Source organism: Myxocyprinus asiaticus, chromosome 15 (assembly GCF_019703515.2).
Source record: "Myxocyprinus asiaticus isolate MX2 ecotype Aquarium Trade chromosome 15, UBuf_Myxa_2, whole genome shotgun sequence".
Taxonomy (NCBI): Eukaryota; Metazoa; Chordata; class Actinopteri; order Cypriniformes; family Catostomidae; genus Myxocyprinus; species Myxocyprinus asiaticus.
Genome location: NC_059358.1, coordinates 21,538,187 through 21,826,544, shown reverse-complemented (window position 1 = coordinate 21,826,544; position 288,358 = coordinate 21,538,187). Strand labels below are relative to the sequence as shown.

The following is a 288,358-nucleotide window of genomic DNA, read 5'->3' as shown; positions in this document are numbered from 1 at the left end:
CTTTAAAGTGATAGCTCAGCCATAATTTATTATTCTGTCATCACTTCCCAACTCTTATGTTGTTCCAAACCCATGTGACCTTCTGTATTCTGTGGAACACAAAAGATGTTAGACAGAACGTTGGAGACTGATAGTCACCATTCACTTTTAAAATATAGAGAAAAAAAACTCATTCACTGAAAGTAAATAGTGACTCAGGCAAATGTTCTGTTTAATATCTTCTTATTGTGTTGCATGGAAGAAAGAAAGAAATATGGGTTTGGAACAGCATGATGGAGAATGATGACAAAATTTTCATTTATAATAATAATAATAAATATAGCTGCAAGCAGCAATACCGGGGTCAAGCCAATTATCGGCAGCATGAACAGTGAAAGAAGCATCATGACACATTTTAAGTTAGAGTTAAAGATAAAAAAACAAACATCTATGGCCATGTTTCTCAAGATACACTTCTGTTATATTTGCGTGAACTAGTTGCACATTAAAATCTCTATCATTGGCAGAACAAAAGTGCTTGCTCTTTTAGCTATTAGTACATTGATAAAGAGTGTTTACTCAAGGTTGTGCAGAGGGTGTTAAGTGCAACATTGCACACTATACATTGTTTTGTGTATTCTCAAGCACTTTGTAGGATTTTTTGGAGAAATTGGAAAAGTCAGTTTTACATCCATAGAGTTATATGCAATACATTTATAGACATCTATGCAATATTTCGTTTAATACAATTAAAAAATAAAAAAAAAATTAAAAACAAATATAGATATGTATATATTTTGATTATTTTCATGACACTAACTTCATTGAAAACAATTTGTCTAATTGATTTAAATATTTCAAGCAAGCACATTTAGCCATTGTTTACTACAGGGCATCAAGAATTCACTATGACCCCCCAGGGCAAGGTCTAAATATTTTCATTTTACTAAGCAAATGCAACAGCCTTAATTCCTCTTTGGTATTTTTTTTATTTTTATTTTTTATAAATTTGGTACTTTCAGATTTGTTTGTGAAACAATTTTAAACAACAAAAACCTATTTGCTAATATTTTCAGGCATGGTCTGCAAATAATCAGCAGATTTCAATTTCATGTTGATTGGACAAATGTTATAGGAGTAATAGCAACAACAAAAAGTTTACATAAAATCAAATCATGGGCAACCATGGTATCATTGTTCTCTGCATGACCCACACAATCTAACAAGACCAGTCTCACAGAAATGCAAACATACAGCCTCAAGTCCATTTTGGTGTGCTCAATGTCAAATTTGTTGATGACTGGCCAATGGCTGCCATGTTTCTCAATATATGCAACTGTCCTCATGATCAATGATGGCAAATCCCACAAAGACACTGCATGCAAATTTTGAAATTAATCGGACTAATGTTTCTGTATTTAGAGCCACTTTCATATTGTTCCCTGTTATAGCGCCACCAAATGGCCAAACCCTGCATCTTTTTCTGTGTATTCTTAGGCTGAGCCCTTATAAAATTGTGTCAAGTTTGGTGAAAATATCTCATTTCACTTTGAAGAGTTATGTCAATTTATGTAAAAGCAGAGACCACTTTTAAAATTCATCGGCCTGTTTTTGGCATTTGAGCAAAATTTTGCCATGTTCCCTTTTAACTTATGAAATGTACAAATGATGCTTCTTATTTTGGTGGTTTTGTTCCGATCGGATGAACGGCTTTGAAGCAATTTACTAAAGTAGTTTTGGAACTATTTTCTAAGTGGCAATAGGCCATAAGGCAAACCATAGCAAATATGGTATCGTTATGCTTGGCAAGTCCTCCCGAACTTAATGAGACCAGTCCTTTGAAAATAGACCAACGCCACTAAATGTTATAAGCTCATAAAGTTAAACAAAAAATTCATTTTTTTGGACCCAAACTTCTCAGGCACCTTCAGGGCATGGTCCTGATGGCACATACATAGTTTCATAATGATATGCCAATGCGTTCATAAAATACAGCATTTTGCGACATAATTCAAAATGGCCGATGCCCAAATTGGCTGACATGGGAAAATTGGTATCGTTTGACTCGGAATGTTTTACTGAATCTAAAGAGACCAGTTTTATAATTTTTGGCCAAAGCTTTCAAGAGTTATAAGCCAAAAGAGCTGTTTTTGTTATCTCCTGACCAGTAGGGGGCAGTGTGGCGAAACCCTGCAGTTGACCTCAAGGCATGATGGCGATGACACATACCAAGTTTTGTCACAATCAATCAAAGTGTTGCGGAGATACAGCATGAAGTACATTTTGCCGTGCTCACTGTCAAATTCGTGAAGCCATTTCTCAGGAACGATTTCAAACATCGGAAAAAAAGTCATACATTTTGTGTAGCTCTATCTCACGATCGCTTTAAAACAATTTTGGTGGAAATCGGACAAAAGTTGTAGGAGGAGTAGCAAAAAAACCTGTTTCCTTAAAATGCAAAATGGCAGAAAATCTAGTCGGGTGGAGATCGAAACCAAGGTATGCATTTGACTCGCCGTGAGCTCAGGAATCAGGAATTTTGTCTCTAGGACTTACAGTTCAAAAGTTATTAGCATAAACATGTTTGTGGCGCTAAAGGGTTTGAGTTACAGAGTGACTAATAATAAATCTTTAATACATGTTAAATGTGTATTATGTAATGGAATATAGGGGAGTTAATGTCCATTATGTCATTTGTGAAAGTAACGAGTTACTCACTACTTGAGTACTCTTTTAATTGGATACTTTCTTACTCTTACTCAAGTAATTATATATGTTAGTACTTCTACTACTACTTGAGCAACTATTTTTTTTTAAGTAATTTTACTTTTACTTGAGCACAGTTTTTGGCTACTCTGCCCACCTCTGCTGAAATCCTATTTACCTGGTCGCTGATCAGCCTGTGAGCCAGCGGAGAGACTAGAGCCCTCACTTTTGTAGCCTGTGGAGAACACCTAAAAAAATCTTTGCCACTTGCAAAGGTGAAGCTTTTAACAATTTGAGCTTTGTCATAGTGCCCTTTTCCCACTGGCCTGGTGTTAAACTGAATTGGTGATATAATTCAAAAGTCACCGAAAGCTCCACTCTCCTTAAACACCTTTCAGTGGAGCCATTGGTCACCAGCAGAGCTCCATTGGAGAGTGGACTGTATTGCTTCTGTGGCCTGAAGCTACTGAAATTAATTGCTTCAAGCCCCAAATTTGGCACTTTCCATCAATACGATGCACTTGTATTTCACTATTAGAAATGTTAAACACTATTATCTAAAATAAAATTGACCTGGAATGAAAAGTTTATCCTAGCCTTAAAATTGTGTTTTTTGGCTTGTACCATCTCAAAGATCTTGACCTTCTTAACTATTCCAAAAATTAAAACCATAAAACATCATGATACTGTTGTAATGCTGGGTTATTGGAGAGGAAGGTGTGAGGCGGTTGCAGGACAGGGAATGGGTCAGAAGGTCTGGGAGGCGGCCACAGAGCAGGGACTTGAGGTCTTGATGGCGGTGCCGGAGATGGGTCCGGAGACGGAGCCACAGGAGGATGGAGGATTTGGGTCTCAAGGGGAGGAACCGGAGGAGGAGCTGGCAGAGCCACAGGAGAATTGGGGTTTTGAGACACAGGTAGTGGAGAGCGTGGTGGAATGGGCTGAGCCGTAGAAGGGGGAGATCCAGGGATTGAGGGCGGAGCTGTAGGAGACACAGAGGGTGGAGCCAAGGAAGGGTCGACGAAGGCAAGCGGAGCCTGGAGAGGCTCGACGAAGGCAGGCGGAGCCATGGAAGACTCTGGGGCGGAGCCATGGAAGACGGAGCCATGAGAGGCTCAAGGGGCAAAGCCGTAGAAGGCCCGAGGGGCGGAGCCAAGGGAGACAAAGCCGTGGAAGGCTCGAGGGGCGGAGCCATGGGAGGCGGAGTCATGGGAGGATCCAAGGTTTGAGGGATGAGTCCTTGGGAGGCTCGGGGCTAAGAGTCCATGGGAGGCTGGGAAGCGACTCCCCTGGTAAAGAGTATAGGCAGAGACTGGGGGTTGACCTCTGTGGTCATGAGCACGGGTAGTGACTGGGGAATGACCTGCGTGGTTGTGAATAAGGGCAGAGACTGGAGAAAAGGTGTCCTTTTTTTCTCCTCCTCTTCCGGCCAGCAGGGAGTGTGGTTATGGGGACGGTTGAGGTTACAGGCATTGGCACTGGGATGGTCGAGGCTACAGGCATTGGCTCCGGGATGGTCGAGGCAACAGGCATTGGCTCTAGCTCATTAACCGTGATAGGCATGGACACTGGCTTGTTAATCGTGGCAGGCAGGGGCACTGGCTCGTTAACCGTGGCAGGCAGGGGCACTGGATTGTTAACCGTGGCAGGCTGGGGCATTGGCTGTGGCCCGGGGTTCCCGCCATAATTCACAGCATATGGGGGAAATGCAACTTCCGTGGTCACTACTGCTGACTGCGGCGGGGAATTGACCACCGGAACTTGGAGAGGATGAGCCCCCCCAAAAAAATTATTTAGGGGAATTGTATGGAGAGGAGTTATCTTCAGAGACAGGGGCCATGGAAGGTGTGGAGTCAGGGGCTGTGGAAGGCGTGGAGACAGGGGCCATGGAAGGCTTGGAGACAGGGGCCATGGAAGACTGGAGGATGTCCACTGTGGGAGGAGATTCAAAGTCCTCATCCTCCACACCCACAGTGAAGGGTGAGCAACAGAGCCGCAGAGCCACCTCCACATAGTCGGAGATCGTCCAGTGAGGACCCGACGGAGGCAGCATCTCCTTCAATGCACTATTCAGGCCAGCCCTGAAGAAACTCACTAGAGCGTGGTCATCATAGTGCACCAAATTCACGAGATGGAGAAACTCACGCACATGATCCTCAACTGGATGGTCTCCTTGCTCGAGGAGGAGGATTGCTACTGCAGGCGGTAGATCCGTTTAGTTCGGTCAGTTCTTCTGTAACATTTGGTTAGTGGAGAGGAAGAGAGGAGATGCAGGAGTAATCTTTCAGACTTTTATTTGTAGATGCAGGAGTGGAACATCGATCATACAAGGAAAACATGCTGGAGTGGAATAAACATCAAACATGGAATTAGCCCAGGAAACATGCTGGAGTGGAACAAATGCTGGAGTGGAACAAATTAGAATGCTAAACATCACTAAACCAACTAAATAACACTTTAAAAACACAACCTAACAATACAAGAACTGACAAGGAATTAATAAAACTGGAGGGTATTTTTACACAAAGGTGCTGTGCATAAGATGATTGCTTGAGGCAGGGAGTCTACTTCCATTCTGTACCTGGTGGTGGTTTTTCTTCACTACATGCTATGCACATCACCATATCATTCTTAGGCACTCGAGTGTGCATATGTATATGAATGAGAAGCACGAGTGATTTGTGGTGTTTTCCAGGGCAGATAGTCTCTGCAGTTAGTTGCTCCCTGCTGGTAAGCCTCAGCTCCATTTAGTGTGTATTTGTATGTGTATTTTGGTTGATGTGATGATTTGAGGTTGAGGTTGAGTTTACCAGTGTTTAAACTGTTTTTAATAATTGTATGACTAATAATAAGAACATATATTTTGTATTACCCACGTCTCCTTGCCTTTCATTGGTGGAAATGGACATGTGTGACCTTTCTGTGCATGGATTTGATTCCACATTTGTGTATATTCCCTGAGTGAGATTCCCAGTGTGGCGAAGTTGGCTACAATCCTTTATCTACAATTTCAAAGTCTTATTTTAGGCTTTTCTCGTTATACACTTTACACCCCACTCACCACAATAAGTTTGAATTATAATTTAATTTTAATTACAAAACAAATTATTATTTAATTGTTTCTCTCATTCAAGATTTGAACAGTATTTAGAAATGGGTAGAAAATAAAACAGCTCATATAATATTTACTGTTGTTTGATGTCCTGAGGTTGATGATAAACATTTTCTGTAGGTTAAACACCTCCTTTCAGTGAACATTTGTTGAAGATAAAAAACAAAAACAAACACTTTTTTCACAAGTTCCATGCCATATTTTGTACCCTATTTGTGGAAAGTGTCTTATAACAGCATCATCACAAAGGGACTTCCCATGTGAAAAAAATCTCTGATTTACTCAAGTGTCAAGGTAAATAAAATCTGTGCTACTATAACTAATATTACAGTGCCTGGCCAAAAAAAAAAAAAAAGTCACTGTTTGGATTTAAATAAGCAGATATTTAAGAGCCTATGATTGGATCATTATTGGAATGATTAATATGTTTCAGCTGGCAACAATTCTTTTAACCCTAATCGATGCAGTGTGTAGCTTCTCATTTCTTAAACAACCATGTCGGAAGACGTATCACATGGTCATGGAAAAGATGTTACTGTGTTACAGATTACTGGCCTGCATCAAGCAAAGAAAACAACTAAGGAGATTGCTGAAATCACTGGAATTGGGTTAAGAACTGTCCAATGCATTATTAAAACCTGGAAGGATAGTGGTGAACAGTCATCTCGTGGAAGAAATGTGGTCAGAAAAAAAATCTTGAATGATTGTGATCGGAGATCACTAAAACGTTTGGTGAAGTCACATTGTAAATCGACAGTAGAACGTCTTTTTAAAGATGCTTTTCCGATTGTGTGTTATTCCTGGTTGTGCTCGTTATCTCTCGCCTTCTAACGGTCACGATCACTGTCTTTGATGTCTGGGCACTGCTCACGTGGAGACAGCGTTCGTGGATGGTCATGTTCTCATTGCGAGAATATGTCCATGGCAACATTGCGGTCGCGGCTCGCCTTCGTAAGAAAGCGAGCCACCCCAGAGGTTCCCGCCTCGGTCCTTTTACCCACGGGTATGAGGCCAGCGCGGCTAGCACTGGGGGCGATTTGGGGACCCCAATAAGACCGCCTCTGCCAGGTATCCCCCCGCGGACCTCCCATTTACCAGCATGCTCGTCTGCCCCGATCGGGCTTCCGGGTGAGTCCGTCGGCTCGTCTCACGGCGAGTTCGACCTCTTATTCGGAGCCCGCGAAAGTGATGAGCTCTCGAGCGCAGCATCGGAGAGCGGGCTCGTCCAGTCGGAAGTCTCAGTTGGGCTCCTCCCTTCGGGGTCAATTGCCCAGTCACAGGCTGACGCGGAGATGATTGGTTCCTGGTCTCGCGGCGCCGCTCAAAGCCACGCCCCGTCCCCGTTCCTTTCTTCCCGGAAGTGCATGAAGAGCTGACAAGGTGGCGGGAGGCACTTTTTACTGTGTAAAAAGTCCCGATCTTTTCAGCTTCCCTGTCCTCACTACCCTCGATGGTGGGGCGGCCAAGGGCTATTCGGCAATCCCCCGGTGGATAAAGGCGCTTGCGGTGCACCTATGCCCGCAGAGCGCCGCCATCTGGCGTGGGTGCCCAAAGCCCCCGTCCAAGGCCTGTAGGTTTATGTCATCTCTGATGGCCAAGGCCTACGGTGCCACTGGACAAGCCGCCTCCACCCTGCACGCCATGGCTCTCCTGCAAGTCCGCCAAGGTGCTAAAGGAACTGCACGAGGGTAGTTCCGCCCCGGGATTGATGCAGGAACTACGCTCGGCGACCGACCTCGCTCTCCGAGCGACAGAGGTCACGGCGCGGTCTCTCGGGCGGACGATGGCCACACTAGTGGTCCAGGAGCGCCACCTTTGGCTCAACCTGGTCGAGATGGGTGAGGCCGACAAGACACGATTCTTTGCTGCCCCCATTTCCCAGGCGGGCCTATTCGGCGACACCGTCGAGGACTTTGCCCAGCAGTTCTCGATGGTAGAGCAGTAGATGGATGCTAGCCGGCATATCCTGCCCCGGCGCGGCTCAAGATCCCGCACCCCATCTACTCATCGCCAAGGGCGTCTCCCTGCGGTGACTGCACCGGATCCGCCGCAGCCCGCCCCTTCGGCCCGGCCCCGGCATGGAGCCCACCGCAGGAACCAGACGCCACCCATCTTGCGGCCGCCCAGAACCCGTGAAAGGCTTCAAAGTGCCCTTGAGATGGGCGACCCAGGGACAACGAAACCCGCTGCTCTGGAGCTGATAAGCAGATCTTCATCTTTTTGTTACCTTTTGCATTTAATTGCGCTGCATGCCCAAGTGGCTGCAGTACTCAAGAGCTCAGCAAGAGCGGGTTCCTTGTTCCCTGGGTCACGTATCCGGTGTGTACGGCCGTCATCACGACCACCGTCCACCACTCCATTTGGCAGGTTTGGCGCTCCAGCGGCGGTCTCCCACCCCTGAGCACCCAGCTGTGGCACAAATCCACCCCCGATGTGACAGTCTCCACGGATCACGAGGACAGGCCTCTTCCTCCCCCATCCCAGGCTGTTCCGGGGGTGGTCACAAGGAGCCAGATAAGTGCTTCGATGTCCTTAGACTCAGCACGGCCACGACGTGGTGTGGCACCTCGAGCTCTGCCCCGCCGCGAGGCCCCACCTGCCGGTACATCCGATGACGTTGTCCCTTTGGTCCCCCTTGCGCGGAGCTTGGACTCATGGCTTTCGCTTTCCAATCCGTCTCAAGGGCTGGTCCGGACCGTCCGACTCGGCTGCACAATTCACTTCGCCGGGCATCCGCCCAGGTTCAGCGGTATCCACTTCACCTTGGTGAAGGACGAAAACGCTGCTACCGGAGCGGAGATCGCTACCCTCCTATGGAAGGGCGCGATAGAACCTGTCCCTCCAGCCAAGATGAAGAAGGGGTTTTTTTCAGCCCCTACTTCATCGTACCGAAAAAAGGCGGTGGATTGAGGCCAATCTTGGACCTGTGAGTTTTGAACTAGGCTTTACACAGACTCCCGTTCAAGATGCTGACGCGAAAACGCATTCTGGCGAGCGCCCGGCATCAAGATTGGTTCGCGGCGGTAGACCTGAAGGATGCGTACTTCCGCGCCTCGATCCTTCCTTGACACAGACCCTTCTTGTGGTTCGCATTCAAGGGTCAGGCGTATCAGTACAAAGTCCTCCCATTCGGCCTGTCCCTGTCTCCTCGTGTCTTTACGAAGGTCGCCGAGGCTGCCCTTGCCCCGTTAAGGGAGGTGGGCATTCGCGTTCTCAACTATCTCGATGACTGGCTAATCCTAGCTCACTCTCGAGACGTGTTGTGCGCACACAGGGACCTGGTGCTTTCACACCTCAACCGACTAGGGCTTCGGGTCAACTGGGAAAAGAGCAAGCTCCTCCCGGTTCAGAGCATCCCTTTTCTCGGTTTGGAGTTGGACTCAGTCTCCTTGATGGCACGCCTTACAAATGAGCGCACCCAGTCAGTGCTGGCAGTTCCACTGAAACTCCCTCAGAGGCTCCTGGGTCATATGGCATCCTCAGCGGTGGCCACTCCGCTCAGGTTGATGCATATGAGGCCGCTTCAGCACTGGCTCCAGACTCGAGTCTCGAGACGGCCATGGCACCACGGGACACACCGCGTGGCCATCACGTTGCTCTGTCACCGTCTTTTCAGCCCTTGGACCGACCTCTCGTTCCTACGGGCAGGTGTTCCTTTAGCACTGGTCCCCAGGCATGTCGTGGTCACAACAGACGCATCCAAAATGGGCTGGGGCACTGTTTGCAATGGGCACGCAGCCGCCGGCCTCTGGACGGGTCCGCGACTGCATTGGCACATCAACTGCCTCGAGTTGTTGGCAATTCTGCTCGCCCTGCGTCCGTTGATCCAGGACAAGCACGTGTTAGTTCAGACAGACAACACTACAACGGTAGCATATGTCAACCGCCAAGGTGGTTTGCGCTCTCGTTGTATGTCACAACTTGCCCGCCGTCTCCTTCTCTGGAGTCAGCAGCACCTCAAGTCGCTGCAAGCCACTCACATCCCGGGCAACCTCAACACTTCGGCGGACGCGTCGTCACAACAGGTTACCCTCAGAGGAGAGTGGAGACTCCACCTTCAGGTGGTCCAGCTGATTTGGAGTCGATTCGACAGGCACAGGTGCACCTGTTCGCCTCCCAAGAATCCTTCCCACTGCCCGCTCTGGTATGCCCTGACCGAGGTCTCCCTCGGCATAGACGTGCTGGCACACAGCTGGCCCCCTGGCATTCGCAAATATGCATTTCCCGCAGTGAGCCTGTTTGCACAGACCCTGTGCATGGTCAGGGAGGATGAGGAGCAGGTCGTCCTGGTAGCACCCTACTGGTCCGCCCAGACGTGGTGCTCGGACCTCACGCTCCTTGCGATAGCTCCCCCCTGGTGAATTCCCCTGAGGAAGGACCTTCTTTCTCAGGGAAGGGACACCATCCGGCACCCGCGCCCAGACCTCTGGAATCTCCATGTCTGGCCCCTGGATGGGACACGGAAGACCTAAGCTGTCTCCCACCTGCGATGGTAGACACGATCATTCAGGTTAGGGCTCCCTCTACGAGACGCCTGTATGCCTTTTAAGTGGCGTCTGTTCGCTAAGTGGCGTTCTTCCCGTTGGGAAGACCCCCAGAGATGCGCAGTCAGATCAGTGCTTTCCTTCCTGCAAGAGAGGTTGGAAGGGAGGCTGTCCCCTTCCACCTTGAAGGTGTATGTTGCTGCCATAGCAGCACACCATGACGCAGTCGACAGTAAGTCCTTAGGGAAGCACAACCTGATAATCAGGTTCCTAAGAGGCCCCAGGAGGCTGAATCCCTCCAGGCTGTGCATCGTTCCCTCATCGGACCTCTGTAGATCTTCAGGGTCTACAGAAAGCCCCCTTTGAGCCTTTGCAGTCATCCGAGCTTAAGGTATTCTCCTTGAAGACTGCCCTCCTGACTGTGCTCACTTCCATCAAGAGGGTAGGTGACCTGCAAGCGTTCTCTGTCAGCGAAATGTGCCTGGAGTTCGGTCCAGGTTACTCTCATGTGATCATGAGACCCTGACCAGGCTATGTGCCCAAGGTTCCCACCACCCCTTTAGGGACTAGGTGGTGAACCTGCAAGTGCTGCCCCAGGAGGAGGCAGACCCAGCCCTGTCGTCGCAGTGTCCGGTGCACGCTTTATGCATCTATTTGGATCACAAGCAGAGCTTTAGAATCTCTGAGCAGCTCTTTGTCTGCTTTTGGTACACAGCGGAAAGGAAGCACTGTCTCCAAGCAGAGGATCGCCCACTGGCTCGTTGACGCCATAACTATGGCATATCTCGCCCAAAACATGCTGCCCCCGGTAGGGCTACGAGCCCATTCTACCCGTGGTGTAGCGGCTCCTTGGGCCTTGGCCAGAGGTGCCTCTCTAACAGACATTTGCAGAGCAGCGAGCTGGGCAACACCCAACACCTTTGCAAGGTTCTACAACCTCCAGGTGGAACCGGTTTCATCCCAGGTAGTGGCACGCAACACAAGCGGATAAGCCCGGGATAGCTGGCCGGGTGTATCGCTTGCACATAGTGCCTTCCACCTCCTTTTGAGCTGAAGACGTGCGCCGTTAATTCCCAGTAGTGTTCACAAAATTTGTCCCCTGGTTGACTTCCTCCGAGCCCTGTGGCAGTCAAGTGTTTGGAGAGACTCGCTGCCGGCCCAGTATACGCGCTAACTAAGAGCCCGGTTCTCTGGTAGGTGCTCCGCATGTGGTTGTTCCCTGTAAGGCTAACCACATGCGATCTATATCTTCCACTAATTCATTTCCCTGCTGGCAAACTGCGTCTTCCTTGGGCAGAGCCGCTCTGCCCCAGTCTCCATGTTTGTAGTAACTCCTCCCCCATTGGGCAGGATCTACCTTGAAGGCTCTCCACATGGTTGGAAAGACCATATGAGGTATTCTTCCACTTAAATATCCCCCCTCTCTTGGGACGAGGTGTGGTCTCCGCAGTGTCCTCCCCTTGGGAGGGACACCCCACGACTAGACCTGGCAGCCCAGTCGGATAATCCCCCTTCTTTTTTAGGGAGTGGAAAAAGAGAAGGGGAAAAGTGGCCACGGCTGGGTTAAGCCTGTCTCTATCTTTGGGTAGTCGACTTGTCCCCAAAAAGGGCCGTTCGACACTCTTAACTGTGTTGGGGGAGGTTACGTGTCGACCTGGTGTGCTGGCTATGAGGCACACAGTAATCTGCCCACCACACACCGCCAGTTCACGTAACACAGTTCAGCCTTGTGGCGTTTTGTATAGGGACCCCTAGTGTCACTACATCGACACCAATGTCGAGTGAGTGACAGATAGGGAATGTCATGGTTACTGGTGTAACCTCCGTTCCCTGATGGAGGGAACGAGACGTTGGTCCCTCCTGCCACAACGCTGAACTACCCGCTGAAATGGCCGGACCTTATATCGGCTCCTCAGCGTAAAACCTGAATGAGTGGTTGCATACCAGCTCCTTTTATACCCGTATGTCCGGGGGAGTGGCATGCAAATACCACTCGCCAATTTTCATTGGCCTTTTATCAAAGACCAGATGTGTCTCGGGCTCCCAAGAGTGACCCCTAGTGTCACTACATCGACACCAACATCTCATTCCCTCCATCAGGGAACGGAGGTTACACCAGTAACCCTGACGATCTCTCCAGAGATGTTCAATTGGGTTCAAGTCTGGGCTCTGGCTGGGCCACTCAAGGACATTCACAGAGTTGTCCCGTAGCCACTCCTTTGTTATCTTGGCTGTGTTCTTAGGGTCGTTGTCCTGTTGGAAGATGAACCTTTGCCCCAGTCTGAGGTCCAGAGCACTCTGGAGCAGGTTTTCATCAAGGATGTCTCTGTACATTGCTTTATTCATCTTTCCCTCGATCCTAACTAGTCTCCCAGTTCCTGCCGCTGAAAAACATCCCCACAGCATGATGCTGCCACCACCATGCTTCACTGTAGGGATGGTATTGGCCAGGTAATGAGCGGTGCCTGGTTTCCTCCAGACATGACGCTTGCCATTCAGGCCAAAGAGTTCAATCTTTGTTTCATCAGACCAGAGAATTTTGTTTCTCATGGTCTGAGAGTCCTTCAGGTGCCTTTTGGCAAACTCCAGGTGGGCTGTCATGTGCCTTTTACTGAGGAGTGGCTTCCGTCTGGCCACTCTACCATACAGGCCTGATTGGTGGTGTGCTGCAGAGATGGTTGTTCTTCTGGAAGTTTCTCCTCTCTCCACAGAGAAACGCTGGAGCTCTGTCAGAGTGACCATCGGGTTCTTGGTCACCTCCCTGACTAAGGCCCTTCTCCCCCGATCGCTCAGTTTGGCCGGGCGGCCAGCTCTAGGAAGAGTCCTGGTGGTTCCAAACTTCTTCCATTTATGGATGATGGAGGCCACTGTGCTCATTGGGACCTTCAATGCTGCAGAAATTGTTCTGTACCCTTCCCCAGATCTGTGCCTCGATACAATCCTGTCTCGGAGGTCTACAGACAATTCCTTGGACTTCATGGCTTGGTTTGTGCTCTGACATGCACTGTTAACTGTGGGACCTTATATAGACAGGTGTGTGCCTTTCCAAATCATGTCCAATCAACTGAATTTACCACAGGTGGACTCCAATCAAGTTGTAGAAACATCTCAAGGATGATCAGTGGAAACAGGATGCACCTGAGCACAATTTTGAGTGTCATGACAAAGGCTGTGAATACTTATGTACATGTGATTTTTTTTCCCGTTTTTTATTGTTAATAAATTTGCAAAGGTTTCAAACAAACTTCTTTCACGTTGTCATTATGTGGTATTGTTTGTAGAATTTTTAGGAAAATAATGAATTTAATCCATTTTGGAATAAGGCTGTAACATAACAAAATGTGGAAAAAGTGAAGCGCTTTGAATACTTTCCGGATGCACTGTATACTACTTTAAGATACATGACATATTTATTGGAACATCAATGTAGCACCTGTTGAAAAACATTGTTATCTTTGGATCAGCGTTGAAGAAGTCTCTGAAGCAAATGGCAGAAGGGGCAGAAAAAGGGAGCTTCTGGCTATGGTTAAGAAGGAAGGATGAAAAGTGAGGTGTGAAGAAGTGAGAAAGCAGGAACGGGGAACAATTGCAAAATATGGTGAGGTAGCATGTAGAAGAGGAAAGGAGTGTGGAGGAATTATTTACACTGACCCACTTGGTCCTTATCCGGGGGTTTCTGGAGAGGGATTGAGTTTTGGAGCGAAACCAGGCCAAGCTAGGCATTGGAGAGGTGATGTGTAAATTTGTAATCTGTACATTTGCCTTGATGCCCCTAAGAGAGAGAACACACCAAACAAGTAGTAAAAGAAAGCACATTTTGTTTCTTAAAGAACAACATTTTTTGTCAATGTAAGTGTCTACGATGTATCTGTCATAAGGGAGCAGGAGCAATAACACACACAGAGACACGCACCTCCTTTGAAACTGCAGCTTCTATGTGTGTGTCCTGATTGTCTGCCATTTGACACACTATATGCTGTTTTTCTCAATGCCAAAACCTTTTCATCTTTTCTATTCTCTTATTCTCCATCTCTCTCTTTCATTGTCATCTGTTTTTTTTCTTCCCCCAATTCAAAAGACTCTAAGAAATTCTAATTTCACAGAGATTTGGCAGACCCTGGCAGCCTTTAGGGAGGTGAGAGCCAGTGTTCTCTGGTGGATATTGAATTAAGATGTATGTAGCTCCACAGACTGTGAGGGGAAAAGCTGCACACATCTTATTAGACACCAGTGATCCAGATCCAAACACTGAACTAATAGTGTCAGCGAATGCATCAGCAACCTATCACCATTCAGCTGCGAGTTTCATTGATACCCATATAGTTTTCCTGCACACTCACACTAACATATTCAGGATCAATATCTTATGGTCAGTAAGACAAAGACATTGTGTTACGACCTTGAATCTGAAACATTTACTGTGTAGGACAGTTCAGTCCACTTACACAGCTGGGAATGCTAATGGCATGGTTAATTACATTAGCCTTTTTAAAGTTGCTAATGTGTCAGTATGACATAATAATGGCTTGTAGATATGACTTTGTATGAGAAGCTATTAATTTTATTGTGCCTCAGGTATTTGTGTGTAATAGAGTTGAAGTCAGATGTTTACATACACTTAGGTTGAAGTAATTAAAACTATTTTTTTAACCACTCCACAGATTTCATATTAGCAATCTATAGTTTTGTCAAGTGGTTTAGGACATCTACTTTGTGCATGACACAAGTAATTTTCCAACAATTGTTTACAGACAGATTGTTTCACTTTTAATTGACTATATCACAATTCCAGCGTCAATCTTTCAATCCTTTAGGCAATTAGCACATTAGCTTCTGACAGGCTAATTGGCTAATTGGAGTCAATTGGAGGTGTACCTGTGGATGTATTTTATGGCCTACCTTCAAACTCAGTGCCTCTTTGCTTGACATCATGGGAAAATCAAAAGAAATCAGCCAAGACCTAAAAAAAAAAAAAAAAACTGTGGACCTCCACAAGTCTGGTTCATCCTTGGGAGCAATTTCCAAATGCCTGAAGGTATCCATTCATCTGTAAAAACAATAGTACGCAAATATAAACACCATGGGACCACGCAGCCATCATACCGCTCAGGAAGGAGACACATTCTGTCTCCTAGAGGTGAACATAGTTTGGTGCGAAAAGTGCAAATCAATCCCAGAACAACAGCAAAGGACCTTGTGAAGATGCTGGAGGAAACAGGTAGACACGTATCTATATCCATAGTAAAACGAGTCATATAGCGACATAACCTGAAAGGCTGCTCAGCAAGGAAGAAGCCACTGCTCCAAAACCACCATAAAAAAGCCAGATTACAGTTTGCAAGTGCACATGGGGACAAAGATCTTACTTTTTGGAGAAATGTCCTCTGGTCTGATGAAACAAAAACCGAACCGTTTGGCCATAATGACCATCGTTATGTTTGGAGGAAAAAGGGTGAGGCTTGCAAGCAGAACATCACCATCCCAACAATGAAGCATGGGGGTGGCAGCAGCATGTTGTGGGGGTGCTTTGCTGCAGGAGGGACTGGTGCACTTAACAAAATAGATGGCATCATAAGGAAGGAAAATTATGTGAATATATTGAAGCAACATCTTAAGACATCAGCCATGAAGTTAAAGCTCAGTCACAAATGGGTCTTCCAGATGGACAATGACCCCAACCATACCTCCAAAGTTGTAGCAAAATGGCTTAAGGACAACAAAGTCAAGGTATTGGAGTGGCCATCACAAAGCCCTGACCTCAATTTGAGAGAAAATTTGTGGGCAGAACTGAAAAAGCGTGTGTGAGCAAGGAGGCTTACAAACCTGACTCAGTTACACCAGTTCTATCAGGAGAAATGGGCCAAAATTCCAGCAACTTTTTGTGAGAAGCTTGTGGAAGGCTACACAAAATGTTTGCCCCAATTTAAACCATCTAAAGGCAATGCTACCAAATACTAACAAAGTGGATGTAAACGCCTGACCCACTGGGAACGTGATGAAATAAATAAAAGCTGAAATAATTAATTCTCTCTACTATTATTCTGACATTTCAAAGTAGTGATCCTAACTGACCTAAGACAGGGAATATTTTTTTATGATTAAAAGTCAGGAATTGTGAAAAACTGAGTTTAAATGTATTTGGCTAAGGTGTATCTAAACTTCTGACTTCAACTGTAACTGCGATTTATTTGTGGCAGTGTGAGTGCACTTTTTGTCCTAACCTATCGATGTAATCATCTCCCTGTCAACTGCTTCTACATGCACTTGTGATTCAAATACCATTTCGTTGTCAGTCGAATCAAATTGAAAAGAAAATCACATCAGATTTGTTTCTGGCTTCATACACAATCACACACAGACACACTTCTGAATGTCAGTTTCTTTTCTGTTCAGTACTCACTGTGTCACCACCACATCTTACACACTCCATATATACAGTATATCATGGCAGGGTGACATCAGGATGACAAAAAAAAAAACAAAAAAAAAAACTTTTTCCCACTCTACTTCCCAGCGACATTTACAAAACGTCCAAGCTGAATGGCCCATTCAATAGCTGTATTTATTAAGATAAATCAAGCTCATTTAAGCTTCAGTCAGAGCCACAAAACTCATTTAACTTCCTTTAGTTCTCTGAATGTGAAAGTGTACAACAACCCTGCTCTCCTCTCCACTGCTTTGCTCACTCTCAAAAAGATTTACAAAAGCATTTAAAGGATTAGAAATCTTGGCATTCAGACAGTGGTGATGAAAAACGGCAAGCATGCTTTGAAGAATATAAATATCATCAGTCAAGTCTCTCAATCTCCTGATGAAATGCCATCATAAATGTGCATTGATAGACCCGTATTTGTTTTCAGCGGTAATGAATTTTGACGGTAATTTATGAGATTGAGGAATCGTAAATTTAGCATCTGCCATTGTTTATTGTTCTAATTAAGTAATGATTCAGGCTTGTTGTATTCATTTGAGTTTTCTGAGTTGACTAGCCAGCACACTTTATTAATTTCTGTCAAAGTTTTGCTAACCCGCTCTCTTTCTTTACTGCAAAACAAAGGCAGATGAAACATTCCACTTCATCATTTTAGTCTGGTAGAATTAATTAATTTGCAAATGGAAGTTCCCCTAATTAAATACTGTATCTCTCCTTTCTGGCTCTGAAACACAAATGTCCTTTTTGCAGGTTTTCCAAGTCGTGGAAAATAATTTTCACATGCAATAACTCAAAACTGAACTCTCAAAATGCAGAGATTTTACTGCAAACACAAGCTTCATCCATTCTTATAAAGCACATCTGGAGAAACTGCATTTACAAAGAAAATGACAATGCAAATGACTAGAAAAACATTGCAAAAGCAAGACTGTTCCCAATAAAATTCTGCAATACACTACATACTGTATCTCTATAATGCACATCACTTTGGATCTTTTTTGTGTGATAAAAATACCAACTGCAATCAGATAAAAGGACAAAACTCAAGTCAGATTTTGATCCCTTTAGCTATATAAGCAAGGGACCCAGCCCTGAGCACTGTTGCACCAGGGAGCAGTGCCACCTCAGCCAGACCGCCATGCCCCCTCTGTCAAAATGTTGTATTTGAACCAACTTTGGTAATTTAGTTATCTTTTAAATTAGTTTCACTTTTTTTGACAGCCTGAATATTCAGCTCAATTGTAAAATAAAGCAAATTAATCCTTAAACTATTTGTGGTGAGTACTTGAACATTTCAGGTGAAAGGTGACTATCAACTGACTGCTCTCTTCTTAATTAGAAAAATGTTGTCTGCCATATAATTCAGTCAGAGCCCAGAGTCTCAAAGGCTAAAAGAAGGAAATGGATTTAAGAAAAGGAATTTAACTAGGATAAGGATTTTACTAAATTATGTAACAAAAAAGTGCAAGCATGGAGAGATGCGGTCCTCAAGACAAGAGGTTTAACACCAGCACTCGCCGCATTCAGTTGTTCTAATTGTGAGTCCAGCGGTTTACTATACCTATTGTTGTGTTTTGTTTATGAATATAAGTGAAGTTGTCTTGTTTTATTTAGGTTGATAAAAGGATAGAATTTCATGAAATCAAACAAACAAAATCATAACAAAATTCCATCAAATTGAATTGAATTAAATGTAATTAATAAAATGTAAATATATTGAGTTTTTATTAATTTAATTTTGTTATGAAATTGAAATGCGTAAATCTTAACCATAAGCAATTTTTTTTAGTGTGTGCTCCAGAGGATCATTTGATTAGACATTTATTAGACAAACATTTTTAGATTTCGCTTTTTGTTTATTTTTATATTTTGGGCATATTTAAAGTGCTGACATGCCACGATTTCAGACACTTGTAAACAGGCAAGGGATAAAGAAGTGTCTTCTGGCTGCAACCTAGGCTTCACAACACCAGGAAGTGAACAAATATCATGCACTCTGCTTTAGGAGGTGTTTAGGTTAGTGTGGTTTGCAAGCCTCAATCCAGTTTTTATTCGATGTAATGTTATTGTTTTCTCATTAGACATTTTAATTACTGTTACGTTTATAATTAACATTTGCCTTGTGCTTATTTTTAAATAATTCATTATTAGGAAAGTGAGAAAATGACATAGATATTATAACTGTCAAAGCTTTTTCATTTTAAAAGATTTTATTTATTTCGAATGTTTGGTGATGTTTCAGTTGAGCTTATGCATGTGCATATCTATCAAAGCCATGACTCGCACTGCCATTCAGATGACAACAAAAGTATTAAGGGGAAAAAAACTTCATTTTCAGCAGCGTTACTTCTTAGGGTGAAGTGAAAAATATGTGCCCCCATCGAAATTTCAAATGCCCCCTCGGGTAAATTATTCTGGCTCCGACTCTGGATTGTATGCATGTTTTTTCCGAAGAAAACATCATGGTTACTTTCGTAACCTCCTTTCCCTGATGGAGGTAACAAGACGTTGTGTCGATGTAGTGACACTAGGGGTCCCTATACAAAATGCCACAACTATCTGAACTGTGTTACGTGAACTGGTGCCTCGTAGCCAGCACACCAGTCTGTCACGTAACCTCCCCCAATGCTCTTATGAGCGTCGAACAGTCCATCAGGAACAAGTCGACTGCAAGTCGATAGGGACAGGCTAGCCCAGCCGAGGCCTCTTTCCCTCTCTTTTCTCCCCAAAAAGTGTGGAATTTGTTAACCGACTGGGAGCCATAAGTGTCTGTATCGGGGGGTGTCCCTCCCAAGGGGAAGAACCGCGGAGACCACACCCCACCCAAAAAGAGGGGGGGGGGGTATTTTGAGTGGAATACGTCACATGGTCTTACCGAGTCTTGTCGGAAGTATGTCATGTGGAGAGGTCCCATGGTTTCTACAGAGCATGGCGACTGGGGGCAGAGGGGCCTCTGCCAAGGAAGACGCAGTTTGCTGACAGGGAAACGATTTTGCAGAAGACATCACATGGGGTAGCCTTCGGAGAACCAGCACATGTGGAGCACCTACCTCAGTACAGGGGCTCATTAGCGCATTTACTGGGCCGGCAGAGAGTTTCTCCACAAACTCAACTGCCAGAGGGCTAAGGAGGAAAGTCATCCAGGGATCACAGTCTGTGAAAATGACTGGGAGTCAAGATCGCACGTCTTCACCTCAAGGGAGGGGAAAAGCACTATGCGCAAGCGGTACACCCAGCCAGTTGTCCCGGAACTTACCTGCACGTGCCTGCCAATACATGGGATGAGACTGGCTCAACCCGGAGATTGTAGAACCTCGCAAAGGTGTTGGGTGTTGCCCAGCCCGCTGCTCTGCAGATGTCTGCCAAAGAAGCGCCACTGGCCAGGGCCCAGGAGGCCGCCAAACTCCTGGTCGCGAGGAGCGTGAGATCCGAGAACCACATCTGGGTGGGCCAGTAGGTTGCAACTAGGATGATCTGCTCCTCATCCTCCCTGACCTTGCACAGGGTCTGTGCAAGTAGGCTCACTGGGGGAAATGCATATTTGCATAGTCCAGGGGGCCAGCTGTGTGCCAGCGCATCTATACCGAGGGGTGCCTCGGTCAGGGCGTACCGAAGCGGGCAGTGGGAGGATTCCCGGGAAGCAAACAGGTCTACCTGTGCTCGACCGAATCGACTCCAAATCAGCTGGACCGCCTGAGGGTGGAGTCTCCACTCTCCCCTGAGGGTAACCTGATGTGACAGTGTGTCCGCTGCGGTGTCGAAGTCGCCCGGGATGTGAGTGGCTCGTAGCAACTTGAGGCGCTGCTGACTCCAGAGGAGGAGATGGCAGGCGAGTTTTGACATGCAACAGGAGCGTAGACCGCCTTGATGGTTGATGTACGCTACCGTCACTGTGTATTCCATCCGGACCAACACGTGCTTGCCCTGGATCAACGGCCAGAACCTCCGCAGGGCAAGCAGTACTGCCAACAACTCAAGGCAGTTGATGTGCCAACGCAGCCGCGGGCCAGTCCAGGAGCCAGTGGCTGTGTGCCCATTGCATACAGCACCCCAGCCCATGTTGAAGGCAACTGTTGTAACCACGTCACGCCTGGAGACCTGCTCTAGGGGAACCCCTGCCAATAGAAATGCAAGGTCGGTCCAAGGACTGAAGAGGCGGCGACAGATCGGCATGATGGCCACGCGATGTGTCCCACAGGGCCATGCCCATCTCGGAGCTCAAGTCTGAAGCCAGTGCTGAAGCGGTCTCATATGCATCAACCCAAGTGGTGTGGCCACCGCTGAGAATGCCATATGCCCCAGGAGCTTCTGAAAAGTTTTCAGTGGAACCGCTGTTCTCCGTCTGAACACCTTCAGACAGTTCAGCACCGACTGCGTACACTCATTCATGAGGTGTGCTGTCATTGAGACTGAGTCCAACTCCAAACCAAGAAAAGAGATGCTCTGAACCGGGATGAGCTTGCTCTTTTCCCAGTTGACCCGAAACCCCAGTCGGCTGAGGTGCCAGAGCATGAGGTCCCTGTGTGCACACAGCAACTCTCGAGAGTGAGCTAGGATTAGCCAGTCATCGAGATAGTTTGAGGATGTGGATGCCCACCTCCCTTAGTGGGGCAAGGGCTGCCTCTGCGACCTTCGTGAAGATGCGAGGGGACAAGGACAGGCTGAAGGGGTGGACCTTGTACTGGTATGCCTGGCCTTCGAAGGCAAACCGCAGGAAGGGTCTGTGTCGAGGTAAGACCAAGACGTGGAAGTACACATCCTTCAGGTCTACTGCCGCAAACCAATCTTGATGCCGGATGCTCGTTAGAATGCGTTTTTGCATCAGCATCTTGGACGGGAGTCTGTGCAAAGCCCGGTTCAGTACTCGCAGGTCCAGGATTGGTCACAACCCACTGCATTTATTCATTACGATGAAGTAAGGGCTGTAGTACCCTTTCTTCATTTCGGCTGGAGGAACAGGCTCTATCGCACCCTTGCGCAGAAGGGTAGCGATCTCCGCACGCAAGGTAGCGGCATTCTCGCCCTTCACTGAGGTGAAGCGGATGCCGCTGAACCTGGGTTGGTGCCTGGCGAACTGAATCGCGTAGCCGAGTCGGACAGTCCAGGTCAGCCATCACGATGGGTTGGAAAGCACGAGCCATGCGCCCAAACCCCGGGTGAGGGGGACCAAGGAAATGATTACATCGGATGTACCGGCGGGTGGGGCCTCGTGGCGGGGCGGAGCTCGAGGTGCCATGTCGAGGGGACTTGAGCCCCGTGGCTGTGCTGAGTCCAGGGACATCGAAGCACTTACCTGCCTCCTTCTGCCCACCATAAGATTGGCCGAGGAGGGGGGAGGAGGAATCTCGTCCCCATAGTCCACCGGAACCAATCCTGTGTGGGCCTGTTTGTGCCACAGCTCGGCACACAGGGGCGGGAGGTCCACTGCTGGAGCACCATACCTGCCAAAATGGGATGGTGGACGGTGGTTGTGACGACAGCCGTGCGCACCGGACATGTGACCCAGGAGACGAGGAAACTATTCTTTTGTCAGGCTTTTGGGTGCCACAGCCTCCTGGGCATGCGGCGACAAAAGATTCTCCTCCTGGCCCTCCACCGTGGGATGGAGTGGTCTGTCAACCAGCTCCAGAGAAGCGGGTCTCCTCGCCCCTGTGTCGCCCGTCTCGAGGGGGCTTTGAAGCCTTCCTCGGGTTCTTAGCAGCCGGCCGCAAGACAGGTGGTGTCTGCTTCCTGCGGAGGGCTCCAAGCCGTACCCAGGCCACGGAGGTGAGCTGTGGCAGAGCCGGTGTTGTTGCTGCAGGAGGACATCCTTGGTGACAAGCAGACAGGGTGCGGGGACTTACGCCGCACCGGGGCAGGATATGTTGTAAGGCATCCGTCTGCTTCTTCACCGCCGAGAACTGCTGGGCAAAGTCCTCGACGGCATCGCCAAACAGGCCAACCTGGGAAATGGGGGCATCAAGGAACCATGCCTTGTCCATCTCTCCCATCTCGACCAAGTTGAGCCAAAGGTGGTGCTCCTGGACTACCAGGGTGGACATCGCCTGCCCAAGAGACCATGCCGTGACCTTTATTGCCCAGAGAGCGAGGTCGGTCACAGAGCGCAGTTCCTGCATCAATCCCAGGTCAGAACTACCCTTGTGCAGTTCTATTAGCGCTTTGGCTTGGTGTACTTGCAGGAGAGCCATGGCGTGCAGGGCGGAGGTGGCTTGTCCAGCGGCACCGCAGGCCTCAGTCGTCAGGGATGACGTAAGCCTACATGCCCTGGACGGGAGCTTCGGGTGCCAGCGCCAGGTGGCAGCACTCTGCAGACACAAGTGCGCCTTATGCACCTGGGGGATCGCTGAATACCCCCTGGCCGCTCCACCATCGAGGGTAGTGAGAGCAGGGGAGCTGAAAGACCGCGACCAGGCAGTAAAAGGTGCCTCCCATGATATTGTCAGCTCCTCATGCACTTCCGGAAAGAAAGGGACCGGGGCGGGGCGTGGCCGTTGGCGGCGCCCTGAGCCTAGGAACCAATTGTCAAGCCGCAAGGGTTCAGGGGAGAGTGGAGGGTTCCACTCTAGCCCAATGCCCACGGCCGCCCGGGAAAGCATGTCTGTCATTTCCGCATCGGCGTGAGACTGGGCGACCGTTCCCGAAGGAGGAAGCCCAGCCGAAACCTCTGCATCAGACTGGATGAGCCCACTCTCCGATGCTGCGCTCGATAACTAATCGTCTTCCGGAGCTCCGAATGAGAAGCCGAACTCTCTCTGAGACAAGCTGGCGGTCTCGTGTGAGAGCCCGATCGGGGCAAGCGAGCGTGCTGGGAAATGGGAGGTCCGTGGGGGGATACCTGGCAGAGGTGGTCCCATTGTTGTCCCCAAATCGCCCCCAGTGCTAACCGACATGGCCTCAAACCCGTAGGTTGAAGGACCGGTGCGGGGAGCCGCTGGTGTGGCTTACTTTCTCACAAAAGCAAGCCGTGACCGCAACATTGCCATGGTCATGTTCTCGCAATGAGGACACAACTTATCCACGAACGATGTCTCCGCGTGGGCAGTGCCCAGACACATAAGACAGTGATCGTGGCCATCAGAAGTGGAGATATAACGACCACAACCAGAAATAACACACAAACGGAAAGGCATCTTTAAAAAGACGTTCCGTGTGTGCCGCTCTTTTTGTGAATGAAAATATACTCTTTTAGAATATACTCAGGGGCGTTCTCTGCACTCCACGGTTGCAGAGGGGAAGAAGCCACTGAAATGCGCAGTAAATCCAGCAGTTTTGAGATGCGTCTTTGGAGGGAATTGAATTCAGTGCACTGAATACAACCGCTCGGCTCCAAAGAGAAAATCTGAATAAGTGGTTGCACACCAGCTCCTTTTATACCCGTATGTCCGGGGGAGCCAAACTCGGCAATTCTCATTGGCCTTTTTTCAAAAAAAGCAGAGGTGTTTGGGGCTCCCAAGAGTGACCCCTAGTGTCACTACATCGACACAACGTCAAGTGAGTGACAGATAGGGAACACTTCTTTGATGTGGTGCCTTAGATTAAAATATCTAAGGCACCCCATCAAGTTGAAAAAACAAAACGAAAACAATATGTCATCTTTTCATGCATGTTCACTGTAACAACACTGGAGACCGGAAAATGGAAACGCACCTCCATTATGAGTTGTGGAACACTTTCACGTTTAGGCAAAAGGTGGATTTGTCTGGTCACGTGATCCTTAGAGCATTATCAGTGTTTAGGGCAGACAAACAAATTGCTGGAAAATGTATTTCTTAATATGAATAACAAATTGGAAAAGTTTACTGAGTGCACCTTTAACTGTAAAATAAGTTCCAAAATTGCATATTACATTATGTAACATTTAAAATTGTATGTTTACAGAGACATTGCCAATCACTTAGAGTAAAGAGTCAGGCAGTTACTGCACAGAGCTACACAAACACCAATTTAAACTGTTTTAATTAGGCTTTTCTTTATTCAACCTATTTATTCCAATAATAGTCCCTGAGGGATACCACTAAACTGACTTTTAATGTGTGTGCTTAAAAGAGCATTGCTAAGTAAATCTCTTATGAAGCACAGCAGAAAGCCTAAGAATGGCATAGTGACAGATACAGAGTAAAAGTGATATTTTAAACGTTCAGTTTTGCTTCCAAAAAGGCACATGACTCTGAAACATCTAAAAGATTCTTTACTCTATTCCACATCACACAGTATAATCACACAGTTATTAGTATTACTTAGAGGCTTTTATATCTGCTGATTTCATCCGAGGAGTAATATAATGACAATTTGAAATGAGAAAAAATCCTCAGAGCTTTCATTTGGATGGGGGACACTGAGGACATTAAAACCTGTATTTAATAATAATAATAATAATAATAATAATAATAATAATAATAATAATAATATCTGTACAGTCAAGATTTATTGGCTGTGTTGTTGTTCTCATCACCATCATGTTATTTTCATTAACTGCTTGTACAAGGCTATATTGACATGTAATCATCATATTCCAAATAAATGAAGACATACACAGTAGTTTAGTAGTTAGTAGTTTGTAGTTTAATCAATGCAATAATTCTCATTCATAACAGTTACACATAAGATTACAAAAAGGCCATGACGTTTCTCCTCCTTTCTCCAAAACTGAGACTACTAAATAGCTTGACTTTTTACAACTGTCTGTCTTTAAGCCTTGTATCTAATGTAGAACATGAATGAAATGAATGTTAGTTTACAGTCGATCCTACAAACAAGGTGTTTACATGACCCCAACTTCTAATTAATATTTGAAGGCATGTGCCAGCTGTCTTATGCGGATTTCTAGAGACCGGAATATGAGCTTATTTTGGTTAATGTGTTTACATGATGCTTGGAATACGAATTACCAAATTCTGACAAACTATGTAATTTTTCTTTTTCAAATAAACAAAGTCAGTGATGTTCCATGAATAAGTCAAGTGAGTCAACATTGAAAAGATCAAACAGGCGTCGATCAGGCTGCCAAATAAAGGGCCACTAACCACTAGACACTCTCTACAATGCTAACCAACTCATTTCCTTGGTTCCTCGGCCGTGATTCCTCTACAATGCCAACCAACTAATTTCCTTGGTTCTTCAGCCATGCTAACAGTAATAGTTATTTACTGTGGGCCAAAGAGTGATCATTAGTGTTCCCTATCTGTCACTCACTCAACGTTGTGTCGATGTAGTGACACTAGGGGTCGCTCTTGGGAGCCCCAAACAACTCTGATCTTTGAGAAAAGGCCAATGGGAATTGGCGAATTTGCATGCCACACCCCCGGACATACGGGTATAAAAGGAGCTGGCTTGCAACCACTCATTCAGATTTTTTCTTCGGAGCCGAGCGGTGTTCATTCATTGAATTCATTCATTGAATCCCACTGCCATTACATTCACCTCTGTGTATGCTGTTGGATATATGCTGCATTTCAGCGGTTTCTCCCTCTCGTGCACGTATAAGTGCAGAGAACGCCCCTGGGTGCTTTGAAAACTAAAAGAGAGTATATATTCTAATAATAAAGGAGTATATTTTCCTCTAAAAGAGTGCACTGATGGAGAGCGTCTTTTTAAAGATGCCTTTCCGTCTGTGTATATTTTCTGGTTGTGGTCATTACCTCTCTGCCTCTGACAGCCACGATTGCTGCCTCATGTATCTGGGCTACAGCCACGTTTGTGAATGACTCATGCTCTCACTGCGAGAGTGTGACCATGGCAACGTTGCAGTCGCTGTTTTCCTCTTAAAGGGGAAAGCCACTCCAGCCGCTCCACACCCTGGTCCTTCTACCTACGGGTACAAGGCCACGTTGGTTAGCACTGGGGGTGATTTGGGGACCCCAATGGGAGTGGTTCCACCGGGTAATCCCCCACGGACCTCCCATTCCCCAGTAAGCTCATCGAGTTCTGGGATGAGACAGGTGGCTCACCCCAGGGCGAGTTTGATGTCTCATTCGGGGCTCGAGAGCAGGATGAGCTCTCAATCGCAGCATCGGATAGTGGGCTGATCCAGTCGGACATGGAGGACTCGACTGGGCTCCCATCTTCGGGTGTGGTCGCCCAATCTGAGGCCGACACGGAGCTGGAGGCCATGCTTGCCTGGGCTGCCACGAGCGTCGGGCTTGATGATTGGTTCCTGGGCTCAGTGCGCCACTCACAGCCGTGCCCTGCCCTGGTTCTATTCTTCCCGGAGGTGCACGAGGAGTTCACAAAGTCATGGCAGGCACCTTTTACTGCCCGGACCCGACCTCTGAGCCTCTCCACTCTCACTACCCTCGACGGTGGGGTGGCCAGGGGGTACACGGCACCTGTGCCCGCAAAACGGCACCACCTGGCGGAATCATGGAGGCTATCCAACACATCCTGCCCTGGCATGGCTCAAGGTCCCGCACCCCGTCTGTCACACTGGCTTGCCAGGACGTTCCGACTCGGCTACGCAATTCAGTTCGCCTGGCGCCACCCGGGTGCAATGGCGTCCGCTTCACCTCGGTGAGGGACGAGAACACCACTGCCCTGCGTGCGGAGATGACATATAGGGAACATCTTGGTTACTGTCGTAACCTCCTTTCCCTGATGGAGGGAATGAGACGTTGTGTCCCTCTTGCCACAATGCTGAGCTACTCGCTGAAATGTCTCGGCTTCTCAGTGTAAAACCTGAATGAGTGGTTGCGAGCCAGCTCCTTTATAGCCGTATGTCCTGGGGAGTGGCATGCAAATTCGACTCGCCAATTCCCATTGGCCTTTTCTCAAAGATCAGAGGTGTTTGGGGCTCCCAAGAGCGACCACTAGTGTCACCACATCGACACAACGTCTCGTTCCCTCCATCAGGGAACGGAGGTTACGACAGTAACCAAGACATTTAATTGATTGGAAGCTGAGAGGAAACAGATGTGTGAAGATCTGATAATGAAGCAGTGTTTTCATCACTAGACAGAAAAACACTGTTTATTTGAGAGAGAATAACAGTAAAATTATGGAGGTAGTAAGACACCCAGTAGACTACATCTTAAATCTCTCATATTAATGTTTCATCAAGTTCATAATTAGACTAAAAAGAAAGAGTTTTTCACTCTGCTTTTCATTTAGCAGGTATTGGATTTTAATTTTAAAGGAGATTTATGATTAAGTTTTCTAATCCTTCTGGGAGCTGCCATGATAAGCTTGGTAATTAACTCTTTGATGCAGTTTCTGCCTTGATATAGCACCACTGCCTGGCCAAGGCACTTTGTCAAGTTATCCGGTTGTTGTGATGACACACACGTCGTAATCCTTTAATCCTTAAAATATTCTTTCTTCCCCCATTTCTAATTAAACACTAATATTTGGATTAATTGGAGGTTGTCTCTCTGTGAAGATAAAAAGAGAGCGGTGTAGCAGCTAAAGCTAAATATTTGTGGATGGATGTTGGAGTGGCTACAGAAATGAACAAAACTGTGGGCCCTGCGTCATTGTAGTGTGTTCACTGCTGACTCCATTTCCAGAGGGATTGGTTATTTTCCTGTAATCCGCACGTGCTTATTGGTTGAATGGTAAATAACATGTCACAGAAAAACTACAGTTTATTTGAGGGAAAAATGTGATACTGAAGTTATCTCATTTTCATATTCTGTCATGAAGAGATACAGATATACAATGTCATGCTGTCATAAAATGTGAAATGGTGAGAGACGTTTATTGAATCTGTCAATTTCGACTTGCCATTGGATTCAGATTTCCGTCAAATATGCATTGGCTCGGAATAGACGCATAAAACAAATTTGACAGATTTTACATTCATGAGAAGGGCCACTGTCACCAAGCTATACCCTCTATCATGGCAGAATATGGAATTTACAACAGAAACATGCTTCAGTGCATATTTCTCCTATTTTCACTAAAATGTGTGTGTGTGTGTGTGTGTGTGTGTGTGTGTTTGTCCGGGCTGAATGGACCTCTTGTTTCTGACAGATCTGATGTAATTTAAATGCTATATTATCCAAACAAATGGAAAATATGTTGAGTAGCAGGATTGTTGTGGTTTATGTCTTATAGCTGTGATTCCCATTCAGAATTACCACAGAAGACACTTGGAAAGACTTAAATTTTGCTTTGCAAAACTTATGGGACAGGAAAATGAATAGATTAAAATAACTAATTGTGAGTAATTATTCATAGTGTCACACCATAGTGTATGGTTTCCTTCATCTCAGTGGCATGAGGTTTGGTGACTTTTCTTACGTTTGCTATCTATACACACATACACACACACACACACACACACACACACACACACACACACACACACACAGACACAATTGGGCTGGATTGTGGTGGTATGACAAAAATACTCACACTCATAATGTTCGGAGTCAAATTTGACCCCATATAGGAAATAAATGGATTTGACGATAAAACCGAGGATTTTTTTGTTTGTCAAATAAAATCAATAAATCAGCCACAATGCTGAACACACACACACACACACACACACACATAAATGAAGGGGTGATACTATAACACATCCACAGTGCGGAACACACATACTCATAAAAACCCACACAATTACAGACAGGAATGAAAAGATGAGACTATAAAAGAAACCTTTTGTATAGAATTTGTCAAATAAATTTAGCGACAATTCAAAACGGAAATGAAGCGGTGAGATCATAACACATCCACAATGGAGAACACATACACATGCATACACACACACATAAATGAAAGGGTGAGACAATAATACTTGGCACACTCCAAGCATGCTCACACACATGCATGCACACCAACACGCACGCACACACACACACACACACACACACACACACACACACACACACACACACACACACACACACACACACACATGTTGTAAGGCTATCCTTATGAGGACTCTCCATAGACATAATGATTTTTATACTGTACGAACTATTGATTATATCTCCTAACCCTAACCCTACCCCTAAACCTAACCCTCACAAAAAAACATTCTGCATTTTTACATTTTCAAATAAACATAGTTTAGTATGTTTTTTAAGCAATTTGAATTATGGGGACACTAATGTCCTCATAAACCACAATTATAGCATAATACCCTTGTAATTACCACTTTTTAACATAAAAAAAAAATGTCCTTATAAACCACCCTAAACTACCCACACACACACACACACACACAAACACACACAAATGAAAGGGTGAGACAATAATACTTAGCACTCACAAAAGCATGCTCACACACATGCACGCACACTAACACGCAACCACACAGACACACAGATTAAAGGCTGAATTTGAGACAGTTGATTTGTTTACACTGTGAGAAACTTTACTCTTAGGGGTGGGAGCAAAATGTTTATTCTAAGTTTTATGTTTGTACAAAAATGAATTACCACTGTTCATTCCTGTTCATTTATATTTATTGATGTTGGTTTCATTGATTTTTAGTTTTTTTTATTAATATACTTTATTGAGTTATTGAATTGGGGTGTTTGAAATAAATTATAGGTAACAAAAATCTTTTTGTAACACCATGGTCAGCAATCATAATGTGGCATCATTGCAAACACCTCAAACCAAAAAAAAAAAAAAAAAGAAAAAAAAAAAAGAAAAGCTAAACTTTGACAAAACAGTGATTTTTGAATGTCTTTGATAATGTCTAAATATATATCCAAATGCACAACATCATGGTTACTTGTGTAACCTCCGTTCCCTGATGGAGGGAATGAGATGTTGTGTCGATGTAGTGACACTAGGGGTCACTCTTGGGAGCCCGAGACACCTCTGGTCTTTGATAAAAGGCCAATGAAAATTGGCGAGTGGTATTTGCATACCACTCCCCCGGACATGCGGGTATAAAAGGAGCTGGTATGCAACCACTCATTCAGGTTTTATGCTGAGGAGCCGATATAAGGTCCGGCCATTTCAGCGGGTAGTTCAGCATTGTGGTAGGAGGGACACAACATCTCGTTCCCTCCATCAGGGAACAGAGGTTACACAAGTAACCATGACGTTCACTGTCTGTCACTCACTCGACATTGTGTCGATGTAGTGACACTAGGGGTCCCTATACGAACGCCACAATTGGCTGAACTGTGAACTGGTGTGTGGCGGGCAGACTACTGTGTGCCTCATAGCCAGCACACCAGGTAGACACGTAACCTCTCCCAACATAGTTATGAGTGTCGAACGGCCCTTTTTGGGGACAAGTCGACTAACCAAAAGATAGAGACAGGCTTAACTCAGTCATGGCCTCTTTTCCCCTTCTTTATTTCCCACTCCCTAAAAAAGAAGGGGGATTATCCGACTGGGCCGCCAGGTCTAGTCGGGGGGTGTCCCTCCCAAGGGGAAGACACCGCGGAGACCACACCTTGCCCAAAGAGAGAGGGGATATTTAAGTGGAAAAATACATCACATGGTCTTTCCAACCATGTGGAGAGTCTTCAAGCTAGATCCTGCCCAATGGGGGAGGAGTTACTACAAACATGGAGACTGGGGTAGAGGGGCTCTGCCCAAGGAAGATGCAGTTTGCCAACAGGGAAACGAATAAGGGAAGATATATATCGCATGGGGTTAGCCTTACAGGGAACCGCCACATGCGAAGCACCTACCACAGAACAGGACTCTTAGTTTGCACGTGTACTGGGCCGGCAGCGAGTCTCTCCGAAAACTCGACTGCCACAGGGCTCAGAGGAAGTCAACCAGGGAAAAAAGTTTGTGAACACTACTGGGAATTAATGGCGCACGTCTTCAGCTCCAAGGGAGGTGGAAGGCGCTATGTGCAAGCGATACACCCGGCCAGCTATCCTGGGCTTATTCGCTTGTGTTGCGTGCCACTACCTGGGACGAAACCGGTTCCACCAGGAGGTTGGAGAACCTTGCACAGGTGTTGGGTGTTGCCCAGCCCACTGCTCTGCAAATGTCTGTTAGAGAGGCACCCCTGGCCAGGGCCCAGGGAGCCACTACACCCCTGGTAGAGTGGGCTTGTAGCCCTACCGGGGGCGGCATGTCCTGGGCGACATATGCCATAGTTATGGTGTCAATGAGCCAGTGGGCAATCCTCTGCTTGGAGACAGTGCTTCCTTTCTGCTGTGCACCAAAGCAGACAAAGAGCTGCTCAGAGATTCTAAAGCTCTGCGTGCAATCAATATAGATGCATAAAGCGTGCACCGGACACAGCAGCGACAGGGCTGGGTCTGCCTCCTCCTGGGGCAGAGCTTGCAGGTTCACCACCTGGTCCCTAAAAGGGGTGGTGGGAACCTTGGGCACATAGCCCAGTAGGGGTCTCAGGATCATGTGAGAGTATCCCGGACTGAACTCCACGCACGTTTCGCTGACAGAGAACGCTTGCACTTTATGGAAGTGAGCGCAGTCAGGAGGGCAGTCTTCAAGGAGAGTGCCTTAAGCTCGGCTGACTGCAAAGGCTCAAAGGGGGCTCTCTGTAGACCCCGAAGAACTACAGAGAGATCCCATGAGGAACGAGGCGCGGTCTGGAGGGATTCAGCCCCTGGCGCCTCTTAGGAACCTGATGATCGGGTCGTGCTTCCCTAAGGACTTACCGTGGACTGCGTCATGGTATGCTGCTATGGCGGCAACGTACACCTTCAAGGTGGAAGGGGACAACCTCCCTTCCAAACTCTCCTGCAGGAAGGAAAGCACTGATCCGACTGCGCATCTCTGGGGGTCTTCCCGACGGGAAGAACACCACTTAGTGAACAGATGCCACTTAAAGGCATACAGGCGCCTCGTAGAGGGGCCCTAGCCTGAGTGATCGTGTCTACCACCGCAGATCACTCAGGTGCCAGATGCTGGTCGGTGCCAGATGCTGCCCCGTCCCTGAGAAAGAAGATCCTTCCTCAGGGGAAGTCACCAGGGGGGGGGCTGTCGCGAGGAGCGTGAGGTCCGAGAACCACGCCTGGGCGGGCCAGTAGGGTGCTACCAGGATGACCTGCTCCTCGTCCTCCCTGACCTTGCACAGGGTCTGTGCAAGCAGGCTCACTGGGGAAAACGCATATTTGTGCATGCCAGGGGGCCAGCTGTGTGCCAGTGCGTTTATGCCGAGGGGGTCTCGGTCAGGGCATACCAGAGTGGAAAGTGGGGAGGATTCTTGGGAGGAGAACAGGTGCACCTGTGCCTGTTGAATCGACTCCAAGTCAGCTGGACCACCTAAGGGTGGAGTCTCCACTCTCCCCTGAAGGTAACCTGTCGTGACAGCGCATCCACTGTAGTGTTGAGGTTGCCCGGGATGTGAGTGGCTTGCAGCGACTTAAAGTGCTGCTGACTCCAGAGGAGGAGACGGCGGGCAAGTTGTGACATACAATGAGAGCGCAGACTGCCTTGGTGGTTGACATATGCTACCGTTGTCGTGCTGTCTGTCTGAACTAACACGTGCTTGCCCTGGATCAACGGCCGAAACCTCCGCAGGGCGAGCAGAATTGCCAACAACTCGAGGCAGTTGATGTGCCATTGCAGTCGCGGACCCTTCCAGAGGCCGGTGGCTGCGTGCCCATTGCAAACAGTGCCCCAGCCCATTTCGGAGGCGTCTGTCGTGACCACGACGCGCCTGGTGACCAGTTCTAAAGGAACACCTGCTCGTAGAAACGAGAGGTCGGTTTAAGGGCTGAAAAGACGGTGACAGACTAGTGTGATGGCCACACGATGTGTCCTGTGGCGCCATGCCCATCTCGGGACTCAAGTCTGGAGCCAGTGCTGAAGCGGCCTCATATGCATCAACTTGAGCCGGGTGGCCACCGCCGAGGATGCCATATGCCCCAGGAGCCTCTGAAAAAGTTTCAGTGGAACCGCTGTTCTCTGTTCTCTGAACGCCTTCAAACAGGCCAGTACCGACTGGGCACGCTCGTTCGGAAGGCACGCCGTCAAGGAGTCCAACTCCAATCCGAGAAAAGAGATGGTCTGAACCGGGAGGAGCTTGCTCTTTTCCCTGTTGACCCGAAGCCCTAGTCGGCTGAGGTGTGAGAGCACCAGGTCCCTGTGTGCGCACAACATGTCTCGAGAGTGATCTAGGATTAGCCAGTCATCGAAATAGTTGAGAATGCGAATGCCCACCTCCCTTAACGGGGCAAGGGCAGCCTCTGCGATCTTCGTAAAGATGTGAGGAGACAGGGACAGGCCGAAAGGGAGGACTTTGTACTGATATGCCTGACCCTCGAACGTGAACCGCAGGAAGGGTCTGTGTCAAGGAAGGATCGAGATGTGGAAGTGCGCATCCTTCGGGTCTACCGCCACGAACCAATCTTGATGCCGGATGCTCACCAGAATGTGTTTTTGTGTCAGCATCTTGAACGGGAGTCTGTGTAAAACCTAGTTCAGTACTCACAGGTCCAAGATTGGCCGCAATCCACCGCCTTTTTTTGGTATGATGAGGTAGGGGCTGAAAAACCCCTTCTTCATCTCAGCTGGAGGGACAGGTTCTATCGCGCCCTTCCGTAGGAGGGTAGCGATCTCCGCGCAAGGTAGCAGCGTTTTCATCCTTCACCAAGGTGAAGTGGACACCGCTGAACCTGGGTGGACGCCCGGCGAAGTGAATCGCGTAGCCGAGTCAGACGGTCCGGTCCGGACCAGCCCACGCAACGGATTGGAAAGCGCAAGCTATGCGTCCAAGTTCTGCTCAAGGGGGACCAAAGGGACAACGTCATCAGACGTACTGGCAGGTGGGGCCTCGCGGCGAGGCGGAGCTCGAGGTGCCACACCATGTTGTGACCGTGCTGAATCTTAGGACATCGAAGCACTTACCTGGCTCCTTGTGACCACCCCCGGAACAGCCTGGGATGGGGGAGGAAGAGGCCTGTCCTCGTGACCCATGGAGACTGTCACATCGGGGGTGGATTCGTGCCACAGCTGGGTGCTCAGGGGCGGGAGACCGCCGCTGGAGCGCCAAACCTGCCAAATAGAGTGGTGGACGGTGGTTGTGATGACGGCCGTGCACACCGGATACGTGACCCAGGGAACAAGGAACCCGCTCTTGCTGAGCTCTTGAGTACTGCAGCCACTTGGGCATGCAGCGCAATTAAATGCAAAAGGTAACAAAAAGACGGAGAGATCTGCTTACCAGCTCCAGAGCAGTGGGTTTCGTTGTTCCTGGGTCGCCCGTCTCAAGGGCGCTTTGAAGCCTTTCATGGGTTCTGGGCTGCCGCGAGACGGGTGGCCGAAGGAACAGGCTGCAGCGGAGCCGATGCAGTCACCGCAGGGGGACACCCTTGGCGATGAGTAGACGGGGCGCGGGATCTTGAGCCGCGCCGGGGCAGGATATGCCGGCTAGCATCTGTCTACTGCTCCTCCATCGAGAACTGCTGGGCAAAGTCCTCGACGGTGTCGCCGAATAGTCCCGCCTGGGAAATGGGGGCAGCAAGGAACTGTATCTTGTCGGATTCGCCCATCTTGACCAGCTTGAGCCAAAGGTGGTGCTCCTGGACCACTAGTGTGGCCATTGTCCGCCCGAGAGACCGCGCCCTGACCTCCGTCGGTCGCCGAGCGCAGTTCCTGCATCAATTCCGGGGTGGAACTACCACGACCTTGTCGGCTCTTCATGCACTTCCGGGAAGAAAGGAACAGGGGCAGGGCGTGGCTTTGAGCGGCGCTGTGAGCCCAGGAACCAATCACCAAGCCGCGAGGGTTCAGGGAGAGCAGAGGGTTCCACTCTAGCCGAAGCTCGTGGCTGCCCAGGAAAGCATGTCATCATCTCCGCATCAGCCTGTGACTGGACAATCGTCCCCGAAGGGAGGAGCCCAGCTGAGGCTTCCAACTGGACGAGCCCGCTTTCCGATGCTGTGCTCGAGAGCTCATCACTTTCACGGGCTCCGAATAAGAGGTCGAACTCGCCGTGAGACGAGCCGGCGGACTCATCCGGAAGCCCAATCGGGGCAGACGAGCATGCTGGGGAATGGGAGGTCCGTGGGGGGATACCCAGCGGAGGCGGTCCCATTGGGTTCCCCAAATCGCCCCCAGTGCTAGCCGTGATGGCGAAGGCGAGCCGTGACCGCAACGTTGCCATGGACTTGTCCTCGCAATGAGAACATGACCATCCACGAATGCTATCTCCGTGTAGAGCAGTGCCCAGACACGAAAGACAGTGATCGTGACCATCAGAAGGCGAGAGATAACGAGCGCAACCAGGAATAACACACAATCGGAAAAGCATCTTTGGAAAGACTCGTCTTTAAAAAGACATTCCTTGTGTGCTGCTCTTTTAGAGAAATATACTCTTTTAGAGAAATATACTCTTTTTAGCGCCCAGGGGCATTCTCTGCAGTGCACCAGTGCCGAGGGGGGAGAAGCCACTTAAATGCGCCATCAGATCCAGCAGAGGTGAATGAACAGTCGTGGGAATTCAGCTCAGTGAGCATGACCGTTCAGCTCCGAAGAGAAAATCTGAATGAGTGGTTGCATACCAGCTCCTTTTATACCCGTATGTCTGGGGGAGTGGCATGCAAATACCACGCGCCAGTTTTCATTGGCCTTTTATCAAAGACCAGAGGTGTCTTGGGCTCCCAAGAGTGACCCCTAGTGTCACTACATCGACACAACTTCGAGTGAGTGACAGATAGGGAACTTGTGATAAGATTAAAAAAAAAAAAAAAAAAATCAGTTTGCTACAGTCAGGCAAATGAGTGGACCTCTGCAGAAATCTACTAGTTATAGTTGTAATTTCAGGTCATATTAATTGGAAAATAAATAAATTAAATAAAAATTCCAGCACATGGCAGCATTTTGTCCCTAATGCATGACACATTTTTCATATTTTGAGAAAACTGAGATTTGAATTGAGAAAATGTAGATTTTCACTGAAGTGAATGTAACATAAAATTGTCTTTCTTTATATGAAATAAGACATATACCTTTATATGGTGTAGTTTAGTAACTCAGAGGCACTGTGGCTCAGTGGGTCGCACTGTTGCCTCACAGCAAAAAGGTCCTGGGTTTGAGTCCTGTCTCAGCTGTGCCTTTCTGTGTGGAGTTTGCATGTTCTCCCCGTGTGGGTTTCCTGTGGGTGCTCTGGTTTCCCCCACATTCCAAAAAAGGCATGCAGGTTAAGTTAATCGGAGATCCTAAATTGCCCATAAGTGTGAATGTGTACCAGATTCTGAGTATTTTTCCACATTATTCATGAGAAGGAACACTTCCATCCAATCACAGCGCTGCCTCATGCATGAGTTGGCATTACAGCCACAGCGGAGAATTCAAACTTATGGACATAATGAACAAGACTTCAGCAGAACTTGGGGAACAGACATGAGAGTGGACCTTTACACTAAACACATTCAGATCGAAATTTCTCCACAACGCACTTCAGTCCATCACTGGACCAGAGCGAGCATTTCTTGGCTGCAGTTGTACTAGTCATGCTCCAAACATGCTGTTTGTGAGGGAGGACTGTTAAGAAAGCTGATTCCATTGTTTCTTCTCTGCATGTCAAATAACGGACATGATAAAATTGAAATCACACGTCAGAATGGACTACAGTTCATTTCGCAACTGCACCGAAGAGAGCATGTTTGTTGGCTGGCCGCTGTTGCGCTCCAAACATAAAGCAGCTGTGTGTTCAAGTGTATTTGTGGAGGCTGTTCTGTTTAGATGCCTTCGCCGATCGCATCTTCTCGCCGCCGTGCGTCTGATCGTAAACAGGATAACACGACGACTTGTTCAAAAACAGAAGACAGTGATGAAAATTAAGTCTTTGTGATTGATGACTGGTTGGCAATTATTGGTTTCAGTACTGCACTGACCATTCACACGCATGAAAGGATCAGTGTGGGGTATGTTTGTGTTTTTGAAGAGGTAAACCTGTGGCAGAGATTCTCCGGGGAGCTGGAGTTGAACCAAAGGCTTGTCCATAAAGTTCTTTGAGCATCAGCTCTCCTGCTCGCCACACCTGCTGGCTGCTGGTAACTAAGAAAAGCTTTCCTGTGGAGAAGAGTGGCAGAGCAAATCCTCCTGACAAGAAACTCACGAGCAAGCAGCACTATTTAAATTCAGAATGTAATACAGAACACAAACAAAATGTAGAAGTATTTTCAATGTACAACAGAAACCAGAAAGTTGTCACAAGGGCTAAATCTATTTAATTAAGGTTTTGGTTCAAAAATCCATTTACACAAAGTGGTTTTGTATTCTGTTTTCAAGCAGCTTGTACCACTGCGTAACATCACTATTTCTTATAACACTTAAGCGTTTGGGCACTGAAGACACAAGTTTGTTATGTTTAGCAAACATAATTTTTCTACTCAACCATTATACAGGTCTTTAGCAGCACAATTGTACGGGGAATATGTTGGCATATTGTGCGCTTCATAATACGCCACACATTCTCAATTGGAGACAGGTCAGGACTGCAAACAGGCCAATTAAGCACCTGCACTTTCTGTTTATGCAGCCAAGCACTTGTAATCTGGGCATTATGTGGTTTAGCGTTGTCCTTTTTTTCATTTTCTTTCATTTATGCTGCTGAAAACTTGCTTCAAACTAAACTAAATGTCCTTAATGCCAGGTTCATGGCTCAAACTAAAAATCTCTGTTTTTTATTTCTCTTGGCCCCTCTCCCACCACTTCCTTCCACCATGTGCCTATGAGCTGCAATGAGGGAATGTCTTACAGGATTAGTTCTCTCTCTTAGAGTAGCCTGACACTTTCGATTTACTGAATTTGTGCATTGAGAATGTTCTAAAAAATTCACTGTGCTGACTACAGGATTACGCAGACACGTTTTCCAGCCAGGAGCTAGTGAAGAGGTAAGAGAACTATTGCACTGAATACTATAACTATTGCAAAATATTGTTGGAAAAAAATTAGGACATTTTAGGAAAGAATTTATAAACATGTAAAGCAACAGGTTTTGCCAAGCATGAATGATTTCATTCATGCTGTTCTACACAAAAGAAAATAAACTTTAATCTCTGACAGTTATACCAATCAGTAGAATTGAAACTACTTGAGACAGAGAAAAAAAAAAAAAAAAAAAACTCTTACAAAGAGCTAAAATGTAAATCTATCTATCTATCTATCTATCTATCTATCTATCTATCTATCTATCTATCTATAAAGAATTTCCCTAGGGGAGTGAAACCACCCATGGAGCAATCATTTTCTTTTTACTGTAATGTCAAACCATTCTGACAATTTTAAAACTCTCATTATGCAACAACTTCCCTCACTCAGTTCTCCCCTCATTTTTCAGTATGGCTCTACTTTGAGAGATGAATGAGGGAACTTTTTTTCTCTGCACAATATAGAAACAAAGCTATGTGCAGTATGAAACTGCCATTACATATCCCCTCGAACCATTAATCCAAGCAGCTATATTCAAATGGATGAAAAGAATCTATTTTTTAAGAGGCCTTACTGATTGGACCACTAGCCATTTTTTTTCATTTACAAGCTGTAAGCAGTAACTTACACCCAAATTTATAATGCTGACAAGTCTTTTTCCCACAATTATTTCACTAACGCTATGCTCACATAATCAGTGTCTGGAATTGACAACAACATTTACTTACAGGTTTTTTACAGGAGTCTTGAAAAATGTCCTTCTCATACAGTAGTGGCTTGATAACTGTCTGTATGAGTGAATAACCTCAAAATGGCATAAGATGATAAAGGGATGGATCACTCAAATATGAACATTCTCTCAACATTTACTCACCCTCATGCCATCCCAAAAAAGTCATACACATCTGGGATGGCATGAGGATGAGTAAATTAGGAGAGAATTTTCATTTTTTGGGGGAACTATCCCTTTCAGTCTTCTTTTCAGAGAAATCTAATAACATTTTGTGAGATTTATAATAAAAAAATAAATAAACCACTATTTGGAAAGTGAGAAAAATACAGAGAAAGAAAATTATTTTTTACTGTGCAGGGATTTGTCAGTGAATGTTTTGTTCAAATAGTGGACTACAAACAAATGATCAGGGCATACAATCAAGGTACGAGGAAAGAGAGATTAAGTGATTCCGAAGGTGTTTAATTCATTAGAGCATATGCCTTTGTAATGCCAGCATAATTTAAGCATTTGGGCTAACCAATAGAAATCTTGTAGTTTAATGTCATAAATTATGCTATTTATAGATTATTTACAATACTCTGACAAGACACAAAGTCAACATTGAGTAAACAGTTTAATGTTCTTGATTTTTCATTAACAATTACATAAATGTCACAGTGGTTTAATAGAATTGTCACAAAAAATCAATCAATATTGCAACTGCGCCACAGGTATCACTTGTGTGTATTTACAATATTGTAACCACAGCGTGGTGTATTCAGAATAATAATAATGTAGGTATCTAAATCAATTCAGATGGGCACAGTGATATATAAACACCACACTACCTTCCAGCTTCAAAGGAGTATTTTAGACAGCAAACCACACATTTGAAATAGAAAAGTGTAACTTAGTATTACATTTTTTTCAAGTATCTGCAGAATGGAAAAATACATAACATATAATCAGGCCTGTATATGGAAAAGAAGAAAACAACCCCACCAAAGTCTAAAGAGCTCTTTTTCTTAAAAAAAAAAAAAAAGAAAGAAAAGTAAAACATGTCTCAGTCCTTTACGTTCCAATGGCGGCAAATTACTGTACTACCTGAGTAGTTTTCAATCTTGTGATCACTGAAATCATTCAAAGTCTGTGTTTGAATCTCTTGGATCTCTTATGTTCTCAAAGCACTCCTTGTAATCCAGATGAAAAGCTCCACTCCACTAGGTGGCATGTTGTGATGACACATGAATCTTGCTGGCTCACCTGGGGCCGGTTGCACCAGCCATATGTAAGTTAAAACTTAGCCTAGTTGTGGCGTAAATGGGCACTAAGTCACAATTTATGCTCTACTAAATATTTGAGCATTGCACCATTAATCTTAGGTAGGACGTAACCCTACGTATAAACTAAATATTTACGGAAGCCTCCAACCAGGAGTAACGGATGGAATAAAAAAGCAGACTCATTTAATGACATCAGTGAGCTCGGGTTTTGGTTGACAGGCTTCAGTCCATTCGACATATATGATGATGTTGGCATTTACACTCGTTAATATTTACGGGAGAAAACAATATGTAAAAAACGTTCTTCTTCAGCATGAAACCAATCTAACAGTGCACTTTCCTGTGTTCTCCGCCCGGTGTCAAGTTTCAACATACGAAATAGATATTAAAATCAATAAATGTCTATTTTTCCAGCCTGTTGTATAAGTAATTCTATATTTATTGTCCCTTATTCATTTCAGATACAGCTATTAAATATTTTTATTTACACAGTCTAAATACCTTATGCACAGCTGGTGCAACCCTGTCCTAATCCACAATCAATGTTCATCCAATGGAAGCACACTAATAAAAAAAAACCCAACCGGAGTTGTCTGAACAAAATACCCAAAGAAATGGTTTCTTTTCTCACAACTCCTCTTGACCATAAACACTGTTATAACACTTTTCACTTACTTTATGCTTAAATTGCTTCGCTTTGAGTTAATTAATCGCAGTTTTCAGCTTAGCTCTTAACTCTGCAAGATGGCGATCAAACTGAACGTCGTGAACAACTTATGCATGCTCAGAAAAAGATAAACGACCTCAAGAGGGAAAGAACGTTACTACATTATTAATTTATTTTCAATACCCTGTTCATTTTAAAGGAGTTACAATATCATAGATTTTCTTTTTCTTTTTTTACTTTTAGAACACACTTGGAAAATTGTTAAAGAAATGAAGGGACTACGATTGTTAGTCTTGGTGAGAAATGAGAAGTGAACACATAAATCTCATGTGCAGTGTTTTGGTTTCTTAAAAGAAAAATAAATCTGAAACATATAATGGAGTTTAATGAAGTACCTCAAAAGCACCCACACACATATACAGTACACACAAAAACACCCACACTTGATGTCCTAAAGTTGATCTCACGTAGTGCATTGATTTCATGACCACTTATTGCTACTATACATGATTATGGTATTAACTTTGTCCTTCCCCCGTACAGTCCAACCCCCCCACCCCCCCCCTCCCCCCCCACTCAATCCATCCCCAGTTCCATTCCTCTGTAAAGGAAACATCAATTAATTATACAGTCTTGGCTTGAGTAAAGCTGAGAACTTGAATTATTCATGTTTAATTTCTTGAAACACTGTGTGTATGAGAGGGAGAGAGAGAATAGGTACAGTTTAAAGAGCCAACTCCGTGTTGCAAAACCAACTATGTCATTTGTCTTCCCTTCATTCAGTCTCATTCTCAAAATTAGCTTTGTTCTCTTTTCATAGCTTTCATCCTCTTGACATTTCTCAGCTTTGCCCTTTTCAATTTCTCAATTTTTCAAATTTTCTTTCATGCCATCCTTTCTGTTTGCTCTCTTTTCCTCTTGTCATGCCTTTCTTTTCGCATCAGACATAATATCTGTAACCTTTCCTTTTTGTTTTATCATTAACATTGTGATTAAAAAGGAATAAGGCCACTTAGAGGCTAGCCTGGACACAGTTACAGTCCAAATTAATGCTCAACCTTATTGTTATGGTTTGAATGTGTAGTTTTTGGGGAGTAACTAAAGGGTTAGAATTGGAAAATTGCCACAGACCTCCCAATTTAATATTACAATGTTATTTAGTTGCAGATTCAATATGATTTTGAAAGCATTGCGAATCTGTACGTGTTGCAATTTGATGTTTAAATAATATAATATGCAAAATATTTAGCTGTCTTATTTTTTTTATTTATTTTATTGAATAACAGTTGTATCTGACATGAAATTTGCTTTACTCTGTAGTATAGAATCTGCAGGTAAAAGGTAGGGATGTGCAAAATTACCAGTTTTCATATTTGACTAGTTGGTGGGTTGTCTGAGCTATTAGTCGACTAGTCCGTGTTAAGGAATCCATGTATCATTAGGCTGCTTTGTGTTTATTTGTATGATGTTTCATAGGGATATATGGATGCTAAGCATAGCCCTTCAACAAAATAATTTATAGATATTTAATTAATAAATAGCCTTAATAACTACAATACGTAATTGCATAAAACTATCAAAGACCCATAATAAACAAGAAAGACTCCAATACAGAGCGGCACAAAACGCTTATGTGCATCTCGGATGCATACAGCACTAAATACATAGAACTACAAACAGCCATACTGAGGAGTTCATTCAGATGATAAAAGAGGCTTGAAACAATTGACTGTATATCTGCATAAGTATATCTCACATTGACTGTATATCTGTACGAGTGAGCATGATTGAAAAGCGAACATCCTCCCAGCAGTGAATGATGAACAGGAGATCTGAGCCCCTTGGCTGTATGAGGTGCTGCTTTTCATAACTTGTTGAACACCTGCATCCAATATATGAAACCTTGGATGTTACCGCCTCATCTAATGACATTCACTTCATCTAACGGAAACAAGACCATTACAGTGACTATAGTGTCATTGTTAGAGACAGTAACAGCTTGAATTAATGTTGGCTCCTCTTGCCTTGCTTCCCTTGGTTGCTATTAATCATTTATTTATTTATTTATTTATTTTTCCCTAGAAAAATTGTGTTGTGGCATCTCATTTGCATATTTGTCCTGTATGCGTGCCACTTTGCCCACAGCAATGTGTTGTGCGAATATATCAAATTTTAATATTCTCGATGCTATGGGGTCCATGCGTTATGAAAGTAAAGATATGGCAATGGCTTTCCAGATGAATGCATTTCCACAGACATAAAAAAAAATAAATAAAAAAATAAAACAGAGCGTAGTGCCCTCTACATATTTCAGACATACTGTACAGTACTGTATATTGTATGCTTGAAAAAGGCCTTTGATAAATATGGATGTTACCATGCGTTTCATTTTGAACAGAATGTCTTTTGGAGGTCTTTTCCTCTTCAAATTCACACACCACATAGCTGTTATATCTTCACCCTGTTGAACTCCCAGCAGGAATGGTCTGAGACTAAAATGGACTGCTTGCTGTACTGCCTAGTTAGTATAGCTGATGTTCACTGTATTTTGATATGTCTGAAATACATTTTTTTGACAAATGGTAAAAAAAAGTACAAGTCTAGCACTGAGATCACATAGATAATTGTGATCACATAGATAATTTAAGGGAAGTGTTTTTTTAAGGGAAATGTTCATAGACCAGAACCATCAGGCATATGGAAAGTTTTTTCCCTCAGGTTATCCATCTCATGAACAGTTAAAACTATACTGTAATTACGTGCAATACACAGCCTAGTAAATTATATTATTTAACATATCCTACATCTTCTGCATTACATTCTCTTGCACTGTATATTACAGATTTGTATTTGTACATACTATATGTATATTTTTGTCTTATTGTGTATTTCTATATATACTTATATTTCTATTAGCTTTTTATTTTTGTTCTATTTTTTATTGTTTTGTATTATCTCTGTCTTGTTGTATTGTTTGTGCACTGGAAGCTTCTGTCACCAACAAAAATTAAGTGTATGTGGAAGCATACTCGGCAATTAAGCTCTTTCTGATTCTGATTCTGATTTCAAATCCTGGGTGTGAAATCAGCCATTTTTAATTAACTAAGTTTTGCAGACGCATCTGACTTAATTTGTGAAATTACAACTTCATAGTTTGACTCGAGTCATTATATTTATGACTCATGACTCGTTTTATACTTGAACACTAATGACTCGGACTTGGACTCGAGCATTGAGTGCATTCTGACTTATAATACGGGATCGTCCTGTTTTTAAGAATAAAACGTTGCGTCCTTTATTGAAGAAATAAAAGACACGATTTTGTTCCGTACTTTGTACGTATTTTGATTGCTGAAATATTTGTAGTCAATGGGAAAACCTGAGAGCTGAAAGTACACAGATGACAAGCAGGCAAACGCTGCAGTCTGTGTGAAAAATAGGGCAAGGACTCGATTCCAAAAACAATCAATTATTAGTTTCCAAGGCATAGGCAATTGAAGGTCGACTCCAAAGGGTGGAGTGGATTACCCTAACAGTGTATTCATTACCTCGATTTCCAAACTACTACACAATTTAGAAAAGCCTAACAAATTGTAGCAGGGATTTTTAATTCATCCCACGTGTACTAGTGTAAGATACTAGGGAAGATTACTTGTATTTTGAATCAGTTCACCAAAAATATTTGTTCAGATACGTTCACAGATTCATTTGGTGATGGTTGGTATTGATTGATGGTATTGTGTATGGTTTCCTGTACAACACACTTTGAAAGGCTGAATTTGTGTGTGTGTGTCAATAAACTTGAAATGAAAACAGCACTGTGATTTTTTGCTTATTTTACGACATAGACAAGGACTCGTAACTCGGACACCTTGGTTTGCTTCTTGCAAGTGAGGAGACCCAAGCGCAGAGAGATATCAGCTGAAATGGGATGGGGCAGCCGGTGGTGAGGAGCGAATTACAGCATGAAGAGCTGGACAGAAATAGTTGCATCTACAGTATTTAAGAATCCACCAATACAGCTAAAATTGGCCAACTTTTCTACATTTAAGTTGCATAATATTTTTGAAAATGAGCCCACAAGTCGACCAGCCCTCTGTTGGAGGTACCGGTTCTCCCTATGGCCAGTCCATTCCTGACTCCCAGTTTATTTCATCATCTTCACCAATATCAAATACATCATCTGATGAACCTTCCTTTCTTGGTCTCTGCATGTTCAGTCTTGTGTTTGCCCTCTCTTCCTCCAACATCCTCTTCTCAGTCACCTCTTGCAACACCTGCATGTCCATCTCATCACACCCTCTATTTCCTTCAATTATCTTCTGTATTTTCTCAAGCAGCTCTTTGACCTGGTGGCTCTCACCCTTGGCCTTATTATTAAACACATAATACCTGTTCCCACATCTGTCAACAAGCCACTGTAGGGCTTTTCCTTCACATTCAATGTGCTGCTCAATTGGTCTATCTCCGAGCAGGTCCCCAAAGGTAAACAAAACTAAACTGTGATCCCAAACTGTGCACCCTAAAAGCTTCAGATGGTCCTCAAATGCACTCCGGTCTTGCTCTTGAAAAGAACAATCAACACGAAGGACCAAAATGAAAGCAACTGGTCCAGAAGTAGGTAAAGATACACTTCGAGCGATTTCCTCTTTATTCAGTTCAGGGGTTTGCTCTATGGGCAGGTGTTTCCACCAGCCAGGGGTGTCAATGACGTTGACCTGCCGTCCTCCCACCTCTCCATGTCTCTGAACACACAGGGCTGTTCTTCTTGTCCCAAACACCTTTCTGCTGAGGATAGTGTTCCCTGTTGAACTCTTCCCAGATTCTCCATAACCCAACAGCACAAGACAAATCTCTGAAAAAAGCTCTCCACTGCCTAGCAAAAGACATCAAAAGACAGATTACTAATTGTTTTTCAAACACCATCACCTTTGTTAACAATGTTACGTTTCACTTTGATACAACTGTTATTTTGTTTCTTTCAGATCTGGCAAGAAATACTTCACACAGAAATGAATGAGCTGATTAAAATGGAACTAGCTGTGGGGGATGTGGAGCTGTGGTGCTCATCTGGGTGATGCAGGTTTGACTTTGGCCAGCAGCATGCAACCAATCTCATTCCTTCTCTCGCTCCCCAATTATTTCTTGTCACTGTCCACTATACTGTATGTCTTTCCATTAAAGAGACAAAAAGCTAAATAATAAAATAAAAAAGGAATGCTGTTGTTTGCAAAAGCTGAAACTTGAAAGCATAATTCACTGACTTAAGGAATCTAATTTTGATAACAAATGCTCATATAGGGAATCTCACTGAAATGACAAACACTTTGTAAAATGAGATCTACATTGTACTCTAAGAATAATACACTTATTTTATAAACTATATAAAAATCATTCCCCAAACTTTAAACACACAGGCCAGCACTCACAATTAACTCAAAAACTCTATGCAAGAATGTAACAAAAATAAAACATTTACCTCATGCAGCATCAATGTGATGCACACTGACCAGACATAGTGCCGCCAAAACCTTTCTAATCAAAATTAAACATTCCTTTATAAAAACAATCTGATGCCATAAAAACAGCCACAAAAGAATAAACTCAAATTACATTTTGAACTTCGTAACCTTCCCCCTTCCACAGTATTGTAAGCAAGTAAGTACAGTACTGTAACCCTCAACTGAAGTAGCTCATGTTTCTTTGTCTTCCTCTGCATACCTTTATCTCTTACCTGTTCTACTGTTTTTTTTTCTTTAGCATTTTTCTAATTTTGTACAAACAGCACAGTGGTGTTACAATGAGAACTGTGCAATCTGCACCCAGAGGTAGAGTTTTGATAATGGAGTATATACACCAACATTCAAATTACATTGACACAAAAACAAAAAACAAAAAATAAATACAGTATTTTCAAAAGACACCCTGAAATCTTGATGAGTGCAGTGTTTTGTCCTCTGTTGACGAATTTCCGATTGGAATAGAAAGTTTGGGCAGTAAGTTTGGGATCTTCCCCTTTCTTTAATAGACCATAGGCTTTAGTTACGTCACAGCCATGAATCGTGACTTGCTACTTGCTAGTTGGTTGCAGGTGGTATTAGAGGGAGGGACATTCTCATTCTAGAGAAGCTGGTCAAAAATCTGTGACCCCGTTTACACCTGGTATTAAGATGCGTCTCGAGTGATCTGATCACATCTGGTCAGGTGAGACACATCTGGTCACTGAAATGCGTCTCCTGTAACCACATGTGTTCGGATTGGGGGGGGGGGTCTCTCTGATGCCATGCCACATCAATCAGAATCAGAATCAGAATGAGCTTTATTGCCAAGTATGCTTACACATCCAAGTAATTTTTCTTGATTACAGGAGCTTCCAGTGTACAGCAATACAAAAACAATACAATCACTATGTCAGTGTGTTACTGAATGACATTAAAGTGCAACAAAGTCAGAAAAGACAAAGTGTGAAAAAAAGGCATGTTGTTCCCTATCTGTCACTCACTCGACGTTGTGTCAATGTAGTGACACCAGGGGTCACTCTTGGGAGCCCGAGACACCTCTGGTCTTTGATAAAAGGCCAATGAAAATTGGCGAGTGGTATTTGCATGCCACTCCCCCGGACATACGGGTATAAAAGGAGCTGGTATGCAACCACTCATTCAGATTTTCTCTTCGGAGCCGAACGGTCATGCTCACTGAGCTGAATACCACTCACCTCTGCTGGATTTGACGGCGCATTTCAGCGGCTTCTCCCCCCTCTGCACTGGTGCACTGCAGAGAATGCCCCTGGGCGCTTCGGCAGAAATAAAAGAGTATATTTATCTAAAAGAGTATATTTCTCTAAAAGAGCGGCACACCCGGAACGTCTTTTTAAAGACGCGTCTTTCTAAAGATGCTTTTCCGATTGTGTATTATTCCTGATTGCGCTCGTTATCTCTCGCCTTCTGACAGTCACGATCACTGTTTTTCGTGTCTGGGCACTGCTTACATGGAGACAGCGTTCGTGGATGGTCATGTTCTCATTGTGAGAATATGTCCATGGCAACGTTGCGGTCGCGGCTCGCCTTCATAAGAAAGCAAGCCACCCCAGAGGCTCCCCGCCTCGGTCATTTTACCCATGAGTATGAGGCCAGCGCGGCTAGCACTGGGGGCGATTTGGGGACCCCAATGGGATCACCTCTGCGGGTATCGCCCCGCAGACCTCCCATTCCCTGGCATGCTCGTCTGCCACGATCGGGCTTCCGGATGAGTCCGCCGGCTCATCTCGCGGCGAGTTCGACCTCTTATTCGGAGCCCGTGAAAGTGATGAGCTCTCGAGCGCAGCATAAGAGAGCTGGCTCATCCAGTCAGAAGCCTCAGCTGGGCTCCTCCCTTCGGGGACGATTGACCAGTCACAGGATGATGCGGAGATGATGACATGCTTTCCCGGGCAGCCGCGACCGTTGGTTAGAGTGGAACTCACTGCTCTTCCCTGAACCCTCATGGCTCGGTGATTGGTTCCTGGGCTCATGGCGCCGCTCAAAGCCTCGCCCCACCCCCGTTCCTTTCTTCCCGGAAGTGCATGAAGAGCTGACAAGGTCGCGGGAGGCACTTTTTACTGCCCGGAACCGATCTTTTCAGCTTCCCCGCCCTCACTACCCTTGATGGTGGGCCGGCCAAGGGCTATTCGGCAATCCCCCGGTGGATAAAAGCGCTTGCGGTGCACCTATGCCCGCAGAGCGCCACCACCTGGCGTGGATGCCCAAAGCCCTCGTCCAAGGCCTGTAGGTTTACATTGTCTCTGACGGCCAAGGCCTATAGTGCCGCTGGACAAGCCGCCTCACAACTCGCCCGCTGTCTCCTCCCCTGAAGTCAGCAGCACTTCAAGTCGCTGCAAGCCACTCACATCCCGGGCAACCTCAACACTACAGCGGACGTGCTGTCATGACAGGTTACCCTCAGGGGAGAGTGGAGACTCCGCCCTCAGGTGGTCCAGCTGATTTGAAGTCAATTTGACAGGCACAGGTGCACCTATTCACCTCCCAAGAATCCTCCCCACTGCCCGCTCTGGTACGCCCTGACCGAGGCCCCCCTCGGCATAGACGCGCTGGCACACAGCTAGCCCCCTGGCATGCGCAAATATGCATTTTCCCCCAGTGAGCCTGCTTGCACAGACCCTGTGCAAGGTCAGGGAGGATGAGGAGCAGGTCATCCTGGTAGCACCCTACTGGCCCACCCAGACGTGGTGCTCGGACCTCACGCTCCTCGCGACAGCTCCCCCCTGGCGAATTCCCCTGAGGAAGGACATTCTTCCTCAGGGACGGGGCACCTGCAGTGGTAGACACGATCACTCAGGCTAGGGCCCCCTCTATGAGGTGCCTGTATGCCTTTAAATGCCATCTGTTCGCTAAGTGGTGTTCTTCCCAACGGGAAGACCCCCAGGGATGCGCAGTCAGGTCAGTGCTTTCCTTCCTGCAGGAGAGGTTGGAAGGGAGGCTGTCCTCTTCCACCTTGAAGGTGTACGTTGCCGCCATAGCAGCACACCATGATGCAGTCGACGGTAAGTCCTTAGGGAAGCACGACCTGATCATCAGGTTCCTAAGAGGTGCCAGGAGGATGAATCCATCCAGACTGCACCTCGTTCCCTCATCGGACCTCTGTAGTTCTTCAGGGTCTACAGAGAGCCCCCTTTGAGCCTTTGCAGTCAGCCGAGCTTAAGGCACTCTCCTTGAAGACTGCCCTCCTGACTGCGCTCACTTCCATCAAGAGGGCAGGTGACCTGCAAGTGTTCTCTGTCAGTGAAACGTGCCTGGATTTCGGTCCAAGTTACTCTCACGTGTTCCTGAGACCCTGACCGGGCTATGTGCCCAAGGTTCCCACCACCCCTTTAGGGACCAGATGGTTTACCTGCAAGTGCTGCCTCAGGAGGAGGCAGACCCAGCCCTGTTGTCGCTGTGTCCGGTGCACGTTACGCATCTATTTGGATCTAATTCCCAGTAGTGTTCACAAACTTTGTTCCCTGGTTGACTTCCTCTGAGCCCTGTGGCAGTCGAGTTTTTGGAGAGACTCGCTGCCGGCCCAGTACACGCGCTAACTAAGAGCCCTGTTCTGGGCTAGGTGCTCCACAAGTGGCGGTTCCCTGTAAGGCTAACCCCATGCGATTACATATTTTCCGCTAATTCGTTTCCCTGTTGGCAAACTGCATCTTCCTTGGGCAGAGCCCTCTGCCCCAGTCTCCATGTTTGTAGTAACTCCTCCCCCATTGGGCAGGATCTACCTTGAAGACTCCCCACATGGTTGGAAAGACCATGTGATGTATTTTTCCACTTAAATATACCCCCCTCTCTTTGGGCGAGGTGTGGTCTCCGCGGTGTCTTCCCCTTGGGAAGGACACCCCCCGACTAGACCTGGCGGCCCAGTCGGATAATCCCCCTTCTTTTTTAGGGAGTGGAAAAAAAGAAGTGGAAAAGAGGCCACGACTGGGTTAAACCTGTCTCTATCTTTTGAGTAGATGACTTGTCCCCAGAAAGGGCCGTTCGACACTCATAAATATGTTGGGGGAGGTTACGTGTCGACCTGGTGTGCTGGCTATGAGGCAGTCTGCACACCACACACCGTGTAACACAGTTCAGCCAATTGTGGCTTTTCGTATAGGGACCACTAGTGTCACTACATCGACACAACGTCGAGTGAGTGACAGATAGGGAATGTCATGGTTACTTGTGTAACCTCCGTTCCCTGATGGAGGGAACGAGACTTTGTGTCCCTCCTGCCACAACGCTGAACTACCCGCTGAAATGGCCGCAGAATTATGCATCATTTTAGTGGATTTCTTGTGTTAAAAGAGCTTCAGAAGTTTGTGCTGCTCATCTGTTTCCCTGCATGTTGATATCAGACGCACTTAAAAAGATTTGTGAATTTGTGAAGCTTGTGAATGTAACTGCTTTTTTAATTTTACGATCAGACAGTTATTTCCTTTTAAAGCCTCTCGTAACTGGCAAAGTTTAAACTCTTGTTTTAGTGCAGTGGTTGATTGAAAGGTGAGGGGTGGTGCATCAGTACGGATTAGCATTTACATCTCAAATGCGATGTGGTCACATGCGTCTTTGACAAACTTCGTATGTGGATTTTGTCATTTGATCACAAAACGTTTTAGACCCCATTTAGACCTGTATTTAGTGCTGACCACATGTGATCAGATCACCCAAACCAGTGCTTGAAGTGGGTGGGTACTCACCAGTATGCAGTACCAGCACTTCCTAATTTAGTTTACAAAGTGTTGGCAGTTTTTCTTGCGTGCCACCACTTCTCAGAGTCTCCCGGTACTATGTAATGTTTTTAATGTTTTGTAATGTTTTTAATGTAAGTCAGTGATTTGATGCAGCCTGTAAATCACTTTTATCTGACCTTCCAAATGATTTTGATAAAATCTCAGAAAACATCAAAGCACTCTCTGCGCAAAACTCAGTGGTGAGTTTAACAACAGAACATGTGCAACAGCACTGGTGGTTGTCAAGCGATCCATGGTCCAGTTCAGGAGTTATATATAAGCTTATCTGGGCATAGATCAGTATGTTTTTATTTTCAAAGTAAAATTGTTCTCTTATGTGGGTTGATATTGTCAAAGATATAGACAGTTTTCATAAACAATGACCTTACAATGCATGTTTTTATTTTCAAAGTCAAGTTAATCAAAACCTATTTGTTAGTTGAGGGTTTGAGGTCATGTTTGTTCTTTAGCCAGATCTTAAGGAATTTAAAGCCAGACCTTACAAATGTTAATTAAATACCTCTTTCAAAGTAATTAAATACTGTTTTAATGTTTTAATGTAAATAAATGCATATTATTAACAGTTTTGTTTTTCATGTTAACATGTTATTTACAATAAAAGTGTAAAGTAAGATACATTTTGAAAAAAGAAAAAGTAGTTGAAGAGCCCTGCCATATAGTATAAAACCCCAAGTTTATTTATTTATTTTTAAGTAAACATATGTTGTGAAAAAACAGTCTCACAGTATTGTTTATTTACCAAAAAAAAAAAAAAAAAACACGTTCAATACTAACAAGGAGAGTACCTGCACTTTTTCTCTTCCACTTCAAGGCAAGCACTGCCCAAAACGCATCTTAATACCACTTGTAAACAGGGTCTGTGTAGTGTAACTTGAGTCATCATTATTTTGGGTTCATTTCATTTAAGAGAAAGACTGTGTTTTAAATGCATTTATCTGCTAAAAGTGAATTTTGTCAACATATAGGAGTAACCACTAGCAAATATGAGCAAAGAAGGTTATATAAAAAATATGCATTGTTTATCCTTTTGATCTTTCATTAAAAAAATACATTGAAAAAAAATCACAAAAATCTAACCTTTAATTGAAGAAAATAATTGAAACAGGGGAAATATCTCATTATTAAATAAATATTTTTCTCCAAAATGCATTGGCCATAATTATTGGCACCCTTTTATTCAATATTTTTTGCAACCTCCCTTTGCCAAGATAACAGCTCTGAGTCTTATCTTATAATGCCTAATGAGGGATCTGAGACCATTCCTCCATGCAGAATCTCTACAGATCCTTCAAATTCAGAGGTCCATATTGATGGACTCTCCTCTTCAGTTCACCTCACACATTTTCAATGGGGTTCAGGTCAGGGACTGGGATGGCCATGGCAGAACCTTGATTTTGTGGTCAGTGAACCATTTTTGTATTCATTTTGATGTTTGTTTTGGATCATTGTTCTGCTAGAATATCCAACCAGGGCCCATTGTAAGCTTTCTGGCAGAGGCAGCCTGTAACATTGCTGCTGGCACTGGCAATGATGAAGACGAAGATGAATTGAAGAACCCAAGTGCAATTTATTAAACAAAAGTGAAATCCAATAAAACCCTAACCATAAACTTGGAACATGAACATGACTAGACGTAAACATGAACTTGACACAAACTTGACACAAACTTGACACAAACTTGACACAAACTTGACACAAACTTGACACAAACTTGACACAAACTTGACACAAACTTGACACAAACTTGACACAAACTTGACACAAACTTGACCTCACATGAACAGCGTACCAAACATATACAATACTTCACAAAGAACAATGGAAAATATGAGGGTTTAAATACATGGACATGGGAGAACAAACCAATGAACAAACAGAACTCTAAAAAAAATAATTAAACAATAAACCAATGAAAACAAGACACATGAACATGGAGGGAAAACAGGAATCACATGACTAGGGAACCACATGACATGAACCAGGAACTAGAAGTTTCAAAATAAAAGACATGAAATTCAAGAATCAACAAAATACACATGACACAGCCAGGTTTTAATTTTTTATCTGTTGGTACTTGACAGAGTCTGTGATGCCATGTATCCGAACAAGATGTCCAGGACCTCTGGCAGAAAAACAGCCCCACAACATTAAAGATCCAGCACCACATTTAACTTTGGGCATTGGGTACGTCTTCATCTCTGTGTGCGCCAAACCCATCTCTGGTGTTTGTTGCCTAAAAGCTTTTTTTGTTTCATCTGACCATAGAACCTGGTCACATCTGAAGTTCCAGTAGTGTCTGGCAAACTGAAAATGCTTGAGGCTTTTTTTCTTGAAACCCTCCCAAACAACTTGTGGTGATGTAGGTGATGTCTGATATTTTTTTCTGACCCCAAGTCCCAACTAATTTCTGCAATTCTCCAGCTGTGATCCTTGGAGATTCTTTGGCCGCTTGAACCATCCTCCTCACTGTGCGTGGAGACAGTTTGGTCACACATCCTTTTCCAGGCCGATTCTTAAGATCTCCATTTGATTGGAACTTGTTAATTATTGCCCTGATGGTGGAAATAGGCATTTTCAATGCTTTGGCTATTTTCTTATAGCCACTTCCCATTTTGTGAAGCTCAACAACCTTTTGCCATGCATCAGGACTATATGCTTTAGTCTAACCCACTGTGATTGATGATTAAGGGAATTTGGCCTGTGAGTGACCTCATATTTAAACCCCTGTGAAACAGGAAGTCATGGCTGAACAATTTCATGTTTCTAGTCACCCAGGTGCACTATTTTATTTTTTTTTAAATTTGAATGGGACTATACTTCAGATATATTTTACTCATAAGAATTTCTAGGGGTGCCAATAATTGTGGCCAATGTGTTTTGGAGAAAAATATTTATTTAATAATGAGATATTTCCCCTCTTTCAATTGTTTTACTTCAATTAAAGATTAGATATTTGTGAATTTGTTTAATGAAAGATCAAAAGGATAAACAATGCAGATTTTTTTCTCATATTTATCAAGGGTGCCAATATTTTTGGCCACCACTGTAGGTGATCTCAAAACAAACATACAGTACATGGACTAAACACAACAAAACCCTAATTTTGATTTTATTAGGCCTTTAACTATACTTATTAAAATGTGGAAAACACTATCTTACCTTTCATTGCACTTATCTTCCACATCCGTCTTTGTTCCTTTGCTCTTGTCTTTGCTTTCTTATCTGCTGCTTTCCTCTTCTGCCTCACTTCTTTTAGAGTTCTGGGGTCAATTTCATAATGATGACCCCTATTTTGTGCCACCATCTTCTCTATCTTCACCAGCAGGTTTGTCACCTGACTGCCATCATTCCAGTTTTCATTGTTGAGAACATGATACCTGTTCCCACATTTCTCAGTTAGCCACTGTAGAGTCTTCCCTTCACTCTCAATGAACTCTTCAACAGTTACATCTCCCAGACAGTCTCCATGGGTGAAAAGAACTATGGTGTGAGCCCAGACTCTCTCACCAAGAAGCTCCATGTGTTCCTCCACTGATTTCTTCTCTTCTGCTGTGAATGACATGTCTACACGCAAGGTCAGCAGAAGAACGTGTGGTCCTGGGGGACAGAGGGACATGCTGAGTAATATCTCCTCTTTATCCAGTTGAGAGGTGTCACTTACTGGGAGAGACTTCCACCAGCCTGGTGTGTCCACTATAGCTACATGTGTCCCAGCCACATCCCCTTGTCTTCTCACACAATGCGTGGTTCTCTTTGAGATGAATGTCGACACACTGAAAATAGTGTTTCCTGCTGAACTCTTTCCAGCTCTTCGGCAACCTAACAATATCATCCTCATCTTGCTGATGTGGAATTGTTTATGACCTGGTAAAATAAATGATCTATTAATAAGAAATATCAAAATCCTTTATGTGTAAAATGAGGAAAATTCTGGGTAAAATACAAGTTAAGCTCTTGAATTTGTTGTTTACCACAGAAATCATTTAGAGTTGTACCTTAGTTAATACAAACAAAAAGCAAAATGTGCTGAAAGTTATGCACTTACAATGGAAAGTCTATGGGGCAAGTGTACAATATTCCATTACGCCATTTTTTTTTTTCCATTACGTCTTTTCTGACTTTGTTGCAGTTTATTATAACGCAGTAACACACTGACATAGTGATTGATGTATGTCATCATGAAAAAGAGACCCTCCCCTCCGATTTGATCACAAGTAGACAACAGGAGACACATTTAAGCGACCAGGTGTAACAGTGATGTGTCTCACCTGACGACATGTGATCGGATCACCCGAGACGCATATTAATAAATGGGTCTTGATTTATTTTCTTCCATTACTAAAATCAGCATTTAGTTAATCCTAAACGAGTATGAGATGACATTGATGTAGCCATTTGACTCATGTTTTAAAAACAATGGCAATAAAAAATTATCAGAAAGTGTCCCAATTTACCCACAATCACCCTTCATGGTGTCCACTACAGTCAGTTGATCTTTAAAATACATTTTTAACGACTCAGGGTGTGATGTATTTCTATTGTTTTATATTTTTATGATAACATCATTTCAACTTGGCTGACAAAAGTGGTGATGTATTTTTAATATCTACTGCTTAATATTAATATTTAATGCTGTTTTTCATTGCAGTAGACAGATGTATAATGCAATTCTCTTAAAATACATCATTTAAAAAAAAAAAAAAAGATTGGAAATTATTATATTGTTGTTTTGAAGTAAACAGAATAAACACGTCGGTTTTTAAAAAAAATAATTTTTAATTGAATAATTAATGCATCAGAGGATTAGCCAGAATATTTATTTAGGACTCTGATTCTCACCTTGATGCACAGGTAGAGTGCCCCATTGTTCTTGTACCATCTTCCTTCTCTGGTTTGCTCTCATGTGTCTCCTCGTCATCATTCCTTCTACCTTATGTAACCATTTTCTGCCCATTTCAAAATGGCAGCCACTGTTTCCCACGACCATTGTGTCTATTTTCTCAAATAACCCTGCCAACTGCGTTCCAGTGGCTCTCTCAGTGTTCAGAATGTGATATCTGTGCCCACATCTCTCCACAAGCCAGAGCAGAAGAGATTCCCCTTCACTTCCAATCTGCTTTTCAAGAGTTTGTTCCTGTAACTGGTCTCTATACGTGAACACAACTATAGTATGATTCCAGACACTTTCACTTAGAAGCTCCAGGTGTTCCTGTGTCGATCTTCTGTGCTTTTCTTTGTACATAGTGTCCACACGAATGACCAGCAGAACGGCGTGGGGCCCAGGGGGACAATGGGCCATGCTAAGCACAATCTCCTGTTTTTTAAATTCAGGGGTTTCTTTAACAAGGTAGTTTTTCCACCAGCCTGGTGTATCAACTACAGTGATTTGCCTTCCGGCAAAATCTCCTTGCATCTTCACACACTGGGCAGTTCTCTTCAAATGAGGCTCTGCATTACCTATTATGAGGTTTGCCAAAGAGGTTTTCCCTGCTGCTCTGTTGCCCAATAACACAATCCTCACATCAGAGAGTGACTGGACTCCTGCCAAGAGAGAGGATGTTTACTTAATATCAAAACGGATTCTTGTTTCCTGCTGTACATAGATCTAGAGATTAATTTAACTTAACCCTCATGTTCTGTTTGGGTCTGAGAGACCCCGAGGCCATTTTGATAGCTTGAAAACACACTTGCAGTAAAACGTTGATACTTTATGACTATTACTGATCTTATGAAAACTGATCATGGACTAAATTGTAAAGTAATGGCACATCAAAAGTCCATCATGAAAAATGCTACATTATTTGTTTGGGGTTTTAAAGACTCCAGATTTAAAATGCAATTAATTTTCACATGCTAAGATTCTCTGACTGATGTTCACACTGTGGTGACAACTGCTTAAGATTTCTTTCCTTTCTTTCTCTTTCATATTTTTTTTACATTGTGTTTTTGCTGGGTCAAATTGACTCCAAACAGAAACAACAGCACTAGAATGGATGCCAGTCACATTTCTGAAATGGGCATGTCTAATTTGAGATTCAGCAAAGCTTCAATAACATCTGCATACTTGGTTTTGAAAAGGTCAGGGGAACTTTGAAGAAGTTTGATGAAAATATCAGAATTGTTTTTAATTACAATAATTTTACACATACATCACTGAGACCCAAACATAAAAACAGTAAAGCTCATTTAAATAGAACATGAGGGGTTAAATTTAAATACTATTTAAATACAAAATGCTCCCATTACTCTTCAAGTAAATACCAAGAACTTAATTGCTCCTATAAGAAAAGGAGCATAGATGAACATAGGGAACTTACCAAATTCACAGCTTGTTTCGCAGGTAGCCATTGCTGTACTCTCAATTTCTCCTGTTCATAACCTTGCTAAATATATGTTTTACCAAACAATGTTAGGGGAAAAAAAATTACTTTTGGTTGAATTAGTTACTGGACAATTTAAATGATATGAGAAGGGTAATAAAAATTCTTACCCAAAGTCTTCAATTTTGTGTTAATGTGTTTCTGAGACACCAATATCAAGCTATTGGGTGATGCTTTTAAAATTACAAGAATACCACCCATACATTTACGGCTCTTTTCATCTGGCTTTTAGAAGCCATTATCTGTGAACAAATTAAAAAATGAGGTGAAAGAGGGAAAAAGGTTTTACCTTTGTTCTCATTGGCGCAGTGGATCTGACAGTGAAGGATATTATTCTTGTGTGCACAACAAATATGCACAAACTGGAAAGACTGGCTCAACAAGTGAATCAAGACTTTGAAGACTCTTATCAGAAGGGGCTCTTTTTCCATTGGACTGACCAATTTAGGTGGGAGTCAAGGGTCAGTATACAGTTTATATCCATTTACTGGTTTGAGTATTTCTTTAACTGCTGATCTCCTGGGATTTTCACACACAACAGTCTCTAGAATTTACTTTGAATGGTGCCAAAAACAAAAAACATCCAGTGAGTGGCAGTTCTGTTCTGTGCCTTGTTGATGAGAGAGGTCAACAGAGAAAGGCCAGACTGGTTCAAACTGACAAAGTCTATGGTAACTCATATAACCGCTCTGTACAATTGTGGTGAGAAGAATAGCATCTCAGAATGCTATTCTGAGATGCGGGTTGGCTCTGTTTTGGTGGCATGAGGGGGACCTACACAATAATAGGAAGGTGTTTTAAATGTTGTGGCTGATCGGCGTATGTAGATTAATAAGTGATCATCATAGCCATAATAGCTACAAATTTATATTTTACATACACTACATGGCCAAAGGATGTGGACATCTGAACACCACACACATATGTGCTTGTTGAATATTTTATAAAAAAAAAAAAAAAATAAATAAATAAAAAACGTGGAAATTAATAGAAAGTTTGTCCTCCCTTTGCTGCAATAGCTTCCCCTCTTCCAGGAGGGCTTTCCACTAGATTTGGGAACATGAATGATAGAATTTGTTCCCATTCAGACACAGTGAGTTCAGGTGATTGATGTAGAGATTTCAGAGGGGTGTCCATATACTTTTGGCCATACAGTGTATAGTAATTGCAACAGATGCACAAATTTGTCCAGAAAGAAAACGTTCTGTAGTTGCAGTGTGAAAATAAGTACAACATTTGCAGTGCTCACAGAGCAGGCTATGTCTGCACAACAGTCTGCTCGATAGTGCTCAAACAAGTGTCTCCAATTGAAAAAAGATTTTTATGCTCAGCTCTGACATTGATCACAAAAGATGAATAGATATGTTAGACAGGAAAGAGAACAGGAGAAATGGGCAGTGAGGTTGAGAGAGGAATGACTCATGGATGGTGTCAGTGAGAGCTTGCCTTGTTTTGATGTACAACACCAACACCTGAGATCGGTCAGGTGGTACAGATGGTGGTATCAGATTTCAGAGAACATGGGGGAATTCAGAAATTGCTCATAACCTTGAAAAGACAGACCCTGAGAGAGAAAGACTGACAGACAAACAGAGAGAAAGAGAATTACAGTGGAAAGGAACAGTACAGTCAATTTGTTGATCAGCACAACATTTGCTGGTAAAATGTTAGATTTGAGTGCTTTTGAAGAACACAAATATATATTTTTTTAAATTACATGGCTCTCTGGAAGACATGATTTTTACTGGTCAGTCATGATCAGTCAGCGTTCAAATGTTTCTGAATAATAACAGTTTTCTATAGCAAAACTATACAACACTGAACCCATATATATGCAAATCAATATGCTGATTACTCCCGGAAATCAGCTTTATTAAAAAATCAGACAAAGCAAGAAATCAGCATTTACATGACATTTGAAATAATCACGTTATTCTCTGTTTTTGAAGTCAAACCGTGAAGGCGCACAAGACATGCGCACATTGGATAAGCCGGCAAGAATGCCGGTAAAAGTGTTTACTTCACATGCAATGCAAAATCGGGGTAATTGGCAAAAATCTACCTGCAACAATCGTTTATTCTTTTGCCGTTTATGGCCTAACACTGATAAAGTAAAGCAGTTTAATGCATTTACATGACCACAGGTTGTCAGCTTATTAAGCACAATCGGTTTAAGGGAAAATATTGAAAATATTCAAACTAGCCCATCTGGCACCAACAATCATGCCATGGTCCAAATAATTTAGATTCAATTTTTTCCCCATTCTGATGGTTGATGTGAACATTAACTGAAGCTCCTGACCCGTATATGATTGATTTTATGCACTGCACTGCTGCCACAAGATTGGCTGATTAGATAATCGTATGGATGTTTGTTGGTGCCAGATGGGCTGGTTTGAGCATTCCTGTAACTGCTGATCTCCTGGGATTTTCACACACAACAGTCTCTAGAATTTACTTCGAATGGTGCCAAAAACAAAAAACATCCAGTGAGCGGTAGTTCTGTGGCTAGAAATGCCTTGTTGATGAGAGAGGTCAACAGAGAATGGCCAGACTGGTTTGAACTGACAAAGCCTATGGTAACTCAGATAACCGCTCTGTACAATTGTGGTGAGAAGATTAGCATCCCAGTTTTGGCGGCATGAGGAGGACCTACACAAAATTAGGCAGGTGGTTTTAATGTTGTGACAGATCGGTGTATGTAGATTAATAAGTGATCATCATAGTCATAAGGGCTAGTGCTAGTACTCCGTCTCTTATATCACAATACAGTCTCTACAAGTAAGCTAACACAATAATTTTACACAAATAATTATTTCATGTCCATGTTTTTATTTATTTGGTAAGTACTAGTCTTGTAGTAAGCAGCATAGAAATGCCATCAGTAAGTCATTATGCAAAATAAACCCCTTAAGAATGATATAAGACCTATCCAATCTGGTCTCTTAACAAGTCGTAATAATAGTATGGTGAATATTAACAAGAGATGGTGAAATCGTTGGAAAATGTTATGAGTATGAGTTGGCTCATACAAAAATGTATGACTTTCACTCCCATGGAGAAAAATAAATGAACCAACAAACTATGTTCATATAATCTGTCCAAAGTTTGTACCCAAACCTAACCATAAAGACTACCCATAAAGTCTAACCCTAAACTGTGATGCCATTATCGTATCGATTTGAAATTCTGTTTGGTTATTAGTTGGTCTTTTTATAGGAAACAATGTTGTACCTTTTAACACACATTACAATTTTGCCATCTCAAGTTGACATGAATCTAAGTTGGACCTATCAACTTTTTGTCATATTGCTATTGATCAGTTGGTTGTTCATGGTCCAATGCAACTTATCCAAGAATGTAAAAAAGAATGCTTCCAAACCACAACTCATTGTGCTGACTCGTAATACTGTAATTTTTCAGACTTTGCCCTTGGTGTTGCCTATATTTTCAAGCTGGACAATTTTTCTTATTAGAATATGATTTTCACATTTTTCTATCAAACCAAATTACAGCTGATTTATATGGTCTCAGAGGTCCCCTTCAGTCTGCAATCAAATTAGCACTTCTGCACCGTTAGCCACACAGGAATGAAGTTTAGTTGAAAATGGAAGATCTGAGCCTTTGTATTTCTGTCAGTACAAGCCAGTTAAGTTGCGTTTAACTCACACATCATTATCACTGTTATCTGTACCTCTCAGCAGAGGATTACTACTTGTAAAACACGAAAAGTAAAGGTTTAGAACACAATAACAAAGATTAGAATCAGTCCTTATCTCAAAGGAGCTTGCAGGCTTAAACAGAGCTAACTTGCTGTTTATATGCCCATGAATCAGGTAATTGGAAAGTTCTGCTCTGCTGGAACCTGTGCTGCCTCCAGTGATTTTGGTCACACTCATTTCTCTCTCATTCTGTAAGAAAATAAAGCCTCTGTTTGATGCTATGGGTGTGCAGCCAGATAAGGAAACGTTAGGAGGGCACATGATGGTACTTGGATTATACTTTCACAATCCCTCTATCTATACTTATCTGAGGGAAAACTGTCTAGACAACCTTTCCAAAGCATTGCTTCTTTCTCGTGCTCTTAGGATTTCAATGTGCCAGAGGCTAATCTATGCCAGAATCTCTCTGAGGTTATTTTTCCACATGGTTGAATGTGAATTCTTCAAAGAGATGGAGCAGATTATTTGGGAGGTAGGCCAGTTGATAGGGGATGGGAGTAATCACCTGTTAAAGGATCATGTACCATGGTAGTACCATGTTTTTTTGAACATGTACCATGGTCCCATGGAAATACCATGATTTTTTGGTCATGTTCCATGGTTGTATCACAGCATTCTTGAAAGTACCTTAGAGTACCAGCCGCGGCCCGTGCATTTTAAGTCTAAGCTTTCTGTGCGATTCATGCCATTAAGAAAACGTCCTGTTACTTGCAGAACCTCCATTCCCTGATGGAGGGAACGAGATGTTGTGTCGATGTAGTGACACTAGGGGTCACTCTTGGGAGCCCGAAACACCTCTGGTCTTTGATAAAAGGCCAATGAAAATTGGCAAGTGGTATTTGCATGCCACTCCCCCGGACATACGGGTATAAAAGGAGCTGGTATGCAATCACTCATTCAGGTTTTATGCTGAGGAGCCGGGTCAAGGTCTGGCCATTTCAGCGGGTAGTTCAGCGTTGTGGCAGGAGGGACACAACGTCTCATTCCCTCCATCAGGGAACGGAGGTTATGCAAGTAACCAGGACGTTCTCTATCTGTCACTCACTCGACATTGTGTCGATGTAGTGACACTAGGGGTCCCTATACAAAACGCAGCAACCGGATGAACTGTGTTACATGAATTGGCGGTGTGTGACGGGCAGACCACTGTGTGGATCATGGTAGATCCTACCCAACGGGGGAGGAGTTGCTACAAACATGGAGACTGTGGCAGAGGGGGCTCTGCATGTGATTCAAATAGATGCGTAAAGCGTGCACCGGACACAGCAATGACAGGGCTGGGTCTGCCTCCTCCTGGGGCAGCGCTCGCAGGTTCACCACCTGGTCCCTAAAAGGGGTCATGGGAACCTTGGGCACATAGCCCGGTCGGGGTCTCAGTATCACGTGAGAGTAGCCCGGACCGAAATCCAGGCATGTTTTGCTGACAGAGAACGCTTGCAGGTCTCCTACCCTCTTGATGGAAGTGAGCGCAGTCAGGAGGGCAGTCTTCAAGGAGAGTGCCTTAAGCTCAGCTGACTGCAAAGGCTCAAAGGGGGCTCTCTGTAGACCCTGAAGAACTACAGAGAGGTCCCATGAGGGAACGAGGCGCGGTCTAGAGGGATTCAGCCTCCCGGCATCTCTCAGGAACCTGATGATCAGGTCGTGCTTCCCTAAGGACTTAAAGTCCACTGTGTCAAGGTGTGCTGCTATAGCAGCTACGTACACCTTCAAGGTGGAAGGGGACAGTCGCCCTTCCAACCTCTCCTGCAGGAAGGAAAGCACCGATCCGACTGCGCATCTCTGGGGGTCTTCCCATTGGGAAGAACACCACTTAGCAAACAGACGCCACTTAAAGGCACACAGGCGCCTCGTAGAGGGGGCCCTAGCCTGAGTGATCATGTCTACCACTGCGGGTGGTAGACCGCTTAGGTGGTCCACGTCCTGTCCAGGGGCCAGACATGGAGATTCCAGAGGTCTGGTCGCGGGTGCCAGATGGTGCCCCGTCCCTGAGAAAGAAGGTCCTTCCTCAGGGGAATTCACCGGGGGGGCTGTCACGAGGAGCGTGTGGTCCGAGAACCACATCTGGGTAGGCCAGTAGGGTGCTACCAGCATGACTTGCTCCTCGTCCTCCCTGACCTTGCACAGAGTCTGTGCAAGTAGGCTCACTGGGGGAAACGCATATTTGCGTAGGCCAGGAGGCCAGCTGTGAGCCAGCGCGTCTATGCCAAGAGGAGCCTTGGTCAGGGCATACCAGAGCGGGCAGTGGGAGGATTATTGGGAGGCGAACAGGTCTACCTGTGACTGTCCGAATCGACTCCAGATCAGCTGGACCACCTGAGGGTGGAGTCTCCACTCTCCCCTGAGGGTAACCTGCCGTGACAGCGTGTCTGCTGTAGTGTTGAGGTCACCCGGGATGTGAGTGGCTCACAGCGACTTGAAGTGCTGCTGACTCCAGAGGAGGAGACGGCGGGTGAGTTGTGACATACAACGAGAGTGCAGACCGCCTTGGCGGTTGATATATGCTACTGTTGCCGTGTTGTCTGTCCGAACTAACACATGCTTGCCCTGGATCAACGGCCGGAACTTCTGCAGGGCGAGTAGAATTGCCAACATCTCGAGGCAGTTGATGTGCCAACGCAGTTGCGGGCCCGTCCATAAACCGGCGGCTGCGTGCCCATTGCAAACAACGCCTCAACCCGTTTTGGAGGCATCTGTCATGACCACGACGCACCTGGAGACCTGCTCTAAGGGAACACCTGCCCGTAGAAACGAGAGGTCGGTTCAAGGGCTGAAAAGATGGTGACAGACCGGCATGATGACCACATGATGTGTCCCGTGGTGCCATGCCCATCTCGGGACTCGAGTCTGAAGCCAATGCTGAAGCGGTCTCATATGCATCAACCCGAGTGGGGTGTCCACCGCTGAGGATGACATATGCCCCAGGAGCCCCTGAAAGAGTTTCAGTGGAACAGCTGTTTTCTGTTTGAACGCCTTCAAACAGGCCAGCACCGACTGTACACACTCGTTCGTGAGGCTGAGTCCAACTCCAAACCGAGGAAAGAGATGCTCTGAACCTGGAGGAGCTTGCTCTTTTCCCAGTTGACCCGAAGCCCTAATCAGCTGAGGTGCGAGAGCACCAAGTCCCTGTGTGCACACAACAGGTCCCAAGAGTGAGCTAGGATTAGCCAATCGTCGAGATAGTTGAGAATGCGAATGCCCACTTCCCTTAAAGGGGCAAGGGCTGCCTCAGTGAACTTCGTGAAGATGTGAGGGGACAAGGACAGGCCGAAAGGGAGGACCTTGTACTGATACGCCTGACCCTCGAATGCAAACCGCAGAAAGGGTCTGTGTTGAGGTAGAATCGAGATGTGAAAAGTACGCGTCCTTCAGGTCTACCGCCGCAAACCAATCTTGATGCCGGAAGCTCGCCAGAATGCATTTTTGCGTCAGCATCTTGAACGGGAGTCTGTGTAAAGCCCGGTTCAGTACTCACAGGTCCAAGATTGGCCGCAACCAACCCCTTTTTTTTGGTACGATGATGTAGGGGCTGTAAAACCCCTTCTTCATCTCAGCCGGAGGGACAGGTTCTATCGCACCCTTCCATAGGAGGGTAGCGATCTCCGTGCGCAAGGTAGCAGCGTTTTCGTCCTTCACCAAGGTGAAGTGGATACTGCTGAACCTGGGCGAACGCCTGGCAAACTGAATCACGTAGCTGAGTGGGACAGTCCGGACCAGCCATTGCGATGGATTGGAAAGCGCAAGCCACGCATCCAAGTTCCGCACAAGAGGGACCAAAGGGCCTCACCCATCTCGACCAGGTTGAGCCAAAGGTGGTTCTCCTGGACCACTAATGTGGACATTGTCCACCCGAAAGACTGCGCCATGACCTTCGTCGCTCGGAGAGCGAAGTCGGTTGCCGAGCTCAGTTCCTGCATCAAATCTGGGGCGGAACTACCCTCGTGCAGTTCTTTTAGCGCCTTGGCTTGGTGGACCTGCAGGAGAGCCATGGCTTGCAGGGCAGAGGCAGCTTGTCCAGCAGCGCTGTAGGCTTTGGCCATCAGGGACGACGTGAACCTACAGGGCAGGGCCTTATCCACCGGGGGAATCGCCGTATAGCCCCTGGCCGCCCCGCCATCGAGGGTAGTGAGGGCGGGGAACTGAGAAATCAGGACCGGGCAGTAAAAGGTGCCTCCCACGACTTTGTCAGCTCCTCGTGCACTTCCGGGAAGAAAGGCACTAGACCGGGGCGTGGCTGCTTTGAACGGCGCCCATGAACCAATCATCGAGCCGCGAGGGTTCAGGGGAGAGCGGAGGGTTCCACTCTAGCCCAACGCTCGCGGCCTCCCGGGAAAGCATGTCCATCATCTCTGCATCCGCCTGTGACTGGGCAATCGACCCCGAGTGGGGGAGCCCAGCTGAGGCTTCTGCATCTGACTGGAAAAGCCTGCTCTCCAATGCTGCGCTCGAGAGCTCATCAGCTTCGCGGGCTCCGAACAAGAGGTCGAACTCGCCGTGAGACGAGCTGGCGGACTCATCTGGCAGCCCGATCAGGGCAGACGAGCGTACTGGGGGGATACCTGGCGGAGGCGATCCTATTGGAGTCCCCAAATCGCCCCCAGTGCTATCCGCACTGGCCTCAAACCCGTAGGTAGAAGGACCGAGGCGGGGAGCCGCTGGGGTGGCCAGCAAGCTGTGACCGCAAAGTTGCCATGGTCATGTTCTCACAGTGAGAACATGAACCATCCACGAACGCTGCCGAAGCGCCCAGGGGCGTTCTCTGCAATGCACCAGTGCAGAGGAGGGAGAAGCCGCTGAAATGCGCCGTCAGATCCAGCAGAGGTGAATGAACAGTCGTGAGAATTCAGCTCAATGAGCATGACTGTTCGGCTCCGAAGAGAAAATCTGAATGAGTGGTTGCATACCAGCTCCTTTTATACCCGTATGTCCGGGGGAGTGGCATGCAAATACCACTCGCCAATTTTCATTGGCCTTTTATCAAAGACCAGAGGTGTTTCGGGCTCCCAAGAGTGACCCCTAGTGTCACTACATCGACACAACGTCGAGTGAGTGACAGATAGGGAACGCAGTTTCACAATGAGTAAGACACCGTATGCCTATCATACATTACGTGGCAGTCAACTAATAATACCAATTGACATTTTAAAAACACGTCCACGCATTAAAGCCAGAACCAAGGAGGTCTAATGCCAACAAAAATCTCTCTAATAATATTTGCGATTTCAGTTTTGCTTGCAATAAATTTTGTTTCGTCAGGGTACACGGTTACTTTTCAAAATTTGATCCGACACTGAATGCTCAAGCAGCCTAATTCACACTTAGAAAACTCCTGATGTTGCTATAACAATGCAAAAAGCACTTACCAATTTACTTGAAGTGAAAATCAGTCCTTCATTCTTGGTACATCGTTGTCGTGTAAACGTACCCTTAATTACACTGTGTGGTTAAAACAAAAGCCTTGAAAAAAGCAGCTTTTTGGAAAATGAAAAACTTAAGGCAAAAAATAAACAATTAACAGGATAATAATCTGATTAGAAATAATGTGATTATCTCCTGTTTATAACAAAACAAAGAATCTCCATTAAAGGTTACTGCTAAACAAGATGTGATTATCATTTGAATAATTAGATTTTCTAAGCCATCACACACTCTTTGTAACTTTCTCTCTATAATTCCCATTTGCATGCTTTATAGGAGCAAAGACGAAGCTATTGCTATTTTTGATAGTGCGCTTCTGTAATTAAAACATATTGCATCTTTCACTACTTTAACTAAGAAAAATAGGTGAACACCACTAAGAATGAAATATTTAAGCTTCATAAAGTATTTCTTTATCTAAGTTGGCTCCTTTCGTCTTAGCAAAACATGAATTACCTATATATAATTAACAGAGTTTTAAAGAGTAGCTGAAGTACTTTTGTGATTTTTTCAAAGGCAATTCTGCTTTTAACAAATTAACTGCATGTTCATATTGCTCGATAAAATGCTCATTAGTGCATACTGCTGTTTAGTCAGTAAACCCTATAAACCATTATGGAGTTTCTGACACACAGCCAAACATGTCTTTTATTCTAGTTGAGCCCTTATTAGTAATTGTATTTGTTATTAATGTGCTTCAGCCTTTCTACTCAATCCTCCTTTTAACCTGCAGCTGTACAATGAAGGTGACAAGTAGCAGGCCAAACCACACATTACAGACACAAATCTCAGCCTGAGTGAAACGCCTACTTCAAAGAGAGCATACATTTATTCGTCCCTTACCAATGTTTCTGAATAATGTTCAGAATAATGTTCATTTAGGACTGGTGTCCCAACACAGATTAAACCTAAGCTTAGACTTAAGGACTTTAAATAGTAGTCTTGACAATTTACTCTAGAGCCCTATTTCATTCACACAATTTAACATGTTGTCAATGTTCTTCTTTATGCTCTACCCCATGGAATCCATGTTGCCATTTTAAGTGCCTTTCCATTATTTTAAAAGCCTAAGTGTAAAATCGACCCTTCGTTGGCTTTAAGGGGACAAGCCAATGAAACAAAAGAACTCTGGGGATCATTTCACTCACAGGCATTGCCAAGAAATTTTTGTTAAAAATAAAATAAAAAAAGACAGGAAAGCTGCATGAAACTGAAAAAGAATTTATTTAGTGTTGACAACTGAGTAATGAGGTTCATATTTTGTGTTTTGTTTGGCTCAAGTGTGCCCCATTTAAATTCTTCTTTTTTACACAGACTTCCATGATCAAAAAGTGACAAGTTTTGTGAAATTTTTGCTGTATTATTGAATCCCAAGAGCAAATGGGTGACTGGCCTTTATAATTGAAACTGCGACCAGTAAAAGGCTTAATCTTTGTCCAAGACACCAGCCTTAGGAGGATTGTTTGGTCTAAACGTATTAATGGAAACTGACCTGATATATGAAGTGCAGAATCAACCTTGTGACCTACTACACGGGTGACTAATTTATTTTCGATCTTAGTGTTTTGCTGTTATTTTCCAATATTCTATAACAGCACCCACCTTCATGCTGTTCTGCTTCAGGACCCTGATTTTACATTGAGCTTCAAATGGCAACCAAACACTGTACCAATGTTGTTTATTGTACAAAAGTAAACAAAAATCAAACATTGAAATGTATGAATTACTATACTGCTTTATGCCAATAGTTTGCAGCGCAAAGCTTGGTGTGGTTGGCACAAACCATGTTAATCCCCTCTGCAAGTGAAAAAAAAAAATAGAATTTAATATCTGGGTCAAATTTAAAGGGATAGTTCACCAACAATTAAAATTTTCGAACCCTCATGCTAGATGCGTATGACTTTCTTTCTTCTGCAGACCACAATAATTTTTAGAAGTATATTCCAGCTCTGTTGGTCCTCACAAAACAAGTGAATGTTGGCCAGAACTCAGAAGGTCCAAAAAGTACATAAAGGCAGCAAAAAACAAATCAATATAACTCCAGTGGTTTAATCCATTCTTCACACACAATATGTTAGGTGAAGATGAGAAACAGGTCAATATTTAAGTCCTTTATCACTATAAATCTCCACCTTTGATTATAAAGTCACTTCCACATTCTGGTGTAGATTTACAGTTAAAAAGGACTTAAATATTGATCTGTTTCTGACCCACATCTATCATATCACTTCAGAAAATATGGATTTAACCACTGGAGTCTTATGGGTTACTTCTATGATGCCTTTATATCCTTTTTGGACCTTCAAAGTTCTTGTCACCATTCACTTGTAATGTATGGACCTACAGAACTGAAATATTCTTCTAAAAATCGTAATTTTTGTTCTGCAGAAGAAAGAAAGTCATACATACATGGGATGGCATGAGGCTGAGTAAATAATGAGTGCATTTTCATTTTTGGGTGAACTATCCGTCTTAATGTCTGAGTCAAATTTTTACATGACATTACATCATTTTGTCCATGTTGGCATCTTCTACCAAGTGACGTAGAATTGTAGCGTTTGATAAGGCGTGTGGCAATTGAGGTCAACAACAAAACATGGGAATTGTTTTCTCCAACTTTCAACACTGTATCATGTACTTTAAGACATTAACCTATATTTTAATCACACCTAAGCAATACACTTGAAATGGAATATGTATGTGAAAAAAAAAGAAAAAAAAAAAAAGGTTAATAATGAAGAGAGATAGGAGAATGTGGCATTTGAGAGGAACCATATGAAGGAAATCTCTGATTCTACACTCTCTTATATTTTTATGGACACATTTCAGTCACATGCAGTAAAAAGATGATTTAGTCAAAATGTGACTACATTTCATCCAAGCTCTCCGTCTATGACAAGCTAAAAGTCCATAAGCTTTATTAAAATCTGAAAATATTAATTAGGACTGGGAACTGGCAGGCCTTGAGTGATCAGTTATAGTGATATTTGCTTTGGAATTCACAAAATGAAACCGAAAGTCTAGTTTGAACTCCAAAAGCTCTGAAGTATTCTACGAGAAAAATATAGTGGTTTATAACAATGTTTCTTCATGAAGACTGGAACTGAGACAAAGCAGTTCAGAAATGGGTTAGACATTTGACCCATTAAAAAAATGTACCACAATGCTGGCATTATAATACCATATACATTTCTGGGGACTGCATCACAATATGGAAACACTTTTTGTCGCACATCTTCAATCTTAATAATCCTTAAGTTTATCCTTGAGTGAAGGATATTAACAAATTCTGATGCTGAGAGAAAACATATATTCAAGCTTATGGTTTTATAAAAGATTCTTTATCATGACTAACTACATTCATAGAATCTCAAGCCTCAAGCAATAATGATATCAGAAAGAGACAAAACATTTTGACATCATCTTAATTTGAAGAAACATAGGCATATACAGTACAGTCTAAATGTAAATCACCAATCCTTCACATAATTCTCATTTCATACAATGCACATTTATATTTTTTATTTCTGACATTGTTAACATTTTTGTTGCATTTGGTAATGACTTTGACTGATAAAACAGTAAAAATATTATGAAACACCATCTTGATCAATGTTCAGAGCATTGTGACAGATGTACTGTCAGTTTGGACACTCAGTATGCAAAAACATGGGCAAATGGAAAATACATTCCAGCTTAGAACGGAAAAAGAAAAGAGTAACTGCATCAGAGACAAACAGTGGAGGATACTTGGATGAGTGCATGAAGATGCAGCCATCTGCTTTCAGTGTTAATTTCTATTCAGTACATTTATTTTCTAGTTCTGGGGGCATTTTTGATTAGGGCGAGCCCAGAGAAGACCTTTAGAATAAACAAGAGTGAAAAGTGTTCGGTCGGTGATCCATTGCATCCTCCTCTTCATCATTGCTTTGAATAAAATTATCCTCAATGTCCTCTAGAGAGGGTCCAGCTTCATCATCGTCATCATCAACCTCAGCTTCATACCCTTCTCCACCCAGCTCGGCTAACAGTTGCTTTGTGTGCTCTAACATGGGTGCATCTTCACAAACAGCTACAGATTAGAGAGAGAAAGTGGTGAAAAACAAAAATGTTAAGATTATTATCAGAGGAACAGTGGCAGTGTTTGTTCAGAGAGTAAAGAGAAATCTGCAAGCTTTGACTCCGAGCTTGGCATGCCTGTAGTGTGAACAGGTGGCCATTACATCAAAACTCCCTTCTGCATCATTTCTACTGTATATATTTCTCTTTAATCTAACTTTACTTTCTTATTTTCTCCATCTTTTTAGTGCTCTTTCTCTCTCTGTGCTTTTTTTTTTTTTCTGCAAAGGTCCAGTGCCAGTTGAGTAAGTGAGCTGGCAAATTCAACAAATTAGTGACTCCTTTTCCAGCACAAACCAACTGAGTTCTACACTAGTAGGAAATTGTTCATCCAGTGACTAAGAGTTTGCCAGGAGAGGGAGAGAATTCAATCCACCCATTGTCTCCACTCTTATCACTGTAAAATATACCCTCAAAGCAATAAAAAAAAAAAAAAAAAGCAATTCTCAAAGTGACTACAACACAATAGATTGCCTTTCACTTCTTTCCCTTTGGCTTAAAAAAAAAAGCTGAGAATTTCACCCTTTCCAAGCAGGGAAATCAGAAATCGTTAACTGTACAATAAAACATTTTCCATTTTCCAGTGCAACTGCGAAATGTAAGTAAATCAAAGATCAATGGATGTAAGTGAGAATGTGAACATGAATGAGAGGCAGTCATAATGCAATATAAATTTGGTAACAATGGAACAGCTAAAAAGAGAATCGTAAGACTACACTGAGCACATTTACATGCACATTTTTACACCAATTATGCTTAAAGGAATAGTTCACCCAAAAATTAAAATTCTCTCACATTTACTAAGTGAATGGGTGCCAAAATTTTGAAGTTCCAAAAGTAAAAGTAATCCATAAGACTCCAGTGGTTAAATCTATGTCTTCAGAAGCGATATGATAGGTGTGGGTGAGAAAAATAAAATTTAAGTCTTTCTTTACTATCAATTATTCTCCCTGCTCAGACAATCTTCACTTTAACTTTCACATTCTTCTTCTTTTGTTTTTGGTGATTCACATTCTTCATGCATATCACCCCCTACTGGGCAGGGAGAAGAATTTCTATTAAAAAAAAAAACTATCCTTCCCACCCAAACCTATCATATCACTTCTGAAGATATGGATTAAAATAATGAGTCGCATGGATTACTTTTATGATGCTTTTATGTGTTTTTGGAGCATCAAAATGTTGGCACCCATTCACTTGCATAGTATGGACCTAAAGAGCTGAAATATTCTTCTAAAAATCATCATTTGTGTTCTACAGAAGAAAGAAAGTCATACACATTTAGGATGGCATGAGGGTGAGTAAATTTTTTGTGTGAACTATCCCTTTAATAAGCAAACAACGTTTTGCAAACACCTTAAAAAGTCTTTCTTTATCGGGTAAGGCCTTGACCTCAAAAGCAGGAAATATTCTGATGATTTTACATGTCATGTAAACTTCTTGCGGTGTCTGATGTTTTGGACAAGCTGATTTTTGGTAGTTATCATTATATAGGTGTACATGTAAAAATGCTCACTGACATTGAACAATGAGATCCTCTGCGACAAAACTATTATGAACCAGTTATAATCAATCACGCTGTCTGTGCTGCAAGGGCACAACAAAAGTACAACGCTCCTATTATCAGTGGTGGTTACAGACCATTTCAGGTGGTTCTGCTGGATACCAGTGTTGTTTTTTCTTAATCAGTGTAGAATATCTATACCTCACTGTGTGATACTAATTGGGGGTACTCTTTTATATGTAAAGAAGAACAAACCTTTAACTACACATTTCAATATAAATGTACAGCCTATTAATTAAAAAAAAACTTTGTTGTTAGCCAGTTTACTGGATAATGTTGCAGCAAAATGAATAGTAATTCCAGTGAAAGTCTTAGTAGAAAAGAAGCCAGTTGTCTTTGCAATTTCTTTTTTTTACTTGTATCTGAACTTCAAAGTCTTAAGTTGTAAGATATCAGTCCACTTTACATTCACACAATTATTTTTTGGAACCCAGTCAACTTAAATGTTGTTGTAATTTGTAAACAAATAATAATGATGATAATAAAAAAAAAAGCATTATTATTAGGGCTGTCAATCGTTTTTTTTTTTTTTTTTACTAATTAATTGCATATTTTTCTGTGATTTATTGCGATTAAATTATGGTACATGATACATTACAACAAACATTAATAAATCATCACAGGTATAGTTCCTTTATACACTGTCTCAAATAACTTGCAAGAAATTGGTTAGTCATCATTTATTTTAATGTATTTTTATGTGAGTTTTTTAAGATATAGTTAATTAGACACATTTTTACAGGTATTAATCTTTGATACAAGTATATGTGTACAGTACATGCCATAAAATCAATGGATATGTTGCAATTACAATTTTGGCTAAATCTTCTGGCATTTTCTAATGGATTGTTTTTAATAATAGAATCAAATGCCCGAGGCACCAGGTGCAATGTGGAACATGTCGCTTGAGCCAGTACTAGAGAGGTCTCATGTGTAACAGACCTAATGATATTACTGCGGATGCTGCCACCATAAAACCCAGCATTCTCTGAAATGACTTCAGTGGCAATATATTGCCCAGTTTGAACTGAGACAGACAATGAAGAATGGTCTGCATGTGCTCATTCATGAGGTGCACATGCATGCTCACGGAGTTGAGACAAACCCCTAAAAAGGAGATTTGCTGGTTGGGGGAAAGTGTGCTTTTCGCCCAGCTGACATTCAGACCCAGATTTTTCAGATGGCAAAGCAGCAAATCTCTGTGTTTGCTTAGTAGTGCCTCTGATTGGGATAGTAATAACCAATCGTCGGGGTACTTCAAAACACGCACACCGTTCATTTTCAATGGGGCGAGCGTCGCAATAATACATTTCGTGAACATGCGGGGAGCCAGAGACAGACCGAAAGGAAAGACTTTAAATTGATATGCTGTTCCCTCGAACGCAAATCTCAAAAACCGCTTGTGGTGCAAGTGGTACATGAATATACGCGTCCTTCAGATCTATTGATGCAAACCAGTCCTGAGGACGAATATGCGATAAGATCTGTTTCTGAGTTAACATTTTGAATGGGCGCTTCTTCGAGTCCACGATTCAAGCATCTCAGATCTAGAATGGGCCGAAGCCCGCTGACTTTCTTCAGAACGAGAAATTAATGGTTGTAAACCCCACTGTGTGTGCCGCAGTTTGGGATAGTCTCTATCACGTTTTTTGCGAGGAGAATATGAATCTATGAAGCGAGGTGGCCGGTGTACAAACTGAATCGTATAACCATGCTCAATCATTTTTAGCACCCAGTCTGACACACCCATGAGGGCTCGCCACGTGTCTGTGCAGCGGGACAGCGGGCTTATTGATTCGCTTGCTATAGGCAATAAAGTGCCGCTTGATACATGTCAGTAACGTTTCTATTGCCCTGCAGGAGTTTTACACTTGGGCCACGGCTTGCGCGGCTTCACTGTTGGCTCATTAGTAGCTTTTGGCTGCGCTGGGGCAACAAGAAATGGATTCTTTGCCGGGCGCTGATCAGAATTAGATCGGGAGTGTGCCGGGGAAGGGGAAGTGCTACTTCTCTTTGGTAGAAAGTGTTTTAATGCTTGAGATTTCTTTTGCGCCATGATGAAGTGCTCTGAAAAGCTTTCTACGCAATTGCCAAAGAGACTTTTGGACAACACCGGGGTGTCGAGGAGGGCAGCTTTCTCTTCGTCACGCATCTCCGTGAGAGTTAGCCAAATCTGCAGATCCAAAACCACCAGGTGGCCTGAGCGGTAGCTTACGTGGCTTGCAGTGCTAAATCTGTAGCGATGCGGAGCTCTTTGAACAGTTTTGGATCGGAGCCTTGCTCATTCATTTGTTGAAGGAGCTTAGCTTGAAAAACCTGGCGCACCGACATGTGTAGTGCTGAACCAGCTTGGCCCGCTGCTGTATAAGCTCTTCCAGCCTGTGCAGACATCAGTCGACATGGCTTGGAAGGGTTGGTGGTGCGGGATTTCCATCCCATGGTTGTTTTATGGCAGAGGTGAGTAGCCTTTGAATAGCCTTTTTCATCAGCGTGGTCCACTTTAGTGAGGATGACAGCACCTCTGACCTGAATGCATGAAGAGCAAGGTTCACACCAGGTCTTTGTGAGCTTCTCATAGACCTCAGGAAAGAACGGTGTGCTACTCCGGACCGTGGTCTGTTGACGACGGCCGGCTTGCAAAGACCATTCATCTAGGTGAGAATTTTCTTGCTCTTCTGGAGGGGACCACTCAAGACCAAGCTCTTAAACCGCCCTCGCGAGGATGCAAAGAAGCTCCTTGTCCATGGCATGTGAATGCTCTTCATCCTCGCTGGGGAAAGGGGCAGCAACATCCTCCATGAACCACATGCCCGAAGCTATGAGTGACACAGCATCATCCCCATCGTCAGAGCCGCCAAACGTAATGAGGCTGTGCCCTCATATGCGCATATTGCACAGGCGAGGACTTTAAATTGGAAGTTTGGGAGGCTTGCAGGGCTTTATCAACCTCATTGCCCAGCCGTGCTTCCTCATGTGGTCCCTTGGGACTTAACAAAGAAGAGGCAGGTGGGAGGGCACGAGAGGCTGGACCTTCCCTCAGAACGAGGTTGATCCTAGAGCGCAACATCCGGAGATTCATGCCCTCGCAGTGAGGGCAGTCTGTCTCCATGAGAACTGCTCGTGTGTGTGTGCGCAGCCCAGACAGCGAACACAGCTCACGTGCTCATCAGGCGGCGGGATGTGCCATTTGCATAGAAAACACTTGTGGAACGACATCTTTAGAAAGACACTTATCATGCAAGAGGCTCTTTTAGTCAATATTGTATATATATATATATATATATATATATATATATATATATATATATACTGTATGTATATATAAAAAGGATACAATAACTCCAAAAGGAGTGCTGTGGGAAGGTAGAAGTCTCTGCTGAAGCACCACATTGATAAACGACAAGCATCTGAAATGAAGAACCTGTTCACCGAGAGCATCTTCGACGGAGATGTGGAGAACTCTTCACCGGAACACACAGGGGAGTGGAAAGCCTTTCTGTGCAGGTGCTGAGCACAGGCGACAAGTCATCCTGTCCATGTCTCGCTGAGGAGTTCCGTCCACTGTAAGTGTATATTGACGGCAAAGCAGAAAGGGTTCCCAGACAAAGATTAAATTCGCAGTCTTGAAGGAAGAAAATTCTGAAGAAATGGTGACTGAGCGCCTGCTTATATAGGCCAAATGCGCACCTAAAGGGGCGGAGTTCAGACACCATTGCCATTCAGAGGATTGGCGTGATTGTATAAGGGTTTCAACAAGGTCGTGTAAGGAGGACACTCCCCATAGTGCTTACGGCAATGTCGACTGAACTGAATCAATAGAGAACCAAATGCACACAGCACATCACGGTCTATGCGTACGATAGGGCTGGAGTTATTGCAAGTTCAATACAGTTGAATAGGAAACAAGCGAGTATAAGATAATATATTCATTTTTTTAAACACAATACACTAAGCCAAAAGAATAAATAACACTTACGTGAGCTGTACGTCCCAAGAAACCTCCGGCTGCACAAAAATATAAACTCAAACAACTTTCTTCGCATTCAGCTCCTGCGTTGGTGAGTCCCATTCTGAAGAGATAATCCCTGTGCCCTATTCCCTTCGAAAGAAAATTACCCTCAGCTGTGAGAGCTTCAGATGGCTGAAGGGTGATAACAGTCAGCCAGAACTCACTTTTTAAGCAATTCTTATAAGAAATGAGTTTGGACTGAGCCTAAAGCATGGATTGGGCTCCTTTCGAAGTGCACTGCATAGGCATGATCAACACCAGTCTGTATGTAGGATAGTTCACAGTAGTTTAATTCACTTCTTATTCAAAATCAGGTGAAATGGTCCTCCGGTCCTCCACCATTCACTCAAACGCGCTGCGCATGCATACTAAATATTAACTTATTAAACAGCCTTTTGCGATTCACAAAGCTATCGCATGCCTTCAAGAGACTTAGAATAAAATGTAGCATGGGATTTGGATCAGGTTCGTTGGACCGATACCCGATCCGTCTAAAAACATCAGTATCATAGCCGATACCAATCCAGGTACTGGATCGGTGCATGCCAACTGCTCAGTAGGAAGGAGGTTAAGCAAACATTTTATTCTGTCATTAGACAGCCTTGCATAAAACTGACATTCTTTATGAGGTATTAGAAGTGCTTTTAGGTGAAATGTAATCATGCCAACGCAGAGGTTCTGTCGACTCTAACAACCATACTTTAATTAAGAGAGTGCATTTTTTATTAATACATGAAAGAGCGGTCATTTAAAAAGCTGGAGAAACTGACCCTACAACTTAACAAGCTCTCCTCTGCTGTTCTTTCCCCTCTTTCCATAATTTTTTTAATGAGTTTTAGCACTGTAGAACCTTATTTAACTCCCCCAGGAGCGTCCTTCACACTCACAGACTAACCAGGTCATCTCATACACACATACTGTCAGTGGGCAGCCGTTTGCTCCCTTATATGGCCCTCAGTGCCGTGGGAACGGTCGCTAAGCAACAGCAAGTGGTGACGGTGCTCTCTGGGCCTCGTGGGATCTCATTTACGGACAATCATAAGACCTCAGGAGAGTCTGAAACTCCTACCTGCTACACAGACCTGACCTTAACACACTCACACACGTTTAGTTAGACCCATGAGGACAGTTAAAACAATGTTGATGTGTGTGCTCGCGTACTCTATGGCCTTTTTGCTGCCGGATATCAAGGTTAATTGTGATGATAAAGTAACGCATAGACATTAAACTCACACTGGCCCTCAGGCACTGGATTGCAGCATTTAAATGTCTTTAAAATTATTTATTTAGCATCGTTATTTAGTTTAACTGAAGTCGACAGCTACCTCAGATGTTCATTAGAATCCATTACAAAAATCTTCAAGTTGAGAGCTCAAATTAATAGATCAGTCTATCCCAAAGGGAAAATATTTCTAGGTAATGAAGAATGCAAGGCTCTGAGAATAATAAAAAAAAAAGAAAAAAAAAGATATATATATATATATATATATATATATATATATATATATATATATATATATATAGACACATACATACATTTAATTTATCAACAAACAGCAACTTTACTTTTAAGCACTTCTCAGAAGTATTTTGAGTACTAAGAACATTTTAAATGTTTTTTCGATAACTTAGTCACCTAGAAATGAACTGAAACACACTTGTGCCGCTTTGGTTTCTGCAATTTGGATTCACAGATCTGTTTTGATTATTTAATCAATTCTGAGGTGGATGGTGCTCCATCTAATGTGTTACCTCAGTGCCAGCCAACATCTGGAGTTCCACCCTGTAATTACTGAGATCTGATCTCCTGTCCCGATAAAAGCATTAACTTCAATAGCCACTGATATACACAAAGTCAAAAACACCTTTGTAGCAAATTAGCTTAAAAAGGGAATTATTTATAATTATTTATAACTGGTTATAATTAATAATAAATATTTAGATTAGATCTTAGAATTAACTGTAGCAGAATCGATATTACAATTACTTGATCTGTCCGTCCACCGAGCAGACAATATAATTATTTATCAATTCTAGGAAGATTACTTTCCTGGCCAAGGAACAATAGCCTTCCTACTTATACAGTGCTAGCAGTAGTTTAGCATGTATCAAGGAGCAACATTCAGTGACTTTGAATTGTGAGCGGAACACAGAGACAATCAAATTGTGAATATAAGGGATTTAATAAATGAAACTATAACTAACATACAAACAAACTAAGCAAAACATACATATATAGAATGAAGGAAAGTAAGGAAAGGAGAGAGAGAGAGAGCAAAGAAGGCAGTATTTCACATCAATTGACCACAACCTAAATGAGAATCATCAGAGGCACAATTCACCTTAAAAGGGGTTCAAACTTAAACACGCATCTAATCAGTTGTAAATGGTTACTTGCATTGGTTTGTTGCTGAATAAGAGTCTTGATGCGGTAGACGAGGTTCTCGACGATTTCTTTAGGAGTGAGTTGAAGAAGTCCACAGCAAATCCACAAAGTTACTTGAAGGTAAACACTGCCAGAAGGTTAAACTCAAGAGGAGAGTTTTGGAGTGTGTTGGTCTCAAGAAGAAAAGTTTTGAGCGATGATTAGTCTGCGTTCTGGAGTTTTGATAGTTCATTGCCGCACCCATTTTGTGGGTGGAGTGGCCAATCAGAGGCATGCATTTTGAGCGGGAGAGACATCCTTTGTCTCCGTTTATGGCCCATTCGCATTTTATTGCTGATCTGGACCGCTAGTGCAGCTTTTAATTCAAAACATAGTAAGAATTGTTCGATGCATTTCACGATCACATGGTGTACATTATTGTGTGAGAAATAAAGAGAAGATCATTTTGATACCAAGAAGGTAACCTCCAGACGATATTAAAGCAGAGATACACTCATACACTTGAATATAGGCATTTAACGTCTAACTAATACAAGTAAAGGGTTTTAACTAAGTTAATATGATAGGGGAATATACATACAACACATGCATATAGCAGATATATTTATAACTGCTTACTATGGCCTAAATAGAGAAAATGTCTTAAGGTGTGTGTGTGACGTGTATTGGAATTACTGGAGACAGACAACTGCTCTGGTGCCTGGCACGGGGGTCACCCATTATGGTGTGAGAAATAAAGAGAAGATCATTTTGATACCAAGAAGGTAACCTCCAGACGATATTAAAGCAGAGATACACTCATACACTTGAATATAGGTGTTTAACGTCTAACTAATACAAGGGTTTTAACTAAGTTAATATAATAGGGGAATATACATACAACACATGCATATAGCAGATACATTTATAACTGCTTACTATGGCCTAAATAAAGAAAATGTCTTTAGGTGTGTGTGTGACGTGTATTGGAATTACTGGAGACAGACAACTGCTCTGGTGCCTGGCACGGGGGGGTCACCCCCCTTTCTGTGGAATGTGTTTGAAGCTTGATGGAGACACTCCAGAGGCGACCTGTTTTAGCATCCTTTTGATAGTGATAAAGACCATCTGCAATTTAGCACCCATATAAATGTAAACGCGGAGGCCAGGTCAGTAATTTATATGCAAATGTCAAAAGGCTAAAAGGGTTTTTTTTAAACAAAGTGTAATTAACCATCACTGATCTTACACAGACGTTACACCTTCCACAAACACACAATCTCCCAGAAAACCATTACCCACTGAATTTCTTGATATTTATGTCTTCTAATGAACTCTCAAAATTTCACCTGAAATGTTCCTTCTCAAGTTTTCCAACCAGGAGAACTGCAGGGTATTTGTATAGAATTAAAATAAACATAGTAATAGGATTGGACGATATCCAAAAAATAATTTATTCATAATCACCTTATAATCACAATATTGTGATATACGATTATATCGTCAACCCCCCTGCCGAGGGTCAGTGAATCTTTTTGCTTTATTGATTTTGCTTTAAAAATTCAATTCATTTATTGAAATACGAAAAACATAAACAAAAGACATTTCTAAATTCAAATTGCACTTTAAACTAAACAAAAAGAGCTATTAAAATAACGAAGTGCTCCAAAAAAAATCTTATTTAACCACCTCCCCAAATCCAGTCTCAACCGGCCCCATTTTCCATCACGCAAGTTTCCATCAATGACAACAGGTGGAAAATTACTAATAGCCTACAGATTAAGAACTAAAGACAATTATAAATGTAAACATAATAATAATCATAATAATCAAGCCTAATAAATTCCCTTGTGTTCCCAAAATAATGCTGCCAAATGTGTGTTCTTATCGAATTTGTGTTTGTATAGTGTTTTGGTAATACAGTTAATGCTGTCTAAAGAAAATAAAATAGAACTCAATTTTAGGTTCAAGGTGAACGTGTCTTGTATCATTTTATGATTTTATCACTTTCAACTTTGTTTCTTTAATACAAAGATATATATACTGAACCTGCAGAGTTGCATTCACAATGCATGTTAACTGCGAACTGCTCCGTGGAAATAAAGCGAACTAAACTCACAGCACCTCCTGAGATGATCGGAGATCATTTGCAGCATTCTCATAGACAACATTATTCTTGCAAACAGTTTTCAGTCGAATGAAACAGAGAAAAAAAGAGTGAAAACTCTTTACATGCGCTTGTTCCACGAGACAGGCTCGCGCTGCACACCCACATGCGTGTGTTCAACAAGACAGGCTTTTAGTTTACCCAAAAATAAAATTGTGTCGTGATGTTCCAAATTCATATGACTTTCCTTTATTCATGGAACACAAAAGGAGACAGCATAGGAGACAGTTTGGCAGCATGTTAGACCCTGTTTACACCTGGTATTAAGATGTGTTTCGGGTGATCCAATCACAAGCGGTCAGCCCTAAATACAGGTCTAAACGGGGTCTAAAATGTTTTGTGATCGGATCACAAAATACACATTCAAAGGTTGTCAAAAACGCATGTGAACACATCACATTTGAGGTGTAAATGCTAATTTGTCCTCAAACGTCCTAGACAGCAGCAAAGCACCACCCTTCACCTGTCACTCAACCACTGCACTACAATAACAGTTTAAACTTTCTCGGTTACGAGCAGCTTTAAAAGAAAATAACCATCCAATTGAAAAGCAGATACATACATGAGCATGAGAACAAAACGGATCTTCTTCAGTGTGTATGAGATTAACCTGAAGGGAAACAGATGAGAAGCACACACATCTGAAACTCCTTTAATACAGGTAACTCCACTAAAATAATGGATAATTCTGCTCAAAATGTTGTGTATGTGCTTATATAAAATTTCAGCTGTATTTCAGTCTTTCTTGGTCTTTTCTGACTTTGTTGCACTTTAATATCGTGTAGTAACACAGTAACATAGTGCTTGATCTATGTCGTCATGAAATCAGAGACCCTCCCCTCCTAGTCCGAACACAAGTGGTCACAGGTGACGCATTTAGCAACCAGGTGTAAGCGATGTGTTTCGCCTGATTATGTGTGACCAGATCATGTGAGACTAACATACTTCCAAACATCTCCTTTTGTGTTTCATGGAAGAAGGAAAGTCATACAGATTTTAAACAACTTCAGGGTGAGTAAATGATGAAAGAAGTTTCATTTTTGGAAAACTATCCCTTTAATGCATTGTCCCTAATTTGACATTAAAACTGCATCATTCTGCTCTGTCTGAATTCTGACTGGAAACGTCAAAACCTAAGAGCAGCAACACTGCTGTCTCAATACATACACATTACTTAAAATCTCAGTGGGTACCTTCAAGTAAACAATTTAGTTTATAGGGGCTCATCAGACAACAAATGTTGGGAACTCCTGTTCCAGAAGAATCTATGGCTGAAAAGGTGTCGTGCTTTCTCCCTTTCGGCTAGCAATCCCTCTCTTATCTGGGTCTTCTAGCTTCTCACTGCTGTATTTGTACGTGAAATGGCAGCTTTGCTGAAGAAATTTGTTTGGGAGGGAGAAGGTCTCAGCTGAAGAAAATTGGCTGATGATGGTGGGTGTGTGTGTGTGTGTGTGTGTGTGTGTGTGTGTGTGTGTGTGTGTGTGTGTGTGTGAAAGACCAGAAAAGAGACTAAGAGCTCCAGCTATGGCCATCTCACTTCTGAATGGGTACAAAAATTAATTTCACACAAGGCGGTGCAACTGCAGCCAAACCAAACACGTACACACTTTTATATGCCAATCTAATGGGGGACATATCATACATTATTACTGCTATTATGTAAATACTTATTTAATCATTGTAAATATTATAGACAAACCCTATTATTAATTTTTTTTTGTAGAAACCGAAACCATTTTTTGTTGTCTGATTTCTTTACCCCTGAAATATAATCCATAGGTCCACTGAGCTAAGAAAGAGTGAGTATATGTTTGTGTGTGTGTGTGTGTGTGTGTGTTTGTGTGTGTGATAGTGCGTGTTGAGGGTAATGAATGGGATTGTGTTTGTGTTTGTCCTTTCATTGCCTTCTTTAATCATTCAGATTACCATCAAGGACTCTTCCCACTTTCTCTAAATCACTCTCTTTTGGCCCGTATCTCTCACTCTCGGTCTGTGTCTCTCTCCTCTGATGAACTGAAGGGCTGCACCAACTTCTGATCCACAACTGACCTTACTGTCCAGTTGACAGATAGTCATTTATATCTGAACACTACACACTACACACACACACACACACACACACACACACACACACACTTTTCTGTCATCGTGGGGACTTTCCATCGACTTCCATTTTATATTGAGCAAATTATATTTTCTTTCCCCTACCCCTAAACCTAGAACTCAAAGACCTTTTTGCAGTTTTAGATTGTCATTAAAACATAATTTAGTATGTTTAAAAAGCCGTTTCCTTGTGGGTACTGTTGGCTGGTCCCCAAAATTTAGGCAAAACCTGACCCACACAGAAACTTTTCTTGGCTATCTAACTGAAAAAAAAAAAAGAACAAGAAAAGAAAAACATAGATTTATCTTGTTTTTACATTAAGCAAATTATAATTAATGTAGAATAATCCTAAACAAAACTTTTTGCACTTTTAAGAAAACTTCTTAATTTTAAAGAACAGATTTTGCTTTATCAACTAAAGTACCAATCGCGGATGTCCCTATTTAGCTCACTTTTGGATGTAATTTTGTCTCAAACCTATAGCTATGTACACACACACACTCTCCTTCCTTCTTAGAAGCAAATACACAACTCTCACTGTTACCTGTTTTTCTTTACTCTCTTAATCACACATACACACCTAAAGTCAAAGGAAAAAAGTCAGCTTTCAAACAATATTTTGAGTCAAAGTGGAAAACTGTGAGTGCAAAAAAAGGTATGGGGATGGAGTGATAACAAAAGGGGAGGACAGAGTTCAAGAAGTGGGAGGACTGGGCTTCAGAATAACTGCTATCTGAAAATACTCTGCCTTTACAGTGCAAATGTATTGACAAATAAGTGACTCCAATCCCATGAGTGTTCTTCTGTCCAAAATAAGTGATTTGTCCATCAAATAAGTGATTTCTTTAAAAGTACAATGATAAAACCTCCTGATGCCTCAAGAGATGAAAAAGACATCTTAAAACATCAAACTACAGACCTGAGCTAGAAGAACTAGCAACAAAGACAGTGAAAGGCAGAATATTGCAAGCTAGATTCAAACATGTCAACCAGCACAAGGTGTCGAGTACATGCACTAACCGCAGCTCTGATGATTACAGATCTTTTACAAATTAGTATCATGAGAAGACAGCAAAAAAAAAAAAAAAAAAAAATTAAAACACCTACACTTGCTATGGTAAAAATCTAGTAAGCAAGCTTTTTTTTCCTCCCCAATTTGGAATGCCCAATCCCTAATGCACTCTAAGTCCTCGTGGTGGCATAGTGACTTGCCTCAATCCGGGTGGCAGAGGATGAATCTCAGTTGCCTCCACATCTGAGACCATCAATCCACGCATCTTATCACGTGGCTTGTTGAGTGCGTTACCGCAGAGACATAGCACATGTGGAGGCTTCAAGCTATTCTCCACGGCATCCACGCACAACTCACCACGTGCCCCACTGATGGCGACCACGAGGAGTAGCAACTGGGCCAATTTGGTTACTTAGGAGACCTGGTTGGAGTCACTCAGCACGCCCTGGATTCGAACTCATGACTCCAGGGGTGGTAGTCAGCGTCTTTACTCGCTGAGCTACCCAGGCCCACTAGCAACGGTGACTTAAATATTTATTTGCTGGTGGTAGGGGTTGTACCAACTAGTTGACTACTCAGGTAGTCGGTTAATTTCCTCACTAGTCGATGCATTGGGTCCATGTCGAGTACTCGTGGATCACATGATTTCATATGCACTTGTTTCATATACTGAAAGTAGAAGAAAAATCCCTCATTCAACAAATTTTTCCCAGTTTATTTGCATGTAAATATGGGGTAAGTAGCTCTTCTCACACACACACAACGCACGCAGGGGGAGAGAGAAGCCACTCATCTATAACATACAGTAAAGATAATTAATAGTTAAAATTAACACGCTATGCTTTAAGTTGTACTCTTTCATGTATTTTATCTATAAAAATGATGGATGTTTTTTGGAATTAACCGTCAAAATGTTAAAAACTTTGCTCTTTTTTATTTTTAAATAATTCCACCTTCTTTGTTAACCCTGATAAATAAAAGATAGCTAACAAGACCACGTTGGTTTGGAGAGTTCTTGAATATGATCTTGAACCTAGTGATTGGAAAAAATGATGGCCCTGTTTTAGGGTTTTAGCCCACAAACTCAATCCACCCCACTGGCTATCAAAACGAAAGTGACAGCACTAAACATGACATTTAAAAGAATGATATTGTATGTTTGTGCAGCAAAACTTGTAAACAAAGTGAGAGCACATAGTTGCTAGTTTTGGGCTCAAACACAAACACCCATGATTCACATTGCCTGCCTTCTCTAGTTTGTGTGAAGGACAGCTGTGAGTTTAGATCTCTATGTATCTACAACACCCAATGAAATAATAGAGAGCAATAGGCCTACATCAAGAAATCTGACATAAATATAATCATGTCACATGTATATAAATAAATACAAACAAACTATAAAATCACAGACAAAATATGCATATAGATGCCAGGGAACACTACATGGATGCCTAAAAACAAACACATACGCCTCTTCCAAGAAACATAATATTCATTCTGATATACTGAGAGAAAATAGCAGACCTGGAAAATAATTAGTTTAACTGGGATGTGAAGAGAGCGTGGAGACTCTATTTCTCGCTCCCACACACAAATTCTTTAACTGCGTATATGAGTTGATAGGTCTTGCTACAGGCGATTTTAAGAGCTGCCATGATAAGTCACAGACAGAGCAATGACAGACTCAAAGCTGGAAATTCTGCACCCCTGACTAAACACGAATGCTTTACAAAAACTGCAGTATCACTGTGCCAATCAAGATACAAGGCAGAAACAAGGCTGAAAAAATGTCCATCTGAATTAATTTTCCCTCAATTTCCCCTCAAGGATCGATCAAACGTATGACTATCTATCTCTCCATCAATTCAGAAACCTAGAAGCATACATACATCCAAACACAAGCATGATAAATCATCATATGCAACATCATTGATGACTGAAAACGTGGCAGTACACACAAAACTCAATATGTTCAAGGACAGAGGGACAGGTAGTGAGGAATAAAAAAGTGAGATGTACGAAGGGATGAAGAGAGAAATAAAGACCTGATGGATGGAAAGAGGAGAGAGAGGTACTGGGGGAAAAAGGCAGAAAATAGGTCTTTACTTACAAGCTACAACTGCAGAGCTGTTATTATGGAAACGGCTGCTTATATTTTTATAAATAGCACACATTAACATGTTTACCTAAAGAATAATGACTATGTAGAATAGTACAATAAAACACTTACGATTAGTGGTGCACTGATCAAGAAATTTGAGGCCGTTACTGATCACTTACATTTGAACACTGTGATAAGCAGATACTGATCTGATCATCAACATTTATTATAAAGTGCCCCTTGCCACACTTTTACAAGTTATATGCTGAAGTTATTTGTCAGTGCCCCACACAGTAAAATTACATTCAATTTATATCAATTTTGAAATGCTAATATTTACTTGAATTGTTATGAGCAGTTCTGTAGTCATACTGTATGTCTAAAAATAAGAGATTTTCATTACAAGCTCCAAAACTGCTCCAGTGAGAAATTAATAGTATCTATGATTTGTTTAATGTCTTTGGTGTTTTGTTGTAATGCAAATCACTTACTATTAAGCACCTGCACAAAGACGCAGTGCTGTTATTGAAGGTTAAACTGTTATTGCTGTTATTAGAGGTATTGTAACAAACATACATCTCTGATTTAATCGAGGTTCTGAGATAACAGTGCTGAGATGAGTGACTGATGAGAGATTGAGAGCATGAGTGTGTGCGAGTGACACTGGGAGTGCGCATAATCACTCAAACTGTCTCTATGGCTCCACACATGGTACCAATAAACTGGCATATTCATCTAAATTACAGCTTGACTGAAAGTGTAAATGCTAAGATTTGCCAATAACTCACCCTCCATAGGCAGTAGTGTCATACCCTGAGACCTGAGGGTGACTGGTGTGTGCATTTTCCATTTCCATTTCCTTTTATTTATTTATTTATTTGACCTGGCTGGAGTCACTTAGCATGCCCTGGATTTGAACTTGAGACTCCAGAGGTGGTAGACAGTGTCTTTACTTGCTGAGCTACCCAGACCCCTCCATTTCCTTTTTTGATTTGTAACTAGTAGCACCTAATGCAACAACAAAGCAAAAAAAAATTCTAGAGCAAATAGTTTTCCTAAAAATTTACATTATGTCCTCATACTGAGAGAGCGGGACTAAGTTGTGAAATTTTAAATAATACCAAGCCACAGAAAGTCTGATTTATTAATTTTTTTCAAATTGTTTATTATGTTTCCAGGAGTGTTGGTTATTCATGTTTCGAGATGTTACAGACATTACAGCAGATTTTCTGTAAAGCTGCTTCGGAACAATGTGTACTGGGGAAACCACAAATAAAAAACTACACAAATAAAATTATTTGACTTTTATGTTACAATGTTTTTTGTTTTTGTTTTTTCTAATTTGGCAACCAAATCTCAATGTTCTCTCTTTGCACTGTCAAATAACAAGTGATAACCAGTGCTGAAGCATTTTACCTATCAGAAATTAGCATAATTCATTCTGATTTAAAGAAATGGCCAACATCATCCAAACACTGCCAACCATGTTAAAATAGAATTATACATTGTAAATTCTGAATTTATGTACTGATTACCATTGTCCCATGTCTGCCAACCATGTTGAGTGGTCCAAATATCATCTGCAGCCTGAAACTGAACTTTTGGTCAGATGTTAGGAGTGAATGCACTTGGCTGCATTGAAAAGCAAAAGGATGCTCCTTTGCTACCTATATAGTGAATGACTAAAACTCCAGTGTGCTGTCTGTCCGCACTGGTCTCAGAACAGTTCAAAATACACCTTATTTTCATCCATATAATGCCACCGAAAGAAAATATTTTTTTTCTCAATGTAAAACTGCACAGAAAATTTGAAAGATTTCTAATGAAAAACATCATGGTTACTTGTGTAACCTCCGTTCCCTGATGGAGAGAACGAGACGTTGTGTCGATGTAGTGACACTAGGGGTCACTCTTGGGAGTCTGAGACACCTCTGGTCTTTGATAAAAGGCCAATGAAAATTGGCGAGTTGTATTTGCATGCCACTCCCCTGGACATACGGGTATAAAAGGAGCTGGTATGCAACCACTCATTCAGGTTTTATGCTGAGGAGCTGATATAAGGTCTGGCCATTTCAGCGGGTAGTTCAGCGTTTTGGCAGGAGGGACACAACATCTCGTTCCCTCCATCAGGGAACGGAGGTTACACAAGTAAACATGATGTTCCCTATCTGTCACTCACTCGACGTTGTGTCGATGTAGTGACACTAGGGGTCCCTATAAGAAACGCCACAATTGGTTGAACTGTGTTACGTGAACTGGCGGTGTGTGGTGGGCAGACTACTGTGTGCCTCATAGCAAGCACACCAGGTCGACACATAACCTCCCCCAACATAGTTATGAGTGTCGAACAGCCCTTTTTGGGGACAAGTCGACTACCCAAAAGATAGAGACAGGCTTAAACCAGTTGTGGCCTCTTTTCCCCTTCTTTTTTTCCACTCCCTAAAAAAAAAGGGGGATTATCAGACCGGGCTGCCAAGTCTAGTCGGGGGGTGACCCTCCCAAGGGGAAAACACAGCGGAGACCACACCTCGCCCAAAGAGAGGGAGGATATTTAAGTGGAGAAATACATCACATGGTCTTTCCAACCATGTGGAGAGTCCTCAAGGTAGATCCTGCCCAATGGGGGAGGAGTTACTACAAACATGGAGACTGGGGCAGAGGGCTCTGCCCAAGGAAGACGCAGTTTGCCAACAGGGAAACGAATTAGCAGAAGATAAATAATCGCATCGGGTTAGCCTTACAGGGAACCGCCACATGCGGGGCACCTACCCCAGAACAGGGCTCTTAGTTAGCGCATGTACTGGGCCAGCAGCGAATCTCTCCGAAAACTCGACTGCCACAGGGCTCAGAGGAAGTCAACCAGGGAACAAACTTGTGAACACTACTGGGAATTAATGGTGCACATCTTCAGCTCAAAAGGAGGTGGAAGGTGCTATGTGCAAGTGATACACCAGGCCGGCTATCCCGGGCTTATTCGCTTGTGTTGCGTGCCACTACCTGGGACGAAACCGGTTCCACCCGAAGGTTGTAGAACCTTGCACGGGTGTTGGGTGTTGCCCAGCCCACTGCTCTGCAAATGTCTGTTAGAGATGCACCCCTGGCCAGGGCCCAGGGAGCCACTACACCCCTGGTAGAATGGGCTTGTAGCCCTACCGGGGGCGGCATGTCCTGGGCAACATATGCCATAGTTATGGCATCAATGAGCCAGTGGGCGATCCTCTGCTTGGAGACAGCGCTTCCTTTCCGCTGTGCACCAAAGCAGACAAAGAGCTGCTCAGAGATTCTAAAGCTCTGCGTGTGATCCAAATAGATGCGTAAAGTGCGCACCAGACACAGTGACAACAGGGCTGGGTCTGCCTCCTCCTGTGGCAGCGCTTGCAGGTTCACCACCTGGTCCCTAAAGGGGTTGTGGGAACCTTGGGCACATAGCCCGGTCGGGGTCTCAGGATCACGTGAGAGTAACCCGGACCGAACTCCAGGCACGTTTCGCTGACAGAGAATGCTTGCAGGTCACCTACTCTCTTGATGGAAGTGAGCGCAGTCAGGAGGGCAGTCTTCAAGAAGAGTGCCTTAAGCTCGGCTGACTGCAAAGGCTCAAAGTGGGCTCTCTGTAGAACCTGAAGAACTACAGAGAGGTCTGATGAGGGAACAAGGCACAGTCTGGAGGGATTCAGCCTCCTGGTGCCTCTTAGGAACCTGATGATCAGGTCGTGCTTCCCTAAGGACTTACCGTCGACTGCGTCATGGTGTGCTACTATGGCTGCAACGTACACCTTCAAGGTGGAAGGGCACAGCCGCCCTTCCAACCTCTCCTGCATGAAGGAAAGCACTGATCCGACTGCGCATCTCTGGGGGTCTTCCCGACGGGAAGAACACCACTTAGCGAACAGACGCTACTTAAAGGCATACAGGCACCTCGTAGAGGGGGCCCTAGCCTGAGTGATCGTGTCTACCACCGCAGGGTCACCCATCTCAAGGGTGCTTTGAAGCCTTTCACGGGTTCTGGGCGGCCACGAGACAGGTGGCGTCTGCTTCCTGCGGTGGGCTCCACGCCAGGGCCGGGCCGAAGGGGCGGGCTGCGGCGGAGCCAGTTCAGTCACCGCAGGGGGACGCCCTTGGAAATGAGTAGACAGGGTGCGGGATCTTGAGCCGCGCCGGGGCAGGATATGCCGGCTAGCATCCGTCTACTTCTCCACCATCGAGAACTGCTGGGCAAAGTCCTTGATGGTGTCGCCGAATAGGCTAGCCTGGGAGATGGGGGCAGCAAGGAATCATGTCCTGTTGGCCTCACCCATCTCGACCAGGTCAAGCCAAAGGTGGCGCTCCTGGACCACTAATGGCGACCAACCTCGCTCTCCGAGCGGCGGAGGTTCCTGCATCAATCCCAGTGCGGAACTACCCTCGTGCAGCCTTGGTGGGCTTGCAGGAGAGCCATGGCATGCAGGGCGGAGGCGGCTTGTCCAGCGGCACCATAGGCCTTGGCCGTCAGAGACGACGTAAACCTACAGGCCTTGGACGGGGGCTTTGGGCACCCATGCCAGGTGATGACGCTCTGCGGGCATAGGTGCACCGCGAGCGCCTTTATCCACCGGGGGATTGACGAATAGCCCTTGGCCGCCTCACCATCGAGGGTAGTGAGGGCGGGGAAGCTGAAAAGATCGGGACCGGGCAGTAAAAAGTGCCTCCCGCGACCTTGTCAGCTCTTCATGCACTTGCGGGAAGAAAGGAATGGGGGCGGGGCATGGCTTTGAGCAGCGCCACGAGCCCAGGAACCAATCACCGAGCCGCGAGGGTTCAGGGAAGAGTAGAGGGTTCCACTCTAGCCGACGCTCGTGGCTGCCCGGGAAAGCATGTCGTCATCTCTGCGTCAGCCTGTGACTGGGTAATCGTTCCTGAAGGGAGGAGCCCAGCTGAGGCTTCCGACTAGACGAGCCCGCTCTCCGATGCTGCGCTCGAGTGCTCATCACTTTCGCGGGCTCCGAATAAGAGGTCGAACTCATCCGGAAGCCCGATCGGGGCAGACGAGCGTGCTGGGGAATGGGAGGGATACCCGGCGGAGGCGGTCCCATTGGGGTCCCCAAATCACCCCCAGTGCTAGCCGTGCTGGCCTCATACCTGTGGGTAAGAGGACCGAGGTGGGGAGCCTCTGGGGTTGCTTGCTTTCTTACGAAGGCGAGCCGCAACCGCAACGTTGCCATGGACATGTCCTCACAATGAGAACATGACTATCCACGAACGCTGTCTCCGTGTGAGCAGTGTCCAGACACGAAAGACAGTGATCGTGACCATCAGAAGGCGAGAGATAACGAGCACAACCAGGAATAACACACAATCGGAAAAGTATCTTTAGAAAGACGTGTCTTTAAAAAGACGTTCCGTGTGTGCCGCTCTTTTAGAGAAATATACTCTTTTAGAGAAATATACTCTTTTATTTCTGCCGAAGCGCCCAGGGGCATTCTCTGCATTGCACCAGTGCAGAGGGGGGAGAAGCCGCTGAAATGCGCCATCAGATCCAGCAGAGGTGAATGAACAGTCATGGGAATTCAGCTCAGTGAGCATGACAATTCGGCTCCGAAGAGAAAATCTGAATGAGTGGTTGCATACCAGCTCCTTTTATACACATATGTCCGGGGGAGTGGCATGCAAATACCACTCGCCAATTTTCATTGGCCTTTTATCAAAGACCAGAGGTGTCTCGGGCTCCCAAGAGTGACCCCTAGTGTCACTACATTGACACAACGTCTAGTGAGTGACAGATAGGGAACTAGCGCTATAGTCCACTGTAGTGGCCATTGTGTTTAACTGTGTGGTGTTTCGCCATAAATCGCTCAAATTTTAAAAATGGCATATGAGATGAAACTATAAACTCAATATTATTTTGACTCAAACAGGTTTCAAAGTGAAAACATAATTATAAGGCTGGTATAATGACCCTTATGCTTACATATGAAATAAATTCTCTCCCAGCTAATGCTGTTAATTATACAATGGACCTTCTAACTTGGTACATTAGGAAATAGACATTTTACTAATTATATTGTTTTATTTTTTCATCATTTTGGTCACATTTTGCCTTTTTACAAATGAACAAATCAATGTATTTAATCAATAAAATAAGATATTATATTTCATATATTATTTTTTGTTACATATTTATTGTTTAATTGCATAATTTGTACTATTTACAAGTATTTACATTGATTTGTTGAAGACGTGCTAAAACCAATACTGTCTCTTTAACTAAAAAACATCATTTCTGTAAAGAGCATCTGTAAATGAGCGCATGTTAACGAGAGAGGACTCGAATGGCTTTACCTCATCTGTGCTACGCATGATTAGAATTTAATGTTTATTTTTGTTGTTTTCAATTACAAATGGGTCGTGTGGATCTCGTCTTTGGAAACACATTACACGGAACACCTTTTACTCTTAACACACTGTGAAAGGATCTCACTGCTGAATATTTCACCATTCAACTACACAATTACTGGTGAGTGAAATGTAAACATTTACCAGCCAGTTGCTAAATATATACATTTTAGTCGCATAGCGTGAAATTTGGTTGCAAATGTGAGTGATTTCCTCTCATTGTAGTAGAGGATTGTGCATAGAGTAAAAGATCAATCTTGAGATTTAAGAATCGATATCAAGATTGTTCAAATGTAGATTGTAATTAATGAGAAAATCAATCTTTTTACCCACCCTACTTAATTCGGGGTTCGTACAGATGCTTCGAAGTTAAATTCAAGGACTTTCAAGGACTTTTCAAGCACATTTTTATTTGTTTTCAAGGACTATGCTCGAGATGTCATTAAAACTAATTCTTTATTTGTTCATTTTAAATAAAAATATTTTATTGATTCAGTTAATTTATTTTTATAAAACACCACTTATTACAAGTACAAAATATCTCAATGAGCATCTTTAATTACATATTCTCTGTAACAATTCTTGGTTCATTCATGATGAAATTGAAGTGCAATTGTAGTGTGCTCCCTAAAAACACACTTCGCTTTCCAACAAAAGTGAATGACTGGGTCCGTAAACAGTAGTCCATATGACTCATGCTATGTTCCATGTTTTCTAAAGTCACACAACAGATTTATGTCGGGAACTGACCGAAATTGCAAATGGGTCATTCTCAAAAAATATTGACTTTCCAACTTACAAAATATAGAAATTCACCATTTAGTTCAGTTTTTGCCTATAAACGCTGAGGGTAAAATTGTTTTAACATGTTGACATGAATTTTTATTCATAAAGGACAACTTGGCTGTTGTTCATTCTTTTACTATTTAATTTTGTTCCACGAACGAAGCAATTTAACACTAATGAGGGTTAAATGGGTTACAACACCACATTTTGAGGGTTCAGTGGGGTACACCAAATATTTTAGTGTGAAAATATTAGTTAAAATGTGAATTAATAACTTTTTAACATGCTGGGAAAAATCATAGTATGCATATTTAAGCAGCCTCTGAAATTTGACCTTACAAATTATTTTCCACAACTTTTTGTATTTAAAAAAAAAAAAAAAAAAAAGTTAAAACATTAAAATAAATACACAAATAACTTTACATGCCATAGAAGTGGTGCACCAGATGAAGGGGACAAGGATTTTTTTCAGGCAATTGACAATTTCATATATAGAATCAAGCCATTTCACATCATTAAAGGTTAGGTTATAGAATTATTCCTTTAATTATTATTATTATTATTATTATTATTATTATTATTATTATTATTATTGCTATTTGAAAGCTTCTTCATGACTAAAAAAGTCAAGAGACATGTTTGTCAACAAATTTTTATATTGACCCAAATGTTTTCAGAAATAACCTATTTTGTGAGACACAAAGCTGTCTTTACACAAGGGGGCGCTACACCGCTCACAAAACTGAGTCCTCCATTGATCTGCATTCAAATCTCAGAACGTTTTACATCATCTAATTTTTTCACTCTGGTGAGTAATTTTTTTAATTAAAACTGACAGTTGCAAGGATTCATACTTGTTAAATCTGCCACAGCAGTATCTATAAAATATTTGTTTTAAATCCTCCAGTAACAATTGATTGTGATTGGCCCATTTTGAACAGCGCTGCCTAAAGTAGCAGGTTCCATGTGACAGCGCCGTCTATGTGCTGCTTGCTTCAGCAGTGAATGGTCTGTCATTGTGTTTTTCCAAAAATAAATAAATACATTTATTAAATGATTTAAGCAATGTATTTTACGATTTTCTATAATTCAAAAACTTTTTAAGCACCTCTTGTTAAAAATGACTATTTTCAAGGGTTTTCAGGACTTAAATTTGAAAAAGCCAAATTCAAGTACTTTGTACAAACCCTGATAATTAGGTTTCTTACCAGATGTAGTTTTGTTGGCGTTTCTCCCAACGACAAACTCCACTGTGATCGGTGCCATATTGTTTTGTCACATGACTTGATGTGTTGAAAGTTTAACCCTTTACTGGCAGCCCAGAGTGTTCTGAACTGAGATCAGCCAGTTTAAATTTAATTATGCATAGCGTATAGCGAATACAAAACACAATGTCCACGCAGAAGGACGTGGTATCGCATGAGGTTAAGAGCTGAGCAAGTGCTCATTCATTAGAGTAGCAGTTTATGTGTGACTTTGTGTATACTGCAATTAAAATCGGCCCTGAATCTAAGCACGATCGGCCAATTGCGATCACAGATTTTAGGATAAATATCGTCCGGTAGCTGGCCGCTTGATCCATGCATCCCTTCTTATAATGTAGGAAAGAGATGGCAATGAACAGACTTTGATTTTATTTTCTTGTAGTCTTTAATCACAGAGATTGCTCGGCCAGCAATTAACCTTTTTTTTTCATGTTCATGTTTTTCCAAAGCTGTAAGACTTTCTTCTGTGGAACAAAAAGGAGATTTTTGTACCACACTGAGCACTGGGGCCCCCCAGGGCTGTGTGCTCAGTCCACTGCTGTTCACTTTGCTGACTCACGACTGTGCAGCAATGCACAGCTCGAACCACATCATCAAGTTCGCCGATGACACATCCGTGGTGGGTCTCATCATCAAGAATGATGAGTCAGCATACAGAGAGGAAGTGCAGCGGCTGACGGACTGGTGCAGAGCCAACAACCTGTCTCTGAATGTGGACAAAACAAAAGAGATGGTTGTTGACTTCAGGAGAGCACAGAGTGACAACTCTCCGCTGAACATCGAGAGCACCAAATTCCTTGGTGTTCACCTGGCAGAGAACCTCACCTGGTCCCTCAACACCAGCTCCATTACCAAGAAAGCCCAGCAGCATCTCTACTTTCTTCAAAGGCTAAGAAAAGCACATCTCCCACCCCCCATCCTCACCACATTCTATAGAGGGACTATTGAGAGCATCCTGAGCAGCTGCATCACTGCCTGGACTGGGACTTGCACCGTTTCGGACTGCAAAGCCCTGCTGAGGATAGTGAGGATAGCTGAGAAGATCATTGGGGTCTCTCTTCCCTCCATCAAAGACATTTACACCACATGCTGCATCCGCAAAGCAACCAGCATTGTGGATGACCCCACACACCCCTAACACAAACTCTTCACCCTCCTGCCGTTTGGCAAGAGGTACCGAAGCATTCAGGCCCTCACGGCCAGACTGTGTAACAGCTTCTTCCCCCAAGCCATCAGACTCCTCAATACTCAGAGTCTGGACAGACACACACACACACACACACTTGTACACCATCCAACTTTTGCACATGTCCAGAATTGCACTTAATTCTTTGTCACTTTATACCTGGCTGCTACCTCAATAACTGCTATGTCCATAGAACACTATTTCATTGTATATTATGTTTACATTTGGCATTTTTAGAAAGTGTCATCTTTTTGCACTACTCAGATTAGAAATGTGTACTGGTCGGTGCTGCACTGTCTCTCACTGTCTCTTACTGTGCCTATTGTCCTGTTTCCTTTTTAGTAATTATTGTACTGTCCTGTACTTTTTGCACACGTTTGCACGTGCACTTTATGTAGGAATGCGTAGGTCTTATTCAGTCTGTGTAGTCTCATGTGGTACTGTGTTTGTCCTGTGTTGTTTTATGTAGCACCATGGTCCTGGAGGAACGTTGTCTCATTTCACTGTGTACTGTACTAACAGTATATGTTTGAACGACAATAAAAAACCACTTGAACTTGATGTTACAATTTACTTTAATTGTACAGAAAATAGATTCAATAAAAGTGAATGGTGACTGAGGCTAATATTTTGCTCAATATCTCCTTTGTGTTTCACGGAATAAAACATACAAGAACAACATAAAGGTGAGTAAATATTTACAGAATTTTAATTTTTGGGTGAAATATGCTAACTTTAAACAACAAATCGGTTAATAGAATGTTAAGCAATTTGAAAGGAAACCGCTCTGACCGGAAAGCGACAATTCAGTTTCCAGAATGAATCATGGAACTTCAATGTTCAGAAAAAATAGAGGCAGAAAAGATGGGTAACTGATGAATAGAGATACAAAAGAGAGGTAGTGAGGTATGGCAGGGGAGAAGAGGCGGGTACTGGGGGATGGATGTGCAAAGAGCTGAACATCGAACAGAAGGCAGAAAATCAATGGTGAATAGTGGCTAAAGTGGAATCTGATCTCTGCCTGAAGTCATAGAGTGTGACGGAGAAACAAACAGAGAGTAAAGGAAGCGAGAGAAGGATGAAATGAAGGTAAAAAACAGCAATATGAACAGACACCTTTAAAACAAATCCACAGCAGGGAGAGTAGCCATAAGCTAATTAAAATCAGAGTGTGTTGTCTGAGAAGCAAGTGAAATCAATCGATTTAGGAAAAAAAATCTACACTGTAATCAAGAGATTAGCTCAGGAGCCATCAATTTTACAACATCTTGCTAATGACCACTACAGCAGAGGCATGAAATTGAAGGGGTTTATAAATGTATGGAAATACTATATGGAAGTTTAAATCCACAGTCCTCAGGAAATGTAATGAACTGGCCATAGAGACGGTGTTAGGATCCATGTGCAGGTAATTTATTAAGAACACAAGCAAACAATCCAAATCGGCAGGCAAATAGACGTAGTCGTTAAGCAAGCGGTAAAATCCAATATACCAAAAAGTCCAACAAGGCAAACAAAACAAAGGGGTATCCAAAAGGCAATAATTCCAGAAAAACAGGCAATGGTCATAACATGAAAACAATCAGCAATAGGAATGGAAAAATGCTTGGTAAGGCAGGGTTAGCTGGCAATATTTCGCAATGAACAATAGAGATGAATGGCTATTTATACATGAGGTAAACAGGAAATGAGCAGAGAAGAAATGGGTGATGATCAGTATTCGGGAGAGGGCTCCCTCTGGTGGTTGGTAGGAAGGATAACAACCTCGTATGTTACAGAACCCCCTCTCTACGAACAACTCCTTGTGTTCTTTTGATGGGTTGTCCCCTTGGTCGTGGTGCTGGATGATTAGGATGGGCATGATGAAATTCTTGGATCAGGGACGGGTCCAATATGTCCTTGGCAGCTACCCATGATCTCTCCTCTGGTCCATAGCCCTCCCAGTCCACCAAGTATTGCATCTGGCTCCCTCGTCATCTTTAGTCCATGATCTGACCATATACGTTGGGGCTCCATCTACCTCCAATGGAGGTGGAGGCTCAGAATCTGTGTTTCCAGAGCCAGACACCGGGTGGACGGGTTTCAGCAAGGACACATGGAAGGAGAGATGCGGTAATTAGTAGGAAGCTCTAAACGGTAAGTAACTGGGTTTATTTGACGGATAATTCTGAAAGGACCCACATACCTTGGACTGAGCTTCCTGCAGGGTAGCCGCAACTTGAGATCCCTTGTGGACAACCAGACCCTCTGTCCTGGCTGATAGTTGGGATGGGGGCGCCTCCGTCGGTCAGCCTGGAAGCATTGTGCTCAGACCGCTCGATGTAGCCGGACATGTGTGCTGTCCCACACCCTCTCGCTTCACCTAATCCAATCATCCACCGCTGGCACCGTAAAAGGTTCTCCTGACCAAGGGAACACCAGGGGTTGGTAGCCCAGCATGCATTGGAAGGGGGTTAGACCCGTAGAGGTATGAGTGAGGGAATTCAGTGCATATTTGGCCCAGGGCAGGAAGTCGCTCCACTTCTCCTGTTCAAGGCTACAATAGCTCTGAAGATATCTGCCAATCTCTTGGTTTAGACGTTCCATCTGTCCGTTGGCTTGAGGGTGATAGCCAGAGGTGAGACTCACATTGATGTCCTGTTGCTTGAGGAACACCTGCCAAACGCGGGACGTGAACTGTGGACCTCGATCGGACACGATGTCCTCTGGTAATCCATAGACCCTAAATACTTGGTGAAACAAAGCATTAGCAGTTTCCATGGCAGTGGGTAAACCCTTGAGAGGGACAAGCCTACATGATTTAGAAAATCGATCAATTATCACCAGAATAGTAGTGTATCCGTCGGAGTTTTGCAGGTCTGTGGACAGGTGGAACCATGGTTTTTGTGGTATTGGCATTGGTTGGCGCAACCCCGTGGGCAGTCCTCTGGGGGTCTTGGATTGGGCACACACCTGACAAAACTTCACATAGTTAGTCACATCATGAATCAAAGATGGCCATCAGAAGGAATTATGTTATCAGGGTAACAGTTCTTTGGATGCCAGGGTATCCCTTGCTCAAGGAAGTGTGGACCCATTGGATAGTCCTCTGATGTAGAGCTTGGGGTACCTAGTGCTTGGTCGGGGGGCAGTTAGGTGGTGACGGTTCATGCTGTTGTGCTCATTGGATCTCCTCCATGATGTCCCAACTAATCAGTGCTATGATGACAGATGGTGGTAGGATGGACCCAGGGTGAGGTTGGAGGTGGGGTGGATAATGTCTGCATGAAAGTGCATCTGCCTTGCTGTTATTGCTGCCAGTGGCGGTAAGTGACTGTAAAATTGAACCTGGTGAAAAACAATGACCATCGGGCTTGACGTGGGTTCAATCTCTTGGCTGCCTTGATATATTCAAGATTCTTGTGATCGGTGATAACTTGGAATGGGTGGACTGCCCCCTCTAACCAGTGACGCCATTCTTTGAGTGCTGCCTTCATGGAAAGTAATTACTTATTCCCCACATCTTAGTTACGTTCTGCTGAGTTCAACTTTCTGGAGAAAAAGGCACAAGGGTAAAGCTTGCCTGGGGTTCCATGACGTTGTGACAGGACTGCTCCAATCCTGCAATCTGAAGCATCTACCTCAACGACGAAGGGAAGATTGGGGTCAGGAAGTTTCAGTATCCGAACGGTCGTGAAGCTTGACTTGAGGGAGATGAAGGCCTGGTATGTGGCATCATTCCATGGCAATTTGTTGGGATTTCCCTTGAGCAACAACACTGAGTGGTGCTGCAATGATACTGTAATTCCTAATGAAACGGCGATAGAAGTTGGCAAAGCCCAGGAACCGCTGTAGTTCCTTGATTTTGGAAGGTCGAGACCATTCGGTGACTGCTGTTACCTTAGAGACATCCATTTCTCCACCTTGATGGCTGATATTGTAACCTAGGAAAGTGGTATGGAACTCACATTTTTCTGCCTTGACAAATAGTTGGTGTTCCTGTAAGACCGTCTTGACCTGCTGGATATGTTGTTCCATGTCTTATGAGCAGATGAGGATGTCGTCAGTGTAGGCCAACACACAATAATTCATTAAATCTCTGAATATCTCATTGATAAAAACTGGAAAACCGAGGGGGCGTTAGCAAGTCCATATGGCATGACCAAATATTCATAGTGCCCCCTGGTGGTGATGAAAGCAGTTTTCCACTCATCCCCTTCTCGGATCCTGACGAGGATATATAAGAACTTAGATCAAGTTTGGTATAGATCTTTGCCTCACGGAGTTGTTCAAGGGCTAAGGGGATAAGTGGTAATGGGTAACAGTATTTTATGGTGACAGAGTTCAGGCCTCGATAGTCGATACAGGGATGTAGACCTCCATCCCTCTTCTCCATGAAAAAGAAAACTGCAGCAGCTGGGGAGGTGGAGGGACAGATGTAACCAGAGGCAAGGGCTTCCTCAATGTAATTCTCCATGGCAAGGGTCTCAGGGCATGACAATACATAGGCCTTTCGGCCTTTTGCTTCTCGGTGGAGCTGTATTGGACAGAAGTTCAATGGTGCAGTCCCATGGACGATGAGGAGGAAGTTGTGTAGCTTTGAATTTACTAAACACTTCACTGAACTCTGCATACTCCTTGGGGATCATGGTCTCCTTTTGTGATTCAGGGCTCTCAATACTGGTGATAAGGCAAGGCATGGAAGCAGCAACATGGAGACAATGTTTATGACAGAAACTTGACCATTGCGTGAACTCACTTTGGTTCCAGGGTATCGATGGGTCGTGGATGGCCAGCCAGGGATGACCCAGGATAAGAGCACGCTTGGGTGAGTTGATGACATATAGTGAGATGTTCTCTACATGAAAAAGTCCAATCTTGATGGTTATAGGAACAGTCTGTTATGCCAGTACCAATAGGAGCATTGTCAACAGTGGTGATGTTAATCATTGTGAAGCATTGAATGGTGGGTATGTTGAGTTCTTGTACAATCTCCTGATTTATGAGATTAACAGCAGCCCCAGAATCCACTAATGCTGTAAAACATCTTACATGATCACCAATGGAGGCCTCTACAGGTAACAGAAAATTATGCAAGATGGATGATACAGTGTTCATGGTTCACGTGCTGCCTTGACTCAGGGGAACTTGATTTCTTGTGTGGGCATGCAGCATTGAGATGACCTGGTGAACCACAATAAAAGCAAAGCTTTCCGTTGCGTCGACATTGGTGTTCCTCCATAGAAACACGAACGTAAGAAACTTGCATGGGTTCGGGTGATACAGTGGATGCCTGGGCCTGTACTGAGTCTGTAGAATTAGAGGCGAAGTGAAACTGAAGCCGTGAAGCATTTTGAAGCAGGTTGTCCATCTTGATGGCCATGGTTATGTATTCAGAAATAGTAGTACCTTCACCCTTGCAGGTCAGTTCCGTCCTGAGTTTTAGGTTAAGCCCTTTGCAGAAAACAGTCTTCAGAGCGACATCATTCCACCCACTCTGAGCCGCTAGTGTCCTGAACAGAACTGCATAATCCGCTGCTGATCGATGATCCTGGCTTAGGTGAAGCAGCTGAACAGGGATATCTTGGCCGGCCACTGGATACTCGAAGACTTCGTGGATTTGTTGAACAATGTAACCAAATGAAGCCTGGATTTGAGGATCTTTATCCCAAACAGCAGTGGCCCAATCAAGAGCTTTGCCGGTAAGCAGCGACATCATAAAAGCACATTTCCTGGCGTCTTGATCAAATGATTTAGGCTGATTTGAGAAATATACTTTGCATTGTCGTAAAAAAAACCCAGCATTTTTCAGCAGAGCCATCAAACTTATCAGGTAGAGCAAAGCTTACCGGTTTAGCATGGGGAGATGGCAGTGAGTGAATGTATTGTGTCAAACATTTGTTGGCAGCTTGTAAGTTGTTCAGCTGGTCTTGGTAACCCCTTAAAACCTCCCAGTGGCCTGGAGCTGTGAAAATTCCACTGGATCCATGTTAGGCAAAGTATTTTGTAATGAACTGGCCATGGAGATGGTGTTAGGATCCATGTGCAGGAAGTTTATTAAGAACACAAGCAAACAATCCAAATCGGCAGGCAAATAGACATAGTCGTTAAGCAGGCGGTAAAATCCAATATACCAAAAAGACAATCCAACAAGGCAAACAAAACAAAGGGGTATCCAAAAGGCAGTAATTCCAGAAAAACAGGCATTGGTCATAACATGAAAACAATCAGCAATAGCAATGGAAAAACATTTGGTAAGGCAGAGTTAACTGGCAATACTTCACAATGAACAATAGATATGAATGGCTATTTATACATGAGGTAAACAGGAAATTAGCAGAGAAGAAATGGGCAATGATCAGTATTCGGGAGAGGGCTCCCTCTGGTGGTTGGTAGGAGGGGTAACAACCTCGGATGTTACAGGCAACAGCTCACAAGGTAATATTATTTTTCAAAACATGTCCTTATCTTAGATATTAAGTGGATTTCCTGGCATTTCATTTATTTACCTTTACTGTATAATCACAATAACGATACTAAACTGGTCCTATGAGAAACTAGAGTTGTCTGTAATTAGTGTATTGTAAATCACTGTGGATATGCACCATCTTCCACATGACAAGTAACCAAAATAATGACTCAAATTCCCATGTTCCTCTCTGGCTCCTACTAATGGCAGGGTAGACAGTGCACTCAACTGGCACAGTATAATCCCAAAGGTCAGGAAATTTTAAAGATCACCACATATATTAAAGAGTTTAGGTTATTATTTTACTAAAAGATGAAAGTTTTTAAATCATCTTTACTGAGAAGTACAGTATACTAGCAACATTAGTCATATAAGTATCATTCATCAACTGACAGCATATTCTATAGCACAGAGAGATGACCTTCTAAAAGGCTAATTAATAAATAATTACTGTTTGCTATGGCCATATTAATGACATGGCTAACAAAAGCTCGACCGATATGGGGCACTGATTAAAGACCAGATTAATAATTTAGATGTTTTTTTTTTTTTTGCGACAGTAGTAAAAGTAATTAAATATTCACAAGTCTGATCCAAAGCCAAGAGCATGACTTTTCAGGTCTTATTTACATATTTTAAGACTGTGCAAATGTTTTGCAAATTTCCTTTTGAAAGATTTATGTAACAGCACAAACAAAGATTCTTCTGCAAAGATCAAAATCCAAAGACCTTACAAAATCAGTCAAAATTATGTGGTTGGTGAGACAAACTCAACAAAATTATTCTGGGGGGAAAAAAGAAGAAAAAAAAGTCAGTTGTTAAATTCATCATGGTGCAATGATTTATTAATTGGATGTGGAGTTTTGCTTACAAAAACATACAAAACAGAGAAGACTGGCCAAAATCACATTATATATATATATATATATATATATATATATATATATATATATATATATATATATATATATATATATCTGGATGAATGACTATTCCCTATTTTTGGTAACCTCTGATTTATTTACTTATTTCTATATTTTTTTATTTTCTAAATAAAAAAATGGAAATAAGTGAAATAAGAAAATAAATCAGAGAAGAACAAAAATGAGGAATATTCATTCATCCATCCATCCAACCATCAGTATATCCACAAATGGGGTTGTTGGATCTGGAACCTTTTACCTTAGTGTCTACCAACCATGCACATCATTGGTGAACTGTACTGCGAGTTTAAAACATTGCCTCTTTAGGGTCAGTGATCTGTAAAGTTATTTGCTGTACATCAAGGGTTGGTTGCTCCCCAATGTCAGGGTCACAACGTCTTGTCAAGCATTTTGCCAGCTGTTTTTGAAGTTTACAGATGCGACACCTTGAAAAGGTGCTAGGATCGATGTGGGGTGAGAGTATTGAGATTCATCTCTCTTTCTTTCCTATTGGCTGGCCATAATTACCCATCAATAGAACATGCAGCAATCAGCTATTTATATATGCACACTCTATATATTTAGATATTATATATATGCACACTCTATGTAAGACAGCATGCATCTCTGTTCCTGCATTTTTATATGGTGAATATGTGTGAGTATGGGAATACAAGGCCTATTCCAATAATTCATCTGATAAAATCATCTGAAGGACACACTGAGGCTTTACTGCTCACTACAAATCTATATCTATAGTTTTTATGTATCTGTATTTGTATTATTAAATACTACATACTATTCTAAATACTATATAGAAATTAGTGCCCGACCAATATATCAGTCGGCCGATATTAGTCTTTTATCGATATATCGGTATCGGCGTATATTTTACCAATATGCGCCGATATGAAAACTTTTTTCAGAACATATAATGCAGAAAACAACGCTTTAGAATTGGTGTCATATTGTAGTATGTCCAGCAGAGCGCGCTCCGACTCCACTGTTTACAGAGCTGAGCTGACGGTGGCTCTGCAGACAGGGCAGAGTTCAGCAGTGTCTCGGTAAGTTAACTAGTTTGTAAAATACATACTGGAAACTTAATAAACAATGACCCCATCATTTTCCCTTTTCAATATAACTAATATAACATTAACCTTGTCCCTGACAACCATGTCACTCATGTCTGTTTGCTGTTAGCCAGCTATAGTTTGTCAGTGCAATCAGTAATGTAGCATATTGTAAGGTAAACATCAGAGCATCTTTTTGCAGCTCAGCAGACAACGGTGCAGTGGTGGATTGTGTCTGATGAGTGTTGATTTCATGCTATGTTGTTACCTAGTTGGTGAGACACAATGCTGGAAAGTAAAATAAACAACATCCGTCTTTTACTCTCCGTGACAACGAGCTTATAGCTAACTAGCTAATCACGTAGCTAATTTCATTGTTGTCAGCTGAGTGGAAGCTAATGTGTAAACATGTATTCACCAAACTGTTTTGTTCAGGATTCACAGTTTGGTACCACCTTCAATCGAAAAACTCCAGTTGTTGCATTTATAAAATGTAATATTTAGAAGTCTGGTTTTCCACAGTTGAAAGTTTCCCCTGAACTTGTATAGTAGAATATGGTGTAACACCACTGCTTATATGTTTATCTTGACTCAGCAGTATTAATATAGTCAGCATTTGACTGATACTAAACAGTACTGATGTTTATTTAGCTATTTATTTTATTTTATTTATTATTTATTTTAATGGTCAGCATTTGACTGATACTAAACCGTACTGATGTTTATTTAGATATTTATTTTATTTTAATTTATTCTTTATTTTAATGGTCAGCATTTGACTGATACTAAACAGTACTGTTGTTTATTTAGCTATTTATTTTATTTTTATTTATTCTTTATTTTACTGGTCAGCATTTGACATACAAAACAGTACCGATGTTTATTTAGCTATTTGTTGTATTTTTATTTATTCTTTATTTTAATGGTCAGCATTTGACTGATACTAAACATACAGTACTGATGTTTATTTAGCAATTTATTGTTTTTTTATTTATTCTTTATTTTAATGGTCAGCATTTGACTGATACTAAACATACAGTACTGATGTTTATTTAGCTATTTATTTTATTTTTATTTATTCTTTATTTTACTGGTCAGCATTTGACACAAAATAGTACTGATGTTTATTTAGCTATTTATTGTATTTTTATTTATTCTTTATTTTAATGGTCAGCATTTGACTGATACTAAACATACAGTACTGATGTTTATTTAGCTATTTATTTAATTTTTATTTATTCTTTATTTAAACGGTCAGCATTTGACTGATACTAAACAGTACTGATGTTTATTTAGCTATTTGTTTTATTTTTATTTATTCTTTATTTAAATGGTCAGCAATTGACTTATACTAAACACACAGTACTGATGTTTATTAAGCTATTTGTTGTATTTTTATCTATTCTTTATTTTCTCAGTGTTCATTTCTAGAATTTGCTGACAATGTATAATAATAATGTCAAATATTCTTTGATTAAAAATATTTAAGAAAGCAGCCTTCTGAGTACCTTTGCATAGTCATATCAGTGCAAAATCGGTGAAAAATACACATAGAAAATGTCTGTTTTCATTCCAGCTCAAAAATTTAATATTTCGGCCACCATGTTGGTAATCGGTGAATTTTCCCTCTCTAAAATTGGTTTCGGTCTCAAAAATCCCATATTGGTTGGGCTCTAATAGAAATCTAGTACCGGTATCTATACTAGGTTTATTGTGCTACTAGCACTTGTTATTTGTAAATGAAGAACATTTTTTCTATCAGATTGTATTTCAAATTGCATGCTTGCCATCAGTTGGATCACAAGAGTCTCACAGATCCGTGTGATGGTAGAAATGTGTCAAGAGAAGAGATTCTGCTATACTATATCACGGTATATCCAAAGTGCAGTAAAAAAACAAACGTCAACACCAAGCAGAAAACGTCATGGTTACTTTCGTAACCTCCGTTCCCTGATGATGGGAACGAGATGTTGTGTCGACGTAGTGATGTAGTGGTCACTCTTGGGAACCCCAAACACCTCTGCTTTTTTGAAAAAAGGCCAATGGGAATTGGCAAGTGGAATTTGCATGCCACTCCCCCAGACATATGGGTATAAAAGGAGCTGGTATGCAACCACTCAATCAGGTTTTGTGCTGAGGAGCCGAAACAAGGTCCCGGCCATTTCAGCGGGTAGTTCAGCATTGTGGCAAGAGGGACACAATGTCTCGTTCCCTCCATCAGGGAACGGATGTTACGAAAGTAACCAGGACATTCCCTATCTGTCACTCACTCAACGTTGTGTCAATGTAGTGACACAAGGGGTCCCTATACAAAAATCCACAACTATATGAACTGTGTTACGTGAACTGGCGGTGCGTGACGTGCAGACCGCTTTGTGCCTCGTAGGCAGCACATCAGGCCATCACGTAACCTCCCCCAACACTCTTATGAGCGTCGAGTGGTCCTTCAGGAACAAGTCAACTGCCCAACAATAGTGACAGGCTAGCCCAGCCGAGGCCTCTTTTCCTCTTTTTTCTCCCCAAAAATAGTGGAATTTGTTAACTGACTGTTAGCCATAAGTGTCTGCATCCCTCCCGAGGCGAAGACACCACGGAGACCACACCCCGCCCAAAAGGGGGGGGGGGTATTTTGAGTGGAATACCTCACATGGTCTTACCAAGTCTTGTCGGAAGTATGTCATGTGGAAAGGTCCCATGGTAGGTCCTACCCAAAGGGGGAGGAGTTTCTACAAAGCATGACGACCGGGAGCAGAGGGGCCTCTGCCCAAGGAAGATGCAGATTACCGACAGGGAAATGATTTTGTGGAAGATATCACATGGGGTTGCCTTTGGGGAACCAGCACATGTGGAGCGCTTACCTAAGTACAGGGCCTCATTAGCGCACGTACTGGGCCGGCAGCGAGTTTCTCCGCAAACTCAACTGCCAGAGGGCTAAGGAGGAAAATCATCCAGGGATCACAGTCTGTGAACATGACTGGGAGTCAAGAGTGCACGTCTTCACCTCAAGGGAGGGGAAAGGCGCTATGCGCAAGTGGTACACCCGGCCAGCTGTCCCAGAACATACCTGCTCGTGCCTGCCAATACACGGGACGAGACCGGCTCAACCCGGAGATTGTAGAACCTCGCAAAGGTGTTGGGTGCTGCCCAGCCCACTGCTCTGCAGATGTCTGCCAAAGAGGCACCACTGGCCAGGGCCCAGGAGGCCACCACACTCCTGATAGAGTGGGCTCATAACCCTGCAGGTGGTGGCACATCCTGAGCCTGATATGCCATCGCGATGGCGTCAATGTCTCCTCCTGGGGCAGCGCTTTCAGGTTCACCACCTGATCCCAAAAAGGGGTTGTGGGAACCTTGGGTCCATAGCCCGGTTGGGGTCTCAGGATCACGTGAGAGTAACCTGGACCGAACTCCAGGCATGATTCGCTGACAGAGAATGCCTGCAGGTCCCCTGCTCTCTTGATGGAAGTGAGTGCAGTCAGGAGGGTAGTCTTCAAAGAGAGTGCCTTAAGCTCAGCTGACTCCAAGGGCTCAAAGGGAGCTTCAAGGTGGAGGGGGACAGCCGCCCCTCCAGCCTCTCCTGCAGGAAGGAAAGCACCAATCTGACTGCGCATCTCTGGGGGTCTTCGCATCGGGAAGAACACCACTTAGCAAACAGATGCCAATTCAAGGCATTCAGGCACCTTGTAGAGAGAGCCCTAGCCTGAGTGATTGTGTATACCACCGCGGGTCACTTAGGTCTTCCGCGTCCCGTCCAGTGGCCAGACGTGGAGATTCCAGAGGTCTGGTCGCGGGTGCCAGATGGTGCCCCATCCCTGAGAAAGAAGGTCCTTCCTCAGGGGAATTCGCCGGGGGGGGCGGCAGTCACGAGGAGTGTGAGATCCGAGATCCACGTCTGGGTGGGCCAGAAGGTTGCTACTAGGATGATCTTCTCCTTGTCCTCCCTGACTTTGCACAGGGTCTGTGCAAGTAGGCTCACTGGGGGAAATGCGTATTTGCGTAGTCCAGGGGGCCAGCTGTGTGCCAGCATCTATACCGAGGGGTGCCTCGGTCAGGGCGTACCAAAGTGGGCAGTGGGAGGATTCCCGGGAAGCAAACAGGTCTATCTGTGCTCGACCGAATCGACTCCAAACCAGCTGGACCACCTGAGGGTGGAGTCTCCACTCTCCCCTGAGGGTAACCTGACGTGACAGCGCGTCCGCTGCGGTGGTGAGGTCACCCGGGATGTGAGTGGCTTGTAGCGACTTGAGGCGCTGATGACTCCAGAGGAGGAGATGGCGGGCGAGTTGTGACATGCAGTGAGAGTGTAGACCGCCTTGACAGTTGATGTACACTACCGTCGCTGTGTTGTCTGTCCGGACCAACACATGCTTGCCCTGGATCAACGGCCAGAACCTCCACAGGGTGAGCAGTACTGCCAACAACTCTAGGTAGTTGATGTGCCAACGCAGCCACGGGCCAGTCCAGGAGCTGGCGGCTGTTAGCCCATTGCATACAGCACCCCAGCCCGTGTTGAAGGCGTCTGTTGTAACCAAGTCACGCCTGGAGACCTGCTCTAGGGGAACCCCTGCCCATAGAAATGCAAGGACTGAAGAGGCACAACAGATCGGCATGATGGCCACGCGATGTGTCCCACGGCGCCATGCCAATCTCGGGACTCGAGTCTGAAGCCAGTGCTGAATCAGTCTCATATGCATCAACCCAAGTGGTTTGGCCGCCACTGAGGATGCCATATGCCCCAGGATCATCTGAAAAAATTTCAGTGGAACTGCTGTCCTCCATCTGAATGCCTTCAGAGAGGGCAGCACTGACTGTGCAAGCTCATTCATGAGGCACGCTGTCATAGAGACTGAGTCCAACTCCAAACTGAGAAAAGAGATGCTCAGAACCGGGGAGAGCTCGCTCTTTTCCCAGTTGACCCGAAGCCCCAGTCGGCTGAGGTGCCGGAGCACGAGGTCCCTAGTGTGCGCACAGCAACTCTCGATAGTGAGCTAGGATTAGCCAGTCGTTGACATAGTTGAGGATGCGGATACCCACTTCCCTTAGCGGGGCAAGGGCTACCTCTACGACCTTCATGAAGACGTGTGGGGACAAGGACAGGCCGAAGGGGATGACCTTGTGCTGGTATGCCTGGCCTTCGAAGGCAAACCGCAGGAAGGGTCTGTGTCAAAGTAAGACCGAGAGGTGGAAGTATGTGTCCTTCAGGTCTACCGCCGTAAACCAATCTTGATGCCGGACGCTTGCTTGAATGCATTTTTGCATCAGCATCTTGAACAGGAGTCCGTGCAAAGCCCGATTCAGAACTCGCAGGTCCAGGATTAGTCGCAACCCACCGCCTTTCTTCGGTACAATGAAGTAAGGGCTGTAGAATGCTTTCTTCATCTCGGCTGGAGGGACAGGCTTTATTGCGGCCTTGCGCAGAAGGGTAGCGATCTCTGCACGCAAGGTAGCGGCATTCTCGCCATTCACCGAGGTGAAGCGGGCCCCTGGCGAATTGAATCACAATTCGGGTCAGCCATCGTAACGGGTTGGAAAGCGCGAGCCACGCGCCCAAACTTCGGGCGAGGGGGACCAAGGGAATGATCACATCAGACGTAGTTGAAAGACCGGGACCGGGCAGTAAAAGGTGCCTCCCACAACCTTGTCAGCTCCTCATGCACTTCCGGAAAGAAAGGAACGCAGGCGGGGCGTGGCCGTGGGCGTGGGCGGCGCCCTCGAGCCGCGAGGATTCAGGGGAGAGTGGAGGGTTCTCGGGAAATCATGTCCGTCATTTCCGCGTCGGCCTGAGACTGGGCGACCATTCCCAAAGGAGGAAGCCCAGTCGAAGCCTCTGCGATGCTGCGCTCAATAACTCATCATCTTCTCGTGCTCTGAACAAGAGGTCGAACTCGCCCCGAGACGAGCCGGCGGTCTCGTCCGAGCGCCCGACCGGGGCAAGCGAGCGTGCTGGGGAATGGGAGGTCCGTGGGGGGATACCCGGCGGAGGTGGTTCCATTGATGTCCCCAAATCTCCCCCAGTGCTAACCGACGCGGCCTAAAACCTGTAGGTAGAAGGACTGCTGCGGGGAGCCGCTGGTGTGCCCTTCCAACCTCTCCTGCAGGAAGGAAAGCACTGATCCGACTGCGCATCTCTGGGGGTCTTTGCGTCGGGAAGAACACCACTTAGCAAACAGACGCCACTTAAAGGCATAGAGGCGCCACATAGAGGGGGCCCATCGCACGACCGCAACGTTGCCATGGTCATGTTCTTGCAATGAGGACATGATCCATCCATGAACGATGTCTCCGCGTGGGCAGTGCCCAGACACGTAAGACAGCGATCGTGGCCGTCAGAAGTGGAGAGATAACGACCGCAACCAGGAATAACACACAAATGGAAAGGCATCTTTAAAAAGGTGTTCCGTGTGTGCCACTCTTTTTGTGAATGAAAATATACTCTTTTAGAATATACTCTCTTTTTTCGTTCTGCCGAAGCGCCCAGGGGCGTTCTCTGCACTCCACGGGTGCAGAGGAGGAGAAGCTGCTGAAATGCGCCATAAATCCAGCAGTTTTGAGGTGCGCCTTTGGAGGAAAATTGAATTCAGTGCACTGAATACAACCACTCGGCTCCGAAGAGAAAATCTGAATGAGTGGTTGCATACCAGCTGTCTGGGGGAGTGGCATGCAAATTCCACTTGCCAATTCCCATTGGTCTTTTTTCAAAAAAGCAGAGGTGTTTGGAGCTCCCAAGAGTGAACCCTAGTGTCACTACATCGACACAATGTCGAGTGAGTGACAGATAGGGAACTATAGTCTACTCTGTTAACAAAGAATGACTGTAGGTTGTGACTATGATATGCTGCATTAATATAGAGTTGCACTGACATGCGTATACAGTATCAGCTATTATACAAAAGTTCCAAACATGGCTTATTCATTAATTTTTAGAGTCTTTTGTTTCAAAAGTTTAACGGAATGTGTAATGTTTTTGTACTAATGCTAGTCATCTCATTCATTTGTTAGGAATAATCTTAAAAAAGGAAATAATCAAATGAGATGAAGTACATTTGTCATGTATATAATTTTTTCTGCCATATCAAGAACAGAGATTACCATTTTATAAAAAAAATTTGGATTCAATTTCTGGAACAAATAACAATATTAAGATATACAATACACCATTGCCGTGATAGAAAATGACTCATACTGTGATATATCATACCACCCACACCATGATCCTACAGAGAATGAAAGCCACACACAGATAGAAAACCAACAGAGCAGGAACATAAAAGACTGCCCACAGTGACCAGAGGTTCTTTAGAGAGAACCAAGAAGTCCAGTACCAGTGAAAAGCCTGAGGAAGAGATGGAAATAGGGAGGAAGAGGAGACAGAAGAAAAGGACAGGGGTGATAGAAGAAAGAGTTATAGGTATTGTCATATCCCCCACTCCCTGCTATTCCCTCTCTCATTTTCTTTCAAACTTTGACTTTCATTTTCCATTTCTATAGCGCTTTGGACACCAGCAGAGTTCGAGAAATTTCACAGCAGAAAAAGAGCTGACGGCATGCTGAGAGAGCATGACAGATGGAAAAAAAATGAGAAAGGACTGAGGGAGGAGAGGAGAAATCGGCCAGGTAGAAAATGTCTGTGTGAGTGCTAGTGTGTTTGATCGTGTGGGGGAGAATAAAAAGTAAGCTGAAAGAAAAAAATCGGATAGCCTCATAATTTCCAAAAGAACTGTTTGTGTGTGTGTGTGTGTGTGTACTTTTTTGGCCTTGGTAAGATATGTCCAGGCTGATTTTTTTTTTAAGTTCACCGGGTTGTTTGTCAAGTCTTGTTTGTCAAGTTGCAAATAAAATAGCCATCCTAAAAGATACCATACCTGAGAAAGGAATACAAAAGGAGATGATTTAAACACATCAAACGGTTAAACAGTTTTCAGATTAAATTTTAACTTCATATATCAGGGTGAAAATCAGAGGTGAAAAAACAAAAAAAAAACAACAACAAAAAAAAAAAAACATATTAAAGCATTGCAATATTTTACCAGACAACATTGTATATTCAGATTCCAAAAAAGCAACATTTTTGTTACATTAAAGTTGATGTAATTTTTTCAGTGTTAAAATTCTCTTGCATCCCATCTTAAAATAATATTCAGCTCAACGGACAGCATTTGTTAATAATGTTTATTACCACAAAAATTAATTTTGAATCGTCCCTCCTTTTCTTTCAAAAAGCAAATATCGATGTTACAGTAAGGCACTAATAAGTGTAGTGAATGGGGACAATTTTTGGAGGGTTTAAAGACAGAAATGTGACGTTTATAATTTTATAAAAGCACTTACATTAATTCTTCTGTTAAAACTCATGTATTATTTGAGCTGTAAAGTTGTTTAAAACATAATTTTTACAGTCCTTTTAGGGTTTAGGGTTTGTTGACAGTACATTGTCATGGCAATGAAGTTGTAAAATTGGTTATAACTTTTCAAAGAAAAAGTTTACATGCATATTTTTATGTACTTTTGAAAATGTGAGTATTTTAACGTTCAAAAACTGGCCCCCATTCACTTACATTGTAAGTGCCTCACTGTTACCTTGATTTTTGCTTTTTTTTTTTTTTTTTTTTTTTTAAGAAAATGAGAGGCAAGTCAAAATAAATTATGCAATATTAACTGGTGAGAACTGTAATAGTTTTGTTTGATAAACTGCTGGAAGGGCAAGATGTCAAAAAATTTGAAATCGTCTGCCTGTGGGGACATTAGCACTTATGTTCTCACACGTCGGATGCCTCACAGGAACAAGATGGCAGAATTCCAGTTGATAGTGACAGCGATCTTCATGACGTAGGTCGGGATATCTCGGAACATTTATGCAGCACTAATGAAAATCTCGACTGACATGGAGGGCCTTGCAGAAATACATAGAGCAATCACATCTATCGAGGCGAAACTTTCCACCCTGATCACAGGAATGGATGATGTTGAAAAAAGGGTTGAGTTTCTGGAGTTGGCCGAAAGAGAGCTACAGGCTAACCAGCCTGCTTCCAAGGCTGACGTGGAATGGGTGATGGAAAAACTAGAGGATATGAAAAATCAGAGCAGACATAATAATGTGCGTTTCATTGGAATCCCAGAGGGAAAGGAAGGTCAAGATATGGTGCAGTTTTTGGGAGGGGCTTATTATTTGGGAGGCGGCGAGGAATAAAGCTATGATACTAGTTCCCTATCTGTCACTCACTCGACGTTGTGTCGATGTAGTGACACTAGGGGTCACTCTTGGGAGCCCGAAACACCTCTGGTCTTTGATAAAAGGCCAGTGAAAATTGGCGAGTGGTATTTGCATACCACTCCCCCGGACATACGGGTATAAAAGGAGCTGGTATGCAACCACTCATTCAGATTTCTCTTCGGAGCCGAACGGTCGATGCTCACTAAGCTGAATTCCCATGGCTGTTCATTCGCCTCTGCTGGATCTGACGGCACATTTCAGCAGCTTCTCCCCCCTCTGCACTGGTGCACTGCAGAGAACGCCCCTGGGTGCTTCGGTAGAAATAAAAGAGTATATTCTAAAAAAGAGTATATTTCTCTAAAAGAGCGGCACACACGGAACATCTTTTTAAAAACGCGTCTTTTTAAAGATGCCTTTCCGTTTGTGTGTTATTCCTGCTGGCGGTCGTTATCTCTCGCCTTCTGATGGCCATGATCACTGTCTTTCGTGTCTGGGCACTGCCCACATGGAGACAGCGTTCGTGGATGGGTCATGTACTCATTGCGAGAACATTTCCATGGCAATGATGCGGTCGCGGCTTGTCTTCGTAAGAAAGCAAGCCACCCCAGAGGCTCCCCGCCTCGGTCCTTCTACCCACGGGTATGAGGCCAGCGCGGCTAGCACTTTGGGCGATTTGGGGACCCCAATGGGACCACCTCCGCCGGGTATCCCCCCATGGACCTCCCATTCCCCAGCATGCTCGTCTGCCCCGATCTGGCTTCCGGATGAGTCCGGCAGCTCGTCTCATGGCGAGTTCGACCTCTTATTCGGAGCCCGCGAAGGTGATGAGCTCTCGAGCGCAGCATCGGAGAGCGGGCTCATCCAGTTGGATGCGGAAGCCTCAGCTGGGCTCCTCCCTTTGGGTGCGGTCGCCAGTCACAGGCTGAGGCTGAGATGACGGACATGCTTTCCCGGGCAACCATGAGTTTTGGGCTAGAGTGGAACCCCCCGCTCTCCCCAGAACCCTCACGGCTCGATGACTGGTTCCTGGGCTCGCAGCGCCACTCACAGCCATGCCCCGCCCCAGTTCCTTTCTTCCCAGAAGTGCACGAGGAGCTGACAAGGTCGTGGGATGCACCTTTTACTGCCCGGTCCCAATCTTTCAGCTCCCCCACCCTCACTACCCTCGATGGAGGGGCGGCCAATGGCTATTCGGCAATCTCCCTGGTGGATAAGGTGCTCACGGTGCACCTATGCCCGCAGAGCACCACCAACTGGCGTGGGCACCCAAAGCTCCCGTCCAAGACCTGTAGATTTACGTTGTCCCTGACAGCCAAAGCCTACGGTGCCACTGGACAAGCCACTGGACTAAGTCTCATTGACGGCGCGCCTCACGAACGAGCGCGCACAGTCGGTGCTGACCTGTTTGAAGGCGTTCAGACAGAAGACAGCGGTTCCACTGAAACTGTTTCAAAGGCACCTGGGGCATATGGCATCCTCAGCGGTGGCCACTCCGCTCTGGTTGATGCATATGAGACCGCTTCAGCACTGGCTTCAGACTCGAGTCCCGAGATGGGCATGGCGCCGTGGGACACATCGCGTGGCCATCATGCCGATCTGTCACCACCTCTTCAGCCCTTGGACCGACCTCATGTTTCTACGGGCAGGCGTTCCCCTAAAGCACGTCTCCAGGCGCGTCGTGGTTATGACAGATGCCTCCAAAACAGGCTGGGGCAATGTATGAAATGGGCACGCAGCCGCCGGCTCATTGACGGGCCCGCGGCTACGTTGGAACATCAGCTGCCTTGAGTTGCTGTCAATTCTGCTCGCCCTGCGGAGGTTTCGGCCGTTGATCCAGCATGTGTTAGTTCGGACAGACAACACGGCATTGGTAGCATATGTCAACCATCAAGGCGGTCTGCGCTCTCATTGCATGTCACAACTCGCCCGCTGTCTCCTCCTCTAGAGTCAGCAGCACCTCAAGTCGCTGCGAGCCACTCACATCCCGGGCGACCTCAACACTGCAGCGGATGCGCTGTCATGGCAGGTTACCCTCAGGGGAAATTGGAGGCTCCACCCTCAGGTGGTCCAGCTGATTTGGAGTCGATTTGGGCAGGCACAGGTAGTCCTTTTCGCCTCCTAAGAATCCTCCCACTGCCCGGTCTGGTACGCCCTGACCGAGGCACCTCTCGGTATAGACGAGCTATACCCCTAGACTTCGCAAATATGCGTTTCCCCCAGTGAGCCTACTTGAACAGACCCTGTGCAAGGTCAGGGAGGACGAGGAGCAGGTCGTCCTGGTAGCACCCTACTGGCCCACCCAGACATGGTTCCCTTCACCCCCAGCAAATTTCCCTGAGGAAGGACCTTCTTTCTCAGGGACGGGGCACCATATGGCACCTGCGACCAGACCTCTAGAATCTCCATGTCTGGCCCCTGGACGGGACGTGGAAGACTTAAGCGGCCTACCACCCGCAGTGGTAGACATGATCACTCAGGCTAGGGCCCCCTCTATGTGGCGCCTCTATGCCTTTAAGTGGTGTCTGTTTGCTAAGTGGTGTTCTTCCCGACGCGAAGACCCCCAGAGATGCGCAGTCAGATCAGTGCTTTCCTTCCTGCAGGAGAGGTTGGAAGGGTGGCTGTCCCCCTCCACCTTGAAGGCATATGTAGCCGCTATAGCAGCACACCAGGACACAGTGGACGGTAAGTCCTTAGGGAAGAACGACCTGATCATCAGGTTCCTGAGAGGCGCCAGGAGGTTGAATCCCTTCAGACCACGCCTCGTTCCCTCATGGGACCTCTCTGTAGTTCTTCAGGGTCTACAGAGAGCCCCCTTTGAGCTCTTGCAGTCAGCTGAGCTTAAGACACTCTCTTTGAAGACATCCCTCCTGACTGCGCTCACTTCCATCAAGAGGGTAGGAGACCTGCAAGCTTTTTCTGTCAGCAAAATGTGCCTGGAGTTCGGTCTGGGCTACTCTCATGTGATCCTGAGACCCCGACCGGGCTATGTGCCCAAGGATCCCATGACCCCTTTTAGGGACCAGGTGGTGAACCTGCAAGTGCTGCCCCAGGAGGAGGCAGACCCAGCCCTGACGTTGCTGTGTCCAGTGTGCACTTTACACATCTATTTGGATCGCATGCAGAGCTTTAGAGTCTCTGAGCAGCTCTTTGTTTGCTTTGGTGGACAGTGGAAAGGAAGCGCTGTCTCCAAGCAAAGCATCGCCCACTGGCTCATTGACGCAATAACAATGGCTTATCACGGCCAGGACATGCTGCCTCCAGCAGGGCTAAAAGCCCACTCTACCAGGGGTGTAGCGGCCTCCTGGGCCTTGACCAGTGGCGTCTCTCTAACAGACATTTGCAGAGCAGCGGGCTGGGCAACACCCAACACCTTTGCGAGGTTCTACAATCTCCGGGTGGAACCGGTTTCGTCCTGTGTAGTGGCACGCACAAGCAGGTAATCCGGGACAGCTGGCTGGGTGTATCGCTTGTGCATAGCGCCTTTCACCTCCCCTGAGCTGAAGATGTGCGCTGTTGACTCCCAGTAGTGTTCACAAACTGTGTTCCCTGGATGATTTCCTCTGAGCCTTGTGGCAGACAAGTTCGCGGAGAAACTTGCTGCCGGCTCAGTACACATGCTAACTAAGCCCTGTACTGGGGTAGGTGCTCTGCATGTGGTGGTTCCCCATAGGTAACCCCATGCGACATATATCTTCCACTAATTCGTTTCCCTCTTGGTAAACTGCATCTTCCTTGGGCAGAGGCCCCTCTGCCCCAGTCACCATGTTTGTAGAAACTCCTCCCCTGTAGGGTAGGACCTACCATGGGACTTCTCCACATGACAAACTTCCAACAAAGTTCGGCAAGACCATGTGATGTATTTCTACTCAAAATACCCCCCCCCCCCCACCTTCTGGGCAGGGTGTGGTCTCCACGGTGTCTTCCCCTTGGGAGGGACACCCCCCTGATGTAGACCTGGTGGCCCCAGTTGGTTAATTCCTTTTTTTTGGGGGGGAGAGGAAAAAAGAGGATAAGAGTCCACGACTGGGCTAGCCTGTTTCTATCTTTTGGGCAGTCGACTTGTCCCCAAAGGGCCGTTCGACAATCATAACAGCGATGGGGGAGGTTACATTTTTTGCCTGGTGCACTGGCTACGAGGCACACAATGGTCTGCCCGTCACACACCGCCAGTTCACATAACACAGTTCAGCCAGTTGCGGTATTTCGTATAGGGACCCCTAGTGTCACTACATCGACACAACGTTGAGTGAGTGACAGATAGGGAATGTCCTGGTTACTTGCATAACCTCCGTTCCCTGATGGAGGGAACGAGATGTTGTGTCCCTCCTGCCACAACGCTGAACTACCCGCTGAAATGGCCGGACCTTATATCGGCTCCTCAGCATAAAACCTGAATGAGTGGTTGCATAGCAGCTCCTTTTATACCCGTATGTCCGGGGGAGTGGTATGCAAATACCACTCGCCAATTTTCATTGGCCTTTTATCAAAGACCAGAGGTGTCTCGGGCTCCCAAGAGTGACGCCTAGTGTCACTACATCGACACAACGTCTCGTTCCCTCCATCAGGGAACGGAGGTTACGCAATTAACCAGGATGTTCTAAAGTGATGTTTTTAAGAGGCTTGGACGCATCATTTGGTTTGAACCAGCAATGGCAGATTCTGATTCATCGTGTAAGAAAGTACCATACTCAGTTTTTAAAAAAAAAAATTATTTACTTGTTCATTGAACTGTTGTATATAAGCAATATCACACTTGCAGTCATGCTGTATGGCCCTAAATCAGCACTGCTGTGATTCGGCTGCAGGCACGAGGCCGCAGGCAATCACAGCAGTGCTGATGTAGGGCCATATATGTGTGTGTGTGTGTGTGTGTGTGTGTGTGTGTGTGTGTGTGTGTGTGTAAAAATCACCGGACTTGAGTATTCTTGTAGCAACAGTGTCACAGAAAATCGCATGCACGGACCATCGGATTTTCAAGCGATGGACACCAGTTGGGACTGTTATGCGTGAGGTTGAAGAAAAAAAATTCTGTTTTGTGGGTTAAGGATTTTATGGTTACATCAGTGTTGGATAGTAATACAGCCTTTGGTTACACAATTTTTCTTTGCATGTCAATATGTCACACTTTAATATAGGTAAAATGTTTCTCTTCACATGGAATGTTAATGACTGGGGCAACCTACAATATAAAAAGAAGGAAGGTGGTCTCTTTTCTTTAGAGTAAAAAAATTTGATATATTGTTCCTTGAAGAAACACACCTTTCTCCACAGGAAGCTGAAAAACATGGCAGGGCATGGGGTGGGCATGTGTTTTGTAGTGCTGATTAGAGTAAGAGCAAGGGAGTCATCACATTGATGTCTGCTTGTCGCCAAGGGCGTCCTCCTGCAACTACAACACCGGCTCCGCCACAGCCCGCCCCCATGGCCAGGCCACAGCGGCGGTCCTCCCACCCCTGTGCGCCCAGCTTTGTCACAAACACATCCACACGGGATTGGGTCCGGTGGACTACAGGGACGAGACTCCTCCTCCCCCCTCCTCGGCCAATCTTATGGTGGGCGGCAGGAGCCAAGTAAGTGCTTCAATGTCGCTGGACTCAGCAAGGCCACGGGGCTCGAATCCCCATGACGTGGCACCTCAAGCTCCGCCCCGCCCCGCCGCGAGGCCCCACCCTTTGATGTGGAAGACCTAAGTGGCCTACCACCCGTGGTGGTAGACGCGGTCACTCAGGCTAGGGCTCCCTCTACGAGGTGCCTGTATGCCTTGAAGTGGCGTCTGTTCGCTAAGTGGTGTTCTTCCCGACGCGAAGACCCCCAGAGATGCGCAGTCGGATCAGTGCTTTCCTTCCTGCAGGAGAGGCTTGAGGAGCGGCTGTCTCCCTCCACCCTGAAGGTGTATGTAGCCGCTTTTTCGGCACATCACGATGCAGTAGATGGTAAGTATTTGGGGAAGCACGACTTGATCATCAGGTTCCTGAGAGGCACTAGGAGGTTGAATCCCTCCAGACCACGCCTCGTCCCCTCATGGGACCTCTCCGTAATCCTTTGGGGTCTACAGGGAGCTCCCTTTGAGCCCTTGGAGTCAGCTCTTTGAAGGCACTCTCTTTGAAGACTGCCCTCCTGACTGCGCTCACTTCCATCAAAAGGGTAGGAGACCTACAGGGGCCGCTTAAATGGCCGGGACCTGGTCTCGGCTCCTCAGCACAAAACCTGAATGCATACCAGCTCCTTTTATACCCGTATGTCTGGGGGAGTGGCATGCAAATTCCACTTGCCAATTCTCACTGGCCTTTTTTGAAAAAAAAACAGAGGTGTTTGGGGCTCCCAAGAGTGACCCCTAGTGTCACTACATCGACACAGCGTCTCGTTCCCTCCATCAGGGAATGGAGGTTACGAAAGTAACCAGGACGTTCTGAATCGCAATACACTCAACTTAAAGAAACAATAATATTGTATCTCAATTCCAACTCCAAGTGAACATAAGAGTAAATACGTTTAAAAGTAAAATGCACAGATCCAATGAGGCAGTCAGCCACTTGTAATTAACAAAACAAATCTAAAGCACTTCCTGTGCACTCTGTCAGTGACATAAATATTTGATGTCAGTCAGGATTAAAATAACTGTATTTTGTGGCAAACAGAGAGGGAGAAACAAACAATTGGGCAGCTTTGTTTGCTCCCTAAAAATGAGAAAATGGAATAAAGAAAGGTCAGACGTAAATGGGCTGTGGTAAAGTGTGTGTGCGTGTTTTTGTTGTGTTGTTTTGAAATGCACTTCACTTCATCACCTACTGTTACACTCTATAACCTCCTCTGATGTCTCAATAACAAACCTCCCTCAATCCATCTCTCTGTCTCTTTCTCTTTCACACTCAACTCTCTCCTGAGTCCAATGCTCAGAACACTCTGTAAGTGCTCTCAATCTGTCAGATATCTATTAGAGAGAAAGAGTGCGTAGGTGTGTGTGCAGTTGTGTGTGGGAGTGGACTGCTAGAGTTCGTTTCCATCTGTTTGAGAGTGGAGTTGGAGACAGTGTGAGAGAGGGCAGAGGATTTACCCTCCAAAACACCACTCTTACTGGATACATAAAGCCTGTGGGTCTTGCACAATTGTCTTTTCTGTTTTGCCATACAGTGGCCCCAAAAAGTATTTGGGGAATTGAGCCACACTTAAAGGGATAGTTCACATAAGAACGACAATTATGTAATCTTTTACTCACCCTCACGTTGTTCCAAGCACCTATGACTTCCTTTATTCTGTTGAACACAAAAGGAAAGGTTAGGCAGAATATCAGGGCCTGATAGCCTCAGTCACCATTCACTTGCATTGTATGTAAAATGATGCGATGAAAGACAGGTGAAAAATGAAAGGTGGCTAAGGCTAATATTCTACCTAACATCTCCTTTTGTGTTTCATGGGAGAAAGAAATTCATATGGTTTGGAACAACATGAGGGTGAGAAAATGATGACATAATTTATATACAGGTGCATCTCAATAAATTAGAATGTCATGGAAAAGTTCATTTATTTCAGTAATTCAACTCAAATTGTTAAACTCGTGTATTAAATAAATTCAATGCACACAGACTGAAGTAGTTTGAGTCTTTGGTTCTTTTAATTGTGATGATTTTGGCTCACATTTAACAAAAACCCACCAATTCACTATCTCAAAAAATTAGAATACATCATAAGACCTTAAAAAAAAACATTTTTAGTGAATTGTTGGCCTTCTGGAAAGTATGTTCATTTACTGTATATGTACTCAATACTTGGTAGGGGCTCCTTTTGCTTTAATTACTGCCTCAATTCGGCGTGGCATGGAGGTGATCAGTTTGTGGCACTGCTGAGGTGGTATGGAAGCCCAGGTTTCTTTGACAGTGGCCTTCAGCTCATCTGAATTTTTTGGTTTCTTGTTTCTCATTTTCCTCTTGACAATACCCCATAGATTCTCTATGGGGTTCAGGTCTGGTGAGTTTGCTGGCCAGTCAAGCACACCAACACCATGGTCATTTAACCAACTTTTGGTGCTTTTGGCAGTGTGGGCAGGTGCCAAATCCTGCTGGAAAATGAAATCAGCATCTTTAAAAAGCTGGTCAGCAGAAGGAAGCATGAAGTGCTCCAAGATTTCTTGGTAAACGGGTGCAGTGACTTTGGTTTTCAAAAAACACAATGGACCAACACCAGCAGATGACATTGCACACCAAATCATCACAGACTGTGGAAACTTAACACTGGACTTCAAGCAACTTGGGCTATGAGCTTCTCCACCCTTCCTCCAGACTCTAGGACCTTGGTTTCCAAATGAAATACAAAACTTGCTCTCATCTGAAAAGAGGACTTTGGACCACTGGGCAACAGTCCAGTTCTTCTTCTCCTTAGCCCAGGTAAGACGCCTCTGATGTTGTCTGTGGTTCAGGAGTGGCTTAACAAGAGGAATACAACAACTGCAGCCAAATTCCTTGACACGTCTGTGTGTGGTGGCTCTTGATGCCTTGACCCCAGCCTCAGTCCATTCCTTGTGAAGTTCACCGAAATTCTTGAATCGATTTTGCTTGACAATCCTCATAAGGCTGCGGTTCTCTCGGTTGGTTGTGCATCTTTTTCTTCCACACTTTTTCCTTCCACTCAACTTTCTGTTAACATGCTTGGATACAGCACTCTGTGAACAGCCAGCTTCTTTGGCAATGAATGTTTGTGGCTTACCCTCATTGTGAAGGGTGTCAATGATTGTCTTCTGGACAACTGTCAGATCAGCAGTCTTCCCCATGATTGTGTAGCCTAGTAAACCAAACTGAGAGACCATTTTGAAGGCTTAGGAAACCTTTGCAGGTCTTTTGAGTTGATTAGCTGATTGGCATGTCACCATATTCTAATTTTTTGAGATGGTGAATTGGTGGGTTTTTGTTAAATGTGAGCCAAAATCATCACAATTAAAAGAACCAAAGACTTAAACTACTTCAGTCTGTGTGCATTGAGTTTATTTAATATACGAGTTTCACAATTTGAGTTGAATTACTGAAATAAATGAACTTTTCCACGACATTCTAATTTATTGAGATGCACCTGTATTTTGGTTGAACTATACCTTTAAAATTTCAGAATGTCTTTGGTTTATAAATGGCATTTATTTGAAAGAATAATAGCACACTTTCCAAAAGATTTTACAGTAAAACTTTTGCAATAAGGTTCCATTTGTTAACATTAGTTAACAACATTAGTTAAGGGCGTCCCCCTGCAGTGACTGCACCGGCTCCGCCGCAGCCCGCCCCTTCGGCCCTGCCCCGGCGTGGAGCCCACTGCAGGAAGCAGACGCTACCCGTCTCACGGCCGGCCGCCAAGAACCCATGAAAGGCTTCGAAGCGCCCCTGAGACGGGCAACCCAGGGACGATGAAACCACATGCCTTGGAGCTGGTAAGCAGACCACTCCATCCCCCGGTTGAGGGCCAGGAGGAGAATCTTTTGTTGCCTTTTCATTTAATTTCGCCGCATGCCCAAGTGGCTGCGGTACCCAACAGTTCAGCAAAAGAGCAATTTCCTCATTCCCTGGGTCACAAACCCCATGTGCACGGCCGTCATCATGACCACCGTCCACCATTCCATTTTTGCAGGTTTGGCGCTCCAGCAGCGGTCTCCCCGCCCCTGCGCGCCCAGCTGTGGCACAGATCCGCCCCCGATCTGACAGGCTCCACGGGTCACGAGGACAGGCCTCTTCCTCCCCCGTCCCAGGCTGTTCCGGGGGTGGTTACAAGGAGCCAGGTAAGTGCTTCGATGTCCCTGAACTCAGCATGGCCACAACATGGTGTGGCACCTCGGGCTCCGCCCCGCCGCGAGGCCCCACCTGCCGGTATGTCCGATGAGATTGTCCTCTTGGTCCCCCTCAACTGGAGCTTGGACGCGTGGCTTGCACTTCCCAATCCGTCGCGATGGCTGATCCGGACCGTCCGACTCGGCTACGCGATTCAGTTCGCCAGGTGTCTGCCCAGGTTCAGCGGCATCCACTTCACCTCGGTGAAGGGCGAGAACGTTGCTACCTTGCACGTGGAGTTCGCTACCCTCCTACGGAAGGATGCAATAGATCCTGTCCCTCCAGCTGAGATGAAGAAGGGGTTTTACAGCCCCTTCTTCATTGTACCGAAAAAAGGCGGTGGGTTGCGGCCAATCTTGGACCTGAGAGTACTGTACCGGGCTTTACACAGACTCCCGTTCAAGATGCTGACGCAAAAATGCATTCTGGCGAGCGTACGGCATCAAGATTGGTTTTCGGCAGTAGACCTGAAGGACGCATACTTCCACGTCTCGATTCTACCCCGACACAGACCCTTCCTGTGGTTTGCATTCGAGAGTCGGGCGTATCAGTACAAGGTCCTCCCTTTCGGCCTGTCCTTGTCCCCTCGCATCTTCACGAAGGTCGTAGAGGCAGCCCTTGCTCCGTTAAAGGAAGTGGGCATTCACATCCTCAACTATCTCGACGTTTGGCTAATCCTAGCTCACTCTCGGGATGTGTTGTGCACACAGGGACCTGGTGAAAAGAGCATGATGGTAATTCATTTCCCTGTTGGTAAACTGCATCTTCCTTGGGCAGAGGCCCCTCTGCCCCAGTCACCATGCTTGTAGATTCTCCTCCCCTGCAGGGTAGGACCTACCATGGGACTTCTCCACATGGCATACTTCCAACAAAGCTTGGCAAGACCATGTGACGTATTTGCACTCAAAATACCCCCCCCCCCCCCATCCTTTGGGCGGGGTGTGGTCTCCACAGTGTTTTCCCCTTGGGAGTGACACCCCCCCGACTAGACCTGGTGGCCCCAGTCATTTAATTCTTTTTTTGGGGGGAAGAGGAAAAAATGGGGATAAGAGGCCACGACTGGGCTAGCCCATCTCTATCTTTTGGGTAGTCGACTTGTCCCCAAAGAGCCATTCGACACTCATAACAGTGTTGGGGAGGTTACGTGTCAGCCTGGTGCGCTGGCTACGAGACACAGAGTGGTCTGCCCTTCACACATCGCCAGTACACGTAACACAGTTCAGCCAGTATAGGGACCCCTAGTGTCACTACATCGACACAACGTCAAGTGAGTGACAGATAGGGAATGTCCTGGTTACTTGCGTAACCTCCATTCCCTGATGGAGGGAACGAGATGTTGTGTCCCTCCTGCCACAACGCTGAACTACCCGCTGAAATGGCCGGGACCTTGTCTCGGCTCCTCAGCACAAAACCTGAATGAGTGGTTGCATACCAGCTCCTTTTATACCCGTATGTCCGGGGGAGTGGTATGCAAATACCACTCGCCAATTTTCATTGGCCTTTTATCAAAGACCAGAGGTGTCTCGGGCTCCCAAGAGTGACCCCTAGTGTCACTACATCGACACAACGTCTCGTTCCCTCCATCAGGGAACGGAGGTTACGCAAGTAACCAGGATGTTAATTTTGTGGTTACTATAAATTTACAACAAAATACCAGTGTGAAAATGTGGTTACTGCAGTAAAACCAAAGTTATTTTTTCTAAGGTAAGGTTAGGGTTATGTTTAGGGGTTGGGGTTAATGTAGTGTGTATGTGTGACTCTAAATAAACACAATTAACACACAGCAGTGATGCCCACATAATGTGTTATCATTTAAATATGTGTGCAAATAGTATGTGACACTCTTTACACCAGGGTGCATTTAGTATCTACTATTATTTGCACCAGGGTTGGTGTGCAAATAACATCTGACACTAATTGCACTGGGGTGTAAATAGCATATACCATAATTTGCCATTATTAAATGCTCTAAAACATATATTGTTAATTGTTTGTTAATAATAGCTAATGCATTTACTAATATTAATGAATGGAATCTTACTGTAAAGTGTTACCCATTTTAACAATAAAAAAAATAAAAAAAAAATATATATATATATATATATATATATATATATATATATATATATATATATATATATATATATATATATGTATACTGTTCAAAAAAACATTTTGACACTTTCTGGTTCTCAAACTTAGTGGAACGTGTCCATAGTTACTGTAACGAACTACACCACCATTTACTTTGATTGAAAACCGTGAACTTGAGGGGAACAGACTTCATACAGCCAACTAAACATCACATTGACACCAGTTGGTTAAAAAGTAATTGAAAGAATGTCTATGAAAAGTTAGTTATGAGAAAAGGACTAGCGTCATTGTTTGCAGATTTTAGCAGATTGCTATTTTATGTAATGCACAGGAATTCACACATTTTAAATGTGAGTTAAGTGTCCAAATGTGTCTTTTCTGTCCAAAAATACTCTTTGGGGACACTGCATTTCTTATTGAAACACCAAGCTGGTGCAGGGCACATCAAAGGGCATCAGTCACACTACCATTCATGCACAGATACACAATAGGAAACTATCCACCTTATTTTGCAACACGGAAGCAAGCGGCTTCGTTTCTGTCAAGTGTGACAAAGTTCCGCTGTCACTGACAGCAATGTAAATAACTAGAAGGATAATAATACCAGAATTTAGTGATATGGGCTTATAAACTATTATACAGTCTATACAACTATTAATGTTGTATAATTTTCTAACATCAGCATCAATAGTAAAAGAGTAAATAAATCATTAACTTGTTGCTGTGAGTTGTATTGAAGAGACCATAATAAAATCTGCAAAAAAGAGCGTGACGATACAGTATTTTCATGTCTCCATGTAAACCTCCATTCATGTGTACCTGCATAACCTCCGATGATGCCTTTATTTCAAAAGGTGATCAATGTTTGACCTCTCATTCAATCTGCCTGTGCAACATGTGATGAAACAATGGCAAAATGCAATAAACGGTAAAGCTATTTGAACTACAAACCAATGTGTTTATGAAAATAATAATTAAATGATAATAATATGATGAAATATATTGCTAGCTTGCAATATAAAGAAGGGATGCACCAATCCCATTTTTTCTCCTCCGATACAATTCAGATACCTGAAATCTCAGTATTGGCCGATACCGATCCCGATCCAATACCAGTGTTGTTTTTTTCATAATCTGTCAGGCGATATAACAGAAAACCCAAATGCGGAACTGAATGAAGGACTGTTTAATGAAAGTCAAAAAACACAGGAAAAAATCAACAACAAAAATCCAGGGGCAAACAGTCCAATGAGGTAACCAAGGTTTGGGCGAACTCAGAGCCGGGAGAACAGGCAGGAGGATGAATTCCGGGCAGAGAGGGTTCCAGGAAGGCACAGGAATGGGGAGTGGATGAACTGGACAGAGACATGGCATTAACAAGACTAAACTAACTCAACACGACTTGACTTGACAAGATAAAGAGGCTAGAGTTAACAAGGCAACAGCACAAAACAATCTGGCAGAGTGTAAGACAGAGGAAGATTAAACAGGGGAGAAAATCAGAGGGAGAGGAGAAACAGGTGTGATTTACAGAGTGCAATCAGCTGGGAGATAGTGATCACCACCAGGTAACAGAAAACAAAAACACAAAAGAGAAATGAGTACAAGGACAAAGAGAAGAGGCACATAAAAATGGGAATCAAAATGGGAGTCCTGACATATCAGTTTAGCATATCTATACCTCACTGTGTGATACTAATTGGGGGTACTCTTTTACATGTAAAGAAACACAAACCTCTAACTACACATTATTTCAATATAAATGTACAGCCTATTAAGAAAAACTTTATTGTTAACTAGTCTACTGGATAACGCAGCAGCAAAATTAACAATAATTCCAGTGAAAGTCTTCAGTAGAAAATAAGACTTTTTTTTCTTTGCACAATTTTTTCAACTTGTATCTGGACTTTAAGTGATTCAGATCTCTTTCTTGTTCACTTTAGTTGTCAGATGTCAGTCCACTTTTCATTCACAATTATTTTTTGGAACCCAGTCAACTTAAATATTGTTGTAATTTAAGGCAGTATAAAAGTTGGAGGTGACTTATACTGGAAGAGGTTCACACATTCAAGGTGGACAATGGTGGCGCCCTAGTCACACTGAAAAATACAGTAAGATGGAACAAGTGTTAACTTCCTGCATCAGTGGCTCCCACCTCTAAATAGATTCAAGACAGACAATGGACAAGTCTCATGTCTGTCACCTGCTGTTTTGCCTGGCTAGTCACTGTGTCATTTTACCATTTATGCCTAACCTGGTAGATGCAAACCTCTCCCAGCATATCCAAACCTCTAACACCCTCATTCATCATCTCATACTTTCTGGCTGTCACTCTTCAGTAAGTTTCATATTTGTTAGTTTAATTATTTATTGGCTTTCAATTTTGCTAACTAATTATGTATAATTATGTATAATGTAACTCTCAGCATGTTGTTTTTTCAAGTTATTTTTAATTAAAATTTAAAGAATGGATTCAAAATGCCTTTCTGTTTAATATTACTTTTTAAAGTATTCTGGGGCAACAAAGCGAACCATAGTTTGTGGCACTGAAGTGTAGGAGATTTGTCATGTTTATATATGCAGTGCTTGTGTGTGTGTGTGTGTGTGTGTGTTATATGAGTGTGGTGGGCCATCAGATAAAGTATGATGTCTCAATTTCAGCCACCCTGGCTTTGTGTTCATAATTTCCATGGTTGAAAAAGTAAACTGAAGACTAAAGCACTTTCACACAAACAAACTCCTGTTTCAGCAGGATATAAGGCCTTAAATTATTCATCAAGCCATCTGAGACAGTGAGCAATAAAGACTGTTGTCAAACTTCCTACAAGGCAAGGTCTGTTGGATTGGCCTGACAAGATGCAGGCACACCACAGGAACAGGATTCAAACACTATTATAAATGTATTATTAGTCATTCTTTTTCCAATATTACAACATTATTTGTTATCATTCCATCCTTTTAGCCTGATGTGTTTCAATTAATCAATATCACACAAGCAAGATTGCTGTTGCACTAAACCAGGGTTCCAACTATTTTTAAGACACAATTTTCCAGGACATTTTATGTGCCAAACAAGTGTAATATTTAAGCAAAAATACATGTGTCCATTTAAATCGAGTCCATTTAAATTTAGGTGTTTTTTGTGTTTTTGAAAGTAGTTTCTCACCTACAGATAAGCAGTTCACTACATGGCCCAGTATGATTCTTAATTCCCATAAAGGTGTGATTTAATTAAATAAATACATAGTCTCTATGTGCTGCGCATTTCAGGATGCTCTGCTCTTCAGAGATATTGATGATCATGATGAGGTGTTTTCAGTGTGTGAGCGGCTGGCTTCTCACATTCATTTTGAAGTGTGCATCACTTGCAGATTATATATTTATTCAATTAAATCACAGGCTTTTGCAATTTATTTATCACATTAGGACATATCACAGTTTTTATTTGATTAATTGTGTATTCCAGCATTCATTTTCATCCAAATATGTCATATTCTATGACATTCTGCATTTTATAGCTAATGCCATTTTTATGACTAAATTCTGTGATTCCATCTGTGTTTTCCGCATGTGGTAACCGCTGTATAAGCAGACTCCGATCACTGAATTATTGAAAATTAATAACTAAAGTTATTAACTCAAATGTTTTTGTGGTTAACACAACAGCAATGTTGGAACGAGAAAAAGACAATTCGCAATTTGTACTATATCAATACTTAAACTATTTTGTCGGAGCAAAGCAGAGGTTTCAGCAGATGAGCAAGAAAATATGTGACAGGGATTCGTTCCTGACAGATAGCCATTGATTTTGTGTCAAAATGAGCAGTCACCAGTAGTGAGAAAATGATACGAATGTGTATTTGACTCCTAACCTGAGTCCCGATTGTTACCATGTTTTTGTATATATAACAAAAACCTTGTAAGCAACACAGTCAAAAAGTTCTATTATACTTAAGTTGAAAATATGCAGTCTGTTAATTCTAATGAAACAGTTCAGATTAAACCGTAATAATTTCCGGTGTGTATATATATATATATATATATATATATATATATATATATATATATATATATATATATATATATACACCCCGTATATTATTACGGTTTAATCAGAACTGTTTCGTTAGAATTAACAGACTGCATATTTTCAACTTCTTTATTTAAACAGTCTTTAATGGCTAGCTAACCTGTTCCTCATGTGAAATGACTAACAACACTCCTGTCATAAAAAAACAAAAACAAAGAAAAAACAACACTTTCTTGCACGACCTCATCATCCTCCCCTAAAAGATCCTCCAGCCCCTCTGTGGCCATCTGGAAAACAAAAAAGAGCTCTTCATTTATTCAAATATTACATATGTTACTTCTGATTCCCAACTAATTCCACAAATGCTCAACAGAAAAGAACACACTATTCCCCTTTGGTTATAAAATAAATTAAGGTAAATGTATCCTGAATTACTCTTATGCATCTTTTTATTTTTTGTGAATTTTTTGTTATTAGATTCTCATCAGTGTAATACATTATTTTATGACTGTAATATAATTTTATTCAATTTTTTTACAAAATGTCATGACGTCCTGACACAAGAACCAATGAGTTTTGATGGTATTGATGTGTCACCTTATTTCATAACACAAAGGGATCATATGGCTTCAAAAACTTGGAAAACAGTGCATGTGTCGATACGAGTCATATTGACCACTTTTACTGTGGTTTTATTTTGTGTGAATTCTGTCCTTTATGGAGCTAGACAGTGTGGATATTTTTTTTTCTTTTCTTTTGTTTTTCACAGAAGAAAGAAAGTCATAAATCCATAAACTTTGGAATGGCATAAGGGTGGGTAAATACTGATTGAATAAAATTTTTGGGGTGAATTATCCCTTTAATTGTATTTTTAAAAGAATGAAAATACAAAAAATATTAATCCTTAAAATGAAGGCTTAAATAAATCTTAATCCTAAAAAAGGCTTTATTGCCTTTCAGGGTTTTTTTAATGGCCAATGCCAATATCTAGAGAGCAGGATGGCCAATATAAAAGCTGATATACATAATACAATTTAACAACAGCAAATCAAAAATTTCTGAAGCGAAATGTACGTTTTATACAACATATGCTCAAATTTGCTTAAACTTGAAAAAAAGAAAAAGAAAAAGAAAAGAAACTTAAAAAAAGAAATGGTTTGCTATTCATTGACATTTGTATTGGTGGGTTTTGGAACAGACATAAGGGAAAGTCAACACTTCAGTTCATCTGCCGAGCCATCACAGTTATCAGCTGATGCAGGTAAATCACCAAATGGCCAAATATCAGCAAATTAATTGGCCTGGCCGAAATATTGGTCTATCATTCCCTTTAAGCAAAATGTAATTAAATGTATTCAGGTGTAAATCTCACAATAGGATTCATAAGGTTCACCCATAATTTAAATCATTCATGGTCAATGCTAATCATAGTCTAGAGTATTACAGGGTCAGTTAAGCCTGTTTGAATGACCTCTGGTCAATACCACTAATTCCCTGCTTGTCAAAGCCTGATACATAACTTTGTTCTGATGAACTGTAAATGAGTTTTCAATAAAAAGAAGTGGTTGAGTTACTGTGCATCCGGAAAGTATTCACAGTGCTTCACTTTTTCCACAATTTGTTATGTTACAGCCTTATTCCAAAATGGATTAAATTCATTATTTTCCTCAAAATTCTACAAACAATACCCCATAATGACAACGTGAAAGAAGATTGTTTGAAATCTTTGCAAATGTATTAAAAATAAAAAACGAAAAAAAATCACATGTACATAAGTATTCACAGCTCAATACTTTGTTGAAGCACCTTTGGCACCAATTACAGCCTCAAGTCTTTTTGAGTATGATGCTACAAGCTTGGCACACCTATTTTTGGGCAGTTTCTCCCATTCTTCTTTGCAGGACCTCTCAAGCTCCATCAGGTTGGATGGGGGGTGTCGGTGCACAGCCATTTTCAGATCTCTCCAGAGATGTTCAATCGGGTTCAAGTCTGGGCTCTGGCTGGGCCACTCAAGGACATTCACAGAGTTGTCCCGTAGCCACTCCTTTGTTATCTTGGCTGTGTGCTTAGGGTCGTTGTCCTGTTGGAAGATGAACCTTTGCCCCAGTCTGAGGTCCAGAGCGCTCTGGAGCAGGTTTTCATCAAGGATGTCTCTGTACATTGCTGCATTCATCTTTCCCTCGATCCTGACTAGTCTCCCAGTTCCTGCCGCTGAAAAACATCCCCACAGCATGATGCTGCCACCACCATGCTTCACTGTAGGGATGGTATTGGCCAGGTGATGAGCAGTGCCTGGTTTCCTCCAGACATGACACTTGCCATTCAGGCCAAAGAGTTCAATCTTTGTTTCTCATGGTCTGAGAGTCCTTCAGGTGCCTTTTGGCAAACTCCAGGTGGGCTGTCGTGTGCCTTTTACTGAGGAGTGGCTTCCGTCTGGCCACTCTACCATACAGGCCTGATTGGTGGAGTGCTGCAGAGATGGTTGTTCTTCTGGAAGTTTCTCCTCTCTCCACAGAGAAACGCTGGAGCTCTGTCAGAGTGACCATCTGGTTCTTGGTCACCTCCCTGACTAAGGCCCTTCTCCCCCGATCGCTCAGTTTGGCCGGGCAGCCAGCTCTAGGAAGAGTCCTGGTGGTTCCAAACTTCTTCCATTTACGGATGATGGAGGCCACTGTGCTCATTGGGACCTTCAATGCTGCAGAAATTTTTCTGTACCCTTCCCCAGATCTGTGCCTCGATACAATCCTGTCTCGGAGGTCTACAGACAATTCCTTGGACTTCATGGCTTGGTTTGTGATCTGACATGCACTGTTAACTGTGGGACCTTATATAGACAGGTGTGTGCCTTTCCAAATCATGTCCAATCAACTAAATTTACCACAGGCGGACTCCAATCAAGTTGTAGAAACAACTCAAGGATGATCAGTGGAAACAGGATGCACCTGAGCTCAATTTTGAGTGTCATGGCAAAGGCTGTGAATACTTATGTACGTGATTTGTTTTTTCGTTTTTCATTTTTAATAAATTTGCAAAGATTTCAAACAAACTTCTTTCACGTTGTCATTATGGGGTATTGTTTGTAGAATTTTGAGGAAAATAATTAATTTAATCCATTTTGGAATAAGTCTGTAACATAACAAAATGTGGAAAAAGTGAAGCGCTGTAAATACTTTCCAGATGCACTGTTGGTTCTCGAGGGAGAGAAAAGTGCTTACAGTTTAAAGATCTAGTTATCACATGAGTTCTTTATCTCTTGTTTGAGAGCCTGAGATCTTCATTTAGTTGATCAATGTGATTGATCTCTCTATTGTCATTCCTCTTGTCAGTCTCTACCTATCTGCTTAATCTGTTCACCCGAGCATTTAATTAAGTTCCATCAGTAAATCTGATCATGAGCAGATGGAAAAACTGGATTATCAATTCTGGGCAAGGTCAGTTGAAGTCAAATATTAGTGGGCCACAAAGACACTTCATCTCTAAAACTCTCAAGTAACTATGCTCTGAGTTTTCAAAGTATCAAATGCAGATTTGAGCTGCAATCAAGAGCAAAACACTTCCATGTACAAGGTCCAGACCCAAGCTAACACTTGATCCTCTATTATATATTGCTTTTCTGACTCCCAGTTGCAATTAAAATGCAGACTTTTCCATCCCCAGCAGAGCCCCTCACAGAAAAAATACTGACAGGCAGCATTTGCTCCTTTCTTCTCCAAAGTGGTGATTCTTAGGCTTCCTAACTTTTAAACTGTATTAAAGCTTTTTGTAAGTTTCCTGTGATCGACGTACTGAGACAGGCTCTCTTGTTATGTCCCTCAAGAGGGTCGTGGCCTTGACATGGGCTGTAAGGAGGGGCAGATACACGGTGACCTCTTAAACATCTTTGAACTCAAATGCCAGCCACTCTCAGCATCCCATGCTCCTCTCGTCCTCTGTAACACTCACGCTTCAATTTTAACAACGGCCACATAGTCAAGACCAAGAAATAAGGTGAAAGGGAGTGGGGAGAAAGAGGGAGAGAGTGAAAAAGAGAAAAGTGGGGATGGATAAAGCACATCGCTCGATGTATACGTAATTCAAAGGACTGACCAACCAATTTACGATCCTGCAAGGCCATAAAATTCAGCCTGGACTTAATAATAGCACATTTAATGTGACACCTCTGACAATTCCAATCTACCACAACCACACTTGCCCGCCTATCTGTATCTGCTTGTGTGTATGTGTGTGCGTATCGGTGTATGGTAGAGACAGACTGTGCACAAAAATTTATACTTGAAGCCAAACTGTGCAAGTGTGAATGCAGAATACACAAAAACACATACTCCCTTTCACACCTGAACACAGTAGGAATTTTATAGTTGCACCATTTATCAGAGGCAGGCAGCTTTTGAGAGCTAAAAACATCACTTATTTTTAACCTTTTGGAATGAAAAGGAGCCGAGATAATTACTTTAGGGATTGATGCTTGTGCACACTCTCTCCTTAGCCACATATCACTCCCCGATGCTGACTCTGAGCACTCAGCAACAGATAAAAGAGAAGGATAAAGTCAAATGCTTGGCCCAGAGGAACACAGCTATGGTGTACCCAGAATTCTCCATTTAAGAAGTTCAAATTGAATGCATTAATCTGCTTGAACGTTTCTTAGATACATGTGCGATTATGGACATTCAACTGCGGTCCGCGGTCCAGGAATTGGTAACTTCCCTGAGCCCCTGTGGAGTTGTACAGCCCCTGGCAGTGTCTGCATTAACAGTCTATTTGATGAAGATACTTGATAGAAGCTTAAAACAAAATGACTGTTTGAAATCACAGCAGAGTTCATGTTGTAGAGTAAACTGTACCTTAAGAAGAATGGTGACAACTTTGGTTTACATCTACATAATATAGTAGTTTTACATAGTAAAAGAAGAAACAGAAGAAAGAAAGTCATCCAGGTTTGGAAAAACATGAGGGTGAGAAAAAGAGGACAGAATTTTGATTTTTAGGTAAACTATCCCCCTTTAAGCTATATCGCTTAAAGGACAGACATGTGCATCTTTTCTCTCCACCCTGGAGTTATTTCGAAAAGAATTATCCCTGGGATCAAATTCAAGTAAATACATTTTTCTCTGAACTTCTCTTTTGTTGGCCTAAATATAAAAAGCTGTGGGATGGAATTGTTGAACAACCCTATTGCATTTTTGGGTCTGTAATTGTCAGGTCAAATAAAGGCGTTGTCCAAGTGAGGCTTGAAATAAGAGGAACACAGCCATTAATATTAATATGTTCATTCTCTGGAGGTCTGTTCATTGAAAAATTATTATTTTCTCTTTCGCCCCCTGCTTACGTTTTCTCCTTACTAATATATATATATATATATATATATATATATATATATATATATATATATATATATATATTTTTTTTTTTTTTTATTTGTCCGTCTTTCTTTGTGCCCTAAATTACACATCTATTGAGTGGTGTCTACCCTCAGTATTAATTTGGGCAGTGCTATGCTTATACTTTATCATATACTGTATATGTATGCTCATGTCATCTTTAGGCTAAGAGTTCCTTTAATTAAATTTCTACATTGGCTGGCACACACTGATCTTTTTTCTTAGGATACACATAAAAATGTGCAGATTTATAGAGCTACTTGTGATGTTATTCAAACATTACCAAGAGCTTAGTCATCAACCATAAGTCTGTTAAATTAAATTTTGGCAAACTTTCACACTCAATATTCAATATGAAGCATCCTGGGATGCACTCAGTAAGTTTGAAGCAACTCTGAAGATCATATTAAATCATCCATCACTCCAAATGGAATTGGTCTAACAAAATGAAAGTATCCAAACTGTGTAAAAGATTCACAAATAGTATAAGTCTGCATAGATGCATTTGGTGGTACTTTTATTTAAATGCAGTTTGAGTTTACACACACACACACACACACACAAGAATCTTGTACAGATTAGTTCAGTGAACCTTTCTGTTTCTGCCAAAATTAAGTCTGAGTCCAATTAAGTGCTTGTTGGTCAGTAAGTCTCTCTGAGTGACATCCAATGCTGACCTAATCTTTTTTGAGTCCGACCAAACTCCTTACGTTTAAGCACCCTAAACATTAGTCTGCACCAGGGGTGGGGAACGTCAAGCCTGATTTTCAGCAAAAACTCTTTAACTACTGTATTACAATTTGTACCAAATGTGTAAAGTGCAATCATTTTATACATCACAATACATTTGCAATGCTATGTGGCTGTACACTCCTTTCATTACACAGCTTCTGTCACCTTTCCTTGTTGAAGCTTAAAAACTTAAACATTTGATTTTCTGTGATTTATTAAGCATTGTTGTTGTGAATACTGCTGATGGATAAATAAATAATATAAATGACAAATATGTCACCATGGTTATGTTATCTAGCTGGCTAACATAGATTTAACATAGAACATAGATGGTTTTGTCAAAATTGCGAGAATGGCGTATCAGTAATGTTTTGCATCATATGCAATCTTTATAAATGTAAAGCAGTCATTGAGTTAAGTTTTAAAAGCTGTATCATTTCCAGATATGACTGCAAATTAAAAAGTCTTTTTTATTTATTTATTTTATTTTTTTGTAAAGAAAACTTGCCATTTAAAGGTACTGCATCCCATGGAATTCTGGGCTCTCTATCGACAGCTGTGGTTGAAACATAAAATTGCAAGTTACATGCGGAGGAACATTATTTCACAGCAATTGTGCTTCAGCACTGCTCTTTCTGTGCTCCTCTTGCCTGTTACCACCACATCAGAGCAAATCTGACAAGTTACATCAAGATTCACTGAGATTAAGAAGAAAATCCTACAAGACACATATAAAAAAAAGTCTTCTGAACAAGCATTATTGCATATTGTAGCAGAAAGTTCTTTTCTTTAAAGAGATGACGTAAACACACAAGGATGAAAGACAGTGTTGGGCCTCATGTAGTCAGATAGAAGACAAAGGCATGCCTAACACAGTCGTAAAACCTAACTCAGGCCCCCACATAACAAGTCGTAAATCTTACTGATAAAAACCGTGCCAAAATCAAACAAAGGGAGTCCAAAACAGACTACAAATCCCATGAAGCCTTGCTCACTAAAGGATCGAACTCTCAACTCCTATTGGATGAGGCACACGACAGAACGCACCTCAACCATGACATCATCAGGAGTAGAAATACCTCTGAAATGCTTCCGGGGATTTGCTTCCAGCAACTTTGCTCGCCGTGGGTAGACGCAGCTCATCGCTGCTCTCAGGTGCAGTCTCGTGGCACAAGGAAGTAACGTCCGACCTGAAACTGTGGCCATACAATCTCCATCTCGCTGGACGAGTTGAGATTACTCTGTGTTCAACCGAACACTCTAACGGATCCGAAGGAGACCGCCGAGCAATCCGCTTCTTCATCCGTTTGCCTGCAGAAGTGAAGAGATTAAAGATTCAATCAAGTCGATGTTTCTGATTTCTCTGCTGGCCCGCCGAAAATCAGCAGCCGTACCTCCCACCGACAGAGTGAGGAAACGGCCTCCTGTCATCACCCAAGCTTCGAGGAACCGAGTCTGAGTTAAAGGACGGATGAACACACATTCCACCTGCATCCTCATGCGATTCAAGTAAGAGGTTTACGTCTGGGCAGAGATAGAATATTATAGTGTGTTATTCTTGTGTTTCAAGGTTTTTGCTTGTACAGTTTACGGACCGCCATGTCCGCTCATTATTAATACTCTGGGTATTAATTATCACGAATTTGATTTGCTGTATTGTGGTCCAACCAATTTGGGCTGTTGTGCATTTCCGCCATCGTGGGTGAGACCGGCAAACTGAGTTTATCCATTAAAGAATCAAAGAACGCGGGACTTTTACAAGCCGTCCACCGCATCTCTGAGTGATAAACTAACAGCTGCTTTCTCTCCCACGATTGCGAAATCAGCTTTGGGGCCATCACTTAATTCTCTCTCTCTCTCTCTCTCTCTCTCTCATACTAACCACACACACACGCAACCCCTCACAAACATTCTGGCACAAATTTTTGGCTTGTAGACTTTGTCCCTAAGCTACCATTGACTGGTTTCTCTCCGCCCACATTCACGGTCATATTCCCTGGCCGGAAGTCTTGCGTGACATACTCTCCACGAGAGTCACGTCTGCCATTTTGTGCGTGTCCCTCCTTACACACACACATACACACACACACACACACTCTCACACACACACACCCTCATGTGTTATAGGATTATTTTGACGTCCATATCTAATCATATCACTGTTTAGTTTGTAGTTGTAAGTCGGAAGTTTATTGACTGCATTGTATTAATTATTAAATGATATTACTGCATAAATAAACTTTGTTATATTACAAAGAGAAGTGTTTGCAACACCTGTGTATGCAAAACCTGACCTGACCTGATGTCAGTGCTCGGATTCAAGCCTTCATTCATTGTTTTTTTTTCTTGAAAATCGATATTCTTCGGATGTCAATTTTCCTAAGAAAACAATCTAATATTGAGACTGTTATACTATCTGGTTATTAGTCACTGATTCCAGGGTGGTGCCCCGTCAATGTTAATCCTTATTAATATTCTATTGATTTTTGATCATTGATAATTATCTTTGATGATTGTTGAATTTGAATGATCAATAAGCTAGTGTTAATTTTAATTAATGTTTCATCGATGTTAACAATTAATGATTATCTTTGATAATTGTTGATTTAAAGGATTAGGAAAAGCTAACATTGATTCTCATCAATGTTCTATTGATTTTAATAATTAATAATTATCTTTTATAATTATTAACTATTGCTGATAACCAAACCCGCTCCTAAACGTAGCGACTACATTTACTGGAGCCCCATATGAGGTTTTAATGAGTTAGATCGTCAGGTGTATTTTGTTGATTCATGTCTTTTATTTTGAAAATCTAGTTCCTGTTTCATGTCATGTGTTCCTGTTTCCCTTGTCATGTGATTTCTGTTTTCCCTCCATGTTCATGTGTCATGTTTTCATTGGTTTATTGTTTAATTAGCTTGTTATGAGTTCTGTTTGTTCATTGGTTTATGTTCTCCCATGTCTTGTATTTAAGCCCTCATGTTTGCATTGTCTAGTGTTCAAGTATTGGATGTGAATGTTGTTTTGTTGTCAAGTCAAGCCAAGCCATAGTCAAGTCTAGTTTATGTTTATGTTTGTAGTTAGGGTTACTGGTTACCACGTTTATAAATAAACTGCACTTGTGTTCTTCATCTTCACGTCTTCGTCATTGCCATCATTGTCAGCAGCCAACAACGTTACAGAATACTTGAACCACCCATGAACCCAGCAGTTTTACTTCTGCGCCTTCGTCAGGGCAATCGTCCCCTGGAGGACTATGTCGAGGACTTCTGCAGTCTAGCCTGCCAGGTGGACTTTAATGAGGTTGCCCTCAAAGACTGTTTCAGATTTGGATTGAATGAGTCCATTTCTTTTTTGATGCCTGGCGGTCGCAGTTCCCTCAGCCTGGTTCAATATATCGACATCGCCCTATGGATCATTGGTTCCATGTTCACTGTGGGGGAGGCGGATGCTGAGCCAGAGTTCCACGACATGGCCGCCGCCGAGCCAGAGTTCCACGACATGGCCGCCGCCGAGCCAGAGTTCCACGTCATGGCCGCCGCCGAGCCAGAGTTCCACGTCATGGCTGCCGTCGAGCCAGAGTTCCACGTCAAGGCCGCTGCCGAGCCAGAGTTCCACGTCACAGCAACGCCTCAGCCTGCTCCATGCCACGTCACAGCAACGCCTCAGCCTGCTCCATGCCACATCACAGCAACGCCTAAGCCTGCTCCATGCCACGTCACAGCAACGCCTCAGCCTGCTCCATGCCATGTCACAGCAACGCCTCAGCCTGCTCCATGCCACGTCACCACAATGCCTCAGCCTGCTCCATGCCATGTCACAGCCACACCTGAGCAGTGGGACCTGGAGATGGTTCCCACCCTTATACCCACCCTTAGTTCTCCTAAGCAGGCAAGGGGAACTTTCGGCCCTCCGATCCCGCCTGGACCCTCCGAGCCCTGGACTTCGCCTTGGCCTGTCGGTCCCTCAACATTGCCTCAGCTCGGCGTTCCCTCGGCTCCACTACGGTCCTTCAGCCTGTCGGCTGTGCCGGGGTCCCTCGTCCCTCCGGCTCCTCCTTGGTCTGTCGGTCACCTGGCTCCGCTTTGGCTCTCCGATCCTCTGGCTGCGCCTCGTCCCTCTGATCTTTCAGCTTCACCGGGGACCTCCTTCCCTACGGCTCCACCTTGGTCCCCAGTCCCACCGGCTCCACCTCAGTCTTCCGATCCCTCAGCTCTGCCTTGCTCCTCTGAGCCTCCAGCACCGCCTTGGTCCTCCCTGCCATCGACTCCACCCTGGCCCTTCGAGTCTTTGGCTATTCTCCAGGCACCATGTTCCATGGCTCCACCCCTCGAGCCTCTCACGGCTCCGCCTTCCATGGCTCCGCCCCTCGAGCCTCTAATGGCTCCACCCCCCACGGACTTTGCCTTGGTCCCATGCCCCTCGCCCTTTCTCGCCATGCCACGCCCCACACCTCAAGACACCCCCCCCCAGCTCCCTACAGAACTTTGAATTTATGTCATGTTTTACGTGTTTTGTTTATGTGTTGGGGTGTCAGGAGCCACCCCTTAGTGGGGGGTTCTTCATCTTCACGTCTTCGTCATTGCCACCATTGTCAGTAGCCAACAACGTTACATAGATTCAATTAATTAATTTAAATATTAATTAATTACTAAAGAAATAATTACCAATTATTTCTGATAGTAACACTGATCTAAACAACCAGTAAAGCCCAACTACAGAAGCCTGAAATTTCCTGCCAAATCGAACCCAACACCTTGGAATGTGAAATCTTTATTTTAGGCCTATCGTAGTGATTCAGGTTTAGGCAAGAACGCAATTCTGAACACAGATTTTTTTATTTGTGATTATTATTATTATTTTATGTACTGGCTTGATAATGGTATTTTGTTCATTTCAAATGAAAGATTAATTGAGAAGTCCTTAATAATATACATTTAATGATAAACATGAATATTTTTTCTGTCACAAATAAAATATTTTGCTAAAAATAATATTTATCATTATTTTGTGGTGGGACCAGCAAAAAATAAAAAAATAAAATAATAATAATAATAATAATAAAAAATTCATGTTGAGTCCTTTTTGTGTTTTCATGTTTCCATTTGTAAACTAACAGAAATATAGACAAGAAAGGGACAACGTCAGATAGCGGGTGAGAACCACTGAAACAGAACAAGGAGAGAACTTCATAAAATATAGATCTACCACTGGAGACTATATTCTAAATTGCTCACTTAAGTTTAATTTTGTAGTCTCTTCAGTGGCACACCGGGCTGACCCAGGGAATGAAAAAGCCTATTGTCTAACTCTGTTAATTGCTGGCCCACTCAGACCCTCATTATGAAATAATTAACCGGAGACAGGCTGCAGCTCTGCTAAATTACCTTTAAAACAATGCAGCCCCATCAGTCTGTCTCATACCTACAGAACGGAGGCGGACCGGGCTGTCATGAGAAGTGAAGGTGGGGTACTACCTAGTCATCTCAGAGCTTTAAAAGGGCATCTGGATATGATGACACTCTGTGTGTGAAGGAAAGCTCTGACAGATATTCTTGTGTGAAGAAAAGGGGAGGATGAGGGGAGAGTGAAATACCTTTACTTTTCTTCTAACAGAGGTGAAATTGCCTTTTACTATACATTTAGGAAAGTTGAAGGTGAGATTGGGCACTTTCTCTCAGTCTCACACATCACAATTGTTTTTCAATTCCAGCACAGAACTTTTGTGATATGTGTGTCAGTGTGTAGTGCTACTGATTTTCAAGAAGTGATTGTGAGCAGTAAAGGTCAGGGTATAGGCATTAAATCTGATGGGGAAATAAAGCCAAAGAGTCCCTCTACACACAGGTGTAATAACACATATTTCTTAATTTTGGTATTAAGATGTGTCAATTGGGTGATCCAATCACATGTGATCAGGCGAGACATTTTGCTGTTTACAACTGGTCGCTTAAATGCGACTCCTGTGACTGCTTGCGTTCGGATTTTAGGGTAGGGTCACTGAATTCATGACGACATCCATCAATCAGTATTTCAGTGTGCTACTGCATGATACTAAACTGGAAAAAAAGTCATAAAAGAAAGCGAGAAAAAAGCGCAGTGCAGGTCCTCCAAGATGCAGTTGAAATTTAATCTTAAGCACAAATGCAAAAATTCAGGCAGAATTCTCTGTTATTTTACGGGAGTACCTGAATTTGCTGAGGGTGCTTCTCATCTGTGTCCCTGCATGTTGATCTCAGGCTATGTTCAGACTGCAGGCAAATCTGATTTTTTCTCAAATCAGATCTTTTCAGGCAGACTGTCCACACTATTTATTGTAAGTGATCAAATCAGATTTGCGTGTTCAGACATAACCAACCTATCTGCATGGGTTGCTTTGGTAACGACGTAGGCGTACCCATATGACGATGCTTTCAAAACAGATGCGGGAAAAATGGAGGTGCATCATCTCGCTCTCCATATAAGCGCCCTGTCCAGTCGTGGTGCAGAACTCCTCCGTCGCACAAGAAAAACTCAGCGACAGAGGAGACTGGTAAATATTGTGATGTTCCGTGCTGCAGTCACCGATTTTTGACGTCATCGTTGTGTGTCCCGTTAAGAGTGACGCAAAAGACCATTTGAAATATGATTTGAGCAGCCAGAGTGTCCGGACTGAGACACATCTGGAAAAAATCAGATTTCAATCGCATTTAAAACAACCTCCCTATGTGGTTTGAATCAGATTCGGAAAAATCTGATTTCATGTGGTTTTTTGCTGTCCAGACTATCAAAAACTCATCTGGATACATTCTGGATATGCAAAAAATCTGATTTTTAGTGTCAGTCTGAACAAGGCCTCAGACACACCAAAGAAGATCTGAAAGTTCTCATGCTTGTATATGTATTTGCTTTTTTAAATTTTCATATATGACGGTTATTTCCTTTTAAAATAGCTCATAACCGGCAAAGTTTGAACTCTTGTTTTAGTGCAACAGCTGATTGACATGTGAGGGGTGGTGCTTTACTGATGTCTGGAACACATTCAGGATAGTGTATACACCTCAAATGCGATGTGGTCACCTGTATTTTTGATTACCTCCGCCGATTAATTGTAATGTTTGTTTGTGTAACGCTGTGTTATTGTTCTAACCAAGCCAAGTCAAGTTTAGTCAAGTCAAGTTCATGTTTATGTTTTGTTTTTTAGTCAAGTTAAGTCAAGTTCATGTTTATGTTTTGTTCATGTTTGGATTTACGGTTTTTGGATTTCACTTATGTAAATAAACTGCACTTGGGTTCTTCACATCATCTTGTCTTCATCTGCATGTCATTGCCAGCAACGTTACAGAATACCTGACCATCGTAAGATGAACTCAGCAGTTCAACTCCTGCAACTTTACCAGGGGAATCGATCCCTGGAAAATTATGTGGAGGACTTCTGCGCTCTGGCCTGCCAGGTGGACTTTAATGAAGTCGCCTTCAAGGACATTTTCCGGGTGGGATTGAGTGAGCTGGTTTCCTCCTTGATGCCTGGTGGTCGCAGTCCCCTCAATCTGGCTCAGTATATTGACCTTGCCCTGCAGATAAGTGGTTCTACATTCACTGTGGGGGAGGCAGATGCCGAGCCGGAGTCCCACATCATGGCCGCCAAGCCCGAGTCCCACGTCATGGTCACCAAGCCCGAGTCCCATGTCATGGCCACCAAACCAGAGTCCCACATCATGGCCGCCAAACCAGAGTCCCACCTCATGGCCGCCAAGCCAGAGTGTAAGGAGGAGGCGAGAAGCAGCTTTCCTGGTTCAGGTAAGGATTTATTTTCTCTCTCTGCAGCACAAAATTACAGTCTCACAGTCTTGGCGTTATGCACTAAGTTAACCTACAATCACACACCATTCCACAAAATAAACTCTCATCATTTGTAATAAAAACTCTTTGCTTCTTGTTCGGGTCTGTCGTGCCCAGGCTCTCTCTCCCTTCTATTTGCGGTGTGTCTCTATTTATGCCACTCTCCCCATGCTCACTGAAATTAGAGACAGGTGTTAGACATAATTTAGCTCAGGTGAAAGCGCCCATACCGCTTTCTCTCTCTCCAGAGAGATGCTTGACCACACCCCTGCTGCCACATATCCCCACCGCCCGACTCAGGCCGGGGCGGCATCCGGCCTGCCTACCACTCCCCCCCCATTCCTGGAAAGGAAGTCGGCGACAGCCATCTGCGCCCCCGGTCTGTGGACCACCTTGAACTTAAACGGCTGAAGCCAGATACCAACGGGTGATCCGGGCGTTAGTATCTTTCATGCGGTGGAGCCACTGGAGTGGGGCGTGATCCGAGCAGAGGGTGAAGGCCCGCCCCAGCAGGTTGTATCGGAGAGTGAGGACCGCCCACTTGATGGCGAGACACTCCTTTTCCATGGTGCTGTACTTAGTTTCCCTTAACGAGAGCTTACGGCTAATGTACAGCACCGGGCGCTCCTCCCCCTCCACCACCTGCGAGAGTATGGCCCCCAGCCCCCTGTCTGAAGCATCTGTCCGTAAAACAAAAGGGAGAGAGAAGTCAGGTGAATGTAAAAGTGGCCCACCGCAAAGTGCAGCTTTAACTTGCGTGAACGCCCGCTGACACTGCTCCGTCCACTGGACCGGATCTGGAGCTCCCTTTTTAGTGAGATCAGTCAGCGGGCTGGTGACATCCGAATAATTAGGCACGAACCTTCTATAATAGCCAGCCAGCCCCAGGAACTGTCTCACCCCCTTTTTGGTCTTGGGTCTCGGGCAGGTCGCAATCGCCGCTGTCTTGTCAATTTGGGGACGCACCTGCTCGTGGCCCAATTGGAACCCCAGATACCGTACCTCCACCCGTCCAATCGCTCACTTCTTCGTATTCGCTGTGAGTCCCGCTCGGCGCAGCGATCTCAGAACCGCCCTCAGATGTTGCATATGCCGCTGCCAATCATTGCTATAAATGATGATGTCATCTAAATAGGCAGCGGCGTAAGCTGAATGTGGTCTGAGGATTCGGTCCATGAGATGCTGAAACGTAGCCGGGGCTCCAAACAAACCGAACGGAAGTGTCACAAATTGGTGTAATCCAAACGGTGTGGAGAAGGCAGTTTTCTCACGGGAAATTGGTGTCAAGGGGATCTGCCAACAACCCTTCGTCAAATCCAATGTTGAATAAAAACAAGCAGTGCCCAACCGATCGAGCAACTCATCAACGCGAGGCATTGGATATGCATCAAATTTAGACACCGCGTTGACTTTTCTATAATCCACACAGAATCGTACAGACCCGTCGCTCTTAGGTACTAGAACAACTGGGCTGGACCAATCACTGTGGGATTCTTCTATTACCCCCATATCAAGCATTGCATCTAATTCTTCCCGAACGATTTTTTTCTTGTGTTTGGGTAATCGATAGGGGCGGCTACGTACCACGACCCCCGGCTCGGTCTCGATGTGGTGATGGATGAGGTTTGTACGTCCCGGTAGAGGGCAGAACACATCTGCAAACTCCTGTTGTAACCTAGCAACCTCCGCGAGTTGGCTCGGCAAGAGGTGGTCTCCGCAAACGACTGGGGTGAACTGTTTATGTTTTGAACTCACCTCTGGTCCGAGCTCCGCCTTCTCGGGAACTACCATAGCCAACATCACGGGAACTGCCTCCCTCCACAATTTCAGGAGATTGAGGTGGTATATTTGACGTGCGCCCCCTCTATCGGTTCGTTTAACCTCATAATCGAGATCTCCCACTCGTCGTGTGACCTCAAAGGGTCCTTGCCACTTGGCGAGTAATTTAGAACTCGATGTGGGAAGCAATACAAGCACTTTATCTCCCGGTGCAAATTCCCTTAGCTGAGTTCCCCTGTCATACAGTCAGTGCTGTCGTTCTTGAGCTTGGAGCAAATTCTCCTGTGTTAGCTGTCCCAAAGTGTGGAGTTTTGCTCTAAGATCAAGAATGTACTGAATTTAATTTTTGCTGTTTGAAGGTCCCTCCTCCCAGGCTTCTCGCAATACATCAAGCACGCCGTGTGGGCGTCGCCCATACAGCAGTTCGAATGGAGAGAAGCCAGTGGAGGCTTGCGGGACCTCTTGTACTGCAAATAACAGGGGGTCGAGCCATTTATCCCAATTTCTAGCATCGTCGTGTACGAACTTACGGATCATGTTTTTGAGTGTTTTATTAAATCGTTCCACCAGGCCATCCATTTGAGGATGGTATACACTGGTGTGAATCGATTTAATATTTAACAACTTGTACAGTTCGCGTAGTGTCCGTGACATAAATGTTGTGCCCTGATCGGTGAGGATTTCTTTCGGAATCCCCACCCAGGAGATTATTTTGAAGAGTGCCTCCACAACACTGCGTGCTGAGATGTTGCGAAGAGGCACTGCTTCCGGATATCACGTTGCATAGTCCACTAGGACCAATACAAAGCAATGCCCGCGTGCTGACCGTTCTAATGGCCCGACGAGGTCCATTCCAATTCTCTCAAAGGGGACCTCGATCAAAGGGAGAGGGCGCAATGGCGCTTTTGGGGTGGCCGGTGGGTTAACCAGTTGGCATTCGTGGCATGCCGCACACCACCTGCGGACATCGCCGCCAATGCCCGGCCAATAGAAACGGGCTATTAGACGGTTCAATGTCTTCCTTTCTCCTAGGTGACCCGCCATGGGATTATAATGAGCCGCCTGGAATACCATTTCCCGACGGCTCCTTGGAATCAAAAGTTGGGTTGTATCCTCTTTAGTTTGAGTGTCCTGTGACACCCTATACAACCGCTCATTTATAATTGCAAAATAAGGGTATGAGAGGGCGATGTCCGGCTGGAGTTGTTGACCATCGATGACTCTCACTTGGTCAAAGGCGTGTTTGAGGGTTTCGTCTCGTGACTGCTGCAAAGGGAAATCTCCGTCAGGGAATTCCCTGAGAAGGGGAGGGGCTGCAGCCTCTCCCCCTCTCTCGTCATTATGATGTGGAGCTGTCGAGGACGGCCCCGGCTCCGCCTCCCCTGCCAGAGCATCGCACATCACACATCTCCCTATTTTCGTACAGGACCCATCCGCGCAAATTCCCTTTAATAAAACTCTAAAATCAGGCCAATCAGTCCCAAAAATCAGCGGATGTGTGAGGCGGGAACTAACCGTGGCCTCCACTCTATGCTTTTTCCCCCGAAATTTAATCGTCAGGGTCACCACCGGATACTTGTGAATATCCCCGTGTACACATTTCACCTTCACCGTTTTAATAGTGACCAATGCCTCGGGTTGAACCAGGCATTGGTGGATAGTGGTTTGATTACACCCTGTGTCCACCAACGCTTGGTGAGTACCCCCCTTGACACTTACCGGTAACCGGTACGCTCCGGCCCGGTTGGGGGCAGCCTGTGGGTGGTCAGAGATCCGCACCACCATCCCCAGCTCCATCAGAGGGCACTGATCTCGGAAGTGGTTCGGGTCTCCGCACCTCCAGCAGGCCGGCCCAGGCGCTATGCCCGCACCTGCATCAGCGGGCGCCCCCCCTGAGGGGGAGAGCGGCGGGGCATAGGGATAGGGGTAGGTGTCGCCTCCCACACCCGGGGAACTGGTCTCAGGGGCTGAAGTCCTCCTCGTCTGCGTGGGGCAGGAACGGGACCTGGGGAGAGAGCAGAATGAGAGGAGAGAGGGGAGGGGGAAGAAACAGAGGGAGGAGAAAAAATGTAGGAGGGCTCTTCCGCCCTCGGGATCGCCGCCATGTGGTCCTCCGCAAGCCGGACAGCTTCCTCCAACGACGCCGGGCGGTGGCACTGGACCCACTCCGCTGTCCCTTTTGGCAGTCGATGTGTGAATTGCTCCAGTACCACCTGGTAGATAACTCCATCGACGTCGCAGTCCCCCACTAGCAGCCATCTTCGGCAGGCATCACGGAGCCGCTGGGCGAAGGCAAACGGGCGGTCGGAGCTTTCCAACTTCAAGCTCCGGAAGAGTTGACGACTCCTCCGGAGTGCAACCAACCCGTTGCAAGATGGCTCTCTTCAAATCTCCGTAGGCCAGGAGGCTCATTGCTGGCAGTTGTTGAGCCGCGAGCTGGGCTTCCCTGGACAATAGTGGGATCAGTCGGGCCGCCCATTGGCCGAGCGGCCAGCCCCAGATCTCGGCGGTCCGCTCAAACAAATCCAGGAAGGCCTCGGGGTCGTCCGCCACCCCCATTTTCTGTAAAGCTGGCGGGGGTAACGGCGTGGGAGTGTCACTCCGACACTTTCGACACTCCGACCCTGCCTGGACCCTCCGTGCCCTGGACTCCGCTTTGGTCCTTTGATCCCTCAGTCCCACCTTGGCCCTATGTCCCTTCACCGTGGTCCTTTAGCCAATCAGCTTCTCTGGGGTCCCTCGTCCCTCCGGCTCCGCCTTAGTCAGTCGGTCACCTGGCTCCGCCTGGCCTCTCCTATCCTCCAGCTTTGCTTCCTCACTCCAAGCCTGCGGCTTCAACAAGGACCTCCTTCCCTATGGCTTCACCTTGGTCCTCAGTCCCACTGGCTCCGCCTCTGTCTTCTGATCCCCCAGCTCCACTTTGGTCCTCCGGGCCTACGGCGCTACCTCGGACTTCTGAACCTCCGGCTCCACCATGTCCCTTCGAGCTGTTGGCTACTCTCCAGGTACCAAGTTCCCTGGTGTCACCCTTCAAGTCTCTCACGGCTCCACCTTCCATGGCTCCGACCCTCAAGTCTCTCATGGCTCCACCTTCCACTGCTGTTGCCCTGATCCCATCAGTCTTTCCAAGCCATGCCTCAAGACCCCCCCCCCCAGCTCCCTACAGAACTTTGGGATTATGTCATGTTTCATGTGTTTGTTCATGTTTTGGGGTGTCGGAAGCCGCCCCTAGTGGGGGGATATGTAATGTTTGTTTGTGTAACGTTGTGTTATTGTACTAACCAAGCCAAGTCAAGTATAGTCAAGTCAAGTTCATGTTTATGTTTTGTTTTTTAGTCAAGTTAAGTCAAGTTCATGTTTATGTTATTTCTGGAACTATCGGTTATCGGCAAAAATCTACACCAATAGTTTTTCCTCGTTGCATCCGGTGCTGGAGCATCTGGGAAGGGTCTGCTGTCATTATACATCTAGAGGCGAAATAAAATCACTTCACTGATGCCTTTTGGTGTTTGTTTTGACATGTGAGACTACATTCTGCATGGAGCGGAACACTTCAGATGCGGATTTAAAACATCAACAGCTAAACGTTATGTATACAGTACACTACAGTACACGTTGTCATATCATTATAAAGTAATTAATTTGTTGACTAGATGCTGCATTAGTAGAGAACAGCTGTATGTTTGCCGACAAGGCTGAGAGGATGCCAACATTAAAGCTAACCCCAAGTGGTTAGAACAATGAGACAAAAATACACGCAACTCCAACCCAAATGTTTAAATGTCATGATTGTTACCACCTATTACCATCTATTTGCAGTAGTTTATATCCAGCTGGTCATGTTTATGCATTCGTAAGCCAGCTAAGTTGCATATTTAAAGCCAGCGACATGAGAAAGCAAATTAACATCTTCATGTAGCTGAGTGAAATGTATAAACAAATCAGAAACCCATCTGATTTCAATTCAATTTTTTTATCCTCACTGTAATACGATGACTTCAGATCGATAACATTCTTGCACTAAAAAAGACTAGACACAGCACAACAAATACAGTTTAACAGAAAGCAGGTATCTCAATATGCTTTTAAAGTTATTTTTAATTAGACACATCATCTAAAAAAACAGCGCTCCTGCACGAGATGCTGAATAAACAAAAACAAAGGGAAACAAAGACGTTCGTCTAGTGTGCATTTACATAGAAAAACAAATGGATGGTTGCAAAAGTGTTTGGTGTGAATAGCCCCTTACAGTTGGTGGAGGTCTTTGGCCATTGTGTCTTTCTCTCTTATAAGCGTTTCTCAGATTAAGCAATAAGTTGTTTAAATACTTTGTCAGGAAAGATGTTCAAGTTGGAAATATGTGTCTCGAGATTCTCGCGTTCGGCTCCAGTCTGTTGTGTTCCATCTGTTTGAACAGCCCCTGGCCTGGGCTCATAGTCTGAGCTGCTTCACCACCGAGTTCAGCCGAATACCACTGCTATCTGTGAATACTGCTATTCTACATACAACTGAAGTTTGAGTCTGGACTAGTAGGAATCAGTGTAAGTGTAACACCATGTGAACTGTCTATTTAAGTGTTTTCCCCCCTCATTTTACTTTTGACTTAACATTTGAGAATATGGGCAGACTAAAACTTTTTATTTATTTATTTTATGCACATTAGTTGAAAATGAAATGTTCTTTTTTAACAGCCAGGATAGGAATGTTCTATGCAACAGAATGGTTTATGTATTTATTACGCACTCTTGTGGACCAAGGAAACAACGTCAATTAAAAAATCAGCTGACTTTAAAATTTGAATATTAGTTCATATATATATATATATATATATATCATTAAAAAAATTACAATACATTTTCATGGTTCAGTCAGTACTGTTTATTTTTGTAATAAAGTTCAGCACTATTTTACTTTGAGTGTTATTTTTTCATTCAGTATCAATTTTAAAAACTATCGGTTGATTAACCGGTTATTGACAGGTGCTGCCCAACTTAGTTATTGGTATCTGTAAAATCCACTATCAGTCGACCTCTAGCACTGTCCACTTGAAACACATCTTAATACCAGGTGTAAATTGCGTTAAACTGACCCTGCTCCATTTTTCAAATCCTCAATAGCACAAACTCCTCTACAAGTTTATTCACTCCAGTCCATCTTATTTACGTCACACTGTCCAAGGTCCTAAAGAAATCAGTACAGGGGCTAGTATAGGAAGCAAAAATTTTGCAAAGTGTGCCAAAACCCTGCTGAAGACTGACCCCTGTGGCACTTCCCTGATCTGTGCCAGTCTGTTGACTTATCGATAATACAGGAATTGATCATCCACGACGGGGCGACTCTAGTCTCTCCAGACAGGTTAACCTTAAGGGTGTTGCACAACGGATGCATCTGGCAGACGACACAGAGCATCCTGAAATTCAAAACCATTGTTTTCTATGAATGTACACAAACTGGCACCGCCACTTGGTGTCTGTTGGCAGCAATGAATAAAAAGATGATGGCATAAAAGCACTTACACTCATAGCTTAGAGGTCATTTTGAGCACTTTTTCAAACAATCAAATTTATTTATAGAGCACTTTAAAAACTGTGATGTATACCAAAGTGCTGTATACTTTTTAACCACCAAACACATGCACATACACTTCAAAAGCCATGGACAGGTTCTAGGTTAGCAGCCATGGCAGCAGGTTATCTAAGCCAGCCATTTTTAAACCCTCATTAGTGCTGAGAGCTTTCTCATTCATTCTCTCCCTCTCTCACACACACACACACACACACACACACACACACACACATACACACATACTTTCTCCCCTTCTATGAGGTCTGCAGGTGTCTAAGGCTCTGTAGGGCCTGTCTGAACATAATTAAGATCCGCTCGTTAAGATGTTGCTTAGACCAGTAACAAGGTTGGCATAGCGACCACCCATTGAGAAACCGTGCTGATCGAAAACCACTTAGTGATGTCATCCCAGCATGACGTTGGTGAATGAAAACAGAAGAGTGATGTCATCACTATGCACCCCAACAGATCTGCCACAGCTGAGTGAGTTAAACGTTCACTTCCAGAAATGTGTGTTCATGTGTGGTGCTACATTCCTGAGCATGTGGAGGCTTGAAGGGCAAGAGAGCAGAATGATACTAACTGCTCATTTAACTCTAAATTTGTGGAGACTGATGAGCCTTTGCAACACACCAAACTCTATCATTTGAACACCAGTCCACAATGTCTTTGTTAACATACAATTTATGAAACAATGATAGGCTCTTTTCAGGAAAAAAAGGAGAATAAAAAAGGAGAATCAATTTAGAAGAATATTATTGTATTGTATTATTATATTATTGCAAAAATGGTATTATTAAAACATGAGCAATTTTAGTCTATGGGTAGTTCACATCAAGATGTTCATGTTTTTTATTTTTTTTTTTTTTTTTTTTGCTGCTTGTTTAATTTACTTAATTAAAATGAACTAAAGCAACACAATTCTAGAACTGCTTGATTTTATTGTGTTCTATCCATCATTCCATTTAATCCATTTTTGTTGGGACTACATTAATAATTTTGTGGTGTTAATGTAGCATGGATAAAACTGGACATGGTATTTCCAATTCCCAGCATGCTTTGAATGGGATTGGACAGGAAGAAAAGTATTAAAATTATTTTATGCATTTTTGAGCAAGATGAGAATATGAGGAGATCTGGTAATGTTTAATGTTCTGCTATACTGGTATTTAAAAAGAGTGTCTGTTAGGTTGGAGTTTTGGGGGTTACCATTGTGAAGAATGACGCTTGTGCTTAGGTTGTAGATGGACTTACAATTTAAAGTGGTACTGGATTTAAGTGCTGCTTAGCTCTATTAGCAGTTGCAATTAAATTGACAGTGCAATTGTTTCACTGTCCTTTCACTTGCTCATTTAGCATACACCAATGATTACTAAAATATATCAGTTTGGGCCAAGATAAAAAAAAAAAAATAAATAAAAAATAAAATAACAAAACTTAGTAACTTCAGTTTGACAAACCAAATGATGTTGAGTTAAAACTATAGTCAGTTAACTGAAAATTCTCCATAATTTCAAGTGCTGTCCATCATTTTGAAAAATAAGGAAATCATTTTAACCTAGTGCATCAGTTTTGACACTCCCTGCTGTGTGTGTGTTCCCTGTTTATTGCCTGGTATTAAAGAGGCCCTATTATGCTTTTTTGGATTTTACCTATCCTTTAGTGTGTAATATAGCTGTTTGTGCATGTAAAAAGTCTACAAATTTACAGAGCACAAAGTCCATGCCAAAGGGAGTTACTCTCTCCCACAGAAAACACTGCTCCTGAACTGCCTGAAACACCTGGTTTGCAGTCCAGCCATTACTTCTGTGACATAGCTACATCACTATGTAACACATCTGTATAGAGGTGCTGCACCAATGTACATTATGGGAAAAATAATGTGTTTTTTGAACATTAAAGCATGTAAACCTATTCTAGTAGACCCCCAAAATAAAACTATGAACCTGTAAATGAGCATAATATGGGCTCTTTAAGATGTGTGTTAACAGGCGCCATCAACATTAACATCTGGTAATATGGGTCTCTTTTGACAAATTGTTTTCGGATTTAGAGGAGAGGATCTATGAATGAATGACTGCATACATCAGTATGGTTGGGAACTGAAAACCGGTTCTTGTTCAGAACCAGTTCCATTCTTTAAAAAATACCAGAATCATATGATCTTCATGACTTTCGGTTCCATTAACGGTTCTCCAGCATGCAATTTTTTGCCGATGTGGCTGGGACACCGTCCTGAAATACTCTGTCAAGTGTTTCCAGCAGCACATCTCTGCAGCAGCGCTGCCCCCTACTGACTCTACAGCGTATAAACACACAGTTCTACCAGTGTATTTAATTCCCAATCAAACGAGTCTTGCTCTTTTTATGCGTTTCCGGTACAGTTCGATTCCCGAAATAATTATTAAAAGGAGTCGTTTCTTTTGGATAAACAGCACAAAACATATGGTGCTTCCGGTATAGTCTGATCCTGAAAGAACCATTCTAATGAGCTGGTTCTTTTGAATCTACAGCACGAAACATACAGCGCTTCCAGTATACAAGTAACCTTATACTGATGTGCAAGTTATGAATGTCCAACTCGAAATTAAATAAGAACTGTTGAAGTCTCACAAGCCTGAAGTACAACATTAGGCTACACAACACAGTCTAAACTGTCTCTTGAACTGTTTATTTAATGATGACCTATGCCTCTACTAAATCAAGCAGGGCAGTTACTGACTGGTTGTTCATATGACAATGTATAATTAAAGATACACAAGTTTTGTTGTAATAAGTGGAATTTTATAAAATAATAAATAAAATAATGAAATATGCCATCACATTTAATGTTGGTTTAGATTTTTTTATTTCAAATAGAGAAAGGATCTATTATTGGATTATATTTATGACTCTGAAAAGTCTGCAAACACACCATTTAAAATAACTGTATTATATTTTTTCTGATTTGTTATATCTGCTCTGTACAAATCTGAAATGATCTCATTATTTGGTAGCAGACGGCAGAGGGTAGTAAATGCAATAAGAATTGCATTTCTCATTTCTAAATAACTATAAAAATAAAATAAAAAAAAATACTAAAAGAATTACTGGAATCGTTAATGGAACCATTAAGGAACCAGAATCGTTAAGAGGAATCGGATCCGGAATTGTAAAATTCCTTATGATTCCCAACCTTATACATCAGTCATTCCATTGTTAAAGTGTGTTACTGCATGATTAATGTGTTTCTTTATTATAATAAAGCACAAAAAAAAGTATAATATGAAAATGAAAATGCATAAAAGCGGTAAATCATTTCTGCCAATTACTTGCATTTAATCTAAGAGTAAACGTTAAGTTTAGAGCAGAATTGTCAGTTATTTTAGCTTTAGAGCTTCAGAGATGCATGTGCTTTTCTGTAACACATTACTGTGATATCAGGCACACTGAAAAAGTTCTGTGAACTTGTGCATGTATGTAAGTGCATTTTCAAATTTTCCCATAGGACATTTATTTTCTTTTAAAGCCGCACGTAACTGAAAAAGTTTAAAAATCTTGTTTTAGCCTGACTGATTGACAGGTAGAACTTTCACCCAAGAAATTCTTGGTTTCACCAGACTTGCGCATGGGGAGTAAAATTATAATAATAATAATAATAATTTAAGCCCATCCACTGTTATGTCTATGCCATTATAATGAATGCTACTCCCCTGAAAGTAGTAGGCTACTTATAAAATTAAAACAAGTATGATAGATTAAAATAGACCATGATACTGCACTGCATGAGATTTCATGTCAGCTACCACTATAAAAGGAAAGCAGACTGAATGTATTTTTTATTTATTTCAGAGTGTTGTTACTTCAGAGAAATGTTGATTATCTAGTCTAATGTAGAGCTCAAGAATCATGGAAAATCCAGACCTTTTGTGTTTTGAGCAAAAGGCACCTATTTATTCTTTAGGCCTACAACACTGTCTGAGAAGGTGGATAAAAATGGCTGTACTTCTTTTGCTGAAGACTGTATGCCTAAGCTTTAGCTGTTTACCATTTTCAACCATATTTTTATACTTTAAACCTTTTTAACTCTTTGTTGCAGCGTGAATGTCAGTTTTATTGGTAATTTATATCGGAACTGCATCAAATACATGAAAACATTTAGAAGCAGGAAAGAGTTTGAGGCTTTTAATCTTTAGCCAAAAAAATTTGCACAGTTTACAACATCATAGTTGGGAGACAATTAAATACAGATGCCAAGTGTGGCTCTAGAGTTCCTGACATTAAAAGTCCATTAAAAGGCAGGCTAGTACATAATTAAGCAATATCAAAAAAGCAAGAGTGCTGTAGTACTGAACAGCAGCATGGCTGGGGTTTGGCTTCAGGTAATCACATTATAAACATAGTTGCTTTTTGTTTATAGAACATCATGTAACTCTATTTTAGACATACTGTAATATGGCCAGTTATTTAGTCTATTTTAGAAAAATAGTTCTAAACAAAACCAATGCAGGATCAACGTCCAGACTGGTAGTTTGCCTAAAACACTGCACACAGAGACACAACATTGTGATACAGTGCTGTTATACTAAATATCAATAAATAATATTCTTGAATCAGCACTTGTCCAATCAGATTAGAGGGCAGGAACTTACAGTTCCATAAACAGAAATAAAGAGGGAAATCTTACATACCCATGTTATTCACTCTTCTCTTTGCTTGTTTATGAGTCACAGTCATGCCACATGTAATAAATAAATGCTTAAACACTAATAACATGTTATCATGCGGCACACATTATCTGATAGTTTTAATGCTCATAATAAGCATGCGTGAAAACGTTCCAGAGTGCCAGTAAAAGCAGACATGGTTTGGAGAGAACTGATAAGCTGAAGAGGGGAATAATGTTTTGCCATTTTTATGACTTAATACTTGTTCTATAAGCCATCCAGCAAACTCTCCAACAACACACAAACCCTCTGGTTATAGCAGCACCAGTAATTGAAAACTCCACTGTTAGCTTATGCTTGCAAGCTTGTATAAACTTGTTCTTTATCATTCTATTTCAACATTCAGAGCTTCTTTTTGCATGTTCAAAAATAAATCAAATGGCAGCAGTACACCAAGAACTTTCCCAAGGTAGCTGAAAAAAAATACTTTATGACTGGCAAAAAGGAAAAAGGCCAGCTTACAAGCTGGTCACCAAGGAAATCTGGGTGTACATTGCACATATTTTTAATGTCCTTAGGTTTGCTACTTTTAAAGAGTGCACAATATGAGTCCGATGAGATCTTGAGTAAAAGCATCAACTGCTTTATGACAGACTGTACAATACATTTCTTAGAACTATTGATACGCAAAACCTACCGACTGATCTCACAGTGAAATCAGAAACAGTAGGTTGACTTTTCTTTAGCTAAAATTGGTCTGTGCTTTCCAAAACTTGAAACACTGCCTCCAGTGGCCAAAGCGGTAAGTGTTGTTGGGCGTATGGGCACGTGAGCTCCATTTACCTGGTGCAGTGTCCACGGAGGGGCGCTTAAAGCTAGGTGTGAAGCGAGCTGGTTTCAGCTGTACAGGTTGTAATACCATACAGTGAAGAGGAATAGATACAGTCAGTCATTTAAATGTTTTAAATACCAATCGTAGAATAAAATATTAATGTGAAAATCATAACGTGAACTTCAGTCCTGAGACCACGAACTATATGGCTCTGCAGCTCAAAAGCTTGCAGCCACAGTGGTCTTCTTTAGGCTTCTATATTTGTCGGTTGGAAGGCAATAAAAAATCTGTTCTAGGATTTTTGGCTTTGTCTGAAGTGCAAAAATATACACAACAGCTTTTAGTCATGTTTTTCGTTGTTAAAATAGCCAGATCTATTGGATATATCTCCCCGTTTTTCTCATAGGAATGACTGAGTTATTATGGTAACAGGGTTTTGCTTTCCCTCACACGTGGGTGGGGCGTCCTTGCCGACTGTATTGTATCCATGCATATTTCATCAACTGTACCCCCCAACCCCAAACTTAAACATTACCATCAAAAGTCAGAGTCTGGAGTTTCTCCTGGCAGAGCAAAAAAAGAGATTTGTTATAATTTAGATAATGTAAGGGGAACGCTAAATAGTTAAATATTTTTAGCACATATTTTATAGACAAGCTAATATAATATATTTTTTTACATTTTCCCTCACTCTTTCTGTCATTCTTTCTCTTTCTCACACACACAAACACACATCATCAGTTGTTGTGCTCTTACTGGTTCGTCATATGACAGCTGTAGTAGGAGCAATCACAATGTAGGACTAGTGATGTCAAAAGTAGCAACACTTTGGTACCAAGTCGGTACTAAAATAAATGTCACGATACTAGTGTTTTTGTAGTGCCGGTACTAGCAAGGACCGACTCAAGGATGGATACCCACATGCTGTCTGACTGACACACGACTTCTTCCAAATGCTCACACACAAATCTGACATATTTTAGGGGGGGATTATGCACAATTAAACAAACTAAAATCGTGATATGTCCTAGTGTGAATATTAAACCACAAAATAATGCAATCTGCAGGAGCTACGTGCTTTTAAGTAAATGTGTGAAGCAGACCCCTTGTATCTCCAAACTCCACAGAATCATGCAAGCTCTGTGTTATGAGATGACAGAGCAGAGCATTTATCCACTTTATAGCACATGCAAACTATATAATTAAATAAATAAATCACAGCATTTGCACTTTAATGATCACATTGGACCATGTAGAAAATGCTTATCCAGACTTGTGAAGCTTCCCTCAAAACCACACGTCAGACTAAAAGCTTGATTCAAAATAAAATTTACATGCATGAAATTGAAGAAATTGTAACATAAATATACTACAACTGTATAGTAAAATGTAATATTCACTGTAGTAGTAATAATAATAGTAATAACATTATTGTTATTAATAATAATAATAATAAAAATAAAAATTAAGCAATATATCACAAGCAAGAGTGCTGTTGTACTGAATAAAAGTTTGTTAAAAAATGCAACAGTATGTTGAAAAGTAATTGTTCTATATCATTTTGTTAAAAGTTTTAGGAATTAATTTGATAAGAAACTATTTTGATGATTAAATTAAATTCAACATTAAAACACTGAATTCTAAAAAAATAAATAAATGGAAAACACAAGATGTGAGAAAAAATAAAACAGATTTCACTAGGACCCTACTTAAAAACATTTAAGCATACTTGCATAATGCATACTTCATTGAGAAACACTTGAAGGACAAATGCATTTGTTTTAATTTATTATTTACATTTAAATGTAACTTTTTAAATAGGCTAAAAAAAGTGTTCTCAATAGCACATTACCATATTAGCATATTTTTGCTGTGGTATCGAGAACTGTAAAATTTCACTAGTATCAGTACCGACTACTGAAACTTTTATATTGTGATAACACTTTGCAGAACTGAGACACAACACTTCTGACAGTCAAAACTTTGAGGGCTAAGATTAACTGTAAAGGCATTTAATCAGCCATTGCCGAGCAAGTCACCCTAAGCAATCAAAGACTGTCCTGTAAATAAATCCATCTTTTACAGTCCACAATATATCTCATTGAGCGTATCAGCGTGCACCCAACTACATATCTCTTCAGCATCATCATAACACAAGCCTTTTACATAATATAAAAGGACAGTCACAAAGATTGAGACTGGAAAAAAGAAAGAAATAAGAGTGAGAAGGGTCAGTCTAAACACTCAACATTATGAGACTGATTATATTGCATGTTTTGATACAGGAAGGACATCAATTTAAATAAATGCTAAGCAGTGTTAACCTTACATCCACTTAAGTCTTCCACAGAAAAATACAGATGAACAAAAAGATTTGACTCAGGTCAGAGTTGTTTGAAAACCATCTGATGTACAACACGGATCACTGCTGCCTGTGAAGGTGGTGGCTCAAAAGAATGTAACAGCCACTTTATTAAAGAACTAATAAGGCAGAAGGCCATGATCAACAATCCTTAGACTGAAGAGGGAATGTCTCAACCACTCAACCATGAAGCCGGTCTTTTTAGCATGATAGCCATTTCATTATTAAAATTTTATAGAGCCTGAACAAACCCATACATGCAAATAATTTCACTGTCAGACACTCAATCAAAGTCTTCAACCTAACACTAAGTGATGTATAAAAATAAATAAATAAATAAAATAAAATAAATCCTTATATTGACAAAGGAGTAAAGATACAAAAAAGGATAAGATTGTGTCTTTTAGAAGGAGTATTAGGAAAGACTTTTGCTATAACTGAAGCACATGCGGTCTCCAGAGTGACACACATAGAAGATCTGCCATTTACTTTAGACAGATATTAGTGTACACAACTGGCTGAGGCTGCACTGTTGCTTCAAGAGGCAGCTGAAATTTAATCTGCACAAAATCAACATTTCATGCAGAACTGTCTGATATTTGAGTGGATTAGCTGTATTAAACTGAGCTGCAGTTGTTCTTGCCTCTAATAAGTCCATGCATGTTGATATCAGACACACTGAAGAAGATCTGTGAAGTTCTCACACTTGTGTCTATATCTATTTTTTATATTTTTCCTATCGGATGGTTATTTCCTTTTACTGCTCGTAACCAGCAAAGTTTAAACTCTTGTTTTAGCACAGCTGTTGAGTGACAGGTGAGGGGTGGAGCTTTATTGCTGCTGGGATGCATACAGGATGGGTTAGCATTTACACATCAAATGTGATGTGGTTACATATGTTTTTGACCACACACATATGTGGTTTTTGTGATCTGATTACAAAACATTTTTTATCCCGTTTAGACCTGTATTTAGCGCTGACCACATGTGATCCGATCACAAAAAATGCATCTTAATACCAGGTGGAAACAGGGTCTAAGTCACATGAGTGGCAATCATTTAACCAAAATTATACAGAATTGGCATTACATCTTAGCATTCAAAGAGCTTTATTTAAATACAGCAAAGAAAGAAAAAAAAAGTGAGAGAGGAAACTGTACCAGAAAATCATGTCCTCTCTAGAGACCTGTGTACTTGTGCTAGTCAAATTGACAGCTTATGAATTCGGAACAAATTTAATTAGCTTTTGTCTTTCTCACTAGAACAAACACATCAAATCAGAACTAAAATTATAGAAACCTAAGACAGATAATTATGTGTTAAGTTGATTACAGTCCCTCATTCTGTTTGATTAACCAGAACTCTTATGTAAATTGGGGCGACAAACAGAACCAGATGACTTTTTATTTATTTATTTTATTATGTATTATAAGTTGGTGTAACAAATATACAAAAAGTTTTAAAAATAAATGCTCTGATTAGAACAAAGAATATATGACTATAAACAGTAGAACTGTTAACACTTTTTCAAAACCACAAAAAAGTGATAATTAAAGGAACGGTTGGTACCAAAAATGAAAATTCTCTTATCATTTACTCACCCTCATGCCATCCCAGATGTGTATGACTTCCTGTCTTCCTTTATGCTGCCTTTATGGGATTTTTGAAGATTCAAAGTTTTGGTCACCATTTACTTGCATTGTATGGACCAACAGAAATGAAATATTGTTCTATTGAAAACGTTCCCCATTTCTTACTTTTACTGGCAAAATGCTTCATCTGTGATCAGATTTTCAAGAGATATGGCCAGACGTGCAGTCCACCAATAACGTTAGAGCGACAGCAGTAGGAATGACTATTAGCGACTTCACAGTACAGAGACAAGCGTCACCAAGCGATAAAGCCGCTGCATGTGTATGGGGCTTCACGCGAGAACAGCGCTATCCTCTAATGAGCCTAAATACGCACAGCACACACATTTTGTCAGTTTTGTAACATATTTTGTATGTTACTTTTACATTTTGTATTTTGTGTACTGTTATTTTTCGATACTTTTTAGAATTGAATAGATTATAAGTATATTTAATATAGTTAATAATTTATCTCATTTCGTTGCCATCTTGGATTTATTTTTCCACCAAGCTCATCATGATGCATTCTGGGATCGCCTACACGGGGAAGGTTACATACCATACTACCTTACAATCTGGCTAAAACAAGATATCTTAGGAGGCAGTATAATTAAGATACCGACCTTTTGGAACTGCCTTCACATCGGAAGCATGCCTATGATGTCTGAAAATGCTTCTGGAGAAAGTTTACTAGGTTTAGGAACAGACCCAGTGTTTCTACAGTGTAAAGCAAGGTATTGTCTTACTCTAGAATGCTCTCTAATTACTGGATCTATATATGGAAACTGACATTTAGATATGTAAATACCAAAATCAATTATATCAATTACTACATGAGGGTGAGTAAAGGGGGTTTGTGAATGTTGGCTTCCTGTTGGGACTCGAGTAAAAACACAGGCAACAATTCATTTATAAATATATATTATTATGCATTTATTAAATTAATTTCTAAATTACCTATATGAACACATTATATGCAATATCATTTTCAAGTATTTCTGAAAAGCACAACCGGTGAATTAAGTAAAACAATGCCAGGGGGAAACATAATGGAAAGATGACAGGAAAGACCCGTCATCTTGTTCTACCCCTTTATTACAGCACCTAAAAATCTACTCATTTGTTTTGTGCTTGTGTAAGGGTAGCCAGCTGATACGAGCTGTGCAGTGTGTAAACCTCACTCTCTTGGCCTTAAGAGACACACTAGTGACTAAGGCTAGGGACCATGGCTTTTCTAGCGTCCTTGCAAGCACGTCTGCTTCCCATGCTGGGGATCACCAGTTCGAATCCTGCTCGGGGCAGGTCGTGTAGCACCGGTGACACTTGCACTCTTTGTAATCTTTGTGAACTTTCACACAATAGACACATTTACTTTCGAGACATTTTGATAAAAAAAAAAATTTCTGTCATTTTCGAGACATTGTTTGTCTTGCACATACACAAGTGTCTGACTGACTCATGTCTGACTTGCAAGTTTCTGAAAACTAATCTGAAGATGCTGCAGATCGCAGAAGACCTACCCTTTTGTGTTCATGTTTCATTCCCATGTTGCATTTGTGAGCTTTGATGATGATTAAATTCCACAGTACAAAGAGTGAAAATTACTTTACATTTCCCATTTTTTACGTGAATGAGTGAAAGAGACACACCAAGGTGGAGGGAAGGAGCAGCGCTGCTGCTCTGAGATCAGCTCTGATTCTGATCAATTTTTAGAAAATTGCACAACAGAATCAACAGAATTAAAAATATATATATGTCAAATTAAATATATGCATTAATAATGGTGTTGAATGCCATATTTAATTTATTGCATGATTTCAAATTCGTTTTCCAGGGGGTCTCCTGTTGCATTTAGGGGGTCTAAGACCCCCTTAGAGTCCACCCCCTAATTCACACAGTGGCAGCAGTTGATTGACAGGTGAAGGTGGTGCTTCAGGATGGATTAAGGTACACACCTCAAATGCGATGTAGTCACATGCATTTTTAACTACCTCCGTATGTGGTTTTTGTGGTCCGATCACAAATTTACAACTGTATTTCATGCAGACCCTAAGCAGACTGTATTGGTCTTTTGTTGAGACTTAGTCAAAATTAGGTCAAAATATAAATAATTTATCTAGAAATCCAGAGTAAATCAAAGGGTTTACATTACCTTTCCCGTCTCTGTACATCAAAGCACACAAAACAGGCATGTGACGTTGTTTACCATGATAAAAAGATAAGATAAAATAAATATGTTGGGGGTGTGTGATAAAAATAAGCATGTTGGGGTATGATCTCTGCTGATATGAGATAACACGTGTAGGGAATTAGCGACTTTGTGACAGGGTATATTTACATCTGCCAGCATTCATCACCAATTATATGTAGGAAATTTGCATAATGGTTAGCTTATGGCTTTAAGCTTATGCTTGCATTATTTTCCAACCACTAATGCAAGGAATTTAGCTCAAAGGGAATCTTGATTCGGGAAGTAATATAAGAATTAATCTTTACGTAAGATCAAAGTCTTTGGCCAGCAATGAGTTGATCTGTTAATTAATACAGTAATACTACTTTCAATGTGATTGAAAATAATATCACAAATAGATTTAAACAATGTTTATGAGTATGCAGCTTAAGATCGACAGATTTCTAGGGACCAATATGATTTGATAAAATACACAATCAAATTCTCTTTGAATACAAACAAGACTTTATTGCTAATCTACAACATAAAACTAAACTAACACACATAGACAAACATAAAACAGGTTGGTGAGTGAGCTGTAACAAGGTGAATGGAAATGATCTGTAATAGAGAAAATTTAACTTTATGGAGTCTATAGACCATGCCCTGAGAACCATCAATACTTCATTTAGTATACCTCAATTTGCATTCGGGTTACCCTAAGTATTTAAATAAAACACCAGCACTTTCTAGCAAAAGTCTGGAGGTGTACTTGCGTTTCATTGCTTTGGTTCTTTGGCTGGGTCCGCAGAAAGTTCTGGTTGTGCTCCACTGATGTTTTGGTCCTCTGTTTAAGATTGTGGATGTCAGATAGTTCGGTGCTGGAATGATCAGGCGGGGCTTTGAAGCGATGACTTCGACATCTTTGGAGAAGTCGGACAGGATGGAGTTTGAAAACTTTCGCGATGCTCTTACATGATTTGAGATCGGGTTACTCAAACTATATTAAAGAAAACACCAGTTTTCAGTGAAAGTCTGGAGATCTGTACTTGCGTTGCGTGTGGAGTTCTTTGAAGTCCTTTGGCTTGGTTCAGTTCAAGGAGGCATTTGTTTGGTTCAATGGATGGATGAGGGAATGACCAGGTAGAGCCCCGGAAGTGAGGCCTCCCGCAAGGGAGACTCGGGACTTTCCGTGACAAAGGGTCAAAGTGTGTGTGTGTAAGCCATGGAGCAGAAAAGAGCGAGTGGGAGGGGTTGTCCAGTCTGGTCTTTTAACCATTTCTGTTTAGTCACACCTCAAAGAGGCTCTAAGCCAATTTAGAGTTGGCTTTTCAGAGGGTCTGTGGTCAAAGTGTCCTCCCCTCAAGATAATTAATTTATGACTCTTTGTTCTAAGTTTTCTCAGTTTTCCTGCTCAGAAAAAGAGCATACTTTTATCCTGACTTTTATATAATGAAATCGGTGCAAGAGACATGACATTTGTTAACATCAACATTCTCTATGTAAACAGACAAGCATTTACATATGAAACATGACATACATTTCGCTTTGTGGTTACACATTAAAATTTGAATATACATTATGTAAGTATGCATCATGTATGCACAAGGTGAGAATAATGCATTCTATGATTCTAATCACAGTTAGGCATCATGTGATACATGTTAGCATATAAAACTTGGTTATATGCGTTGTGAAGTGCAAAGTCAGATTTGAGTGAGTCCAGCAATTGTGTCATAGATAGACGTTCATAGATTCTTTTTAGCTGCTGTTTGCAGAATAACGATCAGAGAGGATGTCTCATGATTCCTCTTAGTTTAATTTTAAGCATAGAAATTGGTTATGTTCAAGAACAAAGAAGTCTTATTATTGGAAATCTGTGTTGTCCATTGTAATTCAGGGGGTTTCTTGAGGGAGCCTACTTTAGCTCTGTGTCTTGGTAATGAGTATTTAGCACATGATGATTGTACTGACTATCACCTCTGCCCTTTAGGGGTGAGGGTCCCCTTGCTGATATGACTGAGATGGCCCTATCAGTCATGTGATGACTATTAACATTTAGGGCATTTCCGATTTACAACATGGAAGAGGAGGGGTCCTGGTGTGTCAACAGATCTACATTTATTCTCAAGACGGTTAAGGTTAGGTAGATGTGCATTTCGTCTCATTTCCACAGGGTTGATTCAGACTTTAGGGTGCCGTCTTGGCAAAGACTTTAAATGTATTGCCCTGAGGAATTCCAGTGTGGACTGCAGGCCTGTGTCTTAGTTTTTATAACTTGGAAGGAAATATCAGTGTAAATCCTGGATTCAAGCATGACAAACTCAAGAGAGCAAGATAAACACACAGCCTGCGGAAGTTCAATTTCAACACAAACAAGGCTAACACTATCTGTTTAATGTCTAAATTTAAGATATAAGCATTCCTTGCCAATGGCATGTTTTAATGTTGACATTATTTGATTAACATCTAATATAATCTCATCTCAGCAGAAACAAGATAATTGAGAGCACACGCTCTAACACTAGCCCATGGGCTGGTTTCAATTGGGCCAGTCTGCTTCTAGGGTTCTGGGTTTTTCCAGTATACCTCTTTCCGACACTCTTATAAGAACATCTTTTTTTATCCCCCAGCAAAGAAAGACAAAAATACACAGATGCATACACATGCACACACACATAAGCCATGGAATAAAAACATCAGCAGTAGAGTGGATCGAATCATTTTTCACTGTAACCAGACATGCACTCTGTGTATGCATTCTAAATCAGTGATGTGAAAGGGTTCCTCAGCCATGGAAAAACTGGCACAAGCCAGAAACAAGATTACATCTTGTATCTCTGCGGCACATTTTCTACGACAGGACCTGATTCTGCACAGTAAAACCCAGTGAAATGGAAAATATAGCAGAATATCTCTTTCTAGTTCAGTGGCTATTAAGAGATTCAGAAACACGAATTCACACACAGAATTATTTTTAATGAGATTTTAAATGTTAAACACCTCTCCAACCTCCAAAGAAACGAGCTATTCAAATCCAGGTTTATGCCACAATCTCGAGATACATTAAGTTTATTGATAGAGTGCTAATTAACGATCATCAAATGTGTAGTAATTATACAGTATTGATCTGATTACACAGTTCACTTTATAAACGTTTAAAATAAACCAGGAATGTATGGTGATTATTAGTCTCAAAGTATGTTGCCACCATCTATACATTCACACACACACACCCCTGACACCACACACAAAGAGAGAGAGAGACTCTGCGGTCTCTTTTCCTCGAGCACACACACAGACTTCCTGCCGGCCGGTATTCCCTCTACAAAATGCTCTGCATTTGGGGCTCATCCATAATGGATCCGGATGATAGGAAGGATGAATGAATATTTAACCTTATGACGCAGCCCACTCAGATCAACTTTACCCTGTCATGTATTTTTTATGGGGTCCCAAGTTGTTTTATTCAACTTTTTTTTTGTGTGTGTCCTGGAGGGCAGGGACAATACAGAGGCTCAGGTCATAGAGAGTAAACACTCTGAAACATTCACTCACATACATATGTTCTTCAGTATGGCTGGAAGTGTGAGAGAGTCAACCATTTACAGAAAACTGGGGGAAATGGGGATTTATTAAACCTTGCTTTATAGGCTGTTCAGTTCTCCTGGAAATACACTGAGAAGGCAGACGGGTCCTCTCAGAATTGTATTGTGATTTATAGGCTACTTAAATCCTGCAACAAACAGCCCACAAACACACTGTCTCATGTGCTCCCTGTGAGAGTCTCCATGTTCATAATCCTCATGTGCTGGTTACGACTGAGGATGATTTTAATTGTGCTGCCAGCAGCTTTCCGAGAACAAGCAAAATGCATGATGTGCATTAGCTTCCCCCATCCTCTCATTGTATTCATCTTGCTGGTTAATAATATTTGACTTTTTTTCAGTTGGACACAAAAGGGGCAAATTCCCTAAACAGTTGTGCCCTCAGAAATAGGGTTGTGAACCAGTTAAAAAATGTTTTTATGCATTTATCCACCGATATGGACTGAAAACCATAATAAAATACTCATGACAAAATACTATGACAGTGTTTTCTTCTGCACTATTCAGTGGCTGCACTACTCCCCTACTAAATCTACAGTGAGAAACACACAGCACGACCAGTATAGTCTGATTCAAGAACAAATGACTCTGAGATGGGTCTTTTGAATCTATAGTGAGAAACACAGCGCAACCAGCGTAATGCAGTTCCTGAACTAATGACATTTATGAGCCGGTAGTGAATTTGACTTCTGTCATGTCCAGCTTGAAATAAACAAAGAAATGTTACCGTTTTATGTAATGATGTACTTAAGGCTCCTTACAATTAAACCAAGCAGTGCATATACTGACTGGTGGTATATCACAATGTGTAGTTAAAAATAGGCCTACATATTACGAATTGTGTTGTACTCTGTGGAATTTTATATACAGTACATTTTAAAATTGAATTAAATATTAGCATTTATATATATATATATATATATATATATATATATATATATATATATATATATACGTATTATGTAATATATATATATATATACGTATTATGTAATATATATATATATATATATATATATATATATATATATATATATATATATATATATATATATATATATATATGTTATAGTTATAGTAAGACCAATTAATGGATTGCATTTATGCCTTACAATAAAAATAGCATTTCTAATTTCTAAATATTTCTTCCTCAAAAGTAAGACCCTTTAATGGAACAATTAAGGAATCGGAATAGTTAAGAGGAATCGTTAGAATAATTTCACAATCGTTAGATTCCCATCACAACACAGAAACAACCCAAATTGCTACAAAAGTCACCTGACTTGCATAATTTCTTTAGTAAGACACAACCAGCTCATGCAAAAAAACAACACTATCAATAGGCACAAATCATTCAAAATGACTTCCCCCAAAAAAGTGTAAGAGCCAAAGCTTAGCGGATAACGTCCATGTTGTGTTGTCCCAGTTAGTTATCTCCTCTACTATTTGTGTCAATTAAATATGGTAAAATCAGAAAAAATTAAAAAATAATTAGGGCTGTCCTATTGAATATTTTGGTAATCAAGTAATCTAAAGATTATTCTGACGATTAATCGAGTAATCGGAAAAATTATTTAATAACTCCGATTGCATAAATTTGTCAAGGTGAAGTCACGTTTAGCTAAAATGCATTCATTAGCCTAAGTTTTTATGTGTTTTATGATTGAATAACAACAAAACAACTGAGCAAACAATATCAAAATCCAACAGACACCCAAAGCAGATCTTTAATATTAAAAAATTATATTATTCAAGCTGACAGAGAATGGCTTCTCCAGGTGTGCCAAACTTGATTGCCTTCTCCATGTGTGCCCAACTTTTTTTTAAATGCAAGATCTAGTTTTTTTTCTTTAGCTAATTCAACATGATCTACCCATTTTTGTTTAGAACTCAAATAGGGAAAACAGGACATGGAAATAAAATATTTTATCTTTTCAGAAACAATGTCTGTCTCTGATGCGCCGTCCTCGATCACTCCTCCACCCTCTCAGGCAGATGACAGTGGCTCCTTCCGGGGCGGACCGGAGTAAAACCTCCAACCCCCAGTGGACAGAACGCCCCTCCGCGTTTCTGATGGCATGTGGGGACACTCATCCACCCCTGGCAGTGGCTCCATCACTCCAGACGGTCGGGGAGTCCAGTCCCTCCTCGCCACGCGGACGGCGCCGTTCCCCGTGTCCGGGCGGTCAGGGTACTCCGTCCCCCGGCGGATGGCAGTGGCGCTCCCCTGGGTGGACGGCAGTGTCGAGGACTCTACGACGGGCATCCCCCCTCCCGGGTATCGGTACCAATGTAAAGGGGTTATAAGGGAAAGGAGGAGGCGAGAACCGGCTTGAAGGTGCTACTCATAATTTAATAGTGAATTAAAGCAAAAGCTAAATAACAACCAAACATGCAGGACAGCTGCCTGAAGCTCTCTCCCTCGAACTGTCATCTCCGGTCGCCTTTATCCCTCGCTCACCTCATCTGTAACCGTGTAACTTTAAGTCCGAAGGATGTCTTTTTTGTGACATTATATTATGTTGCTTCATAAAAGCCAATATTGAAAACGTTTGTGAATTTAAATAGGTTTAGATTGCATTCCAATATATATATATTATTTTTTTGCTGAGTTCAGCGTGTCCCATTCAGCAACGAAAAGCTCAACTTCTCTCACGCACCTGCACGCAACACCGCAAATTTCATGAAGTCTGAACTTTCCGTGCTGTGTTCAGCGTGTCTGTGAAAATTGGATATCATTTTTTCAAGTGCTGTTGCATTGCTGAAATGATATTATGTTTTTTTATGTCCTACATTGTTTTTCAAATCTAAAGTGAAATGCTCTCACACACAACTGACAATTCTTGTCATTATGTGTTCGCACCATCGTCCATGGACTTCTGCCTTATTTTCGATTAGTTGATTCATAATCGAGGAAATGTTTTAATCGAGTAATCGAATTAAACCAAGTAATCATGACAGTCCTAATAACAATCATAAATCATGAAGAGTTTTGCCAAACAGCCTCAGAGAGATGAATGCAGACATAAATCTACGGTGGCTGAGGGTTGCACAACAACCAAATTAGCAAAGCAAAATAAAACTGAAAACATAATGGAAATAAGCCACAGCACAACAAATTTAAGCTACACCACAACGGAAAAAACACAGCACAACGGAAATAAGCCACAACATGCCAGAATTAACAAGACACAAAAAAATTTATCAGAAAATAAATATTTATACAAATGCTATATTTGTTTGTCCGTTAGTGCTCAGGCCACTACCTGGTTGGTTTTTTAACAAAACTCTTTAAGCACATAATTTAATCAAGATTTGATGGGAAAATTACATCACAGTATCTGCACCACAGTATTCTTCTGTAACGGAAGCTCTTATAAGGTGTCCTGCTCCCGTGAAAATGGGCTGTATGCAGGCTAAAGCCGCTAGGACAGCGAAGCGCTCAGTTCCCTGGTCAATGCTCAGTTTCCTGGTCAATGCTCTCTTGCAGTGGGACAAGCAGCTCTTTGCATCTTTCGAGCAGCCTCGTGATCTCTCATGCATTGAGTCAGACTGCCACACGACTTAAAATACAGTGCTTAAAAAATAATTTATTTCCTATTAACTTAGCTTTGCTGTGGCTTATTTCCATTGGGTTGCGGATTTTCCGTTGTGTTGTGGCTTATTTCCGTTCTGTTTTCAGCTTTAATTTGCTTTGCTAATTTGGCTGTGTTGTGCACTTCTCGGTCACTGGTTAAAACCACTATATGCCCTGTGTGACGTATGGCCAGAAAATAGCATCAATAAAATGTAATTAGCATCTGTGGTCTTTGGCATGGTTTCTTGTGCTCCATGGCTGCACTATGCAGTTTGTCTGCCCTTTGTTTATGTGTTTTTAATTCACAAGGGAGAGGAAGTGTTCTGATATGTCAAACAGCATGAGTGTTACTAAATGAGGCATTTATATGTAAAGACCATTTTGAAAAATAAATAAAAGGTCACCACTTCACCTCCCACTGAATTCTGACATCCCCTGATCGCCTGCTCTCAGGGTCACCATGGAGACAGCTCCAGGTGAAAGTAACTGAAATGAAGGGGCACATAAGGGACCACTCCAATTTGCATCGCTAAAATACCATGTTTATGATATTTCTGGGCAGGAGAACATGTGTCACTCAGCATGGTGGCACACCAAGGGTGGGAGAAGAGATGCAGACACACATGTACAGGTTTACTTGGCTGTCTAAATGAGGACAAAAAGGAAACATCAGCCAACACACTGAAACTGAGAAAAATAGCTTCAAAGTTACATGGGTTTAGTGTGGATTTTGGAATGACTGCATTTTGACACCAAAGTTTCTCTGAATCTTAAGCATAGTTGAGCCAAACCCATCTGTCACATGACAGATCAGAGTCTAAGAAACTTGATCTCGTTCATAACTCACTTTTGAGAATGTGTAGCTACTGCAATTTCCCTCTGCACTGCAGCATTGCTTTAAAACTTATTATAAATACTACAGACCAACCCTAACTCACACCCTTACCCTACCTCTAAAAGAAAACTTTATGCATTATTAGATTTTTAGAGAAAAAAACAAAAACATTATAAATTGTTTTTCCAAATGAGGACAATCCCAGATGTCCCCAAAGGGAGGTGTTGCCATATTTAGATAACTTATGGGGAAAAAGTGTCCCCAAAGTACGGCTAATAAACATACACTCCAAATGAAAGTTGCTTCACACCTTCAGCAAAGCTATTTTCTGTGAATGAAGGTGTGCATGCATAATTCTGTGTCTGTGGGTGTGTGCTTCTCCAAGGATTTCTGAGAGGCCACCAAATGGCGTTTATTGCTCTCTGCTCTAGAGGTGAAGTGTTTTCAATCTGTGTTGAGAGAAAAGAGGCATTTATGAGAGCACAGAACACATTAAAATAACCATCATGTTATCATCAGCTCGGCTCAAACAGCCGACGAGAGCTCTGACCCTTCTTGCTCATCCTCTCCTCTCGCTTCTTTTCATCTCTGACTCTCATTTGCTCATTTTCCTCTGCTTATGATAGGCAGTATGAGATTTGTGCTTTAGTGTAATGCTTTTTAACACTCATTTTCTTTTGTTTTCAATAGAATCCTCAATAAAAAAATCATCTGAAATGGATGTGGACTGTTGTGGTTTAAGGAGGGGTGCAACCCAGAGCAACAGACATTCAATAGAGTCTCTGCCAAATCTCCTCTGACAAAAGCTGAGCGGCCGAAACACACTAACACCCACACACACATGCTCGCATTGGCCAAATTAAAAATTGATCCTCTAGGCTTGAGGTCTATTCCATTTTTTTACTTGCTTCTGTCCTCAGTTCCCTTTCCCATCTTTCTCTCCCTATTTATTTCCCTCAGTCGCAGTGTATGATTACAGCTGGAAAGGTTGAAATCTGGATAGATTAGGTTCGTACAAAGAAGAGAAATTCAGCCACACACACACTTTATATAACACACACAATGTGACATCGGTCTGAGATGATATTAAAGGAATAATTAACTAAATGAAAATTCTGTCATCATTCACTCACCCCCATGTCGGTCCAAACCAGTATGACTTTCTATCTTACATGGAACATAAAGAGAGACATTTTTAAGAATGTACCACTGACCTTTCAAGTTTCAAAAAGGATGCAAAAGCACCATTAAAGTATCATAAAAGTGGTCCACAGGACATATGATCTTCAGAAGTCATAAGATAAGAAAAAGACAAAGAAAAAGATTTATGTCATTATTTACTAAAAATCTTGACATTATAAGAGAGAGGTAGCAATGTTCGATTTGTGAACTATGTTCACTTTGAGTCTGATCTTTTCAATGAATGACTTGATCCAGTTCACAAAACTGGTCTGAACTATTTGTTCGTGAACTAATAACGCAGTGAATAAGAGCCTAATTTTTGGTCTGTTTCTCAATCAAAGCTATCAAATGACATAAAAGCTGTGTGGACCACTATTATGATACTTTTATTTGCATACATTTTGAAACTGGAAAGCTCCAGTCCCACATTATTGCAATTGCATGGAAAAAAGAATATCAGTACATTCTCCTTTTGTTTTTCACAAAAGAAAGAATGTCATACGTGTTTCTGACAGCATAAGGGTGAGTAAATGAAGACAGAATTTTAATTTTTTGGGTAAACTATCCCTACAAGAAGAAATCAAGAACACATGCACATCCTGATGTTCACAATACATATAAGTAAATAAATCAACAATGGGCCAAACATCTGCTCATATGTTACCACTATATGACATCGAATGAACAAACCCAAATTCACAGCGAGATTGAGGCTTTCAGTTATGCACACAGATCATTTCAGTCTCAGAATAAAAAAGAACAAGATATGGCAGCTTAGTCATGGATGAGTCCACAGCAGAGACAGTTTTACCATGGTGACAGGTTTTTGTCTGAGCAAAAGGTTGGCGTGGTGACAGATTTACCACGGCGATGGTTACCTGGCGACAGGTGAGCGCTCTGCAGGGATTGGCCCCTGGGGGCCGTTCCAACCGAGCCTCGTTTATCACTGACACACACCACATGGAGTAACAGATGCCTGAATGAAGATGGCAACAGGGTGTGTGTGTGTGTGAGAGAGAGAGCATTGAGAGGTCTCTAATGAAGGGAAAGCAGGAACTGCAAAGAAACTGTACATAGAAAAGAAATGGCAAAACTTTACACATCACTTAATACATAAAAAAATGTAATACAAATATGCTGACATTCTGACTTACACAATGGATATTCATATTCAAGTTTTGAATTCAGTTCTCTCCCATAAAAGTTGATGGTAAGTATTCAATAACATGACTTAACAGATTTGACATAACTACTAATGATCAAGGTCAACCTGACTTTTGTTCTAAATTTTATTATTTTTTATTATCTTAATTTCACAAATTATTTGGAATAATACTTAGCCAAAATGTATAAGTAAAAAAAACATAAATTTTTCATGCAACCGACAATTCGATTACAAAATAAATATGCAAAACAACACAGAGCCAACCCATTTGATATTATCTAATTAATACAATGTTAGGTTATAGAATGATGCCTTTTACATAGGGTTTCTTGTGTCAAGGGCCATGATTGTCACCATATTTTGAGAATTACCCAAAAATAATAAATAACTATACTGTAGATGAATGGGAAAGAGAAAAAGAGACATGAGAGGTACTTAAAAGTATGTGATGTTAATGGTTTGAGTGCATTTGGAGATGTTTATGAAATTTGAATGTGTTTAACAATGTCAGAGAAATGTGCTGGATGTCTTTGAGTGGATGTGTGTGTGGCTTAGTGAACGTTCCTATAATTGCTCTTATATCCCTCCACTCTTTTGTCTGAGAGCAAGATTCTTCTTTCATTTCATTTCCTCCACTTCACCACAAATTTGAGTCTGCAGCAGGGTTAAGCACAAATCCTCCAAAGCCGTGTGTGTATGTGTGTGTACATGCATCTGAAAGCGAGTGAGACAGAAAGAAGTAGAAGAGAGAATTTATATAGACTGCAGCATCTCAGAAGCACTGATATGAGGCCAACAAGGTTGTCCGAACACAGCAAAAGTCTCCCACACTAATAAAAGTTCCTGAACCAAAACAGCCTTTCTCCTGCAAGTCATCACCACCTCAGAAAACGTCTTTCTGTGTGGGTATTTGTGTGTCTGGGAATACCTTGAACTGTCTAGCTGTAGCTTCAAAATATTATGAATCTACTGATTCTGACATAATACCTGCAACTACAAGTTATCAAATACAAAAAAAAAAAGGTAAATACTAGCTATGAAGCTATACAGATCAGAGCAGAGGTAGACCTATATATCATTTTTACTGATTAATCAGTGCCGATAGTTGCTTTTTGGAACTATCGTTATCAGCTAAAATCGATGGCGATAGTTGCCAATAGTTTTTTCATCATTTCAAAATAAGAGTCCCCAGTGTGTTTCAGGCTTGTTTATACTTCCTGTGTTATGCACCAAATCTTCATTTTTTCTGGTTATTTTTTGGGATTTTGGTTGAACAATAAACTGCATCTGGGATTTTATTCATTTAGGGCTTTTTGTCTGTGCCCATCATAGTAAGGAAAGAATAAGACATTTTTTGACTTTCTATAAATTGATTTTAACATCTATCTGCCTTTCCCACCACTTTAGTCATCAGTATTGGTAAAATCCACTTTCGGTCGACCCCTAGATCAGGGGTGCCCAAAAGTTCCCTATGTGTCACTCACATTGTGTCGATGTAGTGACATTAGGGGACACTAGGGGTCACACTTGGGAGCCCCAAACACCACAGAATTTGCATGCCACTCCCCCAGACATACGGGTATAAAAGGAGCTGGTATGCAACCACTCATTCAGATTTTCTCTTCGGAGCTGAGCGGTTCTATTCATTGAAGCTGAATTCATCCGCGAAGTTCATTCACCTCATCTGCTGGATTTTACGGCGCATTTCAGTGACTTCTCCCCCTCTGCACCCATGGAGTGCAGAGAACGCCCCTGGGCGCTTTGGCAGAAACAACTAAAAGAGTATATTCTAAAAAGAGTATATTTTCTTTCTAAAAGAGCGGAACACATGGAACGTCTTTTTAAAGATGCCTTTCCGTTTGTGTGTTATTCCTGGTTGCGGTCGTTATCTCTCCGCTTCTGACGGCCACGATCGCTGTCTTACGTGACTGGGCGCTGCCCACGTGGAGATATAGTTCATGGATGGGTCTTGTCCTCATTGCGAGAACATGACCATGGCAACGTTGCGGTCACGGCTTGCATTCGTAAGAAAGCAAGCCACCCCAGCAGCTCCCCGCCTCGGTCCTTCTACCTACGGGTATGAGGCCATGCCGGTTAGCACTGGGGGCAATTTGGGGACATCAATGGGACCACCTCCGCCGGGTATCCCCCAACAGACCTCCCATTCCCCTGCACGCTTGCTTGCCCCGGTCGGGCGCTCGGACGAGATCGCCGGCTCATCTCAGGGCGTGTTCGACCTCTCGTTTGGAGCCCGGGAAGAAGACAAGTTATCGAGCGCAGCATTGGAGAGCGGGCTCATCCAGTCAGATGCAGAGGCTTCGACTGGGCTTCCTCCTTCGGGAATGGTCGCCCAGTCCCAGGCCATGCGGAAATGATGGACATGCTTTCCCGGGCAGCTGTGAGTGTTGAGCTAGAGTGGAACCCTCCACTCTCCCCTGAAACCTCACTGTTCGACGATTGGTTTCTGGACTTGGGGCGCCGCCCACGGCCATGCCCCGCCCACGTTCCTTTCTTCCCGGAAGTGCATGAGGAGCTGAAAAGATCGTGGGAGATACCTTTTACTGCCCGGTCCTGGTCTTTCAGCTCCCCCGCTCTCGCTACCTTTGATGGTGGAGCAGCCAGGGGGTATTCGGTGATCCCCCAGGTGGATAAGGTGCTCACGGTGCACTTGTGTCCGCAGAGCGCCACCACCTGGTGTGGGCACCCGAAACTCCCATCCAGGGCCTGAAGGTTTATGTCATCCCTGACGGCTAAGGCCATGGCTCTCCTGCAAGTACACCAAGTCAAGGCGCTAAAAAAACTGCACCAGGGTAGTTCTGACCCGGGATTGATGCAGGAACTGCGCTCGGCGACCGACCTCGCTCTCTCTGGGCGATGAAGGTCATGGCGCAGTCTCTCGGGCAGGAGTGCCACCTTTGGCTCAACTTGGTCGAGATACGAGAGGCTGACAAGGCACGGTTCCTTGACACCCCCATCTCCCAGGTTGGCCTATTCAGCTACACCGTCGAGCACTTTTCCCAGCAGTTCTCGGTGGCGAAGCAGCAGATGGAGGCCATACAACACATCCTGCCCCGGCGCGGCTCAAGACCCCGCACCCTATCTGCTTGTCGCCAAGGGCATCCTCCTGCAACAACAACACCGGCTCTGCCACAGCCCGCCCCCATGGCCCGGCCACGGCATGGAGCCCAGCGCAGGAAGCAGATGCCACCCGTCTAACGGCCGGCTGCCAAGAACCCGAGTAAGGTTTTGAAGCACCCCTGAGATGGGCGACCCAGGGGCAAGGAGACTCTCTTCTCTGGAGCTGGTGAGCAGACCACTCCATCCCCCAGTGGAGGGCCGGGAGGAGAATCTTTTGTTTTTCATTTTCATTTAATTTCACCGCATGTCCAAGAGTCTGCGGTAAACAGGGACCTTGTGCTCCGGCACCTCAGCCGACTGGGGCTTCGGGTCAACTGGGAAAAGAGCAAGCTCTCCCCGGTTCAGAGCATCTCTTTTCCCGGCTCCTGGACTGGCCCATGGCTGCGTTGGCACATCAACTGCCTAGAGTTGTTGGCAGTACTGTTCGCCCTGCGGAGGTTTCGGCCACTGATCCAGGGCAAACACGTGTTGCTCCGGACAGACAACACAGCAACGGTAGTGTACACCAACTGCCAAGGCGGTCTACGCTCCCATTGCATGTCACAACTTGCCCACCATCTCCTCCTCTGGAGCCAGCAGTGCCTCAAGTCACTACAAGCCACTCACATCCTGGGCGACCTCAACACCGCAGCGGACGCGCTGTCACATCAGGTTACCCTCAGGGGAGAGTGGAGACTCCACCCTCAGGTGGTCCAGCTGATTTGGAGTCGATTCGGTCAAGCACAGGTAGACCTATTTGCTTCCCGGGAATCCTCCCACTGCCCGCTTTGGTACACCCTGACCGAGGCACCCCTTGGTATAGATGCGCTGGCACACAGCTGGCCCCCTGGACTACGCAAATGTGCGTTTCCCCCAGTGAGCCTACTTGCACAGACCTTGTGCAAGGTCAGGGAGGATGAGGAGCAGATCATCCTAGTAGCACCCTACTGGCCCACCCAGATGTTGTTCTTGGATCTCACGCTCCTTGCGACCGAGGCTGTCCCCCTCCACCCTGAAGTTGCATGTAGCCACTATTTTGGCTCATCACGATGCAGTAGATGGTAAGTATTTGGGGAAGCATGACTTGATTATCAGGTTCCTGAGAGGAGCTAGGAGGTTGAATCCCTCCAGACTGCACCTTGTCCCCTCGTGGGACCTCTCTGTAGTTCTTCGGGGTCTACAGGGAGCTCCCTATGAGCCCTTGGAGTCAGCTGAGCTTAAGGCACTCTCTTTGAAGACTGCCCTCCTGACTGTGCTGACTTCCATCAAAAGGGTAGGGGACCTTCAGGCATTCTCTGTCAGTGAATCGTACCTGGAGGTCGGTCCGGGTTACTCTCACGTGATCCTGAGACCCCGACCGGGCTATGAGCCCAAGGTTCCCACGACCCCTTTTAGGGATCAGTTGGTGAACCTGCAAGCGCTGCCCCAGGAGGAGGCAGACCAGCCTTGGCGTTGCTGTGTCTGGTGTGAGCTTTACGCATCTATTTGGATTGCACGCAGAGCCTTAGAAGTTCCAAGCAGCTCTTTGTTAGCTTTGGTGGACAGCGGAAAGGAAGCGCTGTCTCCAAACAGAGGATCGCCCACTGGGTCATTGATGCCATCGCAATGGCATACCAGGCTCAGGATGTGCCACCCCCTGTGGGGTTACAAGCCCACTCCACCAGGAGTGTGGCGGCCTCCTGGGCCCCTACTGCTTGCGCATAGCACCTTTCCCCTCCCTTGAGGTGAAGACGTGCGCTCTTGACTCCCAGTCATGTTCACAGACTATGATCCCTGGATGACTTTCTTCCTTAGCCCTCTGGCAGTTGAGTTTGCGGAGAAACTCGCTGACCGGCCCAGTACAGGTGCTAATGAGCCCCTGTACTGAGGTAGGTGCTCCACATGTGCTGGTTCCTTGGGCAGAGGACCTCTGTCCCCGGTCGCCATGCTCTGTAGAAACTCCTCCCCCTTCAGGTAGGACCTACCATGGGACCTCTCCACATGACATACTTCCAACAAGACTCGGTAAGACCATGTGACGTATTCCACTCAAAATACCCCCCCCCCCCCATCTTTTTGGGTGGGGTGTGGTCTCCGCTGTGTCTTCCCCTTGGGAGGGACACCCCCCAATGCAGACACTTATGGCTCCCAGTCAGTTAACAGATTCCACTCTTTTTGGGGAGAAAAGAGAGGGAAAGAGGCCTCGGCTGGGCTAGCCTGTCCCTATAGTTGGGCAGTCGACTTGTTCCTGATGGACCGTTTGACGCTCATAAGAGCATTGGGGGAGGTTACGTGACAGCCTGGTGCACTGGATACGAGGCACACAGCATTCTACCCGTCACACACTGCCAGTTCACGTAACACAGTTCAGCTAGCTGTGCCATTTTGTACAGGGACCCCTAGTGTCACTACATTGACACAACGTCGAGTGAGTGACAGATAGGGAATGTCCTGGTTACTTTCGTAACCGCCATTCCCTGATGGAGGGAATGAGACGTTGTGTCCCTCTTGCCACAATGCTGAACTATCCGCTGAAATGGCTGGGACCTGGTCTCGGCTCCTCAGCACAAAACCTGAATGAGTGGTTGCATACCAGCTCCTTTTATACCCGTATGTCCAGGGGAGTGGCATGCAAATACCACTCGCCAATTCTCATTGGCCTTTTTTTTAAAAAGCAGAGTTGTTTGGAGCTCCCAAGAGTGACCCCTAGTGTCCCCTAGTGTCACTACATCGACACAACGTCTCGTTCCCTCCATCTGGGATAGGAGGTTATGAAAGTAACCAGGACGTTTTCCTACGAAGGCCAAAAATCAAATTTAAGGGCCGTGGGCCAAAAGTAAATACTGCATTATATTAAACTGTTTTATATTACAATATAAAAGTTGCCCTGGTTCCCCTCCTTTATGATTTCATAATATAAATTAAAAAAAAAGAAACTTTCACTGCAATCTGCTAAATTAATGCAATGAAAAGCTGTATCAATGGCATATTTTTATTTATTATGCAGTGAAGGAAATAAGATTAGAAAATACTTCTGCACTGACAATAATACATACACAGGCTCTGAATTTAATCTAAATTTTTCCATGAAACAATCTTTATATACACCAATGCAATGTTAAGAGAAAAGGTTTCAGGAACCCAACAGGGCCAAATCAGCATTTTTCTTCCCTGAAAATAGCAGAGTTAATGTAAATGTTTATTACTACTCTTATCAACATTCAATTCAATATATAAATTAATTAAAGCAGTACATAATGACATATCATCCTCAGTTTTACTCAGCTTTGATATTACAAACTTCAGAATGTCTCCGTTTCTGAAAAACTGCTCTTTTCCACAATTTTCTGGACAAAAACCATCTGTATATCTGAAAAGGCTGGAATTACCTAGCAATGAGTTTACGTGTTGTGTATGATCCAGGCTTGACAGACATCATCTAAATATATCAGTCAATTTCTTCCTTTGTTTTTGTTTTTTCATGCATTAAAAAAGGCATTGTGTATTAACAAAATGAGTCAAAGAAGAGGGAGAATTCCCATGAATCTCTGTAAAACAATCTGTTTGGTTCTGAAAACTTTAGTGCAGCATAAGTTCAAAGATCTACAAAACTCACAGGGTTGTTGCCTTAAGCCCCGTTCACACCGCCAGTGGCATCGCGCACCATACATTTTCAATGAGAGCACAGCGACTTCCGGTGGCACGACAGAGATCGCCGTGGGGAGCGACAAGACAAGTTGAGAACATTTCAACTTTATGCTAATGACGAGCAACATTCGCAAGCGACAACCAATGAGGGTGAAGACAAAGGTGCTCACGTCATCCATCTCCAGGCAGTGAATGTGAAACTGGAGTCGAGTGCAGGCAAGACGGAGAGGTTAAAAGTTTTTGTAAGTATTTTCACTGTTCTATATAAATTGTCTGTAAACACATACATGGATATGGGCTAATAAAATTATGTGTGTAAATCCATGTCAGCATTCTGAATGAGTTTGATTCATATATTGATATAACGTTCATCTTGTTTAATGATATGTTGCATTAAGCACTGCTGCAGGTTATATCAAATGTTCTCCTCTGCAGAATGTGCATTTTTAGAGGCAAAAGAACTGATTCCTTGTCAAATTACAATGATATCTTAGTTTCATCGGCAGTATCATCTGTAATCAACATTTCAAATGCTACTGTCCAGTTGTGCATTCCACAATAACGTTAGAGCGACGGCAACAGTAGGAACGCCCACCAGCGACACAGATCGCAAAGTCTAGCGACACCAAGCGACAATGCCACTCATGGTGTGAACGGGGCTTTAGAGTGTGTGTTGTTTGTGTTTACTGTACAAAAGTGTGAAAGAGGGTCGAGGAAGAGAGAGCAAAGAGCTGATAATAAGGGACAAGAAAACTCAAGGAGCTAATAATGAAACGTGATGCTAACTTCAAATTAACCCACTTAGGCAAGAGACAGCCAAACACACTTCAATCCAGTGGGCAGTTTAAGAAGGGAATTTAATTAGAAAGAAGTGTGGAGCCATGCAACAAACCAAATTTAACCTACTAGGTTAATTAGGAGCACTTGTATCCTGTCTTCCTCAGGTGCTTGCACACTCTGTCCTGTGCACGCATGCACAAACACTCACACATGCAAACACATGCACATGATTGCACCATATAGGCTATATAAATATTCAATAGCAAAATCCTGGATAGTTTGTCAACAACGTCAACAGAAGACATTGAGTGAATCAATAAGTATAAATTAACAATAAATCTTACTGAATAGCCTGCATGTGGAGTGAATGGAAAATATGCAGAAGTGAAAACAATGAGCCCAATATAAGCTTAAAGACAACAGAGTTTGAGTGACAGCTCCATTCTAATCAATCTTTGATTAGAACCCGTCAATTTTTTTTTTTTTTTTTAATGTGCAGTAACAATGGCAAGCCGATAAAACCACACAGTCCATTATCTCCAACACCACAGACAAACTCTACATTTACTCAACTCTCAGTCTTTGTGTGTCTGTCAACAAAGTATTCAACATTTTTAATGATTTTCTATCTTTGAGAATGACAAATTGATCATACTACAATAATGAATTCTTAAGAACTTAAATAATTCACAACTCTACGGACATGGACGTGTGCTCTAATACTGAAAAAACAATATGTGTTGGATTTACTTCAAATATACAGTATACGTAGCATTTTTGCATCATGCTTTAAGTAAATTCAACTTTTGGTCATTATGTCAGCAGGGTTTAAATGCGCAAATAAACTGGGCTTCCCATGATATCATGGCACAAAACAAACCTAATGGGACCCATTTTAATTTTACATGAGAATTTTCTATTTTAAATCGCTATGTAGCAATTCAACCATTTCAAATGGCAAAACAGCACTGACACTCTGAACAACACTGCAGAGCGAAAGAGAAAACACCAGCAACAGTTACAAAACTTTTTACATCTACACATCAACACTCAAAACATAACATTTATTGCATAAATAAAATTCAATAGATTTTTCATTACATTACAACTGTGGCCTTTGTATTAAAAAAGATAACTTTTTAAATGTGTTATCGCTATTATTTTTTTCCATAACAAATAAACAGTTCATTTTTTAAGAAAGACTACCTAAATAACCACTGAGGAGCCAACTATGGTAAACACAATGTGAAGTAGGTTACAATGTAGAATAAAATAGTGTAGGGGACCAAGTTATAAATAATGAAGAAAGTCCTTAAATAGCTATTGAAATGTGTTAATCTGTCACACAAATAAGATTTTCCAACACATAGAAATTTGCTTCAAATGAATATTTATATCATTGTTTCTACTTAAATTATTGGCTCTAAAGAAAATAATAACTAAAGTCAATCATTAAACTTGATTCTCCTAAGAAATGGACATAAAGCTAAACTTTAGCAATGCACATTCACATAAGCAAGGAAAAATTACATGGATTGAACAGGATCCATGGTACACCAATCACCCTAATGGTGACTTTACAGGAAACAGGTATTTACAGTAAAACAACATCAATAATACTAAAAATAGCTAAAATCTCTGTGAATTCTAAATAACAACTAATTGAATGTCCACATAAGTTCATTTTGACCAAACAAACATGCTTAAATTATTCAAGCGGAAGGGCTTATGGGTATTCCCCACAACCTCAGTTCTGTACTTGATTGTTTGAGTTAGTAGTACTTAAAATCTTAATTTTATGGATTTGTAAGCTAAATCAGTTGAAGGAACTATCTTCAGAAAACATCATGATGGCGCCGCGGATGGCCGCCTCGGTGTGGAGCGCTTCTCAAACTCTGCTGCCTTGTGCTTCACAGAAACCTGGCTGAGTGAATCCATTCCGGACAGCGCGTTACATCTGCCGGGCTTCCAGCTGTTCAGAGCAGATCGCATCACGGAGTTAACGGGGAAAACGAGAGGCGGTGGAACATACTTTTACATCAATGAAAATTGGTGTACAGATGTAACAATGTTAAAGAGGATGTGCTGTCCTAATTTGGAAGTGCTCTTTATTAACTGTAAGCCTTTCTACTTGCCGCGGGAGTTTTCCTCGTTTATTCTGGTGAGTGTGTATATTACACCAAACGCATGTTTGAACACAGCGCTGCAACAGCTGGCTGATCAAATCACAGACACGGAACAACAATACCCGGACTCAGTTATTATTATTCTTGGGTATTTTAATAAAGCAAATCTCACACGTGAACTGCCCAAATACAAACAGCACATTACATGCCCAACCAGAGACAGAAATATACTGGATCACTGCTACACAACAATAAAGGATGCATATCGCTCTGTTCTTAGAGCAGCTTTGGGAATATCTGATCACTGACTGGTTCATCTTCTTCCAACCTACAGACAGAAATTAAAATCTGCAAAGCCTGTATTAAGGACTGTAAAGAGATGGACCAATGAAGCAGAGCTGGAACAACAAGCCTGCTTTGACTGCAATGATTGGAGTGTTTTTGAGGTTGCAGACACCAATCTGGATGAGCTCACAGATACTGTTACATCATATATCAGTTTTTGTGAGGATATGTGCATTCCTACAAGGACTTATTTAACATTTAACAACGACAAACCATGGTTTACAGCGGAACTCAGGCAGCTTCGTCAGGCCAAAGAGGATGCTTACAGAGTTGGGAATAAAGTCTTGTACAATCAGGCCAGGAACACACTGAATAAGGGAATCAGAGTGGCTAAAAGAAGATACTCTGAGAAGCTGAAAAACAAGTTTTCAGGTAATGACCCTGCATCAGTGTGGAGTGGCATGAAACAACTTACAAAGTACAGGACTCCTGCCCCCAACCCTGTGGTGAACCAACAACTGGCTGACAAACTGAATGTGTTCTACTGCAGATTTGAAAGGCCCAATCTCACACCCCACACCCACTCTGACCTTCACTTCACACAAACACCAACACCTCCTGCAACCCCCCTCCTCCCCCTCCTGCTACTCAACCTGCACTTAAGATCTGTGAAGATGATGTGAGCCACGTCTTTCGACAGCAAAGGATAAGGAAAGCACAGGGCCCAGATGGCGTTTCACCTGCATGTCTTAGATCCTGTGTTAACCAGCTGGCCCCCATCTTCACACAGATCTTCAATAGATCACTGGAGCAGTGTGAAGTCCCATGCTGCTTCAAACGCTCAATCATTATTCCTGTCCCAAAGAAACCAAAAATCACAGGACTGGTGTTGGCCCACCTGAAGAACATCACTGGACCCTTTCTAGATCCCCTTCAATTTGCTTATCGAGCAAACAGTTCTGTGGATGATGCAGTCAACATGGAATTGCATCATATCCTGCAACATCTGGACAGACCAGGGACATATGCAAGGATCCTTTTTGTGGACTTCAGTTCGGCTTTCAACACCATCATCCCAGCTATATTCCAGAATAAATTACACCATCTCTCTGTTCCCTTGTCTATCTGTCAGTGGATTACCAGCTTTCTGACGGACAGGCAGCAGCTTGTGAGACAGGGGAAACTCACTTCCAGCACCTGTACAATCAGCACTGGTGCCCCCCAGGGATGTGTGCTCTCCCCACTACTCTTCTCCCTCTACACCAATGACTGCATCGCCAAGGACCCATCTGTCAAGCTCCTGAAGTTTGCAGATGACACCACTGTCATCGCCTCATCTGAGATGATGATGAGTCTGCATACAGAACGGAGGGTTAAACAGCTGGCTGTCTGGTGCAGTCAAAACAACCTTGAGCTGAACATGCCCAAAATGGTGGAGATGATTGTGGACTTCAGGAGGAACACCCCAACATTGACCCCCCTCACCATTCTAAACAGCACTGTGGCTGCAGTGGAGTCATTCAGGTTCCTGAGCACTACCATCTCACAGGACCTGAAGTGGGAGACCCACATTGACTCCATTGTGAAAAAGGCCCAGCAGAGGTTGTACTTCCTTCGCCAGCTGAGGAAATTCAACCTGCCACAGGCACTGCTGATACAGTTCTACTCAGCAGTCATTGAGTCTGTCCTCTGCACTTCAATAACTGTCTGGTTTGGTTCAGCTACGAAATCAGACATCAGAAGACTACAAAGGACAGTTCGGACTGCTGAGAGCATTATTGGTTGCCCCCTGCCCCCCTTCAAGAACTATACACTTCCAGAGTGAGGAAAAAGCCTGGAAAAATCACTCTGGACCCCACTCACCCTGCCCACTACCTTTTTGAACTGCTGCCTTCTGGCCGACGCTTCAGAGCTCTGAGCACCAGAACTGTCAGGCACAGGAACAGTTTTTTCCCTCAGGCTATCCATCTCATGAACAGTTAAATTGCCCCATTGAGCAATAACTATGTGCAATACACAGTTTAGTCTTTCTTACATTTATCCAACAATCCCAACCTCTTCTGCCATTTCATTCCTCTAAAAAAAAACAAAAAAACATTTGCACTGTACATAACAAATTTGTATTTACACTGTACATAACAGATTGTATTAGATTTGCACTACCCATGTGTATGTGTGTATGTATGTATGTGTGTGTCTGTACGTATGTGTATAATTAGTTTTTATTTTTTATTTTTTATTATTTACTATGTCTTGCTGCTGTTTTTGTATTGTTTTTGTATGGTTGTACACTGGAAGTTCCTGTCACCAAGACAAATTCTTGTATGTGTAAGCATACTTGGCAATAAAGCTCATTCTGATTCTGATTCTTCTGATTATTAATTTACTTTATGAAGCAAAGTTCACCTTAAAATGTATATTTTGTGTTATATGAATGATAATTAAGTAAATCTAAAAATGTTCTAAATATGTACATTTCTGAGTAGAAGCTAGTCATTTTTATACATTATTGTTGATGAGCTTATAGAAACCTTCACACAGATCTGCAATCACACAAATACATGTCTGATTTAATATGTTGTACAGTAAAATCCCCCAAAGTGACATACAAATAAGAATGAAAATGCAACATGTAAGAAGAATAAAAGGAAGAAGATATTCACTGTCAGTCATAAATTGTATTTTTACTTTCATTGTAACATTCATCCCACAGACTGGTCTGTGTTATGTAACAAACTGGACTGCCCATGTTCAATCTTAATGCCTTAAAGGGCGAAGAAACGGGGGGGGGGGGCTTATTTGTTGCTGAACTAAATTATTTTTTTAAATACATAACATTGATAAAGACAGTCCAAGTAAAAACAAATTTTTTTTTTTTTTAAATACAATTCTGCATAATACATAATTTTTTAAGGATGTGAGCAAAGATACATTAGGGTTAATGTACAGACAGTTTTCCATTATTGCAAAATAAACCCAGACAGGGTGATCAGGTCCCTTAAAGGGATAGTTCATCCAAAAATGAAAATTCATCATTTATTCACCCTCAAGTCATCCCAGATGTGTATGACATTCTTTCTTCTGCTGAACAGAATATATAAATCAGAATATTTCAGCAGGGAGTAGAATTTATAGTAAAAAATGACTTAAATATTGATATTTTTCTCACTCACACTATCATATTTCTTGAGAAGATATGATTTTAACCACTGGAGTCATATGGATTACTCTTACGCTAACTTATGTGATTTTTGGAGCTTAAACATTTTGGCACCCATTCACCTGCATTGCATGAACCAAAAGAGCTGAGAAATACTTCCAAAAATCTTTGTTTGTGTTCTGCTGAAGATAGAAAGTCATACACATCTGGAATGGCATGGGGGTGAGTAAATGAGAGGATTTTCATTTTTGGGTGAACTATTCCTTTAAGCGGGGGATTCTTGTATCATCCTGAATCATTTTATTAAGTGAGAGGAAAGAGACCACAGAGTGCTATGAGAGATTAGCACAGTGAAGGAGATTGGTTGAGGGACAACCATATACAAAAAAAAAAAAAAAGGTTTTACAAGATTTAATTTGGTGTTAATTGTGCTGATTTAAATAATATTTTCAAAACAAACTACTATAATGAAGATGATAAAATAGCCTTAAGCTGCAAGATCCAGAGTCCAGACACAGAGCCTTTACAGATGATATAACAAGACATAAGGCATGAAAGGACAACCAAAATAAACTAGAGGGAGAGGAGGATGGATGTGAAGACAAGAACTGCAGCCAAATTAGAAAAATTAAGAGGAGGAAGCCAAATGGCAGGTCAAGCATAATTAGACTGGGATGAGAGAGAGGGAGAGAAGGATGGAGAGGGAGAGGGTGAAGGAGTGAGGTAGAGGGGGAGAGAAAGTGAGAAAGATTAAGAAACAGAAAGAGCAAGAACGAGTTAGAAAGAGAGTGAGAGTCTGAAAAAGAGATAGAGAGAAGAGGGATACAGAGCAAGGAGAGAAAAAGAACAAGATAGAGCAAGAGAGAAAGAGTAAGAGAGAGAGGGGAGGAATGAGAGCATGCTCTGGAACAAAACATGCAGGAAAAAAAGGAATTTTCCACTGTGCAAAGCTGCAAGAAACAAGGCACTTATCACTTGTGCAACCTGTCTTACATCTTACTATCATGAGTTCCTGAGCTTTCAATGACAGCAATAATCAAGAAAACAACTGCATTTTTTATTTTATTTTTTATACTATTATTGGTAATGGTACCTTGCGGTGAAACAGGTCACCTGGAGTACAGGATTAGGGTTTGTACACACAGGAATAAATACTTGTATTAACTAACACCAAGACAGAACGCAACTAACGGAACTGAACAGAATGCAGAGGTCTTGAGATGCATTTTCAAAAGTTGAACTATTTTTAACTTGACACACCGTCTTAAAAACACATTCACATGGTGCAAGACACTGAAAAAAAAAATAAAATAAAAAAAAAAAATAAATAAAAAAAAAAACAGCATGCTCACATGCCCCTTACAGTGAGATTAAAGGAATGTTCCAGGTTCAATACAAGCTAAGCTCAATCAACAGCATTTGTGGCATAATACTGATTACCACAAAAATGTATTTTTGACTCGTCCCTCATTTAAAAAAAAAAAACAAATCTGTTTTCCAGTGAGGCATTTCCAATGGAAATTAATGGGGGCCAATTTTTGAACATTAAAATACTCACTGTTTCAAAAATATAGCCATAAGATATAAACAATATGTGTGTAAACATGATTTTATTGCGATAAATGCGCTTACTAACCTTTTCTGTGTACTGTTATAGCCAATTTTACAGCTTCATTACCATGATGATGTAATGTTAACAAACCCTAAAACAACTGTGAAAATTACAATTTAAACAACTTTACAGCTCATATAATATGCAAGTTTTAACAGAAGAATTAAAGTGCTTTTATAAAATTATAAACTTCACATTTCTGTGTAAACCCTCCAAAAATTGGCCACATTCACTTCCATTGTAAGTGCCTCACTGTAACCTCGATTTTGTGCCTTTGTAAAGAAAAGGAGGGGTGAGTGTAAATTTTTTTTCGTGGTAATCAATATAATGCCATAAATGCTGTTGATTGAGATTAACTTGCATTGAACATGAAATATTCCTTTAAGAAGTTCATTAGTGAGAGACGTCATGGTTACTGGTGTAACCTCCGTTCCCTGATGGAGGGAACGAGACGTTGTGTCGATGTAGTGACACTAGGGGTCACTCTTGGGAGCCCGAGACACCTCTGGTCTTTGATAAAAGGCCAATGAAAATTGGCGTGTGGTATTTGCATGCCACTCCCCCAGACATACGGGTATAAAAGGAGCTGGTATGCAACCACTCATTCAGGTTTTGTGCTGAGGAGCCGAGACCAGGTCCCAGACATTTCAGCGGGTAGTTCAGCGTTGTGGCAAGAGGGACACAACGTCTCGTTCCCTCCATCAGGGAACGGAGGTTACGAAGTAACCAGGATGTTCCCTATCTATCACTCGACGTTGTGTCGATGTAGTGACACTAGGGGTTCCTAGACAAAACGGCACAGCTAGCTGAACTGTGTTACATGAACTGGCGGTGTGTGATGGGCAGAATGCTGTGTGCCTCGTAGTCAGCACACCAGGCTGTCACGTAACCTCCCACAACTCTCTTATGAGCGTCAAACGGTCCATCAGGAACAAGTCGACTGCCCAACTATAGGGACAGGCTAGCCCAGCCAAGGCCTCTTTTCCCTCTCTTTTCTCCCCAAAAAGAGTGGAATCTGTTAACTGACTGGGAGCCATAAGTGTCTGCATCGAAGGGGGGGGGGTATTTTGTGTGGAATACGTCACATGGTCTTACCGAGTCTTGTCGGAAGTATGTCATGTGGAGAGGTCCAATGGTAGGTCCTACCTGAAGGGGAGGAGTTTCTACACAGCATGGCGACCGGGGGCAGAAGGACCTCTGCCCAAGGAAGACGCAGTTTGCTGCCAGGGAAACTATTTTGTGGAAGATATCACATGGGGTCGTCTTCGGGGAACCAGCACATGTGGAGCACCTACCTCAGTACAGGGGCTCATTAGCGCCCGTACTGGGCCGGTCAGCGAGTTTCTCTGCAAACTGGGAGTCAAGAGCGCACATCTTCACCACAAGGGAGGGGAAAGGCGCTATGCGCAAGCGGTAAACCCGGCCAGTTGTCCCAGAACTTACCTGTTCGTGCCTGCCAATACACGGGACGAGACCGGCTCAAGCCGGAGATTGTAGAACCTCGCAAAGGTGTTGGGTGTTGCCCAGCCTGCTGCTCTGCAGATGTCTGCCAAAGAGGCACCACTGGCCAGGGCCCAGGATGCCGCCACATTCCTGGTGGAGTGGGCTCATAATCCCGCAGGGGGTGGCATGTCCTGAGCCTGATATGCCATCGTGATGGCGTCGATGACCCAGTGGGTGATCCTCTGTTTGGAGACAGCGCTTCCTTTCCGCTGTCCACCAAAGCAAACAAAGAGCTGCTCGGAGCTTCTAAGGCTCTGCGTGCGATCCAAATAGCATAAAGCTCACACCGGACACAGCAATGCCAAGGCTGGGTCTGCCTCCTCCTGGGGTAGCGCTTGCAGGTTCACCACCTGATCCCTAAAAGAAGTCGTGGGAACCTCAGGATCATGTGAGGGAACGAGACATTGTGTTGATGTAGTGACACTAGGGGTCACTCATGGGAGCCCGAGACACCTCTGGTCTTTGATAAAAGGCCAATGAAAATTGGCGAGTGGTATTTGCATACCACTCCCCCGGACATACGGGTATAAAAAGAGCTGGTATGCAACCACTCATTCAGGTTTTATGCTGAGGAGCTGATATAAGGTCTGGCCATTTCAGCGGGTAGTCCAGCGTTGTGGCAAGAGGGACCAACGTCTCATTCCCTTCATCAGGGAACGGAGGTTACTCCAGTAACCATGACGTTCCCTATCTGTCACTCACTCGACATTGGTGTCGATGTAGTGACAATAGGGGTCCCTATACAAAACGCCACAAGGCTGAACTGTGTTACGTGAACTGCCGGTGTGTGTTGGGCAGACTTGCTGTGTGCCTCATAGCCAGCACACCAGGTTGACACATAACCTCCCCCGACACAGTTATGAGGGTCGAACGGCCCTTTTTGGGGACAAGTCGACTACTCAAAGATAGAGACAGGCTTAACACAGTCGTGGCCTCTTTTCCCCTTCTCTTTTTCCACTCCCTAAAAAAGAAGGGGGATTATCTGACTGGGCCGCCAGGTCTAGTCGGGGGGTGTCCCTCCCAAGGGGAAGACACCGCAGAGACCACACCTCGCCCAAAGAGAGGGGGGGATATTTAAGTGGAAAAAAATGTCACATGGTCTTTCCAACCAAGTGGAGAGCCTTCAAGGTAGATCCTGCCCAATGGGGGAGGAGTTACTACAAATATGGAGACTGGGGCAGAGGGGCTCTGCCCAAGGAAGACGCAGTTTGCCAGCAGGGAAACGAACTAGCGGAGGATATAGATCGCATGGGGTTTAGCCTTACAGGAAACTGCCACATGTGGAGCACCTACCCCAGAACAGGGCTCTTAGTTAGCGCGTGTACTGGGCTGGCAGTGAGTCTCTCCGAAAACTCGACTGCCACAGGGCTTGGAGGAAGTCAACAAGGGAACAAATTTTGTGAACACTACTGGGAATTAATGGCGCACATCTTCAGCTCAAAAGGAGGTGGAAGGCACTATGTGTAAGCGATACACCCGGCCGGCTATTCCGGGCTTATCCGCTTGTATTGCGTGCCACTACCTGGGACGAAACCGGTTCCACCCAGAAGTTGTAGAACCTTGCAAAGGTGTTGGGTGTTGCCCAGCCCACTGCTTTGCAAATGTCTGTTAGAAAGGCACTTCTGGCCAGGGACCAAGAAGCCGCTACACCATGGGTAGAATGGGCTCGTAGCCCTACCGGGGGCGGCATGTTTTGGGCAAGATATGCCATAGTTATGGCGTCAATAAGTCAGTGGGCGATCCTCTGCTTGGAGACAGCACTTCCTTTCCGCTGTGCACCAAAGCAGACAAAGAGCTGCTCAGAGATTCAAAAGCTCTGCCCAAATAAATGCATAAAGCTCACACCGGACACAGCGACGACAGGGCTGGGTCTGCCTCCTCCTAGGGCAGCGCTTGCAGGTTCACCACCTAGTCCCTAAAGGGGTGGTGGGAACCTTGGGCACATAGCCCAGTTAGGGTCTCAGGATCATGTGAGAGTAACCTGGACCGAACTCCAGGCACATTTCGCTGACAGAGAACGCTTGCAGGTCACCTACCCTTGATGGAAGTGAGCGCCGTCAGGAGGGCAGTCTTCAAGGAGAGTGCCTTAAGCTCGGCTGACTGCAAAAGCTCAAAAGGGACTCTCTGTAGACCCTGAAGAACTACAGAGGTCCAATGAGGGAACGAGGCACGGTCTGGAGGGATTCAGCCTCCTGGTGCCTCTTAGGAACCTGATGATCAGGTCGTGCTTCCCTAAGGACTTACCGTCGACTGCGTCATGGTGTGCTGCTATGGCAGCAACGTACAACTTCAAGGTGGAAGGGGACAGCCTCCCTTCCAACCTCTCTTGCAGGAAGGAAAGCACTGATCCGGCTATGCATCTCTGGGGGTCTTCCCGACGGGAAGAACACCACTTAGCGAACAGACACCACTTAACAGGCATACAGGTGCCTCGTAGAGGGGGCCCTAGCCTGAGTGATCGTGTCTACCACCGCAGGTGGGAAACAGCTTAGGTCTTCCACATCCCGTCCAGGGGCCAGACATGGATATTCCAGAGGTCTGGGCACGGGTGCCAGATGGTGCTCCTTCCCTGAGAAAGAAGGTCCTTCCTCAGGGGAATTTGCCAGGGGGGAGCTGTCGCGAGGAGCGTGAGGTCCGAGCACCACGTCTGGGTGGGCCAGCAGGGTGCTACCAGGATGACCTGCTCCTCGTCCTCCCTGACCTTGCACAGGGTCTGTGCAAGCAGGCTCACTGAGGGAAACGCATATTTGCGAATGCCAGGGGGCCAGCTGTGTGCCAGCGCGTCTATGCCGAGGGGGGCCTCGGTCAGGGCGTACCAGAGCGGACAGTGGGGAGGATTCTTGGGAGGTGAACAGGTGCACCTGTGCCTGTCGAATAGACTCCAAACCAGCTGGACCACCTGAACGTGGAGTATCCACTCTCCCCTGAGGGTAACCTGCTGTGACAGCACGTCCGCTATAGTGTTGAGGTTGCCCGGGATGTGAGTGGCTTGCAGCGACTTGAAGTGCTGCTGACTCCAGAGGAGGAGACAGCAGTCGAGTTGTGACATACGACAAGAGCGCAAACCACCTTGGCGGTTGACATATGCTACCGTTGTCGTGTTGTCTGTCTGAACTATCATGTGCTTGCCCTGGATCAACGGCCAAAACCTCAACAGGGCGAGCAGAATTGCCAACAAATCGAGGCAGTTGATGTGCCAATGCAGTCGCGGACCCGTCCAGAGGCCGGTGGCTGCGTGCATATTGCAAACAGTGCCCCAGCCCGTTTTATAGGCGTCTGTCGTGACCACGACGTGCCTGGGGACCAGTTCTAGAGGAACACCTGCCCGTAGGAACGAGAGGTCGGTCCAAGGGCTGAAAAGACAGTGACAGACCAACGTAATGGCCACACGGTGTGTCCCGTGGTGCCATGGCCGTCTCGGGACTTGAGTCTGGAGCCAGTGCTGAAGCGGCCTCATATGCATCAACCCGAGTGGGGTGGCCACCGCCGAGGATGCCATATGCCCCAGGAGCCTCTAAAAAAGTTTCAGTGGAACCGCTGTTCCCTGTTTGAATGCCTTCAAACAGGCCAGCACCATCTGGGCACGCTCATTCGTAAGGCGCGCCGTCAAGGAGACCGAGTCCAACTCCAAACTGAGAAAAGAGATGCTCTGAACCGGGAGGAGCTTGCTCTTTTCCCAGTTGACCCGAAGCCCTAGTCGGCTGAGGTGTGAGAGCACCAGGTCCCTGTGTGCGCACAACACATCTTGAGAGTGAGTTAGGATTAGCCAGTCGTCGAGATAGTTGAGAACGTGAATGCCCACCTCCCTTAAAGGGGCAAGGGCAGCCTCTGCGACCTTCGTAAAAGACGCGAGAGGACAGGGACAGGCCGAAAGGGAGGACTTTGTACTGATACGCCTGACCCTTGAACACGAACCGCAGGAAGGGTCTGTGTCGAGGAAGGATCGAGGCGTGGAAGTACGCATCCTTCAGGTCTACCGCTGCAAACCAATCTTGATGCCGGACGCTCGCCAGAATGCGTTTTTGCGTCAGCATCTTGAACGGGAGTCTGTGTAAAGCCTAGTTCAGAACTCACAGGTCCAAGATTGGCCTCAACCCACCGCCTTTTTTCGGTACAATGAAGTAGGGGCTGAAAAACCCCTTCTTCATCTCGGCTGGAGGGACAGGTTCTATCGCACCCTTCCGTAGGAGGGTAGCAATCTCCGCGCAAGGTAGCAGCGTTTTCGTCTTTCACCAAGGTGAAGTGGACACTGCCGAACCTGGGCGGATGCCCGGCGAAGTGAATCACGCAGCCGAGTCGGACAGTCCGGACCAGCCCTCGTGACGGATTGGAAAGCGCAAGCCATGCGTCCAAGTTCCGCGCAAGGGGGACCAAAGAGACAACGTCATCGGACGTATCGGCAGGTGGGAGCTTGAGGTGCCACACCACATCGTGGCCATGCTGAGTCTAAGGACATCGAAGCACTTACCTGGCTCCTTGTGACCACCCCTGGAACAGCCTGGGACGGGGGAGGAAGAGGCCTGTCCTCGTGACCCATGGAGACGGTCACATCGGGGGCAGATTTGTGCCACAGCTGGGCGCTCAGGGGCGGGAGACCGCCGCCGGAGCGCAAAACCTGCCAAATAGAGTGGTGGACGGTGGTCGTGATGACGGCCATACACACCGGATACGTGACCCAGGGAACAAGGAAACTGCTCTTGCTGAGCTCTTGAGTACTGCAGCCACTTGGGCATGCAGCGCAATTAAATGCAAAAGGTAACAAAAAGATGGAGATCTGCTTACCAGCTCCAGAGCAGCGGGTTTCGTTGTCCCTGGGTCACCCATCTCAAGAGCGCTTTGAAGCCTTTCACGAGTTCTGGGCAGCCGCGACACGGGTGGCGTCTGCTTCCTACGGAGCCAGTGCAGTCACCGCAGGGGGACGCCCTTGGTGATGAGTAGACGGGGTGCAGGATCTTGAGCCGCGCTGGGGCAGGATATGCCGGCTAGCATCCATCTACTGCTCTACCATCGAAAACTGCTGGGCAAAGTCCTCAATGGTGTCACCAAATAGGCCCGCCTGGGAAATGGGGGCAGCAAGGAATCATGTCTTGCCGGCCTCACCCATCTCGACCAGGTTGAGCCAAAGGTGGCGCTCCTGGACCACTAGTGTGGCCATAGTCTGCCCGAGAGACCGCGCCGTGACCTCCGTCACTCGGAGAGCGAGGTCGGTCGCCGAGCGCAGTTCCTGCATCAATCCCGGGGCGGAACTACCCTCGTGCAGTTCCTTTAGTGCCTTGGCGGATTTGCAGGAGAGCCATGGCATGCAGGGCAGAGGCGACTTGTCCAGCGGCACCGTAGGCCTTGGCCGTCAGAGACGACGTAAACCTACAGGCCTTGGACGGGGGCTTTGGGCACCCATGCCAGGTGGCGGCGCTCTGCGGGCATAGGTGCACTGTGAGCGCCTTTATCCACTGGGGGATTGCCGAATAGCCCTTGGCCGCCCCACCATCGAGGGTAGTGAGAGCGGGGAAGCTGAAAAGATCGGGACTGGGCAGTAAAAGGTGCCTCCCACGACCTTGTCAGCTCTTCATGCACTTCCGGGAAGAAAGGAACGGGGGCGGGGAGTGGATTTGAGCGGCACAGCGAGCCCAGGAACCAATCGCCGAGCCGCGAGGGTTCAGGGAGAGCAGAGGGTTCCACTCTAGCCGAAGCTCGCGGCTGCCCGGGAAAGCATGTCATCATCTCCACGTCAGCCTGTGACTGGGCAATCGACCCCAAAGGGTGGAGCCCAGCTGAGGCTTCCGACTGGACGAGCCCGCTCTCCGATGCTGCGCTCGAGAGCTCATCACTTTCATGGGCTCCGAATAAGAGATCGAACTCGCCATGAGACGAGCCGGCGGACTCACCCGGAAGCCCGATCGGGGCAGACGAGCGTGCTGGGGAATGGGAGGTCCACGGGGGGATACACGGCGGAGGCGGTCCCATTGGGGTCCCCAAATCGCCCCCAGTGCTAGCCGCACTGGCCTCATACCTGTGGGTAAAAGGACCGAGGCGGGAGCCTCTGGGGTGGCTTGCTTTCCTACGAAGGCGAGCCGTGACCGCAACGTTGCCATGGACATATTCTCGCAATGAGAACATGACCATCCATGAACGCTGTCTCCGCGTGCGCAGTACCCAGACATGAAAGACAGTGATCGTGACCGTCAGAAGGCGAGAGATAACGAGCGCAACCAGGAATAACACACAATCGGAAAAGCATCTTTAAAAAGACGCGTCTTTAAAAAGATGTTCCATGTGTGCCGCTCTTTTAGAGAAATATACTCTTTTAGAGAAATATACTCTTTTATTTCTGCCGAAGCACCCAGGGGCATTCTCTGCAGTGCACCAGTGCAGAGTGGGGAGAAGCCGCTGAAATGCTCCATCAGATCCAGCAGAGGTGAATGAACAGTAGTATTCAGCTCAGTGAGCATGACCGTTCAGCTCCGAAGAGAAAATATGAATGAGTGGTTGCATACCAGCTCCTTTTATACCCGTATGTCCGGGGGAGTGGCATGCAAATACCACTCGCCAATTTTCGTTGGCCTTTTATCAAAGACCAGAGGTGTCTCGGGCTCCCAAGAGTGACCCCTAGTGTCACTACATCGATACCAACGTCGAGTGAGTGACAGATAGGGAACTCCTCATTCAGAGTGGATATTTAGTAGTCTTGGCTATTACTTTTTCTGTTCCAGCATGACAATGCCCCTGTGCCCAAAGTGAGGCACATAAAGAAATAATGTCTGGTCTGTAAGAACTTGACTGGCCTGCACAAAGCCCAGACGTGTACCCCACTGAACACCTTTTAGGATGAATTGGATGCAGACTGCAAGCCAGGGTCCATCACCCGACATCAGTGTCTGACCACACTGATGCTCTTGTGTCTGAATGGGAGCAAATGCAGCTATACTCCAACATCAAGTGGAAAGTGTGGAAAGTGGAAAGAGTTGGATTAATCCCTATGGTTTGAAATTTAACATTTGGCCATAGTGTAATTACACAATTTAGAATAACTTTTTTGGTCGATACCGATGATTGGCCGATACATCGGTGCATCACTACAAGACAGTGTCAATGTAGAGACAGACAGAAAAAGAAAATGAGGGGCCATTAACACAACAGGAAGGATGTTCTTGCATTCGGACTAAGCTATATTTTAAATGATGTATCTAGATGGATGTTTTGGACAATTTCAATGTGTCTCTTCTGAATGGCCCCTGAGAATGAAAAAGAAAATAAGACAGAGAAAGATACAGAAAAAAGAATGAGACTGAATTTTCATTAGAGGGAATAATTAATTAGTGTGTGTTGATGGGAGGTGTGATTACGGGCCAGTCTCACTAAATCATTATTAAGTGAGGGAGCATTTTACTGGAGGGGAAGCCACTTGCCGGGAGGTGTGAATAACGGCTGCTGCCATTGTCATTCTGAGCCTGTGCTGAATCTTTCACTCCTAATTGGGCCGATCACACAGTTCAAGAGGGGTTTTCAGAGCAGATACCATAACAAAGGAAGTTTGTTGAACTGAGGCATTGTGATAGGAAATATACAGTTTGTGTTAATGTCTACTGACACATTTTCAATGAGAGGCCATGTCACTGAAATGGCACGATAGATCCATTTTAGCTGAATTGAGTATTTTTAATATTTTAAAATACTTTATCCTATCCCAGATTATTATAGAAAACATCTCGGTTACTGTTGTAACCTCCGTTCCCTGATGGAGGGAACGAGACGTTGTGTCAAAGTAGTGACACTAGGGGTCGCCCTTGGGGGCCCCAAACACCTCTAATCTTTGAGAAAAGAATTGGTGAGTGGAATTTACATGCCACTACCCCGGACATACGGGTATAAAAGGAGCTGGCTCGCAACCACTCATTCAAGTTTTGTGCTGAGGAGCCGAGACAAGGTCCCGGGCATTTCAGCAGATAGTACCACGTTGTGGTAAGAGGGACACAACGTCTCATTCCCTCCATCAGGGAACGGAGGTTACAACAGTAACTGAGACGTTCCCCTTCTGTCACTCACTCGACGTTGTGTCAATGTAGTGACACTAGGGGTCCCTATAGAAAAACACCACAACAGCTGGACCGTGTTACATGAACTGCCAATGCAGGTGCAAGCAAGCTGCTGCGTGCGTAATAGCAGGTGCATCAGTCTGCACGTAACCTACCCCAATGCCCCACAAGACGTCATGTAGTTCCCCACATCCCAGAGGGGGGGGGAGTGATGTAACTAGCGTGGGAGCAGGCCGCGCCAGCCGTGGCCTTTTCTCTCTATGTTTTCTCTCCACAGAGTATTAGATTTGGCTGGGCCATCTAACGCTATTACACGCGCCGGGGAAGGTGTTCTTTTCCTTCCTTATTCTTTCAGGGGGAAAAGACCCCGCGGAGACCACATCCTGCCCGGAGGAGAGGTAACATGTGGCAATACGTCTCGTGGGCTCACTAGCCGCACATGGAAGAGGCGCGGTGGTAGGTCTGCCTGGAAGGGGAGGAGCTCTACAAACACAGTGACTGGGGCAGAGAGGGCTCTGCCCAAGGGAGACGCGGGTCTGCTGACAGGGAAACCGTACCGTGGAAAATACATCACAGGGGGTTACCGGAGTAACCGGCACCTGTGGAGCACCTATCCCAGTACAGGGCATATTAGTACCCGTAGTGGGTCCAGCTGCGAATTCCTCCATTGAATTTGCGAGCCCCAGGGCTAGGGAGTAAAGACATCCAGCGTTCACGTTTTGTGAAATCGCATGGGAGAAGAAGAGCACGTCTTCGCCTCACAGAGGGGAAAGGCTCTATATGCAAGTGATACACCTGGACAGCTGTTCCGTATTACCAAACTTACTTGTTCGTACCTGACAAAACACGGGATGAAACGGCTCAACCTGGAGATTGTAAAATCTCGCAAAGGTATTGGGTGTTGCCCAACCCGCTGCTCTGCAGATGTAGAGAGGCGCCACTGGCCAGTGCCCACGAGGATGCCAGACTCCTTGTAGAGTGTGCACGTATTCCCAAAGGGGCAGGCACGGCCTGGGCTTGGTATGCCAGAGCGATCCAGTGGGCAAGCCCCTGTTTTGAGACAGCGTTCCCTTTCCACTGTCCGTCGAAGCAGACAAAGAGCTGTTCAGAGCATCTAAAGCTCTGCGTGTGATCCAAGTAGATGAACAAAGCATGCACCGGACACAGCAACGACAGGGCTAGGTCTACCTCCTCCCGGGACAGCGCTTGCAGGCTCACCACCTGATCCCTGAAGGGGGTCGTGGGAACCTTGGGCACATAGCCCGACCGGGGTCTCAGGACCACATGAGAGTCTACCGGACCGAACTCCAGGCAGGTATCGCTGACAGAGAATGCCTGCAGGTCCCCAACCCTCTTGATGGAGGTGAGTGCAATCAGGAGGGCCGTCTTCAAAGAGAGGGCTTTCAGCTCGACTGACTCTAGCGGCTCAAACGAGGCTCTCCGAAGGCCCAGGAGGACCACGGGGAGATCCCATGAGGGAAAGATGCATGGCCTAGGAGGATTCAGCCTCCGGGTGCCTCTCAGGAACCTGATGATCAGGTCGTGCTTCCCTATGGACTTACCATCCACTGCGTCATGGTGTGCCACTATGGCGGCCACATACACCTTCAGGGTGGAGGGGGACAGCCGCCCCTCCAGCCTCTCCTGCAAGAAGGAAAGCACTGACCCGACTGTGCATCTCTGGGGGTCTTCACCTTGGGAAGAACACCAACTCGCGAACAAACGGCACTTCTGGACATAAAGCTGCCTCGTACAGGGATCCCTGGCCTGAGTGATTGTGTCTACCACTGCTGGTGGTAGGCCACTTAGGTCTTCCACGTCCCATCCAAGGGCCAGACGTGGAGGTTCCAGAGGTCTGAGTGCGGGTGCCAGATAGTACCCCGTCCCTGAGAGAGGAGGTCCTTCCTCAGGGGAATCTTCCAGGGAGGGGCTGTCGTGAGGAGTGTGAGATCCGAGAATCAAGTCTGAGTGGGCCAGTACAGCGCCATGAGGGTGATCTGTTCCTTGTCCTCCCTGACCTTGCACAGGGTCTGTGCAAGTAGGCTCACTGGGGGGAATGTGTATTTGCGCAGCCCCCGGGGCCAGCTGTCCGCCAGCGCATCTGTCCCGAGGGGGGCTCCCGTCAGGGAATACCAGAGCAGGCAGTGGGAGGATTCCTGGGAAGCGAACAAGTCTACCTGTGCTTTGCGGAATTGACTCCAAATCAGCTGGACCACCTGGGGGTGGAGTCTCCACTCTCCGCTGAGCGTCGCCTGCCGCGACAGCACATCCACTGTGGTGTTGAGGCTGCTGTCTCCAGAGGAGGAGATGGGGGAGAGTTGCGACATGCAACGAGAGCGTAGGCCGCCTTGGCGATTTATATATGCTACTGTCGCTGTGTTGTCTGACCGGCCCAACACATGCTTGCCCCGGATCAACGGCAATAGCCTCCACAGGGCGAGCAGTACAGCCAGCAACTCGAGGCAGTTGATGTGCCAACACAGCTGTGGTCCTCTCCAGGAGCCAGCGGCTGCGTGCCCGTTGCACATGGCACCCCAGCCCAACTTGGAGGTGTCTGTGGTGACCATGACGCGTCTGGACACTTGCTGTAGGGGGACTCCTGCCCACAGAAACGCAAGGTCTGTCCAAGGGCTGAACAAGTGGAGGCAGAGTGGCGTGATAGCCACGTGATGTGTGCCACGGCACCATGCCCATCTCGGGACTCGAGTCTGAAGCAAGTGCTGAAGTGGTCTCATATGCATCAACCCGAGTGGCGTGACTGCCACTGAGGATTACATATGCCTCAGGAGCCTCTGAAAATGTTTCAGTGGAACCGCTGTCTTCCGCCTGAATGACTTCAGGCAGTTCAGCACCGACTTCACGCGCTCGCTTGTGAGGCGTGCTATAATTGAGACCAAGTCTAACATCATTTCGAGAAAAAGATGCTCTGAACTGGGGAGAACTTGCTCTTTCCCAGTTTACCCAAAGCCCTAGACGGCTGAGGTGCCTGAGCACCAGGTCCGTGTGCACACAGCAACTCTCGAGTGTGTGCTAGAATCAGCCAGTCGTCGAGGTAGTTGAGTAGGTGGAAGCCCACTTCCCTTAACGGGGAAAGAGCTGCCTCTGCAACCTTCGTGAAGATGTGAGGGGACAGGGACAGGCCGAAGGGGAGGACCTTGTACTGATATGCCCGGCCGTCGAAAGCAAACCGAAGGAAGGGTCTGTGATGAGGTTAAACCGAGACGTGAAAGTACGCATCCTTCAGGTCTACTGCCGTGAACCAATCTTGATGCCGGACGCATGGCAAAATGTGCTTCTGCATCAGCATCTTGAACGGGAGTCTGTGTAAGGCCTGGTTTAAAACTCGCAGGTCCAAGATTGACCACAACCCACTGCCTTTCTTTGGCACGATGAAGTAAGGGCTGTAGAACCCTTTCCTCATCTCGGCTGGTGGGACAGGCTCTTTCGCACCCTTGCGCAGAAGCGTTGCGATATCCGCACGCAGGGTGGCGGCGTTCTCGCCCTGCACCGAGGTGAAGCGGACGCCACAGAACCAGGGCGGGTGCCTGGCAAACTGAATCACATAGCTGAGTCGGATGGTCCTGGCCAGCCACCGCGACGGGTTGGAAAGTGCTAACCATGCGTCGAAGCTCCAGGCAAGGGGCACTAAGGGGACAATCGTGTCTAATGTACCTGTGGGTGGGGCCTCGTGGCAGGGGGGAGCAGGGGACGCCACGTCGAGGAGCCTTGCTTCATCTTGAACTCCGTGGCTGCGCTAAGTGGGCCCTCGAAGCACTTACCTTGCTCCATGTACCCGGCGTTGGGGGGGTCGGTGACGGGGGAGGAGGGACTTGTTGCCCGTCCTCATAATTCGTCACAACTGTCTGGCCGCGGGTGTGAGTGTGGTGCGGTCGGGTGCGTGAAGGCGGGGGGCCTGCGTTCACGTCATCCAAGTCGCAGGTGCTCAGTGTCTGGTCGCCGTGATAATGGCGGTCGTAAACACCGACCGTGTGACCCAAGGAGTGAGGAAACTACTCTTTTTTTTGAAAATGTGGGTACCGCAGCCCATTCGGGGTGCGGCGAACACAAAACAAAAGGGAACACAAGATTTACCTCCCAGCCCTCCACCGGGGGACGGAGTGGTCTGGATACCAGCTCCATGGTAGCAGCGGACATCTCCCTCCCTGGGTAGTCTGTCTCAGAGGCGCTTAGGAGCCTTCCGGGTCCTTGCGCCTGGTCATGAGGCAGGGGCATCAGCTTTCTGTGGGGGGCTCTACGCTGGGGCCAAGAACTGGGCTTGGGCAGTGGCGAAGCCGCCTGGGCTTTCCCTGCCACAGGGGGACACCCTCGGCGAGCAGACGGGGTACGGGATATTGAGCCGCACCGGGACAAGATGTACTGTATCGCCTCAGTCTGCTTCTTCACTGGTGAGAACTGCTGGGCAAAGTCCTCGGCTGTGTCACTGAATAGGCCAACCTGGGAGATGGGAGCATTGAGAAAGCGAGCCTTGTCGGCGTCCCTCATCTCGACCAGATTCAGCCACAGGTGGCGCTCCTGGACTACCAAGGTGGACATCGCCTGCCCGAGTGCTTGTGCCGTGACCTTCGTCGCCTGGAGGTTGAGATCGGTCGCCGAGCGCAGCTCCTGCATCACATCGGGATCAGGACTACCCACGTGCAGCTCTTTCAGTGCCTTGGCCTTGTGTACTTTCAGGAGGGCCATGGCATGCAGGGCAGAGGCGGCCTGCCCCGCGGTAGGCTTTAGTCGCCAGAGACGACGTAGTCCTACAGGCCCTGGAGGGGAGCGCCGGACGATCCCGCCAGATGGCAGCGCTTTGCGGGCAGAGATGCACCGCAACCGCCTTATCCACCTGAGGGATCTCCGCGTACCCATGGGCCACCCCGCCATCGAGGGTAGTGAGCGTCTGTGAGTGGCGCCCCGAACCAGGAACCAATCATCTAGCCGTGAGGGCTCAGGGGAGGATGGAGGGCTCCAGTCCAACCCGACCAATGCGGCGGCCCGGGCAAGCATGGTGGTCAGCTCTGCGTTGGACTCAGACTGGGTGGGCACACCCGATGGTGGCAGCCCAGTCGAGTCCTCGGCATCCGACATCGCCAGCACGCTCTCCGATGCAGCGATCCAGGACTCATCGATCTGGCGAGCTGGTCTCACCTCAGAACTTGACGGGGGCAAATGAGCATGCTGAGGAACGGGAGGTCCACAGGGATTTACCCGGCGAGGCCGTGCCGATTGGAGTCCCCAAATCGTCTCCAGCGCCAGCCGGGCCGGACTCATACCCGTAGGTAGAAGGCCCAGTGTGGGGGGCGGCTGGAGTGGCTTTCCCTCCAAGGAAGGAAAGCAGTGACTGCAACGTTGCCATGGTCATGTTCTCACAATGAGAACACAAACCATCCACAAATGCAGCCTCAGTGTGAGTGCGGCCCAGACACATGAGGCAGCGCCCATGGCTGTCGGAGGCGGAGAGATAACGACCGCATCCAGGAATTACACAAAGACGGAACGGCATCTTTAAAAAGACAATACACGTCAATGTGCTGCTCTAACAGCGGAAAATATACTCTTTGCAGAGATATATACTCTCTTAGTAGTGCTGTCAAAGCGCCCAGGGGCATAGTCTGCACTAAGCATGCAGAAGGAGAGAAAGCTGCTGGAATGCGCCGTATATCCAACAGCATACGCTTCTATCTGAGGTGAATGGACCGGCAGTTGAATTCAGCTCACTGACACACAACCGCTTGGCTCCGAAGAAAAAATCTAAATGAGTGGTTGCGAGCCAGCTCCTTTTATACCCGTACGTCCGGGGGAGTAGCATGCAAATTCCACTCGCCAATTCTCATTGGCCTTTTCTCAAAGATTAGAGGTGTTTGGGGCTCCCAAGGGCGACCCCTAGTGTCACTACATCGACACAACTTTGAGTGAGTGACAGAAGGGGAACCAACTTTAAGTATGCCACTCATATGTTGATTTTCCTGAAAAACTGTAAAGACTGTGGCACTATCAAAACATTGCTGCTGTACAAGCCAATGTTGTGAATTTTGCGGCAGGACTGTCTGTTTGTCCAAAAATGGCAGAAAAAGGAAGTGTTCAGGAAACCTGATTGAAAACGGTCATTATTTTTGCAGTTTTGTTTGACTACGCAAGTGGTGCACAAACTACACACTTCAACTTTAAAATACTATATAGAGAAAGAAAGAGGGGCATGGACCAAAAAACAGACACTGCAAAGCAACTCCCCCTGTTAACTGCTTTAGGGAACAGAATGTTTGATCTCTCTTACCCCCGCGCTGATGGAGGTAATGATTAAAACGATGACAGAAGAAGAGAGGCAAACACGCAAGACAGATATCACAAAGCGACCCACCTGTTATCTGCTTTTAGGATGGAGCATGTCTGATCTCCCTTGCCCTCTGCTGATAGAGGTATTGATTGAGAGAGAATGCCGTTACAGAGGTCCTGCCGTTCTTTCAGTTGTGTCGTTTGTCTCACTATACCTGATGCTGCATTAGGTCACATACATGTTACAGTGTGTTTTGTGTGTGTGTGTGTGTGTGTGTGTGTGTGTGTGTGTGGTAGTGACAGCGAGGCAATAAAATGCCCCTACAGAGATAGGTTTTGTAATATTCAATAATACCAGACTGATATCTCCTATAAATCTCCACATTCAAAAAGCATTTGCAGTCTCATAGGGATGTTTGAGTGTTGTTGAATGTGTAACTAATCTATTACAATTTTTGTTTAATACTAATATTACATTAATATATTAATAATATAAATATTTTATTAATATATTGTTATTATTATAAAAGTTTTTTTGATAAAGTCCTCTCTGACAACACAATGAAGAAAGCACTCCAAACATCTTCAAAACTTGAGATCTAAATACTTTAAAATCTATATTTACAAACACTAGGGAACCATATAAAATAACACAGGGAAGAAATGCTAGAAGAAATGCAGGATTGCCAAAAAGAATGAGAATTGCCAAAAAACAGCAGAAGAACTCGGTCCTCTCCTGAACACGCATTGGAGGGCTGGTCGAATGTGGAGATTTATAGGAGAACAAAAAAGCACTTAAATATTGATCTGTTTCTCACCCTTACCTATCATATCACTTCTGAAGAAATAGATTTAACCACTGGATTTGTATTGATTACTTTTATGCTGCAATTATGTGCTTTTTGGAGTCTTGGTCAATTCACTTGCGTTGTACAGACATACAGAGCTGAGATATTCTTCTAAAAATATTTGTTTGTGTTCAGCAGAAGAAAGAAAGTCATACACATCTGGGACGGCATGAGGGTGAGAATTTGATGAGAGAATTTTCATTTTTGGGTGAACTATTCCTTTAACCAAGATTATTAAATGCTATAAATATAAAATGTTCATTGTTAATTCATGATACCGAATGCATTAACTAATGTTATCAAATGGAACCTTATTGTAAAGTGCTACCACAATGCCCTTGAAAATCTATTCCAGAGGGCAAATATTGGCCCTTAATAATAAAAAAAAAAGTTAATTTCTGATACTAGTCTATCTCTGTTCTCTCCTGTAATTCAACTATAGTTTTTTTATTCTTCCACTCCTGCTGTGCCCTGATGCATCTACATGCCCTTCCTGCCCTCTGCCTGCAAAGAAAAATAGATTTTGCTCTACCTGCATCTAAACATACATTCAAGCTAACACACACACAGACCTTATTAGAAATATTATTGATGTTCTGTCAACATAGAGCCTAAAATACACTAAACCCCACATCCCTGAGAGAGAGAGAAAGGATAAATGATAAAGAAAGTGTGTGAGAGCCAGAAAAGTAGGGTGCTGAACAATAACTGTCAGTGTTGGGTAACGTTACTTTAAAAAGTAACTCTTTAGAATATTGCGTTACTCCTTAAAAAAGTAACTTCATTCATTAAAAAGTTATTTTTTATGGAAAGTAAAGCGTTATGTTACTTTTACGTTAATTTTTTCTCACAGTCACTTTCTCTTCTGCTATGCTATGCATTCCATACAAATAAGCCATGCATTGCATACAAGAAACATTACAGGTCATGCTAGCTACTGTACAACACTCATGTCAAAACAACATAGTAAACAAACAGACATTTAGAAAGTAGGTCTTCACATCATATTTATAATAAAGAATCAATAACATGAATATACATGATTAGTTTTTCCATCGGCATGGCAGCCAATATTAATAATGAAGAATAACCACTGTCTTACCTAAAGCAGCAAAGTCCAACACTTGAACCTGCATCATATGTCATCATATGCGGTGCCCATCGACAATTCCAGAGTAAAATTCAGTGGGGAATGCCATCCTAACATGTTCAAGGAATAAGTCTGATGAATAAATGAATATTTTTCACTTAAGTCATCTCAGTGGAATCTTGTTTTGAGTTGATCCACGGTGTGTACAGACGCCACAAATTCAACTTGAATGGAATCGTTTTTAATACTACCAAAATGTCATAAAACTGGTTGTTTCATGAATCAAATGACTTGTTTATTACAAAAAAAAATTTAGAATATTTTTAGAAACTAAGACTTTTCTCTGCATACACAATCGATGTACAGCGTTGCTCGGAGCCACAGATCCAGAGTCTTTTCTCATCCCATTCTCCCAATTACAGGGAACTCTAACACGGAGCAGTTCAGCTGCATAAGTCAGTGAATTGAGCGAGTATTTCACCCAGTGTATCATGTTGAGGCCAGTGGAAGACAAGTCTTATAATCCCTCTGCCAAAACACGTTTACTGATTTTTTTTTAATGCAGTGTGCATTAACACGAATCAACCGTGTTACTCAACCGATGTTGACCTCATATTATGCTAAAACACGAAATGCGCATGCGCATTAGCGAGTTGATTGACAGGCGATGTCTATATCTAAAAGGTGATTGGCTCTTTTACCTGCAAGGTGGGACTTCCTTTCTACATCCATTGACTGTTGGGTGCTAGAGCTTCATTTAAATAGAAGTGACTCATCTCTATCTGCTAAATAGTCTCTGGCCTCACACTCTATAGAATTATAATGCCCATCATGCACTACGTCTCCTCCCCAAAGTTTGCACACTTTTACTCCTGATTTCTCGCAATACAGGGACAATAGAGGTGTACAAAAACAACATGTTACTTTATTTAAAAAGTAACTGATATTATGGTCTAAAATAAAAATAAAAATTTGTGTTACTTTACTCGTTACTTGAAAAAGTAATCTGATTACATAACATGCGTTACTTTTATTGCGTTACCCCCAACACGGATAACTGTTGACTGTCCGCATGCTCAAACACTCCATGAAAAGTGATAGAGATCACTGTACCAATATACCTACATAGCCTACTTCTGACCTATATACAAACATGCTGATGTGGCTGAAGGGCCAGCTGGTTCAGCCTAATGCCATTTATTAGTCTGCTATGGATATATAACGTCAGATGGAGCTTATGGTTCACTCAGCTATGCAGTTTAAAATCTCAGCAGCACTTTCTCAATTCAAAAACAAGAAATGTTGCAAGAGCAAAATCTCGAAAGTCAGCTTTTACCCCCACGCTGTGACAAAAATAAAAGTCTCTTCTCAGCTTTTCCCAGCTTAAACCACACTCACCTGGATTTTAAAAGAGTTCAGCTAGTGCTGCTGTGTGGCCAATCAAAGTTCTAACCTACGGATGTATTCCCTGTGTCTTTCAGAAGACCTTTACAAGTGCATAGCTACATGACAACTACACTATAGTGTTTAAACAGCATCTTTAAGCATCCTAGTGTCTTTAAACTGCACTATAAAATCAGTATTTGAAACAATTATTTAATGGTATAGCTATGTTATTTTCTTATTAAGTCATTAACTTTTGTACAGAAAATATGTATATGTTTTTATATATGGTTTTGACACTTTTCTATTAAGAGGACATAGTAGATTAAAAGGGTTAGTTCACCCAAAAATGAAAATTCTCTCATTTACTCACCCACATGCCATCCCAGGTGTGTATGACTTTCTTTCTTCAGCAGAATACACTTGAAGAAAAATAGAATTAGCTCATAAATGACAATGGAACTTTAATTTTTGGGTACACTATCCCTTTAATTACATCTTTAGAGCACACACCTCAAGGTCAGACTTGAACCTGCATCACCTACATGAGTGAGCATGCTCTAACCACTGCGCCACAGTTCCAGCATACTCTTTTTAACATTTATTATGTCTTTAGCACTACATTGCTACAGACAGCATTGCTACATAACATAAGCATGTGACCTCTTTTCTCTGTCTAAGAAGCATTCTTTGATTTATTTCTGTGTAGCAGAGCAGTGTTGAAGCTATCAGCTGCACACCGCGGTTCTTCTGAGGCTGGAGTGGAGCTGAGCTCTGACTGACAGTCAGGAGAGAGCAGACGCTTGCTGACAGGACTCCAAACAAAGGGAAGTGTAAGTTTGCTTGTCTGACATGCTGGTGGCTTACACATAGCAAAGAAAAGATGAAGATGAAGCACTCCTGCCAGTTTCTATCTATCACGCACACATAAACTCTGCATCATAGAGATAAGAGCATTAGCCCATTTGGGAAGACACCTTTTACATAGGATTACACAAATCATTGGCAACATTTTACATGACAGATCCAAATTTGTGCACTAAAACAAACTTCAGCAATTTAACAAATCCCAACTCCTGACCAAAGAGAAAAGCACTGAATTAGGAAGAAAACAAATGCTTTGACAATGAGACAAACATTTTTGAATCCAAATTTGCATACTTTGACTGAAAAGTACATAATACTGCCAATGGTGAAGTATGTTAGTAGGCAGTCCTACTCGACTGTAAGATCCAAATGTATCACACTGTGTCCTCAGCAGGCACTGAGTCCTAATTTGTCTGTCTACACTGAAAGTGAAAATGGTGCACAATGCAAGAAAATCACAGCCAACAGGAACATATTTGATTTTTAAAATACAGTCATTTGGAGCAGGTTTTGGAGCAATTAAATGTATCTGTGGGCAGGGCAACCTAGCATGCCACCACAGGAATGTAAAACAAGCAACCAACAAAATGCGTTGTCGCTTGCTGCTTGTCATGTTGCATCTGCTACGGACAGTGTCAGGCGACATATCAAGTAGGGATGTCAATTTTCAAACATTTTCATAATTGATCATCATGGAAATTAACAATCAATTAATTGTTAACGTTATTATCGTAATACGCACATGGAGGACTCCAAATCATATGTGCATTCTAGACTATTGTTCAAATATTACTTAAATTAATACACTTAAGAAATGCAAGTATTGGCATTCCCCTCTTAAAATATTCTTAGTTCAGTGTATTTAAATACATTTAGGCTGTGTTTAGTTCAAATTTGGGAATTATTTAATTACTGTTAATGAAATACTATATATAAACTGTAAGATTTATCATTTGTATAAATATTTGAGTTCATTAATACTGCACGTTGTGGATCGTGGGATATTTCGGATCTTTGGACTTTTTTTATTAGAGTCAAATCATAACATGCTGTGTAAACAGGAGATAACATAGGCAACATATGCTTCTCTGGTGATGATGGGATGTCAGCTGAAGGTGCCTTCCCAGCGATCGCTGACATTTTTGTAGGTTGTGATGAAACAAGGAGATCAAACAGTGCTTGTTCCCTATCCGTCACTCACACAACGTCGAGTGAGTGACGGATAGGGAACAAGGAGATCAAACAGTGCTTGTTCCCTATCCGTCACTCACTCGACGTTGTGTCGATGTAGTGACACTAGGGGTCACACTTGGGAGCCTGAGAAACCTCTGGTCTTTGATAAAAGGCCAATGAAAATTGGCGAGTGGTATTTGCATGCCACTCCCCTGGACATACGGGTATAAAAGGAGCTGGTATGCAACCACTCATTCATATTTTCTCTTCGGAGCTGAACGGTCATGCTCACTGAGCTGAATACTACTGTTCATTCACCTCTGCTGGATTTGATGGAGCATTTCAGTGGCTTCTCCCCACTCTGCACTGGTGCACTGCAGAGAATGCCCCTGGGTGCTTCGGCAGAAATAAAAGAGGATATTTCTCTAAAAGAGTATATTTCTCTAAAAGAGCGGCACACATGGAACATCTTTTTAAAGACGCGTCATTTTAAAGATGCTTTTCCGATTGTGTGTTATTCCTGGTTGCGCTCGTTATCTCTCGCCTTCTGACGGTCACGATCACTGTCTTTCATGTCTGGGTACTGCGCACGCGGAGACAGCGTTCGTGGATGAGCATGTTCTCATTGCGAGAATATGTCCATGGCAACGTTGCGGTCACGGCTCGCCTTCGTAGGAAAGCAAGCCACCCCAGAGGCTCCCGCCTCGGTCCTTTTACCCACAGGTATGAGGCCAGCGCGGCTAGCACTGGGGGCGATTTGGGGACCCCAATGGGACCGCCTCCGCCGGGTATCCCCCCACGGACCTCCCATTCCCCAGCACGCTCGTCTGCCCCAATCGGGCTTCCGGATGAGTCCGCCGGCTCGTCTCACGGCGAGTTCGACCTCTTATTCGGAGCCCACAAAAGTGATGAGCTCTCAACCGCAGCATCGGAGAGCGGGCTCGTCCAGTCGGAAGCCTCAGCTGGGCTCCTCCCTTCGGAGTCGACTGCCCAGTCACAGGCTGATGCAAAGATGATGACATGTTTTCCTGGGCAGCCACGAGCGTCGGCTAGAGTGGAAAACACTGCTCTTCCCCGAACCCTCACGGCTCGGTGATTGTTTCCTGGGCTCACAGCGCCGCTCAAAGCCACGCCCCGCCCCCGTTCCATTCTTCCCAGAAGTGCATGAAGAGCTGACAAGGTCGCGGGAGGCACTTTTAATTGGCCGGTCCCGATCTTTTCAGCTTCCCCGTCCTCACTACCCTCGATGGTGGGGCGGCCAAGGGCTATTTGGCAATCCCCCGGTGGATAAAGGTGCTCGCGGAGCACCTATGCCCGCAGAGCGCCGCCACCTGCCGTGGGTGCCCAAAGCCCCCGTCCAAGGCCTGTAGGTTTACGTCGTCTCTGACGGCCAAGGCCTACGGTGCCGCTGGACAAGCCGCCTCCGCCCTGCACGCCATGGCTCTCCTGCAAGTCCGCCAAGGCGCTAAAGGAACTGCATGAGGGTAGTTCCACCCCGGGATTGATGCAGGAACTGCGCTCGGCGACTGACCTCGCTCTCCGAGTGACGGAGGTCACGGCACGGTCTCTCGGGTGGACGATGGCCACACTAGTGGTCCAGGAGCGCCACCTTTGGCTCAACATGGTCGAGATGGGTGAGGCTGACAAGACACGATTCCTTGCTGCCCCCATTTCCCATGCGGGCCTATTCGGCGACACCGTTGAGGACTTTGCCCAGCAGTTTTCGATGGTAGAGCAGTAGATGGATGCTAGCCGGCATATCCTGCCCCGGCGCGGCTCAAGATCCTGCACCCCATCTACTCATCACCACGGGTGTCCCCCTGCGGTGACTGCACCAGCTCCGCCGCAGCCCGCCCCTTCGGCCCGGCCCCGGCGTGGAGCCCACCGCAGGAAGCAGACGCCACCCATCTCACGGCCACCCAGAACCCGTGAAAGGCTTCAAAGCGCTCTTGAGACGGGCGGCCCAGGGACAACGAAACCCGCTGCTCTGGAGCTGGTAAGCAGATCTCCATCTTTTTGTTACCTTTTGCATTTAATTGCGCTGCATGCCCAAGTGGCTGCAGTACTCAAGAGCTCAGCAAGAGCGGTTTCCTTGTTCCCTGGGTCACGTATCCGGTGTGCACGGCCGTCATCACGACCACTGTCCACCACTCTATTTGGCAGGTTTGGCGCTACAGCGGCGGTCTCCCGCCCATGAGCGCCAAGCTGTGGCACAAATCTGCCCCCGATGTGACAGTCTCCACGGGTCACGAGGACAGGCCTCTTCCTCCCCCATCCCAGGCTGTTCCGGGGTGGTCACAAGGAGCCAGTAAGTACTTCAATGTCCTTAGACTCAGCACAGCCACAACGTGGTGTGGAACCTCGAGCTCCGCCCCGCCGCGAGGCCCCACCTGCCAGTATGTCCGATGACTTTGTCCCATTGGTCCCCCTTGCATGGAACTTGGACGCATGCCTTGCGCTTTCCAATCCGTCGTGAGGGCTGGTCCAGACCGTCCGACTTGGCTGTGCGATTCACTTCACCTTGGTGAAGGACGAAAACGCTGCTACCTTGCGTGGAGATCGCTACTCTCCTACGGAAGGGCGCGATAGAACCTGTCCCTCCAGCCGAGATGAAGAAGGGTTTTTCAACCCCTACTTCGTACCGAAAAAAGGCGGTGGGTTGCGACCAATCTTGGACCTGTGAGTTCTGAACTAGGCTTTACAAAGACTTCCGTTCAAGATGCTGACGCAAAAACGCATTCTGGAGAGCATCTGGCATCAAGATTGGTTTGCGGCGGTAGACCTGAAGGATGCGTACTTCCACGTCTCGATCCTTCCTCGACACAGACCCTTCCTGCAGTTTGCGTCCGAGAGTCAGGTGTATCAGTACAAAGTCCTCCCTTTCGGCCAGTCCCAGTCTCCTCGCGTCTTTACGAAGGTCGCAGAGGCTGCCCTTGCCCTGTTAAGGGAGGTGGGCATTCACGTTCTCAACTATCTTGATGACTGGCTAATCCTAGCTCATTCTCGAGACATGTTGTGCACACACAGGGACCTGGTGCTCTCACACCTCAGCCGACTAGGGCTTCAGGTCAACTAGGAAAAGAGCAAGCTCCTCCCAGTTCAGAGCATCTCTTTTCGTGGTTTGGAGTTGGACTCAGTCTCCTTGACGGTGCGCCTTACGAACGAGCGTGCCCAGTCGGTGCTGGCCTGTTTGAAGGCGTTCAAACAGAAAACAGCGGTTCCACTGAAACTTTTTCAGAGGCTCCTGGGGCATATGGCATCCTCGGCGGTGGCCACCCCACTCGGGTTGATGCATATGAGGCCGCTTCAGCACTGGCTCCAGACTTGAGTCCCGAGATGGGCATGGTGCCACAGGACATGTCGCTTGGTCATCACGCCGGTCTGTCACCGTCTTTTCAGCCCTTGGACCGACCTCTCGTTTCTACGGGCAGGTGTTCCTCTAGAACTGGTCTCCAGGCGCGTCGTGGTCATGACAGACGCCTCCAAAATGGGCTGGGGCGCTGTTTGCAATGGGCACGCAGCCACCGGCCTCTGGATGGGTCCGCGACTGCATTGGCGCATCAACTGCCTCGAGTTGTTGGCAATTCTGCTCGCCCTGCGGAGGTTTCGGCCATTGATCCAGGGCAAGCACGTGTTAGTTCAGACAGACAACACGACAATGGTAGCATATGTCAACCGCCAAGGCGGTTTGCGCTCTCGTTGTATGTCACAACTCGCCTGCCGTCTCCTCCTCTGGAGTCAGCAGCACTTCAAGTTGCTGCAAGCCACTCACATCCCGGGCAACCTCAACACTACAGCGGACACGCTGTCATGACAGGTTACCCTCAGGGGAGAGTGGAGACTCCACCCTCAGGTGGTCCAGCTGATTTGGAGTCGATTCGACAGGCACAGGTGCACCTGTTCGCCTCCCAAGAATCCTCCCACTGCCCGCTCTGGTACGCCCTGACCGAGGCCCCCCTCGGCATAGACGCGCTGGCACACAGCTGGCCCCCTGGCATGAGTAAATATGCATTTCCCCCAGTGAGCCTGCTTGCACAGACCCTGTGCAAGGTCAGGGAGGACGAGGAGCAGGTCGTCCTGGTAGCACCCTACTGGCCCGCCCAGACGTGGTGCTCAGACCTCACGCTCCTCGCAACAGCTCCCCCTGGCAAATTCCCCTGAGGAAGGATCTTTCTCAGGGACGGAGCACCATCTGTCACCCGTGCCCAGACCTCTGGAATTTCCATGTCTGGCCCCTGGACAGGACCTAAGCACCTGCGGTGGTGGACACGATCACTCAGGCTAGGGCCCCCTCTACGAGGCGCCTGTATGCCTTGGTGTCTGTTCGCTAAGTGCTGTTCTTCCCGTCGGGAAGACCCCCAGAGATGCACAGTCGGATCAGTGCTTTCCTTCCTGCAGGAGAGGTTGGAAGGGAGGTTGTCCCCTTCCACCTTGAAGGTGTACGTTGCCGCCATAGCAGCACACCACGACGCAGTCGACGGTAAGTCCTTAGGGAAGCATGACCTTCTCATCAGGTTCCTAAGAGGCGTCAGGAGGCTGAATCCCTCCAGACCACGCCTCGTTCCCTCATCGGACCTCTGTAGTTCTTCAGGGTCTACAGAGAGCCCCCTTTGAGCCTTTGCATATGTAACTATGGCATATGTCGCCTAGGACATGCTGCCCCTGGTAGGGCTACCAGCCCATTCTACCAGGGGTGTAGCGGCTCCCTGGGACCTGGCCAGGGGTGCCTCTCTAACAGACATTTACAGAGCTGCGGGCTGGGCAACACCCAACACCTGTGCAAGGTTCCACAACCTCCGGGTGGAACCGGTTTCGTCCAAGGTAGTGGCACGCAACACAAGCGGATAAGCCCGGGATAGCTGGCCGGGTGTATCGCTTGCACATAGCGCCTTCCACCTCCCTTGGAGCTGAAGACGTGCGCCATTAATTCCCAGTAGTGTTCACAAACTTTTTTCCCTGGTTGACTTCCTCCGAGCCCTGTGGCAGTCAAGTTTTCGGAGAGACTCGCTGCTGGCCCAGTACACGCGCTAACTAAGAGCACTGTTCTGGGGTAGGAGCTCCGCATGTGGCGGTTCCCTGTAAAGCTAACCCCATGCGATATATATCTTCCGCTAGTTCGTTTCCCTGCTGGCAAACTGCGTCTTCCTTGGGTAGAACCCCTCTGCCCCAGTCTCCATGTTTGTAGTGACTCCTCCCCCATTGGGCAGGATCAACCTTGAAGGCTCTCCACATGGTTGGAAAGACCATGTGACATATTTTTCCACTTAAATATCCCCCCCTCTCTTTGGGCGAGGTGTGGTCTCTGCGGTGTCTTCCCCTTGGGAGGGACACCCCCCGACTAGACCTGGCGGTCCAGTCGGATAATCGCCCTTCTTTTTTAGGGAGTGGAAAAAGAGAAGGGGAAAAGAGGCCACGACTGGGTTAAGCCTGTCTCTATCTTTGGGAAGGAGATGTTGTGTCCCTCCTGCCACAATGCTGAACTACCCGCTGAAATGGCCGGACCTTATATCGGCTCCTCAGCATAAAACCTGAATGAGTGGTTGTATACCAGCTCCTTTTATACCCGTATGTCCGGGGGAGCGGCATGCAAATACCACTCGCCAATTTTCATTGGCCTTTTATCAAAGACCAGAAGTGTCTCGGGCTCCCAAGAGTGACCCCTAGTGTCACTACATCAACACAACGTCTCGTTCCCTCCGTCAGGGAATGGAGGTTACACAAGTAACCATGACGTTTTCATGTTGTATTTTAACACATTATCATGGTGTGTGCAGAAAAGTTTAATGTTAATTTAAAGAGAAACTCTCCAACATTGTTTACATTGAGCCCGCTTCATCTCTCTGATCTGCGCATCGGCTCTTCTCCTTTGAACATGATAATGACATGCAGCGCGCAGGTGTCTTCTAGCAGTGGGTAACTGTATCTACAGCCTTATTAACGTCTGCTGTCATGATTACTGCGCATTTGTCCTGAAATTAATTCATCAATGATCGATACGCTTAATCAGTCAAATTATTATCGACAATTAATGGATTTTCAATTAATCATTAACATCCCTAATATCAAGTAAGCTTCAATTTTGCTCTTTCATTGGTAGTTTCATTGGTGGCAGAACATTTGCCTGAATTTGAACTCATCAGCTAGTCACCTCATCAGCGGTGTCTGTTGCTCATGTTGCCTCAAAAAAACTCACCAATTCACCATTCAAATATGTAAACACAAACGCTTCTAGCTATGCAAACTTGATTTCATGCATCGTTTCATTCCAAGATGTGTGTTAGACCGCAAATCATAACAACACAAAAATGTTGCATTCTCAACAATGTACATTACAGCAATGTAAGGGGTGCAATAGCAGAGCATGTTAGTATTAAAGTTGCCATGAAATCAAAATTAAAATTTTGCTGCTTTCAGTCTATATTTATTCACTTTAAAGTCGTCAATATGCTAGTGTACTTCCAAATGCTGACAAAATTAATTTTCAGAAGATATAAACATTTAAAATCAGCAGTCACTCTCTTCCGGCTCGACAGACCAAGGCACAGTCATGATGGCACAGATGGCATGAGAAACTCTGTCCAATCAAATGCTTTCTAGAACGAGAACACTCCCTCCCCTAGCGTGTCAGGCTGTGTTCTAACTGGCGCTGATCATGCCTTCGCAGGGTATTTCAAAAGGAGCACAATCCATGCTGTAGGGTCAGTTCCAAACAGATTTGACTATAAGAATCGCTTAAAAATTAGTTTTGACTTACCATCATCACCTTTCAGCCTTCTGAAGCTCTCACATTTGAGGGCAATTGTCTTCGTATGGAATAGGGCATAGGAATGATGACTTCTAAATAAGACACGCTGACGCTGGACGAAAGGAAACTCGCTGGAGTTTATTTATATTTTTATGCAGATGGAAGTTTCTTGGATATACAGCTTGAGTAAGTGTTCTTTATTCTTTATGCTTAGTGTATTGTGATTCAAAACGTGGACAAATTAGCTTCTACTCGATTGTTGCACATTCATCTGTATTTGCACAATGGCTCCAGCCTTGTCCTAACGTAAACAAAGTCCCTGCCCTAAAAAAATTTCTCGTTCGAAAAGCCGTTTCACTCGGAAATACGTTACAATACAGTAATAAAGTTGGTCATAACTTCCGTTTCATCGCGACTTTAAGGATGATCAACCGGACTGTGGTGGCAATGCATTGTTCAAGGGCGTGCACCTATGTCTGCGTACTTGCGTAAAGTACGTTTCTGGTAGTGTTGGGTTCGAGTCCACCTAGTCGAGTCCGAGTCAAGTCCGAGTCTTTAAACAATCGAGTCCGAGTCCAAAAGGGGCCGAGTCAAGTCCGAATGAATCTGTTCATGAATCTGAATTAAAACTGTAACTGTAAATTCAACATCAATATTTTAAGCTTATTTTAACCTTCACAACTAAGAAAAACAATTTGTCAATATAAGTGCAACAAAAACACCTCTGTTGCTGTCATGGTTTTACGTGTTTTTGTTCATGTTTTGTGTTAATGTCTTTTATTTTGGAAGTTTAGTTCCTGATTTATAGTCATGTGTTCCATGTCATGTTATTTCCTGTTTCCCTGCCATGTCATGTGATTCCCTGTTTCATGACATGTGGTCCCCTGGTCATGTGATTTCATGTTTCTCTCCATGTTCATGTGTCTTGCTTTCATTGGTTTATTGTCTTGTTACCTTGTTATCAGTTCTGTCTTGTCACTGGTTATCATTGTCATGTTTTTCCCTTGTCCATGTATTTAAGCCTCATGTTTGCTATTGTACATTGTCAGGTATTGTGTGTTGTAACATTGTTTGGTAGTCAAGTCAAGTCAAGTCAGGTCAAGTCATGTTTATATTTTGTTCACATTTAGATTTCACGTTTGAATTAAACTGCACTTGGGTTCTACACTTCATCATCATCGACTGCCTGTCATTGCCACATTGTTACAGATCTGTAACGAAAAGAGGATGTATGGTCATCCTATGTTACGTTATTTGTTTACTTGTTTGTTTGTCATTGCATCACAAATGCATGGACTCGGCTGGACTCGGAAAAAAATCCAGGGTCCCAAAGGCTCGAGTCCGAGTCAAGTCCAAGTAAAAATGCATCCGAGTCCGTGACAAGTCCAAATCCATTAAAATTGGACTTGAGTCCAAACTCGAGTACCCCAACTCTAGTTTCTGGCTTAAGTATATAAACCAGTGGTTCCCAAACTGGGTGCTTCCAGAACTTGCTGGGGTGATGGAAAATATCTGCTCATTTAAACATTTACTAGCCACCTGTTAAAAGTACCGGCAGTAGAGAGTACTGTTTGACTCCGGCCGGCTGCTTTCAAAAGCAAACATGCGCATGTCTGTGTGTGCTCTTTAGAGCGCTCGTGTCACAAACAAAACAATCTTACATCTCAAAATATCCGATCAGTGTGATGTGTAAATGTAGCCTAGCAATAGACATTCTGAAGCTGTTATAAGCCAATATTAAATCAAACAACAATATTGACAACAGAAAGAAAAACACTCACTATCCTTGCCTGGATAACTTTAGTAGCTGTAAGCCCAAAAGTTATCTTAATTCAATGACACATCTGCTTTTTAGTCAAACTCTGACTGTATTGAATCTGTATTAATGTATATCTAATAAACACAGTAAAGATTATGTCAATAAGTTAATAACTAATAAATAGCTCTATTTTCATTATATTACTTTTTACTGTTTTTATGTCAAATTTGTAATGTTTAATTGCTGCTATTACTGAACAACTTAAAGCACTGTTTACTCTGTTCTCTATTTAGTTCTCTATTTTATTAATAGCTCTTGAATAAGTACTTTAAAAACGTAAAGCAATGTTTAAGAGAAACACATTCAGGCTACATTATTTTAATACTTACATCAGTTTTTAAATAAAGGAGTGTTTTCAATTGCATGTTTATTTGTTTATTTTTCAGTGGTTGGGGTGCAGTGCAAAAAAAAGAAAAGAAACACATTTTGGTTAAAATAGTCGGTTTTGTGTCATATTAAACTGTTATTTATCTATACTTTTCAGTATTGAATGGATTATAAGCATTTATAATCAAAATGTAGCCATACAGGATTTATTTTTCCGCCGAGCTCATCACAGTGCATTCTAGAATCGCCTACCCAGGGAAGGATATAAACGATGCTACCTTAGAATTTGGCCAAAACGAGATATCTTAAGAGGCAGCATAATTAAGATACCTACCATTTGGAACAGCCTTCGCATCGGGAGCATGCCTATGATGTCTGAAAATGCTGCCTCTGGAGGATGCTCACTAGGTTTTGGAACAGTAGGTGCTCAGTATCAACAACATGTCTGGAGAAGTCACTTCAGGTAAACATTTGAAAAAGGAAATTTTAGGAAAATATTCAGCACTGTGCAAAAGTTTTAGGCACTTAAGATGTTTCACAAAAACCTTTGTCTTAAGATGGTTATTTATATCTTCAGCTTTAGTGTGTCAATAGGAAAAATAAATTTTAGACTCCCAAATATTACTTTTGCAAATAGAAAAGAGATTATAATAGAAGAACAGGGTGCTCTGCAAGAGATGGTATTGCCCCCACAGTGCCCCCCACTGAACATTGTGTCACTCTGGGATTACATGAAGAGACAGAAGCAATTGAGACAGCCGAAATAGATAGAAGAACTGTGGTGAATTCTCCAAGAAGCTTGGTACATCCTATCTGCCAACAACCAAGAAAAACTGTGTCCAGGTGTACCTAGGAGAACTTGGCTGTTTTAAAGGCAAAGGTGGCCATACCAAATATTGATTTAGCTTTTTTTATGTTTACTGGACTTTGTATGATGTTAATTGATAAATGAAAACTATTTATGGCATTAATTTTGAAGACATCCTCACTATGCAACATTTTTCACAAGTGCCTAAAACTTTTGCACAATACTGTAGTTATATATACATATAACTCAAAGCCTTATTTGAAGTATCCCTTAATGAAACCGGAAGTGCTTCAGGAATATTTGTGTTCTAATTCCTTTGTTATTGTTTACATGCTTAAAATGGTCTAGAAGCTCAAACACCTATTCCATTCTCCTCCATGATTTTTTTTTTTTTTTTTTTCGCAATGTCATTGCTATAGCACCCAATGCAGATATGCCAAAAAATTATAGATAGCCACAGGACACACAAAACGGACTTGATCAGTTGTGATAAACAGTGCGAACAGCCAATCATGAAGATCGGATTACGATTGGACACACAAAAAAGATTAGGATTTGGACTGACAGATTTAACATCACTTTAGGATCTCCTGATGCTCATCTCTGGAGCAGTAGAACAAAGCTGCACTGTGGTTGAGAAGTTATCTTTGAGCTGATCTTCTCATCATTTATCTCAAAGACACAACAACTCATTAGAACTCTTCAAATGACTGACAGGTCTACATGAAAACAAATGTGTTTCCATGACATCCATTCAGTTATTGGATGACTAGGGCATCAATATATAGATTAGACAATAGAACAGACAAATACAAGTTATTAACTTAGCAGTTTGGTTATGGGGACCAAACATATAGTATCCAAACATGCACACTGAAATATAATACATACATTTTCTCTCTCTCTTCCTCAGTCAGCATTTAACAAAAAACAACAACAAAGCCATTCTTTCCCTATTTCCAGAGAGCCTTTATCTGCATACAATGAGCCCCCACACACATTTTCGTTCACCAACACACATGCACACAAACACACAGCCCCTCATCAGTGGTAGTTCATTAAGCTGGGTAATCAGAACATTAATGATTCATTAGAGCCAGCACTGTTTATAAGTACTGTATATAAAGACAGACAGATAGAGCCTGTCTGACTACCTCCAATCAGATGTATTATGTACACTCGTGGCAAAATGTTTTGAATAATGTACAGATTTTGCTCTTATGGAAAGAAATTGGTACTTTTATTCACCAAAGTGGAATTCAGCTGCTCACAATGTATAATCAGGACATGAATAATGTGAAAAATTACTATTACAGTTTGAAAAAAAAAATTCAGAACTTCTTAAACTACTTCAAAGAGTTCTCATCACAAATCCTCCATGTGCAGCAATGACAGCTTTGCAGATCCTTGGCATTCTAGCTGTCAGTTTGTTCAGATACTCAGGTGACATTTCACCCCACACTTCCTGTAGCATGGGAACTTCAGGCACTTCTCACGCACCTTACAGTCTAGCTGATCCCACAAAAGCTCAATGGGGTTCAGATCCATAACACTCTTTTCCAATTATCTGTTGTTCAATGTCTGTTTCTTTGCCCACTATAACCTTTTCTTTTTGTTTTTCTGTTTTAAAAGTGGTTTTCTTTTTCTTTGCAATTCTTCCCATAAGGCCTGCACCCCTGAGTCTTCTCTTTACTGTTGTACATGAAACTGGTGTTGAGCAGGTAGAATTCAGTGAAGCTGTCAGCTGAGGACATGTGAGGCATCTATTTCTCAAACTAGAGACTCACAATGTACTTATCCTCTTGTTTAGTTGTACATCTGGCCTTCCACATCTCTTTCTGTCCTTGTTAGAGCCAGTTTTCTTTTGTCTTTCCTTGTTTCTTTTTTGCCATTTTTGACCTAATATTGACCTTAAGACATGCCAGTCTATTGCATACTGTGGCAATTCAAGAACAAACACAAAGACAATGTTAAGCTTCATTTAATGAATAGCTTTCAACTGTGTTTGATATAATGGCAAGTAATTTTCTAGTACCAAATTAGCAATTTAGCATGATTTCTCAAGGATTAGGTGTTGGAGTGATGGCTGCTGGTAATGGGTCCTGTTTTGATTTGATCGAAAATAACTATTTTTTTAATTAGTGATGGTGCAGTTTTTTACATCAGTAATGTTCTGACTTGTGATCAGCTGAATGCCACTTTGGTGAATTAAAGTACCAATTTCCTTCCAAAACAGCAAAATCTGTACATTATTCCAAACTTTTGGCCGCCAGTGTATATACATACAAACTAAACACAAATCCTTGACATACATTCTTGTAAAACAATGGAAATGCCCATTCAACAAATAAAGAACAAGAGACCTTGCGTTGCCCAGCCAAACTATCACCATAAAGTCTGGTCTACATTATAGCTCATTCTGGTTTAGAAACACCCACTAAAACCAAAGTATGTGAGCGGAGTGGAAGCGGAGCGTGGAGTGGAGTGTTATGATTTTGCCCAGAGCGAAAAGTGTTTTTTTTATTTTTATCGGAGAATCATAGATTTTTCTCACTCCAAGAGCGCACCATCAGGAGCACAAAACCTGTCAATGCCACATAATGCAGTAATTCACCATGTGTTAAGCAGTGTCACACTATTAGTATGAAGGAAAGATTGAATTTCTGATATTATCAGAAAGAAAGTGATAAAAAACATACAAATGTAAAATCTAGCAGCACTTAGATATATTCCTCCCGCACAAAGGTTACTTTCACTTTCACTCCCTAGCACGGTCTCTATTATTGAGTTAAGCATGCAACTACATAAACTCAGCAAAAAAAATAAATGTCCCTTTTTTCAGGACACTGTATTTTAAAGATAATTTTGTAAAAATCCAAATAACTTTACAGATCTTTATTGTAAAGGGTTTAAACAATGTTTACCATGAACATGCACCTGTGGAGCGGTCGTTAACAGCTTACAGACGGTAGGCAATTATTCAGGGTCCCTGCTCATCTGTGTGAATGTGCCTTAGGCATGCTACATGGAGGCATGGGGACTGCAGATGTGGCCAGGGCAATAAATTGCAATGTCCGTACTGTGAGACACCTAAGACAGCGCTACAGGGAGACAGGAAGGACAACTGATCGTCCTCGCAGTGGCAGACCGCATGTAACAACACCTGCACGGGATCGGTACATCCGAATATCACACCTGCGGGACAGGTACAGGATGGCAACAACAACTTCCCGAGTTACACCAGGAATGCACAATCCCTCCATCAGTGTTCAGACTGTCCACAATAGGCTGAGAGAGGCTGGACTGAGGGCTTGTAGGCCTGTTGTAAGGCAAAATCTTTATGGCTAAATTTATTTCAGTGCCGTAATTTATGCAATTAACATTTGCAGATGAAGAAGCTAGGCAAATGCGAACAGAGAGAGGCAGATTTAAAAGCTAGTATTTCGGAAAGTGAACTCAGCATTGGACAGATAGTTCTGATAGTCTTATTGTTTAGAACATTCTGACAATGTCATGTCATTCAACATTTTTTAATTCACAGAATTATAGTACAATGTTATTTTATAAATTAAATAAAGTACAATAATAGAAATGGCAATTTTTGTTGTTGTTGTTTGGTAATTTATTAATTTGATTATTTTTTTATTTTTTTATTTTTTTGTAAATTATATTTTATTTAAAATAATTTCATTTAGTAATTCATTTATTTAATCCAGAGAATGCTGCCAACATGTTTCAAAAGTAAGCTATAAAAATTATTTAATTTAGACGGGCTAATTGTCCTATTGTGTATTTATTTTTTCATTTAATTTATCTTCTGCACAGTGGTTTGTGATATTTAAAAGCATACTTAAATAACTTTACAGTGAGGCGGTGTGTGTGTGTGTGTGTGTTTGTAGGAATCCAATGGCTCATGTCTTCCCTACTTTGTCCATCTGCCTTTCTGTGATATAAACAGAGGTGCAGACTGGGGACTTGGCCCACTTAAACCCACCTGATCTGATGGCATGCTAATAACCAGAGGCTGGACTGGCAGCGTGTAAAATGGCTCTGGGAGAGATTTAAAGCAGGCTCACGTTCCCAGGACAGCCCTAACGCTTTATGTGTGAGAAAATGTCCTGGAAAATAGCTAATGGCCCATCACAGGACTGCTAAGAGTGTGTGAAAAGGTTACCACACACACACAAGCACAGATATCCATGTTCACACTACCGTTCCATTAACCTTATTCATATGACCTTATGACAGGACACATTCTTCTGATCTCTGAATATGACTTACGAGGGTGTTAGATCATGTGCTCAGAAGCATATACGTTCATTTACACGTGTGTGCACCCATGCACAAATGCAGAGGAACACATTAATCATGAAAAGTGTTATTAGCCTAAAATGTCCCACAGTGCACCATATGCAGGTCTGTGCATTCTCACACACACACACACACACACACACACACAAGTAAATTCACACATATTAAGTCCACTGTGTCTCCTTTGATCACTTTATCCCTGCCTGGTCTTAAATGCAGTGTTACAAAACACACAGGGGAGACAACGAATAATTAATGATCTGGGCTGGCTCGTTTTAGTAACGAGGCTTCGCAGGGGCTGAATATTCAAATGAGAATTTATGACTCATAAGCAGCTTCTAATTAAGCCTGATCTTTGTATTATTCATCAGCTGTTTACCACAATCACGCACTGTTGAGAGTGTGTTTGTCTGTGGATATGAGTGTTTTATGCATCTACATATCTAAATATTTTTAAAGGTACACTCGGTTATTTTTTCCCTCATTAAAAAGTTTTTACAAGTAAAAAAATGAATAGTGCTTTTGGAAAATACAGAACTGTGCAAAAGTCGTAGGCACATTAGTTCATGTTTCACTAAAACTTCTGTCTTAAGATGGTTATTTGATCTCTTCTGCTTTAGTGTGTCAGTAGGAAATATCAATTTTAGATTCTCAAATATTCTTTTTGCAAATAGAAAATATCCTGGTTACTTTTGTAACCTCTGTTCCCTGATGGAGGGAATGAGATGTTGTGTCAATGTAGTGACACTAGTGGTCACTCTTGGGAGCCCCAAACACCTCTGCTTTTTTTTTAAAAAAGGCCAATGAGAATTGGCGAGTGGAATTTGCATGCCACTCCCCCGGACATACGGGTATAAAAAGAGCTGGTATGCAACCACTCATTCAGATTTTGTGCTGAGGAGCCGAGACCAGGTCCCGGACATTTCAGCGGGTAGTTCAGCGTTGTGGCAAGAGGGACACAACGTCTCGTTCCCTCCATCAGGGAACGGAGGTTACGAAAGTAACCAGGACGTTCCCTATCTGTCACTCGATGTTGTGTCGATGTAGTGACACTAGGGGTCCCTAGACAAAACGGCACAGCTAGCTGAACTGTGTTACATGAACTGGCGGTGTGTGATGGGCAGAATGCTGTGTGCCTTGTAGCCAGCACACCAGGCTGTCACGTAACCTCCCCCAACTCTCTTATGAGCGTCGAATGGTCCATCAGGAACAAGTCGACTGCCCAACTATAGGGACAGGCTAGCCCAGCCAAGGCCTCTTTTCCCTCTCTTTTCTCCCCAAAAAGAGTGGAATCTGTTAACTGACTGGGAGCCATAAGTGTCTGCATCGAAAAGGGGGGGGGTATTTAGAGTGGAATACGTCACATGGTCTTACCGAGTCTTGTCGGAAGTATGTCATGTGGAGAGGTCCCATGGTAGGTCCTACCTGAAGGGGAGGAGTTTCTACACAGCATGGCGACCGGGGGCAGAGGGGCCTCGAAGATGCAGTTTGCCGCCAGGGAAACTATTTTGTGGAAGATATCACATGGGGTCGCCTTCGGGGAACCAGCACGAACGAGACCGGCTCAACCCGGAGATTGTAGAACCTCGCAAAGGTGTTGGGTGTTGCCCAGCCTGCTGCTCTGCAGATGTCTGCCAAAGAGGCGCCACTGGCCAGGGCCCAGGATGCCGCCACATTCCTGGTTGAGTGGGCTCGTAATCCTGCAGGGGGTGGCATGTCCAGAGCCTGATATGCCATCTTGATGGTGTCGATGACCCAGTGGGCGATCCTCTGTTTGGAGACAGCGCTTCCTTTCCGCTGTCCACCAAAGCAAACAAAGAGCTGCTCGGAGCTTCTAAGGCTCTGCATGCGATCCAAATAGCGTAAAGCTCACACCGGACACAGCAACGCCAAGGCTGGGTCTGCCTCCTCCTGGGGCAGCGCTTGCAGGTTCACCACCTGATCCCTAAAAGGAGTCATGGGAACCTCAGGATCATGTGAGAGTAACCCGGACTGAAATCCAGGCACGATTCGCTGACAGAGAACACCTGCAGGTCCCCTACCCTTTTTTATGGAAGTGAGCGCAGTCAGGAGGGCAGTCTTCAAAGAGAGTGCCTTAAGCTCAGCTGAATCCAAGGGCTCAAAGGGAGCTCCCTGTAGACCCCGAAGGACTATGGAGAGGTCCCATGAGGGGACGAGGCGCGGTCTGGAGGGATTCAACCTCCTAGCGCCTCTCAGGAACCTGATGACCAAGTCATGCTTCCCCAAATACTTACCATCTACTGCATCGTGATGAGCTGAAATAGCGGCTACATGCACCTTCAGGGTGGAGGGGGACAGCCGCCCCTCCAGCAGGAAGGAAAGCTCTGATCCGACTGCACATCTCTGAAGGTCTTCGCGTCGGGAAGAGCACCACTTAGCGAACAGACGCCACTTCAAGGCATACAGGTGCCTTGTAGAGGGAGCCCTAGCCTGAGTGATTGTGTCCACCACCGTGGGTGGTAGACCACATAGGTCTTCCGTGTTCTGTCCACGTGGAGATTCCAGAGGTCCGATGGACCACCAGGGTGGACATCGCCTGCCCGAGAGACCATGCTGTGACCTTCGTCACCCGGAGAGTGAGGTCGGTCACCGAGCACAGTTCCTGCATCAATCCCGGGTCAGAACAACCCTCGTGCAGTTCTTTTAGAGCCTTAGCTTGGTGTACTTGCAGGAGAGCCATGGCGTGCAGGGTGGCGGCAGCTTGTCCAGCGGCACCGTAGGCTCTAGCCGTCAGGGACGGCATAAACCTACAGGCCCTGGACGGGAGTTTCGTGCGCCCACGCCAGGTGGCAGCGCTCTGCGGATACAAGTGCAACGCGAGCGCCTTATCCACCTTGAGGATCACCGAATACCCCCTGGCCGTTCCGCCATCAAGGGTAGCGAGAGCGGGGGAGCTGAAAGACTGGGACCGGGCAGTAAAAGGTGCCTCCCACAATCTTGTCAGCTCCTTATGCACTTCCGGAAAGAAAGGAAAGGGGGCGGGGCGTGGTCGTGGGCAGCACCCTGAGGCCAGGAACCAATCGTCGAGCCACGAGGGTTCAGGGCAGAGCGGAGGGTTCCACTCTGCTGGGACTGTGTGACCATTCCCGAAGGAGGAAGCCCAGTCGAAGCCTCTGCGTCCAACTGGACGAGCCCGCTCTCCGATGCTGCGCTCGATAACTCGTCTTCTTCCCGGGCTCTGAACGAGATGTCGAACTCGCCCTGAGACGAGCCGGCGAGCTTGTCCGAGTGCCCGACCTGGGCAAGTGAGCGTGCTGGGAAATGGGAGGTCTGTGGGGGGATACCCGGCAGAGGTGGCCCCATTGAGGTCCCCAAATCGCCCTCAGTGCTAACCGGCACAGCCTCATACCCGTAGGTAGAAGGACCGAGGCGGGGAGCCGCTGGGGTGGCTTGCTTTCTTACGAATGCAAGCCACGACCGCAATGTTGCCATGGTCATGTTCTCACAATGAGGACAAGACCCATCCACAAACGATGTCTCCGCATGGGCAGCGCCCAGACACATAAGACAGCGATCGTGGCCATCAGAAGTGGAGAGGTAATGACCGCAACCAGGAATAATACACAAACAGAAAGGCATCTTTAAAAAAACGTTCCGTGTGTGCCGCTCTTTTAGAAAGAAAATGTACTCTTTTTAGAATATACTCTTTTAGTTTTTTCTGCCGAAGCGCCCAGGGGCGTTCTCTGCACTCCATGGGTGCAGAGGGGGAGAAGCCGCTGAAATGCGCCGTAGAATCCAGCAGATGAGGTGAATGAACTTTGCGGATTAATTCAGTTCAATGAATAGAACCGCTCGGCACCGAAGAGAAAATCTAAATGAGTGGTTGCATACCAGCTCCTTTTATACCCGTATGTCTGGGGGAGTGGCATGCAAATTCCACTCGCCAATTCTCATTGGCATTTTTTCAAAAAAGCAGAGGTGTTTGGGGCTCCCAAGAGTGACCTCTAGTGTCACTACATCGACACAACGTCAAGTGAGTGACAGATAGGGAAGAACAGAAGCAGAAAAAGGAGTCCTGCAACCCACAAAGCAATTAAGACAGCCTAAACACATTGAACTGTGGCAAGTTCTCCAAGATGCTTGGAACAACCAATCTGTCAACAACCTTGAAAAACTGTGCACAAGTTTACCTAGGAAAATTGGTGCTTTTTTAAAGGCTTACTAAATATTGATTTAGATTTTATATGTTTACTGCACTTTGTATGAAGTTAATTGACAAATACAAATTATTCATGGCATTATTTTTTAAAACATTCTCACTATACTACATTTTTCACAACCTAAAAATCTTTAAAATCACATAATCTCAAAACATCAGTCATATCTGTTGCCTAATAAAAGAGTTTTATATTACAGGGAGTGGGTCGCTTTATGGGGGTTGACATATTAAGATAATTTGACCAGCCGACTAACCACTTGCTTCATTTTGGTAACCCCACTGTTATTGGACACTTTAGCTCAAAAGTGCAGTTAATTATTTCTGACTGTGAATAGAGAATTTCTCCAATGGCACTGGTAACTGAAACTTAAGTAAATCTGCATCCACACCAATAGGGCTGGGTATTGATACAGACTTCCCGAATCGATTAACAAGCTCTCGTTTCGATTCCTATTTCAATTTGATTCGATTTCGATTCATATGTGTATACAGTATTTCAGATATAATGTAATGTATCTTGCAAATGAAAGAAATTATCTCCCAGCTAATGCTGTTAATTATACAGGAGACCTTCTAACTAGGTACATAAGGAAATATTAGGGTTGTGAATAGATTATTATTATTTTTATTACTTACTAATTAATCGCACAGTTTTCTGTGATTAATCATGATTAAATTATGGCACATGATGCATTACAACAAACATTTAAAAAATCATCACAAATATATTTACTTTATACTTTTTCTCGAATAACTTGCAACAAATTGGTTAGTCTTCATTTATTTTATTTATTTAAATATGTGAATGTTTATTTTAATTAGACATTTTTACATGTATTAATCTTTGATAGAAGTATACAGTATGTATACATGCCATAAAATCAGTGGACATGTTGCAGTTACAATTTGGGCAAACTCTTCTGGCATTTTCCAGTAGATTTTTATTTTTTTAATAATAGGATCAAATGGGCAGATTCAATTCATATCAAACTTTATTGGAAAGAGAAACTTAAGTGTATATTGCCAATGCATTATTAGACACTATAAAACATACTGAATGCTGAAGTTTCATTTGCTCAAGTTTAAAATCTCAAAACTCTTACTTTCTCTGGCTGTTATTCAGTCTCCACAAGTATACTTGTCTGCAGCTTGCTGAACGGCCAGGTCCTTCTCATTCTTTATTGCGCAAACGCTGTGTCGCTCTTTCGCGGTTTCACTTTTGACACTGGTTCAGATGACAGTAGTTGCTCAGATGACAGTAGTTGCGCATTTACAGGCAATGCGAAGAGATACAGCAACTTGTCTGTTTATTGTTTAATTGCATAATTTTTTACTATTTACAAGTATTTACATTGATTTTTTGAACACTAAAACCAGTACTGTCTCTTAAACCAAACCGGGATTTCTGTAAAGAGTAACTGTAGATGAGCGCATTTTAACGGGAGAGACTCGAATGGCTTTACAGCATCTCTGCTATTCGTGATTAGAATTGTATGTTTATTTATTTAATTTTATATTTTTTTAATTTTTTATTATAAACAACTGACTGTAGAGAACAGAAAGGGTATTAAAAGAGACAATATTCAATGACAAAGGACATGTGAAAGAATTCCGCTGTTGAATACTCCACCACTATACTACACAATCACTGGTGAGTGAAATATAAACATTTACCAGCCAGTTGCCATTTTACTCGCACAGTCCGAAATGTGGTTGCAAATGCGAGTGATTTTCTCACATTGTAGTAGAGGGTTACAAATAGAGTAAAAGTCTGATCTTGGGATTTAAGAATCGATATTGAGATCATTCAATTGAAGATTGCGATGCATTGGAAAATCGATATTTTTCCCCACCCCTACACACCATTAGAGTCAATCTAAAGGCTTTTTCACACCAATCTCGAACCTTCGATGCGATTTCTCGCAGTGGAAAACAATGGATTCCTAATGAGCCCTTTTCACCAAGAATGAACGATCACGCCGAATCTCGCACCGACAAAGCTTAGCTTTTTTACGGTGAGTGACAACTTTTTCTTTTCGCCCGGTGAAGAAACGCCCCGACCAATAAAATTTTGAGTGTCAGGAGCTGCTGCAGTTCCAAAGGCCAGCTGAACAGGTGGCGCTAAAGCACAGAAAGCTATTCTGACCATCCACATTAAACGCTGTAGTAGTGAGGATGTGTGTTTGGGTTTTTTTTTTTTTTGTGGTGGGGGGGGGGGGGGGGGGGGATTCTCCTATGGGTTCTCTTAACATGTAAATGATATTGCTGCATCACTGTGTTGCATCACCTTTAAAAAGCTCTCTTATCTTACATGGATTGTATTCATATATTGCTGTTTTTTCCTTTGCATTTAATCTTACGAGTTATCTTATATCTCTAATATAACATATATCACATATATATTTTTAATAAATAACTGTACAGATCTTAAGTGTTTTTATTCGCCAAATATTAAATGCGGTGACTTGCAGTGCACTGTCTGTCTTTGTATCAAAAGCCTTTGTATACCAAAAATGTGGTATTGTCTCCTCAAAATCGTTATTTCTGTGCAATTGTTAATAGTCGTTAACAGCTGTCGTTGGCAAGTATTAGTATCTAATAATGGGTCAGACTGAAGATGGTTCGTTGGATGAGGTGTTGTATTTTATTTTTAATTTTTTTTGCATTATAAAATCGCTGACAGTGTGAACGGGGCTTAAGGGAAAGGGCCATTCACCAGCGATTCGCCTCTCATTATCACCTCGCGTTTGGTCTGAAAAGGTCCAAGATTAATTCCAAAAGATGCAATCTAAACAAAAAGTCACTGAGGGCACCTTTAAATCATCAAGGCTTCAGACATCAAGTCAAGATATTGTAAGTTGCAGCTTCCATATCTATAAAGTTTTTCATAACTTCTAATTTTTGTGATGAGGGAAGTTTTATTTTATTTGGCACAGTGGTCAAACCTCAGCCCACTCATAAGCAATATCACTTTTTGTGTGTCCTACTGTAGAACCAACAAGTGAATGTGTGACTTGAACAGCAAGCAACAAAATAACAAAAGCAGTGGACCAGATCACTGGAGTTCCCGACTACTGAGAGTTTGCATGCACTGAGATGGACAGAGATATCCTCAGGCTACAACAAACGGTTACAGTCTTGTAAATGAAAGACCCCGAAAGTACTCATGTTTGCTAAGGAGAGCGATATGGTAGCTGAATTTTGAGAGTGGTTGTACTGTTTATAGAAAGCTCATTGTGTCCTAAAGCCTGGTGCTATGCAGACACATCTATGTATGTGCTGCATACAACTCAGATGACATTTGGATGGGATTTAAACATTTATAATTATAATTAATTAATAATTATTTTTTTAATTGTAATTTCGTGTGGGAGGGAGAATAAGTGCATTTCTTAGTTGATGTGTGAAAGCTAAAAAGTTTTAAATAGCTGGAAAATGCTTAGAGTAAGTTAACACTACCTTTGTCTGCAAAATTGCGTTCCGTTTGTGTGTGTTTGAGCTTTTGCTTTAAGCCAGAGGCTGTTTGGAGACATTTGACAGTTATTGTCAAATGGGTTTCTGAAGCTCAATTGGAACAGAATGGTGCTGGCAAAGACAAAGTCATGGGTTTGATTCCCACGGAACACACAAACTGATAAAATGTATAACATAAATGCACTGCAAGTTGTTTTGTGTAAAAGTGTCTGCCAAATGCATAAATGCAAAAATAATTGACTTCGTCTACATTTAGTAGTTAGTCGTGTTCACAGACTGTGATCCCTGGAGGACATTCCTCCTTAGCCCTCTGGCAGCTGAGTTTGTGGAGAAACACGCTGACCATCCCAGTACGTGCGCTAATGAGCCCCTGCACTGAGGTAGGTGCTCCACATGTGCTGGTTCCCCGAAGGCGACCCCATGTGATATCTTCCACAAAATAGTTTCCCTGGCGGCAAACTGCATCTTCCTTGGGCAGAGGCCCCTCTGCCCCCGGTCACCATGCTGTGTAGAAACTCCTCCCCTTCAGGTAGGACCTACCATGGGACCTCTCCACATGACATACTTCCGACAAGACTCGGTAAGACCATGTGACATATTCCACTCAAAATACCCCCCCCCCCCCCCCCACCTTTTTGGGCGGGTGTGGTCTCCACAGTGTCTTCCCCTTGGGAGGGACACCCCCTGACGCAGACACTTATGGCTCCCAGTCAGTTAACAAATTCCACTCTTTTTGGTCCTGATGGACCGTTCGATGCCCATAAGAGCGTTGGGGGAGGTTACGTGACGGCCTGGTGCGCTGGCTACGAGGCACACAGCAGTCTGTCCATCACACACCACCAGTTCATGTAACACAGTTCAGCTAGTTGTGGATTTTTGTATAAGGACCCCTAGTGTCACTACATCGACACAACGTCGAGTGAGTGACAGATAGGGAACATCCTGGTTACTTTCGTAACCTCCGTTCCCTGATGGAGGGAACAAGATGTTGTGTCCCTCTTGCCACAACGCTGAACTATCCGCTGAAATGGCCGGGACCTGGTCTCGGCTCCTCAGCACAAAACCTGAATGAGTGGTTGCATACCAGCTCCTTTTATACCCGTATGTCCGGGGGAGTGGCATGCAAATTCCACTCACCAATTCTCATTGGCCTTTTTTTTAAAAATCAGAGGTGTTTGGGGCTCCCAGGAGTGACCCCTAGTGTCACTACATCGACACAACGTCTCGTTCCCTCCATCAGGGAATGGAGGTTACAAAAGTAACCAGGACGTTTCTCTCATTATTCAGTCTGCAAGATCTTATGGAAGTTTGATTCAGTATTAAACACATTTAATAGATGTGAATCATACATATTAAGATGTATGAATAATGTTGTTATATCTTATGTGCATATCTATAATCCAACTTCATATTTTCTATTATTGAACATTTGTTGATAAATAATTAATGCTAAGATTAAGAAAAAATGAAGCTTATCAAACACTGACAGGTCAATATACTGTACAACTCAATGACTGACAGCTGCAGCTCACTTCAAACATTGTAGATGGGTGACTTAAACTGAAATTTAAAGTAAGAAGCTCCCTGCAAAATCCTCTGATTAAAGATATAAGATATGACAAACAAATGGCTTCTAGCATCTTAAATGCTTTAAAGTAATATCAAATAACAGTTTGATTTGTGCTCTATAATTCCCAGTGTCAGAGCCAAACGAACATTTCATTGTTTTCATTAGTTAAAAGTTCCTTTAACTGCTGTTAAGGGCACCAGCCATTCACTCCAGCTAAGAGGCAGAGCAGCATTATCTCAATTAGAGAAAAGCTCAGAGTGGTATTAGACCAAAAGTTTATGACTCCTACATGAAGGGGTAGAAAAACAGCTAGTGCACGACTGCAGGGTCACTGCAGAGAACCACACTGAGAGCTTCAAAAGTCTCTTTTTTTTCTTTCAATTTCTCACTGTAGGGGTGAAAAGTTTCTTTCTTGGTTTCATTTACTTTAGTTATATGTGCTATAGTGTTCTCATTGCTAGACGTTTGACTTGCAGCATAAAGTCTTGTCCCCATTGCAGTTTAATCTGCCTAAGGACCACCCGCTTGGATAGGACCATCTTATTGAAATGTTAAGGACAAACCACAGTTTGTTTTTGTTTATCTGAAATAGATTATACCACAATCTGCAATTAATACATACATACAAAAATACGTACATACAGTACATACAGTATACAGTTGAAGTCAGAATTGTACATACACTTAGGTTAAAGTCATTAAAACTCGTTTTTTAACCATTCCACAGATTTCATATTAGCAAACTATAGTGGGTCAGAAGTTTACATACACTTTGTTGGTATTTGGTAGCATTGCCTTTAAATTGTTTAACTTGGGTCAAACATTTTGGGTAGCCTTCCACTAACTTCTCACAATAAGTTGCTGGAATTTTTGCCCATTCCTCCAGAAAGAACCGGTGTAATTGAGTCAGGTTTGAAGGCCTCCTTGCTCGCACAAGCTTTTTCAGTTCTGCCCACAAATTTTCTATCGGATTGAGGTCAGGGCTTTGTGATGGCTTCTCCAATACCTTGACTTTGTTGTTATTAAGCCATTTTGCCACAACTTTGGAGGTATGCTTGGGGTTATTGTCCATTTGGAAGACCCACTTATGACTGAGCTTTAACTTCCTGGCTGATGTCTTGGGATGTTGCTTCCATATATCCACTTAATTTTCCTTCTTCATGATGCCATCTATTTTGTGAAGTACACCAGTCCCTCCTGTAGCTAAGCACCCTCACAACATGATGCTGCCACCCCCATGCTTCACGGTTGGGATGGTGTTCTTCGGCTTGCAAGCCTCACCCTTTTTCCTCCAAACACAACAATGGCCAATATGGCCAAACAGTTCAATTTTAGTTTCATTAGACCAGAGGACATTTCTCCAAAAAGTAAGATCTTTGTCCCCATGTGCACTTGCAAACTGTAGTCTGGCTTTTTTTATGGTGGTTTTGTAGCAGTGGCTTCTTCCTTGGTGAGCAGCCTTTCAGGTTATGTTTATATAGGATTCATTTTACTGTGGATATAGATACTTGTGTAATTGTTTCCTCCTGCATCTTTACAAGGTCCCTTGCTGTTGTTCTGGGATTGATTTGCACTTTTCGCACCAAACTACGTTCATCTCTGTGAGACAGAATGCATCTGCTTTCTGAGTGGTATGATGGATGTGTGGTCCCATGGTGTATATACTTGCATACTATTGTTTGTACAGATGAACAGTGGCACCTTCAGAATAGCATCTCAGAATTCTATTCTGAGATGAGGGTTGGCACTGTTTTGGCAGCACGAGGGGGACCTGCACAATATTAGGCAGGTGGTTTTAATGTTGTGACTGATTGGTGTATATACTGTATATATACACACACTGCCTGGCCCAAAAAAATAGTCGCCATTTGGATTTAAATAATGGTTATGATCTAGGATTGCTTCAACTGGTCAGGTCTAGGCTCAGCAACGTTATGCGGCAATAAAATGAAGTCAGCTGAGTACCTGAATGTACTGAATGACCAAGTTATCCCATCAATGGATTTTTTTCTTCCCTGATGGCACAGGCATATTCCAGGATGACAATGCCAAGATTTATTGGGCTCAAATTGTGAAAGAGTTGTTCAGAGAGCATTAGGAATCATCTTCACACATGAATTGGCCACCACAGAGTCCTGACTTTAACCCCATTGAAAGTCTTTGGGATGTGCTGGAGAACACTTTACGGAGTGGTTCAACTCTCCCGTTATCAATACAAGATCTCGGCCAAAAATTAATGCAACTCTGGATGGAAATAATTTTGTGATGTTGCATATGTTTGTCGAAACAATGCCACAACGAATGCATGGCATAATCGAAGCTAAACGAGGTATTGACAATGGGAGAGTCGAACCACTCCATAAAGTCTTCTCCAGCACATTAACTTCTTTTTGACTTTTAGATAGATTGTGCTATTTATAGAACACTTTTGCTGTCTTTGCGGTGGTTGTCAAAGTGTGGGGCACAGTAGATATTTTAAGGGAGGTGCAGAGGACTGCCCCATACTCAAACCTCACTTACTTTCTCACTTTTAAATTCGCAACTATGACGGAAGAACAATTTCTTTTCCTCTGCCTTTTTTATTTTTCTCCTTATGTAGTGTCAGCCTGTCAGGTGCGATCACTACCCTGCGCTTATGTAAAAAAAGACACGTTAAGTGCCAGATTCAAATGCTTTATTATTACCATGGCTCAATGGATTGAGCGGCGCAAGCGCAAAGCAGGAGCGTTTACTTGTGGACCGGTCACAAACTTGCAGATCACTACCAACATGGCTAGCCATTACCTCAAAATGCTAAATTATTAGCACCACAAAATGGAAAGAGATGCGCGAGTGCAAGGTAGATGCACTTTATCATGGACTGGTCTAGACCGCGGAGCAGACCATAATAAACAGCGCTCGTGAGAAGCACAGTGCAAATCATAAATCCAGATTGCATGCGGCACAAAATTGTCTGCTGCAAAACTCCAAATGTCTCTGTGATTAATCTAGTCTAAAATCATATTAAACAGCCCCAACATTATAAACAGCACTGACAAAGAAAACAGGAGAAAACACTGTCATGCAGACATAAATAAGAAGGCTTTTCAATCCACTCATCACAAACCTTTCAAACATTTACCATGGATTTACTGTAGTAACACTAACTGTGGTATTTAGACACAAACATCTCTCTTATTTGTTATGTAGAAACCACAGTCACTAACCATGTTAGGTAAGAAAAGTTGTGCATGGCTTTACATAGGCTACATGTGCTGCATGGTCTTTTTACAAATGCCATTGTTAAAACAACACATATGATGGAAGAAATATTATGCATTTTCATAATTATTATAGACCAAGCAGTCTGTTTTCCTTCTGTGTAAAATCTGTTCTCCTTTAATGCTCTAATTATAGGTGTCACATCTAGATGTGTTTTTGTTCATGTTTTATGTTAATGTCTTTTATTTTGAAAAGTGTTTCCATGTCATGTTATTTCCTGTTTCCTTGCCATGTCATGTGATTCCCTGTTTCCATGTCAAGTCATGTGATTTATCCTGTTTCTCTCATGTTCATGTGTCCTGTTCCCATTGATTATAGTCTTGTTATTAGTTCTGTTATGTCATTGGTTCATGGTCATTGTCTTGTTATCTTGTTTATTAGTGCAGTCTTGTGATTGGTTGTCTCATTTACTTGTTACCCATGTCTGTGTATTTAAGCCCTCATGTTTGCCATTTTCTCTTGTCAGGTATTGTGCTTATGTAATGTTGTTTGGAAGTCAAGTCAAGTCTTTATGTTTCTGTTCACGGTTTTTGGATTTCACGTTTATGAATAAACTGCACTTGGGTTCTTCACATCACCATCACCATCGTCTTCGTCTGCCTGTTGCTGCCAGCATCGTTACAGAATACCTGACTGCAAAATGAACCCAGCAGTTCAGCTTCTTCATTTACGTCAGGGGAATATGTAGAGGACTTTTGTGCTCTGGCCAGCAGGGTCTATTTTAATGAGATTGCCCTCAAGGACTGTTTTTGCTTTGGGCTGAATGAACCAATCTCCTCCTTGATGCCAGGCAGCCGGAGTACCTACAACCTGACTCAATTTATCGACCTTGCCCTACTGATATGTGGTTCATCGTTCACTGTGGGGGAGGTGGATGCCAAGCTAGCGTCCCATGTCATGGTCACCGAGCCAGGGTCCCACATCATGGTCGCCGAGCCAGGGTCCCACGTCATGGTCGCCGAGCCAGAGTGCGCCACCTTCTGCCCCTGATCCTGAGTCTGGTCCATGCCATGTCACAGCCACGCCTGAGTCTGGTCCATGCCATGTCACAGCCACGCCTGAGTCTGGTCCATGCCATGTCACGCCTCGGCCTGCTCCATGCCACCTCACCGACCACGCCTCGGCCTGCTCCACGCCACGTCACCGCCGCGCCTCGGCCTGCTCCACGCCACGTCACCGCCGCGCCTCGGCCTGCTCCACGCCACGCCACAGCCGCGCCTCGGCCTGCTCCACGCCACGCCACAGCCGCGCCTCGGCCTGCTCCATGCCACGTCACCGCCGCGCCTCGGCCTGCTCCATGCCACAGCCACGCCTCGGCCTGCTCCACTCCACAGCCGCGCCTCGGCCTGCTCCACGCCACTCCACAGCCGCGCCTCGGCCTGCTCCACGCCACAGCCGCGCCTCGGCTTGCTCCACGCCACGTCACCACCGCGCCTCGGCTTGCTCCACGCCACGCCACAGCCGCGCCTCAGCCTGCTCCACGCCACAGCCGCGCCTCGGCCTGCTCCACGCCACGCCACAGCCGCGCCTCGGCCTGCTCCACGCCACAGCCGCGCCTCGGCCTGCTCCGCGCTTCGGCCTGCTCAACGGTCCAGGCCCGCCTCTGCTCAACGGTCCAGGCCCGCCTCTGCTCTACAAGCCAGCGCTCACGCCTGCCACAGCCAATGAGTCAGCATCCACACCTACCATGGCCAAGTCAGGATACTGCCGTACCATGTTACCATGTCATGCTATGTAGCCACGTCAAGTCACCATCCCCCCAGCTCCCTCTTGAACTCTGTGTTTTTGTTTGGGGTGTTGGGAGCCGCCCCATAGAGGGGGGATATGTCACGTCTAGATGTGTTTTTGTTCATGTTTTGTGTTAATGTGTTTTATTTTGAAAAGTGTTTCCATGTCATGTTGTTTCCTTGCCATGTCATGTGACTCCCTGTTTCCATGTCAAGTCATGTAATTTATCCTGTTTCCCTCATGTTCATGTGTCCTGTTTCCATTGGTTATAGTCTTGTTATTAGTTCTGTTATGTCATTGGTTCATGGTCATTGTCTTATCTTGTTTATTAGTTCAGTCTTGTGATTTGGTTGTCTTGTTTACTTGTTACCCATGTCTCTGTATTTAAGCCCTCATGTTTGCCATTGTCTCTTGTCAGATATTGTGTTTATGCAACGTTGTTTGGAAGTCAAGTCTTTGTTTCTGTTCATGGTTTTTGGATTTCACGTTTATGAATAAACTGCACTTGGGTTCTTCACATCATCATTGTCTTCGTCTGCCTGTCATTGCCAGCATTCGTTACAATAGGAAAATGTAACTGGTTTTGATTGTCTTCATAAATTCCAAGAGATGACTGTACTTTAATAAGTAGAGCCTGATGAAAGGAATCTGTAAAGGAGACCCACATTAGTCACTCTGTCAGAGCATTTCAATTTAGCCCTATATGAATTAGGTGTTAATTTTTCACAGATGGTACTGTTAATATCATCATTTACATCTGCATCCCAAATATAAAAATCAGTGCTTACTGTCAAATGTGAATTTCAATGCACAAAATATGCAAAATTATTGGTAACTGCATGGGTGCTAGCAAATCAGGTGCTACCAAATTGAGTCTGACACCCCTGATCTAATGCAATGGTAATCATACATTTTTAAGTGTGGCTTAAATGTACTTTTTTGGGGGCTAGTGAACACTTAGCTGAGTGTTTGCAGGGTGCTCTGTTCACAGATTAAAAGAAGTCTGGGTGTGTTTGAACTCGTGCACTGCTATGTGGACTGTATGCTCCAAGAGTCTAATTGGCACAGGGGGTCTGGGTGTGTGCATAACTGTGTCTGTGGATCCCTAGGGTTTGAGATTCTTTTGAATATCTCCCTATTAAGAGATAGCCTAATTACTTCCCCTGCCAGTGACATTAAATAGCACCTATGTTACTTTGAAGTGCTTCTTAAGGGTAAGATTGCCTTCTCCTCCCAACCACTGCACTTCATACAACTTTCTCTCTGCTCTCTCCATCTGTCTTTCTTTCTGCTGCCTGTGGTTCTCTTTCTCTTCTTCCCCATTTTCAACCCACTGGCAAAGGAAGAAATCAATCTTATGCTGTCACAGAGGGTGTCAGGCTTTGACCCAGCTGGAGTAGAGCAGGAAAAGGCCCTGCTAATATTGAGTTAGCTCATGCAACACGCACTGCCACCCCACACAAACACACACGTCTACACAACTTTAAATCACCACTATCTGACAGTTACACACTGTCTGTAGCCAACAAAACTAATATAGAATTTTCTCAAGCAGGACGTTATGCATAAGGACACACACATACAGTATTCATACACATGCAACCTATGAAGAGCAAATATTCTGCCCCTTAGCAAGTACTGAGGTATTCTTTTACTTTCTTTCCCTTTCTTTCTTTCTTTCTTTCTTTCTTTCTCTCTCTTTCCAGGGTTCGCACAGATGCTTCAAAGTTAAATTCAAGGACTTTCAAGGACTTTTCAAGCACTATTATATTTGTTTTCAAGGACTATGCTCGAGATGTCATTAAAACTATTTCTTTATTTGCTCATTTTAAATAAAAATATTTTATTCATTCAGTTAATTTATTTTCATAAAACACCACTTATTACAAGTACAACATATCTCAATGAGCATCTTTAATTACATATTCTCAGTAACAATTCTTGGTTCAGTCATGACGAAATTGATGTGCAATTGTAGTGTGCTCCTTTAAAATACACTTTCCCACAAAAGTGAATAACTTGGTCTGTAAACAGTAGTCTATATGATTCATGTGCTATATTCCATGTTCCATGTTCCAAGTCACACAACAGATTTATGTGAGGAACTGACCGAAATTGCAAATGGGTCATTCTCAAAATTTTTGGACATTTTCCGTTCAGTTCAGTTTTGCCTATAAACACTGAGGGTAAACATTTTGTAACATGTTGACATTCATTTTTATTCATAAAGGACAACTTGGCTGCTGTTCTTTCTTTTATTATTTAATTTTGTTTCACGAATGAAGCAAGTTAACACTAAGTTAACACTAATGAGGGTTAAATGGGTTACAACACCACATTTTGAGGGTTCAGTGTGGTGCAACACCAAGTATTTTTGTGTGAAAATATTATTTAAAATGTGAATTAATAACTTTTTAACATGCTGGGGAAAATCACCATATGCATATATAAGCACCCTCTGAACTTTGACCTTGAAAATTATTTTCCACAACTTTTTGCATTTAAATATTTTTTTAAGACATAAAAAAAAAAAAAAAAAGGTTTTAACATTGATAACACCAATGCCATAAAATCAAGGGACAATTTATTATTTTTTTTTTAATTATTAATAATCATTTTGTTTAGCTTTATTTGTACACTTAAAAGTACAAAATAAACACATGGATAACTTTACATGTCATATAAGTGGTGTACCAGCTGAAGGGGATTTTTTTCAGGCAATTGACAATTTCAAATATATTTTCTAAAAAATTTGCAAAACAGAGTCAAGCCATTTAATATCATTAAAGGATGGGTTATAGAATGATACTTTAAAAAAAATAAAATACAAATAAAAATCGCTATTTGAAAGCTTTTTCATGACTAAAAAAAATCAAGATACATGTTTGTTAACATATTTTGATATTGACCCAAATGTTGTCAGAAATAACATACTTTGTGAGACACAAAACTGTGTCTCACAGTTGACAGCATTCAAATCTCTTTACATCATCTATTTTTTTCATTCTGGAGAATAATTTTTAATTAAAACTGATAGTTGCAAGGATTCATACTTGTTCAATCCGCCACAGCAGTATCTATAATATATATATATATATATATATATATATATATATATATATATATATATATATATATATATATATATATATATATATATATATTTATTTATTTATTTATTTATTTATTTATTTTTAAATCCTCTAGTCACAATTGATTACGGTTGGCCCATTCTGAACAGTGCTGCCAAAAGTAACAGGTGTCACGTGACAGCGCCGTCTATGCGCTGCCTGCTTCAGCAGTGGTCTAGTGGTCTGTCGTCGTGTTTTTCCAAAAAAGAAATAAATACATTTCATTTATTAAATGATTTAAGCAACGTATTTTATGATTTTCTATAATTCAAGAACTTTTTAAGCACCTCTTGGTAAAAATTTTCAAGAGTTTTCCAGGACTTAAATTTGAAAAAGCCAAATTCAAGTACTTCAAGCACCTTGTATGAACCCTGCCTCTTTCTCTCTCTCTCAAAATCTTTTGTCTGTGCATAAAAGCTAGTGCATTTGCTCATGATACATACAAAATATAAGAGTTGTCTCACAGAGACCAGGGGGTTCAAATGTCTGCCTCTGCAGTTCTATAAATTAAAGCCTAAAAATTATTTGTCTAAGGCACATCATATTTCAAAAGTTGCCTAATTGTGTAGGTGCATGTCAACATTACAGACATTTCAAAGGCAACATGAAACAGCATTGGCAGCACATTTAACTTGGATAATGTAATGCATTTGAGAGAAACAAAATATTCAGCAAGAAAATTAGATTTTTTTCCAATCAGGATTTGATTGTGAAAATATGAGTACACTATTATTGTCAGCAGAAAATAGATGTCCTTTCAGAGGCAGGTGACATTACTACATTTTTACAAAAGATTATGAAAACAAACATTATAGCATGCAATGTTACAATATGCACAATAAAAACAAGGACATTTATTAATTTTGATTTTATGTTGTAAAAATCTTGATTTTGTGTTGTAAAATCCAACACTATCAATCATTTAGCCTGCTGAATGCTTAAAACTGGATTTTTTAAACCAGCATCTTCAGAGCTCGGGCTGCCTCTGGATACCCAAGTTAGTCTATCCTTTTCTCTGTCTCTCGTTCTCTTTCTGTTTAGCAGTGCTTACCTTTCCCAGCTGTCCAATCAAAGGGCCTTGCTGCTGGGAGGCCCGGCTTCTGTCTAAACACCCGCTGTTGCAGAGATGACCTCGCAACCTTTGGCATCACTGTGACAGACAGCCAGGTGACTGGTTTTAATATTTATATGTCTCCCATGCAGTGAGGAGATTCTATTTGTGTTCGGCTAAAGGAGAGCAGACACTTTCAAAAGTCAGACTGCAGCATTCACTCCTTCATTCGCTCCTCAGGATGGAGAGAACAAACATGAGCAAGCACAGAAAGAACAAAAGAAAAGGTGTGCCCCTATCAGCTGTCAATTTCTCAGTCTCTCTCTTGCTCTCAAACTGGCTCACACTTTTATAGTATTTTATCCTGATCCTGCCGTATTTCATTCTGTCTTTCTTTCACTCTTTCCTTCCTTCTCATTTAAATTCTAATTTCTCTCACTTTTTCCAATACCTCTCTCAGAGTGCTGGACAGGTGTCAGGCTGCTCACACACTCCACACAACTTACTGCACACTCGCACACAACTGGAAAGGTCATGGTAAAGTGCAAATAAAATAGCACTCCTGCATTATTCAAAGGTAGCCATGCCTCTGAGAGGAAAGGAGAAAAGGGGTTTAAAGGGAAACAAATCTATAGTTCTCCTTTCAATTTCGTTAATGTTAACTGTGGAAACAGTCTTACTCAATTCTAAAAGGGTTGTGGGGCTCTGTCACACTGCTACATGACCTGATTCTGGCTTTGTAGTGATGTTGGATGACAAATCTACTAACCAACACTTGAAAATTACACAAGGGTCTCCTTCTTCTTGACTATGGATTTTCATTACTTTTTCATGATTTTTCAATCGGTTGTTCAAACTGATTCACTTTTGATTTATTCAGATTGCTTTGTGAAGCGATTCGGCTGATTAATTGGAAAGATCCCACTGAAAAGTGCGATTTGCTCACACTTTGGACATCACTATGGTTTGCGAGCAAGTTTTACTCATCACAAGAGCAATATCTATCCAATTAAATGTTTTAGAGCATAGTTTAATTTACAGTGTAAAAACAATTAAATTCACTTTCCAAAGTTCCATGACTTTATTAGTTTCCATGACTTTTCTATGCCTGATATACACAGCTTTAAAATGGCCTGATATTTCCAGGCTTTGCATGATTGTGGGAACATGTGATACATGTTTTTTTTTTTTAATAAGCTTGAATAGGTCTTTATTTGGTACTGCTAACAGACTGATTTGTTTGCCTTCACTGGCCACTGTGCAGCCAGCCATCTTTATACTAAATAACTTTATCACTTACAACATCAATAATACTGTATAAAATGCAATGTGTAAAACTCCAGAGCTGAAGTAGAGCACACATTAAATTCTCATTACACAAAATACAGCTGTTAGCTTTCATTTAGATGGTTTGTTAGACATATAGCTTATATTAGTGTACTTGTACAGTAGGGCTGGGAGATATGCAAGAAATATGTATGATCTCGATATAAAAAATTTAAAAAATTGTCAACCCCCGTTCGAGGGATTGGTGAATATTCTTGCTTTACTGATTTTGCTTTAAAAATGTAATTCATTTGCTGAAACACTTGAAATTTAACTTAAACTTAAAGATATTTCTTAATTCAAATTGCACTTCAAACTAAATGAAAAAGCAATTAAAATAAAGTGGTCAAAAATAATTTATAACCACCGAACTTGCGGTCATTCAAGTATCTGTCTATGACAACAGGTTGCAAATCACAAATTAAGATCCAGAGACAATTATAAATGTAAACATAATAATAATGATGATGATAATAATAATTGAAATATAAATAAAGTTTAGGTTCAAGGTGAACATGTTTTTGTGTTAATGATTTAAACACACATGTATAGCCTATAGCCTGTATAAATTGAACCAGCAGAGTTGCGTTTACAATGCATGTTAAGTCAGACTACTCTTTGGAAATAAAGCTAAATAAAATTCGAGCACCTCCTGAGATGGTCTGAGGTCATTTGAAGCATTCACATAGACACTATTCTTGCAAACAGTTTCCAGAGGATTGGAAAAGAAAGAGTGAGAACTCTTTGAACAAACAGCGAATCAGATCCATGCATCAGTGGTTTTTCTTTCATCTGTTTCTCAAAATATAATAAAGTGTGTTTTTTCTAGCATGTGTCTTTGTGTCTAACAGCATTTCTTGTCATGTGTCATTCTAAGACATCTTACAGTTAGCCCACCACAGTCACTGGCATTCATACCCTGTGCTGCCATTTAATATATTTGGACACTTCCCAGCTCTATGGCTTTGTAATTTCCCGAAATTGTTGATCTTTGTCTGTCAATGAGTGTCGCAATCGGCATCGGGATATTTGCCCGATATCGTCAATATCCAATTACATCGTCCTATTGCCCAAACCTGTTGTACAAGATGTATCCTACAGGTTTTTAAATTTGCTTGTACAGCAAGAGCAGATTGTTGGTATAAATGGCTTGGATTAAACTGATTAAACTGTGCCAAGTGCCAACATGGGATAACAAATACTTACTTCAGAATACCTTAAACGAACTATTATGAAATAGCTTTCAACCCCATAGCTTTAGAACAGTTCATAGTGCTTTTATCGGGTAAAACGGTGTGCAAGACATCACCACTGTAGATCATACAACTAAAACAATTATTGACAGGTACTATGCTTTCCAATGCAACATTTAGTTGATACTTTAGTCGATGCTTGTTGAGAACTGTTCAAGTTGAACATTCTGAAATGTGAAAGCTCTATTCTTGAAGGAGAAAGACCCATGATTGAACCATTTGAAATGTTCTTCCTGAAAGTGTTGAGCTGAACCATTTTCTTACCTCGTACTCCTCAGCCTCAATCAGCAGTTTGGCTGTTGTTATTCTGGATTCATAAGGTGGAATGTTGTTCTAAGACACAAAAAAATACAAGTTAAACAAAACAAATATTAACTGAAAGGTTGGATAAGAACAGTAATATGATGGCATAAGAAAATTATGTAGAAATTGGTGTGGAAGTTTCTCTTCAATGCTTAATTTACAGAAATGAATTAGAAAATAAATATATTTATTATTGTACATTGTGTTTTCTAGCATCTTTTTTCCTCAGACATAAATTCATGATGTGTGTCCATGAATTTGAAAAAAGTTTGTATGTTGATTCACACTACAAAGATATGCAATCACAATTTTTTTAACAGGAATCTTTAGACAACTTTACAGTGCAAAAAAATAAATAAAATAAAAATGTACAGTAGAATATAAGGCAATGTAATTTTTTTAAATATTATTAAACTTTCACTTTTCCCAAGTTAAAATACAAAGACATTGAAGAAAGGAATTCAGGTTGATTTTCCCAAAAAAATATTGTCTCTAGAAATTGACAGTGATAAAGTGTAACGTAAGCTGGAACTGCTGACAATGATGACGATGACGTGAAGATGAAGAACCCAAGTGCAGTTTATTTACAGACCGTGAAGTCCATTAACCCAAACTTCAAACATGAAGCAATCATAACATGAAACTTGACTATGACCAGACTAGGCTTGGCTTGGCTTGGCCATGGCTTGGCCATGGCTTGGCCATGGCTTGGCCATGGCTTGGCAAACACATACGATCACAATCAATACTCGACAAATAGACAATGCAAACATGAGGGCTTAAATACAAGACATGGGAGAACATAAACCAATGAACAAACAGAACTGATAACAAGATAATTAAACAATAAACCAATGAAAACATGACACATGAACATGGAGGGAAAACAGAAAACACATGACTAGGGAAACAGGAACACATGACATGAAACAGGAACTAGAATTTCAAAATAAAAGACATGAATCAACAGAATACAACTGACATAAAGCTTAATTGGCTTGAACAAGGATCACTCCTTTAATTTGATATATATTAAACTTCAATATATTATTTAAAATACAATAGGCCTAGGGAGTTGACTGACATTTTAGGATAGAAAAAGCCAAATCATGTATTTCAATATCCCGAGAAGAAAGCAGAGAGCAGGCAAAATCAGCTTAAGATTTGCATTTGACTACTGGTCCATTAAAATCAATAAACATTCTGGTTGTGACTGATTTTCTCAAGGTCTCTGTGGAAATTTCCTTTGCATTCCAATGATCCCTCTTTATAAACACTTTTTTTCTCAAAAAATCATGTTACCATCAGAACCACCTCCTCTCTTGTGTTCAATACAAACTGTATGTGGCATTCAGGCTTTCACCTTATCTTTGTATGTACTAAGACAATCCAGTTGATCTCAGAGTTCTTACTGAGTCAACTATGTAAACAGGTTGATAATGAGGGCACTGAACCCAATTACATCATGCTTTTAACAAATAGGCATACAGCATACACACATATTAGCACACAAACCTTCATACCCATTAGGATTATCCAAATTAAATCGTAGCAATCTTGCATCTGCATTTCATAAATTTAAGACAAGTGACAGGCAAGTTCCCTGAAAGTTTAACCAGTAAGTAAATAAGCACTTTTATACAGTAAATTCCCTCCATGAGTCAGTTCAGGTGAAGCTTGTTTAACTGTGGTTTCCTCTACAGCATAAATAGTGGTTATCTGGGTCATAATTTGTCTTCAGTGGTGGCTGACGTACACGTCCAACCAAGTTAGTTTTATTACATAACTGTATGTAATATTATTTATGTTACATAATTACGTTATACACAATTTAACAATTATGTTGCCGCATATCATGTAGCGTTGAATATACAAGTTATTATTGATAATCTAAGCATCTGGAACATTTTGAATCTTACAATTTTTGTTTTACTTCAAGATGCTATGGGAAATCAAACTAAACTAACTTGATTTAATAATGTCATAACCACATGTAAGACCATGGATAGCTCACAATTACAGTGGTAATGAGTAAAATAAGAGTAATATACAAGTCTCACAGAGTGTCTCTGAGAGATCAATAAATCTGAGTTTACTGTAAAGTTTACTGTGATGAACGTTAGTAAGGGTGATGATGTGTAGTTTAAAAACTCTTTATTTTGGCCCAGTGTTGTAGCTGTTTTCCCTCATCATTGGTGGTTAGAATGTCAGGGATGTCTAGCCAACCGAAATGTGTAAAAAAAAAACTTCTCAGTAGAATTTTAATGGGTCACATAAACTTTACTGTCTGCACTGTGATATCAAAGGAAGCCGGATTGAGTAGCACGAAAGATTCTGCCATTGCTCGTGCAACACTCATTTTAAACTAGGCTACAAAAGCACAGATGCTATGAAGCGCCAAACACGCAATATCATTGAATTTGCTTCCGCTTTGTTGACCACTGAAAAAAAATTAAATGCAGGAAAAATCCTGGTAAAGTACAGAGCCCCTAAGAGGATAAGGCGATAATCTTTTTACTGAAATAGTTTTGCGTGCCTTCACAATAGTTTGCGTTCCCTCGCAATAAGGTTTGCGTTCCATCGCAATACGTTTTGCGTTCCTTCGCAACAGGTTTATATTCCCTCGCAATGAATTTACCATGGTTTTCCTACAGTAACCATATTTTTAGTAATATGGCTTGATATTTGTAGTAAAATCATAGTAATAATACATAAAAATAAAAACTATTGTAGGGCTCTACTGGTTGCTTAGATCAGTGTTAATATCAGAAATAATTAATAATTATTTCTTTAGTTATTAATTAATATTTAAATTAATTAATTGAATCTAACTCATTAAAACCTCCAAAGATAATCACTAATCATCAACATCGATGAAACATTAATTAAAATTAACACTAGCTTATTGATCATTCAAATTCAACAATCATCAAAGATAATTATCAATTACCAAAAATCAATAGAATATTAATAAGGATTAACATTGACGGGGCACCACCCTGGAATCAGGGACTAATAACCAGATAGTATAACAGTCTCAATATTAGATTGTTTTCTTAGGAAAATTGACATCCGAAGAATATCGATTTTCGGGAAAAAAAACAATGAATGAAGGCTTGAATCCGAGCACTGACATCCCGTCAGCATGACACAGGTGTATGCAAAACAAACCAAAACACTTCTCTTTGTAATATAACAAAGTTTATTTATGCAGTAATATCAATTAATAATTAACACAATGCAGTCAATAAACTTCCGACTTACAACTACAAACTAGACAGTGATATGATTAGATATGGAAATCAAAATAATCCTATAACACATGAGGGTGTGTGTGTGTGTAAGGAGGGACACGCACAAAATGGCGGACGTGACTCTTGTAGAGAGTATGTCACACGAGACTTCAGGCCAGAGAATATGGCCGCGAATGTGGGCGGACAGAAACCAATCAATGGCGTCTACCAGTTACCGCGTGTATCCGCTTGTACGATAGCTTAGGGACAAAGCTGAGCTTTATCACGAAGCTATCTACTAGCCAAAAATGTGTCCGAGAATGTTTGTGAGGGATCGCGCGCACGTGTGTGTGTGTGTGTGTGTGTGTGTGTGTGTGTGTGTGTGTGTGTGGTTAGTACAAGAGAGAGAGAGAGAATAAAGTGACGGCCCCAAAGCCGGTATCGCGATCATGGGAGAGAAAGCAGCTGTTAGTTTATCACTCAGAGGTGCAGTGGACGGCTCGTCTTTGATTCTTTAATGGATAAACTCAGTTTGCCGGTCTCAATCTGGCAGAAATGCACAACAGTCTAATATGGTTGGACCACAATACAGCAAATCAAATTCGTGATAGTTAATACCCTGAGTATTAATAATGAGCGGACATGGCGGTCCGTAAACTGTACAAGCAATAACCTTGGTACACAAGAATAACACACTATAATATTCTATCTCTGCCCAGACGTAAACCTCTTACTTGAATCGCATGAGGATGCAGAATGTGTGTTCATCCGTCGTTTGACTCCGACTCGTTTCCACGAGGCACGGGTGATGACAGGAGGCCGTTTCCTCGCTCTGTCGGCGGGCGGTACGGCTGCTGATTCTCGGCGGGCTGGTGGAGAAATCAGCGACATTGACTTGATTGAAGAGGGAAGAGAAATCTTTTCTCTTCACTTCCGCAGGCAAACGGATGAAGATGAGGATTGCTCAGCAGTTTCCCTCAGATCCGTTAGAGTGTTTGGTGGAACACAGAGTAATCTCAACTCGTCCAGCGAGATGGAGATTGTATGGCCAAAGTTTCAAGTCGGACGTTACTTCCTTGTGCCACGAGGCTGCACCTGAGAGCAGCGATGAGCTACGTCTACACACAGCGAGCAAAGTTGCTGGAAGCAAATCCCGGAAGCATTTCAGAGGTATTTCTACTCCTGATGATGTCATGGTTGACGTGCGTTCTGTCGTGTGCCTCATCCAATAGGAGTTGAGAGTTCGATCCTTTAGTGAGCAAGGCTTCATGGTATTTGTAGTTTGTTTTGGACTCCCTTTGTTTGATTTTGGTGTGATTTTTATCAGTATAATTTATGACTTGGTATGTGGGGGCCTGAGTTAGGTTTTACGACTGTGTTAGGCCTGCCTTTGTCTTCTATCTGAATACATGAGGCCCAACACTATGGTAATAAAAATCATAATGTGGTTATTATGGTTTTACTATACAAATACCAAAGTTTAACTATGGTTTTACTATAGTAACATTGTAGACTGTAACCATAGTTTTGGGCGGAAATCATTTTTCAATAGTAATATTGTAGTAACCATGACTGTAATAGGCTAACGATGTTTTGTTTTTTGCAGAAACCATGCCTTTACTATAGTAATGTTGTAGTAACTATGGAAAGTAAGTTAAGCAACCATGTTTTTTGGCATAAACCATGGTTTTAATACAGTATACTGTATTATTTCTTTTATTTATTTATTTCGGCATGTATACATTTCATGACAGTTCAATGCATTCAACATCATCTTTTTTTTAAATGTCCGAAAAGGAATAGGCTGAGGCCAAACCTTATTATGCCTACCCTTTTTACCCCTCTAGTTTTATATTCTCTATTTAAATATTTCATTTTACAGTCCTATTCACAACTCATAAGAAAAAAACAAAGAAAATACAAAGTAAAAAATAAGAGCAAAATGGCTAGATAACATTTGTAAATTTAACTTCACCCCAACAAATAAATTATTTGAATCAAACTTAACAAAATATAGCATTTGCTTTAACTTCTTAATTTCTACAGGACACATATACATTTATACTAACATATATACATAATACAATGTTCCTAGCAACCCATTCTTTCATACCTTTTAAACACCTCAATTTTAAACATTCTCTTAATTGTTTTACACAGGTTTGATAATTTTTTTAGCTTATTTGAAGTATAAGCTAAAAAAAAAAATTATTACCATAGTTTTAATTTTTCTGTATTATTACTATGATTTTACTACAAATATCAAGGTTAAAGTATGGTCACTGTAGTAAAACCATGGTAAATTTGCAAGGGAGCGCAAAACTATTGTGAGGGCATGCAAAACTACTTTTTCAGAAAAAAATATCCCGCCCTGTCCTCTTAGGAGCTCCGTAGTAAAGCCCTGCTTAAAAGATGTGGCCTGGCATTGGGTGAAAAATGTTAAGACAAGTAAGCTAGGTTGTTTCCTTTGTTCCCTTATCTTTCCCAGACTAAACACTTCTTCAAGCACAGTTCTACTTCTATCCATACCATCAGACAGGGGTCAAATGAGAGGTCAGGATGTGTCCTATGTCTTTCTCAATCTCTACATTGCCATTGGAACACAAAAACACATGTACACACCTTTTTCTCATCTTCCTCCTCCTCCTCCGTGTCATGCTCTGCTCTTGCTGATGACTCTTCCTTTTTCTGTAGACTAGGTAACCATGACGACACACTCTTCTTAAGGCACTCATGGCCCTCCTTCAAGTATGATAAAAACAATCAAAGAGCCTCTCCTATAGAATGGGCAATCTGATTGTAATAATACAAACATATGTTCATCCTTCTGTACTAGGACAGGGTGAGAGGAAGTACGATATGATGAAAGGTAGTTGTATATGATGACAGAAATTAGTAAAGGATTAGAGTAAGTAGAACTGGAAGTAGTATAGGAAGAAAAAGTAGTATAAGATGAGAAAAAATATTACAGGTTGAAAGTAAGTTGTAAAGGATGAGAGGAAGTTTGATAGGATGAAGGATAGAAAGCAGTATAGGATGAGAAGTGGTGGTACAGAATGAAAAGTTAAGGTATATGAGGAAAGTAGGATAGGATAAGAGGAAGTAGGAAAGTATAAAAAGGAAAAAAATAAATAGGGTGAGAGGCTTGGGTGGTGCTAGGGGTGGGCTACTAGGGCTTAAGCCCCAAATGATTTTAGTAAAGCTCTGAATATTTAAGGGATACCCTTTGATAATTTTGCCATGTGAATACGGGACATGACACCATGAATATGGCCTTAAATACGAGCATTTTGCCATTTAAAATATGGGACAAGAGGTGCCAATTTATGGCTCATACGGACAGTTGGCTTGGCAACCCTTGAATACGGACTCAATTTGGCAGCCACACTGTCTGGCGGCTAATTTCCAGCATGCATACACCGATCAGCCACAACATTAAAACCACCACCTGCCTAATATTGTGTAGGTTCCCCTTGTGCCACCAAAACAGTGCCAACCCATATCTCAGAATACTATATGGAGATGATATTCTCACCACAATTGTACAGAGTGGTTATCTGAGTTACCGTAGACTTTGTCAGTTCGAACCAGTCTGGCCATTCTCTGTTGACCTCTCTCATCAACAATATTAGGCAGGTGGTTTTAAATTAGTCCTCCATCCAATCAGTAATGAAAACTGATCCTAATGCACTAGTTTTAAACAGTCTAATGCCCATGTGCTTGCTGTATCACCTTTGTTCGTGCCACGGTGGCACACAAAAATGAATACTGAAGAAACATCACCTGACATTCGAAAAGAAACTGTAGAACAAAAGCAAAAAGCACTTTGGAATTATTTTGGATTCATTTGCATGTTGCGCCGTTTGCTTGCAGCATAGAGGTAAATACACTTCAAATGAGCAACGCAACAAAACTAAAATACCTCTGTTCTAATCAAGGCATAGGCATGGTGCAAATAACTGATTTATGCTGCTTAATCCGTTTTGTTTTAATGAGAGCATTCGCGAGAGTGCAGAACTCTGTTTGGAGCTTCAGTGAGCTCGCGCTGAATTGCAGGGCTCAAACAGTACACTGTAAACCTGCAGTGACAGCAGTCATTGTAATAGGTGAGTTCAGTCAAGCTTATTGCTTGATTTCTGAGTAAGATGTATAAAATAAATTGAATAACAGTTTAGTTATATCATGTTAATAAGTAGGCCAAAGTGAATTTATTTAGTATAAAATAGCAATAAAGTAATTCAGTTTAAAGCTAATGTTCTAAGCTTGCTTTGGAGGTGTAGCCAACATAAAGGATATGGCATGAATGGCATATTTCATAAATCACCATCAGTTGTTATCATGTCTCCAACCAATTATACAGTGCAACCACTGAGGCCAAACATGATCTCATGATGATTTTACATACAAGGAATGTAAAAATATATTTGAGATTAGTATCACTGAATGGCTGTATGTCTGAGTGGTCTCTGGAGAAAAGCATAGGATTCATAGACAATTGGAAAAGTTTTTGGGGTTGACCTGACCTGCTAAAGAGAGACGGGCTCCATCACTCCAGGGAAGGTGCCATTCTCCTCTCTTGTGATTTGGCTCATAGTCTTAATAGTGATAGTATTTGACTAACTGAGGGCTCAGGTCAGGAAGCAGACAAACTGGCTAATCCGAACATCTGCTAGCTGCCTTGAGACGTCACACAGGTCACATAAACGACAACACATAGAGACTGTATCACCTAGATATCACATAGAGACTGTCTGTTCCCCAAACTACCAAACACAACTACCTCACAAAATCAATTAGAAAAAAAAAATGTATTAAGGTAAAACTTAAAAACAAAATAACAAAACAATGGAAGATAAACATCATATTAAGTTAGGGCTACTAAACATTAGATCTCTTTCAACCAAAGCACTAATTGTAAATTAAATTATTACAGATCATAGTTTGGATGTGCTCTGTTTGACTGAAACCTGTCTTAAACCGGATTAATATATTAGTTTAAATGAATCTACTCCCCCAGGTTATTATTATAAACATGAGCCTGACCTGAAGGGTCGAGGAGGAGGTGTTGCTGCAATTTACAGTGGTTTTTGGTGTTACTCAGAGGACAGCATATAAATTTCAGTCTTTTGAAATAATAATGCTTAATGTGACACCGTCAGATACAATAAAAAAAAAAAACTCTGTTGTCTTTTGCCCTTGATACAGTATATAAATCACCCGGGCCGTATTCTGATTTCCTTGGTGAATTTGCAAATGTTCTATCAGATCTAGTAGATACTGTGGATAGAGCTTTATTTGTTGGTGACTTCAACATTCAAATAGATAATGAAAATGACACATTGGGATTAGCATTTATCGATATTCTCAACTCACTTGGAGTCAGACAAAATGTGACAAGACCAACTCATTGCCATAATCATATGCTAGATTTAATTCAATTATATTTAATTTAATTAGTCATATGGAGTTGATGTTGATACTATAGAAATTCTACTGCAGAGCGATGACATCTCAGATCATTACCTCATCTCTTGTTTGCTGCAATCAGCTAATGTCACTCAATCAACACCACACTATCGTTCAGGTAGAACTATTCCTTCGACCACTAAAGACTTCACTAATAATCTTCCAGTTTTATCTCATATACTCAGTAAGCCAAAAAAGTCTAGAAGAACTTGAAGTAATAACAGAAAATATAAATACAGTCTTCTCTCGTACTCTCGATAGTGTCACCCCCCTTCGGTTAAAGAAAATTAAAGAAAAAAACCCTGCACCATGGTACAATGATCACACTCATGCTTTCAAGAAAGCAGCTCGGAAAATGGAGTGCAAGTGTTAGGATAAATAATTAGAGGTATTTCGCGGTGCATGGAAGGATAGTGTCTGTAGCTACAGACAGGCACTAAAAGCTGCCAGGTCAGCATATTTTATCAAACTCATAAAAAATAACCATGACAATCCAAGGTGTTTATTCTGTACTGTGGCTAAATTGGTTAGGAATAAAGCCTCAACTGAACAAGATATTCCGTTGCAGCACAATAGCAATGACTTAATGAATTTCTTTACTGATAAAATTGAAATAATCAGAAATAAAATTGGAATTATGCAATCATCTGTCACAGTATCACAGAAAATAGTGCCGCAGAATTTTTCTCACGAGCAACTTCAATCCTTCACTGTCAAGAAGAGATAACAAAACTTATCGAAACATCAAAAGCCACAACATGTACGTTAGATCCAATACCAACTAAGCTCTTAAAAGAGATATTCCTTGTAATCTCAGAACCTCTTCTTAATATTATTAACTCCTCTCTATCCTTAGGACATGTCCCAAGAAACTTTAAAATGGCAGTTATCAAACCACTTATTAAGAAGCCAAAGCTTGATCCTGGAGAATTGGCTAATTATAGACCGATTTCAAATCTCCCGTTTATGTCGAAAATACTAGAAAAGGTAGTGTTCTCCCAACTATGTTCATTTCTACAGAAAAATAGTATATATGAACAATTTCAGTCAGGATTTAGGCCCCATCACAGTACAGAGACTGCACTTATCAGAGTAAAAACATTACTTGCTCTTAACATCTGATCACGGCTGCATTTCTCTTCCAGTTCTTTTAGATCTTAGTGCTGCCTTCGGTACCATAGATCACGACATTCTCTTGAATAGATTTGAGAATTATGTTGGCATTTGTGGAGTTGCATTAGCATGGTTTAGGTCCTGTTTAGCAGACTGCTACCACTTTGTCTGTGTAAACGAGGAAGTGTCAAATCAAACAGAAGTTAAGTATGGAGTGCAACAGGGATCAGTTTTAGGGCCTTGCTTTTCTCCTTACATATGCTTCCCCTGGGAGATATTATCAGGAATCGTGGAATAAGTTTCCACTGTTATGCTGATGATACCCAATGTTATTCATATACCAGAGCCGGCCAGATCCACCTCCGTTCCTGCTTGGTGTTGGACTCCACTGCTATGTGTCTTTGAGTGATGAAAACTAAATGCAGCCGGTGCCAGCCAGACATCACTTCAGTCTATTACGATGGACTTCAGGGGATGAACTGATGCCACTGACTGAACCTTGGACTTAGGATAGACCTCACCGAACTAACCTACCGGTTGAACTGCGATGAACCTCACTGATCTCTGCCTGCATCACCATGGTCTAATGATGGACTACACTCTTAAAATGGAATACATAGACTTTCAATGAATTGCCAACAAAAGCCTTCATCGGCCAACTAACAAAGGACAATGCATCTATGTGATCTTCTGCAGTTAATCCAGGCTGAACTTCACAAGACATTAGTCATTAATCTTACAATCTATACAAAATCTTTGTTTAAACAATGGCCCTTAACACTTACTTAGTTTACTAATTTTAAACCATGACTTCCACTGCACATACAGGTGCATCTCAATAAATTAGAATGTCGTGGAAAAGTTCATTTATTTCAGTAATTCAACTCAAATTGTGAAACTCGTGTATTAAATAAATTCAATGCACACAGACTGAAGTAGTTTAAGTCTTTGGTTCTTTTAATTGTGATGATTTTGGCTCACATTTAACAAAAACCCACCAATTCACCATCTCAAAAAATTAGAATATGGTGACATGCCAATCAGCTAATCAACTCAAAACACCTGCAAAGGTTTCCTGAGCCTTCAAAATGGTCTCTCAGTTTGGTTCACTAGGCTACACAATCATGGGGAAGACTGCTGATCTGACAGTTGTCCAGAAGACAATCATTGACACCCTTCACAAGGAGGGTAAACCACAAACATTCATTGCCAAAGAAGCTGGCTGTTCACAGAGTGCTGTATCCAAGCATGTTAACAGAAAGTTGAGTGGAAGGAAAAAGTGTGGAAGAAAAAGATGCACAACCAACCGAGAGAACCGCAGCCTTATGAGGATTGTCAAGCAAAATCGATTCAAGAATTTGGGTGAACTTCACAAGGAATGGACTGAGGCTGGGGTCAAGGCATCAAGAGCCACCACACACAGACACTACAGTTGTCCTCTTGTTAAGCCACTCCTGAACCACAGACAACGTCAGAGGTGTCTTACCTGGGCTAAGGAGAAGAAGAACTGGACTGTTGCCCAGTGTTCCAAAGTCCTCTTTTCAGATGAGAGCAAGTTTTGTATTTCATTTGGAAACCAAGGTCCTAGAGTCTGGAGGAAGGGTGGAGAAGCTCATAGCCCAAGTTGCTTGAAGTCCAGTGTTAAGTTTCCACAGTCTGTGATGATTTGGGGTGCAATGTCATCTGCTGGTGTTGGTCCATTGTGTTTTTTGAAAACCAAAGTCACTGCACCCGTTTACCAAGACATTGTGGAGCACGTCATGCTTCCTTCTGCTGACCAGCTTTTTAAAGATGCTGATTTCATTTTCCAGCAGGATTTGGCACTTGCCCACACTGCCAAAAGCACCAAAAGTTGGTTAAATGACCATGGTGTTGGTGTGCTTGACTGGCCAGCAAACTCACCAGACCTGAACCCCATAGAGAATCTATGGGGTATTGTCAAGAGGAAAATGAGAAACAAGAGACCAAAAAATGCAGATGAGCTGAAAGCCACTGTCAAAGAAACCTGGGCTTCCATACCACCTCAGCAGTGCCACAAACTGATCACCTCCTTGCCACGCCGAATTGAGGCAGTAATTAAAGCAAAAGGAGCCCCTACCAAGTATTTAGTACATATACAGTAAATGAACATACTTTCCAGAAGGCCAACAATTCACTAAAAATGTTTTTTTTTATTGGTCTTATGATGTATTCTAATTTTTTGAGATGGTGAATTGGTGGGTTTTTGTTAAATGTGAGCCAAAATCATCACAATTAAAAGAACCAAAGACTTAAACTACTTCAGTCTGTGTGCATTGAATTTATTTAATACACAAGTTTCACAATTTGAGTTGAATTACTGAAATAAATGAACTTTTCCACGACATTCTAATTTATTGAGATGCACCTGTAAATAACTAATATTGGCATTATATTCATGCTGTTTAGCCAGAGAGGAACTGGCCCCCACTGTGAGCCAGGTTTCTCCCAAGGTTATTTTTCTCCATTAACCAACATCTTATGGAGTTTTGTGTTCCTTGCCACAGTTGCCTTCGTCTTGCTCACTGGGGTTCTAAATACAATTATTATTTAATTATTTATTTTTATACACAATTTACAGTCATATTTAATCAAACTACACAATGATGACTCTAAGACTTTATAGATAATACAGTTTCTGTAATGCATGATTTTCTGTAAAACTGCTTTGAAAGGATGTGTGTTGTGAAAAGTGCTATACAAATAAAAATGGCTGGACTTTTCTTTAAAGAAAAAGAAAAAGCATACATCTGGTTTACAGTGAGGCACTTACAGTGGAAGTGAATGGAGCCAATTTTTGAATGTTAAAATACCCACTTTTTCAAAAGTATAGCCACAAGACAATATGTGTGTCAACATGATTTTAGTGTGATACAATCACTTACTAACCTTTTCTGTGTAAAGTTACAGCCAATTTTATAACTTCATAGCCATGGCGATGTAATGTCAACAAACCCTAAAACCATAAAATGACTTTAAAATGATCATTTAAACAATTTACAGCTCAAACACTACATGAGTTTTAACAGGAGAATTAATGCAAGTGCTTTTATAAAATTATAAGCTTCACATTACTGTGTTTAAACCCTCCAAAAATGGGATAGATTCACTTTCATTGGCCACATTCACTTCCATTGTAAGTGCCTTACAGTCACCTAGATTAATGAGTCCAAATTAATGAACATTAAGCCACAAATGCTGTCAGTTGAGCTAAACTTGTACTGAACCCAGAACATTCCTTTAACAAGACCACCATTAAAGCTCTAACGGCATGAATGGACACCTGTTTCACCTCCACAGTGCTTATTGAACACACTACGTAATTAAGTCAATTTAAATTGGGTGTTAATAAGTTTGAATATTAAATATGTCATATTATTTACTGTACGTGGACCAATAATTTAAGAGGTATAGACACATATTGCATGTCTGATGGTAGTTTTTGATTTTATGCCCTTTCAGCCTTTAGAGGTGTGTTTAATGTGTGGGGATGTGTATTTATAAACCTGTTACATGTCAAACAGGCATATTTAATCAAGTAAAAACTGGTTTTATCAATAGTTCAGAATGAACCTACATACTGTATATATCTTCTATACCAAAGATATGCCTTTAACGTAACTTTTTTTTCACCTGACATAAACAAACATTACAATTTTTAATGCTTAAAAGATGCTTAAAAGAAACTGGAGCGCAGCACATATCCACCATTGAAATCTGCAACTCTGAAGAACCAGAGTTGGGTTGCCTACTTTGTGACATCATGGTAATTTAATCTTTTAATCGACATTAATAATCGCAATTACAATATTAAGGCCAAAAATCTAAAATGATCATATTTATCATAATCATGCAGCCCTACAAAGAGTAATACACAGATGTGCTCCAGAAATTTAAAGTCACGAGCCAGGACATTTTTTATTTATTTATTTATTTATTTTTTGCAAAAATATTAAGACCTTCCAAAAATATTAAGACCTACCAAATTTGGGAAAATCCAGCAACTATTTATTTAAAAAAAAAAATTTCTTCCTCATATGTCAAAAGTTTACATACACCATAGCCAAATACACTTAAACTCAGTTTTTCACAATTCCTGACATTTAATTGTAGAAAACATTCCCTGTCTTAGGTCAGTTAGGATCACTACTTTATTTTAAGAATGTTAAATGTCAGAATAATAGTAGAAAGTATTATTTATTTCACCTTTTATTTCTTTCATCACATTCCCAGTGGGTCAGAAGTTTACATACACTTTGTTAGTATTTGGTAGCATTGCCTTTAAATTGTTTAACTTTGGTCAAACTTTTTGGGTAGCCTTCCACAAGCTTCTCACAATAAGTTGCTGGAATTTTGGCCCATTCCTCCAGACAGAACTGGTGTAACTGAGTCAGGTTTGTAGGCCTCTTTGCTCGCACATTGTTTTTTCAGTTCTGCCCACTCATTTTCTATCGGACTGAGGTCAGGGCTTTGTGATGGCCACTCCAATACCTTGACTTCGTTGTCCTTAAGCCATTCTGCCACAACTTTGGAGGTATGCTTGGGGTTACTGTCCATTTGGAAGACCCATTTGTGACCAAGCTTTAACTTCCTGGCTGATGTCTTGAGATGTTGCTTTAATATATCCACATAATTTTCCTTCCTCATGACGCCATCTATTTTGTGAAGTGCACCAGTCCCTCCTGCAGCAAAGCACCCCCACAACATGATGCTGCCACCCCATGCTTCACGGTTGGGATGGTGTTCTTCGGCTTGCAAGCCTCACCCTTTTTCCTCCAAACATAACAATGGTCATTATGGCCAAACAGTTAGATTTTTGTTTCATCAGACTAGAGGACATTTCTCCAAAAAGTAATACTTTTGTCCCCATGTGTATTTGCAAACTGTAGTCTGGCTTTTTTATGGCGGTTTTGGAGCAGTGGCTTCTTCCTTGCTGTGCAGCCTTTCAGGTTATGTCGATATAGGACTCGTTTTACTGTGGATATATATACTTGTCTACCTGTTTCCTCCAGCATCTTCACAAGGTCCTTTGCTGTTGTTCTGGGATTGATTTGCACTTTTTGCACCAAACTACGTTCATCTCTAGGAGACAGAATGCTTCTCCTTCCTGAGTGGTATGATGGCTACATGGTCCCATGATGTTTATACTTGCATACTATTGTTTGAACAGATAAACGTGGTACCTTCAGGCATTTGGAAATTGCCCCCAAGGATGAACCAGTCTTGTGGAGGTCCACACATTTTTTTTTCTGAGGTCTTGGCTGATTTCTTTAGATTTTCCCATAATGTCAAGCAAAGAGGCACTGAGTTTGAAGGTAGGCCTTAAAATACATCCACAGGTACATCTCCAATTAGCCTATCAGAAGCTAATTGGCTAATTGCCTAAAGGCTTGACATTATTTTCTGGAATTTTCCAAACTGCTTAAAGGCACAGTTAACTTAATGTAAACTTCTGACCCACTGGAATTGTGATATATTCAATTAAAAGTGAAACAATTGTTGGAAAAATTACTTGTGTCATGCACAAAGTAGATGTCCTAAACGACTTGCCAAAACTATAGTTTGCTAATATTAAATCTGTGGAGTGGTTAAAAAATTAGTTTTTTGTGACTTCAACCTAAGTGTATGTAAACTTCTGACTTAAACCGTATTTTGGCCTATTTATAGCCTGTGGTTGGAAAAAAGACTAATCAATTATATAAAACTCTCACTCACGCAGTGCATTGATCAATGGAAAGCCGAAAGGGACAAACATAATGTTTTTTGAGAGAATGAGAGAAAATGGTAGGAGAGGTAGTATGACAGAATGAGAGGAAGTAGAATAGGATGTGAATTAGTAGGATAGGATGAGAGAAAGTGGTATAGGAGGGGAAGCAGTATAGGATCTATGGAAGTAGGATAGGATGAGAGGAAGTGGTTATGAAAGGAAGCAGGACAGGATGTGAGGAAGTAGGATAGGATGAGAGGAAGTAGGATAGGATCAGATAAGGTGGTATGAGAGAAATACTAAAATTTAAGATAGGATGAGACAGAAAAGTGCAAAATTAAAAGTGGGTGTGGTCAAAAGACACAATGAGCCAGAAGTGCAAAACTGCTGAGTCAGATTCTGCTGTCAGAACTCAGAAGTCAAATGAAATGGTAGTGAACATGTCCACAAAAGTTACCAGAGCTTCTATCACACAGGAACTCTTCTCAGATGGAAAATGCCTCAGTGTCTCACCACAGCTCAAGCAAGACATGCTGGCCTTATGCCTGTTTGCCCCCTAGTGGTTTAATGAAGAACAGCAGTGCAGTGGGCTGATGTTTGTGCTAGCAGTGGATCTGTCCCACAGTGAGTCATTTTAATCAAGCTTGCTTGATTAATAATTTATAATACATTAGCTGTGACCTTACTCTGTCTTTGACTATCTTTCTCTCATTCAGAAAAAACAAAACAAAAAACAACAACAACAACATATATACCTAAAAGCTGTATCTCTCATTCACTCATTTTAATACACACAATTTCTGTGTCTTCTTCTGAGAAACACATGACTCTGCATTCTCAGCTGCTCTCTACCAACACTAATTATGACTTCATAATGACCTGCTCCTCAGAGCGCAATAACAGTACAAAGCCCCTTAGTAAAAGCAATGATTGGCTGATGGCAAGCCAAAGGATCATCTCCCCTTTCTTAGAGTGGAATGAACCATTCAGACAGAGAGGGAACTCTGGGTAATTTATTGAATAGGTAGATATCCTGTACCTCTGTTTTCGCAATGCTGAACAGGTAGCTGGCCATGAGTTGCAGGGCTTCAGGGTTGTGTTCATTGAACTGTAGAGCTTTGTAGATGGCCTCCTTACAGCGGTCAGCAGCACCCTCCTCCATGCTATTACATAATAAATTAGTTATAAAGCATTAATAAAGCCTTTACAGCACATAAAAGTAACTCAATGGGTCTCAATCACAAATAATTGCATAGAAGTCTTCTTATGTGCGCAGCAATTTTTCTCAAGCATACTTTCTGCACTAATGTGTCAATTCACACAAATATTTGTACCCTCATTCTAATGTTGAAGAATCTTGATTATTCTATATGAGGGAGTGCATACTCACAGTTAATAATTTGCATAATACATGCACATAAATACACTTTGTTAGTATTTGGTAGCATTGCCTTTAAATTGTTTAACTTTGGTCAAACTTTTTGGGTAGCCTTCCACAAGCTTCTCACAATAAGTTGCTGGAATTTTGGCCCATACCTCCAGACAGAACTGGTGTAACTGAGTCAGGTTTGTAGGCCTCTTTGCTCGCACATTGTTTTTTCAGTTCTGCCCACTCATTTTCTATCGGACTGAGGTCAGAGCTTTGTGATGGCCACTCCAATACCTTGACTTCGTTGTCCTTAAGCCATTCTGCCACAACTTTGGAGGTATGCTTGGGGTCACTGTCCATTTGGAAGACCAATTTGTGACCAAGCTTTAACTTCCTGGCTGATGTCTTGAGAAGTTGCTTTAATATATCCACATAATTTTCCTTCCTCATGATGCCATCTATTTTGTGAAGTGCACCAGTCCCTCCTGCAGCAAAGCACCCCCACAACATGATACTGCCACCCCATGCTTCACGGTTGGGATGGTGTTCTTCGGCTTGCAAGCCTCACCCTTTTTCCTCCAAACATAACAATGGTCATTATGGCCAAACAGTTAGATTTTTATTTCATCAGACTAGAGGACATTTCTCCAAAAAGTAATATTTTTGTCCCCATGTATACTTCGAGTAAAGCCAAGTGTGCCATTCTCAAAACCAGATGAAACACAACTACACTTGGATAGACCACACATAACGACACATGATCAGTCGCACTATTAAGCAGAACCTATAAGATCAAGCTATAAACCAGTTTTATAATGCAAAACATCTGTGTTGTTAGTCTGAAATTAGTGAGACTTAATGTAGGGTTATTTGTGAAATATGTTTTTTTTTTCCTAATGTCTTCCAAGGAAAATTAGTCCCATCCAAATAGGGCTTTAATTAATGTCTTAATTATTTTCCATATGTAATAATAATGTAAATATATATATATATAAACTCAGCAAAAAAAGAAACGTCCCTTACTACTGTATTTTAAAGATAATTTTGTAAAAATCCAAATAATTTTACAGATCTTTATTGTAAAGGGTTTAAACAATGTTTTCCATGCTTGATCAATGAACCATAAACAATTAATGAACATGCACCTGTGGAACGGTCGTTAAGACACTAACAGCTTACAGACGGTAGGCAATTAAGGTCACAGTTATAAAAACTTAGGACACTAAAGAGACCTTTCTTCTGACTCTGAAAAACACCAAAAGAAAGATGCCCAGGGTCCCTGCTCACACAAGCAATATCACACTCGCAATCATGCCATATCGCACTCTTGCTCGTGTGATATTGCTTAAATATATATATATATATATATATATATATATATATATATATATATATATATATATATATATATATATACACACACACACACACACACACACTACCGGTCAAAAGTTTTGAAACACTTACTCATTCTTTATTATAATATGTTTTTTTTTTTTTTTTTTTTTTTTCACATTTTAGAATAATAGTAAAGTCATCAAAACTATGGAATAACATAAATGGAATTATGGGAATTATGTTGTGACAAAATCCAGAATAAATCAAAACTGTGTTATATTTTAGCATCTTCAAAGTAGTCACCATTTGCCTAGAATTTGCAGACATGTACTCTTGACATTTTCTCAACCAACTTCTTGAGGTATCACCCTGGGATGCTTTTTAAACAGTATTGAAGGAGTTCCCATCTATGTTGGGCACTTATTGGCTGCTTTTCTTTATTATTTGGTCCAAGTCATCAATTTTAAAAAACTTTTTTTTATTATTTTATTTTTTTTTATAATGAAATAAATTAATATGGTGGCTAAATTATATTTTTGTCTACAAAACGAATTTCAAACATTTAAGCATACGCCTTCAGATCAAAACATTTTTAAGATCATGAGAAATATTTCAGTCAAGTGTTTCAAAAGTTTTGACCGGTAGTGTGTGTGTGTGTGTGTGTGTGTGTGTGTGTGTGTGTATATACATAAAAACATTTCAGCTTAACATATTCCATATTTCTAAGGCCACCAGGAGTCTGTGATTCTTGCATACATAAGATTGGAATTTGTTCTAAATTTTACAATTGTTTTTTATTAAAAATGCTATTATTAAATTGTTTTATTAAAATAAAAAAAAAAATACCACAAGCACAAACTTTTTGATGTATCATGATTGAGTCACCAGGTTTTACATACAAATAATTGCATATGCATGGTTACTGAATGAGACCCAAGGGCGTAACTAGAGGGAGGGCAGGGTGGGCAGCTGCCCTAAGGCCCGAGGTGAGAGGGGGCCCTCAATGGTCGACCAAAAGAAACATTAAAAATGACAGCGGGCCACAATAATAAACATGTACAGCCATAGAACAATAAATAAAGCATAGAGATGTACTGTACTTTGCTAGAGGCTGCTGTTGTACCTTTCCAATGTTCATCCATGTGTGAGATGATATGATGCTAACATATAACCAATAAACCTGACCTTTCCCTGCTGCTTTGAACGGCACCAGGTTAGTGTGTTAGAATGATGTCGCACTGTGCCAAGATACTCAGCAATCAACACCGAGCACATCTCCAATCCAAATCTACTTTCATCTCTCACCTACCATTACGCTCATCCTGAATTCCCATTCCTCTCCCTCTCTTCATCCACAACCAACCAGTCTGTGATTAGATCTTTTCTGCAGGTCTCAGGCAGATGGGCGCCAGTCTGCAGCATCCCAGGTATGTCTTTGTGTGTGTTTGTGTGTGTTTGGGGGCGGGCGGGGGGGCATCATATAAACTCATCAGGCACAGAAAGCCAAAGAGGTTAAGAAATGAAAGGAGAGAAAAAGGCCACGGTAAACATAGAAGGATATACGTTGAGGGAGAGAGCCAGGATATGTCAGAAAAATAGATAAATATTTACTAGAGATCAGTGAAGAAGATCTCAGCGATGGAACAGAAGGCCACAGACACGTCCTTCTTTGTGACAGCACCTTCAGAGGGGAAGGCAGCTGCTCCAAATGCATTAGCCTATTAGGGAACAGATTCGCAGTTGTCTTCAATAGCTTTAACAAATATTTCAACCCAAAATGAAAATGTTGACATTATTTACTTACCCCAGTGTCATTAATTCAAAGCCTTTAAAAACAAAGGCAGAATCTTCACTCAGCTCTTTTCCATATACGACTAGTTACCACATCTGTCAATCTCCAAATAGAAAAAAAATAAAAATAAACAAACACCATAAAAGCACCCTAAAAGCAGTCCATATGAGTACTGTCCTATAATCCAAGTCTTCAAAGTATTTGAGGAACAGACCAAAATTGTATTCCCATTGTGTTCCATGGGGGAAAAAGTAACACCATACAGGTTTGGAACGACATGAGTGTGAATAGGAAATAAAAATAAATCAATAAAATAAAATAAAAACAATATTGCAGTGTAAAGACTGAAAATCAGCACTAAAACATAATCTATCACACAACACTCAACACTCTGTCTGCTTAAGTCTCACTGCCCTCTAATGTTGAAGGATTGAACTGCATATATAACAAAAGACATTCATTAGCCTCCTTATCCTTTTTGTTTAAATGGGCACAATTCTCGCCAAAGACAATGACACTGCCTGTCATTTAGAATACTGAACCTGTAGGACTTACTCATGTAGTCCCAATGATTAGAGCATTACTCAGAGTATTGGAATCCAATACACAGACATGTATGCAAGGCAGGACTTGCCTGTGAGGCCATTTCAATTGATTACAGTGTGCTTTGAGGTGAAACAATGTCAGTGACCAACTGGTTTTCAATAGCTATCCTCTGAGAGGAACATCACACATCTGTCCTTCTGACTAGGGCTAAGTATCGCCAGCCACCTCACATATTGCGATACATGTCACGATTCTATATACTGCGATACATCACATTATCATGGTTAGGTTTAGCTTTTAATTTCAATTAATTTGAAATTAGTTATATAGTTCAGTTATAATGTCCATTTTGCTTGCATACAGTATGAAAGAAATTCTCTTTCAGCTGATGCTGTTATTCATTACAGAGGGGACCTTCTAACGTGTTAAATTACGAACATATCAATTTTACACATTTTAATTTATCATTTGTTTTTCATCATTTTGGTGACATTTTAGCTTTTTTTAAATGTAAGTTTCTTTAAGACCTGTGGCAGGGACTTTGAAAGTAGTGTTTGTTTGGTCGAATGGCTTCTTTGCAGCATCCATGCTGTGTGTGATTAGAATTAAATGTTAAATGTTTCTTTTGTTGTTTTTGATAAATAACTGACTTTATAGAACAGAAAGTATATTAAAGTAGATATTGTTAAACAACAAATGGTTTGCTTGGATCTAGTCTTCACATTACACAGAAAGAGGCAAAACTTTTACTTCCAGCATACAGTGAAAAGATCTCGGTGCTGAACTTCTATGCAATTACACCATTCAAACACTGATGAATGAAATCTAAAAAAAAACAACCAGTGGCTAATCACAGACATTTTTGTGGCAAATGGGAAGTATATGCACATCTGATTGTTGGGGATTGCAGATAGAAAGAAAGAGCGATCTTGGCATTTCAAGAATCGACAATGGGATCGTACAAATGAAGATTAAGTAGAAAATCAATATTTTGGGGGGTCACATGACGCCATGCGAGGAGCAGACGTGTGAGCGTGTTATAACCGGTGAGATTCGATACATCCAATTACATATTTATTCTTTGAGGAAAACATAGCAAAAAAGTCAAAATCCTCAGACTCTGGAGACATTAAAAGACACTTACATGTTCAAGCTGAGGCCTCTGATGGGACTGCGAGCCGGGGACTTGATTTGGAAGGCACGTCGGGAGATGAAATCCAGCGTCAACTGTCCAACATCTCGGTGATGCTGACGAAGGTTGTTGCTGACTTGGAGGATCTCGCTGTAATACGTCGATCGATTACGGCGATGGAAACAAAATTCTCTGAATTGGTCACAAGAGTGACAGATGTTGAAAAACTAATCGATAAACTGGAATCATCGGAAAGGGAATTATCCGCTAATCCGCCCGCATGAAAAATAGACTTGGAACACATTTTGGGAAAACTTGAACATTTCGAAAATATGAACCAAAGGAATAACATACGAATTGTTGGAATTCCTGAGCATGAAGAGGGCAGAGATATGGTGAAATTCCTGGACGAGTTCTTCCCGAGTCTGCTTGACATGGCAGGCCATAAGCTGGAAATCGAGCAAGCTCACAGAGTCCCGGCTCACAGATCTGCTGGGGCAGACAGGCCCCCGATCGATTCTGGTCAAATTTCTGAGATCATCCGATAAAGATCTCGTGTTGCGCCAGGCGAGGAGCAAAGGAAAGCTTTCTTGGAAGGATCACAATATTTTCTTGTTCACGGACTTTGCGAATGCGACAAGAGAGAAACGCGATCGGTTCAAGGAATGTAAGAAACTCTTACTTCAACGGAAGATCGCTTTTGCACTGATGTTTCCGGCCAAACTGAGAATAGACACCAAGGATGGCAGCAAAGTATTTTTATGCCCTGAAAAGGCACTGGCCTTCATACAAACTATGGGTGAGTAAACCATTGGGCATTTCTTATGTGAGTGGACTATCTCGCTGTTCAGTGTCTCGATTGTCTGAGGAAGCTGGGCGCCATTTTTGTTTCTTTCTGCGTTGGCTCCGCCTGGCGCCTGGAGTTTGTTTGTGGCATGACACTCCAAGAAACCTTTGCATTGATGGAAGATCGCTTTTACACTGAAGTTCCCGGCCAGATTGAGAATGGACACTATGGATGACCGCAAAATATTTACATGCTCACATAAAGGACGTCTTTTATAAAGTTGTCGGACTGAGTAAGTCATGATGTATTTTTTTTAGGTGGCCTCCGAGTGAATCATCCGAGGAACTGGAATGCCTGTTTTGTTTCTTTATGTGCTGGCTCCGCCTAGTGGCTGGAGTTTGTTTTGTGGAATAATACCCCTTCGGGACAGCTGTGGATGAATCTGATCGTTTTTTTTTTTTGTGCTTACAACTCCTGTTGGCGGGAGTTTGTTTTTGTGGAATATTTTTAAGGGACATTAGAATGATTACATCATCTGCTGAACTCATAACTGCTGGCTCACTGAACAATTGTCTGTCCGTCCGAGGAAACTGAACGGCTTTATATCAGCAGGAGTTTGTTTTGTGGAGGAACACACCTTCAGGACAGTTTTGTGAATGAATCTACATGTTCTTTGTGTTTATTCTGCCTATTGGCTGGAGTTTGTTTTACAGTGTATTTTCTATTATATAATTTTGCCTCACAAAACCTGTGCAGAAGCACCGGACTTGAGCAATCCGACGGCAAAGTTATCGCGGGGGTTCTCGCATGCATACATGGACTCTTTGAGTTTAGAGGGATTGACGCCAAGTTGGCGCTGTCGTGCACGTTTTTCTTTTTTCTGTTTGTTTTGTTCGGGGGGAAGTTCGGGGTTTGATTGTTGCATTAATGGGAAATGTGGTCTGTATAATCTTGCTTTTGACACACAATTAATTTTTTTCTATTATATCAAATGTCAAATGTTAATGTGAATGGGTTATCTCTCTCCACATGGAATGTGAATGGGTTGGGGCACCCCATAAAAAGAAGGACGGTTATTTCTTTTCTTAAGCATAAGAAATGTGATATAGTGTTTCTTCAAGAAACGCATCTTTCCTCACAGGAAGCTGAAAAATTTGGGAAGATATGGGGTGGACATGTTTTCTTTAGTGCTGGCTCAAGTAAGAGCAGGGGGGCTTTTTTATAGATTTTGAAGGGATGTTGCAAACCGTTGGTTCCCCTCATGATATAATATTGGGAGGAGACTTTAATTTATCGATGGACTCAATCCTAGATCATAGTGAAGCAAAAGTGTGTAAGCCCCCTAGAGCAACAGTGACACTTAACAAGATGTGTAAAAATCTTGGTCTTGTAGATATCTGGCGACATTTGAATCAATCTGGTAGGGATTATACATTTTTTTCATCAGTTCTTAAGATTTATTCTAGAACAGATTTTTTTTTTTATATCTAAATCCCTCATTCCATCTGTTGTTGACTGCTCAACTGGAAACATTTTAGTCTCAGATCATGCCCTGGTGAGTTTAGAGATGTTGCCACATACAGAGAAAAAGAAATCATATAGTTGGCACTTGAATGTATCGCTTTTGCAAAATCCTGATTTCCAACAAATGTTAAAGGCTGAAATCAGTGTTTATATGGAGACCAACTGGTCCTCAGTATCCTTGGTGGCCGAGGCTTGGGAGGCAATTAAGGCTGTTCTTAGGGGTCAGATCATATGGTATGCCTCATTCATCAAAAAATCTAAAGCACGAGAACTCATGGAGTTGATAGGGACTATTAAAAGTGCTGAAGCAGAGCTGAAGCACCGAATGTCGTCTGATGGCCTCAGAGAATTGACCCGACTGAAATACAGATATAATACTATTTTGTCGCAGAAAGTAGAGTTTTGGTTATTCAGGGCAAGACAGTCATACTTTGAGTCAGGTGACAAAGCAGGAAAACTTTTGGCTAGATACTGTATATAATGCAGAGAGAGTCTTTGTCTACCATTCCCTCAGTGAAATCTGCTGGTGGTGAAATTTTTACCTCAGCCATTGATATTAATAATGCTTTTAAAGAATTCTATATTGATCTTTACAGTTCCAAATCTTCGTCTACTTATGAAGATATTAGAAACTTTGTGGAACCATTAGTTCTCCCTAAATTGACGACTGAGCAAAAAAATTATCTTGATTCTGAGATAACCTTGAGGGGCTTTTGGGAAAGGTCATGAAGCATCAGTGTATTACTTCCTGTTGATTCAGAGTCTGGGGGATAGAGTTTCGTCTTCTCTCAAGAGATAATGGGAGAAGGATTTAAACTTGGTATTGGAGGAGAGAGTGTGGGCCAGGATCCTAAAAAGCATCAAGTCTGCATCTAGAGATGCAAGGGTCCGTCTAATGCAGTAAAAGATTTTGCATCGGTTCTACTCGACCCCCTATTGTTTGTATAGGTTGGGTCTTAAAGACACACCCACCTGCTGGCAGTGCCAAACAGAAGACGGGGACACAATACATGTATTTTGGTGATGTATAAAGATCCAAGAATTTTGGTTGAGGGTTCAGAACTTTATGAGTGAGGTGTTGAACACTGAACTTTCATTTAGCCCCAGACTCTGTATCCTGGGTGATGGGATGACTCTGGACATTGGGGACAGTTATTTAAAAAGTTGGGTCCTAGCCGGAGTCATGATAAAAAAAATCATCCTCAGGGGATGGAAGTCGGCTGGGGCACTCTCATTTAGGGAATGGTGCCGGGAGATGGGCGAGGTGGTGGAGTTAGAGTAGATGTTTTTTAGAAGGCTGGAGAAATAGGATTTGTTTGTCAAGAAGTGGGGGGGTTATTTGGCTTTTTTGGATGGTTCTCAGGGAATGGCTGTGGAGAGGGATTTGTAGTTTAGTTGGGTATGTGTTTTATTGATTTTGTTTGAATGTATATCTTGTTTTTTTATGTATTTTTTGTATTTATTTTATATTGATGATTTAATTGTTGGTGACCACAGTACTGCATGTTTGGGGGGTTTGGGGGGTTGGGGGGGGGGTGATAATGTTAATAATTCATTCCATTTTTTTATGTTGTGTTTGTATGTTTTATTTTTGGAATCAATAAAATTGTTAATAACAAAAAAAAGAAAATCAATATTTTTGTCCAACCCTAGATCCAAACGCGTGAGAGAAGTCCAGCATGTCAGTGAAAGAAACCGTGAATCCTACAGGATCAGTTTGACTCTTTCGTGCCTCATAGTAGTGTCTCTGACTGCACTGAAAATATCACGATATTCCACGATACATGGATCTAAGTATCGATACAATATTGTGAGAAAAAGTATCACGATTTGGGGTGTAACGGTATGACATCTTCACGATATGATAACCATCACAAAACTTTCCACGGTATTACGGTATCACGGTATTGAGGTGCATTGATAATATTATTAGCAGTTTAATATTTGGTTATATGTCTGATAAACACACAGATAAATATTTCAGTTATAACCAATTTTTGAACTTTATTTTGGATTTCTTACATTTTAATCCTTTAACTTTTGATCTTGAACATCAGGACACTCTTATTCCGACAAGGTAAAAAAAAAAAAAAAAGAACAAATCACAAACAGGTAAAACAATAATAACAAAAGAATTTGCAACATGTACAGTAGTCAGATGATTATAACTAAAAAATATATGTTGTTATTGTTATTTTATGATTTATGAAATTGTAAATCATGTGTAATGATTTCCCAGGTTAACACTTCAGATATACATTTGTATGCATTCAGTAATGTGTTTCATTTGTGATTTAGTTTAATTCTAAACAATACCTACTGACAATATATTATTAATCTGCAGTTTATTTATTGGCATTTTGTCCAATACTGTCTATTTTCTGCCACAGTTTCACTGTCAATTTCCTGCATACATATTGTCAATATCAATTTCCTACACACCAAAAGCCATGCACTTTGTAAACCCTATTTAGTACTATGTTTTACAAATAAAACATATTATTAGCAGTATCAAACACATTGTTGGCCTACTGTTGCGCTGCACTTAGGCAAATGAACAAACAATGTTGAACGAGTGCTTAAATCCATTTGCTGCATTTGTGAATGTGACAGAAAGCATAAACATAATTTTAGCCTACATTACAAATCATGTAAATCTACATGGAATCTAGTGTTTTTTATGAAACAGGGGGTACAATTTATTATCTTGTATACTGTATTTCCACTTATATACATCTTTGCAAATTCCGTGGGTGGTGCTCACGAAGATGGTGCTTAAGGTTTGAAGTGTTTCACGCTTGAGCCGAAACTTTTTGCGACAAACTTTACAGACTGGGTAACCATCAACATTGTTGGTGCTTTGTGAGTCTTTAACATACCAAAGTAATCCCAGACAGCAGACTTCAACTACTTTGGCGGAAGAAATAAAGTTTCAGGCTCTGACATGTCTGTATGATTCACTCGTGCTGCGCTCTGCTCATGCAGCACTTCTGATGTGCTCATGATGCGCTGCACTTGCGACACCTGCATGTCGAATGTAACATGAAGGCGCAATTTAAAGATTTATTTGATCTTGCCAAGTGTATATGATGCTGTGTAAATGTCGCAGATTCTGGATTTTAGAAAAGTTCTGAAAAAATCTGTTTTATATTCATGCAATACCTTCAATGAAAAGATTTAAACGGTATGATAACCGTCCATTCTAAAACTGAGGTATATTGTGAAACCTTGAAACCGTTACATCGCTAATCGCAATATATCGATATTTGATTGTATTGACACAACCCTACTTCTGACTAATCCATTTACCTGCCCTGTGTAACCACACAAATACCACACATACAGTATTTAGGCTTAAAATGAGACTGCCTCAGCATGACAAAATGACTTCTTCTATTATGTAAGTGCTAAATCTGTTCCTTCTAGAACACATTACCCTGATTCTGTAGCTTCCTTAGTGATTAACACAAAGAAAGCACTGTGCACTGGGAAAATGCAATGCTACCTTTAACAAAAATTATCCTTTACCCAAAGCAAAAAGACAATCTTTTTATATCTTAAAGACAGTCAATTAAATTCTGTTAAAATGTGGTCTCAACTACTTTTGTGTAACTAACACTGTGTGAGGCTTAATCTTACTATGACTCACTGACTTATCTTAGAACTTGTATCTAGTACAACTGCTGAACTGACACTATGTGTGCAACTGCAATAATTTTCTATTCAACGCTTGAGATTTCGCCTTAGTACTTCACTTATATTATTAGTTGCCTGCTTTAGGTAACTGTAATATACACAATATATGCATTTACTTGCAAGTCCTTTAGGTAAAAAATCAACTGTCAATAATATAAATGTGCATACATATGTGCAAACCGAATAATCAGTTAATTAAAGTATGTCATTTCTGTACCACTAGCGTAATCAAACAGAACTGCAAAAATATTTTTTGTTTTCAAATAAGTTTTGAATGCTATTGGTTGAACCAATGTTGCTGTGTCGGGGTGTTTGGGAAGCTCAAACAAACAAAACAATGTTTTGAAAGCACCACAGTGCTACAGTGTTTACAATAGGGCTGGGTATCACTGTCGGGCCTCATGTAGTCAGATAGAAGACAAAAGCAGGCCTAACACAGTTGTAAAACCTAACTCAGGCCCCCACATAAGTCGTAAATCTTACTGATAAATACCGCGCCAAAATCAAGCAAAGGGAGTCCAAAACAGACTACAAATCCCATGAAGCCTTGCTCACTAAAGAATCGAACTCTCAACTCCTATTGGATGAGGCACACAACAGAACATCCCTCAACCATGACATCATCAGGAGTAGAAATACCTCTGAAATGCTTCCGGGATTTGCGTCCAGCAACTTTGCTCGCCGTGTGTAGACGCAGCTCATCGCTGCTCTCAGGTGCAGCCTCGTGGCACAAGGAAGTAACATCCGACTTGAAACTGTGGCCATACAATCTCCATCTCGCTGGACGAGTTGAGATTACTCTGTGTTCCACCGAACACTCTAACGGATCCGAAGGAGACTGCCGAGCAATCCGCATCTTCATCCGTTTGCCTGCAGAAGTGAAGAGATTAAAGATTTCTCTTCTATCTTCAATCAAGTCGACATTTCTGATTTCTCCGCCAGCCCGCCGAGAATCAGCAGCCGTACCGCCCGCCAACAGAGCGAGGAAACGGCCTCCCGTCATCACCCAAGCCTCGAGGAACCGAGTCTGAGTTAAAGGACAGATGAACACACATTCTGTATCCTCATGCAATTCAAGTAAGAGGTTTACGTCTGGGCAGAGATAGAATATTATAGTGTGTTATTCTTGTGTTTCAAGGTTTTTGCTTGTACAGTTTACAGACCGCCATGTCCGCTCGTTATTAATACTCAGGGTATTAATTATTACAAATTTGATTTGTTGTATTGTGGTCCAGCCTCATTGGACTGTTGTGCATTTTCGGCATCGCGGGTGAGACCGGCAAACTGAGTTTATCCGTTAAAGAATCAAAGAATGCGGGACTGTTTATGAGCCGTCCACCGCGTCTCTGAGTGATAAACTAACAGCTGCTTTCTCTCCCACGATCGCGAAATCGGCTTTGGGGCCGTCACTTAATTCTCTCTCTCTCTCTCTCTTTCGTACTAACCACACACACACACACACACACACACACAAGCACGTGCGCGACCCCTCACAAACATTCTGGCACACATTTTTGGCTAGTAGATAGCTTCGTGATAAAGCTCAGCTTTGTCCCTAAGCTACCATTTACTGGTTTCTCTCCGCCCACATTCACGGTCATATTCCCTGGCCGGAAGTCTCACGTGACATACTCTCCACGTGAGTCACGTCCGCCATTTTATGCGCATCCCTCCTTACACACACACACACACACACACACACTTTCACACACACACCCTCATGTGTTATAGGATTATTTTGATTTCCATATCTAATCATATCACTGTTTAGTTTGTAGTTGTAAGTCGGAAGTTTATTGACTGCATTGTATTAATTATTAATTGATATTACTGCATAAATAAACTTTGTTATATTACAAAGAGAAGTGTTTTGGTTTTTGCATACACCTGCGTCCTGCTGACGGGATGTCAGTGCTCGGATTCAAGCCTTCGTTCATTGTTTTTTTTCCCGAAAATTGATATTCATCGGATGTCGATTTTCCTAAGAAAACAATCTAATATTGAGACTGTTATACTATCTGGTTATTAGTCCCTGATTCCAGGGTGGTGCCCTGTCAATGTTAATCCTTATTAATATTCTATTGATTTTTGATAATTGATAATTATCTTTGATGATTGTTGAATTTGAATGATCAGTAAGCTAGTGTTCATTTAAATTAATGTTTCATCGATGTTAACAATTTACGATTATCTTTGATAATTGTTGATTTAAAGGATTAGAAAAAGCTAACATTGATTCTCATGTTCTGTTGATTTTAATAATTTATAATTGCCTTTGATAATTATTAATTATTGCTAATAACCAAACCCGCTCCTAAACGTAGCGCACTACATTTACTGGAGCCCCATATGAGGTTTTAATGAGTTAGATTCAATTAATTAATTTAAATATTAATTAATAACTAAAGAAATAATTATTAATTATTTCTGATAGTAATACTGATCTAAACAACCAGTAAAGCCCTACATCACCAACAATGTCACGAAGCGATTATGCATCATGATACAGAGGACACGATATGATACATATTGCAATACAGGCTAATTTTGACTGAATTTTTCCTGAGCATAATTTAGCATAACAATAGTCTATAGTAAACTGTATTACAGGTTTGGAAAAATCTATCAAATTGGTCCATAAAGAGAAGAAAAGCAAAATAAAGAATTCTGTTGCCAAAAAGCAAATTACTTTTATTATTGTCCCTTTGTTCTTTCTGCTTTTAAAGTGTTTTGTGCTACCTTTACTATAGAATAAAATATTCTGGCTCAAAAATAATTCCTGTTAAATCCTTGTCTAGGATTTAACAATTTGAGTCTGAACAAAGTCAAATACAACTCACTTCTACACACTGTTCTTGTATTCATATGAAGAGTTATATAATAATCATAACATGAAACTAATTAGTAAATTTGATAGAACTCATACAGGCCATTTAAATACACAGGAAGTGTCACAGATTATAGGCAGCGCAAAATATGCAGTTAAGTTCAAGTGAAAAGACATATTAGCCTGCAGTTGCATTTCTTTGATATAAATAGTGCAACTCACCCTCGCATGTGAAATTCACGATGCCACAGGTGTGAACAAGTTTCGAAAAGTACAGGTCGGTGAAAAGATGAGTTAAATTACCAGCCACTGTTCAAAAAGTAGCTGACTTTTGGTAAATTCACCGGCTTTATCTTGACATATGCAGTGGTAGATGGAGGTTTGTAGTGTTACGCAGTACTTTAGTTTTGCAGTATTTTGATTTGTATGAGTCATGGTTTACTCCCATCTGCCAGGTTAAGGCAAATGCCAAAATGCACATACATTTTAGATATTAGTTTTGCCGGTGGTAGCAAGAGTCTCATCCAATTTAAATGTGATGGTCTGCTACTGATCAGGTGATCAGCCAACTTGCATCACATGATAGACGTGATTGGCTACACTCTCAAAGTACTGCATAATATTGATATGCACATCGGAAAGCTGAACATGATGATTGTGGCATCGATAATTTGAACACAGCCGTAGTTTACACTTTTCAGGGAAATCAGCCAACAAATGACTTACAGACATTGTTTTTATATATATATTTGCCACTGCATACAGTATTAAGCTGGGATAGGAAAGTATTGTAACAGAAAATACTACACACTGCATTAAAATGCATGCAATCTATTTTAGCAATGACTTGCCTCATTGGCCTGATTGTCCATGGTGTTGAGCATTACCTCAGTTCCTTTACTAAAGTATTGAACAGCCTCCATGCCTGTATGAATCTGTCCCAGGTACATGTATTTACTGTGGCCCTCATTTGGACTGAGCTCCATGGCCTTCAGAAACATGCACACTGCTGTCAAGGAACATAAAGCAAAAATACACTTATACTGTCTTCAACAAATGGATAATTAAGACGAGATGCTCCATGTGAACAGCACAGGTATACATGTACATAATGCAATTGACTGTATTGAGTGATTTGTATATCAAAGACTGTCAAAATGTGGTGGTGTGGATAAAGGATATCTGTTTGGCTTTCTCAACATCTCCCAGCTCAGCGCATATGTTCCCCAGCACATCCAGGATGGTCAGGTTAGTGGGTTCAATGTCCAGTGCTCGCTCACAAAACAGCCTAGCCATGCCAAAGTCAAAGTTGTCTATACACTCTTCAGTCTAGGACAGAGAGACTACACATCACAGTCTGAAAGCAGGCACTAACTTATTAAAATAATAAGAACTTATGTTACCTTTTCCAATAACTGATCAATAGTGAATTTTTCAGCTGTTTTCTTCTTGGTCTTTTCCTGCATCTTGGCTTTCATTCTCTCCTGTGGTGCCATCATCTTAGCAGCTGAGCATCAAGCAAATTTTATTTGGACATTGAAACAACCAAATCTCTTTGTCCTCAAAGACACAGTAAATGTCACTGACACGTGAAGCAGACACCATGGGTACACAATGCAATGTTTGCATCAAACTGCATATGAAGGAATGCTTTTCAAAACAAGCAGTGGTGACTAGTGCACAGTCCAGTCTATAATAAGATACAGGTTTAAAGCATGTGATGTGGTAAAAGCCAAAATTGTCATGAAAAATAGGTGATGATGAATTAATAATAATATGACCAGACAGGTTAAGACTAAACATTTCTAAAACTGACATACTTCCATGTTGTCTGCTCTCTTTTCTTTTAGATTGATTTTTCTTTTTATACTACCTTCTTGTTGTATTACCAGTTTGTATATTTCTGTCACTTTGTAGGGTAAAGTGAAAGTTCAGTCTCCACTTGAGGATACGATCACTTGCCAGCGTGACAGCACGCATGGTCTCCAACTTGAATCAACAGTGTTGACTTCCTGCTACAGCTACGACACCCTTTTAAAAATAAAGGTCCTTAGTGGATTTCTGTTGCGTCTCTGTGTGTGTGTGTGTGTGTGTGTGTGTGTCTTTTCTCTAGTGTTAGGTTCAGGTAAAAATTTCAACTAGCATGTTTTTTAGTTCACACGTTATATCAGCACAAATCCAATCCTAATTTCTACCCTAAAATTAGAAGAATGTCTCATCATGTGATCGATATTTAAAGGTGCACTCAGTAACTTTTTGTTTTTGTCATCTTGGACTTACAGTGACACTTAGTGGTGTGGATGCAGCATCATTCAAAATCATTCGTTTTCAGTTACAAATGCCATTGTAGATATTCAAAATTCACAATCAGCCATGACTAATTTAATCCAAGAGTGAAATTGTCCAATAACAAGACGATTAATTAGATTAAGTTAGTATCAGAGATATTTTAGCTGAGACGGGCCACTATAGTTAAAATGAATGGGAGAAATTGGAACACCCAACATCAGGTAACGATCAACGGATGAAGAAAGGAAGTCCCGTCTCACTGGTAAAAGACATCACCTGTCAATCAACTCGGCAACGTGCTTGCGCATTATATATACAAGCTGAGAAAATTTTGTTTTTTAGCGTAATCTAAGGTAAAGAAGCACAATTTATGAGACCGGTTATGTCCGGTTTTACTGCTGATTTGAAATATGTCCCTTGATTGTAATCTTGACCAACCGTTTAGGAGATTTCTGTCTTTTCCCATTCAAGTAGACAGGAGCTGCACTGGCATGACTGGAAACAGACCTTTTTCACAGACTGTGATGACACATTTCTGCCTTATTTATTAGCGTAAATCTTGCCATTTTTTTATATTATACATTTATTAAATATTGAATGTAAATTTAAAACATTATGCTTTGTGTTATATTACCCTGGAATTAGTTTTACAAAATGAATGATCACAGATGCGAGGATGTTTCTATTACAGCTGCTGAGAGAGTGACAGTAAATTTGGCATCTTCTCCCATTTTACTGTCTTAATCCACCGCTCTCTGTTTTTTGTTTTTTTCCTCTGCTGGAAAGTTATTCAAATGTAATAGTGGGTTTTTTCTTTTGGTCTAGGAGCAAATGGGTAAGTGAAAATAATATTTGCTGTGATCTCCTATTCACACTCATTCACCGCTATCGAAGTTTACCCTGCAAACCTTTACTTCCGCGTTCCAAAACCCGGAGTGTGAAAAGGTCTATAGCTTCCCCAGAGCATTCCAAAGGTAGCTGACATTGGACTGACTTGCAAGAAGACTTTGGTAGTATTCAGTCGGTCATGTGATGGCAGCCCCCATGAGGGCGCCCCTGCCCCATGTAGAAAAAAACAGCTTTTATAAGGTTACTGTTAACTAGAGTCCTTATCTCATGTGAGTGGTCATGATTTTATACATATGTTTCAAAATTATAATTCATTTCTTTAGGAGTAAAACTTTTTTAATGGTTAAAAATTAGTGCATCTTTAATTTCTGTTACGTGAAAATATACAAAACTTTGTTTTTTTTTTAAATATATAATGATATTGTGTAAAATAAGTTGCCTCATAATTGCTGGAATTCACTGTTCTCCAATCAAATACATATAAAGCATAATGCATGGAAGTTTAACTAAGCTACTCTGCATCTAAGGGGCTACATTAGATGCATAAATGTTTGTGCATATTTACTTCAAAATACATAGGAAATATATATTATCAAAGAGAAAATATAATATTTTCTGACATCAGTCTTTGCGCTGTGAGATACTTTCTTATATTATATATGAATTATATGCATACACTGGTAAATTTAAAATTACGTACCATCTGTGTGAATGTATGGCTCCCTAATCTCATTATTATATAACATTGCTTATTCCAGCTCACTGTATGAAGTTACTGTTTACAAAGTTTTGGTAGCCCAGAAGAACTGCTGTCTATAGTCTCTTCGCTCAAATTGCACTGAAACTGCCCAAAAAGTGCTGTTTGTGGGGTTGGAACACCCCGTTTTCCACAAATTATTGGAGAGTGAGGCTTCTTTAAATTTCCACCAGATTGCTGCATCAGGAAAAACACAAGATTGTATATAAATGATGATAATTCACGGGTCACCGTCATTGTTATCGCATCTGCTCTATTAGACTCAATTGACCCGCAGCAGCTGTTGTTGGTCTTATATTAACTTCTTTCTTTTTTTTTCACTAAGAAATTATGTAAACTCTGATTGTAAACTGCTTTTTTAGTGCAGATATGAGGTCAAATGTGATCTAACAATGACCTTATCTGATCAAGACCACCATATACAATATAACAGGAGGAACAGATCCCGTCTCCACAACTGCAGTCCATGGACTACTGTTTGTGAAAGGATAAGTGAATAAAAATAATGTCATACAGCGAAAATTATGTCTTTGCATTTATTTTGAATGTAGTAAATAATATTGTTCAATCAAAAACAACTGTTGTTATGTTTTGATATGGAATATGCTCATTTTGAAGTAAGAATATTATTAGTTATTGTATGTGGGTTAATAATTTAAGCAGTAAAGACACATATTGCATGTTTAGTGGTAGTTTTTATTTTTATATATCACATTTCTTAGGCTTTAGAAGTGTGTTGAACATGTGAGAATGTGTATTCATCAACCTGTTACATGTCCGACATAAACAAACAGGCTCATTGAACCATGTTTAAACTTGTTTTGCTTATTTTTCAGAAGAGAACCCACATCATTTCTTCACTGTAAACCATAGATAAACCATTTATAATAACTTTTATTAACATTAAAATACATTATTACATTCTATAAAGCTTAAAAGACTATTAAAACTGCAGCGCCGCAATCCATCATGATGGCGCCACGGATGGCCGCCTGGGTGTGGAGCGCTCCTATTCTTTTGTTATTTTGTTTGTTTGTCCTGTGTTTAGTAATCTTTTTCCAGTCAGCTTTAAAAAGGGACTGAACTGCTGAACATTCGGCAGCATATACCAGACAATCTTTTCCCGGTTTTTGAATATTCGGACGCTTTGCTGGACATTTTAGTTGGAGGCGCAGCTTTGCTGTTCAAGAGATGCAGGCAAGGGAGATGAGCAGGCGTGCTGGTCAAGCTCCGTCGGCGCGGCTTTCAAATAGTGTTGCCGAGCATTCATCTAGCAAATCTCCACTCTCTTCCTAACAAAACAGATGAACTACATCTCCTCACCCATACAAACAAGGACTTTTCAACGCTTCACAGAAACCTGGCTGAGTGAAGCCATTCCAGACAGTGCATTACATCTGCCGGGTTTTCAGCTGTTCAGAGCGGATCGCATCGCGGATTTAACGGGGAAAACGAGAGGTGGTGAAACATGCTTTTACATCAGTGAAAGTTGGTGTACAAATGTAACAACCTTAAAGAAGATGTGCTGCCCTAATTTGGAAGTGCTCTTTATTAACTGTAAGCCTTTCTATGCACCACTGGAGTTTTCTTCGTTTATTCTGGTGAGTGTTTATATCGTGCCAAATGCGTGTGTGAGTGCTATGCTGCAACAGCTGGCTGATCAGATCACAGACAGGGGACAACAATACCCAGACTCAGTTATATTCTTGGGGATTTAAAAAAAGCAAACCTCACACGTGAACTGCCCAAATACAAACAGCACATTACATGCCCCACCAGAGACAGTAATATATTGGATCATTGCTACACAACAATAAAGGATGCATATCGCTCTGTCCCTAGAGCAGCTTTGGGACTCTCTGATAACTGTCTGGTTCATCTTCTTCCAACCTACAGACAAACTAAAATCAGCTAAGCCTGTAGTAAAGACTGTAAAGAGATGGATCAATGAAGCAGAGCTGGAACTATAAGCTTGCTTTGACTGCACTGACTGGAGTGTTTTTGAGGCTGCAGCCACCGACCTGGACGAGCTCACAGATACTGTGACATCATATATCAGTTTCTGTGAGGAAATATGCATTCCTACTAGGACTTATTTAACATTCAACAACGACAAACCATGGTTTACAGCAGAACTCAAGCAGCTTCGTCAGGCCAAAGAGGATGCTTACAGAGTTGGGGATAAAGTCTTGTACAATCAGGCCAGGAACACACTGAATAAGGAAATCAGAGTGGCTAAAAGAAGATACTCTGAGAAACTAAAAAACAAGTTTTCAGCTAATGACCCTGCATCAGAGTGCAGTGGCATGAAACAACAGGACTCCTGCCCCCAACCCTGTGGTGAACCAACAACTGGCTGACAACCTGAATGTGTTCTACTGTAGATTTGAAAGGCCCAATGTAACACCCCACACCCGCTCTGACCTTCACTTCACACAAACACCAACACCTCCTTCAACCCCCCTCTTCCCCCCTCCTGCTACTCAACCTGCACTTAAGATCTGTGAAGAGGTGGTGTGACATGACTTCCGAAAACAAAAGATAAGGAAAGAACAGGGCCCAGATGGCATTTCACCCACGTGTCTTAGATCCTGTGCTAACCAGCTGGCCCCCATCTTCACACTGATTTTCAATAGATCACTGGAGCAGTGTGAAGTCCCATGCTGCTTCAAAAACTCAATCATCATTCCTGTCCCAAAGAAACCAAAAATCACAGGACTTAATGACTACAGACCTGTCGCCTTGACGTCTGTGGTCATGAAATCATTTGAGAGACTGGTGTTGGCCAACCTGAAGGACATCACTGGACCCTTTCTTGATCCCCTTCAATTTGCTTATCGAGCAAACAGGTCTGTGGAGGATGCAGTCAACATGGGATTGCATCATATCCTGCAACATCTGGACAGACCAGGGACATAGGGACAAGGATCCTTTTTGTGAACTTCAGTTCGGCTTTCATCCCAGCTATACTCCAGACTAAACTACAGCAGCTCTCTGTTCCCACGTTTAACTGTCAGTGGATTACCAGCTTTCTGACGGACAGGCAGCAGCTTGTGAGACAGGGGAAATTCACTTCCAGCACCTGTACAGTGAGCACTGGTGCCCCACAGGGATGTGTGCTCTCCCCACTACTCTTCTCCCTCTACACCGATGACTGCATTGCCATGGATCCTCTGTCAAGCTCCTGAAGTTTGCAGATGACACCACTGTCATCGGCCTCATCCGAGATGATGATGAGTCTGCATACAGAAGGGAGGTTTAACAGCTGGCCATCTGAAGCTGAACACGCTCAGAACGGTGGAGATGAATGTGTTGAGGAACACCCCAACACTTACCTCCTTCACCATTCTGAACAGCACTGTGGCAGCAGTGAAGTCATTCAGGTTCCTGGGCACTACCATCTCACTGGACCTGAAGTGGGAGACCCACATTGACTCCATTGTGAAAAAGGCCCAGCAGAGGTTGTACTTCCTCCGCCAGTTGAGGAAGTTCAACCTGCCACAGGTGCTGCTGATACAGTTCTACTCAGCAGTCACTGAGTCTGTCCTCTGCACTTCAATAACTGTCTGGTTTGGTTCAGCTATGAAATCAGATATCAGAACACTACAAAGGACAGTTCGGACCGCTGAGAGGATTATTGGTTGCCGCCTGCCCTCCCTTCAAGAACTATACACTTCCAGAGTGAGGAAAAAGGCTGGAAATATCACTCTGGACCCCACTCACCCAGCCCACTACCTTTTTGAACTGTTGCCTTCTGGCTGACAATTCAGAGCTCTTTCAAAAATCTTTCAAACAGGGGCCTGGGTAGCTCAGCGAGTAAAGACACTGACTACCACTGGAGTCACAAGTTCAAATCCAGGGTGTGCTGAGTGACTCCAGCCAGGTCTCCTAAGCAACCAAATTGGCCCAGTTGCTAGGGAGGGTAGAGTCACATGGGGAAACCTCCTCGTGGTCGCTATAATGTGGTTCACTCTCGGTGGGGCGCGTGGTGAGATGTGCATAGATGGCCTGCACACGTGCTATGTCTCCATGGTAATGCGCTCAACAAGCCATGTGATAAGATGCGTGTATTGACGGTCTCAGATGCAGAGGCAACTGAGATTCATCCTCCACCACCCGGATTGAGTCACTACGCCACCACAAGGACTTAGAGCGCATTGGGAATTGGGCATTCCAAATTGGGGAGAAAAAAATATAAAAATCCTTAAAACAAGATCAATTTGATTTATCTTGTTTTAGAAACAACACTGCATAAGATATTTAGGTTTTTCAGAGAATGTATTTTTAACATGTGTATTTTGTCTTACTGTACTGGCAGAGTTTTTATAGTCAAAACAAGTGAGAAAATCAACCAGTGCTGAAGAAGTAATCCAAAGTATTTAGAATACGTTACTGACCTTGTGTAAGCTAACGGAATACATTTCAAATTACATTTTACAGCATGTATTCTGTAATCTGTAGTGGAATACATTTCAAAAGTAACCCTCCCAACCCTGTGTGTGTGTGTGTATATATATATATATATATAAAGACAAATTCCTTGTATGTGTAAGCATACTTGGCAATAAAGCTGATTCTGATTTCCACCATTGAAATCTGCTGCTCGAAAGAACCCGAAAGCGCGCTTTCCTGCAGTATCCGTGCAGTGGGTAGCACCACAGACATATAAATACATAGACACCTCATTGACTGCTGGATTGTACGTCAACGTCGTCGCCACTTGCCATATTGGACCTGCCAACTTGCCATAACTCTCAGGCAGCTGTATTGGAGAAAAGATGCCTGACTCCTGTGAAGCTTGGGGCTGTACAAACCTTTGCACAATCCAAACCAGATCTCTGGGAATTACCTTTCATAGGTGAGACTGAACAGTTGTTTCTGGTTGTATTTGGTCATTGGCTCCTGAAGTTTGCAGATGACACCACTGTCATCGGCCTCATCCGAGATGATGATGAGTCTGCATACAGAAGGGAAGTTAAACAGCTGGCTGTCTGGTGCAGTCAAAACAACCTTGAGCTAAACACGCTCAAAACGGTGGAGATGATTGTGGACTTCAGGAGGAACCCTCCAAACACTGTCCCTCCTCATCATTCTAAACAGCACTGTGGCAGCAGTGGAGTCATTCAGGTTCCTGGGCACTACCATCTCACAGGACCTGAAGTGAGAGTCCCACATTGACTCCACTGCGAAAAAGGCCCAGCAGAGGTTGTACTTCCTTCGCCAGTTGAGGAAGTTCAACCTGCCACAGGCTCTGCTGATACAGTTCTACTCAGCAGTCATTGAGTCTGTCCTCTGCACTTCTATAACTGTCTGGTTTAGTTCAGCTATGAAATCGGATATCAGAAGACTACAAAGGACAGTTTGGACTGCTGAGAGGATTATTGGTTGCCCCCTGCCCTCCCTTCAAGAACTGTACACTTCCGGAGTGTGGAAAAAGGCTGGGAAAATCACTCTGGACCCCACTCACCCTGCCCACTACCTTTTTGAACTGTTGCTTTCTGGCCGACGCTTCAGAGCTCTGAGCACCAGAACCATCAGACACAGGAACAGTTTTTTCCCCCAGGCTATCCATCTCATGAACAGTTAAAACTGCCCCTTTGAGCAATAATTATTGTGCAATACACAGCTGTCTTTTTATATTATCCAACACATCCTTCCTCTTCTGCCATTACATTCCCTTGCACTGTATATAACCGATTTGTATTTAGATTTGCACTACGTATGTGTATGTGTGTGTATGTATGTATGTATATATATATTCATGTATATGTATATGTATATATGTATGTATATGTATGTATATATATATATATATATATATATATATATATATATATATATATATATATATATATATCTGTATATATATATATATAAATATATATATTGTATTTAAATTTCCCTAAAAGGGGTGGTGGGAACCTTGGGCACATAGCCCGGTCGGGGTCTCAGGATCACGTGAGAGTAACCCGGACCAAACTCCAAGCACGTTTCGCTGACAGATTACGCTTTCAGGTCACCTACCCTCTTGATGGAGGTGAGCGCAGTCAGGAGGGCAGTCTTCAAGGAGAGTGCCTTAAGCTCGGCTGACTGCAAAGGCTCAAGGGGGCTCTCTGTAGACCCTGAAGAACTACAGAGAGGTCCCATGAGGGAACGAGGCACGGTCTGGAAGGGTTCAGCCTCCTGGCGCCTCTTAGAAACCTGATGATCAGGTTGTGCTTCCCTAAGGACTTACCATCGACTGCGTCATGGTGTGCTGCTATGGCGGCAACGTACACCTTCAAGGTGGAAGGGGACAGCCTCCCTTCCAACCTCTCCTGCAGGAAGGAAAGCACTGATCCAACTGCGCATCTCTGGGGGTCTTTGCGTTGGGAAGAACACCACTTAGTGAACAGATGCCACTTAAAGGCATACAGGCGCCTCGTAGAGGGGGCCCTAGCCTGAGTGATTGTGTCCACCACCGCAGGTGGTAGACCGCTTAGGTCTTCTGCGTCCCGTCCAGGGGCCAGACATGGAGATTCCAGAGGTCTGGGCGCGGGTGCCAGAGGGTGCCCCGTCCCTGAGAAAGAAGGTCCTTCCTCAGGGGAATTCGCCAGGGGGGAGCTGTCACGAGGAGTGTGAGGTCCGAGAACCATGTCTGGGTAGGTCAGTAGGGTGCTACCAGGATGACCTGCTCCTCGTCCTCCCTGACCTTGCACAGGGTCTGTGCAAGCAGGCTCACTGGGGGAAACGCATATTTGCTTAGGCCAGGGGGCCAGCTGTGTGCCAGCGCATCTATGCTGAGGGGAGCCTCGGTGAGGGTGTACCAGAGTGGGCAGTGGGAGGATTCTTGGGAGGGGAACAGGTCCACCTGTGCCCATCCGAATCGACTCCAAATCAGCTGGACCACCTGAGGGTGGAGTCTCCACTGTCCCCTGAGGGTAACATGCCATGACAGCGTGTCCGCAGTAGTGTTGAGGTTGCCCGGGATGTGAGTGGCTCGCAGCGACTTGAAGTGCTGCTGACTCCAGAGGAGGAGATGGCGGGCGAGTTGTGACATACAACAAGAGCACAGACTGCCTTGGTGGTTGACATATGCTACCGTTGCCGTGTTGTCTGTCCGAATCAACACGTGCTTGCCCTGGATCAACGGCCGGAACCTCCGCAGGGCAAGCAGAATTGCCAACAACTCGAGGCAGTTGATGTGCCAATGCAGTCGCGGGCCCGTCCAGAGGCCGGTGGCTGAGTGCCCTTTGCAAACAGCGCCCCAGCCCATTTTGGAGGCGTCTGTCATGACCACGACGCGCCTGGAGACCAGTTCTAAAGGAACACCTGCCCGTAGAAATGAGAGGTCGGTCCAAGGGCTGAAAAGACGGTGACAGACTGGAGTGATGGCCACGCGATGTGTCCCGTGGCGCCATGCCCATCCCGGGACACGAGTCTGGAGCCAGTGCTGATGCGGTCTCATATGCATCAATCCGAGCGGGGTCGCCACTGCCGAGGACACCATATGCCCCAGGAGCCTCTGAAAAAGTTTCTGTGGAACTGCTGTTTTCTGTTTGAACACCTTCAAACAGGCCAGCACCGACTGGGCACACTCGTTTGCAAGGCGCGCCGTCAAGGAGACTGAGTCCAACTCCAAACCAAGAAAAGAGATGCTCTGAACCGGGAGGAGCTTGCTCTTTTCCCAGTTGACCCGAAGCCCTAGTCAGCTGAGGTGTGATAGCACCAGGTTCCTGTGTGCGCACAACATGTCTCGAGAGTGAGCTAGGATTAGCCAGTCATTGAGATAGTTGAGAATGCGAATGCCCACCTCCCTTAACGGGGCAAGGGCAGCCTCTGCGATCTTCGTAAAGACGCGAGGAGACAGGGACAGGCCGAAAGGGAGGACTTTGTACTGATATGCCTGACCCTCGAATGCAAACCACAGGAAGGGTCTGTGTCGAGGAAGGATCGAGACGTGGAAGTACGCATCCTTCAGGTCTACCTCCGCGAACCAATCTTGATGCCTGACGCTTGCCAGAATGCTTTTTTGCATCAGCATCTTCAACAGGAGTCTGTGTAAAGCCCGGTTCAGTACTCGCAGGTCCAAGATTGGCCGCAACCCACCACCTTTTTTAGGTACGATGAAGTAGGGGCTGTAAAACCCTTTCTTCATCTTGGCTGGAGGGACAGGTTCTACTGCGCCCTTCCGTAGGAGGGTAGCGATCTCCGTGCGCAAGGTGGCAGTGTTTTGCTCCTGATGAAGGTGAAGTGAATACCACTGAACCTGGGCGGGCGCCTGGCGAACTGAATTGCGTAGCCGAGTCGGACGGTCTGGCTCAGCCATCACGACGGATTGGAGAGTGCGAGCCACGCGTCCAAGTTCCGCGCAAGGGGGACCAAGGGGTCAACGTCATCGGACGTACCGGCAGGTGGGGCCTTGTGGCAGGGTGGAGCTCGAGGTGCCACACTATGTCGTGGCCGTGCTGAGTCTAGGGACATCGAAGCACTTACCTGGCTCCTCGTGACCAAACCCCGGAACAGTCTGGGACGGGGGAGGAAGAGGCCTGTCCTCGTAACCTGTGGAGACTGCCACATCGGGGCGGCTGTGGGTTCCCTCATCCCTGGGTCGCCCGTCTCAGGGGCGCTTTAAGGACCTCCGTGGGTTCTTAGGCGCTGGCTGTGAGACGGGTGGCGTCTGCTTCCTGCGGTGGGCTCCACACCGGGGCCGGGCCGAAGGGGCTGCGGCGGAGCCGGTGGACCTTGGCTTGGTGGACCTGCAGGAGAGCCATGGTGTGCAGGGCAGAGGTGGCTTGTCCAGCAGTGCTGTAGGCTTTAGCCGTCAGGGATGACGTGAGCCTACAGGGCTTGGACGGGAGCTTAGGGCGTCCGCGCCAGGTTGCGGCGCTCTGCGGGCATAGGTGCACCGCGAGCACCTTATCCACTGGGGAAATCACCGTATAGCCACTGGCCGCCCCGCCATCGAGGGTAGTGAGAGCGGGGGAACTGCGGAATCGGGGCCGGGCAGTAAAAGGTGCCTCCCACGACTTTGTCAGCACCTCGTGCACTTCCAGGAAGAATGGCACTGGAGCGGGGCGTGGCTGCTTTGAGTGGTGCCGCGAGCCTAGGAACCAATCATCAAGCCGCGAGGGTTCAGGGGAGAGCGGAGGGTTCCACTCTAACCCGACGCTCGCGGCCGCCCGGGAAAGCATGTCCGTCATTTCGGCATCGGCCTGTGACTGGGCAATCGTCTCCGAAGGGGGAAGCCCAGCTGAGGCTTCTGCATCCGACTGGACAAGCCCGTTCTCCGATGCTGCGCTTGAGAGCTCATCATTTTCGTGGGCTCTGAACAAGAAGCCAGACTCACCGTGAAACAAGCCGGCAAACTCATCCGGGAGCCCGATTGGGGCAGACGAGCGTGCTGGGGAATGGGAGGTCCGTGGGGGGATACCAGGCGGAGACGATCCCATTGGGGTCCCCAAATCACCCCCAGTGCAGTAGGTAGAAGGACCAAGGTGGGGAGCTGCTGGGGTGGCTTGCTTTCTTACGAATGCAAGCCGTGACTGCAACGTTGCCATGGTCATGTTCTCGCAGTGAGAACATGAACCATCCACAAACGATGCCTCCGTGTGGGTCGTGCCCAGACACGAAAGACAGCGATCATGACCATCCGAAAATGAGAGATAACGACCGCAACCAGGAATAACACACAATCGGGAAGGCATCTTTACAAAGACGCGTCTTTAAAAAGACGTTCCGTGTGTGCCGCTCTTTTAGAGAAATATATACTCTTTTAGAGGAGGAAAAGCTCTTTCAGAAAATATACTCTCGTTTTTCTGCCGAAGTGCCCAGGGGCATTCTCTGCAGTGCACCAGTGCAGAGGAGGGAGAAGCCGCTGAAATGCGCCGTCAGATCCAGCAGAGGTGAATGAACAG

General features: G+C 43.0%; 2 protein-coding genes across 2 annotated transcripts; both read right to left on the bottom strand.

Annotated features, from left to right (window-relative positions):
* Window positions 1-53,891: 53,891 nt before the first annotated feature.
* LOC127453005 (uncharacterized) lies at window positions 53,892-58,016 on the bottom strand. The gene is made up of 5 exons (XM_051718979.1): window positions 57,911-58,016; window positions 57,738-57,803; window positions 56,260-56,961; window positions 54,580-55,284; window positions 53,892-53,972 (listed from the first exon to the last, which is right to left on the bottom strand). Exons 2-5 carry the CDS (start codon window positions 57,766-57,768, stop codon window positions 53,965-53,967), a joined length of 1,446 nt encoding a protein of 481 aa, XP_051574939.1. The 5' UTR covers window positions 57,769-57,803; window positions 57,911-58,016; the 3' UTR covers window positions 53,892-53,964.
* A 12,784-nt stretch (window positions 58,017-70,800) lies between these two features.
* Window positions 70,801-276,547, bottom strand: LOC127453411 (uncharacterized). Its single transcript, XM_051719730.1, has 13 exons — window positions 276,530-276,547; window positions 276,388-276,436; window positions 275,971-276,074; window positions 275,747-275,896; window positions 275,419-275,565; window positions 263,875-263,981; window positions 260,596-260,719; window positions 249,875-249,994; window positions 243,981-244,049; window positions 129,791-129,850; window positions 112,171-112,287; window positions 111,624-111,639; window positions 70,801-71,009 (listed from the first exon to the last, which is right to left on the bottom strand). The coding sequence occupies exons 1-13, from the start codon at window positions 276,545-276,547 to the stop codon at window positions 70,801-70,803; spliced, it is 1,290 nt and encodes a 429-aa protein (XP_051575690.1).
* Between the last annotated feature and the right edge of the window lie 11,811 nt (window positions 276,548-288,358).

Bases quoted from the DNA above. Each gene is read 5' to 3' on its own strand.
- LOC127453005 (XM_051718979.1), bottom strand. From the start codon at position 57,768: ATGGCTACCTGCGAAACAAGCTGTGAATTTG. The intron at 56,962-57,737 runs GTAAGTTCCCTA...CTCTCTTGGCAG, and splicing joins CGAAACAAGCTGTGAATTTG to GAGTCCAGTCACTCTCTGAT. The intron at 55,285-56,259 runs GTGAGAATCAGA...TTATTTTACCAG, and splicing joins CACTCTACCTGTGCATCAAG to GTCATAAACAATTCCACATC.
- LOC127453411 (XM_051719730.1), bottom strand. The intron at 260,720-263,874 runs GTAAATATTTAT...ATTATGTAATAG, and splicing joins ATCTTCTTCACTGATCTCTA to CATGGAGGAGGGTGCTGCTG. The intron at 244,050-249,874 runs GTGTGTACATGT...TTTGTGTCTTAG, and splicing joins AGGAGGAAGATGAGAAAAAG to AACAACATTCCACCTTATGA.